At 37.2% G+C, this 247600-nt stretch overlaps 2 protein-coding genes and 2 long non-coding RNA genes across 11 annotated transcripts; 2 read left to right on the top strand and 2 right to left on the bottom strand.

Annotated features, from left to right (window-relative positions):
- Positions 1-4655: 4655 nt before the first annotated feature.
- GABRB2 (gamma-aminobutyric acid type A receptor subunit beta2) lies at positions 4656-149473 on the bottom strand. Of its 7 annotated transcripts, none has more exons than XM_021549518.4 (12): positions 149349-149473; positions 148317-148434; positions 147294-147526; positions 147076-147167; positions 146232-146299; positions 100436-100656; positions 72028-72110; positions 32029-32166; positions 30705-30857; positions 27234-27478; positions 14303-14353; positions 4656-10735 (listed from the first exon to the last, which is right to left on the bottom strand). In XM_021549518.4, exons 3-12 carry the CDS (start codon positions 147368-147370, stop codon positions 10388-10390), a joined length of 1476 nt encoding a protein of 491 aa, XP_021405193.1. In that variant the 5' UTR covers positions 147371-147526; positions 148317-148434; positions 149349-149473; the 3' UTR covers positions 4656-10387. The 7 variants fall into 7 exon arrangements, with proteins under 7 accessions (XP_021405193.1, XP_021405194.1, XP_021405192.1 ...); XM_021549519.4 differs by lacking the exon at positions 149349-149473 and adding an exon at positions 149180-149294; XM_021549517.4 differs by lacking the exon at positions 149349-149473 and adding an exon at positions 149041-149101.
- On the bottom strand, positions 32889-72021 carry LOC146766166 (uncharacterized). The gene is made up of 2 exons (XR_014958236.1): positions 62166-72021; positions 32889-61988 (listed from the first exon to the last, which is right to left on the bottom strand). It is a non-coding gene; the product is annotated as an uncharacterized LOC146766166 (long non-coding RNA).
- On the top strand, positions 103515-122680 carry LOC146766165 (uncharacterized). Its single transcript, XR_014958237.1, has 2 exons — positions 103515-103697; positions 106504-122680. It is a non-coding gene; the product is annotated as an uncharacterized LOC146766165 (long non-coding RNA).
- Positions 149474-191397: 41924 nt separating the features above from the next.
- On the top strand, positions 191398-217535 carry GABRA6 (gamma-aminobutyric acid type A receptor subunit alpha6). 2 transcript variants are annotated; one of them, XM_085591046.1, is made up of 10 exons: positions 191398-191644; positions 191744-191862; positions 192114-192181; positions 193454-193674; positions 193778-193860; positions 194440-194583; positions 195240-195392; positions 198362-198621; positions 207370-207630; positions 212581-217535. In XM_085591046.1, the coding sequence occupies exons 1-10, from the start codon at positions 191607-191609 to the stop codon at positions 212629-212631; spliced, it is 1398 nt and encodes a 465-aa protein (XP_085447172.1). In that variant the 5' UTR covers positions 191398-191606; the 3' UTR covers positions 212632-217535. The 2 variants fall into 2 exon arrangements, with proteins under 2 accessions (XP_085447172.1, XP_021405110.3); XM_021549435.4 differs by lacking the exon at positions 195240-195392 and adding an exon at positions 195006-195158 and having other exon boundaries at positions 191402-191644; positions 212581-215143.
- The last annotated feature ends 30065 nt before the right edge of the window (positions 217536-247600 follow it).

Genomic DNA, 247600 nt, shown 5'->3' with positions numbered 1-247600 from the left:
CCTAGAAAGCCTTCCCAAATTCACAGTATGCAAAAGCTATAGTAATCTTAATTTAATTCCTCATAGCAAAGTGCGAGTGCTTGTATACAATTGTCATCCAGTTCCAGAGCTTGCTCTCAAACATAGAATCTATCAAGAGGCATTCTGTGTCTGCTAAAGAATGATGCAGGGGCATTACAGCTTGAATTTTTATATTTTCTAATGCCCATATCACTCTGTTTCATTAGAATGAAGTAAGTTTCTTTAATTCTTGCAGAAATGAGCAAAGCCAACTCTCTTCTCAGCAGTATAAAGATTTTGCATAAATTGTAGTTTCTATTTCAACAATATGCATGAGTGCTTGCAATATCTAGGCAAAGCATTTTCAATTATAGAGCAACAGATTTGTCTTATCTCAGTTTTTAAAGGAGAAAGTTCTTCCTTCCCCTCCTCCATTGGTACAATGGCTAAAATATTTCTCAGTGTGCACAATAAATGGAAAGGTTCTTAACACCTTTGGAAATCCTTTGGGCAGAGCAAAGGGAGTGGGATTTGGTATTTACTTTCAAGTATTGTCAAATGCAAAATACTCATCCAGGGAAAACATAAGGATTTGGATGCTGGACATCCTTTCCTTTCATCAACACCAAGAGCTGTTATCTCATATTTCCTGTAAGCAGTCTGAAATGGGAAAACCCAGGTGATGGATGGCTGGACTGCAGTTAAAAGACAGGGAATCACATTATGCCAGAGGAGCAGGTAGTATTTACTTTAAAATCTTACAGCACAGGTGAGGAAACAACCTTTACTTTTCATCTGCCTGTCCTTTCCATTTTTATGTTTCTTCCTTTTGTCTGGATCCCAGAGAAAGATTTCCCCCTGACTTTTTCTCATCCTTATCTAGTTTGAATGTCAAACCTTTTCAGTAATCACATTGCTTTGGGTAGTAATGAAGGCAAATAAATAATGTTTAAACTTTCTTAAAGAGATCTAGAGACCCTTCCAAAACCAATTAAGGCTTATATTTTTTGCTGGAATTAGCCAGTCATCACACTAAATTTCCAAACTTGTCTAAGAAAAAAGCCATTAAAATCAAGGCTGAGGAAGGAGAAAGAAAAATTTTGTCCTTCCTACACTCTTAAAATCTACTAATTTTAAAGTGTGACGTAAGTGGGAGAAAAAAGAAGAAAATAAATTAGGTGATGCATGTTGCACTTCATGGCTGCTTGAGGGAATGGGATTGAATTTGCTGGATTTCATCACACTTTTTTTTTCTGTTGTTGGTTGTTTTTTTTTGTTTTGTTTTGTTTTGATTTTTTGTTTGTTCTTCTATTGTTGTTTTTTAAAGATTTTTTTTCCCCCTTTTTTTGTCCAGCAATTTTTTTTCCTATCTCTTTGGCACACATTTCCAATTCAGATATCTTTTGAATGATGACTAACAGCAGCAATAAAAAAGCCTTGATTTTTCATAACTTGAAACAGAGAAGCACATCAAAAGCAATCCAATTTGTCTGCAAATCTTGCAGATAAATCTTGCTGTCCTGACATGTAGGTTTTGGTCTGTTTATTATCCACATTGCTTCTCCTGTCAATGTCTTCTCACCTGAAGAAACAATTTCTTTGCATGACATGGAAGTGGAAATATCACCCTCAGTAATGGAACTGCACTGACCCTACCATGACCACAGAAGCTTTTGTGCTGTGGGTTTATCACTGCACCTCTTGCCCTTTTTGCTGCTGTCAAAGAGCAAATGACAGAAGCTCATCCCCTGTCTCCTGCATGACACTGACTCCTGTGCTTGCCTGTGATGTCTCTTCACAGGACCTTCAGAAGCATCAATGCCATGAAATTTCAACAAAGGGTTGAAGATCAAAGACTGCCATGATCACTGAGACCCTTCAGAAAAGATCTTTGGGAACGTTTAACAAGGAGATCTCAAAGGTCACAGTCCAGTTTCATGTGGGCTTAGAAAGCAGCAGACTTCAGATATATCAACCAAGCTGAGAAATGTGTGTGTCACCATAAATACAGTTATACACAGAGCTCTGCTAAAGTCCTATCTGAAAACAAAACAGCACCAAAATCATAAATGTGCAGTTTACACGATTTAGTTTTTAAAGTGCCTGTAAGAGAACTAAAGCTAGCTTCATTTCTTTGGCTATATTTTTTTCCAAAAAAGAGAAAATTTTAAAAAAGTGGTCTCAGCTGGAAGCATGCCTTTAGCCATTAGAGCGCCAAAATGAATGCAGTATGTCAGCTGTGACAATCTGTCAGAAGGAGAGAAAAAAATACTTTTGTTCCAAGAATAAGAGGTGTTCAAAGTTTTGCCCTAACATTGAAAAAAGCACTCCCCCTCTCCCCAGAAAACCTGGCCCAGTCTCAGCCAAGGGAAGCACATCTCCTATTATACAATTCATTTTCATCACCTGAATAGCCAACCCACATTTCTTGACATAACCATCATTTTTTTTTAAAAAACATATCCCTTGATTAGACTCACATGAACACCATAATAAATGAGTCATTCCAGATATCCCTCAAGAATAACAAGCGTTATGGATTAATAATGTCATGCTGGTCATTAATTTTGATAACCGCAGAATTTATGTCACTGAACATACTTGCTATGTACTTATAATGTTGCATTTATTTATATGCAGCAGTTACAATGTGTTAGATGCCAGTTCCCATTATTTCACTGTTTCACAGCTGTTCAGTATTTGACAGATGCATAATTTCATTCTTTAAAATACTCATTTTCCTTTTATAAATTAAGAACTGTGATGTTAGATAATTTCTCTCATGTTTTGTTAATTTTAGATTATCAAGATATATTCAATAGTGCAATTTACCATAAGAAGTCATTATAAAGGTTTCTAATTTGCAATCCAGTAAATTAAATGAAGGAGAGGCCATGTTACACACGATGAAGAGTTAAAACTCAGAGTAAAGGAAATAAATTATTCAAATACCCTATAGTACAAGCCTTTGTATTGTGCCAGTCGATTTGATATAACTCCTGTTAGGATGGGATAACATCTAATGGATTTATAAACTCAGACAAGCAAAATAGCAGATCGACATTTTTGATTTGGAAATGATATTCACCAATTAATATAAATATTTTTGGTCTCTGAAATCACAAACCAGTCTTAAAGTTGAAAGACTTTGCTTCCTAGCTTGTAATAATCTTGAAAATAAGGGGCAACAGTATATCACAGAGTTGTAATAAAGCAACTGTGCTGACATTTCAGTCTTTTTTCAGAACTTCACTCTCCTTTTCAGAAACTTCAGAGGAAGATGTGGTATTTTAGACAGTGAGGGAAGGAAGTAATATTTGAGCTTTCCTTAAGAGTCTGGAATATTTTACTTCTCATGTTCTGTGTCTCCTGACACAGAGTCAGCATTCTGCACCCAGCAGTTCCTCACCTCAGCACCATTTGTGGGGCTCAAGTCTTCCCATCTTCAGCCTGTGCTGTGTCTCTGCAGAACTGGTGCCCTTTATCCACAGAAAAGAGAGACAGAACAGATCAATCATTAAAGCAGTGCTGTTGGGCTGGTACAGAGAATAGCCAGGTGGACAACTTCAAAAAGAATTACCAACTGCTGTCTGCATTTCCAGACAAAAATGAGAATTTGGCAGTTTTAGCCTTTGGCAGCCTTTTGTCTGGTGGCCATTTGTTCCCTTTTCTGGTGCTCCATCTGCTCCCCCTGGTAGGATCTGCCAAAGGATCAACTGCAGGAATGTGCAGCTACAGCTCCCAATAAACACCCTGCAGTATCCCCCATGTAGTGATGCTTGGGGTTTGGAAACACAACTATGGACTTCCTTTTATTAGAGCTGGGACAGCAGACAACAAGAAAGTCTAATAGACACAAACTGCTCACTCAGCACAGCCAGCAAACAGGAGTAAGTCTGAAGGATATTAAAATTCCATTAAGACAGAAAGAAGCAGCCAAACCACATCTGTATTAGTGGACATTTCACTTCTTTGGAGCACAGTGAGAGACTCAGGTTCTAATCCCTGTCCAAAACATTCAGAGCCTCTCATGAGCATTCCTGACTGCTCCCTCCTCTCCTCTGCTCCTCTTGAATTGTTCTTCAGCTGAACCACTCCAGCAGGAAAATCTAAATCCACCATCCTGAAATGGACAATAATTTGTCATCCAGAATCTCTCCTGTTAGACCCTAAGTAGGAAGAGGAAGGAATGAAACTTGGGACTTCCATATCTGAAGTCCACATATTCAGATTTAAGACCAATTACTGTAAAAGGAAATACCATCCCCCTGCAAACAGACCCTTCCATATTTCTCTAAGGGGGACACCAGCAACTCGCCATCAGTAACAGCTGCACAAGAGTTGACTCTGAGGAGGTGTCACTGAACCTCTGAGGTTTTTCAGCTGCTCCCCCTGCTCTCAGCCTTTCCTTACTGACCAGCACCAGGCTCCTCACTGCATGTTGCTTACACTCCCCAGACACTCAAGTTCCCCAAGGGCTGCACAGACAAATTAACACCATATCATGGTTCCCCATCCTACACTTACATTTCAGGTGCCTCCACACCCAACTTCTGAGTCCTTTTCTGACCCAAACTCAAAGTTATTCACTTCAGATGAGAACTGAAACCTGCAGCTTTGGGAAAAGAGCCTGCCCAACATAACACAACTACATGTACATATTTTAGGTTTTCTTTATTTATAGTTTTAAATTCAAGAATTACACACTAGCCAACATTATTATATATTTACATGCTGAAACTGGCTGCAATAATTTTAAATTCAAGAAAATATCTCTTATGTGCTACTCATTTACAATCATCATTTTACTACCTCATAAATCCCAGAGGTTAGCAGTCCTTTTGAGAAAGACATGAAGATCTGATGCAATGATATCCACTAGTATTTTGCATTTTCTAGCCATTGGAAAATGTGCATTATGTGCATATAAGAAAGGCTACAAGGTCATTAGTAAGGCTGATGATTACTACATTATGAAATAAATAGTACTAAGTAAAAGATAACTCAAAACTGTGCAAAGACAGTACTAACAGAACCATTTAAACACCCATGCCAATAAAAACGTGATAGAAGTCAAATCATAGGCAGTTTGTCAGAATTAATCATGTTTCAAATGTTCTTTTTGTCTTTAACTGAAAGTAACAGGACAGACCATGAACCATACAGCCTGGTGAGTATCTGCCAAATGACAGGAACAGTGAAAACATACAAAATGCTATCAAATTGGAATAGATGACCTCATGTCTGAAAAACATTAAAAAAATACAACCCTTAGTATGAAAGTAGAGGTGAGATTTTTCATCATTTAAGTTCCATTTTTTTGTCAAAGCACTTACAAAGAAAATAATTTTATATTTATGAAATGCTAGTGTTGCATATTCTTGTAGAGATTATCTATTTCAATTTTATATAATGGATATTTAAATTCTTAGTATTTTTACAAAGTAGAATAGGGCAGTCTTTTTGATCAACATTCCATTTGCTTCTTAAAAATTTAGACAAAGTTCCTAGTGCATTTTACTAAGCTTTACCTTTGGTGTTAAGCAGTTACTTTTTAGATTTCCCTTTTAAACAATTTCTGGAGTGAAGATTCTTTGGCTTTGGGGGACTATGCTATCTAACGACAGTCAAACATCCTGTTTTTTTTTTTTTTTTCTTAAAGAAAAATATAAACCTATTATTAAATACCATAAGAGACAGATTTCAGAATCAGACAGATGCAATATGCAGGCTTCTGTAATGAAATTGCCAACAGCTGAATTCTCACTTACCTGGACACCTCCACCTCTCCACTCACTGGAGTAACATCGAGGTGCCTCATTGCAAGTGAAACCCAGGCCCTGTTTGTTTTGGCTAATCTGAGTACTGAGTGTGGCCTGAACATTTTAACCATACAAAAGAATCAGCTGTGCCAGCAGGAACGTTGCCACGGTGGCTATTTTACACTACAGCACTTCCTGTACTATTTTATATCTGGAGTCCAAATCTGTTTATGCAAAAGGGTGTTTAAATTACTCTGCTAGAGCACTGCAATTATTGTACTTAGTAAAAAAAAGTCACTAAACAAATACTGTATCTATTGACTGCTCATTTACAGCTTATTTAATTATTTACATAATTTTAGGACACATTAACCTAAACCATAAGTAGAATTAGCTTTTTGCCTTACCATAAAGTACAAATTAGAAGTTAAAAATGTTTAAGAAATCTGATAATATTTACACACGGTCAGCTTAAGTTATGGTTGCTCACATTGTATGTTCTATGTACACATAGCAAAATGTTTTGATCACTACTGATATAGTATTGTACCCTGGCCATCCCACCCTAGATTATTTTCTAGAAATAGTTACTATTTTTGACTTTTTTTTTTTTCTTGGTTCCCTAAGGAATCTGTTGGTTTTGAAAACTTACTAGTGGACAATGCTGTTATAAAAAGAGAGAGAAGAAATAGGCAAGCAATGTGAGGACTAGTCTAATTCCAGATGCAAGGAGGTACAGTACTATCATCATGTCAAACGGTGCAATACTCCATACGAATCATAAGCATTGAACTGCTGATATAGAAATGCCCAGTTACCCTGTAGAGTTAGTTGTTTGGTTTTTTTCTAAATACATTACTCTTTTTTTTTTCTCAAAAATATATTCATACACTGGTTGATGATAGAAACAAAACTATTATTAGCTTATTCCTTTAACACACCAACATGTGAATGTGTGTGCATATATATATATATATACTCAGCACGTGTATATATACACACATATGTCCATACAGACATTTGGGGGTACGTCCATATGCACATACAGTTGGAAAATGTTTCACATCTGTTCACTTATATTTAGCACTGTGTTATAGGATTGGAACACAGTCTAATATTTATAGTGAAAATAAATTGAGGTTTAATTTTAATGCGTGTTTTTCTGAAATAAATAGGATATTTTCCCCAGGTATAAGACCACCACTTACTTTCTCTATGCATTGTGCTTTTGTACCTTACAGATTTTATGTATTTTTTAATTAGAATGTAAGAACTCTCTGAAGAACTCTGCCCCATGCTGTTATCTAGGACTCTTGTTTTCCTCCCCTGGGAATGACAAAATAAATGGTCACAATGTCATTGCTTGAGTCTTTCTTCCCAGTCATTGAACTGCAATAGGATAGAAACATAACATTCCTTATGCAAACACAGAAATATGTTGCATGAGTTTTCAGTTCTGAAAATGTGTATCATACTTACTAGCAGTCATGTACAGTATATATTTACAGATTGATCTCAAAGATTTCATTAAAACTGTGCCATGTTATAGTCATAATTCCCCCATGAATTTCGCAAAGATGAAAAACACCTTAATTGCTGGCTATTATGTCTAATAGAACAATAAAATGCGCGGCTATAATTATATTACAAGTTTTATCTAAATTATTAACTTTGCTATTTTGTTTATTGAAACCAACAACAATTAACACGATTAAAAAGATCTAGAATATTTATTTTCGATCAATTCTAAAGTAAAAGCAAATTTATTCTAGTTTACCTGGAGGGTAGCACACATAGCAAACCCCATATCTCCTGTCGGCATCATTTCCCACTTTCACTCAAGTATCTCAGGAGTAAGTGCTTACCTGGAGCTCGAGTAATACTCGTTCCTTGATAGTGCCTCACCAACCTTTCTCACCCCCATCTTTTTATATCACAGTGTTAAGCCTTAGTACAAAATGGTAGAATCTTTCTCTTTCACTAATTTTATAAATCACATTAATAGCCAGAAGAACATAGTAAAAGCAAAAGTGCTCCTTCCCCACAGATAATTTATCTTTCCTAGTGACACCTGAGCAGAAACCAAACATTTTCTTTCACTCTCTGAATAGCAATATCAGAGAGTATTATGGCTTGTACTGTAGCTTCAGAAAAGTGAATGTGCAGTTCCAGGATTTGTTCTCTGTGATTTTTGTAATAGCTGAAGCAGTTACCAATGCAGAGAGTCAACATATTCCCTGTAAGGTTTTATATTTGATGTGTATCAACCACAGAAAGGCTGTGAACTCCCTGCAGTCACATTCTGCTTCTGTGAAACAATAAAAGGAGCTGTTAACAATTTCTGAACTGAAAGAAAAGCTTGTACAGAAGAATACCATAAGACTGCTTTCATTTAGGTTAATTAATATAATTTTTAAAAAAATAGACTTTGAAGAGAAATGCTGAATTTTGTTATATGCCATTGCGTAAAATTGGGGAAAAAAAATCCAACATGACTCGTACCTATCAGCTGAAATCCCAAGTGCATCTACAAAGGTTATTGCGTTATGCATGAAATGCAGTCACAAATTAAGTATGTGAACAAAGAGCAAAATTTTGATTTGGAAAGTTAATCACATGAAGAAAACATGTCTCTACATATTGCAGAGTCTGAGCCTGGAGGCAGTGTGTGAATGTACACAACTTCCTGGCAGGCAGAGTGTATTGCAAATCCCACCCCAGGCTCCAAAACTATCCTATCTTATTTAAACCAGAAATAAGCATATAAAGTGCTCAAAAAAAAAAAAAAAAAAGTCAGAATATTTGCTTATTAGTTCCCAGAACTATTCTCTTCCTGTTAGTGTCATTCACTGTCAAATGGTGGGGGGAAACCAAAAATAAATCCACAGAAACTTGTAAGAAAATTACTCTTTTGAAGAACAAAAAATTTAAAAAATATATTTTAGGAAAAATATGCTAAAGAATTTTTTTAGTACCCTGAAAAAAAATACTTATACTCTCTAGTCTCTTTCAAAAGTTTGTACACAGATGAGAGGTAGTATGGATTCAACAGATGTGGCTTTTGCTTCTTGAAACATTGTGTCAAACAATATTGGGGATCTGATCTAGTAAAAGCCATCAAGAAATGTTATTTTTTTTTTACAGCTCTAGTGACTGCTGTTTTCATGACAAGAAGAGTTCTACAATGGAATAAGTGACAAAATGTTTTGTATAATTCTTTTTTATTCTATTTTACTATTTTGTAAAAATAAAGCTCAATGGATTGAAAGAAAATCTCAACCTTTTAATTCAAGAAGCTTCCCAAAGAAAAACTGATATTTTCTAGTTTTTCAATGGAAATCACCCCAAAGCAAGAAACATTCAAGAGTGTACTCAAACTCTTAAAGTGATTGTTAGGAATTACTTTCCTTTAGAACAGTGCATTAAGGAAAACAAAAAGTGAAATGGTATTGCCTAATCCAGACTGAGAAAACACCCTCTCAGTACCTCTTGTACAGAAATACATATGCTCAGATCTCGATTGCTGAAAGAGATACAGAACCTTTACCTAACAGCAGAAAGCATAATGCTGGAAAGATGAAAACCTGGAAGAAATCACACAACTCCACATGACTATTTCAGACTAAGGTGTGTACAACTGACAACATTCATCTGTGATATATATATATATATATATATATATATATATACATACACACTTTTATGTGTTTACCTCCTCTCTCCTTGCCCCTGCACTTTGTACTTGCTCTCTCACTCTCCCTGCCCTAGAGAAAGGCAGGACACCACTGGCTTCTTTCAGCCATCTGCAGAATTACTATTTGGGCAATCAATTTTGGCACTTTGGACAGATTCCCTTTCCCCAACACAACCCAGCAGCATCTACCCATTCAGTGCTGATGCATTTTTATACAGACCCTACATTCCTCTATTGATCCCAAACACAGTCATGGTGACTGAGCATATGTTCTCTCTTTAAAATACAAACAAACTAGTGCTTCTTGCTTCAGAATCTGTGCAAACACCCAACCCCAATATTATCAGTCAAAGGTTCAGTTCTTTCAATAAATAAAAGGAAATACCTGAATATGGTTGGGAAACCTCTGACCATCATCATCTTGGAAAGATGATAGGCACTACTTGTTTTCAAGTTTACACATTTAAAAAGTAAAGTGTATGTGTTTCATAAGCATGTAGCTTGGAACACTCTTAAGTGTATATGCATGCCTTGGATATGTACTTTCCCTAAAATATGTACTGCTGTTGAAATTAAAACTTGTTTCTCAAATGCTGCTCTATAATTTGTATCACTAAACTCAAACAACCATTGGAAAAAAAAAATAGTGAGGGAAAATGAGACAGAAGTGATTTTCAAAACGCAATTTGCCTTTACACTCAAAATGCACTTATATTTTGATAAGGGGATATGTCCATACTGCAACTTAACATATGTATGGTTTAGCAGATACAACCAAAATGTTATAAAAACAGACCATAGAGTGGGCCAGCAACTAAGGTGTTTTAAAATAACTTTTTGTCCTGAATAGAATTTTTTCCAAGTCCCACTTTTGGCTGTACAACTGATTTGAAGAGAAATCCAGTTCTTTCTTCCCGCGTGGCTTTGTTTCTTAGTTCACATAGTAAAGCCAATAGACAATATTGAAGAAGGAAAAAACAACGGGGAAGAATATGCGAGACCATCGATCTATGGCATTGACATCAGTCAAGTCAGGGATGGTGATTTTCAGCTGGGACGCGCGTCTCCGTAGCCGGCTCTTCTTCTGTGCCACGTGTCGCTCCAGGGCGTTGCGGCCGAAGCTGTGCCGGGGCAAGCCGGCTTTGCGGTACTGGATGCTCGACGTGTCATAGGCCAGCATTGTGCTCCTAGGGTCCCCGAGCCCCATCACCGCCTCCGAGGCAGCCATCTCGTTCTTGATTTCAAGCGTGCTCAACAATATGTTTTCATGTGGATCCATCTGGAAAAGATAAGACGGCAGATTTAGCAAGAAGGAAAGGAAGCCCAGTCGGTTGCAAACTGAAGCCATGCTGATAAGGGCCGTATCTAACATTAGTAATTGATTGGATGTCAGCCCGAAAGACTCTAAGTTTAGCTGTGATTATATTTATTAACATTGATTCGTGCCCCCAAGGAGAAATAGGGCCAGCAGAGTATAATGCAATAAATGGTATTTCCCTAGACCCGATGCTCAGCAAGCACAAGCAATACCTGGGAACAGAGAACACACTCAGCTCCTGAAAGTGAGATTCTGTCACTGAGTAGGATATCGAGGGCAAATATATTTTCATGGGCTTTGGAAGGAAACTGAATGGAAAAGGATCTGCTTTGTTTTGGTTTTTCTTCTTTCAAATGAAAGTTTTGGCTCTGACGTAAACTTCCATTATTCATGAGGTCTCTCTGCCTCTATGAATGAGGTACAGAGCACTGCGTAAGAAAATGTACATTTTAGGTCCCCATATTCCAAACAGGAGTGCTGGTTACTTGGGAAAAGGCAATAGCACAGTCTAACTATAGCTATGTGGAAACTCCATGCCCCAGTACTAATAAATTTCTTCAATACAGTGCATGCTGTAATAGCATGCTGCTGTAATAGCAGAGATCTGCAATTTCAAGCAAGGAAAAAGATATGCAGAATGTAATCACATCAAATGCACACTGAACAGTTGTTTCAATGGGCAGATTTTGGTACTATGCATTCTTTAAAGTCAATGCAGTGAAAAAAAATCTTAAAGCAATATTGTAAAGAAACCCCTTAGACACTAAAGAGGATTTCAAAGATAAGGAACTAAGTTCCACTCTTAGGCAATCTGGAGAAGATCTGGAGTGTGAAAGGAGATTTTAAAAATAATCCATTTATAGAAAACAGAAGTTATTTAGGAAGTTCTAACTCTTCTCAGCCTTTTCTTTAAGCATGTATTTTGAATTGTGTGATAACAGATTATAATTAACTAAAAGTTCTTAAAAACAATACTAGCTAATGAGAAGCTAATTAATTACATTGAATTAGTGATGGTAGTGCAGATGTACTCTGGGCCAATTAAGAGAAAAAACTGTCCCAGAGCTCCTTCAAGAAAAAATCAGCCACATTATTCATTTATCATTTACAAAATATATTATATGATTATTACTCAAAGTGCAAAAATGGTGACCTTTGTGGATTTCTAAACAATAACAGGGTATTAGTATATTCTGTAATATTTAGAAATGTAGCTGTCAGCAGCAGGTACCCCCGTGCAGTGGTACCTCCTAGTGCAGACTGTATTTGCCATTATTAAACCCCCTATGTAATATTTACCATGGCAAGATGAGAGAACTGGGCTTAAACCAGTTGCTTTTTAGTAGCATCCCCCTGCCCAGTGTTCTGAACTGTGAAGTCAGACACTCACAGGGGCACTTTGGACCTACTGAAACACTGTTATTTGAGTGATTACATCTGTTCAAGTGATGCACAAAGCCTAGTGTTGCTGAGATGACAGATTTCCCTCTGTCACATTTTCCCCCCAAGTCTGCATGAGTTTGCACCCCTCTAGTTTCATTATATTTTAATTATAAATCAAATGTCATGACTCAATGTCAAATACAATCTTTTTTGTTAGCTTTTTATGAAAGCTACATGAAATTTATGAAATTCCTAATGCGGGAAATCAATATTTAATTGAAAAACACTGGAAAAATGTGAAAGTTGAGCTGGAATGCAAGAAAAATTCCTTTAAGAGCTCTGTAGCATGATCTTGAGCATAGTGAGGGAACACTGCATTTATCCAGGAAGGTCATCAAATCAGTTCTCGTCTGCATTGGATAAGTAATAGTCCAATTGTAATTCTAACAAAAGCATATATCTGCAAAAGCTTTCAAATTGATCTATGAAACTTCTCAAGATGGATTTCAAACATTATTTTCCAATCAGTGTATTTATTTGGAAAATAATTTTGTGATTTTGGGAGTAAAATGGAAGGGGACTCATTTTTGTTATTAGATCTCAGACCAATCATATGACTCTCAGGGTCCTACAAATAAAACAATTAACTACAAGGCACTTGGCATTTTTTGATCCCAAAATGTCTAAAATCACAGGAGGTAAGTTCCCTACATGAGGAGTGCAAAGTCATTTGTAAACTATATATTTTCTGTATTTTCATATAACCTCAAGGAAAGAAGTTTTAGTTCCAGTGACATCAGGGGAAGTTGGATGTAACATCCACTAATGTAATGGGTTTACCCTTTAGCCCAGAGCCTGGGTTATTTTCACCTCAATGTTGTGCATTCTAGGATACTATTTTTGAAAATATTTTAGTGCCAACATTTTTTTTCACATCTTAAATCTTCTTAGGATGAATCTACTTTAAGCATTTTATCCTTTTGATCTGCAATGATATTAGAAATTTGAGTGCTCTTTACATATTTGCATACATTCTGTGCAACACACATGCAAGAAAGGCCATTTTAGTCTGCTAGAGTTAGACACAGACATGTTTTAGCAACATGATTTCACTCCAGTCAACTTTTTTTCTTAATGCAGCAAAATGCTGCAGATGTCTATAATCTTGGAAGCAGTTAGTAAGATTAGTGATGCTGGGCAGAAAAACATTAAGCAATATTCTAAACTATCTTCTAGGGAAAAATGTCTTCTTCTGTACATATCACACTCATATTAGAGTTGAATCACAGCATTTTTCAATATTTCAAGACTTTTTCAGAAGAAATAATGCAAAATACAGTAAATATTAGAGATGGGCGAACCTTCAAGTGTTACAATACCCAGATAAACACCACAAAGGTCAGCTGTTCCTTGAGCACTAATTTGACCCTCCTGCATCTGGAATAATGAACTGACCATAAGAATAAATGCATTTTCTCATGATATTTTGAATTTCCAACCTGAAGGAATAGGGAAGGAGGGAAGGGTGGAAGGGAGGAAGATAGTGTGGAAGGAAGGAAGGGCGGAAGGAAGGAAGGAATCAAGGAAGGAAGGAATCAAGGAAAGAAGGAATCAAGGAATCAAACTCTTCAGCCTTTGTCAAAAGGTTCCCTGTCAGATTAGAGAAAGCTGGGACTGTTTTTTCCACCAAGTAGATTCGCCCAACCCTAAGTAAAACATGCTTTTGTAACGAAGTGACACCTGAGCTAGAATGACAGTGAACTACATTTATTGTAAACAGCACCACCCATTCAAAAGGATCCCAAAGCGCTTTACAAGCATTAGAAAGAAGAACCACTTCACTTCCCAGTGAAGCACAATCACCTCTGAGGTGAAATGTGGTGACTGACAGTGCAGAACAACACACTTTATTTTAGTCGAGGAAATGGAGAATGTTGTAGCCAATTAAAACTATGGGGTGGGTGAGTGGTGGTGGGGAATGTTGGGTAAGCAGAACAGTTACACAAATTGATATTTGGCCAGGTGCTTGGGGTTGAGATGACCACACTATAAAAAAGTGCCATGGGATCTTTAATGACCATAACTGGTCAAGACCTGAATGTTACGGATCTGAGGGTAAAAACATTAGAAAACAATGAAAGATACCTTTGTTGAATACATTTCTGGACAATGATATGTGCCAATTATTCTTCTGTCCTGTAAGTTAATAAAATCAAGACCAGTTTCCTTAGAGATAAGGCAGCTATTATCTTTCATTTAAAATTAAAGCACTATAGGATAATAGTAGGACAAATAATTAAAATATATAGGGACCTCTAAGCCAACAATTAGCATAGGTACAGTCTGGCTTCAGAGGTGCTATTACTGCCTTGCTGTGCTCCTCAAGGTAACATAATGTTGTGATGTAAATGTATTTTTTCCAACTGGTCATTTGACCAAGGAAGATATGATGATATGAAAACAAGTATTAAAATTATTCTGGGGGGGAAATTAAGTGTAAAAGTGGTTTCAAAAGGAGGTGGAGGAAGATTAAAAAGATCTCTTGGTGTTGAAAGATTGTTCAACCATAGAACTAGACTCTTTATGGTGAACAGGAGAGTTCAAACTTAATGGAGAAATTCCCAGGACGAGAAAGGAAGGGAGGATGAAAATGAAGAAAAAGCATCAGCAAGTATTATGGAAATAAAAGGTGAAGGCAGAAGTAGAGGAGAAATGACCAGAGCTCAGCAAACATGCAAGACACCGGGGTTTTTAAAAATCAATCGAAAATGTGAATGACAAAATAGATGATGCAAATGATTCATTTATAGGTCCAGGTCAAACGGAAGAAAAGCTGACACTGGAACCTTGAAAGTGGCCATGAATTTTTGATGGTCTCGAACAAGGGGAATACAGAGGAAAGCATAGAATTGTTACAATTATATATTCTTCCTGATACCTAGAAACTCCAAAATGATGGCTTTGTTGAGGAATTCCTCTTATAATAATACATTAGCAACTGTAAAATACAAGGAAATTACAACTCCCACACACATTCGTTAGGAATCCTCCAAGGATGACCAGACCTCTGAAATTATTAACTTTCAGTAAATCAGTTCCTTGGTGATTATGGTCTGCTGTCTTGCCAAACACAGCTTTATATTACAAGAGAAATTTATACTGATGGGTTGAAAAGATACAACATTGACACTTCTCCTTTCTTATACACTGTTCATTTTTACCCTTAACCTTCAACTACAGGCAGGAGCTGATGGCTCATTTGATGGTAGAGTGGCTCAGAAACAGTCTGTATAAAACAGACAGGAGGGATGGAGTTCCCGATAGAAAAACTCTTTGAAACAAAACACTTGCAAATTCAAAAGAAACATATTTTTGCTAAGTAGAGCTGCCATTAAACTAAAACAAAATCAGGTGAGCTAAACCTTGAAGTCTAAGCTGGAAGCACCCAGTCTATTATAAAGATTATAACCTGAAATTTAGCAGTTATATGTCCCGTGAAGTGACATTCGTAAGAAATGAAGACAGAAATAAAGATCCCTTTCTCAATGAAGACTTACATGACATGTCTAGATATATATAATTTAACTTGTTACAGATGAAAACATTAGTATCTATAGCACAGTTTCCCACCTCTTAAAAGCTGAGGTTTGCTTGGAAAACCAGCAACATTCCATTCCTGACTAGTCACAGGGGCTCTAGCAAGATCTGATGAAATTATAACGTGCACTTTATATGTGATGGGGATCTTCCACCTCACCAGCAAGGTCTGACTTATGGAATGGGAACCCTGAGCTCTGGGGATAACCCTGACTACACAGGCAATGTGTGGGAGGTAGATAGCTCTGAGTAAGCTGGGTTCACTCTGGATGAAAAAACAATTAATGATTTTCAAAGGGCACCTGCCTAAAGCCATAGTGGTATTTTTGATATGATACACCAGTCTGCTGAGATAAAGCTATAGAAATTTATAAGACACAAATACCTAATATTTCAAAATATTCATATGTGAAACTAAATCTTTAACAATGCAACAAACACTGCATTTCCATTGTCTGTACAAAACTCAGTTTACTGCCAGTATTGCAGTTACTGTATATGAAACCAAGCTAACATGCTTCGTTATACCCCTAAAATTTGGATCAGGCTGTAAAGAATGCAGTTACAGGACAGTAATGGGGTAGGCTTATAATTCCAGATTGCTTCACATGGTTTCAGATCAGAAAATTCAGAGAAACTCTGCAAATTACAGAAGGATTTTCTTTGGGTTCTTGACCTTTCAAAGACTAAAAATCTAAGCACACCCTGCCCTGCAAGAAACCTGTAAGAGTTAAAAAAAAGAGGGTGAGGAAAAAATACAAGATCTGAACATGGAGCTTTAACATTGCTCTAAATAATTGTAAATCAATCTCTTTACATCCATTTTTACCTTCTTATATATGTGACTTCTTGATCATTATTTTTAGCAATTAACCACAGCTTAAATCCTACTATTTCTCCAAAACCAAGGTGTTGGGCAGTCTAGATTCTTAGTAATACTATGCTGATGAAGTTGTTTGTTATTTCTTTTGTAAAATATCATCCCACTTACAAGTATACAAATAATTTTTGTGAAGATTATATAAATGAAGAATACATCCACAAGAACCTGAATCTTAAGCTGCTGACTTCCACCTATGAAAAATAAAATCAAATTTTCATCAAGTCTTTAGGACAATCATAAGTCTCCCATTATGGTGTATTACAAAATACAATTTAGTAGATATATCTAACACCAAAAATCTACTATAGAAACAGAGCAAAATCGGTTATATAAGAAAGTGCCATGAAAGAGAAAAAATTGCATCGAACAGACAATTATCACCACAACTGGCAAAATTTCTAGGGTATAATTTGGATATAGTTATGGTTTTGATATATGAACTAGATGATAAAAATAAGGTTGTTAAGTTGCTTCTCTAGAACAGCTTCTATAAAATATACTAGGGATGTCATTTTTCTTGTTTGAAGCCAAATATAATGTGCAAAGAACCACAGAGCACATCCTTGTCATGAGAGTGGGTGGACTGAATGGCAGTCTACCAGTTCCATCCTTCTGACCATGATATACTCACTTGTCAACAGATTTAGGCTTGTGGTTTTGGGGAACACATAATTCTTGGGCCCAGGCCAAAGACAAACATGTTCAGAGACAGCAAGAGGTCCAAGGATAAAACTCTGGAGAGAAACTGCAACTAATTCAACAAGAACAAAACTAAAAGAATATTCCCTAGATATTTCTATGGAAAAATCATTAAGAAGATTTTGTTAGAAATAAAAGAAAGATGAATTTCTAACATGCTATAATGAATGTCCAAATTAAAAAAGATCCAGAAAAGTATTTAATATGATTAGGAGACAGTTCCACAGCTATAGATACTGCAAGGCTTTAAAATTATAGGAAAAAGCCCCAAAGCTGACTAAATTAAAATGTTCCTGCATGATTTACTTCTACACTGATGGTCTGGATTTCGGGGAGAATCTAACATTTTGTTAATTATTTCAAAATGAGCAACAAGAAAGTTTCTCACCAAGCTATGGTTAGTAATTTAAAATCTGTTTCTGAGTAAATTTCTGTATATACAAAATATATACCAATATTATGTATTATTTTAAAAATTGTATTATATTTTAATTGTTTTTGTGCATGTATTAATTCTAGGGAAAATAAAAACTAGATTATAGTTTTCTTCATGATGTGGTATCTTTTTGTGTCTGTACATTTCAATCAAACTTGAGTTCAGTTAGTTAAACACATTATACTTTGAATACTTATAAAATACATGGATAGGAAGTGGTAAAAAAAAAAACATTACATGAAAAAAATCATATTGATTTATGCTCTGTAACCTTTACTGTTGCATCCTTCAGGTCACAGGTGTTAAGTTTCTGACAACCACATTGGCAGAATGTGGAGCTGGTTTTGAGAACATGAGCAAGGACAGGTATGTAGAGCTTTTTGCACACAGCTGTAAGATGCACTGAGTTTAGGGACAAGTCTTGACAATTTTTTACATGGGGAAGAAAATTATACTAAAGTCTCTGAACACTTACAAGAGGAATGGAGACATAAGAATGAAAAAGGACATAGAAACCATGTTGTAGTACAGCCTTTTATCATTGCAGAAGTATTCTTAAAACTAGTTTCTAAGGAGTAAAAAAGATATATTCACATATAGAAGTATATTTTCTCTATATACATATTTGAGTTTAGGCATAATCCTACCAATCTACCTACCTAATGTTTCCTAAGTTACACAAAACTAACTCCTGGTGTCTTTCTTTCTTCATATGAAGAATTCTGGGAAAGCAGCAGAACCCAAAATAATTTGTAACTAAGTGAATTTACCAAGAAACATAGGTCTTCATAGGCCAGCTTGACTGTTTCACTAAATTTAACAGATGTGTAAGCAACACAGACCTTAACATGATTAAAAAAATAAAAAGGTAAGTATTCAGTTTCTGTGTGTCTAAATGGATGCCTCTGAATGCATCCATTTAAATCTAAATGGATGGAGTCTTTAGAATTTGTTCTCATACAAATAAAGAGACTGACAGTCACTGTAACAACATTATGATAGTACTTTTACCACTTAGTGACATCCAAGAGTACATAGAGTACATAATCCAGTGATCTCAAAATTCATGAGTACAATTAAGTTACCTTCTCTAGCACATATTACTTGCAGTTACTATTTATGTTTTGGATAGAAATTTGCGAGCTCCTGGGTGCTGAATTAAACCTTGACAAACTCTTTAGAGCTGTTGTGTTTCAGGCAATCAACTCAGCAAATTCCCTACCAGACACACCTTCTGGACTGCAGCTACATACATTTCTTCTGTTTCACTGAACATAATTTGTCTTTTTTTGTGTCTTATTTCTTCACAACTGGATCTAATGACCTAAACTGCACTAAGAAATTCTTTTATGAACTAAAAATTTTGTTCTGCTCAGGGTCACAGGCTGTAGATACAGTACAAAAGCAAAAGGGAGAATGTGCTTTAAACAACTGTACAGGCACTGGTCTTACATTAATTAAATATGGCATTCAAAGGAGTGCTACTGGAGGAAAAAAGCCTCACGCAGCTGACTTGACCTTTATTCAGATGTCATGTGGAATACCAGCACAGATCGTGGAAAATCACCTTCTGACTGCTTCTGCAAAGTACTGTGAGCTAAAACTGGAACCTCCTCAAATTTCACTCCTAGCCAAGCTCTAGTTTGATAAAACACGAAGAGGCTGGCCAGAAACCCTGTGCATTGCTGACTGTTTCATACGCAAGTTGTTCCCTAGAATGCATGAATGGAAATTCAGGAGAAAGGCTAAGCTTGTATAATCCATGCCTGCTTTGTTACATGTCCTTCACTAAACTGCTGTGTAAGGAATACCTTCTGATCCTGGATCAACAATCAACCCTCGTGCAGCATTACCTGTACTGCAGACAAAAGGACAACTCTCCTTGGAGAGAAAGAGGATGAATTCTTTCACTGACATCTGGATAGTGGCAGCATTAGCTGCACCAATATAGAGCAGTAAGGATTTGAGACCAAAATTTTAAGAGCTTCCTGTTGCCTTAGTGTTTTAATATCCTGTTCAGTTTATTAACTGAGTCTGTGCATATAACCAGTTGGAAAATCCTCTTTTTACCAAAAGCTTTTACATTTTGTAAACATGTTATATATGCTTACTCATGTTTTATACTAGAAGTACCTCTAGTCCATAGGGTATAAAGTGCCATTCTATGTAATAGGTACTGACTGGTTTTAGGTACCTTTGCAATAGTTTCTTCTCCCTGAAGATGCATTATATGATGTCTTCAGGTAGAAATGAACAAATATTGCTATGCACTGAAAAGGCCAGCAGCAAGGCAGCAGTAAATCAGTGGGGAAATAAAGGCATTAGCCAAGCCTAATTGTTTTGGAGCATTGCTATGGAGCAAGGTCTATTATCTTGGGCCTACAGCCCTGCTAATGCATCTTCACACCGCAGCCTGAAAATTGACGAGAGTGACCTTGTCTGTTTGCAGTGCACTGAAAGCCATCACAAACTGCAAAAAGCCACAGGTACGGATCAGTGCATTCCCTCTGGCTCAGGTTAACACGCTCCTCATCTAATTCACCTCTCCTTTTCTAGAGACATCTATTGATATGACAGATTAAAAAAAAAAAAAAAAACCAAAAACAAAAAAACACCACAGGCTCTTCCAGTTATTCTCTAGCAAAGTGGTGAAAAGAAGTTTGGAAGCTGTCATGGGAAATGTCAGGTAGCACACCAGCACCTGAACTGACTGTGCCATCTCCAAGTGTGCTGCTGTAACAGAGGACGTGTCTGGCACAATGGACTAGAAAATTCTCAGTCTCCCTGCTCCAAGAGCTCCCATACATTAGACAGTGAATCTGAAAGTGAGCATCTGGGGAAGGAGGATGCTGTGGAAGCCCCATTTCCTTGCTAGATTACAAAATGCCAGCCCATCCTTAGCCTACCAGTTGCATAGCTGAAATAATTAATTGTAATCACTTGTGAAACAGGTGATTGTATGCTCTTATTTATCTCAAAGCCCTGATAATGCAATGGAGCTCTCTTAGGGTGAAAGATCTGAGGAGAACTACTTAACTAGTCCAGCAAAATTCAGTCAGACTCCTTTCCTTGGTCAAAATGATGCAGGAAAAGAATAGCAGCTGAGACAACTTGAAAGGGAAGAAAGTTATGAAGTGTTTCTGAGGGCAGGTTAAGCTTCCATTTGTCTTTGGCTTGCCATCTCACGTCCTTTAGCAGCCCTGTGCTAATCCAGATATAACAACAGGGCCAGGAGGGCAATGAGTTGCAGATACCTGTATTTGTTTAAACCTTCTTCGCTTCCTAAGCCCTTCATTAATTTTTAGAGAACACTTCCATGGTATTCAAATCTATTAAGAAGTGTTTAAACTCATGATCATATTGACATTACATGTTCTTGGTACCCAGATTTTGGATGGAAAAATGCCATTAGTCTGACAGTTTCCCTTGTTCATGGTTAGCACTGTGAGCAGCAATGCACTGTCCCTTTCAGGTGTGCTGACTGAATACCTTATGTAATAGAAAGAGGTCTGAGTAAAGAATTACTCATTGTTTTAAAAATACACTCAGTATGTTTGAAAAGGAACCTTATCTAAACATGCAGAGGTTAGCAATGTCACTTCACATTTATTTACAGAAAATGACTGAATAAATCTGCATAAACAGTTTTACAAAGCATTGCGTAATATGCTGACATTTTTCCCCTCTTTCCCAGAGGGAAATTGCTCTGTTACTGCTCACAATAACAGAGTATGATTGCAAAATTAAAGGTAGTTTTATGTATGGGACTTATGTTATCATGTATTTCAGGTATACTGCCTGTGCATTGGAGCATTCTCTGTGCTTTAAGCTAAGTTGGAAACATGTATGTTTTTAATGGTTAGTGCAACTGCCTCCAATCTAAAAACACGTTTAGTGATGTACTTACATGTATTTTACATTATGCAAAACATAATTCTTCTTCTGTGAAGTGGCAAATCAAGTTACTGAAAGAACATAGCTTAGAAATTCTATATAAGGAATGTTAATTTGCAGTAATTAACTCTTAAAAACCTAGATGATTTTAGTAAAAAGAAAAAAATTAAATAATTTAGAAATAACTTAAGCACTACCTGAATGACATACAGGTAAGAATTAGAAAGACTAGAATGGAAGGAAGGTGCACCAAATCATTATGTGGTAATGCCTCTGTAAGGTTTGATATCCGAGTTGAAAAAAAGGAAGTATCATATCCTGTTTGTAGGTAATATCCTGGTGAAGCAACAATAGTGATGTTGAAGAAGACTGACCAGGAACTCCCTAAAGAGACACATCCTAAAGAGCTCTTCCTTTAATAAGAGTCTTCCTTCCAATACTCACAACAATATCATCTCTGCTGCCTCTGATGCTGTGGAAGAGGATGGCACAGAGCTGCTTTTCCCTGGGAATCACCTCTTGTCAAACTTACAGATTTGAAGCACTTCTTTACAGAGGAAGAAGAGTCAGCCTTTCATTTACCATGGTCTTTAAAGTACCAGTCCTGGTTTAACCACTCTAATGCAGGTTTACTGATCTATCCAGAATAACAAATAGAGATTTAATTGATACTGAAAAGCATTTTCACCCTACTTATGCCTCAAGAGTAGTCAATTAATGTACATAGTAGCTTGGATCAAATGAGTCAGATGAGCAACTGTAGAAAAAGCAGCAGTAAAATCCAATAGATGTAACAGCAACTTATGCAGGTGATGTACATGAAATTTAGAAACACAGGAAAACATATGGAAAATATAGAACTTGGCAGGCGATCAGACAGCAAATGCCTAGAAGATCTATCAGATTCATCACAGTGGTCAGCATCAGGAAGCCCACCTACATCAGTGTTTCAAGATGGAAACATCCAAGGTAAAATTATTAGAAACTACAAATTAAGAGTAAATTTTAAAATTAATCAAAAATAACTTGGCTCCTGGATTCTGGAAAAAATGTAAGGGGAATAAATCAGCTCTGAGAGAGCACCAAGAAAATCATTATCTGAGCTCTCATAACAGAAATGAAAGTTATTAAAATGGCTGGGGATCTGCCCATTTGCAGTTGAACCAGCCTCTACACTGGAATTGTAGTTAGGTGAATCATCTTGGAGGCAAAACTAGACTTCACAGGGGGAAAACCTGAAGAGTTATATGACAGCAACTTGTTTCCCCTCCCTGAGCCCCTTCTATCCCAAAAGAAAACAAGAAATTACAATGAAAAGTAAAACAGAGTCATAGAGGCTTCCAGACCAGATCTTTTTAGACCATTTGTATGTAGCTACTGAATGAGAAGATATGATTTATGGATTTCAGTAAAGCCTTTGATACACTAACTTAAAATAGAAGGGCTAACATGTCCCAGATGCACGTACAATTGCCCACAGGAAGACAGGTGAATGATATTGGGAAGCCAGAGGCTGGGATTTATGCCTGTATTTTAATGTATCTGTTAATCATTTTGAAGAAGCACAAACAATATTAACATGAAGATTCATAAAATGTAAAGGATCAAAAGGACACTGATGACCATCATCATTCTTAAATAGAAAAGTTCATGAAATAAAAATACATAACAATGGCTTAGAGTATATGACCTTATGACATGCTAGGTTCTCAAGGAGACATAGGTCACTCCCAGTGTAACTACCCTTATGTACACTTGCAGTACTATGCCAATCAGAACAGAAGAGACTAAGAAACTTGAGACTACTCAGGCAAAAAAGGTATTTCAAGACATAAGATGAAAAACTTGAAAAGAGAAGTGAGGAAATTATGTGAATGCTATTTCAAATAAATGAAGGATGTCTAGAGTAAGAAGAAAGGCAACAATATGATTGTTTACAGAAAAAACAACTTGTCTTGATAAGGCAAAAGATGATGAGTTAGACTGAAGGAACAAACTGCTAAGTGCAGCTGAGAAGTTTCAAGAGTAAAATGATGATACTCACAGCCATTTTTATCTGAACTCGCTGCAAAGAAAATCAAGAAAGTCCTATATGATTTCATAAGTCTGTTACATCTGTAATCTGTATCTGCTGGTAACTGAGTCTGAATCTGCCTTGAGTTTTATGTTCTTTAAATTTCTACATAATTTTATTACTCAGGTTTCAGTATCCAAGAAGCAATCAAGACCCATTTCCTTCTCTACCTTTCCATTACTGCAGACAGATCAACAGTCTTTGAAAATATCTTATATGATGATTCAGACTAGGTATACGAAAGAATTTTTTTAAAATGAGAGTGATGAAACAGTGGAAGAGTTTACTCAGAGAGGTGGTGGATGCCCCATCCCTGGAAACAGGGATCCAAGGTCACATTGGATAATGCCCTGAGCATCTAGCTGAATGAAGATGGCCCTGCTCATTAAAATGAGGTTGGAGTAGGTGACCTTTAAAGGTCCTTTCCAACTCAAACTATTCAATGATTAAAAAAAAAAAAAAAGACAGAATAAACTTCAAACTACCAGATTTTGCATATATAAGAATATGATATGAAATTTAAAGAAAGATTTGGCAACAGTTTCATCTGGAATGTCCCTGGGGAAGCTCTGCAGCCAGTCAAATGGAGTTCACTCAAATGGAAAAAACAGGACACCCGAGTCACCAAATCTCCAAGAGATTGTGATGGATTCAGCAGATACCATGGCCATGGGAAAAAAAGCTTCCATTGCACACTGTGTTGTAGGCTCCCTGGTATCTTCTGAATAACACTAAGCAAAAATAGAGAGATTACCAGTGCCCATGTCCACACTGGAATCTGTTCATGGAAGAGAATTCAACAGCATGAAGGGAGCATGGATTAACTTCTCTGATTTTGCAAGCAGAGTTGTGGATGAGAGGACCAGTCAGCACTTCTCACCACCTTCTGTTGGTTGAAAGTTGCATGAGATTGTTACCAAACAAGAGTGTTGGCATTGAAAGAAAACCATTACAGATTTTCTGATCTATAAAGTATAAGCAAAGATGCTGTGCTACAAACAGCAGTTCCATAACTATTTATCCACCTCTTCTGCAGAGTCAATGCTGAATGCAGTAACAGAAGCTGTTTTGTATAGAAGTTTCATCCTCATGTTTTGAGGTTTCTTCCTCATAGCATCAATCTTCTCTTGTCTAGTATCTGATTCTTATGAATTCATAATATTTCACATAGTGATTCAAGAGGAATCTTATGATATCACAAAAGAACACTCATAGCTTGTAAAATCTGTCCTTCACTATTGGAGCCTAGTTAAAGATGGAGTATTTGTCTGATCCCATTTCTAAAATATGTTGGTTTTTATGAAAAACTGTTTCTGAACTAATTTCAGCAGTTCAGACCCCTTTTTTATTCTTATAAATGAAAATAATTACATAATATTTGTCTCCCTTTAATAGATAAAATATTCAGTTCCATTAAATATTAATATGTTTTCTCGCTGCTGGTCAAACAACAAGAGCAGCTGTCAGCTCCTTTCCTTCTCCCCAGAGCAGCCTGTGCAGTAGGACAAGTCCTCTGATCCTCTCCTATTTGATTCTGTTTATTGCTTAAAGGATTGCAGACCTGATTACCAGATCAGAGTGGATCTGGATACCAGAGCAGGGCTGCCATACACTGCTAACAATGCTGGCCTAGAACATTAACTGAAAGGCTCACTATGAAAAAAATAAAAAATAATGTAAAATTGTTCGTTGTGTTCCACAGTATTCCTTGTGTCAATCTTGTAGACCGGTAGAGTTCTGCAACAGTATTGAAATTAATTTACTCTGCCTAGTGAATTGGATTAACACATTAATTTCAAATTCTTCCTAAATTCTTCTTCATGATCAGCAATTTTCCACTGGACTTTGGCTATTCTGTTACACAGCTGGAAGGCTTAGTCTATGAACAAGACTGTTGAAAATACCACAAGTGAAGCAAAGTGTGCAAAAATATACCTCAGCTATTGGTGGCACTCTAACACCTATGGATCTTAAATCTCCATTGCTATCAAAGGAAAGACTTCAGGTAAATGCAGGTCTAGTCTTGCAAAATTAATTACTGGGTAGTTTATAGCCTTTTTGAAGTGAAACAACTTAAAAAAAGAAAAAAGATTTTAACAGTTTAAATAAAAATTAATAGATTTTTTTCAATGCTGAAAAGTCCAGTAGAAATCAGAACATGTTACAGTGTCTTTATGAATGTTATAATGCTAAAAGGTGATATATGGTAACATAACAAAAATTAAACTCATAATTATGAGTATGCCTTCATTCATTAAAATACATTTCTCTCCAATCAAAAAGAAAAAAAAAATAATGAATGAGATGAACCATGACCATAAAACTCTACTTCTTAAAGGACTATAAACTATAACCTATTTTGTGCTATCAATATGTGATGGATTTTTGGAATAAAATGTTCTTCTGTCTGCAGACCCACTGTGTGTGTAGAGGTTCTGAACAAACATTAGAAATTTCACTACTAGAGCTGTATGAAAATTAAGTCTTCATTTGACAAATAATCCCTTGCTTTTTTCCTAATGCAGATTTCTTTTTTTTTTATTTAGATTCTGACTTTGATTTTTTCTCCCTGGACTGTCCTGATAAATTACAACTCAAAGAGCTTTCCCTGACCAAAAAAAAAAAAAAAAAAAAAAAAAAAAAAAAAAATCCCACAACTCTCTCACCGCCTCCAAAAACAAAACCCCAAACCCCCAAGATAATTCAAACTTATTTAATTTTCCAACTTTGCATGTGTGTGAAAGTTTATACATTTTAGACTGAGAACATTTTTGCATTCAGCACAGATTTGTCACTGTGTGAAATTTATCCCAAAATGGCCAAAGTGATAAATTACAAGTGCTTTATGATAAGTGTCCCATTTTCATTAAGCATAATGGATACTTTTCCCAGAAGTGTGTATCTTGGCAAATACCTTTTCTGCCTCAATTCTCCATCCCTAGGGGGCCACTTTTAGATTCAAAATTAAGTACACAGCACATTGATGGTTTATTTCTGAGAAGTTCCTCATTTAGTCAATAGTATCCTGGCCCATTAGACATTGAAAATATGCAAACTTCTCAAACTTTAAACACATCTGTGGAAAATATTTCTTATCCAGCTCATCTGAAAGATTTATGAAAGCAGGTTAAATTTAGGTTTTACTTCCAATGTTCCATACAGATCTTACTAGAATATACAGCCATCATTTTGGATTTATTCCTTTGGAAACAGGTTGTACATATTCAAGTCTACATTCTGACTAAGAAAACATCTCTCAGTAAAGCTTCACTGACTGCATGCTTTAGAAACAAGTCATTCAGCTTTCCAGGCTGCAGGGCAGCATTCATTGCTGAGGTGGCTAAGTACACTGCTCTGCAGAGCTAAGACAAGGTCATCATAATTCCACTCCACTCATTTTCTACAAGAAATTACATTTTAAAGCACTGTCTGACAGAAGTGAGAGCCTGTCTTCCTGGGAAAATGCTAAAAATTTATCCCCATTACAGTTTACCTTATTGACATCCATTCGCAACTTCTCATTGTTGGCACTGGCAGCTTTTTCTGCTGCTTTCTTTTGGCGCTGAGGTCCCCTGCCAAAGAAGATGTAGTTGACCAATGCATATTCCAGCAGAGCCATGAAAACGAAGACAAAACATCCCATAAGGTACATATCAATGGCTTTCACATATGGAATTTTGGGAAGAGTCTCTCGAAGATGGGTGTTAATTGTTGTCATTGTGAGCACAGTTGTGATTCCTGGAAAAAAGAATTGAGAAGTCTAGTGATTGAAATAATTTTAATTTATTTTCTAGAATAATATTTTATGCTATTCAAATGCTGAAGTTGAAAACTATTTTTATTTTCCCCTGGTGGCAAAAAGATATCTCTAACCTTTGTCCATATTCATAGAATCCTAGAAAGGTTTGGGCTGGAAGGGATCTTCAAAACTATCTGGTACCATGGGCAGGGAAACCTTCCACTAGGTTTCCACCAGGTTGCTTATGCATCCACCCTGGCCTTGAATGTTTCCAGGGATAGGGAAACATTCAGGCAACATGATCTACTATCTCATTATACTCACAGTGAAGAATTTCTTCTTAAAATCTAATCTAAATCCATATGATGACAGTTTAAAGGCATTCCCCTTCATCCCAAGTCCTTCACCAGCTCTCTTAGAGCCCTTTTAGGCTCTCAAAGGTGCTTTAAGGTCCTCCTGGAGCCTTCTCTGCTCCAGGCTGAGCAATTCCAACTCCCTATCTTCATAGAGAGAGGTGCTCCAGTCACACAATTATCTCTGTGACATTTCTCCAGCCTGTTAAGGCTGCTCTAGATGGATCTCTTCCCTCCAGCATGTGGACAGCACCACACAGCTCAGCAACTTGCTGAGGATGCCCTCAATCCCATTGTTCACGTTTCTGACCAAGATGTTAAGCTTCACCAATCCCAAAATGGACCCCTGAGGACAATTCTCACTGGTTTCCACTTGGACATCAAACTGTTGACTGCAACTATTTAAGTGCAAACATCCAGCCAACTCCTTATCCACTGAGTGTCCATCCAGCAAATCCATGACTCTTCAGTTTAGAGAGAAGGACAGCATGCTTCTCACGCACCGAGAAGAATCTCAGTGTCAGATGCTTTGCACAAGTCCAGGTAGATGACATCAGTTGCTCTTCCCTCATTCCACTAGAGCTGGGACCCTGCTGCAGACAGCCACAGGCTCTGTCAGGCACAACCTGCCCTTAGTGAAGTCCAGCTGGCTCTCATCAATCACTTCCTTGGTTCCCATGTGCCTTAGCATAGTTTCCAGGAAGATCTGCTCCATGACCTTGGCAGGCACCAATGTGAGACTGACAGTTCTGTAGTTCCCCAAGTCTTCTTTTTTAACCACTCTTAAAAAGGGGTCTTTTGCTTCCACTTTTCCAGCCAGTGAAACTTCATCAGACTGCCATGGCTTCTCAAATGCGATGGGTAGAGTTTTAGCCAATTCATTTGCCAGTTCCCTCAGGCCCTGTGGATGCATCTCATCAGGTCCCATGGACTTTGTACTTGGGATCCCCAGGTTCCTTGGATGGTCTCCAACAAGATCCCTTAAGCAGGTGGTTCTTCACTCTCCCAGCCTTTGCCTTCTGCAACTTGGGCAATGTGTCTGGAGCACTTGTCCATGAGAGCAAGGCATTAAAAAGGTGTTCAGCACCTCAGTCTTCTCCAGATGCGGTGTATTCAGGTCTCTTGTTTCCTTTCAGAGAGGACTCCCATTTTCCCTGACCATTTTAGCACTGATGTACCTATATAGAAGCTTTTCTTGTTGCCTTTGATGTCCTTGGACAGATTTAGTTCTGTCTCAGGGCTTTAGCTTACCTAACCTGATCCCTGGCTGCTCAGATTTTATTTTTTTTTTTTTTTTGTGTGTGTATTTCTCACAGGCTATCTGACCTTGCCACCACCCTCTGTCACTTTCCTTTTTGTGCTTGAATTTTTTCAGGAACATCTTGTTCAGTCCTTATCTTGGACTTGTATTTTTTGCAGAGCATAAAAAATATTATACATGTAATAATTTGAGCTCAGTTAAGCAAACAGTAGTTGGATTCCATAAGTGTATTTTTAACCAGCTAAACTGCAACCTTCTGTAATGAGTCTCAGTTAAAAATTACAGGCTACAGTTGCTTTATCTTGCTTTCCTCCAGCATTTTCAGGATGTCTTCAGTCTCAAATTCTTAAGGCAAAATGGTACACAGAAAGGTCTGGTAAAACTCAGATGTATTCTATAAAATTATAATGTCAAATTTTCAATGGCATATTTTATGGGGCTTTACTTATTTTAGCTATACAAGAGTTGTACTGGCACGAATCTGCCTGATTTTGACAAAATTTGGCAACAGAGATAGATACTTATTTTTGCAACATGCTTCTTATGAGGGGACAGAATAAACAGGTACACATGGGACTAGTGAGGAGATACACAAATACTCTAGAGATTAATTAGGGAAACAGTTTTGTTTTTGGAACATAAGGCAACAGTAAGGAAAAAAATAATCACTCTTACAATCATTTAGGTTGGAAAAGACCTTTAAGTTCATTGAACCCAATCTTTAAATCAGCACTGCCATGACCACCAGGTCCCCAGGCACCAAATCTTCAAATCTTTTAAATTCCTCCATGGATGGTAATTCCACCACTTCCCAGAACAGGCTCTGACAGGGCTGGAAACCTTTTTGGTGAAAATATTTCCCCTAGGATCTAATGTAAACCTCCCCTGGCATAACGTGAGTCTGTTTCCTCTTGTCCTTTCACCTATTACTTGGCAGAAGAGCTGAACCCCCAGCTGGCTGCACACTCCTCCCAGGGAGTTTTAGGGACCAAGAAGGTTCCCCCTGAGCCTTTTTTTCTCCAGGCTGAGCTCCCCCAGCTGCTCCTCATCAGATTTGTGCTCCAGACCCTGCCCCAGCTTTGCTGCCTTTCTCTGGACACATCCCAGCCCCTCAATGTCTGTCTTGGAGTGAGGAGCCTGGAGCTGGACACAGGATTTGAGGCACAGCCTCCTCCCTCAACATAAGGACAAGTGAGCTATAAAATCCTAGTAAAACTTTATTTAATTCCTGAAATGAAAACCAATTTATAATCCATAACACAATGGTGGACGTGTGTTCCAGACTGCTATGGGCAAAAGCAAACTAAGTGCATTCATTTCAGAGAAAAAACAAGTAGCAAAAGAACAACAGAGTATGTTGAGACAATTAGGCTAATTTTGATTACAATGATTATAAAGTTAGCTAATTCAGACGTTAAATCACTTTAATTTTTATTTAAATTCTGATGTTTTAAATGCTTATTCAAATAATAAAAAGCTTAACAAGCCAGACATAAAAAGATCTAACACAAATATTTTTTTTATTTTCAAATCATGCACTATCCACTCAGCCAGAAGCTAGAAAAACCATTCAGCTAATGCACACTGCATGAGATGTGTAAAAATGCCTACCTAATGCAACTCTTGCAGCTGAAGCATCATAATTAATCCAGAAGGAAACCCAGGACAGGATAGTGATCAGAATAGAAGGCATGTAGGTCTGCAGAATGAAGTAACCAATGTTTCTCTTAAGTTTAAAGCTGAGAGACAGCCTTGGGTAGGCACCTAAAAGAGAATATTTGGTATGGCCATAATTTATTTGTATAATGCCTGAAAACATTTTTCTTTTCTGTCATTTTTATTTTTTCATTCAACAGAGTACACTCAGAGCTGAAAGATCCAGGATATTCAGCTGCAGAATTTCTAGCAAGAATTGGGATTAAATAATCTTTTATGCTAAGGGTACAAAGATGCTCTAGTTGTTTATCTGCTGGCAATCATAACATTCAACAATCAACAGCAAAAATACATCAGAGCAACAAAGCACAGAAATTCCTCTTCCCTGACAAACTTTCAAATGCCAGCTTCAATGTGAACCTTATCCTAAACTTCTCTCCAAGAAATGCAACGCTCCTCTTTTGTCACTGGACACCAGACATATTGTAGTGTATGAAACATTTGCTAATAGAGGTGCCTAGAAATCATTCTTCAAGTCCCATTTCTGCTTGATTTTGAAGAATTTGGGATGTAAAATAATTCTACAGTCTCTCCAAAGATGATTTCTACCCATATCTGGAAAGTGAGTTTGAAAGTTAATTTTTTAACATACCTAATGGGTTTCTCAAGTAGGTAGAAAACATCTTCTAGTAACAGTCCAATCCAGCTATTGTCTCTCTTGAATAATTTAATATCATTGAAATATGTTGGGGTTTTATATTATTATTATTATTATTTCATTAAATGCAATCTGATTTTCTGCTCCTTCTCAGAAAGCATCTTTTCAGCCGTCAGAATATGCTTGCTAGAATAGGCTAAACTGGAAATCCTGGAACAAGCATTTTAAAGACTTTATGTTGATGACAAAATAATTAGTCTAATACATCTTCAACTTGGTAAAAGGAACATCTAAAAATATGGAGGAAAAGGTTCCTAAATATCCTACACACTGGGTTGGGTTTATGGCATAGAGGTGTATAAGTGGCTTAATCAGTTTTCATAGGTAAACAGAAAATAGAGCTCATTTGATGAGCCTTAACATGACAAATTACAGATGTTAATGAATGGTGCATTATACACTATAGAAACTGTAACACAAAAAGTTCTGCTTTCCAAATTCACAGCTGCTGCTCCATTTTATTCCTCTTTCCAAAAGTTTTGCTCCTCAACTCCACACAGAGAATTAATCCAGTTTTAGAAGCCTTTAAAGAATTCCCCTTTTAAGTTCCCCTCCACAAACCTGTAGAGAAAACAACATTCTTGGTGATAAGCTTGTAGTCCACAATGGAGAACTGTGGCAGTTCGATCTTTGTCACTCCTGTGACTGCATTATCACCCCCACGCCAGTAAAATTCAATGTCATCTGTTGTATAGCCATCTATAAAAACAGGAATAAACAAGTGAGATACAAATCTCTTCTGACACCATGGGGAAAAGTTCATTAACTCAAAACATATAAAATATATTTCTAAAATTAAGCAATTTATAAATATACAGACACAGGTCATTCCAAATAGAACTTCAAAAGGCTACTCTAGGTGCATTTTAATATTTGTTGGCTTTGTATTTTTTTAAAGATATATTACATGAATGTATTAACAAAACAGACCTTTAAAACCAAATTAGGACTGCCCACATTCCATCTCCATATAGCAACTGTACATCAGCTTAAGGTAACTTCTGATCCTGAGGCTGGATAAAACAGCACAATTTTGCTGTAATTTTTGTCCCTCAGCTGAAACATCAGCACACACAATGTTTAATTTTCAGTTGTAAAACAGCATAATTCTTTTTCTAAAATGGTTTGAATGCAGTAAGACAGCAACATTCAGTGAGGCTCCTAAGAGACCTTGTAAGAAGCAACTACAGCCGATGCAGTGGCAAAAAAACACCCACAAGAAATCAACCAAAGAAAAATAAAATTCCCACCACCCAACAAAACACCCTAGAGCCCAGCACATATTCACTGTCATAAAACATATCCATGAGAAAGGAATCTGGGTTCTCAAATGGCACCTGAGCCAAGTTCCATGCTCCAGAGTTGGTGTACAGAAATGACCATGAGACATCAGAAATAAATCTACTGCAAAACTAGGAAATACAATTTTCATTAATATTTAATCATGCATTAATCTAAACATTTTTGTCATTGAAACTAAAACACAGAATAATGACCATGACTGTTTTGCAAATTGAGATAATAAATACATAAACACCTTGATTTTAAGTCTTCATCCACAGACAAAAGACAAAATTGTACACTAAATACCATTTTAGAATGCTCAAATACCACTGAATTTCAAGGAATAATGCATAGAATCTGTAAAATTGCTCCTATGCATAATTAATTTTTGATAATCTAAGTAAACTCTATCTGTACAGCAATAGCAGAAGGCAAGCAAGTTTGAAGACATGAACTAAATAATCTGTAAAAACACTGAAGCAACTATAAAAATCTAATAAACATAATTTTAAAAAAGTATTTTGGTAGATACATTTGTATAGTATGTTGATAGCAATTCCAGAGTTTTGTATAAGTGACTTTTACTTTCCTGGTCACAAGTCTGTCTTCAGAAAAGGCAGACAGGTTACTTATATTCCCCTGTCTAGCAACTTCATACTTGTCAAGTCTTTCTCTAGGCTTTCAGGGAGAGAAAGAAAATACAACCTAAAATTAAAATAAAGTCTAAAATAAAATAAAGATTAATAATTATATTGGCTGATGTTGAGATGTAAAAGCAACTTATTGCATTTCATGTTATGAAAAATATAAAAGAACACCCTTAGAGAGTTTAGAAAGGTTGGTATTACTTTTTTGAGAGTATATTAGTGATATTGTCAAGTTTTGCTGATATTCTGACATCAACCCTGCCCTCCAATGGCAAGTTCCAGATTCTAATACCATTTACTGAACGTGGATTAATCAAAATAATATGTTTAATTCAAAGGTAACTAAAACTGTTAAACTTCATAGCTAATAAATCAGGAATTTTTTTTATTTCTGAAAAAAAAAAAAGCTAAAATAAGTTTCAGCAGGGAAAAATCCCACTTTTCTATGTAAGAGAAGAAGTTTATAAAAAGCCCAAATGGCTTTTTATTTGGTTGCACTTTTAAAAATATCTCTTAGAAGAACTTTTTTTGCTGAACTGCCTATGAACAGTTTAGCCTTGAGCTGTGTAATCATACCAGGGCTCACACAAGAGAACTCCAGGATTTACATTCCACCTGACTGCCAAATGCTTCAGCATCACCCTCCACCAGGAGGATGTGGTTCAGCTTCTCCCTGGATTCTCACAGCCTTCACACGAAGGAAGCAATGACAACTGCTTAGGAGAGAGGAATCCTTGGAAAATCCCACTCCAAAGCTCAAACTGAGGATTCCAAACCCTGCAGCTCTGGGTGGCTTTGGGGAGAACTGAGCAGAATCCCCTGCTGCTGAAGGGTCTTACATTGGGCAAATGATAACCTGAGACAGACTGAGAATGACAGGACTCATTAATGAAGAGAATTTCAGGAAGTCTCTTTAAGCTTTCATTAAAATACTTCTCTTTCCAAAAAGGATAAATTATCCCATTCATTTCAGAGTGTGGAGAAGGAGAGCAAAGAATATTACAGTCATCTGCACATGAATGCTCTTGTGTACTGATAAAGTACCCAAAGATAATTGGATATAAGTCTAATATCTGTAAAACATCTGCCAAAAGAGAGAATGGGCCTATTCATGTCTCTAGTGGATGTTTTGCAGTAAAGTCCAATTACCTGCAGCTATAATAAACTCCTTCTGCAGGTATCTGGGACTCAAAACAACTCTACTTACAAGTTAAAATTATTTAAAGATCAACCAATTTAAAGTAGTAATAAGCAGTCTAGAAAAAACAATCTGCAGCTCTTGACAAGAAAAAACAAGAGTTAATAGAGTCAGTTCAATATTTTTAAATGAGACACCACATGTTGGTAAAGCAGAAAGGAAAGCATAGTAAACCTAAAAATGTTCCAAGTAATCTTTGCAAGAATATGAGTTTAGCACAGAACACGATTTGATTTAGACTGTAAGTAACTGTTGGTTTACTATATATTAAATTGTATGTAGCTCTCCTGCCAGCAGAGAGCATCTGATTGATTGCTTTTCCCTCAATCATTTATATATCATCATCAGCACGATTTATTTCACGTTCAGAAAGTTCAATTTCTCATTTCTGTCATGCATCACACACTGGCAGTCACCCAAATCAATACATTGTCCTGGTAATATGGCACCAATCCTGAGAGAAGCAAAACATTCTCGACTCCCATTAACAGGACAGGGAGTTTATCATCCTGTATGCATTGAGGGATGACAGATGACGAAGCACTGTAGAGGAAAAACAAACAACTAATAGAACATAAAATAAAACCCCCTTCACATAGAAACTATAAAAGCACCAATTTTTTTCCAGCCTATTCAAGACAAGTCCAAAATAGGAAATTCTTCTAATACAAACAACCTAAAACGAAAGCTGTAACATTACTGACTGAAAACAAAAATATTTAGACACAAGACAATTATCAGAAACACCATACAATGGCAGAAAAGATTTTTCTGAAAATCTCAGGATTTACCAGGACTCACTGCCTCACAATGCTGCAGTTTATGACAGCAGGAGATATTTCATATCTACACATTTAGGATGTGCCCTGTGTAGGAATTCAAGTGCTCCACATTACTGACACTATGGCAGCACCTGGAGACTGAAGGTAAGGCAGCTGCTGACTTGTTTTTGTGGAGGTGGTGAGAGGGAAATGACATAAACATGCAAAACAGTGAAAATGTGCCTAAAACTAAGGGAGGATTCTGAGGCCATGCCCTGACCTCTGTCTGTTCTGAACTATCAGCAATTTGTGTGAGCTGGGGCAGTGCATGCACACGTCCTGCATCGCCTCCGAGCTGAGGAGAACAGCCTCAGCCCTGACGAGGGGACACAGGAGACAAAAGCATCCTGAATCCCACCTCCAGCTGCTAAAGCTTATCCAAATAACTGCTCCTCTAGTTACAACCTGTACCTGTGATTCTGAGCATTGAGAGCATGCAATTATAATGAAGCACTGCCCAGCTACTTCATAACTTTTGCTGAGCAGGTCCAGAGATGTGGTGAAAGCTGGGAGCACAGCCCTCACCTTTGATCACCTGAGCTATTTGTCTTTTGCTCACCAATCAAAAACACATGAGAACTCAATTGACAGCAGATTCTGGACTTAAAGACTATTACAAAGCAAGCATTTACAAGATGAACGGCATATACCTGGTGGAGAATAACAGAGTTGCATTATACACGTGGCATTTTTGGGGAAAAAAAAAATCACACATGTACATTACCATATACAAAAACCTATAGCCTCATATGTAGGGAATGAGTAACAAGCTACTTAATTTCTCCTGCTGCTATCAAATGGATTTTCTTTGCCTAGCCACTCACAATATGGTAGCTTCCCAAAATAAAATGGAGAGAAGTCATGTATGATATCCATACCCAAGTGAATGTTTTGATTACAACTATACAAGATATTGTTAGCTAGCAATCATAATACATTAATTTATATAAATGTAGGTCACAGACTTTCAGAGTAATTGAAGAACTTGACATCTACAGGCCCTTTAAAATGAAGATGAATGCTATAAAGAAACATTAAGTCATTAATCCTGTTTGTATAACAGACTGTAGAATACCTTTAGTAGCAATATCTGTGCATTTCATTTATTTTTAAACATAGAACCATGACTCCCTCCTTTTTCAAGACTTTCTTCAGCAGTTTTGCATTTACAGAGTAAACAGCAAAATGAGTTATAAAATTGTAAGTAACATGAAAAGCATATTTTGAAATCCTGAAAACTTTCAGATCTCTCAAACTTGTTTCATTGCATCACTTCAGCCTTCACTTATTCAGTTCACTTATTCATTCAAAAACATAGCCAGAAAGAGTAAGTTGGAAGTGTTTGAATTTGCAGAGATGTTTAAAGCTGAGGAGAACACAAGACATGAGGTGCTGAAATCAGTGGGGTGATACAAGGGTGAGTGGGAAAAGCAGAGTTTGTGTGCCAGAGCAATCGGAAAAAAGTACATCATACTTGTTTCTTTCTCCTCTTTCTCCTCCCCTCTAAATTCTGTCTTTCTGCATAAAACATTACATTCCACTTCAAAGGCTTTTCCCCCTAAGGCTCTGAGGATTTGGATACAAAGAGGATGTACAATTTTCTGACTGCAGTGAAATTCAATTGATTTTTAGATTAAATTGGCAACATTCTCAAAAAACAATCATCTTCAAGTTGTACAAATGGCTCCCCCATTTCTGCCACAGTTTGTATTCCCTAACCCACTTACTTCTTTTAGCAGATGACCTTTTCTGAGGAGAAGGTTGACAGCATTATGGGAGCACATTTATTAAGTCTGGATCATCTTGAAGGTTATTTCAGTGTAGCATGGGTGACATTAAGCAAATATGTGAGGAAAACATGGGTGGCAACAGTTGTCAGTATAAAGTTAGAGCTAAATGTATTACTCACATTCACTACTACTAAAATTATGAAGAAAAAAAACCCTTAATCTTTAAATTTAAAAAAACAGATTAGTATACATTAGACTTGTGTAGTCAAGTTTATTATTTCTTTATTACACCTACCACAGAAAAAAAAGGAGTTCAGGGACACACAAGTAACTACATGAGACACAACAAATCTGTCCTAGACATAAAATATGGTGGGAAGCTTAGTTTCATTTGCAATTAAAAGTAGACTATAGTAGAAAACTCTGAAACTCAATGTTAAGAAACCCAATATAATGAAATATTTTCTTAAATCTCAATTTTATTGTCAGTGACACAGAAAACCCAAGAAATTTACTTTCACTTCTCACACTGGTAGATCTTCAAAGATGCAATAGGAAATTGCAATATGCAACCATGAAGATGATACCAATCATTGCTGAGGAAAGCAACATTTAGGCAGAAATAAATTTCTATTGAAATGTGAACTGATGTCAATAGGATAAAAATGAATACATGAATACTTAAGTGATCTATTTCAATGCCATTAAATCACAAAATGAACAGAATTCAAGTGAAAATAACCATTGACAAAAGACAAGTGCAATCAGGTATAGGCAGGCAATGGGCTTTTTTTCCCAGAACTATCAACAAAGTGAAAATATAAATTATTTCCTATGTTTAAAGACCAAAGATTTTACTACATAATTCATAGCTATTTTCTTCCACATTTAAATAAATTTTAAAAAGTCAAAGTTAAATTAAAAAAATACCTTAAATATCACCCAAGCATCAGGAATTGCTTACAGGAAAACAAATGTTTACCCTAGTTCACAAGATTTAATCTGAATCTGAGACAAAGCACATGTCCCAGAAAGCTGAACTGGGGAATCTACATGGAAGAGAGAACTCAGAATGCCCAGAGACTACTCAAGGTCTGCTTGAACCTTCTGCCACACCCAAACCCTCCAGTTTAAAGAGCAGGGTAGTGAAGTGTACCTATTGTAATGAACATGGCTAAAAATGTTCAACTGAACAATTCAGCAAATGAACGATGCCTCTCATATATTAACTGTATCATTTTATAAAGTCCATAAATTTGCATAGATAATCTCATCAACCCCACAATCAAATATGAAAACTCTTCTGTGTTTTTAAATGAGGGATATGTATAAGTAATGACTCAAATAGGAAGTACTGTGTTCTTTTGGCATAATATTAAATAGCCAAGATGGGTGCAGAGGAACAATTTTTGGTGATTTGATGCATATATACACATACACACACTGAATTTTTCAACTGTATTCTGAAAAGATATTTTTGAAGATTGATGGAAATGTCTTAATCCTCAACTCTTTGTATAAAACTAAACATTGTTTCTGCTCTTTGAAAATATTGGCAACTGTCTTCTATTTTTCAAAGGCCATATTTCAGGAACAGAACTTTTATAGTAAAATGTACATCCATAGTGAGTGGGTGTAAATGACAAAAAATTTTCTTCTCTCTCCCTTCAGTAAGGACAAGGATCATGTAGGGAAACCAAACACTTAAATTTGCACCGTACCATGAATTTCATCACTACAGCCTGTACTTCATCTTGATAATTTGAGCTGTATTCTATACTCCTATCTCATTTGACTATATTAACTAATTTATGTATAGGAAAATTGTTGTCCAAAATAATTATATGTAATCTGGAAATTATGAAGGCTGTTGAATATTGTTCTCTATTAGACAAACAAATTTCATAATTTGCTTATTTCAGAGAAGACTTCATGAAAAGACTGTGTATGCTGTTTGCTCTTTCGTCTAATTTCAGAATTGTTCTTTTTGAAACTGGAAATAGAAATGAGGGGTATATCCAAACAAATGAATCAGCAAAGCATCATCTCCACAAGCTCAATTTTTAATACCTTAGATATGTAAGACCAAATGTTCTAAGTTTCCTGCAACCCACTACCAGCCTACATTTTGAATGCTGATGTACATTTAAAAAAAAAGAGGAAAAATGAACAACATCTGGCAACCTTAACCTTATTTATAAAATTGCATTAATACTCCACTCTGCTTAATTATTCCATAGCTGTATTAAAAATACAAGGCCACAAGGAGAAAAATGCAATCTGCAGAAGAAATCCCTTCTGTCTGTGGATGTGCAATTTCTTTCAATTTAGAAAAATATTTATTCATTATGATGTGCTAGCCTGCAATGAAGTGTGAGGTAATATTCTGAAATATTATTCCATCTTTGCCTGAAGGACATCACAGCATCTAAACCACTTCTACTTTTAGGTAAAAATCTAGTTATGAAGGTTTAGGAACATTGGGCTCAGAGACTGTGTAGCAGGAACATGCTAGAACCTGTTATTGCCAAGAGTGAAATGTTCATTAGAATGTAAAAACCCCCACAGATTTTTACACATGTAGAATAATGATTGGGTTGGGATATTTAACTGAACCTGCAGAAATTAATTTTCTTTTAGCAATGAGCAAGCTATAATTAATGCTCCTTCTAAAGTCATCCACATGTATAGATTTGGGAACTTTTTCTTTTCCATCTGGATAAGTCTTCTGTCATCTACAAGATTTTCAAGGATAATTACATCTACCTTTGATGTGGAGAACTATTTATACAGTACCATGTGAATGAAGTTTATAGGAACTTTAATTATAGACCATGATATTGTTAGAACTACATCATTATTTTCTAAAAATTGCAATAGTCCTGTAACATTTCTATGTCCTTCACACAGCTTGGTTGGTATCAGAAACCACATCGCTGTCTCCTCAAAATATTTTAGTGGGAGCTGTGCGCCTCAAGGCTCAGAGGACTTTCCTGCAGGAAACTCTGTTGTGACACCTCTATCAGAAAAGACAGCACAGGTTTGTTGGCAGTATCCCAACCACTTTCTGAGGATGCTGAAAGAGGCCAGAATAAATTCTTTTGACATCCATCCCTCCAGGTTTAGAAATGGCATACACAGAAAAGTTCTTTGGCGGGTCACAAGATGCTAATGGTTCTGGATGGGTGTGCACAAGGTAGCAGGAATTGGAAGTGTTTTAACAGGAGATGGGGACAAGGCCAAAGGAGGATGAACGCTACTTCAGCTCTCTGCATTTACCTGGCACAGGAGACAAACCCTGAGAGCCTCAAACAACCGTTCTGCAGCTACTGCTATAAATCTATGGCAGATGCAACCTCATCCCACATTTTTTTTCACTAGAAAAGTTAACTTGCCCTAGTCAAGTTTGAAGTTTTGGCTTTTATGTACCACAAAGCTGCATTAAAGCCTTCTCTATAGGTTCTCTATACACTGTTTTACCCAGTATCTGGTATTGTCCTCTGATCTGCAGTGATGTACCATTCTCAGTACTTACTAGGTTTCATTACCATATTTTAGAAGTTTATAAGTCCACAAAATTGTCTCTAACTTTTCTAACACTCACTTTTCTTCTGAGCTGCAGCTCCAGGCATTGCTGGAGGCTATGCCTATTTAATGAAGTAGATGTGACTGAGACAAGATAATGCCAACCCTTAAAGGGACTTTTCCCTGCAAGCACATTTTAACACACTGTTGACTTTTATTCTGTTTTCCTCTAGCTCTAGTATTCTGTGTCAATATGCAAATATGCATTACATAAGGTTGTCTCTTGGGCTGGAAAAACAGGATATCTGCATATAAATGTTCATTAAGAAGAATCCAGTATAATATTTTAACATACATAAAAGGAAATCAGCCTCAAATACAAAAGTTAAAGAACTACAACTTTTTGCTGAGAGCCCCATGTGGACTGCACCTCTCTCGTGCCTTTGAAATAAATACCCTTCTTCAGAAAAAATGAAGAAAAAAACACATGAATAATACAATAATGTATAACAAACCATGCAGCAATGGAATATGTCATAAGTAGTACTTCATAATCACTATACTTTCCTGACAACTGCACAGAATCATTCTTGAAGGAGTTATGAGTCAAATTCACCTCCAAGCTACCAAAATAAAAAAAATACCACCAAAATAACAATGTAACTATTGTAACTATTTTCAAATAATCCTGCAGCATTCCATACCTGTGCCTGTCTGTTCCTTATTAAACTGCCTTTTGCCTTACACAGTGACATTCATTCCTAGTTTATCCTTACAACCCAAGGATTATGTGCATCACACGTGCCATTATCTACATCTATATTCTTATTTTCTAACTTTGTCTTCCCTTTGGAAGTGTTATTCTGTATGTGTCTGTGGGCTTTATGAATCAGAAAAGTTGCTACTTGTAGGGAACACATTGCTTCAGTGCAGAAGCAAGAAACCGAAAGTACAGTGAGCTGTGCTACCATAAATATGAAAATTGGATTCCTCCTCTGCTCTGCAGCATCCTCAGTGCCCAGGAAGCTTTCAGGGCTCAGGGACACATCCCTGAGGGAGGTCTCTAACAGCCACCCTGTAAACATGGTTATCAAACCATTGTCCTATCTGTGGTGCTCCCAAATTTGCTTCATTAAATTACTGCTGCACCCTGTTTATGTTACAAATATGTGTAGGCTGTCGTAATTATAAGGAAATGTCTTATTACTATCATGGTATAAAGCAACTATTTTTCCAAAGCTTAAAATGAAAGGCCTCTTGTGTGGCAAAGAATAAATGTGAAACAAAAGATCTTCAGAAGGCATTGAGTTGAAGATAGTGACCTCTATCATTTGAGTCTTATCATGTCATTCTGTCACCAGTTAGGAGAGGGAATATGAAAAAACTGACCTGTCCCAAGTGGCTTTTAACTGCCCCTCTGACTTGGAACATCTCAGGGAGCTGTTAGACAAATGGAAGGTATGCAAACCTGATGTTTTCCTGGGCACAAGATCTGTAATAACATCCAATTTGTGTGTAGAATGGTGAAGCTAAGAAATCCTTTCATTTCCTTCCCTGTACCAAGCATAGATACAGAAAGACAGAGTCTGACTCTTGCTTTTTAAAGTATCAAGAGCTATTGAAACTAAAAAGGGTTGCCAAGTCAACGGGGAAAACATAGAATACTTTTTCTTCAGGGAAACCAAAAACCTTCCAGGTCTACAAACTCATAATAATGCAGTGCTGTTTAAAAATTGTCAGTGCAGATACATGCCAAGGACAAACCTGAAAGGGATGAACTGGAGCAGCTCTCCCTGGAGGCCCATTAGACTTTTCCTTTGGATGGAACTGCCTCCCCATTAGTAACAATAAATACTAATGAGTACTACAAACAGAAATGCATGTGACCACAAAGAATGGGTCTTCCCCAGCAGAGCACCCAAATTCCTGTGGTCACCATGGTGAGTAGCAGAAATGAGGATGGAGAGGAGCAGCTCTCTGAGAGGATGCACCACATCCAGCTGTGGAGGTTTAAACAACCTCTACACCTCCTTGGGCACACCCTAAACTCTCCAGGCAGCTTACTGTACACGTGGCTGAAATCACCAATAAAAAACCTCCCAATATCACATTACAAAATACATCAGCATCTACAGAACACCTAAAGGACCCAATAATGTTAAATGCTAAGTTTACTTCCAAGGTTTATTTGTTTTGATTTTGGATTGAATTGAACACATAGAAGGCAGCCTGCCAGCTTAATTACAATTTAAAAAAAATATAAATCTGTGCTGCATTTTTGCCCTCTTCACTAACCCAAATGTATTCATGAGCTGTCCATTACAGCTATTTGATGCCCCATTAAATACAGAAAATAGCTCTATATTGTTAACATTGTCTGTAGGATCACTGCACTTGGAAGAAGGTTGGTAGGTGAAGATGTGGAACTAATATAATACCAACAGTTAAAGAGGTTACTGGCACACTAGCAAACAATCAATTTAAAACAGTAGAATACGTTAAAAAAACATTTTACTGAAAACATATTTAAAAATATGCCATATTTCTGTCTGACTATCCAGATTTTAAAATGCGTAACTATGCTAAATAGCATAATTACACAACCTAATACATAAAGCTATGAATATAAACAAACAATTTTAATATCAAGCATATAATCAAAGATCTCATATAAATAACAATGAATAGTAGGAAAAAGGAAAAACAGGAAGTCATTATCAAATGTTGTACATTATTAATTGTTGTGCATGATAATGGAAACATTCCCATGGATTTACATCAGAGCTACATGTCCAGCAATGATACTTTCTTTGGAAAGGATTTTCCCTGACTTTGTTGAGAATAAGCTTTTCAAAGAGCAGAAATACAGAAGCTGCACTTAGATCATCTGTGCTCTGCAGAATTACTGTATGTCAAAATTTCAGAATGATTTGTAACTCAGGAACCTCAGAATTTTGGTTTGATGAAAGAAAATGATACAGGGACAGTGGTTCAGATGGAGTTGCTTATCAATAGATTCCTGAGGGTTTACACCTGTTGAGGGTCTAAATGTTTTTCACACAGAAAGATGATTAGAAAAATTGTTGGGCTCATCCTGGGTGCGTATTATCAGCTATTTTTACCATCACTACAACACTAGGCTGCATTAGAAACTCATTCATATAAAAACCAGCATGACCAAGGGAAAAATCATTCTAGTTTGGAAAGGTTAGATGTGTTTCAGAACTGAAATTATAGATAGGCAAAAATCAAATAAAATTTGGAAAAGGTGAAAACCCATTGCAACAAAGAAAGGCCCTTCTTAAAAAGGAAAATTATTCAGAAACACATTAGGAAAATCCAAGGGAAATAACTTTGCTTTCAACCTGTCTTTAGTTCACCTTTGGTAGACTAGAAATGTTTATGGCTCTATTTTTACCTAAATTCACTTCAACTATATATTTATGCTATTGACAAATTAATACATAATCTTATGAAAAGCTAAGTTGTCTAAAGCATAGAGAAAACCACTTTTTAGTACCAGACTTCTATCTCATGAGAATAATCTTTCAACTTAGTTTCTTTTGCAGTCTTTGCACTACAGTACTTTCTTTTTAAATTAGTTCCCAGCATGGACAAAGATGGGGTCTTTTTTTTTTTTTTTTTTAAGAAATAAACACTTTGCACTTCTACCTGTACATTGCCTAGAGACAATTCTCTAACACAGTTTTTAGAAAAAAAAAAATCCCTTGAGAAAATTAAGGGAAACCAAGAATGAGTTTTTTTCTGATGATTTCATGGATTTTAGGCACTAAAATAAAAAATTTTAAATCACTTCCCAAATTATCATTATATATATTAGGGGTTAAGGAGTATGCTAGCTACCAATTAAGTGCAGCCATTTAATAGCACAATGTAGCCTCACACAACAATTTATAGCACACATTGAGGACTGCACAATCCAATTAAAATTACAGGGGGAGTTTAGCAGGGCAGAATTTAATTAGCGAAGATAAAATTTTTGCCAGAAGACTGTGGCTCACACCTGTTCTGAAGTGTAAAGTGACAAGGAATATGTGGTAACAAACATTTGGGTCATAATTCATATTGCATTTGCTAGACAGCTCCTCCAGTGGCATTTAGACCCTGGTTTCCCTTAGCCTGGGGCAGTGCTGCTTCCTCAGCTCCCAGTGCTGCTGCAGCAGCCTCTGACACATCCCAAAACCCAAACCTAACCCAAGCAGCACTGCTGCAGCACTGACATGCTGATTTTCCTGTTTCTGCACACAGTTTAAATCCCATTTATTTGTACTTTTATATTTATATTCATTTATTTATACTCCCCTCTGTGAAGCTGCAGAGCTTCCTGCAAGCAGCTGTGAGTGGCCACAGGACACAGGGATTGTGGCCACAGCACCTGGCAAGTGGGCAAGTGAGCCTGAGGTCGTTCCCTTGGTGAGAGAACAAGGTCAGAATGGCAGAGAGGACAAACCAAGTGAAACTGGCTTTCCTCTGGAATTTGCCCAGAATGCCCCAGCTGGGAGGATACTCAAGAGCACCTGTCCAGTCATATATGCAGAATCAAAACAACCTTAGTTCTATCATATTTTCCAAGTTTAATTAATTTAAGATTTTCTTAAATTCTACTATTTACCTTTTGCATACTCAAAGTAGTAATGAGGACATTTACTTACCTAAAGATATTTTAACATCTCCTGAAATATAGATGACTAATTTTTTAAGTGCTCCCAACAGTAGAAATCTTAAAAATTAACTAAAGCCATGAAGTGAATCATCCCCATTTTCTGTTATATTCTTCTGGTACTTCTTTTACTTAGGAGTGTTGGTATTTGCTTTGATCCACATGCAAAACATCCCTGGAAAAACACCCTTCATTTACAATTCTAGAAGGGATATATTGTCTAATAAGAGCTTTTTAAACATCTGGCAAATTTTTACATTCACTAACATTGTGAATTAAAATCCAAATTCAATTCTACTATCTTTAATGACTGCAGTTAATGTTTTTCTCTAGGTTCACTAGCAACTTCATTATCATTAAGTCACTGGGCTACCTCACTGATGAAAGACGAAGCCACTGATTAAGCTGTTCATTATATCCATCAGCATTACGAGTTAAAATCCTATCCTATTAGTGGTGAAAGGAAAGGAATACATATCAGAAACCCAGCATTAATGAACCCTACTGTTAGCAAATCCACATGTAGTTACAGTGCAGGATAAATAAAGCATCAAGATTAAAGCTTTGAGCTTCAACAGTTACGTAAATAATGAGAGAAAAAATAATTTTTAAAACCTCGAAGCAAAGAGTGTTTAAAAAAAAATCATCTTTGCCTCAAGGCTGCCCTTTGAACAACAGAAATATGGAGCACCATTACTGTAATTCACACATAAGAATTTTAATTCAATTTAGAAAATAAAAATTTTCATCATAAATTGAAGGTGTATGCAGGGTATTGCTTTCAATTAATTTTACTGGAAGCAAAATAAAGCCTTGTGATTTGGGAAATTGTGAATTAAATATATATATTATTGGTTCTCTAAGTTAAGTGCTACATCTTAGGGTAGATGACATAAAAGTAATTACTGGTAATCCTGAATGGAAAAAATGCTTTAGAAGTCCATCTCACCAAACTATCCAAAGCAATAGAAATTATTGTATGTTCTGAGGTGTTTTATTAAATATATTCAGATTTAATATATCTGATTTATTTTGAAAACATGTTTATTTTTGTAAAGTTGCTTTTACACTGGCAAGAAAGCCTCCAGGGCATAATATGTGCTGTGTGATTGCTATTTGTTTGTGCACTGTGGATTTCCTTCCAACCCACTTCTCACCTAGAGCATTTGGTTACCCTAACTCAGCTCTCAGTCAGCAAGTGACTTTAATTATCTGCTGAAAAGGCTGCGAGCTGTTGATTGAAGAAATGCTTCAATTCCTGTGTGGGCACCGAGCATCAGTTATAACCTGCACCTATAAAATCAGGTATTTTACTTCTTCCCACAGCAGCACTGCTTTTAAATCTCAGCAATATGTAGGAATCAACAATTTTAAAAGACTAAAACATTACTTAAGATACCTTAAAGGGGGTTTCAGTTCTAAAAACTGAATTGCTCTAACTCTGGCTGATAAAAGGCACCCTAAATAAATAATTGTAGCATAGGCCTGAATCTCCACTTTCCTTATTGCCCTGTCTCCCAGCAGAGGAGATTTAATTGCTGTTATGCTGATCATTAGTGCTATTTTTTCCCCTGTGTTCTCATTCTGCACCACTGGGCTGTGATAGTAAAACAAGTCTAAGTTTACTGTTAGGAACAGATCTAGAGAATTTAAATGTGTACAATGCCCCACTCTGCTCTGGGAGTCACAGGGCTAGGAAGACAGGCAGGTGCCAAGAAAGGAAAATCCTTCTGGTGCTTAGGCTGGGACTCAGAGTCCTTTACTCATTTCTGTGTAATGGCTGGAGGATACAGGCAATCTGTACCAATATGAGAAATCCTTTTATTTGATTTTAAAGCAAAAAGTAACTTCAAGGGGAAAGGAACACACTCTAACTTTCCTCTTGCTTATATTTAATAACTAAGAAATGAAAATTACTGGAAGATTCTCACTCATCTAATTCATCTTCCTTATTAAAATAAGTAATGTCTTATATGCTTTCTGTCTTTGTTGAAGTAGGTTTGTGTTGATGCTACCTGACAATAAACTTTCTACGCTTTTAACTTCACCTAGGAACAATAGCAAAATACTAAAACAATCTGTCAGCAGTTCACTTCAGCTGCTCAATAGTTTAAACAGCAAATAAGTGTTTCTGTGGGAACACAAAGGAACTTTTGAGTCACTTACAGGCAGAGATCACTCTTGATTTAGATACAAGGCTCTACTTTATAATGGAGCTTTTGCAGACAGACATTCCACCTCTTCCATTGATTTTCTGTACATGAACTTGAATAACTAAAGCCAAGATTTCTGCATTTACACATATATCATTCACCCATTACTTTAAATAGGGAACTGATGCTTTAGAAGAAACCAAAATGCTACCTCATGTTAGTTTATATACATATATCTGAATTTATATACATTGCATGTCTTTAACACAGACCAATCTACATGATTTTGACTTTATATATACAGTTTTTCTTTCCCCACTGAGTATTTAGAAATTCTTCTTATTTCCTTAAGGATAGACTGAACTACAGGAATATACTGAAAAATTTGCAATCACTAAGAAATCAGAAGTCCCCCACCCTCAGACCCCTTCCCCCTGTCCTAATGAGGTACTTGAAAAAAAACCAATTCAATTCATAGAAAGGAATAATAATAATTCCAATTTGTTCATTTTCTGTCTAGGAATAACCACGAAAATGGATTAGCTGTTACTGAAGATTGGAGAAGTCCCACCTGATTGGCATTTAGATAACTTTGATCAATATGCAAGGCTGAGAAGTCACTTTAACATATTATTTTTTCAAATAATATTGTTTCTTTTTCATCCTAATAATGAATTGCCTTAATAAGAAAAGGCTTATAGCTGAAACGGGGCAAGGCAGTGGTAAGAAAATTGAAAAATGTGCAAGGAATATGCTTAAATACATGACTTTGCCTTTATTCATCACATATTTATCAAAGCCATCAGATTTAATCAATAAAAGCTGGGTTGATTCATGATTTACCAGTGCTGATCAGTATTCTATTACTTTAGGCTCTGCCTTGGAGACTTAACATATGTGGCTTTCACACAGTGAAGGCAGCTATATCAAATCTAGCTTCTTTGCAAAATCAGATTTAAGTGTCAGTGATCTCAAGCAAATACGTTCCACACATTCCACATCCATTTTAGATTTTACTTTGTAAAAGAAGTAGGTAATAGCATAATCTCATCATTTAAATTTGTAACCCTATGTCAAACAGAAAGCCTCACACAGATCTCTTCTAGATCCTCAGCCCTTGGATGTTCTGACCTCTCACCTGTGCTTCAGGATTTACACTACAGGAAAAGGGAAAAACAAACAAAAGCCCCAAAAAATCCCAACAAACCCCTTTCAAATCCATCCTACAAACCAGATGAAAACTCTGTCTGCTTGCAAAGATGAGAACATAATTGCAGCATCCAAACAAGCATGAGCTTGTTGTGAAAGTTTTCCTAAAAACTGTGACCTGAGGGCTTCTCATTGAAATATTCCAGATTCTCATGTCTTCCTTGACCTCTGGTACTATTCATAACATGGGCACAAGGGCTTGTTCTGATCTCTGGTTTGGGGTTGTTTGTGGCTTTTTTAGTTCTTCAAAGGAATGTCTGTTTCCTGTGACAAACATTTATTCTCATACTTGATATTCTACAGTTTTATAAGAAAAGACAAAATATTCTCTATCCTTGTGGAGATTGATTGAGACACAAAACCAGGATTTTTTTCCTCATTGCAATCCCATTCTCATGAGCAAATGCCCTCAATATCCAAAGTGTTATATTTTTTACTGTAAAGGAAGTTGACTGATTAAAATTAAAGACATTGAATATTTCAGATAAAAGAAGGCTGGCTTGAGTGTTCCTGAAAATTACATTTTCCTAACTAGCTACATTCCAAGTACATTTCTGTTTTATAAGAGAAAAAAAAAAGTTTAAAGTCAAAGAAATAGGAGAAAAAAAAAATAAATCAGGAATTCATACATATGTTACATAAATGCAATCAGGTGGAGTGCATTTAATCCCCTGGATTTCAATATACCTGCTCTATTTTTCAAATCTTGTTGGTATTGAAAATCTCTTGATTATCTGAAATAATTTGCTTTTCTTAAAAATACATACATAAATAATACTAGATTTTTTTTAAATGTTATGATATGATAAAAAATATTTAAAAAAAAATGTAGCAAAAATATAATATAATCTGTTAATTGTGTTCAAGCAGGCCAGACGGCATATAGCTTGTAATCTCTGGGGAGAGACAAATCAGATTAGTGTGCTCCCATACACTGCCTAATGCTATCAATTTCTGCTTGGAATCCGTAAGAAAGGCAAAAAAATAATTGGAAAATTAATGTGCAACAGTCTATAGTATTATCTCATTATGCAGTTTGCAATAATGGGGCCAATCTGTGCACGGTGTGCTTTCTCTTGGGGAGTCATTAGGTGCCTGAATCAAAAAAACACGTGGAACAGAAAAAGCTTTACAAAACCAGCTTTAAATAAAGAGGTAATTACATGCAAAGGGCATAATGTTGACAGCAATTATTGCTGCTAACCTGGAAATACAATTTACTTAAGCAGTTCTCCCATAGTAGTACTATTTCCTATGAGAAGCTGTATTATATTTCTCTTCTCTTACTATGTATGGGCAACTTCTTCCTAATGCTCTGTGCTCCTAACAATCATTCTAGATTACAACAGCTTCAACTTATGCAGTGGCTTTGCCAGAGAAACATTAATACAGTATAAAAAGAAACTATAGCACAGATAAATGTCACCACAGGTCACACAAGTGACCAAGTTAGTAGTAAATGCAGAATCAGAAATCTGTTTCCCAGTCTGGTGCTTTTCCACATCAGCTGCTCACTGGGATACAACTCTCATAAATGAGCTTTCTTTAAGAGATACACATTTTCATCAACCTAATGACAACCATCAGTGACCTGACTTACAAAAAGAAATGCACCTTGCTCTACACCTTAGAACAGCACTCCTTAAATGGGAATTTTCATCAGGTGGAGTCTCCAGGCCTGGTGTCAGTGTGCACTACTTGGAATGGGGTTACACACCTGAGATATTTAACATTTTCTCCTCCCTTTTCTTGTAACAACTGTACTCACATATGCATTAGCATTCAGTCACCAGTTTTCTCTACAGAACATAAATACAGCCAAAGAAATACCATTCATATGAGTATGGCATGATGTCACCAGGTTGGCTTTTAACCCCTGAGCCACACAGGAGTGAATTGCAGAGGCTCTGCTCAGCGTGTAGGAAACAGTTCTGAGTGATAGGCTCTGCTTAGATACCCTGGAAATTGAAAAGAAAAATCAAGGGAAAAGTGCACACAATGTCAGAGACACTAAGCCTTGCTTCTGACATTATGGTATTAGCTCCTCTGGCCCAGATGACTGATCATTCCAAAGATTACTTTGGAATTAAGAAATTTTCTCTGAGAGAATCTAGAGATATAAATACTTGTAACACATAAGAGGTTTTTTCTCTGCGATAACAGAAGATGACTGAAGACACACAGTCCTTCAAATCATGATTATACCTAACCTGAAAGCATTCTCATTTTGAATGAATGAACATGATTAAAGCCTCTTAGGATTCAAATATATTTATATAAAAAGACAGGTACTCATGGGCGAGTATTAAGACTAATCAATTGTCCAGATTATAGAGGTGCTCCCTGGATATAAAATGTACATTCCACAGACATAGAATATGAGGATTTGAGGAAATTTCCAGTTTCACCAGCAGAGTAAACATGACAGAATATATATTAAATGTTCATAGTGCAAAAGGACAAAATTAACAGTGAGAATTCTGAGGATTTTAACAGTGCAGTTCAAGCTAGAGAGAGATTTAGTATTCCTAAATTCACAATCCTAGTCTTGAGACTCAGACTAGACACCTGGACTCCATGTGCAGAAACTGGAAAGAATTAAACTTCAGAAGGTTAAGGGAACATGCCCTTGAAAGTCAGGTTTGATGACCTGATTTCAGGGGATGTACAACTTCCCACTGCCAATCCAGGTAGACCCAAAAACTTATTTAGCTAGATTATTGTCCTTAGGTGATCTAAACACTAACTTATCAGACAAATGCTACTCTAAGGCTCTTTTTTTATTTCTCTTAGCATTTAGAAGACCTGAGCAGAATCACAAGACACAAAGACATTCTCCTGAAATGAATGATGGAATTGCTTTTAATATTGTTCTCATAATATAGAGGAAAATAAAAGTATGCAGACACAGCCAAGCCACAGTCATGAAAAAAATATGCTCAATTTTCCTGTGAACTGTGCCATTTTTATATCTGCTATGAACATCAATAGTCCAAAGAATTGTAAAGCATCACAGATCCACGGAGTGTGCTGCTGGCACATACCTGAACAACATTAAAAGGACTAATATCCTCCAACATATTTCTTCTCTAACCTATATGAAGAATAAAACATGGGCACTCTAAAGCCCAACAGGAGATCCCTCTAGTTGAAATCTGTTCCCTTAATTCACTGTGCTGTACACTTGCATTATGACACAGCCCACAGCAAGGCAATCACATGGCATTTTACCCACACAACTCTCCCTACCACACATAACAAGCCAACAGAGACTTATTGCTCTCTCAGATACAGAAAATATTTCAACAGCTAAAAGTAATTGTGTATGAGTATCTTTTGTGGTAGGCCTGTGCTTTCCTGTTACAGCATCTACAAAACTGGGCATTGATTTATCTCACACAATCATGAGCGTTAGAAAAAAAAGAGAGCGAGAAAGGGAAGAATATGTGAAAGAGGTATAATATTCAGTTGCATACATCTTTCAGGGTACCAGAAAATCACTCAGAACAAATGTGATCTGAATACATATGTAATAATAACTTTCCTCCTTATTTGAAAGGATGCTCTTCCACAGCAATGTATTAGACAGGATTTCCTCAGTCGTCCCATAACCTATCTAAAATAATTATCAAATGAAAAACATAACTTTTAAAAAGTGGATGGAATCTATTTGGACAGTGTTGGAACTCAAAATGTCTCTCAGACCTTTTTAGAGGTTCCAGGCCTTGGTCAAAAACATTTTAGATCCTGGCAAGCAGCTGGAAACAGCTGTGATTTTGAGTTTGAGCCATGGAATGAGTTACCAACTTTGGAGGTGGAACAAGCAGTCACAAAAGGTTAGATAGTGTAGTAAAAGTAGTTACAAAACAGAGGGGAAATTTTTTAGTATTGTACAGGGGGGTTTTAGCACCTGTACAGGGGGGTTTTCACTTTGTACATGGGGGTCAGAAGTTCTAAGATGGAGGAAAGTGGGCTGATCCTGTTCTTCCTCCTTCTTCTTCCTTGCCTCCATTTTCTTGGTGATGTTGGCACTCAGATTGGTTTAGAGTAGAAAAGCACTTTGTAATATAGGTAGTAGGTATTGGGGGAAAACTATAAACATGTAATATGTAATATATCATATAAAAGATAGCAGCAGCCCTGGGTGGGGAGAGAGAAGAAGACAGCAGAGAGGATGTCAGGGTGTGTGTGTGCCTCTGCCTGGGCCACTGACCAAACCGCAGTAGCCTGAGAAGAAAATCTTTTAGATAACTAACAATAAACTGCCTTGAGACCAAACAGCAAGAGCCTGTGCAGTTTTTCTTTGGAAGCTCGGGTTGGAGGAGAAATTTCACCACATGAGACCCCAGAGCAAGGCCGGGGTTCTCACAGGACAGCTCTAGAAGCAGCCGGGATGCAGCGTGCCTGCTCACCGTGCAGAGCTGAGCCCCTCCAGCCCTGGCTGTCAGAGCAGCAGGAGCGAGGGCAGCTTCCCTGCCGGGCTCTGCCCTTCCCGGGGCCGGGGAGGTGCCAGGGCTGCGGCTCCCAGGGACGCCAGGCTGGCAGGGATGGGCATCCCTGCAGAGCTGGGCACCCGGGCCCCCAGAGCCCTGCAGGAGATGCCTCCTCACCTCACAGCCAGGGAGCAGCAGCTGCAAAAGGCCCGGCAGAGCCCAGTGCACGTTTACCTCTTGTGGGAAAAAAGGGTGGAGAGACTTCTGCTCTCTGCCACAGTACGTAATTAATATTAATAGAATGTGTAAGTATCACCACTGATATAAAGGATATGAAAACACATTTTACCTGCGTCAAATACGGGATTTTGACAAAATCAGATGGTTCGTTAGTGATACATTACAGCCCATCTCATTAAAAATTGTGTCTATTTAAAAAATATTTGAATTAAAAACTCTTCCATAACGCAAAAATATTTTAAACTTAGGACCAATATGAATTCTGCAACCACACTGCAAAATTTCTGTCTTCATTTCTATAAAACCAAGCAGCATAGTAATAAAACCCATAGTTTATAAACAGCAGCACATTGAAATAACTCAGGATTTTTCTTCAGCATTATAGACAGAGCTTTTTCAATTCCAGTCCCACTGGAAAAGACCTTCACTTGATTATTCCCAGATGAAATTATTTCTGTCAGAGCTTTCTCTCAAGAAAGTTTTGTCTTTCAGTTGTATTTCTATCTGATCTTTTTCCTTGGCACACGTGCTAAGAGCAGAAGTCAGCAGCAACACAGACTTTCACAGAGCAGGCTGCCAGTCTTCAGCATGCTTCAAACTAGATGCATCATTTCTCTTTTTCATATATGTATAGAGGAAAAAAAAAGCATTTTGGTTCTGACACTAGGATTTTTCTGAATAAAACCTGTTCTTCGCATTGTTCTACAAAGATGGCAACTTTCATTATCCTAATAAATTAACAAGAAAAGACATCTCCGTTGCAATCATGTTACATAAACATCTCACCGATAAGAGATATATCATTAGATTATATTTTAAGCTCCCATATGTCACTAGAATTCATGCTGAAACCACCTTACAATGCAATCTTTATGACAGATTTCTGTGGATTAACCAGCTTCCAGTTTTCTCTGACATTTTGTTAAAACTTTAATACTCTAAGCACTGTCGTTTGACATGCTTTCTGCCACTACTTTTACCAAGCACAAGCATATGCTACAACACAGCAAAGGCTGCTCTTTGACTTATGTCTTTTACAAGAAAAATATTTTGCACTGACACTGCATATTGTTTTAAAAGTACTTAGCTGAATAATACATTATTTTATACGTGTGGGACTAGGCTTTTACAGGTTTTGTTACTTTTATTACAATCTGTTTAGATAGAACATGTTAATAGTATGAAACTGACTCTTTAAATGTGCCATCACTGCCATTCCCTATCATAGCAGAAACCTGGTAAGGTTAATCACAGGAAAGAACTTTAACTAAGGAGCAGGACACAATACAACACCCATAAAGTGATGATGACTGAAAACAGAAAACAGGCTGTGTCCCCTTTATGGCACAGAGCATACAGCACACCTTTCACAGGCATGCTGTCAGGGGAGTTCCCTGGTATATCCATATTGGAGTAAATGGATTGTGCTCCCTTCATGCTGAAGGCTGAATTTTTTTTTTTTTTTTTTAATTTTAGGTTAATAAAGATGACTTCCAGTTTTGAAATACAGATAATGAGAAGTTACAGGGCACAAAGTATCTAAAACTAGATTTTATTCATTCCAACATATTTATCTGAAAATTCTTGGAAATGCTTGCTGCAATACATGATCTTCAAATGATGCAGCATGCCATTCCCTCCCTTGCTGAGACAGCTCTGGAAAGAAAAGTGGAATCACATCATCACCACTTCTTCTTCACAGGTCTCCTTTTAGGTATTAGGACTAGCTAGAACTAATACATAATACCCAAAAGAATGACTCCTATTAAGCAGAAATATTTGAGGAAACTTAAAAAGAAGGTGAGCAACCCCTGTTAATTTCCAGAACATTGGAAGAAAAGCAAAGTTAACAGAAACACATTTGTTCTTACACATCCGCCCAGAATACTGCCAATTTCATGAACACCTAAAAGCCAGGAATACTAACAAACTGAAATTGCTCAAAACCCAGCAATGCCACTGAAAGTTCCTGAGGATATTTTAAATAACGTTGCACATTCTTATGGGCTTTTTCTTGCACTGTTTTAAGAAACAGAAACAAAGAAAACACACACAGTATTGATGCATGGTAGTAATCTCTCTATCAGAAAAAAAAAATTTAAAAAACCCAACCACCAAAACCTCTAGTACTCATTCTCTTTTAAATTTTTCATAGCAGAGAAATTACACACACAAGGTAACAGAGAGGATAACTACTTCCAATAGCTATTCCAGAGGAAAACCTGAGATAAATTTACAAAGTCACAGCCTTTTATACAGCTCAACCTGTCCTGTGCCTGCAAATATTGAAAGATAAACATATCTATGCATACTCAAATACTACTCAGTATGTACAGCAGTATACTTGTTATTTGCTGATGCTTGTGTGCAACTAGAGAGGGAGTGTATACCACCACAAGGAGAAAGTGTAGACAACCTTCTACTAGAAAATAAATCAAAACCACCTTTATGACCTTGATTATACACAGAGACAGTCATTCTAGCTCTGCTTCAGACTGGTAGGAGGAAAATGCAAATACAGTCTTTGAGTAAGACATGTTGAGTTCTTCATCTGTTTATCAAGCCTTACTTTTGGGTTTTAGTCAACTGTTTATACAATGTTAATTCCATGCTGGTGTATCCATCATCATATCCATCATTCATGCAAAATCTATTTATCAGCGAGGATAGGGGCAACTGTACCTCCACAATTCCTGTCAAATTGCTTTCTGCTTGTCTTGAGAGCCCTCCTGGTGTGGATTACAATGGGTGAAAATCCATCCCTGCATCTCACTGTGGTTATCATTTTACTTCCCATTCCTACCACCTCCACTTAGAACTTTCACTGCTGCAATTTCAGATCTTCACTTCTTGTCCTAACCAAAATGATAGAGAACAGATTATCTTCTTCCACTGCAGTACATTTTGTACATTACAAGACTCACACGTTTCTTAGTTAAATTCCCCTTTACAGAACTCTTTCCTCTAAGCCATGTTTTCTAGGACTTGTGTTAACTTGCTATGCCTTGGATATTCTCCAACTGATCCAAATCCTCCTTGAGGTGCAGCCCTTAGAAGGACATTGCCTGACCAACACATATTACCACTACAGGATCAAACAGAAAAAATCAGTTCTTTTACAAATAGCCCTTCCATTTATAGACCCTGATGTCAGCCTTATTATTGCTGCCAAGGAATCAGTGTCACATCACAATCCACGACATCTCTCCAAGGCTGAGCTTTTTTGTTTTGATTCCCACACCTCTGCCCTGGGCTGCCATTTGCACCTCATTATTTCACAGTTCTGAGATGTCACTATTAGACGTTAAATCGTTAAATCGGGAACTTGATTTTTTTCAAGCTGCCTCTCTAGTGATAACCATGAAAACCTAACTCTATCCTTTCAGGCTGCACAAATGTTTTGAAAGTTCCATAATCTGCAGATCATTAAATGAAAACAGTGAAGAGGGAATTGATAAAAAATTGTTTCCTTCCTGTAAACTCAATAATCATGTTCATTTTATTTTCCAAATGTGGTTTTCTCTAATCCATGTTTCTCCACCTTGTTTATAAGAATGTCATTCAATACAACATCAGGAACCTTATTAATGTCAAAATATAGGACATCTACTGCCTCCAGCAAACAACTCTGCTGTTCAGAAATCATCCAGGCACCACCACATGGGATGCACTCATGAACAGGAGTGTTAGGTTCAAAATGCAAAAAGCATAATACAAAAATAGGAGATATTTGCATTGGCAGGGGGGAAGATATAGACAGCTGACCATTTTTTCAGACTAGAGGTTTAAAAATACTAATTGGACAAATAATTCTGTTGCTCACTTAAAATCATTAACATTTCCAGCTCTTACTGTGACTGCCCAGGGGTGATTTTTCTCTGGAGACTGTGCCTCTAGCAGTGCCATTGGACTGGCAGCAGTCCCAAGGGCTCCTCAGCTGGCACACAGGGTGCAAGGTCTCACTGTGCTGCCAGCTTTGCAAACACTCTGGTGCATGTTTTATCAAAGAAGGTTTAGAAAGGAGAGCAATCCCTTATTGATGATTCAAACAGAAGAACTCAGAAAACAAATACGAGGATCAGCATGGAACTGTCAGTGGTGAGGTGGAATTATGAGGACACTGCCCACAATGTGGCAGAGCAGACACAGTAACTGCATCAGCTCTTGCCATTCATGCCACAGACTTCTGCCAAGGACAGACTCTTAAAGGCAGGACGGAAAAACCTAGAAATAACATTTCTGAGCGAGATATGTTACCACTCAACAAAGTATGGAGGCAAAGACATACATATATTTATTACTACAAAGGTAAGTGGTGACAGAAAACAGAAAAAGGCAATGAAAATAAAACACCCAAACAGCTCAGAACTTCTTTCATAGCCATAAGGGTTACTTGGCAATTTTCTGTGGGCTGACATTCTTTTAGGAAAATACCCAATAAAGTATTTCTGTTCTGGTCATAAGTATGACATAAGTATGGACATACTTCACAGAACATTTAACGTGTCTGGAGTTTGATACAAATCACAAGAAATTCAAGTAATCACCATGTCTTCAAATAACATGGGAACATGAAAGAAGTCTGTTTGTAACACATGGATAACAACTGCAAAGCTGGTGCTGGCTCCCATCCTGACATTGTGGGATTGCCAAATGATTGGGGTGAATGTGGACTTTGTGAAGACTTGAAAAAAATCTGATAATTTAGGCATAGGTGGAATTTCACATTAAAAGCAAGACTTTTTCCATTGCTCAAGAGGCTGTGATAACCTTACCTTCTTTTATATATGAGAAAAAAAGTGGTTGTCATGCTCCCCTTCTTTCGTCCACTGAACTTTAATAAGCAAGAATGGATATTCTCAGAAAATTTTATATTTCACTCTAATAACTTGAAAATTCAAATAATCAACATCAAGCACACAGCAAGTGAACTGGCTGGGCTCCTTTTCAGGAAGATTAGAGACCTTCATGTCCAGAGAAGAGAACATTGAGATAGACACCAACTCCAATAGACCAACTTTTCTCTTTTAAAATACACTGGAAAGTTACAGAACTTTTTTATTCTTTACTATCATCATTTTTCAGAGAAGTCATACAGAGCATACAGACAGGTAAAAAATAGATGTGGAATGAATAACCCTGTCCCCTTGATGAAATATTCAACCATTAGCAAGATTTATGGAAGCACAAGCATGTGCATTCCATATGCCAGCAAGTCTACCCTTACAAAACAAATTTCTGAGCTATCTATCTGATCATACACTTCCCAAGGCCTTCTTGCCCTAGTTTGAACAACTTAAAATGCAAAAATATGTCATTTAGCTGCAGACACACAGTAAATAACACCCAATAATATCCTCATCAAAAGCTGTTATAACAAAGGAAAACTTATATTTAAATGTTTAATTAAATTGTAACATTTATTTTAAAAAACAGACCAATTTAAAAATTAGTATTTATTTTTGCATTTATTCCCTTAATTGTAATGCTGCATGGTCAAACATTGCTATACTGATAGATTGAGAACTGTCAAGCAATAAGGATCTCATGCTGTGTACACTGAGGCACTGATGCCAAATTTAGGAAACAGGGGGGACATAGGATCTCCTTGAGACAACACAAAGTACCAAACCCTGCCTTGTCCAGATGGGAACTGGAGCAGACTGACCTCACACCTTGGACATCCTTAGCCATCAAAAAAAGACTGGGAATATTTTTTTCTGAACAGCAAAAATCTCATTTAGCCACTCTGTCACACAGGTGACAGCAGAATGCTTCCACAGGTAGAACTCTAAACACTGATGATACATTCCCAAAAAATCTGGAATACAAGCCCTTTTATTAAAGACTCCAGGCATCACCACACATTCACAGAAACAGGTTTTATGAGACACCAGCAACACTGAGCTCAAAAGAGGTACAACACACTTCAGACTGCATGTTCCAGTTGCAGCAACGATGACTTGAGATGAAAATGTCTCTTATGCAAACTTCTTTAAAAGGTGAAAACTTTTGGTTAACATTTATTTGATCAGATTTTAGTGAGAGATAAGGACTCTGAATCTCTTCTAGCTGTGCTGACCAGAAAACTACATTGACATCAGCTGTTCCCACACACGCTACAGGAAATAGCACTGGCTTCTTGATAGATCTGCCTTCTGCAGACAGCTGCAATGCAGTGGACAAATTCTAAGACAACCAAGGGGCTGAAAATAGTCCAGGTTAAAGTACACAGAGCTCCACATCAGCTCATCTGCCCTTCTTTGATTCTGTAAGAACAGATGCACACTATCTGCTAATTATCTTCCTCTATGCAACAGACTCCGATAGTTTGCTCAGATATTTTTATAGCATACTTTGATATTTTTATCATGATTGGAAAAACAATTTAGATAAGGAAAGATCCAACTAAAAGGCTTGCCTAGTCATCATTCTCATAATTATTTAGGGCTTACATTCATCCTTCCTATGGAAGCAGCTTGCAATCTATTCTGAACAACTCGCTAGGGATGATAGTGCTTGAGCTGAGAGCTGAGCTTCTTCGAAGGTCAGACACTCATGGAATAACCATTATGCATAACCAAATTAGGAAATTTGGATATATATTTGTAATAACAGAATTATAAGCCCTCAATGCAAGGTATTGCCTCCTTTATTACAGACTGAGTAGTTTTTGGCTGGTCAAGAGGCCTCATATGTTGACTTAAGAACATGTGGAACCAACACTGTTGTTTTTTCAGTCCCAGCTGGAGTCTCCCTAGTGAGCGGTGTTCTACCTTCTGGCTAAAATAGTTGCCATAATCATCCAAATCCCTGAAGGTACAGATGACTTTAAAAATGCAAAAAAAATTAAAAAAACCACATAGAACAAACAGCTGCACTACGTTGCCTTGTGCTTTAGAAAAACATGCTACATTCCAAACTACAGTATTTCCCTGTAAGAGAAAGAAAAATCACAAAATATCATTGTATCTGTCATCCTACTCACCTCTAGAGCAGCCATATTAGCATCTCAGAATTCATTCACAATAACACTTTTCTAGTCCAAGAAGAAACAAACTCAAAGAAGTAGTCAGAGGAGCTTGACTTGGTGGGAGGTGCTGGCTAATGCTCAAACAGGAAAGACATGCTCCAGCCCTTTCAAAAAAAGCTCATCTTCCAACAGCAGATTTCATACCCAGGAAAAACAAGGGCAGTTTTAATCAGGCTAGAGAGCTCCCTGTAAAAGCAAGTCATTCTAAGATATAAAGTATGAAAACATGTTACAATGCCAGCTCATATGTGGCCATTACAACCATGAAAATCATCCTTAAATGATAATTACATCACTACTTTTACAATTTAGTGTCTGGTAAAATTATGGCCATACCATATGTAACAGGCATATTGACCTAATTTATCAAATATCTTCTTTAAAATCAAAAGCAATTTGGCATCCAGCCATAGAACAAAGTGTCCCTGAGTACGGTTTCAAGGCCAAGTAAGAGCTAGCACATATGTAAATATGTGCAAATAGGAACTCACTGTTCAGTTACAAAGATCTATCTTCAAAAAAAGGTGACTAAAACTCTGTTCATGGATCACTCAGCAGCACAAGTTGACAGGAATGTGCACAGTACAAATGCTACTTATATTTGCATCACTTTCAAGAATCCCCATCCAAAATAAAGACTTTTTTAAAAATATATTTTTAATATATATTTTTGTATGTATAAATAGAAAAATTATCTGACAGACATTCAGATCTCGGACATCTTCTCTCAGCATATTTCAAATATTTCCCGTGTTGCTGTGTTCATAATTCAATTACACTCATAAAGAAACACACAGATATGAAAGTTAAAACCACCATTTTATTTTATAAAGAAAGTTAACATGTTTAGCAAGAAACTTGTAATTTTATAACACAAACAAGTTTTCCACACCTATACAATCAATTCTACAGTAGTATCAGCAATATATAAAGGGTCACTAAAAGGGGTAAAAGGGAAAAATGGGAAAGGAAAAGAGGAGAAGTGAAAGAGAGAAAAAGATCAAAGAGGCAAAAGACAAAAAAAAAGAGGAGAGACAGCTATGTTGTACATAGCACACTGTAGGGAAAAATGCTAATTTTGGACATAGTGAGATGCCAGCTTTTCTGCCATCACAGCAAAATGTAAAACCCAGTTCTTTAGTTCCATCTTTCCAAAAATGAATAAAAATAGAGAGAAGTAAAAGATATTTCTTCTTGGGCAGCAAGACAAGAACTTTGACAGGAAATTAGGTTGACTTTGCAGGAGAAAAGTGCCATGCATTTACCTATAAGGCTGTGGAAATTGCAGGACTTGAAGAAAGATGTTCTTGAAATCCGAAAGGAAAGCAATAATCTGACTAATACATGTGCTGTGCATGTGCCACCACTACCTACCTGTGCTACAGCAACACAAACATCTTACAGCATAAGGACTTGCAGAACTTTGATGCATGTCTGCTCCCCTGCACATCCCTGTTAGCTGTTTGTGGAGAATGAGAAGTTCCTTGGCATGGATACCACCCCTATGAGAATAGTTCTAACAGGGTAGGAGTCACTAATGTTGCTCTTTATATTACTCATTTCTGGTCTGCAAAGAAAAGATAGAGAGGGACCATAGGTAAAATGAAAAAAAATGTACTGTTCTGCTCTTTGTCCCTTTACTGAATTTTCCCCAGATTGTGTGTCAGGAAGAGGTTACAAGCTTCCAGACACAAAAGCCCCCATAGGAATAAAATCATAATTCACAAGCAAAATTGTAACTTACCAGCATTTCAGTATGACTCAGGTTGCCTGCACAACATTTTGGTGCAGATCATTCTCCCAGAAGTCAGCTGTTGAAGGGATGATTGTTCCACCAACAGACTTGGTTCCTTGGAGTACCCAGATGTTCACTGATGGGCTCCCACACAGTCAGATTCAGGTGCCTACTGTGCTTTTATGGAACTTGTTCCCACAGCAGCCCAAAATAGGTGTGTTTGGCTTGAATAAAGCTGGGTCTGATACTGGACAAATGTTCACTTCTAATGTATGCTGTCAATTAACTGTTTAAGAAAATAGCTTAAAGTGGTAATTTTACAGGAAACTGATGTGTAAGTTTATGCAAAATTCACCAAATGCTCAAACAATCAACTTTGACACATCAACAAAGTGGCTAATTCCATCCATGATTCCATCCATGCCATTGCAGACTCCTGCTGATAACAAGGTGTTTCCAGTGTTGCACAGCACCAGCTCACATCCTGTCAGAGTGGAAAGGTGTGTTCTCACAGCCAAATACTGACTCCCACATTGTTCTATTATGTTACCCTGTTTGTATGTGAGATTATTGGCTGGGCTCAGGTACCATCTCAAATTCTCGGTGCAGTGACACAGTCACATAAGGCTTGTCTGAGAGAGTGCACATAGTGGATTGCTCTGCAGCTGAGGAGTAGAAGTATGACATACCACAAGTTCCAAATCTCTGCATTTCCAATACATTCCTGCAAAACTAATTAAATCTGTGCTCTATACCCAGTAAAGACAACTTTTATGTTGTACAGTCATAGAATACAGAGAATTGCCTTTTAAATGCATCTAACAACAAAAATCATAATGAAAATTCTGAGATCATTATCCAGGGAAAAGAACCCTTATTTTGAGAGCTTTTAAACCATAACAAGTGGTGACAGAGACTTCAGTCTATATAATGGGAATAGGACCTGTGTTAATGAACAAAGAAATATGGAACAGATTACACCACACTAGATTATACATGGAAGAAAAACTGCACCTTTAACTATTTGTTAAATTACAAGGCTACTTGTGCAACATGCTGATTTATTCAGAGCATTCTCATGGTATTTTCATTCTGTTATATGACTCAGAACTTTTCACAATGCAGGTCACGCAGCACTGAGGTTCTATATCAGATCAGTATTGGTAAATAATTATTCCTGATTCTGTAAGGCAGATGTAAGATCCTAGGACAGGAAAAATCAGAGAGAAAACCTAAGCATAACAGTGAGGAAATTTAATCAAAGTTATCTGGGGAGGTTTTTCAATCTCTCTCCTTGGAGTTTTTCTAGACCAGACCGGACAAAGCCCTGAGTAACTTGGTCTGACCACAGAGCTGACCACTTTTTTAATAGATTAGACTAAGGACCTCCTGAGGTCCCTTCAATCCTGAATTATTCCTGAAGTACAACTTGAAATATAAGTACATATTAATCTATTAAGTGACTTTTCTCTTTCCTCACGTAAAAAGCAACATTAAAAAAAAAAATCACACCATAATTATTGTGTAAGAAAGGGCAAAAATAAACCCCAACTTTTATAAATACAACATAAATGATAAAGACTATAATCTTAATTTCTTGCAACCACTTAGACACCCTTTCCTTTATAAATGCTCATTCACAAAACATGTTCCTGGCTACTTAAGAGTAAGAACAGTATTATTAATGTTTCATTTTTGCTCAGAACAAATGCATATCATGAGAAAGTCTATCCAAGAGTTAGAATATTTCATACATAAAAAATATCTTGAACTGTCCAAACAATTTTGGACAGTATGTCAAAACCACATTGGATACTCTGAGTGGTATACGTATCAAAAATTTCTAAAACTAGAATAGTTTCCCTGCATAGACCTGCACAGCAAGGCAACATCTTAGTAAATTTGCAATAGCACTTTCCCACATCAACTACAGTGGTGTCAGATGGATAGAAGAAAGAAGAATCAGCCAGAGGATAAGTCCCCTAGCATGGCCAAAAGCTGGATAATATAAGGCTGAATTATTTTTAAATGAATGACTACTGTCATAAGCAATATTAATTTTGACTTCAATATATAAACTTAAGACATAGGAAAATGGGATTGCATTCATAACAGAAAGTAGCTTGTTTTTGCTAAATACTGATGGGATTTGATCAACCTGGCTAGCAGTACCAAATAACACGAGCAAATGAAAACAAAATTAACTTATCTCACAAAGCTCTCATCATTAGCAAGGTGTGATCAAGGGATGAAAATATTTTAATTTTTAACTTCGCCAAAGCTGCTTCTAATTGAGTTTCTTCTCTGTTATTCCACCAAAGTAAAATTACATTTCCTAAGCCTGTCTACTTGGAAGGTCAACCCTTCCTCAACCCAAATCTAATGTCATAATCAAAACTAAAGATGATCTTATTATTCACTCTTTTACTTGCTGAAACAAAACTAATTAAATTGTTTTCCTGTTCAGATGTAATATTTTGCATTTGAGTATCAGTAACAAAAAGTAAATAAAATTTGGATTTTGGAAAAAAATAATTAAAAAAAAAAAAAAAACAAAACTAAATCACCCAAACAAAAAAATTACAACCCTGCTGGAGAATACAGATATTCTCTTTAAGAAGAAGTACTGAAGAAGTTAAGCTCATATTTGAGATGAATCTCCAAGTCCTATTCCAGAAACTTAGGACAAATGGACAAGTAGTGACCCAAATACAGAACACACTCACCAATCTGGTGTCTTGGCTTTCCCCTCAAGCAGCAAATTGAATTCTTGTCAAAGGAACCTAATGAGCATTGCCCCATCTCGCCCCAGCCCAACTGCTCTCCCTGAGGAAACGAGGGGCCCTTGGCCAGGGTGGGTCAGAGCTGATCCCATTTTGGTTGTTGTGGGTTTGTAAACAGGCCAAAACACTGAGTCAAATTTCATCTGAATCCACAGTTCTGCCATGACTCAAATGTTCATTTTCATTCTTCCCCCACTTCAGTAGTTCAGCATGAACTGAGGAGCATTAGCATTAACTGAGCACTGGCATTAACTGAGTTGCTGCTATCAGTGACCAGGAGCAAATACAGATCAGACTGACAACAGACTCCAGTGCCCTCCTGCCCCTAGATGTTTTGAAAACTAATCTAAAAAAAAAAAAAAGCATTTATTCATTAATGTAATTAATGAACAAAAGACAATTGTAGTTATATAAATGGGAAAAGCCCTCTAACTTAGGAAATAAAATTACTATAGAAACTTATTTCACTTCTTTTCACAGGTATATGATCACTGTGTGATAGTCACAGTTTCCATTGTCTTCTAAAGTAAGAGATCTGAGGTCCAGGGATTCCAATACCTGAGAAATATTACTATTTCATAAAAGATGTATTATGTTGAAGAAACTATTTAATTTTGAAAAATATAGTAACTTTCTTTAGTAAGCTGATAAGTAACCTGATACCATGAAGAATAAGCCATTATTAACTTTCAGTACCACCTCCATCCTTTTCAATAGTCTAAAAAATTTTTAAAAGAAGACCTAACCACATGTGCCCTCCAAAGAAAATAATAAAAACAAAGTATAATGTCAGATCATACCCTACACTCTGCTAAGGTATGTAACAAAAATATATTAATTTTCCAATAGCACATATAAATATTTATTTTTTTTTGAAGAAATCACCAGTTGCAGGCATTTGAAAAGAATACCAGACTACAGAAAAAACATGCCTAAAGTATAATATTTTATGCTAAAGAGATCCTAAAAAATAAAGCAAAAAATAAAGGTGAATCTTTACCTTGTAAAATACCTTCTCAAAATAGGACTGTAAAGTGTTAACCCATCAGCTTTCCATACTTCCACATAATTTTATTGGATATAAGATTATCAGAGATTTTGCTAGAAATATATTTTTTTCTTTTGGAAAATATCTTTCTGCACAAGAGATGCTTTCCTGGACATGTAATTTTTTTCCCAAACCTTAGCAAATACATTCGATACTTTCTGGATATAGACTTTTTAAAAAGGGCCCTTTTTTTGTTTCCATTAATCCCTTGATAAAATGCAGGATTATTTAGAATAAGGAAAAATTTACTCTTGTCCAAACTGAATATAAAAGACAAAAAGCATTAAAAGGTTTAAAACCATTTGATTTTGTTTCTGTCCTTTTGATTATATAGGTACTCCATATTCAACTATAGAAAGATAAAAAAAGAAGAAAAAAAGGCACTTAAAATTATTAGTTTCTTGGTGGAAATCTATGTTGCCAGCATGGTCTGATGGGGCTGATAGGCACAGATGTATATTGTATTTCCTTTTAGATTTAACTCCAGGTAGCTTGAAATTGTTAAGAGCCTGTTGCAGAGCTCCTGTAAAATCCTTTCTTCATTTGCAAACACTACATCACCATGTAAGAGCTATGAGAACTCCCAGGATGCAGAGTCTGCTGCGAAGACGTGAGATAGAATGAAAAAAGGAAAATACTTTCCTCTTGCCTACCTGTAGGGTAATAAATCTCGGGTGTTTTTTGAGCTCCAACCCCCAGCTGGGTGTGGGTGGTGTTATCAAAACCCTACAAACACTGGTTCCCTTGTACACAGCCCACCCTGATCATATGCACTGATGGTGAGTCTGAATTTCCTTCCCCTCTTCAGACAACACAGAAGAATCATCTACTGCTGGGGATTATTTTAGCTCTTCCTGAATCATCCTATCTCCACACTGAAGAGGAGTCAAGGATTTCCTGTTCATTTTCAGTGTGCATTACGCCACTGAAATGATACCTTTTCTCTTCTCAGCATGCTCGAGATGAAATTTCTGAGGACAAATAAAGAACAAAGTACCTGCCCCAAGGAAGCCACACTAGAAGCTGATGGTGCCAAAATGGCAACAGACAGAGTGGAATTCATCACTGCTTGCTAAACAACACATATCTCTCCTCCACACACAGTGCTGTACAGGTTGAATTGGCACAGAATCCAAATTAAGAAATCTGGATATGGACATGATGAACAAGATGAAAAAAGGGGCACTTTGATAAGACCATCTGCTGATGGAGGAATATCCTCTCTGCTAGGGCCATGATGCAAAACAGTCTCAAGCTGAAGAGACAATGGGGATGGAATGCACATTAACTTTGATAAAAGGAGGGGGAAAAAAATTAACAACTTTTAAAATTCTAGCTGTCAGTGGCCCAAGAGTCATGTGTTTAGCTTTCCACTTAGTGTGCAATTGCTGGAAGTCACGTGTTGCCATGGTATCCTCCTGTGCTGAACATCCCACTGCTGGGGACCTGCAGCTTCTTGCCTGGCATCAAACACATTCGCCTCTAACCCAGAAAAGCCCTGCCTGGTCAGCTCCTGGAGCTCTACCATTTGTCCCAGGTGACCTGATTACAGCTTTGATCCATGGCCAGAGCAGCCATCTGCAAAGTACTCAAAGCTCCAGCAAAAGGCTGCTTTCATTTCTTTTCAGCGCCTTAAAAGTGCTCATAAAGTCACCTTGAGCACACAAAGATGACTTCTCTTTCTCTTGTTGATGAGATTTCACAGATGATCTGATTAGAAAGTGTCTGGTACTGGGCTGCACTGCCAGGGGCAGGAATGATACTCTTTTGACTCAGTTTCTGGCTTTTTCCAGATTCTCTTACTGAATGGAAGTTTTTAACCTAGTGTGCTTCTCTGGTGGTTTTGTCATGAAGCAGAAAAAAATTTCTAATGATTTTTGCTGTGAACACCTCAGGCTTTCACATAAATGAAATGTCCTGAAAACAATTATTTCTCATTTATCAGCAAAGTATTCCCCCTGCCTGTCTGGGAGTGCTTTTCCCTGGCCAGTACAGCCACATGGGGAGCTCATGTCTGTTAAGGGCTTGGATGTGCTTCTTTAATGCCACGTCCTCAATACACCACGGAAAGTGTTTCTGAGGAGAAACTCAGTGCATTCTTGTTTGTTCCACAGCTACAAAGAAATGTAGAAAATAAAAAAAAAAAACACTATCACAAGGCAGATTCTGAATTTTACCTCAGTATAACAAATATAGCCAGGCCTAACACATTATGAAACAAGAAGGAATTGAAGTAAATTTTTGTCTTTATGTGGTGCCACATAAGTGAAATGGACAAAGGTCCAGATGTACCATATGAATCTTGAATAATTGTGTTCAAAAATATTGAAAAGAATCACAATAATTTCTGTTAGGCTGAGGGAGTGCAATATGGTATCTTATTAGTTTATAGGAATATGAAGTATTCATCAAATTGTCTTGTACTTCTTATTGCCTTTGAGCTCTCACTAGTCTTATGGATGATTAGCTGAGACATTCCTCTCAACAGTTACAATTCCAGAGAGGCAGGAAACAGCAGAGAAATAAAATCATTCTCAAGAATCATCAGAAACTCAGCAATACAAACTGCAGTGGCAGAGGTAGGGTGCAGAACAGACAGGTATTTACTAAGTCAATATTCAACTAAAACCAAAAAAACTCTCTGTTGCCTGCAAGTTGGAAAACTAAAAAAACATATATAGGAAAATTGTTCTCCTCTGGTATTATAACCCTGCTGTTCAGTGTGTTGGAGAATAACAAAAGAAAGGGAGAAGTAGAATAGCTCAGAGTAGGCCCCCTTGGACATGACAGCCCACAGGTTTAGAAGCATCTTAGCAAAACTGAATATTCAACAAGCTTCTGCTTTTAGAGGACCTCAGAGTGTAACTAGCTAAACACAGAGAAAAACAGGATTTCATTTCTCAAAACTGATACTTTTTAAGCCAATGGGGAATAGTCCTCTCATACATTTTCAACATCTCACTAAGACTGCCCTTAAAAATGCTGTCTCTTGCATCTTAATAGATGTTATCACCCCCTCTATGTCATGGTTTATATTTTATATACAACCATTTTGCAAAAGAATTTCTAATTTGCTAATTAATCTATATTAATGCAAATCTAGGTTAACAAAAACTTGATATTGGCCACAAATGTCAGTAAGTATGAAGAAAAAAAGTAGTCCAGGTATTTAAGAAGGCATTCAATTCTGGCATCAGTAAGAGGATAAGGGGAGGAAAGGAAGAAAGAAAGGAAGGAGGAACCAGAGAAAGAATGGAAGGACTTCAGGGACATTAATATGAATTGAAACAGGATAAAAAAATATTATTACAACTCAAATTACCTGACTTCACAATAACTCCTTCTTTAAACAATGTATATCTGAGCTGGATTTCATAGAAGTATTTTTATAAGACTAACTATGAAGAGAGAATTACTAAAGATGTGTAAAAGACGTGTAGGAAATTGTACTGTACTGAAAGGTCATGCTCAATAGAGAATGGCTGTAAGCAAAGCTCTTCCTTCTTGACATTAATATTCTTTAGTATTTGTGTGTTGATGAAATTTCTAATGAAACAAAATCAGCAGGCATTGTCAGCACCAAGGATGATCAGAACAAACATAGCAAGAACTGGATAACCTTGAGGACTGTACAATATTAAGAACACTGATTTATGTGAACAGCATTATGAAATGCCAAGTCACGTGTTCTTAGCACTGTGCAAAAAAATTCTTCAGAAAGGTAGGAAGAACCCAGTGCTGGAAAATGAGTGGGGAAGGGAAAGAGCTTACTGCACTGTTCCAGAAAGGACTCTCACCTGTGATATGCAGCTGTGAAGAAAGGCAGGATTAATGCCATAGAGTAATACAGATTTCATCTGGGACATTGTTCATGTTGTTCATGGTACTAGTTATTCCTAATGAAGAACTAATGCCAGTTCTGCATGTCTCTTAACATATTTCTGCATGAGAAAGCTAAAAAAGATTGGAATACTCAGTTTCATGAAATGAAGTCTATGAGAAATTACAAGTGTTTTTGTTAAATATATTATGAAGGTCCCAGTAGGGCCAGAGAAGACACTGAATTAAGAAAAATTGTAGGTCCAAGCAGTGAGTATTAATTTCATGCCTTCATAAGGCATGAAAAGACTTGGGGTAGGAATTCACAGAGTATCTAACCACTACAAGAAAGCAGTGGTAAAACAGCCATCCAAGAGGATCAATAGGACAAGAAACCAACCTTCTTCAGGCATGCAGCTCAAACACTTTTTAGAACTGATTATGACTTCAACACCTGCACTGAATGACTTGGAAAGTCAATTTCAATCTTATTCATCCTGCCTGTCTACCTACCAGCACTTTTGCCTTAAGTGATTCATGAAGAGTGGACACACAGATTTTCAGCAGGACAGAATGATGCTTATGAAGAGGAATCATTTTCTAAAGCAGTGTGACAGTGCTTCAAAACACAGCCACATGTTACTTTATCCACACTCTTTACTGGACTTCATTATTGCAATGACAGGCTGGCTGCACTGATTTAAATCCATTCTACCTTTGTGATACTGCAACAGAGCTCAAAAATCCACAAATGACTTCTGCCCCAGCCATCCCAACTTCTATGGTAAACTCAACTTCTACCCTTTCTATAATATAATGAGCATTAAGTTTTCATACTGCATGTAACAGCAACTTTGAGCACTCAATACCTCAGTTTTTAGGATTGTTTCTTGAAAGATTAGTGATCTGCATCAAACCTCTAAATCAGATAAAAGAGAAATTTCAATTCACAAGTCCCACATTCTAAGTCTGAATGAGAACAAGTGCTCTCATTGAAAAGCAGAGACACAATTTTCAGCTTTGTGCAAGGACTGCCCTGACAGGTATTTCCTGGGAATATTTTCCAGAGCAAGTTGTGAAAGGATGAGAGGAGGGATATCTACTTTGTGAATAAGACTTACTCATCTCAGCAATGCAGAGAGATGGCAAGACCTTGTTGGCCATTTAAACAATGCTGTAAGCAGAGAGAAATAGCAGAACTACAAAAAAACCCAAAGAAATGAGACTTTATCCACTCTCAGTGCAAAGGACACCACTACATTTGCTGTTTGTGAATATCAGTACACAGAATTTTAATGATAGTCTCAACTCTGCTTAGTTATGCATGGAAATTATTTCAGGCAACAGTGTTACAAGAATTTTAGCATATCTGTAAATTCCAATAAGATGAATGAAATTTGGACACAAATGTAAAGTAAATTCTTAAATGCTTTCTCAAACAGAAGTTCAGCTGTCCCATATTCTTACCAGGCTGTAGCACAAATTAAACACAGAAATCCCACATATTTCATAATTCAGAACTTATTTTAAAATACACATACTTGTATGCAGTATATTAAAATATTACATTAATCTTGAAAGTTTTTATATAACCTTAGAGTGTTATATAACATGCTTGCAATATTGTCATTATAAAAGTGATCATTAATCTTTTTTAGAGAAAAGAGATTTTTACTTCACAAGTTTTATCTACATAAGTCAATACACACCAGCCATTAAATCACTATATATAAATAGCCTGCTTACATACTTTGAAAGTTGAACTACAGCACAGTGGTTAGGAAAAAACCCGCAAAACACCTATTTCAAGGACAATTCTAACCTCTTGCCTTCACTTATAAGTGGAAACAAGCTGCCACACAGTTCAGCAGTAAAGGAGGATAAAGAACTGGTAATAATCCTTGTGCTCCTCACATGAACTCCAACAAGGCATTTGAATGAGACTTTTAAAGCTGTAAATTGTCCATCAAAACACAGAATAACTTTTTGCTAATCCTTGTGCCACAAATTACTAATCCATCTGGAAAGCTATTTTTAGCTTGTGTTTACAAGGATCTAAACATCATCAGACAGAAAGACAACTGGGTTAGTAGCATGTAAAACAAAAAAAAAAAAACCAACAAAAAAACTGAATACAAAACCTGAAAAAGCCAGAACCGACAGAAATAAAAACTCTAAAGCAGTTGACCAGAGAATAAGCAGGATTTGCAGAATTACTTACAGCTTTCAATCTCCAGCGTGCAGTTCTGCTCGTCCAGCGGATATCTCCGCAGGTCCATCATACAAGCAGCTGTTGTTGTAATTCTGGGAAGGAAAGAGAAGGGTTTGTTAATGTGAACGTTGTTCATGTGCCTCGTTCCAGTCTTTCCTCAATCACACTTTGGTGAAGAAGAAACTGTATTTCTACATGAGTGACTGTCCAAGATTGAAGCACCAAGATGTTTCCTATCCCCATCCGAGTAGGAGCTGCCTCTGGGCAGTTTTCCTTATCTCCTGCCAATGTCCCAGCAATGTCTGCCACAGGACTCACAGATAACACTCTCCAGAGCCAGTTCTGTTTAAAAGGTGATTAAGGACACTCCTCCTGACTCAGAATAACATCAGCCCATTGTGAGATGCTCCGCCCAGGGGGAGGAGCCAGGCATTCCCACCTGGATAAATCCGGGCATTTCTAGAGAGAGAGGCAGCCTTCCCACAGGTTTCTGAGAAGACACAACAGCCACATCTTCCATCCCAAGAGGACTGCAGGCACTCCAATTTGGACTGCTACCAGCATGCTGGCTGAAGGGGTGTCAGGTTGTATTCTGAATTTGTCAGTGGTCTTCCTTTTGTATCATTGCATGTATTTTTGTCTTTTTTCCTTTTCCCAATAAATTGTATTTCTGACTTGGAGTCTCACAGTGGTTTTGCTTTCAAACCAGAAGCAGTGATGCTCTGCCTGGTTTTGCTTGGACATCATGTCTGCTGCTGCTTGTAACCAGTGCTGTCCCAGGGAGGGTCTCCCAGCACAGCTCCCCTCGACACAGGTGTCTGCTGCTGTGTGCTAAGCACAGCTGGCTGTCCAAAGCACCTGGGGAGCTGCTTCCACACCATGAGAACAACGAGAGCATTGGGCAGCAGCCATTTGTACAAGCTTTCTTCAAGCTGAAAGGCTGACCGAAGGAATGAACTCAAATTGTAAAATCCAAGATGATGATCTCCACAATGGGAGTAGATGGAGTGCCTACAGCACATGCAGACATTAAGACATTACAGGATCATTGTCTTTCCAAGGTATTAATGAGATATTGGGTGACAGTTTTCTTCTCAAAATCCTATCATGTATGAGGTTTACTACTGACTTTTCATTGTAGATACTTAGAATGTTTAATAACAGTTCAAAAACTTCTTGTACATTCTTTGTTCTGATGAAAAGACTTCAGAGAACTCTTTCATTTGATAGGTCTTATTCTTTCTCTTGAATACCTAAAAAAATGTTCATTAGTGGCAGAAAATTACAGTTGCCTGGTCAAAATTCACTCAAAATTGACTGTAGCAACCATTCCTACAAAGCATAAATTAAGAATCTTCTTAAGTATGCTTACTGTCCTATCTTATTGGTCTCTTGGAGAAAAGGAACATCTTTTGGCACCAAGTTCTTTCTTCTTTCCATATAGGTGTACTCACAGAATTGCTTTGGAAGATGTAATGTTTTAAATCAGTGTATATTACCAGAGATGCTTCAGAAGAAGACTGTTTGGAGTGGGACAAAGCATAGGAAAAGGTTCTTTTGGTGCCTCTTAGTGAAAGCCTTCCAGCTTTTAACAAAATCAGACTGCTGGGGAATACGTATGTGTCGATAGCAAATGCAAATGGAGCAAGCAGTAGCACATATTGGTAAAAAAGTCTCTTGGCAGTTAATACTTGGTTCCTTATTTTTAAATTTAAAGAAAAATTAAAGAAAATGCCCCGTTCCAGTATCAATAAGACTGATTATTTTGGGGCAAACTTCAAGAAAGGTATAGTGAGACCAGAAAAAAATTACAGCTCATGTTTTTTGTTGGGTTATGTTTTCGTTTTTTGTGGAGAGGCTTGCTTTGTATGCCTCAGTATTTCCATACTTACCTGTATATTATAGCCAGGATTTTACAAGAATTTTGGTAGTTCACAGAGGAAAAGGTAGAGCACAGACTTAGAGCCAAGGTTTAAATGCACAAAAGAGTTATGGTAAAAGCTAACCTGGTTGACTACTAAGTTTTCTCAGAGCTTTCTCTGCACTGAACATTTCCTACCAGATCCAAGGGTTCCACACAGACACAACCCCCAGCTCGTGCTACCCTCTGCAAAGTGTCTGTTCCCACTGGTGGACTGGAGAACTCACAATTGTCACACATTTCCAGAGGATTTTTGGTGCAAAAAAACCAAGAGAGGCCAAAGGCTGCAGACAGTTGGAATAAAAGCTGTGTAGGGAACATAAGGAAATCACTAAAGGACACAATGCCCTGCGCCTTACCAGAAGGTAAAGGAAAAAAGTGGCACAGTAAGGAAAATGATTTGTAGAGCAGGGATTTTATCAAATCAAAATTTGGAATAACTGAATGTATTTAATTCACTTGCTTGTCCCTTCATATCCATAATGCAAATCCATTGCAATAAAATCAGTAGTATGTCCTTTCTTCTCCTCGTACCTCCCTCATATTTTTAGCCTGGCTTCTCACATTTATAGTAAAGTAAAAAAAGTTCTCTTTCATCTTCATCATTAATTAAACAGAAAAACTACCTTTGGATAATTCTTAGTGGTTCACAATTCATGGTGATTAGCTAAATCAAATTACCAAAGCAACAGAGTGCAAGAATTACCACCTTGGAATACTTTTGAAGGCAAAAGACATGAGCCACACCTTTACAGACAGAGGAAGAAACAGTTCATTTTAGAAGTTGGGAACACTTGAAACAGGCCCAAAGCCTCTCCCCCAGAGCAGAGCTGTTTCAATTTTCACAGCAGGATTAAAAATATTTTTAAACAGCCTGTACTAGTGCAAAAAATATAACATTGTGTTTTGCATAAAGTAACCTTGAGAACAAACAGTGAAAAAGTGAAAGCTTTTAAAAAAACAACACTGTGACTCAAGGCACTGCAGTCATTGGGGATGATACAAATAACAGGACTCAGAGAGGCACCACATGAAATGAAACACATCACAGAACTGTTTCCCTCATACACTCATCTTTTCATCTGTTGCTAAGAAAGAGAAACCTTGTGATATTTTATGATTCCTAACAATGAAAATGAACTTTCATATTTCTCTTTTATGAACCATATTTTGAATGTAGACTGATTATGAAGCACAAAAAAAAGCAAACCTTGAAGCACCACTAAACTGACCAAAAAAAGTATTATGAAGTAGACCTAGAGAAAACTTCTTAAGTTAAAGGAAGCACAGCTACAGTGAAAAAAATATGCCCCACAACTGACTTGCGGGGAAAGTAAAGTTTGCTGTCAATAATTCAAAATAAGTCAGATAAATTCTGAGAAAGCTGAAAATCTGCTCACCTCCAAATCACTGGAGAGTTTGTGATTCAAATAACTGTCAGAAATTCTCACTACTTCTTTAAGAGGCCAAATGTGAAGGCCATAATAAACTTCTTTGAACACTTCTAAACTTAAAGTGAGGCAGAAAATAATAACCCTATCCCAGAAATGCTAGTAGGTCTTATTTTTCAGTTCTCTGCAGGGAACAGTTTTTCAAAATCCTATAAATTTTGCTTTTCTGACAATTTGAATGGGATTTGAAATCCAAAATAGCAACTTAAACAGTTCTGACATCACTAGTGAAGAAAAAAAGCACTGGAAGACAGGAGAGCAATGCTAATGCCGTTTGGAGATGGACAGAATCCAATTCCCTCTTGGAGCTGCAATGGCTTTGCAAAGCTGTGGAGAATAAACAGTAAGAGAAACTTATCTCTGCCCTGGAAGGAAGCAGCCCTGACCTGTAATTAGAGGTTTACAGACACAAAGGAATTATGAGCAAGAGGGTGACAATTTCAGATAGCTCTCCTGAGTGATAGCACAAGAACTCTTCCACACCTTCCTCTCCTGTTCTAGCTCTAACATACCATGATTCTATGGAGTCAAAGAAGGAGCTGAAGCCCATGAACATACAAAAACTAATTCTTTCTCTAAATGTATGCACATATATTCTATTGAAACCAGAGTGAAATTCTGCTCTGCTTTGTGTAAGCTGACTGACTCCCTATTAACATCAGGAGCAATCCAAAGAACTCACAGGGACAACAGACTCAATCTCTTTATTGAGGACCTTATAAGAATTCTCTGTGTGTGGTGAATGAGAGTCAGAAACTCTTTAAGTTAGTTACTGAAATAATTTACTGCAGCTAAACCCACTGTTCACCTTTGCTTCTTGTGAAAAGTCCTCATGCATGACAGCTGGGAATACCTGTGACAGCAGCAGCCAGCAGAACCAATTTTAAATACCTGGAAATTCTGGGAACAAAATATCAGTGAGATAAATCTCTCTCCTGGATGATAACATTGTATTTAAGCATATATCAAGGTTGATAGACTAACAGATCTACTTTTAAATAAAATAAACTTATTGCTAATTAGAGAGTTCACAGAATTTTTCTCCTTCTGTTTATTCACAGAAAAGAAAAGCTTCCCTTGTGTAGTCATAGGTAAAAATTTGTAGGAAACTCCAAACAATAATGACATTTATAAAACTTCAACATTAAATCTAAAAATTCAGCTATTGAATTTTTCAACTATAAATCAACTAAAAACTTTCAACTGTAAACAGCATATAGAGTCTCAGTGTAGTTTTCTAAGAAAAGAACAGCTGCTAATGCTACCTAGAATCTGTAATATGCTCTCTTCTAACACCACTGCTCAACATTTCCCAAGTATTCCAACCTAAGTGCCAACAGCTCACTTTTCTTACTCCATTTGGAAGCAATGAAATGTAGATATTTCCCCCTTGATTCTGTAGTTGCAGTCCCTTAGACAGTAAGGTGTTCTCTGAAAGCACTAAGTATTTGTCAAAGCTGAAAGCATAACCACAATACAAGTTAAGAATACAAAGCATTATCTAACTGTACTACAAGACAGGAAACATCTTTTGAAGCTGATAAAACACAGGGAGTCACAGAACCCACACAGAAACTTCATCCTCATTAAGTTTTGTTGCTGCTGAGATTATTGGTAAAAGAAGCATACCAGATTTTTAAAGGAAACTCAAATCTATATGCCTCTGATCTTTCTTGGGAAGATGTTCTGCATTTCTCTGCTGAAGTACAGCCTATTGTGCCATCTGCATGCCAGAAGGGGAGAGTCATGGAAAACCAGAGAACTGGGCTCTTATTTCATGGTAAAATAATTCTGTCACAGAAGAATCAGAATTTTGCTGCAGGGTTCCAGTCCGTCTTCTGCTATATGCTATACATGTAGCTCTATAAATTGTTCTTTAAGTGAGATAGCATTTCCTACTATCCTGTCACTGTGTCCAAAATTCAGCCATAGCACCATCATGATTTAAGTACTTGAGAAAAGCACACATCACACTGCAGTAAAATCTTCTGCTACAATAACCTCAGCTTTAGACTGAACTCATTCAAACCTTTCTCTGAAGTAATAGGTTCTTCTCCAGGAAATAATACCTACATAAAATGGCAGAAAAGCTCAGAGGAGCACTTCATAATTTTAATATTTTATCACTGAGAAATGTATCCTTGTCTTTCAGCATTCACTTCACTTCTCCCTTTCAAAAGAAATAAATAAAAGGGAGTATGCTGAAATACTACAGGACTCACAGAGAAGGAAACAACTTGAGCATGATCAGTAGCATGAAATAAGCAACCTTGGAATAAAGAGTTAGTACATCTCCTCCACCTGTCCAGAGTTTATAGTCCTTTTGCTTTACTAACCATCACTGAAAATGTGAAAGTCTTCCTTTCAAATATTTCACAAAACGTGCTTCTTATTCTGGTTGGGGAAATGCTTGTCTACTTCACTGCATGTCAGCATTGAAATAAAGAGTGCATTATTTCATTTTTTTCTCTTAAAAATTTAAATTCTTAGCATCCAAGTCACACTGCATAAAATAAATCATATATACAAAACATTTTTAAACCAGTTTTTCTGATATTACACCACATTAAATACAGACTCAAACAAGGCAAGAGAGCTAGAACTTTTCAAGGGGACACATGAATTTGGTGAGTTTTTAATCAGTTCTCACCACTTAAAATAACATGCTTAGCTCTAACAAGTACATTGCACTGTAAACATACCCTATACTAACAATTTTTATTGCTGACACAGCCTGCACCTCCCTCTGTTAGTGAGGAGCTTGTGCCCTGGATAATGAGCTCACTTGATTATGTTCTTAATTCATGGTTTTTATGTATTTGATTTATCAGATGTATTTGATGTGTCAGATTTCAGGAAACTGAGTGGAAGGTGTTTTCACTGTTCTGGAGGAAATAAGTTCTACTTAAGTTAAAAACTAATGTGAAAATCAAAACAATCTTCAGTAAGAAGTTTTATGATTGCAGCTTATTTAATAATTCTTACAGAAGTAGTAAGATAAGAGCCCAAAGCTCCCATTCTTCTGGCTTTTGTGAGTCAGGCACTCATTTCCCACAGGAAAATGTCAACAGAAATAATAAATGCAAGTGGAGTCCTAATAAGCAGAATTACTCCCAGATCCAAAAAGGTGGGAAAATCAGGAAAAAACCCTATGGCACAGACCAGAAATTATTAAGTTGCTAAGTTGCTTTCAACAACCTTTACAATAAAGCAGTAACCCATGCAATTCTTACAAAACTCTGGAACAAAAGAAAAATGAACTCTCCCTGCCCTAAAACAGGAGTCACACTTTAAAAACAATCAAACAGGGAGACAGGCAAGAGTCAGCATGAAGGTGAGCTGCAAGAAGCATAGAATACCAGACACAGGTTATTACTACCTAACTCAATTTTTATTAGAAATTTTTATCCAACACAGTCTGGAATGCAAAGAGAGCCACACTGCCTCTGTGTAGGATTTCTGTTAGACCATTTACTTTTTATGCCTTTTCCCCCATCAGACAATCTACTATATACCTTTGCATTTCTAGCAAAAAAGGAAAGCTCACAAATATTTCCTCCTTTCTACTCTGAAAGAACTTCACTGGTGCTAGTAATGAAGTGTTTACTTAGCTCTTCTTAATATCTTCTATTTTCTGTCTATACACAACCTGACCTTCCCTAAAATGCATCAGAAACCATTTCAGTAGCATGTCAAAGTGACATGGTACACATAACCATGATTTGCTCATCACAATAGAGAATGAGTAAGGGAAAAATCAGAACCACAACGACATCATTATCTGTCAACTCTGCTGCCCCAGTTACTGAAACTTTCTAGAGAGCACTGCACTAGGCCACCTCTATACATGACCAAGTATTAGAAAAATGTAGATTTTTAACATTTTTTTAAATTTTTTTTTGGTTCTGCTTTTCCTCATGTCAAAGAGGATGACGTTCTCCCATTCCTTCCTTCCTGAAGAGGTCTCAAATCAAACTGTCATTCACCAGATACTCAGTTTAAGAAAACAGAGCATGCTAAGCCATCTCTCAAAGTAAGAGCCACAGGTCTGTGTCCCAGGGAAGCACATCCTGAGAACCACTGCAGCACAGCCCCCCCAGCTGGAATGTGCTCTCTACTTGCCACAGAGTGCTCCTGCAAAATGCAACTCCACACTTACCTCTGGTAGCACATCCTCTTTCATTCTCTGAGAGGTGAACCATTATCCAACAGCTGCAGAAAATATTTTTTTTTAAAAAGAGTTCCCATGAGAACTGGAAGCACCTGCAGTTGCTAAGCTCATCAGAAAGAGAATGATATAGCCAAAAATCTTCTCTGTCCCCACCTTCCCTCTCCCCTCATGCATCTCGGAAGGCTTGAAACAGTGCCATGAGCAAAAGAGAATGAGAAACTGTCCTGTTTTGTCCTGCTATTGCACAGGCTGATTAAATCTCCTGCAATCATGCAGTAAAATAACTCAAATGTCCTTGTAACTGAATATTGTCATGAGGTCAATATCTCTAGCTTTGCAAATAAATATTTCAGCTTATTTCTGATATTTAGGGCAGAGTAAGAGACACATACCCAAATATGTAATTTTATCCTACTGACATTCTTTCAAATATCACTCTAATATCAACTGTCAATAAAGGCTGAACACAAATAACACACATGATCTTAAAGCTCCAAAGCATCTGAAAGCCCTCAGACTTTATGTCTGCTATGCTAATGTATTACAATACCATTGGCTAGATTAGCACACTGACACTAATATCTCAGTTTGCTTGTAATTTTATTGGATGAACATTATTTGTAGTTAGTAGGTCATAATGCTTTATCCCCCTGTGGCAATAAGGGGATGGGGATGGTGAAGTGCATGGGTAGGTTGTGATTTTTTTAAAAATAAAAAATTCTGCAGCATACAAAAATGTGTGTATGTGTATATATGTATATGATGATATATATGTATATATGTGTATCTCATTTCTCATGGTAAAATAAAAGGTAATATAAAGGTTATATTTCTGTGAGACTGTCCATACTAGGTTTATCTTGCATCTACAAAGCCAGTGCACATAATACTAATTACATGCATTTTTGCATATCCTCACCTGATCAGCATCTCCAGGGGCTGTGTAAAATCTTTGAAAGGGAAAAAATAAGAAACCAGCTTCCCCTCCCTCTCTTGCCCCTTTCTTCTGACTCCAAAATTCATGACTTGATACTTTAAAACCATATCTTTCAGGACTCAACTCAAAGGAAATTGGAACCCCTGATTTGAAATACTTAAAAGTGTCGTTCTTCCTATACAGTGTGTCTCAAAGTATATGAAAGCATGATTTAAAAAGAAAACAAAAATAGCTCTGAAACACAGAACAATTGAATCAACCGTTCAGCCATATCAGTTAACACTATTAATTCCATTTTGTGTTCATAGTCATCATAAGTGACAAGCAACATGAATACATTCACACACACACAAATACCTAACAACATAAAGCACATAGACTTCTTCATCATATTTGATGATTGCCCTTTCTAACTTTTAGGGCTTATCCCTGCAGCTGTATTATCCTTTTTTTTTTTTGCAGCCAAATACTATTTTCAATCCCTGACAAACAGGGTAACAATGATTGGGTGACAGTGATTGCAAAGCATCTCACCCAGTTTATATCCTTGATGTTAGACAATAATTCCCGAATTGTACTTCACTACTGCATCACCCAGGTCAATTTTTAGATTCAACACAGAGAACAGAAGCTGACCACAATATTAATGTCACAAGACCCCAATTAATACCTAGCACCAATCTGTAATTGCATTCCTAAGAATTCAACTTTTTATCACTGTTTTTATCTAAGTTTTTTACATCATTTGATTTACTGATTCCTGTAGCTGTTAAAATAAACAATAAAACTACTGTCAAACCTATCCCAAGTGGTTTTAGGTTTGGCTTTTTATTGCAAAAAGTTACCATCATATGACAGCAAAAATGTAATAAGTATAATTGGACTGGATTATTCTTTTTTTCCCCACAGCTCTGATGCCAGCAGATCACACATACTGCACACAAAGAGATCATTGGCCAGTTTTAAAAAACTGTGTTTGATTCATGCCCTGAGGAGTGTCTACACGGCAGCACCAAGGGCCTATTTCCAGGTATTGGAGTGGTACAACTGACATAATACATAATGACCTGGAACATCACACAGAATTAAAAGAGGCACTGTAAAATTACAAATCAGCCCTCGGGGGAAGGTTTGAATGGTTCTTTTGCAGCAACTGTTATGTCCATAGAGAGGTGATTACTGAGTAGTGTTGAGTTTTTCACTTAGGAATGAGAGCATTTTTCTCTAGAACAGGGAGAAATTTAGTGGGTCAACAGCACTCCAGGTAGTTAGATACCAAGAATATGAGAAAAAAACCCAAACAAAAGCAAAAAAAATATATGTATAATAAAATGTACTTTTGATAATGGTGTTAATGTTAAGGCTGCACCATATAGGTAGTCCTTCACATGGCCTCTTGTACAGGTACAGGACTGCAAGACCTGTAGATCCAATAAGTTTCAAATTACAAATTTCTATTATCATCAAATGACCTTATGTAAGGCTCCTGCAGAGAGCAGGAAAACAAAAAGACAAGAAAAACACACACAGATGACTTTTTATATAAAATGTTGTAATGAGGAATTGGGAAAAGAAGAACCTTCTTATTTATATAAATGCTTTAGGATAGGTCTGACATGAGCAAAATATGAACAAACTTATTCTGCTCATTTAATTCTTAAATATGGCTATTTTTCCTGCCCAGGGTAATCTGAGAGTGGAGATCTGTGGGGAAAACCCATTTTGCAGATATTTCTGATGCTACTTTCTCTTTTCTCTCTTCTGAAATATAGGTCTACTGACTTGCCCAAGCCAGTACAATTCTTTTTTATATTGACAATGAAAAAATAAATTACTTAGAATTGCTTTCTATTACATTTCAGATGTCATATGTGGCCTCAACACTCTCCTCATCAATTTTGTTAGGCTTGTATTGCCCATTTCATATTTGGGACACCAAATACTCTTATTGCTTTAATATATTATTAAAGCAGCAGAAATATTATTTTGAAAATGGGAAGCCATGTTCTCCTTGAACATTTCAAAATCCATACCTATGTCAATTCAAGTCAGATTTATCTAAGAGTTTAGTGGATGTGTGAGAGAAGCATAACAATGAGTCAAACCTAATGACTAAAATTAACAAGGCATCTAAGTTAACTCCAGCCATCCTTCTGGAATCCAATTCCCAAGGGCTACATCTCCTCCTATGCCAAAATTAGGATGCTCAGTCATAACCTTTCTCTTCCTCATCCTAATTTCAGAACATTCATATCTTTATTCCAAACAGAAACAGAAAAACCACCCAACAGACTTCTGACATATCAGCTGCATCATACTGGCAAGAGCTGAAAGCTTGATAAGCTATCTAACACACTGAATGCTGGAGATCTAAATAGAAAATCTGGATAGGAAATATTCAGTTGGTCCTGTTCTGTTTATGAAATGAAACCTTTGAAAATTCTCAGTAAGTAAATCTCAGTGGCCAGAATACTAATCCATATACTGCAAAAAAAAAAAAACCAAAACCAACCAAACAACAACAACAACAAAAAAAGGAGTTTCCTCTTCATTACCATATTTTCCTATTAAAAAAATATTTAAAAAATAAGTTAAATCTGTATTCCCTTCAGACAAGCTTCAGAAATCTTATCAAGGTCCCTTTTCCATTCTAAAGCTAGTTAGATCCATCAGTTTCTGCAGTCAAAGTTATTTGCATTTATGATCAATAAAGCCATTAGATTTGGGAGATACGTGACTCTGACCTGCCAAACAGCCCAGGATGATGCTGTTCACAATCCCATTAGCAGAGAGGGTGTGACCCGAGGCAGATTAGAATCAGGTGAACTCAGACTCTCTTTGACACCCTCAGTCTCAAAGGGTCTGAGTTCAACTGATTCTAATCAGTTTAATCAGGTCTCAGCTTCCCACAGACATATGCAGACAGTGGGGATCACTTTTAACATTCTGTGCAGCCAGAACTGAATTTTAACACTTCACACTGCACTGAAGTTGAATCAATACATAGGCTACATATGAAGGATTTATTTGTATTGTGTACTTATATAATTTAATTTAGAAAACATGTCCACCATAGCTTTTTCTGTTACCTTGTCTCTACATGAACCTTTTTTTTCTCCAAGAAAAAATTTAAAACTAGTTGAGGTAGATGAAAAGTCAGATGGAAAATATCAATCCTACCCAACACAGCAAACATAAATCTGATGAGAAATTAAATGTTTATCTCAGATATGTCAGACCTGTCCAGGACTTATTCCTTCAATTTAGGGAATTTTTAAAGTGATCATTTTGCTGTAGAAAGTGCACCTTTTCCTTTCTTTTTTTTTTAACAAATCTCTAAAATTACTCCTATGCTTTACTTAAAAGTCTTTTATACCTCAACAGTAGGACAACACATGCTGCAACTCAGTAAATCAAATTCAGAGCCTTGGGCAGCATTTACTTGATTAAATGCACAGGTGCTCTGAGGTGACTGCAAACACTGGCATAAAGCAAAAGCACCACTGGCACAGCAGGTTGAGCACAGAGCCATCCCTGAGGCACAGCACAGAGGTTGGTGGCTGCTGTGTCCCCCCTACACGTCCTCAGGCACTCCTGAGCCCAGGCAAGTGAGCAGTGGCCACCCAGCCATCAGCAAAGCCTGACACAGAACCACGGACACGCCAGCACTGCTGTCACCCACCATGGCAAAAACGTCTTGGTGCTTTCCACTGTCCACCTGGCAAGACCTTTTGACTTTCTTAATGTACAAGGATAACACCAGCACAGTAATAAAACCAGCACTCCTTCCGTGAGGCAGAGTGTGCATGAGAAATGTGCTGGAAGGGCTTTTTGAAAATAACTACTCAGCAGCAAAGTCTTAGCAGGGACGGGGACTTCAAGTTGGTGCTGCCTGCAATATGAGGTCAGAAGGAGAGGATGCTGTGCAACAAAACAGACACACATTTTTATGGGCAAGCAGGTTTCCCAGGAGACAAAATGGGATGATGTATGAAAATTATCTGTGCCATGTTTTAAGAATGTAAGACAAGTCTCTATAAGCCAATCCAGCATTTTTCTCATTTCCCAGTACACCTTCTCAAGTATGTAGTTAAATGCTGTGTTAGGAGAAACATCCATCTGTTTGGGTTTTGTTGGGTTCATTCAGGGTTTTTAATTGTCAAAACATATCAGTATTTTTGATACAAATTTACTTTCAGATATTTCAAGCATTGGCCAGAATTCATCACTGCTGTCATGCATTACCCATGTTCATTTAACCTAATGCTAGAGCCAGTGACTCTGCAAAATCTCTCCCAGGTGGTAAATCTCATTTCTAACCATAGACCAGAAATTTAGTGAACAATTTCAACAGTTTCATAACTCTCCTGTTAAGTGTTTTTCTCCTGCTGCCCCTCCAAGCTGACAAAATAGAAGAGTAATCACATGAACATCAGTACTGCATTTCAGAAATTATTCTTAGGGATTTAGATGGGAGTCTGTTTATATTGTGATCCACATTTTATAGTGACGAAGAAACTGAGGCAATAACCAAAAGTTGCCTTGCTCAAAATGGTTCCACTTTTCAGAATTTTCAACAGTCATCATCTCAATTTTTGATGCTGAAAGTATCCCAAGTTTGATTGTGGTGCGGTGGATCTGTCTCAGCTTCCCATTTACTCCAAGACTACTTCTATCAACAGATTCAAATGCGACTGCAGTGCCTTACAAGGGTATTGATAATGTCTCTGTTCTTGGAATAGCAGAGACACTCCTAAATTCAGAATTCCAGCAGTTCACTCAGAGAGCAAACTGCATATTATGCAAAGCCTTTGCATTTTCTGTGTCAGGTAACAGAAACCATGCTCTGGCTCAAGCCTACAACTCTCTATGGAGGAAAACTAGGTTCCCTTCAGGTTCTTTCTACTTTTTAGGTCACTTCTTCATTCACATTTCTGCCTATTTATATCTTGGAAACCTTGACACATGCCAGGCACAGCCCTTAGAGTCCCTCACCATCCCCCAGCCCCTGCATGCAGCTTCAAGTGGAGGGGAATTCATCCCTGTATGGCCAGAAACAGTAAATATGTACTTGCTGAGGAGACACCTGTGGTACAACTCCCATTGCCAGGAAGAGTACTGTAGCTTTTAAAAAGTAATTATAAACTTCCTTTAATTGTACCTACAGAAGAGGCTATTTCCTAAACAAACAAACAAACAAAAAAACCAAACAAAAAACAAACAAATAAAAAAAGGCAAAATAGACCAAACCAAACTGCCCTAGTATTTGCAAACAATGATCAGGTACACAGCAGTGATATTTAAAAGAAAACAAGCTTTTAAATTATAAGTAAAATATATAAAATATATGACTTCTTTGGAGAACAAACACAGAAAATATTTGAACACAGAAATGCCAATACTACTGTGTGAAAGAAGCAATAATTGAAAATCTTGGGAGCAGAATGGCTATGAAAGATGGAATGAAAGAAAAAAAAAAAATTAAGGAATTTTCTTCATTAGTTGTGCCTAAATTACTCCAGCTGTTTCTTTCAAGCCATAAAAACAAATAAATGCATGAATAGAAAAGCAAAGCAAATCAATAAAGCAGTAAAAGTATTTCTTTTTTACCTGTCACATACAAATTACACTCAAATTCTAGAAATTAAAAAAGAAATGCTTTTAGTGGAACTTCAATATTTGGAAATCCTGACTTAAATTCTGGCAAGTTCACAGACTGAAGAGTCAGAGAATCTCTTGAACACATTAGGAAAGGCTTACAGTTACCCACATAAAGCTTGCACTGCAAATGTCACATGTTGTTAGTAGGAACAGAGATGAAAATTCAGTGCTCCTGGCTGTGATTTGCTTTAAGGTTTCAGGCAAAGCTTGGCACAGGTGTACTTAAAAGAAGAAAGTGCACGTGCAAATTCTGCCTCTTAGCAACAGGATGTGATCATAGTATTGGGTTTAAAAGGCAGGTGATGAATCACAAACCCTCCTAAATAACGAGGGCAATACACCCTCTTTGCACAGTGTAAATGCCACCAGAGGAGGAGATATCACATAGCTAAGCCACTACCATCTGCACAATTAATATATGCTCTAAGCAATGAGGGAGTAGGAGGAAAAGCATCATCACTTATGACTATGTAGTCATTAGCCAAGATCCTCATCCTCATTAGACAAATAAATTAAAATTCACATTTACTGAAGCTGTCGCAGTGGCTCCAAAACAATACTCTAAAAATGGTCCCAACTGGATTTGGGTGGAAATGATGCCTTTTGAAAGAGTAGTTGGTAAGCAGAAGCACAACATCAAATACACTGACAATCCCGTGCTATTAATCTAAGGCAGCCCTCCTCCCCCAGCCTTTCACAATAAGGAGAAAAAAAAATAGAGAACATGCTAAATTTTAGTGAAAAACAATAACTCAGGGTAATAAAGATCTGTAATTCAATGAAAAACTGACTACAAAACCACACTGCTATTTCAAGTTTCAGAGCTTGGAGAGATTTTACATTAGAAAATTGCTTAACAGAAAGCATGGATGAGCACAGTCCTGAGGTAGAATGGAAAACTAAGCAAAGCCAGAAGGGGAGAGGATAATGCATTTTCAAAACAAGCATAAGAAAGAAGGAAAACTTGGTCAATACTAAGACTATATTTGATGAATTAAAATTTGAGAGGGGAGGGGTAGGGGCAATATTTTCGTTACTACTCAATATTGAAAATTGCACAAAAGTTATGCTCTAAGAGAGAAGGGGAATTGTTTTGCTAACACTCACCCTTTGTACCAACATTGAGAAGGACTTGTTTAACTAAATAGAAACTCTCCCATGTTTCTGGGCACAAAACATAATCACTAAAACTTTTATTAGATAAATCCCCTGATGCAGAGCTGACTCCCTGTTCTCCTAACTGGCATCACACTTTCAGAACAGAAGATAATAGATTGTCACACTAGGCCTGAACTGTCAATGTCTTTTAAAAAGCACTTTGAAGATCATGTTTTCCAGGGCTAGTAAGAGGTGCTGAACAACAAAAACCTGTGAGGAATACAACTTTTCACTTTTCATCCCTATTTAAACTAACGAGCAAAATGAATCCTGACACCCTTCTCATTTTTCTCAACTGAAAGAGAATTTTACAAGTCTCAAAGTGGAAGGATACTTTATTTCTATAAATAGGGGGTTAGTTTAGGGGTTGTGCCATGGGCACAATATTAAATTTGATGCATCCGCACCCTATTTTGCAGGAGTGGGAAATTCAGGATTCAAGGAGGGGTATTCAGACCAGCAGTCTCTCTGGGTTTATCAGCATGGCCATTACACATCTAACATCACACAGCCCGCTGATCCCATACTTACAAAGCAAAACAAAAATCTGTTACTACATATTGCACTGACAAATACAACTTAATAAAAAAGTCATCCAAGTGAAAAAACCTTCTTTACCAATGCTTTTTTTCTTTCATATAATTAATTAATATTTATCTTTGCCTATCTGAAGTTTGAGCATTCCATCCCCTAATCATGTGTTTTCTAATTGCTTTATACTGATGTAATATCCATATCTTCCTCTGAACAAATTACTAATAAAGTAATACCTGTAATGGCAGGTTACACTTAATATTTACTTTCATTCTTGACATTAAACAAAAATTGCTCTTTTACTTGTCTTCAGTTCTGTGGCAAAGTGTTCCCCACTGCTAAAAATTTCAGTGTCTTGATTCAGTCTTACCCCTATTTCTAAAACCAGGACATAGACAATTTTCTTAGCAATCCTATAAATCATAAATACAGATTGTACTGAAATAAAATCCATATTGAAATCAAATGGAATGAACTCTAATGAAAATTAAATGAGGTGAACCAGAGAAGATGTAACCTGATAAGACAGCTGGAATGGGAGTCTATCTCTTTCAATGCAAGTAAAATACCTTCAGTACTCATGGAAACAAAATATTAACACAGAAAAAACTTCCAAAAAGCACAAATAAACAAAACTAAAGAAAATACCAAAACACTTACCATAATACCTCAGTATCCGATTCTGAAGTATCTCTACACATCAACTTTTTTACAAGGTTTTTTTAAGTGCTCAATTATAAAAAAGGAAGAGTACCATGATAGAAGCTTTGGGTTAGACAGTTAAATCTAAGGAGGAGCAGAAAAAAGATGCTGACTGGAGGCCTGACTTAAATGGCAACATGCAGCTGCAGCTGATTTACATGAGTGGGACCCCACCTACAGCATTAGTGCTAACTTACAGAACCACCTGTGCAGGGGAAAGGTTTCCTCCTAATCCTTGTCTACAAAGATCTTTATACCCTCAATTAGATTTTAATTTCTTCTAGGATTGCAACTTGTCCTCTCAAATTTTTCAGGGTTTATTCTTTTTTGTTTTTAAACTAACCATTAAAAAAAATAATTCTGTATACTACAGTACATGCATCTGGAAATTACTCTAGGACCCTTCAAATACAGGCTAAGTTTTTTTGTTTGTCTTATTACAGACATATATAACTACCAAATAAGAACACCTTCCTGAACACCAGCATTCAACATTTTATCCATATCCCAGTTTTAATAATGAGCAAATAATTTACTTTAAATGATACTGTGACTTCTTTATAACATAAAACCATCTTGCATTAGAAGATGAAGACAGAAGGCTATGAAAAAGTAATCTTGAATATATCTTCAGTATCTCTTTCTTCAAAAAGAAATAAACTGCTCTGCCTGGGAGAAGGGGTGGATGTTTCTTTAACACACAGCAGTGTCCTTAGAAATTTTTTTTCAGATAAATACGGCAGCTCTTGAATGCATTTCTGGAAGGCACAGCAAAGCTACATGAAAATGAATAATGGCATATCTTTCTTATGGCTCTACCACCTCTTTAAAAATCCAACAGCAACAAAAGCCATCTCCTCTCTGTTGTACGTGCCATTTCTCCAACAACACTAATGCTGTGAAACAATATTCAAAGGCATTTCAGGATAACCATAATGTAATATTTGTACATTCCAACTGTAGGTGCTTTGGAGACCCCCTTGGAGAAGCAGCCCACAGATTGGTGTTTAAAGATGCACAGTGAATTCCTCTCAGTTGTTTGCCAAGAATAAGATATACCCTGGGATGGAACAATGAAGTAAGCTCCTGTTGTGTGTAATGAAAAATAGAAGGAGAGAGGGATGAATACTCAGCATTTGCCTCCTTGCCTTTGTCTTGTTTTCCATCTCATGCACTGATGGTCATCTCTGCTTTTTACAGAGAGAACCAAAGGGAAAGGCATGAGCCATCTTCTAGAGAGTAAATGATATGGTGAAAACACAGGTGATGATATCTCCCTGAAAGGATAGAGCTTACCAGCAAGGTCTAATAATAATTTACCTCCTCAGCTGAACACAAACGAATGTCCTGCAGTCATCTGAGTTCAAGGGATTTCTAAGTTCTTTCCAAGTAGTTTTCATTGCTTGAAATTTGTAATATTTCAGTAAAAATATCTATGAGGTGGACTGTAACAAGCTTTATGATTACAATAAATTAATGTTTTCTTGGTTTCTCACATCAGCAGAAGCATTCCAAATTTTGCTGTGTTTCTTCCTATGCAGTATCGGTCATACTGCCTTGTTAAAGTACAAGAATATTATTCTAAAGCATATTATTCTAAAGCACACATCTTGGTTTTAAGTTAAAAAATTACAAAGCTACACAAAGATCTATTGCTGATAGCTAATTTTTGCTAGCATTTCTACCAGTAAGAAATGCTGTAAAAACCTGCACAACAAAGAAAGTCCCAATAGCAAAGGACAAAATGTCAGCACAGAAGTTTTGGATGTCAACATTGTGATAAAGAACAATTTCCTTCTTCCTCCAATATTTCTGATGCTTACCCAGATATCTCCAAATGGGGATAGGTTTTGGATTGACAGAAACAACACACTGAAGTAGGTTAAAAAGTTATGATCCCTAAGAGAGAAGCCAGCCAAATAATGCTGGACCACTTGGTCGTGACCCTAATGTTCCAGTTTCCATTAATGCAAATTGAACTGAGATCTCTAAGTGTTTCACCAACAGCTACACATCCCCTGTTTTTCTCCATTCTGACACTGAAGAGAATGCATCATAACATTGTTCAAGATATACTGAATAAATTTTCCATCACCACTTTAAATAGGAAAAAAGCTGCCATGCAACACCTTCTACAGTAAAGATATCTCAGTCTTGCAGGGATTGTTAAGGACTATCACTACATTTTTTATGTGAAAACAAATGTTAGCTTTACAATCCCCAGTGGCTTTAAAACCCTGCAAAGGGCTTTGGGAAAAGGATATCTTTCCACATTAAAAGGTCTTATGCTTTCATATGCCTTTCACTTTTCAAGATACATTTTTGGAGCAAATATTTCAAAATGTCAGCATTTTAATAAACAGTCCTGAGACAGATCCCTGTCACTGAATGAAAACAAGCCCATAAGCTGTAAGTATTTTTGGGGGGCAACACACATGAGGAACAGGGGGTCATTGTGCAGCAGAAAAATTATTATACATTTGCCATTCTCAAAAGACAATGGGAAGACTGACACAACCACAGACCTCAGTTCAGGGCCCCTCCCTGCAAGGAACAGAAGACACAGAAGCTTTGGAGCAATACCAGAGAAGGGCTTTGGAGCAGCACCTGAGGCACATGGGGGTCTCAGCCTGGAGAAAAGGAGTCTCAGTGGAACCCTCCTCACTCTCTACAACTCCCTGGCAGGAGGTTGTAGCCAGGTCAGGGTCATTCTCTTCTACCAAGTAACAAGCAAAGGGAATGAGTAAACAGCTCAGGTTGAACTAGGAGAGGTGTAGATTGCATAATAGGAAAAAAATTCTTTCCTGCAAGGGCTGTTAAATATGGTAACAGGCTGCCCTAAAGAGATGGAATCACCATCCCTAGAGAGATTTCAAAGATGTGCAGATGTGTCAGCAGCAGCCACCACAAAAAAAGATATGGTAACCCATTGAAGGATGACATGCATATTCGATATTCTGCAATGGCTGCAGCTTTTTCAAAAAAAGTGTTCTCAAAAATGGCCCACTGTACCACAAGAAGATGGAGAAAACAGTGACCACTCAATTCAGAAGCTGAGCAAGATAAGGCACTCTGGCAAACCCTCCCTGGGAAATGCTGAAGGTGGACTTAGAGCCATGTGTGGGAATAATTTAGGGTCCTGAAAATTTGCTTGTTTCTGAGCAACTGCTAGAAAAGATCATGTCCACAGGACACAAACCCTGGGGATCCTCACTGTATTGACTGCAGCACCTTGAAACTCCTCGTGCTGCTGGAGCAGCCACTCCTGGGGAGCAGTCCCAGGCCACGCCAGGCAGGGGATTGCTGAGCTCCTTTTTGTTCTGACACAGGGAACATGGCTCATGTAGCTCTCTCCTTGTGATTTGATCTCACAGGCTCCTCCTGGCCCTGAGACATTCTTGCCATCTGCTCCTACAGATGGCACATTCATGTAAATTTTAAAGAAGGGTTTTCCAAACATTTTCTATTCTCTCTCTTCTCAGATAGTTCTAGACTAGCAGATGCAGTAAATGTTCTAGGAATGACTAGTCAGAAAGAAAAAAAAAAAAGCAGCAGGAAAAAGAAAATATGATCTTACACAAGTAATTTAGAGGTGAAAAAAAATTCTGGTCACTGAACAGCAAGTAGAAATATCTGCATTATAGTCTAAAAATCACTGATAGCTATAGCTTTAAAGTGCTCTTCTGCAGAGGCTTACACACATTCTGAGTCTGGAGAACATAACTGGAAGCACAAACCCCCAGAATTTCTTATAACTTGTCCTAGTTTCTCTCCTTCTAAGCAGGACTGAAAACGGTTCCAAGAAGAGCTCTCTTCAATTACTTTGCACACTGAAGACCACAAGAAATTTAAATTTTCAGAGAAATAAAGAAATAAACCCATGAGATGCAAGTAAAAAAGACTCCAACAAACCCTCTATACTTGAGGACTTTAGATAATTCTGATCTCTCAGAAAGCATTTTACCATTCTGTAAAGTTTATTAACAAAGTAGGATAAAACACTGGGTGAACAAATCAGCAATTATCTTCCCAGAAAAACACAAAGGAAATATTTTTTTTGGGTGAAAAAAATTACCCAAACTAGATATTTAACTAGAATAAAAACTAAATCCAAGTACTTACAACTTCAGATAAGACATTTGGTAGGGAAAAAAAACATATTCTTCTATTCATTAAATAGTATTCTACAATGTCTTACATTAAAATGTAAAATAAAAACTTCATATGTTAAATCACAACTAAAAAGTGATTATGCATGACCCCCAAAATGTATTATTAGTTCTACAGTGTCCTTACTTTTATTTTTCTTACACATGCAAGGATTCCAATCCTGCTCCTACTTCTGAGATCCATCTTAGATTTTAACAATTTAGTAAAAGAACCCAATATGTGCAAGTAGCATTTATAAATATGCAAATATAACCTATTTATTTATGAAATATATATAATATATTTAAGCATGTGTTTGGATACACACATTTAGCATCTATCCCATTAGCTGAGCCTTTATCAGAGCATTCTGAGATTTTTGTATGTCCTTCCAACTGGAAAATCTCCTTTCTCAAGATCCCCAACTACCAGCTCAAATGATATGATCAAAGATTTTGCAGAAGAGAAATTATAGATTGCTGTAATTCTAAATTATAAAAATTATTCAATTTTAATTTAAGATTAAATGTTTGATGACATCTATTTGTTTTTTGGAATATGCAATATCCTTGGAGCAACTTAAACTATTTCATGGTTCTTTAGCTGATGGAGTTTTCTTACTAATAAAGACTAAATGCCACAGTCTGTTAGGCAATAAAACTCACAGTTCTTTTCACTTCATTGCAATGTAATAATTTTCGTTAATAGGGGCTTTTAATGGAAAGGATTCCTGTGACTTAAAGCTTTTTTTTATTAAGCTTAATTGAATTAATTATTCACATACTAATGACTTAACAGCCACTTCATAAAAAAAATAAAAGCAAAAGACCCTTATGAATACTTATCCTGTACTTAAAATCTAATAAAGGAACTGAAATAGAAAGATATCTTTGTTTTCTTTCAGATAGGAAAGATATTTAAAAGACAACTACTCTCCCTCCTGCTGAGGATGAATAGTGAAAAGATGCCATTCCAAATCCTACGGAAAAATGCATAATAATCTATGAATCCTTAATTGCAAAAATATATTTATAAGAATCAATGGTCTCTTTTTTTTTTTTTCCCCAAAAATTGCATCTTTCCTAAAACTGGCTCATTTTGTGAATGGGCTGCTATGTAGGGAAAGTGGAACAATGTGATTCTGAGAGAACAAAACAGATTTGAATCTATAACTTGGCCATCCCAAGGTGCACATGAGGGCTGGCATTTTATAATTCTTCATAATAAGGCTTGGCACTTGTGTAGTGTTTTATGGGATCAAAGCACTTCACAAACTAATTAATTAATCTTCACAACACCCCTGTGAGAATGTAGGTTTTAGCATTCAATTTACCGAATGGAATAACTGAGCAGAGAAGCTGGATGATTTGTTTCATGTCCAAACCTTCATTTCCCAGAAAAAGCGTTATTAGAAATAACAGTAGTTGCATTTATCTGTTTTATTCCTTGCAACCTGCAAAAGAACTATGAGAAAGGAAAACAGCATCTGGGCACACCTTGGGCCAGAGCTGATACCTTGCTTATTTAAAACAACAATTAATTCACTTAAGAGACACGCTGGGATTTAAGTTCCTTTCCTTATGCTGGGTCTATATTGACAGTGCAAGAAAAGAGCCCTGATCAGACATGTCCTGCCCCAGGATTACCAAATAATGAGATTGGGGTGGTAATGATTCCTTGTTAATGCAGAAATTCTTTGTATTTGATATTCTACATAAATGTATAGTATTCAATTTTTTTCAAGTCTTTGCAACAGCTACATGACTTCAGTTTGAAATTTTGTTTTACTACATTTACATTTATTTCTGCAAGTTTCCAAAAAGTTCTTGCTTTGACCACCTGCATACAAGATTTAAGGGTTCTTACACATGTCTGTGTATGCTAACAGCCTTGAAAATCTGGACACAGAAAGTGAATTAACCTCATTTCTTGTGCAAGAGTAAACAACTGCATGTCAGACTGTGAATTAGCTTTGGCAAGTGCTGGCAGAGGAAAAGTCAGTAATTGCATCTATACGTGTGAGCACCAGCACAAAAAAGTTACCCACTTAACACAATGGAAATGCTTCTTCACAGATTGATATTCTCATGTTCAAACAAGTCTTATAAAAATTACTTTTTACTTCCTCTTTGCAATGCCTATATATCCAAAACTAAGCAAGCTTTTATTTTTAATTGGAGAAGTGAAAACTACTGACACTTCAGACATCATAATAAAAATATACATAGTATTTACTTATTTTTTTAACAAATAGCAACACTACTCTGAGACAGTATTGGCACTATTTATGCTACAGGGATATTATAATCATATAATTATAAAAAATATATATACAAAATTATATCATTGTAAATAAAACATTATAATGTTTTATTTCTTCTTCTTCCCTGAGGCTGGACAAGGCCCCAGTTGGCGTGAAGGGCTGCAGGGCCAAGAGAGGCACGAATGTGATGGAACCAGAAACACCTACCCCCTTGACAGGCATCATGATCAAGAGCAGAGCATCCAAAATAATATATTCTCCCCAGAAAATAAGTTCAGGTTCTTCTTATCTCTTCTGAAATCCCCAAAGTGAAAAGATTTTGAGAAAATATTTTGCTTAACATTAATGTGCTTTGAAAGTCCTTAAATGCCTTCTGTCCAGCTTCTGGAAATATAATATTGTAGCAAAAAGGTAGGACAGGTCTGTTGCTTTCTTGCAGAAGGTATTTTGGAATAACAAGGGTATTTGAAATACAGTAGGCAGTTCAAAGATTTGCTTTTAATTCACAGAATCACAAAATTTTAAGGGCTTGGAATGGATCTTAATGACCATCCAGTCCTAAATCCCCTGCCATGGGCAGGGGCAGCTCCCACCTCATACCTGGCCTTGAACACTTCCAGAGTTCCAGCTAGTACAAATGATTGTACGATTTTAAAACTGAAAAATGGAGCTTTACCTCAAAATTATGCTTAGGATTTAAATAAAACCCCAGCCCTGAAAAAACCTCCCAAAACCCCCAAACTAAAAACAAAGAAAACCCCCCCAAAACAAACAACCTCACAAAAAAAACCAAAAACAAACAAACCCCAAAATAACCCCCCAAAACAAACAAACAAAAAACCCCCAAAAAACCAAAAAAACCCCACCAGAACAGCAAAAAAGAAAAAAGTAAATAAAGATCAAATGCTTTACTGAAGAGTAGCTGTTGTGAACACTTCATCTCTCAAAGAATGTGGTCTGAGAACTAAAGATTTTTGCAAAGCAATTGCTTTTAAAATTGTCCATGAGATTTCATAGACAATGAGGTGCCTATGGGGAGTTAAGCTGCTGTACAAGTCTAATAATGCAAGAAAAATGCCCAATGCTGTTCTACTGGAGCAAAATATACCAGAATCTATTTTATTTGCAGAAGTGAAAATTTCCAAGCAGCTGAAACAGAGTGAGCAGACAGCAGAAAGCACAGCTGAGATAACACAAAATACAGTCAGCCAGGACTGTTTAGGATTTTGTGACTCAGTGCTGCTAGCAGGAAATGCAGAACAAAGCAAGACCATCATACACATAATTCTCTCATTTGTGAGAGATTACTGTGCTCCATCAGTCAAACAGGAATTACTGCTGGCTGAGTAGGAGACTCATAGTTGGTAATGCGTTAGATGAATCTCGGCAAGTAAAACTGTTAGGCTTTCAAAAAGAAAAGTCTTTAATTTCTAAAAAAACTCCTCTGGTCTGCTTCCTTTTGTTTTCCTTTTGGCTAAAAAGGATGGGAATGGCATTAGCTCAAAGAACACGGTTCGTATCAGGAGTTCTGCATCTATCCCATTTTTCTGTAAAAAACACCCACAAACTTCATTTACAAAAATATAAAACCATTCTACTGAAGAGATACAAAAGCATACAATGCTCTTGGTCAAGTAATTATCAGTTTTCTACCTGCTGTCACAGAGCTCTCTTGTGAGGAATGTTGGGAGAAGTGTATGCAAGAGTCATTATCTCTGTAAAGAGCCTGGTAATGGTGCAAAACCACACAAAACTACACCAAGCATCTTCAGCCATTTTTCAACAATATTTAATCATTGTATTCCAAACTTAATTCCCCCCCTACTCTGACACATAGAATCACAAGACTCTACCAGCAAAGAGGCAAGTTGCAGAGAGACATCATAAAGTAGATACACAAAAAGCAGTAATTCTAAATTGGCAAATAGAAGGATCTTGTCACCATTCTCAAATTTTGCACTCCCATCCCTGGAAAAAAATTCCAAAAATTTGGTGCTTTCAGAGAGTGCAAAAATCAAAGAAGTGATTCTTTCCCAGGCTTACACAGAAGAAAGGAGAAGACAGCTGAACTTTTCCATCCACACTTCTGGAAAGGTTTGTCAAAAGTCAGGGGAAATTTTTTATATAAATATACATATACAAAAATAAATACAAGAAATAACAAACTCATCTACTGTAGCACCCATTTCTGCTAAGTGTATTATATAAACCCAGCTATTTTAACACAAAAAAATTAGTTAAAGCCATATCTTTTCCTCGGTTCTGACTGCATATTCTAATTCAAATTTTATTCAACCTATACTATTTGCTAGCCTGGATTTGAATGTCTAAATTTTCTGTTCTAAATGTTGTCAAATCACTAATATCCTCTTGCAAGTAATCTTAATTTCTAACATAGTAATTTTCCCTGTAATGACTATTTAAGACTAGATGTTTACAATTTTCTACCATTTAGGTACTTAAATATATCATCTACTGAACGTCCTGCTCTTGGCAGTAATGAATAATTTTCTTGACAGATGGAATATGAAAAAAAAATACTAAATAAAACATAAATAGCTGGCAGTTATCCCTCAGAAATAAAAGTCCTTAACTTAAACGCAACCAGTATGTCATGTTCTCTGTAAAAACAAGGTCAAGAATTTAGTGATGCCTTTAACTAATGCCCTATTGCAGTGAAGAAGGCAGGCTATGAGGACAACATTCATTATTAGCCATTTCTCTTTTTTCCCCTCCTTCTCTCCTCTCTGCCAGCAACAGCATAATCCACATGTTCTCACAAAACTGCCTCTTAGTCCTTCCTGAAATTTACCTTGCCAACATCACATCTAATCAGATGTGACATGCACACCATGTATGGGCTCTGCTCACAAAAACAAAGAGGGCATTCTTAAGGGATCACTGCTTGCTGTATGAAATTGTTTATAAATAGATGTATGGGGAGGTGAAACATTTCAGACTGATTCTTAAGGGAATCTCAGTTCTGAAAAATGAATCCCACAGTAAGAATATGTGACTGCAAGGATAAGCTAAAGTAAATTAATGCAGCAACAACAGTAGTGATTTTCAGATTAATAGTGTACAGGGGGTTTTAGATATGTAAGAAATACAACTAAGCAGGAATTTTTAGGATGTGGAAATTACTAATAAGCAAGAAATAAATATATCAGTACTGTGAACATTTGAAATAACAATAACTCTGAGTTGAATTTAGATGAAATAGATAGATAAAGTTATTTAAAGCTATAAAACTAAAACCTTAATATCAGAATATCATTGATTGTCACTCGATCCAGGGAAGCAAAAGCAGAATACGGCCAGTCACATAACCCCGTTGTATTTCCACTGGTGCATCTTCCCAATCCAGCCCAGGGTTTGAAGGATGTTTTAGCCAGAAAACCCTTCTGAGACCTACTGGGCTGAGTCTGAGGAGGAGGAATCCATTCTTTGTGCACTTCACAAGACTTGTCTGGGGTTCATTAAGAATTAGGACCTGTAAGGAGGGGTTTTCTATCAGGTACCTGTGGTGTCAGTCCCCACCCCAGAAGACACAAGAAGCTGCAGAGTCCTTCAGCTGCCCCAGGGCTGAGGGCAGCTCCCAGCTGTCCTCAGGGACACTCACCCTGCCCCTGCCCCTGCACAATTCACTGCACACAGCAAAGAACAAGGGCACAGCTCACGTCCAGCATTCATCTGGTGCCAGCTCGCCGGGCAAAGAGAACGTTTGGAATGCACCGAGTCTTAAAAGAGATGTAAGAATCGATAATCTCAAATGTGAGATTGCTAGGTATATCAGAATACTAGGAGATTTTTTCCTAAAGTGAAGTTTTTACTTAGGAAAAAAACTGTCTAAATATCTTTAACTCTGGACTGTAAACAAGTCCTCCAATAGAAAAAAAATCCCTTTTTAGAATTATTCTAAAACCATATTGAAGAAAATAACTCTGGGAAATAAAGGCTCAAAGCATTAATAATGATTCCTCTAATTACATTGAACAGCTTTAAGTAAAAAATAGATACCATTTCACGTTATTGCATCTCATAAGAGACATTAAAATTGATCTGCTATTTATGCTGAATGAAAAGGAGGAAAGGTTTCACCAAAAACAATGAAGCAGTATCAACACCGGTTCAGCTCAAAGAAAAGAAACAATCAAAAACCTTCAAAACTTTAAACAAAGTATATTTCATGAAAGGTTTTAAATTTTCGAAAAACAAATGAACATCACAAAGAAACTTCCAGAAAATAAAACTTTCTTTTACTTGATTTTTCTAGGACAATTCTTTGCTGCTTACCAACCTTTTTAAAAAGAAACAGAATTTACTACAGATGCTTAAAAGTACTCAGAATAAAAAATGCCACAAATAGCAAAAGAAAAAAAAAATAGCATTATTGAAGACATTAAGCCTAATATTTATTTCTAATTTATTCTAGAAGATAATAATAAAGATTATGATTTCAGAATCCTAAATTGAAAACTACACCAAAACCCTTGTTATGCTCACTCTCACTCCACTAATATAACTGTGTGTTATGTAGCTGGTTTATATTTCACTCTGAACTGCAGCTGCCTTTCAAGGAACCAAGTATCTGTTGCTTCACTGAGCAATCACAAAAACTGCAGACTTGCTGGCAGCCATAGTGCCAGAGCCTGAGCAGCTCCCACAGAAAACACAACTGGACACAACAAACTTTGGCATTTCCAATCCCCAGCTCGGCAGCGTTTTGTGTCGTTAACCCAGGCAAAGCTTTCCTGCTGTTTTGTTACCTACCCACACAGCACTGGCAGCACCTTTTGCAGCTATATTGTTAAATCCATTTCTCAGCAATTATTTATCCTGCTGACATCACTAAACAGACAATTTCCCAAGTTTGCAGAAGTCCAAGAGTGAAGGCCTTCTGTTGATTTCTCCAGCCACCCCTCTCCATAGAGTCATACAGAACAACAACAGGCTGTAAAACATTTCAAGTTATACCACTTCTCAGTGAAAATCAGAAAGCTGATTCATCTGGGTAGCATAGAAACCAATCTAATATTCAATCAAAAACATTTTTTAAACATATCAGTTAAACTATCAGTTCAGCTGTCATATACATTTCCTGTTTTTTCCTCTGATCCTCATGTTGTATTTCATATTTCAATTCCTTTGAAGAAGCAGTTCTAAACCAGGCTTTTAATCCAGAATATTTCAAATAATATTTACAGTCTTATCTGTTCTTAATACAAGTCTCTGAACTGTACTAAAAATAGCAATTTATTTCAAAAATTTGTAGAGAAAGAAAATCCTTAGATTTAGAATACAACCTTAGAATAGTTTTATTTTTCTGGAATATCATCAGTACAGCAATAAAAAGAAAATCCTTAAAAAACAAACACATGAAAAAGAGGAAGGAATGGTTTTTATTTTTACCTTTTAAATCATGGTTTAAAATGAAGAGACAGAAGAGTTAGAAATGATTCATACTGACCTGAGTCCATAAAGGACTGTTCCATCTGGATGCAGGCGAATCATTCTGTTCTTCACAGTAACACCATGAACAAATGATTTCTTGTCATTCAGGAAGTAGGTGTCGGGCACCCAGAGCTGATCAGCCACTCTGTTGTCCAGGGTAAGGTTTAGAGGTATCACATTATAGGACAGCCTCTTATCCCTCCACGCTTGCTGGAAGTACATTGTCAAAGTATAGTCCTGTGAGCAGAACAAACAAACAAACAGAGTTTGCATTGAAATATACATATGCAAAAAAATGGCAATGCAAATATACAAGTATTCATTGTGACTGTTCCTAAAGGCAAATATTTTTCAGAATTTCCATGAGTAGATTTATATATTTTTATGGTACTGAATATCATGTATGCACTCAATAACAGCAGTGACACAAAGAAGATGGGGAATTTAAATTTTATGAATGACTTGGAAGTCCTCACTTCAAAATTTACAAATAAAATTGTAGACATTTAACAGCCTGTAGCAGTTTAGAAGCCTGGGAATTCTAGGAAATAGGAACATTCAGAGATCCAAATTTAATTTCAAGGTCTCCATTGTATTCAACAGAGGTCTGGATCAAGTCTTCTGTCTCTGAAGTTGGAGTCACCACCCAAAGACTTGCCTAAATTAAAATTTCTTCAGAGTCTGTTAACTTTCCCCTGGGCACTGAAACCAATGGGAATTTTTTAAGGTTTCTAAGCTATACACTTAGTCTTAATTTTACAGATTAAGCAACTCTGGTTACTTCAGGGGGACAACTCAGCACAATTAGCATTTCAGTAATTATTCACAGTATTATGAAACTTGCATTGTTTTGATGCAGGTCACCACTCTTCAGAGATGTTTTGACTACTTGGTTTTTTAAAGAATAATGCATTTACGAAGGTTATACCTTTGTCAAAATTGTTATCCAGATGCAGAATATTCATTATATTTAGCCAATGCTAAAAAAACCTCTACAAATAGTACAAAAAGTATATTGAGAGCAACCCTGGAGAAAGACTTGCATAAATGACAAGATTAGTTCTTATGTGCTGTTTTATATTGTAAAGGAGAGTCCACTATTTAAAGCAGTTTTTATTACAGTTGGAAAATAAAAATTTATCTTCCTCCTGAACTACTTTAAAAGCATATTCCACAAGTGTATTTTACAAGCAATCTCATTTAAGAGGATATTTGACATATGAACACTATATAGAACTTCTCAGAAAAGACAAAAATAAATTTTTCTTATTCTGCAGTTTCACAGACTGAACAGCCCAGTAGGAGATCACTGAAATTGGGTTGCTGTAATTATTCTCTTTACAATGTACAATACCCACCCTTGAACTAGGGAGGGCCTGTGAGAACCATGGCTATTTCAGCAGAATTCTGGAAGCAATGACAGAACCTTGAAACTAAGTGACCCTTCCTCTTCTGCAGAACAGTGTGCACTCAGATGAATTAGTATAAACTATTTTTTTATAGAAATGTGCATTTCAGTGGTGGAAAGACACTTATTTTTTGCCTCATCCCTCCCCAAAAGAGCCCATGTACATGGACTTGAAAATGCCTCTTCAATTTTCAGTTGAAGCAGGAGGAAATGCATGTTCTGTTGTGAATAGTTACTGCATCTCCTCCTCACCAACACAAAGGACAGATGGTATTTCTGTCCCTCCAGTGCTCCTGGCTGCACTGGTCACAGGTCAGTCCCCTTCCCCTGCTGCAGCCCTGGCCATGCCTGGAGCCCCAGCACCTTTGGCTGGTGGCACAATGGTGACTCTGCAGAGACTCAAGTAGCAAAGCAACAAATGAGCCTTCCCAGCTGTTTAACTACCAAATATATTCACCTGATGCTGTTCTATAATCTGATCAGTTTTAACAATCTGAAACCACTTCCCACTCCCCAGGGTCAGGAAGAAATTCTGCTTGCAAGAGCATTCCACCTACAGCTGAAGAATTTTACTGTTATGTTTCATCACTGTTCTGCAGGATTTGATTAATAACCAGAAATCAGAAAATCTTCAGTAGGAAAATTTATTAGTCTTCATTATATTAACATATCACATCATCAAGTAATGATAAGTAGAAATTACTTCACTATTATCCTTGGAATGGTGCATTTTATTCCTATTCCAAGGAATAACCTACATGTATCAATATACTGCATAAATACATAGAACATTCTTTCTTTTTACACCTCAGTAAAAGAGGAAAAGAAGAGGAGGAAAAACCCTAAACATACATGGCTCATTGCATAGAAGTGAATTACATAAAACTGTAAATTTGGAGCACTGGCATTGCTGGAAGAAAAGCCAAGTCACCAGGCTGGAGTTTCAAATCAAACACACTGTGTTCCAGAAAGAGCTGGTGTTCTGACTGGAAATTATTTGTCATCTGTTGGCCCTAGTTTTCAGATGTGACTGGAGTTTCTGATGGCCAAAACAGAAATTCTTTAAAATTGTTATAAAACTCTCATAGGCTTTTGAATTTAGGTTTTTATTTTTAATGATAATTTTAAAAAACCAAACAAATATGTTCCAAGCTACATATTTCAAAGTGAAATTGATAAGATGGGAAAAAAACAAAATCTGTCACATAAACTGTGATTTATTCCTTAGAAAGGAGAGAGGCATCTGTTTTCAAAATCCCAAATGAAAGAGTAATTCAAAAAAGGTGTGCAGGTACAAAATGTCCCTAAAGTATCCCAAGACCCTTTACTTGTTGACATTAAGAACACTCTCATCTAATAGGAATACTGCAAGAACAGAAGTCTGTTAAACTCACATTAAATATGGGCATTCTCCTTTATTCTAGGGATAAATATCAAAACAAACATGTAAATATCTTCCCTCTAGGAAGAGAGGCACAGAAAAAAAGTAGAGGAATAGAAGTAAAGGATGATTTTATTATGTTAAAGTTTAGCATCCTTTTAAATTCACAGGATGGGATTGTTAGAACCTGTAAGTTTGAAGAGGAAACAGGAGCAAATTCCTTTTCACAGCCTTGCACAAAGGACTAATTCTAATGAGCTGAGAGAACTCCAAGCCCAAAGCTCCTGATGATGGTGTCTGTGTAAACCGTGGCACAGACACCAGCTACAAAGGGACAGACTGTTTGCAGCACAGGCACACAGGCACATTTCTCCCACAGAAATAAAGAGGTTCCTCGCTTGCCCTGCACATGAAATGCTGTATAAAACTTATTAGCATTGGCAAAGTTGCAAGAGAAACCTAGAATATGAAGAAGCAAGCATATTTTCTGTAATATCCATTTCGTAGTTTTCATTATTTTTAATGATTCCATTATTATTCCATTGTTTGCCTAGATTTATATGTAATAAAATTTTTTGTTCTGTCCAGAGCAAAAATTTAGGCATCATTACCCCTATTCTATTGTGATCAAAGATGGCTCTTTTCCTCACCTCACCTTTCCACATTCCCTCTTCTTTATTTCATACAATGAACAAAAGAGAAGCAAATATAAGACAAAGTTAATGTTTATGCATAATTTTCCATATGAATAAAAAAGTATCAAACAGTTTCATTAATATTAGCATATTCATGAGCAACTTTTATTCTGCACATTAACTCTGTGCAGTGGTTGCCTGCAAACATTTTAGCTGCTGGAAGTGTAAATACTCTGAGGATTTAAACTTGTATTGAGAGAAACAGAAGTATTACAGACAGACATGGTGTCAGTGAATGACCAGCAATTTCAATTATGTAACAGAAGATACTGGACAGGAAAGCATAAAATCTCAATACTGGCATTCTTATTTATATTCTCACATTTCATTCATGCTCTCAAATAAATGTTTAAGTAGAGAAAAAAAAAAGAAAAATCAGTTCGAGCCTATTACTGGTTTAAAAAGATTAGAACACAGGTCTGAACTAAACCTACCCATGGGCCAATAACTGACATATTGCTGATCAAGGCAAAAAAGGAAGTAGAGGTCATGAATATTCACAATGACAGTGGGTGTCTAATGCAAAAGCCTCTACCAGATGTAAACTTTTCCAAAGCATGATAATAAGGTCCAATGTGAGAAAATGCATTAAAAATATAGCTCCTTCTTCTGCATTACACAAATCAGGACTGATTCACACTGCAGCTTAAGACTGTAACCAAAACTTCTATTACAGGGCTAGAAAACAGCTACTCAAACACTGCAAGCAATAAAGGTAGGAAACTTCAGAGGAGAAAAATAAGCAGAAAGAATATACAATATCTAATGTATATAATATACATGTTGTACATTGTAAACATAGTATAAGACAGAGTGAAGTTGAAGAAGCTACTTATCATTGCTTTGCAGTAATGAATTCAGAACTCATTTGTGGTTTGGCTTAAGTCCACTCCTCATCACATTCCTGGTTATTACTAACTTATAAAAAATACTTTACTACATTTCCACATAAGGGTATTTTAAAACAAAATAATTCCCTTCTGAAAATGCTTGAAGGTGAAGATTTTGCCTGATATTTATTTAACATGCACATTTAAAAAACTGCTTGTTGATGACATTTAAAAGTGCTGATTGACAATCCTTTCAATCCTCTTTTTATTTAAAACCAGCACTACAACATGTTTGATTCAAAATTTTCTGTCTCAGTCTCTCATTGATAAAAAATAATGTAAAAAGTCTGCTTAATGCTGGAGACACCACAAAGTGCACAGTGACTTACTAAAAGTAGAAAGAGCTGTTGAAGGAATGGGTGATACCAAAGAAATGCCAAAATAGTCATATGCCCTTTCAAAAAATGTATTTTTCACATTCTTTAAATCTTTACTTCAAAATAAACAAAAAAACCCCCACAAAACAAATAAAAAAGTCAGAAATAATGACATCAGGAACCTCACACAGAATTTAAGTTGAATTCTCTCAGTCTATCAAATCCAACTTCCCAAGCTGGCTTTAAATCTGTGAAACACTTGTAATTAACTGAGTCTCCTGAAACATTCTAGGGGAGTTTTCCTTGATGGGAATTATATCTTCACAAGTTTATGATCGTTCCAAAAAGAAGATCCCAACACCAAGCTTAGCATTTACTTTGCTGTGACTCTCCTGGAATTATTTATCAGCAATTCTCATTTGTCAGCTGAGCAAAGCAGTCAGGATGGGCTGCTGATGTCCCACCACAGTTCTCAGAAGAACACAGTGTTATAGAATCAAGCAAGATACTATTTGGGTATTGTGAAAAATGCATATTATATGGCTCTACACAGATAGTTACTATATGTATTAAGTTATATTGATTAATTGTGCTTTTTTAATTAAAATGAAGTTTTAGTAGTTAAAACAAAGACTATGTATGAGGGGAGAGTTATTTTCTTTTTAGGAATGAGATACTCGCTTCGAGGAACACCTAAATCTTCCAGAGGGGAGGAATTTATGGCTTCTAATCAGAAGAAACTAATTTCTTCAGGCCTTGCTCAGACTTGAAGATGCCGTGGGGGTTAATGGAAATAGCTCACATAAAACAGAGTTTCTTGTTTTAAATAGAATGTATGCATAACCATGAAGGATATATGAATATGCAACAAGTATATTGTTTTAAGGGTTATTCTTTTGTTCACAAGAGAAGCTTTTCATGAATTAAGTGTCCGCGAGCATCCGGACATCCGCAATTCTTTGCCTTTTATTGCCTTATAGTTGTCCTAACTCTAAATTTTATTACTCTAATTGTATTACTATTTTTCTAAACTTTATTATTAAACTTTTAAAATTTTTAAAAACCAAGTGACTGGCGTTTTTCATGGGTATGAAACCAAATGACTGTCAGCAGAGTTTCACTCCTTAGCATGAAAGTTTTGATCCCAATTAGATGAAATCTGAAGTAAGAGACTGTAGGATTTCAGCATCAAGAGCATTAATCTGTCCCCTCAGCACTACTGAGGGCAGCCAATATTGACATTGTGTCTCCGTGGTGATTTAGGCAGTGACACAGCCTCACAGTGCAATGGATTTCATGCACTCAAGTGAAATGGAGCAGTTCTGGCTGCTAAGTTTCCTGTAACCTTAATTAGTTTAGCAAGACTGTGACACTTGATTTTCATTGCTGACAGGTCGCCCAGGCTGAAGTATGATGCTGCACTTTTCCTGAGCCAGAAATCTGCAGAGCACTGCGAGCACGGAGCTGCTGCCACAGCTTTTGGAGCTCTCTGGTTCTCTTGGTGACAAGAGGAAGATTGATTAAAGCAAATCTGGAGTGAAAACTGCAATCTAACTGCTGCTTGGTTAAAATTCACGTGCCTTGAGATCCTCAGATTGTTCTCTTCTGCAAGGATCTCATCATCCCAACTCAGCACTGCAGGATCCCCAGATGAGTAAAGCAAATGCAGAGTACGATGCATAAATGGACTATTCTCACTGGGAAAAATGCTTATTTTATGATTGGCTTTTCGTAAATGTTACAATGAATATTAAATGTGTGATGTTAGAAAGTTATGCTGTATTAATTCTCTTAAGTAGTGTGATAAATGTAGTTTTAGGTTACAACAATGTTAAAATAGAAACTCTGTGATAGAGAATTTGTTACAAGCTCAAGCAGGAAGATGAGATAATCAAGAAACTCTTCACACAGAGATGTCAACGAAGGGGACCCATAAAAAGTTACAGCCTCCTTTTCAGAAAAGACAAACATTCTTCCACCTTCTCTCCATCTTTTTGGAACCACCAAGATGAAGCAGAAGAAGCTGACAAAAACCAGAAAAGTTCTTTATTTGCAAGGAATTTATACATCATGTATGAGATATATGAATATGAAACATTACTTAAAAGAAGTTATGAAAACAGTAGTTTTCTGCCTCTGACAAAAATATTATTTAGTTGTGTCCTTGAAGTAAAATAAAATATTTCAGGCCACAAGAAACATCAAAAAGTTTATTTATATTTGAATTTCAAAGTTTTCTTTACTCAAGTGTATCTCAAGTTATTTCCCAGAGCTCATAGATCATTCCCTATGTAATTGTGCAGTTCCACAGATCTTCAGAAAGGTAAATCCCTTCAATAGAAATCATATTTATATTGCTTTCTATTATAGCCTATCATATAATTGCCTTGCAAAAAAGTAAATAATTTGTTGAAAATACTAAAGAACAATAAAAAAATCATAATAACCATTAAGTAGAGTGGAAATACACCTGTGGTTAGGAAAACCTGGAGATCCAGCTGAAAGGTTGGTGAGAGCAGATGGTGGCCCAAGATATTATTGTTTTGCAGCAGAGACTCAAGAGTGAAAAAACAGAAACAACAACCAGAACCCTGAGTGTCTGATGCTTTCAGTGGGGGAGTGGGGCAGAGGGAGGAAGTCCAGGGTAAGGATAAAGTTATTGATAGATGAAATCTGGCTTAAATCTGAGAATTCACGTTTTGCTTAGATGCAGAACTAAACTGGCATAACATTTGAATAAGTGCTCTTTTTTCTTATGCTTTACAAATCCCTAAAGCCTTCAGAATTCATTCAGAGACTGAAAGGATTGCAAGTTAATGCTGTCCTGGATCATTGCAATTAACTTCTGAAAAATGCACTAAATTAGTACTAAAACAAATAGGTGTTAATTTAAAGCACATAATACTTATTTTAAAGATATTTTACAATATTTTTCAAATGAATAAATATTCCCCGAACCTATTTATTCATTAGCATAGCCTTGCTTCCTTCAATTAAGCAGCTGTCACTGCAGAGAGGCATGGAGACTCCAATGATAAAAGTGTCATTAAATTTCAGTTATTACACTACATAGCTCCATGTGCCTTTCCACATGTAAAAGGATGTGTAACAATCTCTAAATTTTCAGCCACAGGCTTAATACTGAAACAAGCCACAAAGTTATCTCAATTTAAAGTGTAAATTTAGTTTCAATATTAAAATTCTTAGAGAAATAGCTGACAAAAATTTATATATCTGAGCTTCAGACTGAAGTTTTATGCTTAGTTGAGAAATGCAGTGTTCTAACAAAAATATTTCCCTTCTGTGCTTTCATCTAATTGGGCTGCCTGAGCATGTACTTCTTGAAAAGGAAAAATATATAAATATTTTATTTGATTGTTTTTATAGGCAAAAGAATTTACTATATTTAGTTTGCTTTAAAAACAGATAAATTTTCTAGTATTTCCTTTCAGGTAAAAAATCAGCTGCCTCCTCAGTTAGCAGTGGAGAAGGTTCAACAAGATACACTCAAGAATGCGTATCTATGTATAGTCTTCATTTTCCTAGATATGTTCAAAGTAATTTTCTGGTAATACTGTTACCCTTGGCTTGTCCAACCTGCATCATATTCCCTCTGTATCACACAGTACCTGAACAATTTCAGTGGCTTTCAGCTAAGGTTTCTGGCCTTTGATATTTTCCTTATAAAAACTCTTTCACAAGTGAGAACACTATTAATTTTGCTTTGCTTGTGATGTAATTACCTGAGATTTAGACATAGAAAATCTTATCAATCTACGTGAAAATTCCCCTTTGATTAAGAGGGCCAAAGCCAACATCTCAGATAACCTTACTGTAAGATTAACAGTTCTGTAGAAAAAAAGGAGCACATATGAATACTAATCAATTCTGAGCCAATATTAACAGCCTTGGCATTATGCAGTCACCAAACACCACCTTCATTTTAATGATAAAAATTAAAGAGAGAGCAGAGAAGTTCAGATGAAAGTATCGAGTCAGACTTTTAGGAGACATCAGAGTGAAATTCCTAATCAAGCTGGACAGTCCCATAGCTCTTTTAAAATTTAACAGAAATTGTGGGTAACCAACAGTTAATAAACCCCTGTCATATTAGCACTGAGAAAGTGGACAAAATCGGGGTACTTTTCTCAATTTTGCTCTAAACAAAGAGTTGGATAGATAGATAAATTATTAATTAATGAACTAATTGCTTTCCTTGGTGCTTCTTGACACTGAACACAATCACATTTTCTGCTCTGACTTGGAGTATCCTTTGGCAAGATATAGGCTCAGCTATAACACAGTTTTGTCAAAGTAGATATGATTATCTTGTATTTGTAACACTTCTAAAACTAGATCAAGGATATATTTAATAAAAATTAATATTTTAAAGCCAATTTTAAGATCACCTCAAAAAGCAACGTTTATACAGATTATGCAACATTCACAGAGAATACTGATGTAAGAGAGAGGCAGTGAGTGAGAGAGAATAAGTTGAAAGAAAATATTTATAAAATAATCCAAAACATTTCCCTTTAGTATTTAGTTCATTGCATAATTACAAAACCAATGGCATACCTAATATTTCCTTTAATAATATGCTGTATAAGTGAAATACAATGAGACTAATTTATTTCCTTAGCTTATTATGGTCTCTAAAAGCTGCTGGTACTTCACACAAATTTACAGGACAAAACCAGCCAGGTCTGTGCTGATTTTATTTTTCCTTTATTTTTCTAATATTTTTGCTTTATTTTTATAATAAATGAGCTTAGAGTCCTTCTCCCTTTGCCTGTATGCATACATTTCCTCACATATTACTACTACTACTACTAACCATTGTAGATGTTTTATGCTGATTTTCTTGGCATTTTTTTGTTGTTTTATTTGTTTTTCTTTTTCTTCTAAATCTCTGTCGAATGTGTGCACTTTGGGAAGAGAAGCAGAGCTGTTTCTAGGCAAGGGTGACCTGGCAGTTTCCTTGTGCCATTGCCCAGTCCCGCGAGGAGCACCAGCAGCACTTCCCTCCTGTTCAACACTGTCACATTCCACAACACTTCATCCCCTGCCCTGCTGATTCCCAGCTCTCTAAAACGGTTCATTAATCCAGCAGTAACAAACTGACACCTTGAAGGAAGCAAAGCACAAATCTCCCCCAGAAACATCCCCGGCAGTGTTTCTGTATCTCGGTGCAATGTGCCAGAGGCTGCGCTGCAAACGGATGCGTTTCCTGCCCGTGTGCGCATCAATCTTGTGGGAACAGACAAACCACCCGGATTCAGCCCTTCCTCAGCCAATAATCTCTTGCAAACTGCAACCTTGTGTATAGATTTCATGAAATCTGAACAGTGAAGAGCATGAGGATATAAAAAAAAAAAAAAAACCCAATAGTGTCATGTTACCTAGACCTTGTCCTGTATTTTAAATGCTCTCCTCCCTGAAGCCCAAGATGTGACAGGCTGTTTCCTCTCAAAATGTCAGGTACTGCAGAGAACTGGCAGCACTGAAGTAAAAAGGACAACTTATAATAAATACATATCATTTCTTTCAGAGATGACAAGCCTGTGGAAGCTGGTAGAAGGTCCAATTTGCATGACAGCACAACACGTCTGCAAAGAGAATATCCTTAGTTGAGACACTGCAAGAGAATAAATGATGTATTCAGATGAAAGAAAAATTATTCTTATTATGCTCTAGGAAAAAAAATCTGAAAAAAAACACAGGTGGAAAAGATTTTGCATCTCTAATAGTAATTAATTATACTCTAAATTGTTCCTGGTTCAGCAAAGCCAAAACCTATTGGAATATCTCACAGCAAAAAATTAATCACAAGTGCCTCTGTCACACAGGTGTATTTTCCTCCAGCTCAACCTCACACTCAAAGCAAGATCTAGTGTGAGGTCAGACCAAGTTGCTCAGGACTTTCAATCTATCCCTTAGAAAGGGATTACAGCAAGACTTTAATAACAATGAAATTGCCACTTGCATTTAGAAAGAGGCTCCGTATCCTTCAAAAAGGAAAAATCAGGATGGTCATCCTATTCTAGCAGTGACTGTAACTTAATTTCAGTTTGATTCAAAATCACCATTGTCTGATTTTTAGAGCCACTGCACACTACTTCTTTTATCTGTTCTGTTTAGTGTATTATTGTTCCAGTCTTTTTGTGTCATTTTCTCAGCAATTGCCTCCACTCTTTAATCTCACTATTTGAGACACTTAGAAATCAACAGGATTCAGTTGCTACTGAGGTGTTGAATGCAGCCATTGTTCACAATTTCCTATATGCTTCAATTGGCACCAACAATTTCCCTGTTCCTATACAGTACATGATTTTTGCCTTTTTTGGTTTTCTTTCTCTCTTAATCTTCAAGGTTTCTGTCTGTGCCAACAAACTTTCTATGAAATTAAATAATTTATTTCCACTTTCAACACTATTAATAGATACTTTGTAAACAATCCTGATTATATTTTATCAGACTGAAACTAGCTTTTCATCAAGAGCTAATAATGTCTTGACACTTGTACTATCAGTTCAGAAATATACTTCAAGAATCAAAAAGAAAAAATTAATTTGGCATCCTTTACTATCAAATGGGTTTATTTATTTGTGTCTGATTAAACACCTCATCTCAATGTTCAAAATTTGTCACCTCCTTTGTGGTTCACTATTTTTTTCAGAGTTCAAGTCAGACTTGTATTTCAGTGACCCAGTGGAAGTTACTGTTTTGACACCTGGAAAGATCAAGAACAAGACCCAAGAGAACCTTTTTCCAAGGAATGAAAGGTATATGGTAAATGCAAATGGCATGGAAGTATTTCTTACTTGTCATTAATACAAAGCCAGCCTATTTTAACAAAATAAGGATAAATAAGGATATCATACTTTTTTTTTTTCCCCCTGGTCAGTCAGCCTGTTGGGGAAATGGTGATAAATATTGTCAAATATAATTAATAATAAAAATATTACTGGTTCCATGCTTTTTAGCCCTTCTAGAAAATACCCATAAAGTGCATCAGGAAATTATTTAGGAAACACAGATCACATTTTAAACTAAGCTGTTTCATTATAATTGTACTTTAAATGTATTTGACTTGGCAGACACATGGATGGGTTTTAAGCAATTTTAAGATCTTGCACAGAGCAAACTTTCAACTTACACAGCAGTTCCTCCAGCTACTCTTACTGGAAGGCATTTACACAACCTGCTGGGACTCAGTTTGACATCATTCCTTCCATCTGGACATCCAAACCACCAGTCTGGATACAATCTTTCCTGCCTTCTCTCTACTTCACATACTTAACATTCATTGAAATTTCTGGAAAATGAAATGCCTAAGAATCAGAGCTCTATGAATACTTCAGAACCCCTTGAGAAAGGGTTTTGCTTTTTCTTCACAGCTGAAGGAACACTAAACCAGTGTTTCCATAGCAGTAGTCATTTTTTCACAGGTAAAAGAATGCAATGCATTTGGTTCCTTTTTTGACATGTGGAATTGGCTTATCATTCTCACACCTCTATACATTTGGAAACAATATAAAATTAACAAAGTCAATGTGGTCTGTTATAAAGAAGTCTAAGGATATATTCCAATGTAAAACTTGTCAATTCTTACAATAAAGACTCAAAAATTTGATAAAGTTATGGAAACCAACTAATCCATAGATCAGAAACAAACACTAAATTTACAGTAGAAACTAATCATCAAACATTCCTTAAAGCTTACACAAAATGTGTTTTCATTCATAAGATGACCTGGCAAAAGAGTTTCAATCCCTGTTTATGACAGAACCATTATTTCCCTTTCCCTCCAATGGTCAGTAGATGTCAAACACATTTTGCAGTCCTACTATTGGAATTCTGGAGAGAAATTAAAATAAAAACCAAATCAAACACACATACAGAGACACAAATAAATCAAAAAGCTCTGTTATGACTCCACTGAGATTGTGCTGAAAACAATGACTCATCTCCTGGCAGCTTCATCAGTCCTGATGAATTTGTTACACTGGATTTTCTACCTTCACAATAAAGATTTTGTTAAATATGTTCAAAAAAGACATTAGCTGAAATGCTTTGCTTTTTCTCTCAAACTATTAGACCATAGTAAATAAGAGCAGAGCCACAGCAGTAAGTGCAGGGCTTTAGCAGGTGCTAGACAAGCAAAACCTCCAGCAGCTCAAATATTCCTAGCCATGACCTCATGAGCTGGATGTAGCATTTCTGCTTGAGCACAATCCATATTAGCTGGGAAGCAGCATACATCGATTTGATATCTACTGGCTAGTAGCTGGTTAATTCATGCATGAAATGCACTTATATAGCAGTTCACTGGCTTGATTGATGACACATCTATTCTTTTCAAATAACAGCATGTTTCCTGTCTCAAGAGTCACGAAAGTGCTTTACAACATATTCTTATGTTGCTATACACCACTTGAAATTTAGGATTTTTCAAAAAGAAACTTTACTTTGAGATGCATTCTCAATCATGTCCAAAGGAAAGAGAAGCACTATCAAATTTTCCCATTAGGAATTACTATTTTATTTTAAGAAGTGAATTCCTAAGTAGTGCACTTGTCAGAAAAGGTGTTTCACCAGCGTCACCTGTCTCTTTCTCTTCCTCATTTTCCTCCCTCCCATTAAGTAAGCAAGAAAGAAAGTAAGCACTAACATCCCAGCATAACACATTACATTTTTTTTACTTGCTGGGCTTTGCTTATCAACACTCTATTCTTGAATTCTGATTATCAACTTTCCCAGAAAGTCACAGGGCAAACGAGGAAGCGTTTAGATCCACATTTATAAGCAAACACAACAGAACCCAAATTTAGTACCAGCCCCACAGATAAGAAACCCTTCTCTGTTTTCACAGGCAGGACTTGGGGTTTTTTAATGTTATTGTTTCCTGCTAATCCATAACCAACCACTAGGAAGCTTGAAACCTTCTTAGCTGTGAAATAATTCGAAAAGAAAGGAAATGCAGCTCAGAATAATTTTTTAAAAAGTAAATTGGTAAGTACTGCCCCATATGCTCTGCTCTGTGCTCAGTGAGAGAAGAGGTGTACAATTATTTAGAGACAAGAGCTCCATACCTAAGGGTATTTAAATTAAAGGTATAAATTTATCAGAAACTTTGTTTGGCAAATGAAACTAGTATATGGGAATTTTACCCACAGTTCTCTCTGTTGTTTGTAGTGCTTTCCTGAAATAATTGTTATATCTCAGTTAATTTTATAAAGTAACAGAGTAGATTAGGTAAGGGTGCAGATCTTAAAAAAAGGAATCATGCTAGTGAAAAGTACTGGTGTTATATTCTTGTAAAAATATTCTTTCTTCTCGAATATATAAAAATCAATTTAAGTACAAAGAGAGGACATATGAATGTGAATTAAATCAACACAATGGCTAAAAATTGTTAGCATGGATAAAACATTTTTTTTTGTTTTGACTTAAAATATAAAAAAACATTTTGAGAATAAACCATGTTTTCAAACACCAATTTGAATCATAAACTCGTAAAGGATTTTGAAAATCCTATTGAATAGATCTTCCTATAAACAGGTATTTATGTTTTCTCATGGCTCTGTTACCCCAGTACCTAAGCCAATCCTAATGTTAAACAAAAATGTTCAAACAAACAGTAGCTATTCATTCCAAACAGCATTTCTGAACCAGCACATACACACTCCTTCCAAAAATGTCTTCACTGATTCTACTCAAAGGAGCTTATTTATTGTCACTTATTTGCATTTAACTTGGTTTCAAGTTCTGATTTACATCAATGCAATTTTTTTACTGTTTATTTTTTGCTGTGTTACTCAATGAAACATTTCTTCATTACCTGTACCAAAGGTCTCCTCCTGAACACAGCAGGACATTGCAGATGTTTGGATTATGTTGTATTAGCAGTGATTTCACTAATGAAAGTATTGCCCAGACACAGATTCTAACTCATGCTTATCTAGAAAACTGGTGCACAGTTTGGCAGGTTTTTTGTTTGTTTGGTGGTGGTTTATTTGCATTTTTTTCCCCTCAGTGGGTGAGATGAGGCAAGAACAGGGAATATAAGCAAGTACATAGGATTTTTTGAGGTCCTTCCCAACCTGGGCTGTTCCATGAGCGTTTTGAGACAAGCACACCCTAAATTAATTGCTTCATTTCTTCTATTAGACAACTTGTGATTAATGTCACCAAATATTACAATTAAGTACTCCTCTCAAATTATCTCCTCATCTCTGCAGTGTTCAAAAAGTCAAGCTAGACCTCAGCTGGCCTAAGGCATAACATGATTATCTACAGCAGCTCACAATTAACAAATTACACTTGGAATGCATGCGCTCTCACACACAATTATTTAGGAACCCACTGAAACATGAATTTAGTGTCTGCTTGTTTGAGCTATTCAGCAAGGAATATTTACAGCTAGAGATTATCTCTGAGCCTGGAGAATTAAAGACTCTTTAGATTAAATAGGAAAAAATACCTAAAATTAATTATAGCAAGATTTGCACAAACAAAGTAAATGAAGTCAATACTTCATGAAAACACCTTTCCTGAGGAAACTGCTAAGTGCTTTAAACTAAGCATACAATTTGGGGTTTTACAAAAGAGTACTTTATCAAATCAATACAGTGAAGTGTCTTAAAAAACCAACCAAACAAAAAAAACCCAAAAACAAAAAACCAAAAAAAACCAAACAAACAAAAAAAAACCCTGGAACCAAACAAGACAAACCAGGTAAATTCAAAGATTTTAGGCACAAAGCTTCACATGTCTGCTAATCATGCACGTAGTGAAATAATGGATTCACTTTGGTACAGGGCTTTGGAAAAAAAACCCAGACAAAACTTCCATGGATTTTTGATGCACACAGTGACAATTCTGAGCTTCTATGAGCTTCTGGAGATACATGTGGGAAACTTAAAAATGATTCTTCATTAGATTCTGTTTGATTCCTAGGTTTTATCTGGATCCTTATTTCTCTAGACCAGGGTGCAAGAAAAGCCTTTTTGTACTTTATTCCATTTCTAGAACTTTAATTCACTTTCTTTTTATTTATATTGCTATCATACTTTGTAAAAAATGTATCCATTAATCAGTTAAATAAACAGTAAATATGTTTTTTATTCCCTAATCTAAGTTTATTCTAAATTCTTATACGAGTGTGATTCCTTTGAGTCAAATGGAATTAAAAATAAAAAAAACTACACGGCCCTGAGCTTCTATAATTTTTCTTAGCAAGAAAAAAAATTATCTCACACTCTGCTATATAAAAATGTATAATTGTAAATAACTCTTGGGGTGATTTAATAAAAAATGTACCCCTCCATATCACAGACCTCAACATTTATGATCACATCATATGTATTTAATTAAAATTTAACCTCCTTCCCAGATGAAGTTACAACAAAAGAGACAGAAGTACTAAATTACTAAGTGTTATTCTGAAGGATATCATGACACTTTAGTACCACAACACAGGGGTTTTCATGACTTTAGAACATGACAATACAACTGCACTGAGTGAGCTGGGAAAAGTTGCTATTTATATGTAATTTTTTAATTTCTATGTTCAAGAACAGCACAATCTCACAGGAAATACGTAGTTAATAGGGAAACCTCATTCATTACTTCATGCTTATTTGTAGAACAATAGCAATTTTTAACTTTCATCTTAGTACAGTGTAATTAACCATTCTGCCTAGAATTAAACAGAAAGCAAAAATGAAGGGGTAAAAGAGGATTCAGATTCCAACCACTGGATAATTTACACAATATCCACATATATTATCTATTACTAACACTAAAAGTGACATTTTAAAACCTGAATGTTGAAATAAAATATTCCTGGCTGCTAGCTGAGCATATAAAACAGACAGGCTAATACAAAAGAAAACAAATTTTTATTCATTTATCTTCTGTGGGAAATTAACTGTGTAGTGAATTTTTTAGAAGATGAAAATTGTAATTGCGTGTATAATAAAGCTGAAAATTAAGGAGAAACAGATGGAAGACTAAAAGTTCTTTTTTGTAAGTGATAAGAGGATGATTCATAAGTATTTGACATAAGTTAAAATTACTTATGGAACAAATGCTTATGGAAAATGTTCTGCTTAGGACAATGTGCCATCATACAATCAGCAGTGAATTATTCCAATTGTGATCCTTAATCAAAAAGAGTAAAGGAAATAAACTAAGAAAGAAGAAAAAAATCAAAACTTGTTATTTTCTCCTGAACTTCAGTGAATTTTGTCTTAAAGTTCTACCTCAAGAACTGAGAGCACTATCAGAAGCATTGTAGATCATAGTAATTCTATTAATTTGCAGTTTTAAGATCACTTTATAATGTCACTAAATAGTAATTGACTTCCTATGTTCGGCTCAAAAGAACGTGGGAAAAAATAGGTGGCATATAAGTGAAGTTACCACACCTTGTTGCAACAGCCCCAAGAAAATGCTAGTTTTAAGGCTCCATCTACAACTTATAAACAAATATTGACAGGAAAGCCAATGATTTTATCCACACTTACATGGGTGCATATGACTTGAAATATATTAAGTGAGCATTTTCCCATACAGCTAAATACTTAAAGTAGCAGATTAAAAATACACAGATTCATTTCTTTTCATTGTTCTCCTAATACTATATCATGAAAAATGCAGTACCATACAGATGATGGTTTTGTTCAGAGCAAATGGGCCAGCACTTTGATGATGCAGCCAAGAGCTCTCTGACATGAGCAGGTTATCTCCAGGCAGAGCAGCACCAGCCTTGCTGTAGGAGTGGCTGGTGCAGACCAAGGTGTTGTGCTCTTCAGCAGCAGAGCAGGTGCCTGTCCATTCTAGTGGCAGCAGTAATCATGCTGAAACCCAGATCCAAATTATATCCAGACATAATGCTCTAAAGCATATCTTAATTCATCTATGAATCTTTTGGTTTAAAATATACAGCTGAGTGCTGCTGTCTCTTCACAGGATGTCCTCCTCCAGGTCACATTCTCAATCACTCACAGATATATTGCTATGCATAGGTATTTATAAAATAAGTTAATCATGTCACGTGTGGAAGGGTTCATTGAGGATTTCAATAAAACAGATAATTTTTCAATATTTTCTTAACAGTTAATAGGGGTTAGGGACTGATATTTGGATGTTTCTATGCATTCATTTTAATTAGTTGTTCATATTTTGATTTTTATTTTCTCTTGCAATGATCCATTTGCCTACATAATCTCTTGTTTTTTTTTCCTGTCTTCCCATAAAATGGGATTTCAATGACTATATGAGCAGGTTATTGAAACCTAGATCACAATATCCCACATTACACAGACAAAATTGGTATGAGAAAATTGAGGAAATTTTCCAGACTACAGCACAGAATACAAAGTCTGGAACAGCAAAAATCCAAAGCATCTTAAGCAGCAAGTTTCAAAATGTCAATTAAAACACCTAAAACCCCCACTCTGTTATGTTTAATGAAGAAGAATCAAACATCACACCTAAAAGCAAGAGGTACTATTGCTACACATGAACAACAAGCTTAAACATGGACATAATAAAGTTCTAAGAAATCCTTTTGGTACCTCCAATTGACAAACTGCTTCCAATCTTTCACTGGTGGATTTTACTGCATCTGTTGCAGACTTAGCACCTCCTGTTCTGCATGCCTATTCTTTAAAGATATAATTTTATTATGCCAAACAAAGTTATCTGCAACCAGCTAAGGGTGCTCCACATCTGGGAAAAACCCAGTAGTTGCAGGACATTAGCAATATTAGTTCCACAAAAATAAACCACATATTTGCATATTCAAGGAAGAAAAATTGCAATGAGGCAAATACAGGAATAGATGAGCACAAATTGTGGTGTTTGAGAATATAGGTCATTCTACTGACATCTCCAGATACAAATATAATTTCAGCCATAGAACAGGCTGAGAAGTTTATTCTCTATTTTTTTTTTTTTAAGATTTCCAAATCTAGCAGATGATTTTGCACCAATCACTTTTAAATTTGGTGAAAAAGAGAAATAAACAGGAAAGAAAATTACTGCAGAAAGTGGAAGGCTGGTACCATATCACATGGCATAATTCTGACCTGATGCAGTGAGGAGTGACATCTCTGCCAAAGCCTTGCTGTTACCAAGGCTGAAGTCCAAAAAAAAAAAAAACCGAAATAGAAAAGGACCAACAGAACCAGACAACCACATATCATAATGCAGCTTTCAAAAAAGTAGAAGGCTGGCTGTGTGGCTTTCTAATTAAAGCTTTAAGATCCCACACACACTCCTCTAAAAGCATCATAAAAAATTTCCTTCTTCATTTGTTGATACCTTAAGAAAGTCTTAACACAAACGTATCGCAATGAAGGGAAAAACCAGATCAACAGAAATTAGCTGCATGAACTACCATAAACACTTTGTGTTCTGTATAGAAGGAAACACACCTGGAGAATTTCTTTGTGTAATATGTGTTACTTAAGAGATAATGTCAATGAAATAGTGCATTGTTAAAGGATAATGGTCTCCTGCTGCTACTAAATGCCAAGGCACAGCAAAGACATTTGCAAAGCAAGGGACATTATTCCAATGATAATATTATAGTACAAATGGCATTTCTACTACACTGAATAGGGTATGTTGATTCAATCATTTGATCTGATACCTGCTACTGTGACATAGTAACAGTTGCTCAAAAGTGCTGCAGTATTTGAACTGACCACCTACAGAAACTGCAGCATTTGCAACATTTAATCCCAGCACATAATCATCAGCCAAGTCTTAAATAACATTACATTTATACTTTTATGGCAATTTGGCACTTAGAGAAACGAAGACTTGCCCTACCTTATAGTACAGCTTAGCAGACCAACTAGAAACAAAATGAAGAAATATTTAACCTTACAGGAGAGGTACACCCTCCTACTGGGGTTTGCAACCACTTGCTAGCAAATAAAAACTTGGATGTGTTTTATACCAGCAGCATGAAGAGTTTGCATCCATTCAACCTTCCAAGTGAGGTATTCTAGATGCCAAAAAGAGGGCATGGAGGGCATGGGGACATCATATTTCCAGGATTTCACATATCTAAAGAAAGGAGATTGCTCTGGCCTTCAAGTTGTTGTTTATTCCTCACTCCTGCACAGGAGGGGTCTCAAAGCACTCATAACTCAGATTTGTTCAGTCTCAGAAGCATGACTCCATCACTACTTTCAAAATGTTTGTTTTCTGAATTTCACACTAAGATGAACAAGCAACTCCTTGAAAAGATCCTGTGACCCTTCTTTACCTAAGGACAAAACAGATGACTGGAGCAAGGCTTCACATGTCCATGAAGCCACTGCACCTGCAGAAATGCTTTCCAATTTCTTTAGGTGGACAGAGATTTGGGATGGCCTGTGGGGAAGCCTGGTGCAAAAGAAGAGAGAACTGTGATGGCAGAGCTTGTTGGGGATTGCCTTGGTGCCGGCCCAAGGATCTTACTAAGCAGCAGTCGGCAGAAAGAGCAACTGCAGCCAGAGTCAGCTCATCAAGAGCCAGCCTAAAACACACAGAGCACAGGCAAGCAGGGAGAGCAACAGCTGGATAGTGCTGTTGAAGACAGAAGCATTTATTCCATATTTAAAGATAGTTCAAAGACTCTTCATACGACAATGGAAACCCATCAGGGTCCCAGAGCCACACAGGACAAGACCTCAGTGACAGCAGAGGCACTTGACTCTCCTTGCACAAACAATTGCTAGTGAAGATCTGTCCAGGGCTGCTGCCACTGCTGGCTCACAGATGAGGGGACAGCAGCATCTCCTGTGGCACACAGTGACCTGTGGGCTGCCAGGGCAGCTGGGCCAAGGGGCTCAGCAGTGTCACACAGTCAGGAGCTGTGAGCTGAAGAACCCGAGCCTCTCTGTGCACCAGTTCCCAGAACAGCATTTCAGCTCTGAATAAGCACCTCCAGGTTTCAGGAAGAACTGCCAACTGGCTGCTTTTCTTCCCTAACAGCTGGTGAGCTGGTTTCCTAACACAAACTTGACAGAGTGGATAAGCACCACAGTGCAATGCAAACTCAACCGTGATTGGTTGTGTAAAAACATAACTGAAAAGCAATTTACTAATTAAAGCAAGGATTCCCCTGTGGTCCAGCTGAATAGAGAAAAAATTAAACTTGACTATAACTCAGACACCAGGCACTTGAGAACAAAGGCACAAAAGCTCTGCTTCACATTTTAGCAACTAAAAATATCTTGAAATTTGGGAGCTTAAATCACATGCATATTCACAGGAAAACACATACACAGACAGTCATGGGAGGGAAAAACAAGACTGTTCTAATGATAATCATGTTCATTTCAGCAACTGAAGAGTGCTACATTATAAACTTCATGAAATTGGGTTTTATAAGCTTACTTCCAATAGTTCATTTTGTTTGGTACAATTGTCATCCAGCTACCTCTAATCAACTACCATAGATCTCATGTTTAGAATTACATGTTACTGTATAGCTTCAATTCTTCCTGGTAGGATCTTCAAGCTCCATTATATTGCACAGAACTCTATTACATTATTTTTGTCTTTCACTTTGTATTTGAATTATGAGTAATTTCTCAGGGAGCTTACACAATAAGTGAAAGCACCAAATCTGTCACAAGTAGAATCATTCCTATTAATCAGTTATTCAGAGGCAACTTATGTCATCAGCACCCATCCAGTTCAGACAAGGAAGTGGTACTGTGAAGGCAATGTGACATAAAATCTTGAAATGGTCCTCTCAAGGAACTCCAAAGCATACAGCCTCAATAATTTTTAAGTTTTCTTTAATTTTTTTTTAAATCTGGGAGAGCAGATTAGGCCCAGGGCATTTTTATCCTCTTCTCTTTTTATGCAGACCTCATTTTATGGTCCAATGTTCATCTGGTGATTTGGTCATTAAACCTCAGCTGTGTTCCTCTGCCTGCTACAAACTTCTTCTGTGATCAGGAAGAAACCAGTTAAGGTATTCTGTAAGCTCACTATATTTCCCTGCAAGGGGAAGTGTATTAAACACATTATAGGACTTGAACATGCCAAAATTTGCTTGAATTTGACCAGAAATCTATCAATACTTAAATTTATCTCAGCAGACACCAAGATTCCACTAATGCTCTAGAGGTAAACTAAAATTGCATGTGCTGCATGTTTGTGGTTTTGCTTGTCTCAATAAAGGATGGTTATTTCCTTTATTATACTCCCTGCGGCATAAGGTAATGTGGCAGCTAAAGTAAACAACACCAGACAGACTTAAAAATTGATCCTACAGTTCATTCTATGTGTTCCTAAGGGCTTTTCATTCATAGTACACAAAGAATAAAAGCATCATTTACCTTATATAAGGTCAAGTTAATTATCTCTCATTAAAGCCCCAGTGACCAATCTATAAAACAGCTGGTAGCAGCTATTTTCAATTGCAAAACCATTGTCTATTTTTTTTTGTTTCCAGAACATTACATGCAATTTTTCTTTGTAATTTTTGCCTCATAAAAAGCTGACCTGTCTTCAGACAATACTGCATTTCTAATGTCAGAGCTAAATAGATTCTATTATGTGCAAAAAGCACCTCCTATGGTTCTTACCAAACCATTTCAGATGGTTCAGAGTATCATCTATCCATAAAATACACTTATCCTTTCAGGTCTGTCTCATTAAAAAAAAAAAAAAAAAAAAAAAAAAAAAAAAGAAAAAAGAAAAATTATTGTCCATATAACACCAAACCAGAATTTTTGCTGATACTTAATACATGACTAGTGAGAGCCAAAGAAAATTCTCTTTTTCAGAGATGTATAATAATGTTACTGGTGTATGACTACACTTAGACATTACTACATGGCAAAGATTACCAAAATTATTTTCTCATTCATATTTCCATTGATAGGAAGAGAGCTTTGATGAGAAGAGAATTTGCTCATTTTTCTAAAAATGCAATGCAACACCTTTCTTTCATTTGTCTCATATACTTCAAAAAGTCTAAAGCACTTCTGAAAATAATAACGTAAAACCTGCCAGTGCTGCAGAAATGTTTAAGTGATTTTACTGGTATAGTACAGAAAGAAAGCCCATAACAGTAGCAATATGCAATAGTCACAAAGGGTGCAGAGACAATGCCAAGTTTTAATTTCAAAACATGGTGATATAAATTGACGAGATATTTAAAAACTCCAAGTGTAAAACTTGGGGATTACCACATATCTAAGGGGGGGAAAAAGTCAGAAATGTCATATGAAAAGAAATTGGTGACCACATTTATGTAGTCATAAATAAGCTTCTTTAATCTTAAACTCAATGCCAATGAATTTTTCAGTGTGAAATGGAGCAGGATAATGAACAGAAAAGACCCTTAAACACAGGTGCTGCAGTACCACCAACTCAAATGCTTTCCCCCTGCTAAAATTGCTCTTAAACAGACATTTCCCTCTTTTCTTCTGACCATTTTGGATCATTCCCCCATAACACAGATGTGTTTTTCAGAGTACATAAAACCACTCAGATTCCTCCTGCTTCAAATTAGGTGTGAAATTAATGTACAGCATATACAGGATAATTTGGCCACTGAGAATCTAAATAGAGGAGTCCTGTTGTATTCTTAGTAATTTTTAAAATGTCATTTACTTTTGTAATATGCTTAAAAGCAGTCTTTGGAAGAGAATTATCTCTTGAGCAATGCAAAACCAAATTCTGAAACAAGCATTTACAGAAAAATAGTGACCAAAAAGATCTTTTACCTGTCAAAGTAACAGTCTTTCAGTTAATGTCTCCTCTAATAGAGGCCTTGCAGGGCAATGCAAATCTCTAAATAACATGGTTTTGTTTTTCCCAAAACCAGATGCTCACATGAATTCTCCCTTGAAGCTAAATGACTCTCCAATCACCTAATTTTTACCCTAGTTAATATAACTGCAAATGCTCTCAGAAGTCAGTCAATTGAAAAACAAACAAAAAACCCAAAAACCAGAATCCCAAACCCCAAGCCCCTTAAAAATGGTGCTGAAGTAGCTCTTGAGGTCCAGACTCCTTTATCTTGACCATTCTTGTGTGGCTAATGAGTACTGCTTTGGCTCAGCAGGATATTTGTCTTACTTATAGAGCAGGAGATTCAGAAAGACCTCCCAAAAGCCACTTCATAGCATTTAATACATAAATTACTCTTCTTAAAAAAATATAATAAAACTCCGAATAGAATATATTTTCCCAACTGTGATTATTTCTGCCATACAACATTCTCAGGGATGCAGGTAAGATTACAAGTTCCTCATCTTGTTGAATGAGTGAGGAAGGGAGGTTGATGCAGAAAGGAGGGAAACAAAAACAAAGAAAAGCCAGCATCTTTATTGTTACTGAGGTGAAAAATTAATTTACTTTTATCTGAGGCTTTGTATTTGTAACTACTGCTATTCAATGCTTTTTAATACTTCTGAAAGCATGGGAAAAGCATATTGATTCCACTAAAATTTCTAACCTCCAGACAAGCAGCAGCTTTGTCTGCCTGAAGATTTATCATGAGACAACAAAGAATATTACAGTGAGAAGAATGTAAATAGTTGCAAAAAATGTATCCCTTTCTCTACAAATATGGACAGACCAGAGCTAAAACTGCCAAACTCCTCAGCTTTTTGGCTAGGCAAAAAATATTACTTCCACACATCCAAAAAATAAAAACTATTGCAAAATATAAACTATTATAGTCTTTTAGAAAGTGAAAACAAATGGTACATAAACTTGAATAAATCTCTTGTCATTGATTTCACTTAGGTAACATCATTAAAGACTGATTTTTTTTAACACCAATTTCACATAGTTGTGTTCTTCCTCTACTGCAGGAACTCTGAAAAATTACTATTTTCTTCCTCCATAATAATTCTTCATCCCTTAACCAAAAGGCTCCATTAAATATCTTCTTTGTTCTTGTTCAAGCTGTCTTTTTTTTTGTTTCACCCCTCCTGAAGTGCGTCCCTATACAGGTGCACTCATTTTCATATAGCCACTGGGAGTGTTCCAGCAAGGTGTGTTGCATTCCTTACCTCCTACCTTCTAGCAATGTAATGCCTCTTTGCATCCCTGCTGCTTTTACTAATGACTGCATAGAAATGTTTCAGTGCCTATTTAAACTCCTCAGTGTTACAGGTTAAATTGTGCTGTATAATAATAGCTCTGAAAATCAATCTGCTGGTAATTAACGGCTTTATTCGTACGAGTTTTCAGTCATGCCTTTTCCCAAGTCCACTTGCCTCAGATTCTTAGTGTGACAGCAGTGACTGCACAAATGTTATTGTGCAAATGTTATTGCCTGTGGATAGTACTCTAGAGCTCTCACTGCAAATTAAACCCCCAGTAGGCTTGGACTGGGCCAAATACATAACAAGAGAATGGTCTATGCCTCAAAATGTCCATGGCATATCACACCATTTAACTGTTCCAAAGTTCCAAAGCTGCATCTTCACACAATTTGACCTCAAAAACCAGAAATGCTGTGCTTTTCAATTATACATAGTTTTTTCCACCTGAGTCATCAGTTTTGTCTGACTCCCCACAGGCCACCTGCTTGGCCTTGTCCTGTGTTGATCCTCAGTTAAGTACCTATATGCACCTTCTAAAATAGACCTGACTCCCTCCTTCAAATCACTCTCTAAACAAACCTCCATGATGTCATTTTGCACTTTTCAGCACTGGCCAGATGACTTCTTTCTTATTGTAGTGCTTCTGAATTAAAATGCAAATTCCCCAACGGGAACACAATGCAATTATATGCGCAACAGAATGCTCCAGAAATGACTGTTTCCCTCTGTAGAAAGCAGAGGTATCTTACATTTTAAAATCAACATTTTGTCTTTTGTCTCGACACACATTTTATGCAATAAGGTTCAGAATATGGCAGGTAGATGAGAATAACACACTTCAAAAGAAGAAACCCTCAAATTCTGTGTGGTTCTGACACAGACACCTGTGTCACCACTCGCCTGCTTCTAAGGATGTTGCAAACTTGAAGAGACGTGTGCTCGTGAAACCACAGCTCTCACTGTTTCCCATCAGACAATCCTCAACAATCTCTCTACTAAAAGGTGAGAAATCATGAGTAAGAAATGGAGAATATTCCATAAAGTGAATTCCCTGCAAACAGGAGGCAGCAGCTGTCAGGTCACAAACCCACACAGAAGGATGGGGAGCAAATGCAGGTGACCTTCAGAAGGAGAATATGCCAGAAGCTCAAAGCAAAATCCAACTCTTTTTTTTTAAACAAAGCTAAGGGTGAGCAAGAGCAAATGAAGAACCTGAACCTTGGTTTAGAGCACTTAATTCCTCCTATTTACCTCCCAATTTATAAACTAAACATGTGGCCAGAGACGAAAAGATGGAATTTCCCAAAAAGGTAACATCCACATTCAACACTGAAAAAAAAATCCTCATCTCCAAAATGTCCAAATAAAATAAAATATGAGGATAGAAAGGTCACACAGGTGATATGGCCAGTAAGATTGGTTATTAATTCATCGAGATAGCAGACAAAACTGAGATCTCTCTCCTTACTCTCATCACATCATGAATCAGTTATACATTCCACACAGCAACAAAATGATATCGCTAATTTGAGTTTATTTTGTTAAACTTCATTCACTTCTTTAGCTCTTGGTTCACTTGACTTCCTGTCATAAAAATTAAAAGCAGAATTAAGAAACAAAGCACTTTTCTGACTACTACACATCAGCTAAGAAAAACTGACAACATGAAAGCTAATGGTTTCTGCTCTAAAATGTGTATTTCACAGTTTTCAGACTCAAATGTTTTCATTCTTATCTCAACTGAAAACATTTCCACTGAGATATTATGCAAATGAAGTGTGGAAATAAAGACAACATTTTCTACCATGAGGACTATTTATGGAATGGAACCAGTCCACACTGATGCTGAGGAGGGGATTAAGGCATGCAGCTGTAGTCTAGAGGAACCATCCATCACTAAGAGCCTGCTGGTTTTATGTGACTCACTTCACTTAGACTTTTTTTTTTTTAATTTTAATTCCAAAGTCAATTACCGAGATACTGAAACTTTCTTGAGCCACACTTTTCATAGAATTAAGATCTTCTGAAATGACAATGACTCTTAATTGCATTGCAAACACTAGTTTGGAGTGTGTGCCCAAAACCAGAGGTTTCTAATATAGTACAGCTTTCTGCCTTTCATCCTTGTTTTCAATCTCCAATTGAGAGCTGAAAGATAAGAAGCAAATCCTGGGAAGCCCAAGAAGCCCAATTGCCATCAGCTCCAGCACATGCCATAAGGATGCTACACAGCTCTTGGTCCCTGAAAACAACCCCACAGAGCTTAAAGTACAGATTGCTGACAAGAAGTCTGTTCTCAGTAAAAGTGACAATTTCATCAGGAGTATAGATCTGGAATTATGTGACAACTCCAGAGTGCCAGAATAGGTTTGGAGTGCAAGAATTCTTCTGGGGATTTTTATTTATCTTCCACTGAGGCTTTCACAATACGTAAGTCAAATATTTCCTTTACAGAATAACAGAATATTCTGGATTAGAAGGAACCCACAAAGATCACCAAAATCCAATGCCTGACCCTGCACAAGACATCCCAAGAGTCACACTCAGTGCCTGAGAATGTTGTCCAACCACTCCTTGAGCTCTGTCAGGCTGGATGCTGTGACCTCCTCCCTGGGGAGCCTGTTCAGCATCCAGCCACCCTCTGGGTGAAGAGCCTTTTCTGATATCCAGGCTACACCTCCCCTGACACAGCTTCAGGTCATCCCCTCAGATCCTGGCACTGCTCACCTGTGCTTTCCCTCATGAGAAGTTGCAGACTGCTGCAACCCCATGTGGACTTTTAATGAAAATTGGCTGCATTCTGCCAGCACATCACTTGTCAGCTGTACATAGCCCTGAACAACAAGCAGGCCATTAGCTGGTTACTAATTTTAGCTTGTTCTATGCATTCTCTCTCTTTTTTTTTTTCTTCTTCATTTTCTGTTACAAAAATTAATAAATTTTTCAAGAGGCTTCTTTATAATAATTTAGGAATACAAAAAATGAGCTGTGTTTTAGGTAAGCAGAGCAAAGCCCCACTGCTGATCTGTCTCCTCCATTGCTTTCTACAGAATACAAAACATGCTTACGCAAAGATACAAAGCTATGCCAGCTTTCTTACATTGCAGTTAACAGAGATAATCAGCTGGGGCAGAAAGTATTCAAAGAAACACATTTCTCAGCTAAGTGAAAATGCTATGGATTATAAATGTGTTAGACAGGAATAAGGCATACATCTTGCATCTTGAAAATAGAATTTGAGGCTTACTCTGAAAAATGCCTAGTCATAAATCAAATTCTACATAAAATAACGTACTCCCCAATATAAAGACAGCTACAATGCACAGTTCTAAGTTAAATTTTCTATTTCAAATTTTCTTATCCATGTTCCTACACATATTCTTTTTCCATCAGAATGTAATGACTCTAAAGGCTGCTTATAGTGTATGTGTGTATGATTCAAGAGTCCTCAAACCCAAACTGGAATTATTGTTAAAGTGCATCTGTATTTTCTGTTTGAAGGATAAAGCTGAGATAAGAGCAATGCACTTTTCAATATACTTAAAGAAGAGCAGGTAAGACTCTGCTGCAGGCAACTACACTCATTTCACACATATTCATTTCAATTTTTAAAAGTACATTAACTCCAGACAATCTGCTAAAAATAACATGGCATTGTACAACTGTAGAATATTGATAGCAAAGACTGACATATTGGTAAAACTACTTTTACATGTCCATTATTACTCAACTGAATTCCCCATTCACATCACCATTTTTTATACAACCTAATACACATATAATAAAGTGTGGGAACCCACAGCACTGGGAATAATAAAGTCCTCCCAGACATATAACATGTCTTCAAGGCCACTCTAACTTGCCCTCTACCAGCATGAGAATAACCTTAGGCTGCACTAAAACCTGTGTCACAAGATTTAAACACCTAAAATATTTAGAATTTTGTGAAAATATAAAAAAAGCTCTCCTCTTTGGAAAAACAGCACACAGACATCAAAGGCACATTATTCTTTATTACAAGTGTCTCTCAGGAAGTGTTGCTCCCCTGTGACAAAGTCTGTTGCAATCACACTTTCTGATCCATGCTAATAACAAGATCAATGAAATTACCTTGGCCATAGAATAATGGCATCTGGAAAGCTGCTGAAGCTGAAAATTATGTTCTCCCAGCAACTTGAAAGATAAATTAAATCACTGAACAACAATAAAAAAACACGACTTTAGGATAATCCTGCAGAACTAAGGCTCAACCACTGTCTATCCTTAACTTGTACCATTTAAAAGCAATAACTTAACTGTCATTTGCTGACCCAGATACTTGGCTTGCACTCCAGATGTTCTCACATTCCCTGCTGCTGGATTTGTTTTCTTACAGGCAGTATGAATGGGTACTCCATTAAAATTCTCAAAGCACTGGATAGTCACAGTAATACAGAAGTGTTTTTCACATTCTTTCCTAATGCTCTTATCTTCCTTTTTTTTTTTTTTTTTCTTTTCTTGCACTGTTTTCATTCAGCAATAGAGGTTTGGAAGGTGCTAGGGAAAAATTCGAAACCAGCTGTTTAAAAAAAGGGGCTAACAGTACCTGAGGAAACTTAACCAACAATCATCTGTTGGTAGTATTTAGTACATAGTCATCTCTTCTGTGAACACTCAGAGCAAAGTCTAACCAAGGTGCAACTGTCAGTACTTTTTAGTTAACAAAACTTGCATTATATTAGTGATTCCCTCTGTGCTACAAACAGCCAAGCACCAGAACAAAACTTCATCAGCAGCCATTTAATGGTAACAAGACTACTAATTTAATTTGCCTTTCAAGCTCAAGGATTCAAAGCAGAAATATGGCTAAAGGAAACTCAGGTTCAGCTCCAATAACCCAAGGAATTTTATTTTTTTTACTGAATTGATCAGAACCCTGCAACAGTATTGTAAATGCAGGCAAACCCAATGGGAAGAATTCTTTACGATAACTATGCTAAAATACATTAATATACGATATAAAAGGAGGATACTAAAACTACATACTACTTTCTCTGACTCTAACACAACTCATGACCCTCTCTCAAGAGTCCAACCCCAGGTGGGTTGGATTGGCCATCAGGCTCAAACAATCCTCACCAGAATCCAATCAGGCACTCACTCCAGGTAAACAATTCCCCAGACACATTCCACATAGAGAAAACAATTTCTATTTCTGCTCCTTGTTTTTCCTTTAATTTCTCTCTGTGCCCCTCTATGAAAAATCCTGAGAGGGAGAGAAATGTGCTTGCCACACAACAGTGTCCACATGATCCAATAGATGAGGCACTAAAAATTGCCCTCAGATTATTTTATCAGCCCAGAGAAGTGCATGCTGTATTCCAGACATTTTTCCTTCTCTAGGCACACACTGACATTCCACTAAAGGAGCATTTATGAAGAAGCAAGAGGAAAAGGAATAGCATGAACAGCATGCAGTTGATAAAAATGAAAAGAAACTTTATCTACATTAAAAGATAGAAGGGTGCATTAGAAGGATCAAAAATGGAAAAGGCAGTATTTATCTGGAGCTGGTACTCAATAATATTTTAGAGTGATTACTTCTAAACATACAAATGTTCCAGCTCAATTACTACTGCATATATGTCACTAGTAAGTGATGACTTTTTAAATGCAGTCAATGCAGAAACTATTTCAAATCTTTTAAAATAACCAAGTCAATGTTTATGGATAAACACACATAAAGGTCTTATATCCTATCTGAAGACTGTTACAGCTCTAAAGTTGATATCTGAACAAAAATAAGTTTATCAAAAAAAGGAGTATATGCATCCAAAACTAATTGCCCTCAAAGAAAGCTGCCGACAACAGATGCCTAAAGAAGAAGGCATTTCATAAGTCAAACCTCCTCTACTGTAGCATGATGAGGAAAGGTTTCCCAGTATTACATGCACTAAAAGTACCTCCAGAAAAATACTTGGGTTAGAAAACACAACAAAAAAGAAAAACCACCAACAAAGTAATAAGAAAAAAAAAAAAAAAAAAAAAGACACCAAACCCAAAAAAAACCCCAAAAAAGAAAACCAAAACACAAAACAGAAAAACCCCACACAAATTTTAAAAAACACCAAAAGGAAGAAAACTAAAACTTCCTCCCAATTCTTAACCGTGAATCTCCTGCTACTGACACACCTTAATTCAGAAAAGAAAGAATATAGATAAGATAGACCCAAAAATCAGAATAAAACATCACACAGAAATAAAGAACTGCAAAGTAAAAACAGCAACAGAGCACCAGCCAAGGAGGTAATCCTGAGGATTTTGTGTGTCACTGTCAGACAGAAGAATTCCTGGGAGAACTGCAGCCTACAGTTCTGGTTTGCAATGTAATGACAGCATAACCTTTCTCAGTAGAAGAGAGGAATACTGAATAGTAACCTACAAAATTTAAGTGATAGTAACTAAAAGAATGCTACTTTTAAATAACTGCCCTCACAGGAATACCTTTCTCACTGTCTGAACAGTGAGAAAAGTTTGACTATGAATTAATCATTGCAAGTAGAAATACTGGTTATTTTATTTTGCCTGTGCCCAGTTAAAGGACTATTTTTATGAAAACAGTGATTTTGGAAAACTGATACTGCTTATATGCTAGAACAATTGGCTTAGATGAGTTCCACCTGTTCAGTTAAAACCTCCTCCTGTCTGCTACTGTGGTTCACCTTCAGATAAATGATTACCCTTTTCCTAAGAGACAATGCTTTAGACTAAAAAAAGGGGAAGTGAAAATCTCAGAGGATGGTGAATAATTACTGCTCTCTCAAAATTAGCTCTTAAAATAGTATTTTGAAAGTACTTCCACAGTTGGGTGCTATAAACAGAAGAGAAGCACAATCACTAGTATTACAAAACCTCTTTGATGTAGCTCATTAATAATCCTGTCTTTGCTTAAAAGGGTACTTCCTTATGAAATTATTTTCATTTTTGCCAAGTTTTGCTCACTTAAAAATAAGTGACTAATGTAATATTTTATTTTCTCTAGACATATTAATGCAGATGGCTTCAGGAACCAGACTGCTGTTGAGTTATATTTAGAAAACCTGAGGGCAAATAGCCCAACATGGCAATTTATTTTCTGCTGGTGAAGACTTTGTTTGAGACACAAGCAATGTGGCAACTGTTCTTACCTTCATGATTATGATTATTACCTTCATAATCTATGTAAATTCCAGCTGTGAATTAGTAATCAATCATTTTAGAAGAAAAAGGGGCTGAACGATGGGAAAATTTTCTAAGGCCACTAAAAAAACACGTTTTAAGGTTTGCAACTGTGAAATTGAAGCCTTGTTGATAATGTAGCCATTTGTGCAAAATCCTGTGTCAGGAGTGTACAGAGGTAATAGAGGGAACAGCACCATTGTTCCATAGCACAAAAAAATATACAAGAAACATTTTGCAAGCCCAGGCACATAGGATGGTGAGCTCCACTATCTGAGAAAAATCAGCTCTCACATAACTTACAACTATTGGATGGGTAACAGTCATATTGCTAGAAGTCTAGCAAACAAGGTAATTCCATGACATAGGATTCAGTTCAGAAGGATGAAGAGGTCTTTCTGAAACCCATATGGTTTTTTCCCAAGATTTTTTCAGTTTTCATAATATGGTCAGATAATGATATGCAATCATTGTCATCCTATTGATAAAAGCTAAAAGACATTAGAGGTAATGTCCATTTTCAATTAAAGTAATCAAATAGCTTCATTCTCTCTCCCATTCTTTCTTTAAGTAGATGCACAGACAAACTGAAAGTAAACAAAAACCCAGTGCCCTCTCTCATCTTGCCCAGCTTTAGAAGGTCAACCAGTAATTTAGTACAAGAGGTTTGAAATGGGGGCACTTGAAACTGGGAAAAAACAAATTCCTGTACCATTGGTCTAACTCAAGAGAGAGATCCAATGCTCAAAATTACAATGCATCTAAGACTCAAGTTCTCAGTAGTACAGCTACACAAGCAGAGACAGAGGATAAAAATGAACTAACATACCCCAGTAAAATTCTGTCTATAAAAATATATAACTCCAGCCAATTATGGACTTGCCTGTGTTCTAAGGTTTCTGAGAAGTAAGTGTTGTGTGGGGTTTTTTCCCCTCAATTTGTTGTTTTCTTTTGTTTGCTTTTATATAGAGAACAAAAAAAAAACCAAAACAAACAAACAAAAAAAAAAAAAAAAAAAACCACCAAAAAAAACCCAGGTGAGACAAAACTTGGCCTCTCTAGAAAAAGATGCTCCACAGTGGAAAGTTTGCAATCTGCACTATACTACCACTGGTTCTAGAAATGCTTTTCTCAGCAGTGAGCTTTAGAAAAAAGTTTATCATAAAATACTGCATTTAGTGACAGCCCCACAATGTTTCTCTTGCTTTTTGTAGAGGCTTTTAGACACATTTAAAAATTAATCTTTTGGGGAATCTTTCAGATAGCATGGGATTATTAGTTCCCACTTGAGACAAAAATTGTTGTTCATCTCCTTCAAGCAAGAGTTCTTTGTCATTTTTACAAAGGCATCATTACCACAGCTTGGTGGCTGCTACTACAAAATAAAAAGAAACTGCAGCTTTTCATAATTCATAGTTTGGAAGCTCTTATTAATACAAGAGGCAGTCTACAATACTATCAAGCAAAAGTCAAAAGCTGAAGTCAACTTTTACAAAAATTGAATTGTCTTAAGCAATTCTTCTACTGATAATATGTGATATAGTTATACAAATAATTTTTCTTCCACTGGTATTCATATATTACCAGTGATTCCATGTGCAACTGGATTATTTTGCTGCTCTTTAAGACATTTGTGACATTGGGCCAGCAAGACAAAGCTCTCACTCTCAAATCAACACCTTCCTCCTTTTTTCCCAGAAGAAACTGGTTGAAGTTTTACTGACCTCTCAAGAACTATTGTTTAACCTTGCAAACTGACTAATGGTGCAAATTAATTGACTACATGATGCAAATTGACTAATTTTGAAAATTTTTAGTTTTGGTGCAAATAAAATTATGCAGGAGTGCTTGCCTGCAGTGGTGTCAGTGACTTGTTCCTGTATTTGTAGGAAGTTCAAGTCATCATAAAAGCAATAAATAACAAAGGTTAAAACTTCCCATGCCAACCAGATTAAATGATAACTGCAATTTTTTTCCCCATAGAAAGACTGTTTTTCCAGCTTCCCACTTGTCCTTCAGTGTACCTGGACACTGTTTCATTCAGCACAGCTGATTATTTAAAACACCAGTTATACCTAGCTTTACAAATTGCTATACTCCTCTATATTCTAAATGTAATACTCTGCAGCAAGGTAAACTTTTAAAAATATGATTAGTATTATTTTTAGAAAGTCTATGGAATCTGATGACTATAATCAAAACACTTCTTAAATTTGCAACTCAGGAATTGTGAATTTTAAATACATTAATTACTTCATATTTGCTACTCATGAGTCAGCTTTGATTTGCTAAAATAGCATGCAAGAGGCATTCTTTTCTGCATTATAAACAAAATACTTTTGTTAGTATTTAAAAATGACATTAAGATGACACAGCAAAGTAGTGTGGGTGAGAATGTGTGGGAAGCTGATCAGAAGCACAATGAACTTCTTGGATGCTCAGAGAACAGTGGATCCCTCCGGGGAAATTTGGAAAAAATATTCTGCATAGAAACAACCCTGCCTATATATCACATTTTATCTTTTTCTCCTAGGGTTCTTTATCACTTGGAATATTTGCTGGAAAACAAATTTTCTATCTTGATGGTTGTCTAATCTGCTACTTACAACTGCAGACATAATCCTGTTTATGACAATGCCATTGGTGACAACAGAAAACTCCCCCCACATCCACCTCCACTCTGCAGTCAGGATGATCCAAAGGACACAGCTCAGCAGAACACTAACCCCAAACATTTGCTTCTGTCTTCTGGTGTGTGTCCTCACAAAGGAGGACATGAGGGCAGAACACCCAGAACTCCCATTTCGGGTTGTCATCACTGCTGCAGCCAGAGCCATGATCAAGGGCAGTGCCAGGTACACCAAGGATGTGGTCAGATATTTACACACTACAACTCCACTGGTTTTGTTTGTAAACATGCTTACACTGATGCTCAAACAAAGCATCATTTTACTCCATCAGCCAGAATGAAATGAGAGATCCAGGTGTGTGAATGACTGGGACCTCTTACACTCACATGCAAAGGGGAGAGGCAGACACAGGCACTGCAGAGCCAGGCCAAACTGGCAGAAATTAATGAACAACAAACAGGATGAACAAGATCAAGCAGTGGAGGAACAGATCAGCTATGACCAGGAAAGGTTTGCACTCTAGTTAAAGTACAATACAAAGAACACCATGACTGCATTTCAGCTTATATGTATTACTCAAGAAGAAAACACATATACACATCCTTTTTTACAAAAAGTTTAACTCAAGAGGTAATATAAGTTCCATAAAATACTTCTTTCAATGAAACAATTGAGATATGGAATAAAACAAGCTCTTTACATATCCAAAAGCAGCAATTTTTATTGAAATCTCATATTCTCAATCTTTACTAAATGATTGCTGCCTTCATCAATAAACAAAATTCTTATCCAGGCAGCATATTATTGGGACATAGGCATCTATCTACCCTAAACTCCTGTATGCTATATCAAAAGTTCATGCACCTATGTGTTTGCAAAAAATCAATGCAATTAAAAATTTAATCTAAATTTCATTCTAGGCTTTAGACTTCGCACTACCATCTAGCTTACTGAAGATGATTTTATGATTTTAAAAAGTTAATTTTTATTCATTTTACTGAAAATGAAAAAACAATGCCAGAAAGATTTTGATGTCAAGTGATGTCTCCCATTTAACAAGAGGCAAAGTTTGGCCCTGGAAGGAACCACATGAACATCCTAATGCTGCCTCAGAAATACATTTGGTTATAGCACAAACTCAAGACCAAGAGTAAAAAAAGTGTACTCTTCCTATGACTTGACTAACTGGGTTTTAAATATGCTTAAATCAAAACTGCCAGCAAGGTTTTATTTATGACTTTCCAGCCCATTAAAACCACCAGTAACATCTACTCACTTCAGAAGAGCACCTACTGCACAGCAACATTTTTGGAGACTATTACCCAGTCCCATTTACACTTAGTGGCTGAGGCATTATAAGAATCATCTTGCATTGCATTTCAAGTCACTCAAGTGCCCACAAATCTGTGAAACCCATGCAGAAATAGCCTCCGTGGAAAAATCAGCATCACATTTACACATTTTAAGACTTCAAAACAAGGCTCACGTGGGACCTGAGCTCACAAAAGCATTCTGCAAAGCCTATGCACAGAGGTGGGTACTGTAAACAGCAGATTTGAATGCAGCCAGTTAACTGGAATTATTATAGATTTCTCTCTAACTGGTCACTTGTGTCACATAATAGTAGATTATTGAAAACTGTATTTATTTCCAGGCCTTTACACTAACAGGAATTATTATAGTTAAAAGGTCCCCTGGAATTTCCATTACAAATCTATTTTTTGAGGATTTACATGTCAGCTATAATAATATATTTTAGCTGAAACTCGATATGAAGGGTCTCAGCTATACATTATTCAGTAAATTTTTCCCACACCTTTGAAAAGACTCCTTTCAGAATTAAGAAAAGAGAGCAATTTTACCTCATTTTCCTATTTATTGAGGTTGTTGAGTATTTTATTTTGAGCAATCTAAGGTAGCATTTACTACAAGATACAAAATTACATGGTTAATTATATTATGGATGGACTTCCTACAACTAGCTCACATTGCAAAACATCAGTGAAAAGAGCAACTGGACAGTAAAACAGATTGAACAGTCACATAAGTTTTAGGAAGATTTCAGGCTGATTTAAAGGCTTCCTTGGTCATTTCTGGACCTACATGATTAGAGAAGCAATGATGGAATTAGTAGAAAAATGCTCCTTTTCGTGTGTAAAAATATGCATATTTGTTTAATCCTATTTCTTTCTTCCCTGCATATTATCTAAAAGAATAAATCATTTCCTAATAAGGAATAATGAAACAGTAACACTGCTAAATTATTTCACTTCTGAATTCAATCTACTGGACCTTCAAACTATTTTCCTTCCATTTATATTTTATGCCTTCTTTGGTGCACATCTCATCAAACATGGATTAACACTCTTATTCTGACACACCTGAAAGAGCCAGCAGAGTCTATTGGGTCACCAGTCCTTTGGAGAGGAAAAAAATCCCTCAATGCTGTATAAATTATTTGGAGCTGCATGGTCTATTAACTCAAAAATACACTTATAAAAGAAACAAATAAGGATTAGACAGTGGACCATAACAATTTCTGGACTGTTGGGTGATAACTGTTATGCAAATGACATCACATTCACCCTTACTGACCAAAAGGAATTAACAGTATTTCACTACTTTTGCAGTAGTTGCAGTAATGTGACTCCTTTTTTAAACAATATTCATTTTTAAAGGTCTACACAGAAAATTGAAAAAGTCTGAACACTGATTTTTCTCAGCTAAGAAGAAAGAATCTCTTCCAATTATTAAAAAACAATTCAAACTTCCATGGAAAAAAAATTAAATCAATTTGCAATAGAAATTAGGATCAGATTTTCCAAAGGTTTCTGCATCCACGGTGGCAAATGATTTTTTAAAAGGCTTCAGTATGTTTTCCAGTACTTAATTACTACATTTTAATATCTGGTTCTCACTGGGAAATAGATGCCTTCAGTTCATTGAAAGCAGTAGGAAATTCTGGCTACTTCATAGCCATATGTAATGCAAGAAGAACGAGAAAGACTTCTGAAATCTAAACCACAAGTCACCATTCTGAGACATCTCAAATATATGAATATCCACATGCATTTCTGGAAGACCTTTTCATCTCAGTTGTGCTTAGCATGACCTTTACTCAACTCTACACCTAATAACAACCTCTCTCCAAGGGTTGTATCTAAAAATAAACAACACTTGGAGCATTTTGCACATTAGGGCCTTTTGCCCAAACCAATTGTTCAAGGAAATTGTGGTGACTAATCCCTGAAAAATATTACAGTCACAAGTTTCTGCCATTTGATGATTTAGCTTTCCCAGTTCACAAAGATCTGTACTGCACATCTGCTCAGGAAGAGTAAGCAGGCTGTGGTTCCTATTGAAACCCATTCAGACAGGTTAACAATATTTAAATCTCATGCAAATATAGACAAAACCAGCAGGTTTAGGTAATGTCTAATGCAACAGAACGTCATGGCTACTCTGGTTCCAAACCATTTTCAGTGACAGAGAAGGGAAGGGATGTGTTGGCAGCCTTTCATGGGTTAATTAAGGACATGCAAGGCCTGTTTTTCTGGCCCCCTGACATCTGAACTCTCCCAAGCACCAGGGGCTAACAATCCATCTAGAGTGGAGTTCCCTACAGCCAGGCTGCCCTGCAGCAAGGGGTGCAAAACATGGCCATGGAGACAGTCAGGAGCAGTAATAAGGACACCCAGTTGTGAAGGAAAATTCTGGGGTTTAATCCACTGTTGCAGAGTTGTTTGGTTAATAGAAATTCCTCTTCATTAAAGAAGAAAAGAAGGGATTTTCCACTTCAAATAGCTGAATTTTTTGAGTAAGGCTTTCATTAGGGTAATTTAATATACTGCTCCTGTACAAGGTTATGCTTTCTATAGTTTTTTTCTACTTCAAAATTTATAAGTTGAGATTGTCTTTCAGCACAATCACAAAGAATCAGTGGTTTGTACATAGGAAATATCAGTGGAAACACTCAGAAGTGATGTATTTACTATAACAGCACACACTTGAGTTGTAAAATGCATCTCTCAGAATGGTTGCTTTTCTCTGCACACACTTAAAATCTTATTACTTGGAAACTAACAAATGAATCTGTCTGTCAGTATTTACAGAATAAAAATTAGTTTGCCTTAGCTCTGATGGAGATATGCATAAAAAAGCTCAGGATAGACAGAAATAGCCCAGTCCCCCTGTTCTTTCAAGTCTGGGGACAAGGGAAGAGCTCACACTCTCAATGCTTCATCTGGCCTGTATAAACTACATTGAAGATAATCTACATATTTTGTATTCAGTTGCATATATGTTGATTTCCTGAATATGAAGTGTTTTCTTATTTAGAACAGAACTTCTACTTTTCATTGGGAATTAATTACACCCTTATTTGAAAAACTCACACAAAAATGTCACATGCAGTTGGTGTGATTCCAAGTCTTGGGAGGATCTTTGCATTGTTCAACTAATTTGAAAATACTTAGCCAGGAAATTTGCATTCAAAGATTTTTGTAGGGAAAAGCTGTGAAGTGAGAGCACTGCTACTTCCCTGGTCTTCAGTCAGGCAAGACTGAAACTGTAAATATGCCCTGTGTCACTGCTCTGCCAGGGCTTGTGCTGTCCTGGCTGTTATCCATCCACTGTGCACAGCATCTCTGTCAAGAAATGGGAGCAGGGTGGGACTCCCCGTACAAGCACAGTTAGGGTAATTACAGTAGAGCACAAAGGCTGATTCTGTCCTGGTTTTCTTTTGTAAACCCACAACTGACATCATTTGTTAATGCCTACAATTCATACGTAATTATACACAGGTACAGACAGATTGCACTCACTCATAGGAGCACAGATTTCAGTTTTAATAACTCCAGAAATGTGACTATTTTTGAAGTTATCACCTCTAAAGAAAATCAAGTCTTCCATGTCTTAAAGGGGGACTTACAAAAATGAGCTTGTGGATGAGCATCATCCTTTGAGATGAGGGGACTGAACCTTGCTTACTTAATTCTTACAAGCACTAGCAGAGAACAACAGCTTTAACCACTGGAAGTCTACGAGGAATCTGGATTACTTCTGGAAAAAAATATTACTATACAAGACTGTACTTCAACATGATTGAATACTAAAGGTTCTATTATAAACCTTGCAGAGGCTTGTATGATGTATGAGGATAAAAAAAGGGAGGGAGGAATAATAAGGATTTATTTATGATGCACTGACAGACTTTGGAGTCACTAAGGAGCACAAATACAACCATTCGAACAGCTTAAACTTGTAGCAAGTTGGTAGAGTACAACATAAAAATCTTTTATTCTACTACACAGCTCATCTATAAAGATTTTATGTGATTTTCAATAGAGGAGTTATGAAATAAAGCAGCCTATAGCAGGAGCTAACAAGTGCACTTCATGTTCATTCCCACGCATTAGCACCAAGACACTGCCCATAAAACACATTAAAGATAAATTTATCTTTTCTTTTGTGGCAAGAGCCAAAACACTTCAATATTTATAGATCAAAGATTTCTTAAAGGAAAAAACAAAAAAAAACCAAAAACAAACAAAAAAACCCCTGGAAGACCATAATTATTAATTCAGTATTACAAATCACCTCCAAGGCAATATTTTTAAATTACTAACAACCACTCCCTCCCTCATCTGCAGAAGGGAGTGATCACTTTGAAAAATCACCACCACCAACCAAACAATAAGATTTTTCTACTGATTAACATCTTGCAACACTATAGCACCCTGGAAGTGCAATCCAATCAACAAACCATTTATACTGACCTCAAAGAAAAATGAGAGCTACATCACCCTTCTAGAGATGTATAACATAGATACACATATATAAATATACATAATAACTTATTTCTTGTGAACTATCTTGTAAAAGTAGTTACTAATTCACTATATTCCTGCATATATGTTCTAGATGAATCTTTTCATGCTGTGGCTACATATACTCTAGCAAAACCAGCATGAAAACTTCAATCCACAGGTGGAGTATCAATAGGAAGACTCGTTTTGGTCCTCAAGAATAAATATTTTATTTTGATATTAGAGCTCTTATTATTTTCACATATCTTTAAGCTAAGAAAGCAAAATGCCTGAATTAGAGCCATGTAATAACAAAAAATGGAAATCCATACTAATGTACTTTAGTTCAGTTCAAAAATGTCCTGTGATGTTTAACTAAGGAAAAGGTGAAACAAGGTTTTCAGTAAAAAGAAGTTCTCACTTCTAAGATATACATCTCCTGCTCTGCATTCACAGAAGTCTCTGTAGACACATTTCACTATGACTCAGTAATGCATAAGCACAATAATTTGACAAGAGCCAAATTCAAACTGTCTGCTGAGAAATGCAGTTTTATGTGAAGAAACATTGCACTTATGACACAGAGAAACTAATAAAACCAACTGTCTCTGGTATTTAGCAAAGCAGCACCTTCTCAATATTCCAATATTTCATTTTCAATGCATTTTCAGCCCTGTTCTCTTCTTTTTCCTCTCTATAGAATACGATTAGCAACATAAACAACTAGGAAGGATTAAAAAAAGAAGATATTGCTGAAAGAAACCATTTTCATTACTATTTTCCTCATCTCTTTCTACATCAGTGTATATAGAACAATTTTTCCTCTTCTCGTTTTTCTCTATCAAGACTTTTCCATGAGGTTTTGGGGTTTGGAACAGCTCCACCCTATTTTCTTACCACTTAATCCCCATTTGTTTTTATATCACAAGCTATCTATTCCCTTTACACACATAAAGATAATTGCTGCTACTTGAAAGACAGCAACACAGCTTCTGTTGTTTTCATTATCTAAACCTATTTCATAATATAAACCCTGAGCTTTGTTAATGTCCCCTACTGATAATACCTCAAGAAAAAGGAGAGATTTTAAGTAAAGCAGTAGTGGTCTTCCATTAGAGCAACTCAAAATCAGAGGTCTACCAACAAATTACTGCTAGATCTGAACATTTCTGAGACTATTTTTATCTGTGAGTATTATACTTATTGTTTTGTGCAACTTTGGTATAACTCAAATCCAGAAGTGAAAAATAATATTAGAAAAAATAAAAAGCTTTTTTTTTTTTTAAGAGCTTTGAAGCTATTAGGCTCTGCTATGTAAAACTTGGCACACACTAAGAAATAAACCTTTCCCTGATAGATGGTAACAGCTCCTTTGTTTCTCCAGCTCCCTCTTGATGGAAGGATTATGCTCTCAATCAACGGTAATGGCCCCACTAAGACAAAGCAATATATCATCTCTAACTCCACACACACTACTGACTCCATGTGCCAAATCCTGCACACTAGGCAAGCAAACACAGGGAATTAAATAAACACTTCAGATTCCTCTCTGCAGACCCCAATGACCCACAGTGGGAACAGTTATATTTAATTATATCTAGACAAAAAAAACCAGACAATAGTGATGGTGGACCATACAGCCACCCCAGGACAACCCAACCTCAGCAAGCATATAGTTCCTGAGTAAAATCTGTAGCTACAGAATATTTCTCTCTCTTTTCAAGACATTCTGTACCAGAATCCCAGAATAGCCACAGACCAAGGGGGAAAAAAAAGGAAGGAAATGTTGACCTATTTAATAGGGAATAAGCCAAGACATTGAAAACTAACACATGACCATTATCCACAGAAATCCTCATGTCTTATCTAGATAGATCAAATGCACAACATGTTATGCAGAATCTTCAGGGGTGGCCAGGGAAGAAAATTTATTTTTGTACTTCTTAATGAACCTATAACAATTTTTACAAAGAGTTTATGAGGTAATAGTTGGGAGAAGAAGGGAGAAAATTAGAATGGAGAATTATATTCATTGCTACATTTTCAAGGTGTCTATTCCAAAAATTAACTGAGAGGAAAATGTGGAAATGTGAACATTGCATTAGACTCACTGCACCATAGCTAATCTTACATAACATCAAATTCATTAGCCCAGGAAAACCATTTAAGTAGCCTTCGCAGGCCTCCATCTTTGTTCTGCATTGTCACCTGAATAAGAGAATCCCTAAGGAAATCTATAATATAACTACAATAAAGGATACACTCAATAATATTGCAGAACCTGGTGGTGAGTGCAATTAGCCATAATCATTCCTGTATCACATAAAATACATGCTGTATATTTCTTTTTTGCAGAATACAAAGAAATTACTCCAAATAGTCATGATATTTGTTGATAGCCACAAACATTTGAAGTTCTCACTTTTCTCATGTGCATTCAGTGCATTCCCCAGAGCTGGAACAAATTATGTTCAGAAATACCAGTACTTTGAAACCATTTCTGTAAACTCAGACAAATGCAAGTTCAAGTTTCTGACTACCTAAGGTAAACATTTTACAGTTTCAGCTCTGTTGCATAAAAGAAATAATAAGGGACTCTGAGTTCTTTGAACATCCTTAACATACTTTTACTTTCTATAAGAGCAAGTCTAAATTATCCTGTTCAAGAGGATGATTCATTATGTTCATTCATAATCCATGTTCATGATTTACTTCATGACACTGGAGTGACATAAACATTCTCCCTACAGGGTGGCACAAGTTTATATGGTAGCTGCAATATATCAAGACTGAGAAAGAAATGTCATTTTAAAATAAATAAACATTACAATTAGTAGAAATTATCTCAAGCTTAATCACTATTATTATTTAGCCTTTCTCCCAAGGCAGAAGTTTAATCCCAATAATGTTAGTACATGAGTCCAGGCAATGATCTGCCTTTATCTAAAGACACTGGAGTTTGCTATGACTACAAACAAAGCTACAGCAAAGCCATGCTTAATAAAAAACAGGTCCATAAATCCAAAAGGTTCTTTCTGTGTCTCTTGTTATCTCAGAAGGCTTTGCACCAGCTGGCATTCCATGGTATTCCTCCTGGTTTCTACTCCAAATTCTGGTGAATTTGTAAGCAAAAAAGCCAAGGCCTTGCATTCTAAGTATTTTGTTGTTTCCTTGTATGTCTCTCTCCTAATTCATTTCAGGTTATATTCAGGGTATATTAGGACTTGCTATGTTATACAGAACATTAAAATCAAGTAAAGTCAAGTGTTGCATTTTGCAATTAAGTAGATTATAATTTTGGTTTGGTGTCTCTTTTGAAACTGTAAGTGAAAAAAAAATTATGTAACATGATTTCCTGGGTTTAAGAAATAGGTGGCTTCTTAGAGTAAAATAAGCCCAGAGCTTAAATGCTTTAGGCAAATTAGTAGGACAAAATTGTATATACAGTCCCTCCTCTGAATTCTGCAGATAGTCTGAAAAGACTTTTTTTTTCAGGAAGGTCAAACATTTCATTATAGAAACACAATAAACTGACTACAGAATACTAAAAATAATACTGCCTTATATAGTTAGGCTGTGAGTATCAGATCACAGTATTCTGATATGCTATCACCTTTAATTGGAAGCCAAATGTCTAGAAACCATTTAAAGAAACAAACAAAAAAAAAGATTCAGAAGATTTTTTTACCATTTTTTCACATGAACTTTCCAGTTCTGAAGGGATGGGAGGATATAACACTGACCTGCTAAATTGCAGCTCCAACAAAGAACCCTCATCCTTCCCTCACTGCTCAGGGCTGGCTAAGAAATAACTCTATGTCCCCTTTCCTCCTACCCACAGTTCTCTTAATGAAAAACAAGTGGTTTAAAATACAATGTACTTTTCTTCCTCTGTACTTAAAGCTCCTGGAGGTAGAACACTAAATAACAAGTTTAGTGATACAAGTTTGGAAGCCTCTTTTAGCCACTTAGAATTTCTATTTTCCAGAAGTAATGTTTCAGAAGGTGAAATTATTCAGGTTTCCTGAGATCTTGAAAAAGACCAGCATCAAGTTCTCTGTCACCAACACCTCCCTGTCTCACAGTAAAATCACCTGTAATGTCATCTTCAAATTAGGCCAAGGGCTTTATTTTACATTATGAAAAAACTCCTGTACATGACACAAGTCATTCAGTTTGAGAACAAGTGTTTGCCAATTCATCCAGTGCAACATCTCTGAGAACCCAAGCATGACACTGAGGAATTAAATATTTTAGCAGTACAATAATATTAAAATAACTGATAACTTTCCAAGTGTGTTTTCAAATGCATGGCTAACAGCTACAGCAATAGGCTTAAAATTATATTTGTATTTAGAAGGATGCTTACTTGAAACCTCTTCAAGAATAATGGAAAGTTTGTTTCGAGCAACAAGCTTCCATTCGCAAATACTTGACAAAATCACTTTTTTTTTTGCATCACTTTTGTATCATGTGCTACTATGTTTTATTGTCTTTTGTTGTTCTTTATGACCCCTTATGAGTGTTAGGCCAAATTCCATGTGCTTAGCCAATTAACACACAAATTATGATAAAAACTTCAAAACATGGCCCCAAACATTTCCAAATAATAAAACTAAATGTTAGTAAAGTTTCATCTAAGTCAAGAACAGCTTTTTCTAAAGTATGAATCAGACTTGTCCAATTTTCTCCACACCTCATTAGTCTCCCAGAGGATGTAAGTGAAACACAGAAAGAAACACATCAAATTACTACGTTCTGAACAAGTTCAGTATTTGAGCACAGCCAGTTGCAAGCACTTAGGCAAGAGAGACAAACAGCTTGGAAAAATTAAACTTCTAAAAGCATTGACTCTTTCATCACCATCCAAAACAATGTCAGGCTAGGAAAAAAAAAAAAAAGGTAAATTTTGAACACACGCAGAAGCCAAAACCTCTTTTTTTGTGTGTTTGATGGGAAGTGCAGGGCTCGGAGGCACCGGCAGTCGCTGATGTTTCCCGCGGGCCGGGGCCGCGCTCCGCTCCCGGCGCGGCGGCGGCGCTGCGCGCGCGCGGCCGGCAGGGGGCGCCGTTGCTCGCGGGAAGGCGCTGAGGGCGGGCGCGCCCCCGGGGCTGCCGCAGGCGCGGCCCCGCGCGGCCCCGGCTGCGCTCCGCTCCGCTCCCCGCTCCGCTCCGCTCCGAGCCGCCGGTCCCCTCCGAGCCGCCGCCGCCAGCGGGGGAAGGCCGCCCCCCCACCCCCTCGCCGACCCCCGAGCAGCCGCCGTGCCCCGCCCCGGCGCCTCCCCGGGGCAGGAGCCGCGCCGGGTCCCCGCACGCCCGCGGGCACCGCTCCGCCTTGGCAGGGGCGGGGGAAGCGGCGGCCACCCCCTCGGAGAGCAAGCAGCCCCCAACCCTAAGTACTCACCATATTGACTTCCGAGACCATATCTATACTGGCAATGTCTATGTTCATGCCAACAGCCACTGGGGGACCTGCAAACCAACAAGATGGTCCGCAATGTGATCTCGAAGAACTTAACTCGTTCTTACCAGAGTTAGCAGGGCGAACACAGCGCGCACATGAAACGACGTTTAAGCACAACCAGAAAGTCAGGAGGGAAGGCACGAAGTGCTCCCCCACATCTTCCCCCTCCCCAGCCGGTCCCAGCGCTGCCCGGGCCGCGGCGGTGCTTTATGTAACAGCGCGCACGTGCGGCGCCGCTCCGCGCCGCTCCGCGCCCCGCTCCGCGGGCACCGAGCCCCCGGGAGCGATGGGGGGACAGGGCCACCCACAGAGAACGCGTCCCAAATAAACCAACTAGCTGGAAGTAGGAGCACGCAGGGGGTTAAATGACATTTTCGTACCAGTTAACGGCACATCTTGTACTCGAAAATAGTAACTGTGATCACAGGCACATTAGGTTGAAAGGAGCGAACACTGGGTGAACTTAAGAGAGATTTGCATCTCGATAAGACCAGTTAAACAAGGGTTTAATTACAGGTTAATAAAGTATCTTCTCACACACACTCACAATGAAGGACCGATTACGAATATCCAAGTAATTTAAGTGATCCCATTAAGAGCATCCTTTGCTAAGAAAATTGAGAAACAATGGTCTTAACTTCGGATCAGCTACAGGAAATGGCAACACACACACCCCACACACCCCCCAAAGCAACAGCACCCACAAGACGTTTGAAACCGCCCCCATACACAACGCACCCAGCCCGGATATGCAACCTCTTTTATGCAAAAGCAGACAAATTACCTCCAAAATCTGGCCTCAAGCGAATATCATAGCCCTTCAGCAGTCTATCCACGGTCTCTTTCACCAGTGACATATTGCTAGGGTCATTGACACTAAAGAAAAAAGAAAGAATAATACTGTATTATTTCTGATTTCTCAGCCCCCAGCTGTACATTTCTCTCAGCAGTAGCATGCACTGCAATTCAAAGTAAAGGAAAAGAGATACCTTGATCACTTACCTCTGTGCACACACCGCAGCTATTATTAAAGGGAATGACCAAATCCCAAAGTAACCCTTTTTCCGGACTCTCAGCATCCCTTTAGCTTTTGATATGATTTAGGGTTTCAGTGAAGAGAAGAAGAGATCCAACTTATTCTGGCCAGTGCAGTAATTCTAATGTGAAGCGCATGCGCACGGCGTACCACAACATCAAAAGGAGCAGTGGTTGCTGCTGGAGATGGAGCAAATTTCCTTGGAAAAAAAAAAAAAAAATTAAAGGGGAAGAAGGAAATGCATTATTTAAAAAAGAAAAAAAAAAGAGAAAGTAATCCACAGGAGGATCCAGTATATTTTTGTTGTCCTTTTTGTTATTATAGAATATAAATCACAGCAAGAAGAGAAGTTTTAGGAGTTGCAGGGTACAGCGGCTTTGCAACCTAGTTTAAGCGTTGGGGGGGCTGGACGGACTCGGATTAGGCACAGGGAGAATAGTTAAAAAGGAGAATGCACTGCGTACGTATGGGGGCAGGTGGGGGGAGAGAGGGGGCAGCTTAACTTTTTAGTCCCTGGAAAGAAGCGCCTGAAGCGAGGAGAGGTGCGGGCAAAAGAGCCGGCGCTGGCAACGGGGGCGGGCGGTGGGGGAGGAGGGAGATGAGCGCCTACAATATTTCTCACGGAGGAAAAAAAAAAATGATGACGAATAGTTTCTTGTAAGAAGGGATTAGGCTGCTTCTTTCCGTACTGTGATGCCAGGCGCTATTCCCGGAGCAGAGGCGCTGGGAACTGAGGGGGTCGCCGTGGGGGCTGCGACCGCCGGCTGCCGCTGGCCGCTGCCCGAGGGGCGGCATGGGCCCCGCGACCCCGCTGCCCCCGGCGCCGCTTCCCGACATCGACCGATGTTTAACCCGGGGCTGCCAGTTCTGCAGGTACAACGAAACCTGGCCACGGAGCTGGGGGAGGGGGGCCAAGGGGAAGACAAACAGCACCCTGAAAGGCTTTCAGTGACCATCCAGACCCCATGTAGATGCATAAGCCCACTTACCTCAGCGGGTAAAACACCCAGGCTCTTCAAATGCAGCGTGTGATCCAATTAATGCCTCGGGAGAAGCCGGAGACGAGCGGAAAGCTGATCTGGGGATGCTTTGAGTGACATTTAAATCCTGAGCAGAAAACGAGATAGAAAGGAGAAAGAGAGAAGGGAAAAAAACAAAACCATGAAAAACAACAAACACCGGAGTTAAATTATTCCTCTCAAATCTGCTTTGTGCCCGTCGCTCCTTTTACACCACCTCCTCCTCCTCCTCACGCACATAGCCGCTCGGCCCCGCGGATCTGTGCTGCTTCACCGAGCGGATCTGGGCGTGCACACGTCCTCGGTCGGCCCGGGCGGTGCGGGAAAGGGATTGGGAACACTTTGGGCGTCAATTAACAAAAGAAATATTTAACTCGCTGCAGGAGAGTGGAGGAGCGAAAAAAAAAAAAAAAAAAAAAAAAAGGAGGAAAAGGAAAGGAAAAAAAAAAAAAAGAAAAGACGGCGGGTGGTGGGGGAGGGACAAGGGTGAAGGTGTTGCACAGACAGGCGGGCTGGAGAGCCGCTCGCTCCCCGGCACGGCGCGGTCCCCGGCGCGGGGCTGAGGCGCTCCGGAGCTCCTGCCCTGCCCTACCCCGCCGCCCCCGGACCGGCCACAGCCTCCTGCTCCCCGGGAAAGCCGCGATTCGCCTCGCACGGCCGGGCCGGGCCCGCCCCAGCCCACATCCAGGCGCACCCTGGCCCGGGAGCAGGAGAGTCAGGAGGAGAGCGGGGCCGGGGGGATGCTCGGAGAGAAGAGGCGGCGGCGGCTCCCCGGGAAGGGGAGGAAGGGCTGAGGTGGGGGCGGACGGCGAGGCGGTGGGATGAAGTCTCACCTAGGGAAGCAGCGGGGTGGAGGGCGGGGAGCTGCCCCCGAGAGACGGCAGAGCTGCTAGGGGAAAAAAAAAAACAAACCAAAAACCAAACAAAAAAAACCCATCCAGACCGTGAAGCAGCCGTCAGCCCCGAAATGCAGGCAGCCATTTAATACAGAGCGGCAGCTACCTTGGCCGGAGCGCTCGGGGGGAGCGGGGAAGCCCCGCGCCGAGTCCGCAGCATCCACCTGCCGCGGGAGGGAGCGGGGCCGCCCGTGCTGCCCGCGGCCAGCCCGGCTCCAAACCGTGCCCGCTCCGCCCGCACTGCCTCCAGCCGCCTCCCTTCAGCTCAAGTAAGTAGCTGCTCGGATTTTCCTCCCAGAAAAAAAACCAGCCATCCTTTGGGGGGCTGGGGTCAATTCGTCAAGGCATTGTCACTGCCTTTTCCCATTTGTAAGAATTGGAAATGCACAGAGCGAGAAAACACACTTTTCCTGCTGAAACAGACAAGACTGTGTGGGTGATAAATTTCTCATGTATGTATTCAATAGAAAAAAAAAAACCCAAACAACTAAGTTAAAGAACGTTTAAGCATTTTTAAAATCAGAACGCCCACGGCCCCCACCCCATTTTTCAGCTTTTCGTTCCGTGGCTGATTTTACAGAGCCACTCTCCCTGTTCACCAGCGGAGGTTTCTGCTCTCACAGAAACAGCCAGGCTGTTTCACTGCCAAACCTCTTGAAGTGTAGCCCTGAAAGGAAGATGGTGGATATGCTGTGCAGTCAATCATTTGACTTTAGATGTATAATAGGCACTTTTATTTTTTCGCTTTCTGCAATCATATAATAAAACCAGGAGGTCCCAAGATAAAACACATTAATCCTGCACTGTGAAATTCACCTGCAAGTGCTAACTTGGGAGTACATCTGACACTCCTGAGCTCTGAGTCTCTGCTATTAATTGCCACTACACCACAGAAATGTGTCATTTGCCACACCTGAATATGACCAGATATCAATATGAACCTGATGCTGAAGGCTGGTAATTTTTGGTGCTGGAATGACAAGAAGTTCTGATTTTCATATTAAGAAGAATTCAAGCAATGCCAAAATATCTCTGATCTGGTGTATGCACTGATAGTCAAAGACATGTTCCAGGCCCAGAGTACCACTGTGCCATGTGTAGAGTAGTCTGCATCTTGCTATCCTAGCAAAAAGGAATTGAACATATCTCAAACAAATTCAATATATGTGGATATCATGGTGCATTATGTGTGGAAAATTAATGTATATACTTGGGTTTGGACATTTAAAGGTTCCGTTGAGCCATGTTTGGGTTGATCTGCAGAACTCATTATTTTTGCTAGCTGTAAATACACTACTATCTAAATGTGTCTATAGCAGTAACATTGTCTTAGCAACCCTGCAGGCTCTGTGTGCCCAGACAAGCCTAAGAGGTAGGGGGTTCATCATTATATATTGACAGTGTGCAAAGTCATACAACACTTTTCCTTTTACAAATGTGCTCATGCTTTGCTATACACTTTTGACAATACCACATTTTCTCTGACTATGGGGTTGTGGTCTATCTCTGCCAGTTAAAATTTCTTATCACCTTCAAAATCTCCCATTTATTTTAAGCAACTTGTCAAATAAATTGCTTCCCTCTTTTTCTCACTTGTGTCTGTGTGTTTGATTGAAAAGTAGAGGAAATAACTGGTGTGAACACCAGTATTGGCAAAATGCAGAACTGTTCATGTGACATGTTTAAGGATTCCTAAGATTTTGGGTGTCTTACAATGGGCAAACAACCTGGTTCCCAGCTGGGTGCTTCTGATTCTAAAAATATCTCAATTAGACTACAAGTACTGTAATCTCACAGAGAAGCCAGCAAAGAGGGTCCTATTTTAAATAGCAGTTGCAGAGTATTTTGATTCTTAGCTTTCAGGATGGAAAAATTAATACCCCTCAAAACTGAAATACTCTTAAATAATGGCACACAGTCCTTGCTGAGCAGCATGTGATACTATAGAAGAAATGGGCAATGAAGTAACATCATACTTATTCATCTTGTCAGCCCTTGGCTACAGCATTATTTTCCTGTCACCACAAGTAATATCCCAGTCCATGTACTAAGAACTCTAAAAGGTTTTCAAATGGGTTGCTGTGAATGTGTTAGTTATGCAAAATAAACTTTTTAGATGGAGTAAGAGTCTCACAATAGGTTCTCAAGAGATCCAGTCACTCAAGTCAGTAGAGACAGAAGAGATGCTGATTGATGGTAGCCCAAAAACAGTAGTCCTGTATCACAAATGGTGCAACTATCAAGAGCAAAATACCACTTTTAAAAAATTCTTTTCACTGCACCTCAACAGGCTGTTGTGTTCTGTTAAAGTGATGTTTCCTGAATATTTTAGCATTTGGATAAGATGCAGCAGCATCAGAAATATGCGGGTGAAAGTTGTTTCCAAGTATCAGATAACATTTAAGTTTAATTAACAGAAGAATGTTAATAATAAACTACTTTGATGCATGATTTCAATTTCTAAATCCTGTAAAGGTATAAATTCATGTGAAAGACAACATAATATAGTCAACTGTTGTGGAAATTTCCTAAACCAGTTTTCAATATACTTTATCTTGGTCTCTTTACTTTCACTGTAGGTCTTCAGATCTAGTGTGTCACCATACACCATCCCATTAGCAAGCAGCATGTCAGCATAAAGATGCCTATTGCATCACATACATGGAAAAAAATATTCATGCAAGTGTCTTGATTCTGCTTTTCTTCGGCAACAGAATTCATTTTTCATAGCCACAATTTTCTGGGATTCTCATCATCTTCAACTACTGCATATCTAAAAGAATCAAAACTAGTAAATTTATTGACAAAAGCAATTTTGTAAGACTTTCAGGTTATACTGCTCTTGACCTTTAAAAAATAGTAATGTCTCAGTATTTTACAGAAAATTAGTCCAATAAATTGATCAGGAAACAATTAACACTTGATACAAGCATGACTGTCACTTAACTGTAAAGAGCAAATGGGAGGGGCAAATAATAATCTCTTCTTGGTTTGCATAATTCTGTGGGACTTTAAAAGTTGAAGCTCATATTTTTTCATTCTGTAGTGAACTACATGTATCTCCACAGGGTTAAAGACACAGGGTAAAGACCTTAGCCCAGTTCTTGACCCAGGCAGTATTTTATGAGTCAAGGACGTGCTATATCTTTAAACAAAAATCTTCAGTGTAGTTTGAGATAAACAGAACTTAAGTGTATATTGAAGAAAGGCTTTTAATATGAAATTGAATTACAGATTTAAAAAAAAAAAGCAAGTAAAAGGTTGTGCAAAATATCCCAAAGTGCTTTGATTGCAGACAGTTGGAAGCAACTCAGTGGGGACTGGAACAAAATACGAAGTGTCAGGTACCGAGAATTACAATGGATTGAGAATTGAAGTCGTCTTATCAAATCATGAAATCACCACAAAAAGCTGCCCTATTTCCTTCAAGGTGGTGGAATAAATTAGTTTGACAGCTATATAGAGACCAATTTTTTAATTCCTTGATTTTAGCCACATTGGCACTTAGCTAAGAAATATCTGCAGCATCCATATCCTTTGATAGGAAGGCAGGGCAAGGCAGAATGAGTGATTGCATAGGGTAAGGATAGTAAAATGCTTAAAAGACAGTGAAAAACATGTACCAAGATTATGTCACTCTGTGTCTAAATCTCCTTCATGATGTTTGGGTAAGATTCAGCCTGAAAGCAGATTGCAGAAACCTGTTATGTTTCATGGAATCAATACTTGCTTTACCTGGGATCTGCCTCTGTTTCCAGATGTTAAAAGGTAGAAATTTCACTGAGAGAGGTTTCTGTTCAGCAGCAATCACCAAGTCTGAATACTCCAGTTTTGCTCAGTTGAGAGTGATTTTAAAGAGCTGCATTATCCTCTACAGAAAGAGTATTGTTGCCTAAAGGGCATGGAGACAGGCTGAGGGCCAGTGAAGATGGCAAGGCACCTACCTGTGTTGAATCTCAGGCCTAGAGGACATTATGATAATCCTGGGAAAATTCAGAATGCCACAACAGGGAAAAAAAAAAAAAAAAAAAAAAACAACCCAAAACACTCAAACCAATCACAAAGCTTACTGTGGAATAATCCCTTTCAAGAAGCTATACACAGCAAAACCCTCCAGGAATACTGACAGTATTTACCACTTTGCATTCAAGGAGCTCTCTTTAAAATATTTCAGTGTTACTGAGGAGAGTTCTCTTTCATTCTCTCCACCCATCCCATTTTGTGCTAGACTTGGTAATTTACAAACAGCTGTGATCTAGAAGAGATGTCATTGATGTAACTTTGTACAATATTACCATGCCACTTTCACAGGTGAGGGACAGGAAACACTCAGTGGCTCAGCACCCAAGACAACCTCTACTGAAATTAACAGCAAAATCCACATCCAGGTCAGGAGCAGCAACATCAAGGCTCATCATACAAAGCACTAAGTGTTTAAAAACTGTAAGACACCCAACAGATGTGATTATTCAATCTTTTTACCAACCTGGTCTCTACCACATTTACAGGGAAATTAAAAATATTTTCTAATTTTTATCTAATGAATTACTAGATGGAAATGAAAACATCCTTGGGTTGTTATATTTTTTGAGGCTACAGCTTTCAAACTAGAGGATGTCTTAGATTCTCTAAGGTCCTTAGTCTTTCAAGCTAGATGTATTATTAGAGGCGTCCAAGGCACAGGTATGGTCAGTCCTCCAGCAGTGATGGGGGCTCACAGAGGGTGTGAAGCCTTGATGAATTTGTTTTGTGTAGCCTCCCCTGGAATGCCTAGGGACATTTTGTATTGATTCCACACAAGCCAACCATAAGGTCACTTCAACAACTCCTATCGATCGCTTTGCCAGACATGGGCAATTCAGGGAAATCCTAAACAGGGTGACAAAAAAGTCTTCAGACCCACTTGGAAGGGCTGTGAATGAACCAGTCAGAGCAAGAATCTGTCACTGGAAGCAGTTCTGGGTAGCCATACTAATCAAAGTATTAACTTTGTAAATTTATTCTCATATGTGCTGAAAGCAGCTGAGTAATACCCATACTTGATGTTGTTACACAGCAAATTCAAAGCACTGTTTTGCATTTTATCTCTCACCATGGCAACTTTGGACATTTCTTGCCAGTGTAAATCAGGAGCAACTCTACAGGTTCTACACCATTACAAAAAAACCTCCAAATCCACACACACACGCCCACCAAAAAACAATCTAAAAATAGAATTTAGGGAAAGACCTTCTCTGCGGAGTAAAATAATTATGCCTCTTTATTTATATAGTTACCCTAATTTTGGTGACACACATCTGTTTAGCTCCCTATGAATGACTAAGTATTCTTTATGCAAATTCCACAACAAATCTCGATAATCCTAACTCTCTACATGAATTGCTTGCACATTCATTTCGCCTCAGAGTTCAAGCTCAAAAAGAGCTCAACTTTTCTTTCAACTACCTTTTCATTTCTCCAGTTATACTTTATAAATACAGATAATTTGCATCACTATAAGGCATCAAGAATCACTTGAACATGTTAAGAACTTATGAATAAACACTTCTCTAGTTTCGTAAATTTTAAGTCCAGTTTAAATTTTTTCTGGTTTGAGCTTGATCATCTTCTTCCTAATATTAGTCCCTATTTTAAGGTTTTACATTTAGTCAGAGATCCAATTGACACTGTCACAACTTTCTGTTGGGGCTATGGGTAAGAGTTCTCTTTTCAGGGCAAGGCTGATGGATGCTGCTGTCATTCAGTTGCAATTTTTTTGTTTTTTCTGAATCCATTAGTTTTCTGGTGGTGCTGTGAGTCCACGGCTCCACAGGGGAACAGGCTATAGGAAATTTGGCCATTACTGCTACAAATTATTCATCAAGAATTGCCCTTTTTTTATTCTAATTTATACTCCCTCTGCAATCAAAAATATTCTTTCACCATTCCTTCACTTCAAACTTGATTTTGAGGAGAAAAATAAGCAACCACCTTCCATTTCCTTCTCCCTCAAACATTGTCATAATAAATTTATTTTCAACAACAAACTTTGTGTTGTAATGCAAGCACTGCAGTGCCACGGGTTAGAATATCCTCACTAGTAACCCTTTCTTTCAATAAAAGGATTTTCAAATTCTCATGCCTAAAGCCTATATCAGAACAGTATAATAAATCCTTTTGAAATACGTGCATTAGTACAAGAAATATGTAAGTAAAAACATCTGAGAACATGATAAGATTTTGGTATGCTTCAAAGGGCTTAGGACAAAGTTTGCACTTTGAAAATATGACAAGATAAATATTTTCAGCCAATAACAAAAGACACAAATCATAAACAGGTTTCTGAAGAAAATCAGCATCCATGTAAACATATGGAAATACATAGTGCGTGCATATTATATATACAAAGTTAGACAGGCATATACCCTGAATTCTGAAAAGAAAAATACAAGTTACAAATCAAAGGTTGTTTATTAATGTTACCTGCAGCACTTTGGATTGCCCTGATGGCAGTGACCCTGCCTATATGTACACAGTCCAGCAGTGCAACATTTTGGAGGTCACACCAAGTTCTATTTTCTGCATATGGTTCAGTGTCAATGTGACATGAGAAGTGCAACTGTCTGTCCTCCCCACCCCAACCACACTGCCCTTTTTTCCTTCTCTAGATGGGCACTGGACTGGTCCATGAAATTTCTGATTCTGTGCACTTGAGAGATAACTCTTAGAATAAGATGGTCTTTCTTGGGCCAGTTTAGAGTGATTTCTAAGTAAACAATCTTGTATATGTCAGTCTTCTGTCAGAATCTAGATACATCCATACTCCATCACTACAACATGATCCAAGTTGGAGAATATTTGTACAGTTGAGAGTGTTTGCTGGTTTTCGCAGAGATTAGAATAGCCTCTAACAAAGGTTGTTAGGACAACTATCATGCCAAATATATCACAGCATAAATTGGAAAGACAATTTTGAAAGTAACAAACAATTGCATCTTGCAAGAGCTAGGTCGGAAGCATAGAAGAGAAAAGGCTATTCTTGACTTTGCCTTAAGTAACTTTCTGAAATAATTCCTGTAAGTATGATTGACCTGCTAGAGAAAAAAACGTAATATAATTAAATTTGACATGTTTTGTGAGACCAAACTAAGTGGTACTTTGCAACTCTGGAATTCAGGAGCCAAATTATTTTTAAATGAGTAGGCTATAGCAGTTTAAATGACAACAAAGTAAAAATAATAGAAAAATAAAATCCATAGGAAGCTGCCTGGACATCATGCTGTTAGAAAGTCAGGGGAAAGCTCTGAAAACTGGTATACTAAATCAACAAAAATGCAATAAACAAAATACGTTTAAATATAACGTTGGCCTCAAAGCCACTTTTTATCAATGAAACTCAGATTACGGCAGCAAGTAAGATTCCTAACAGATTCCTGCCTAGGAGGCTATAATTTCCATATGATTGCCAAAACTAAGAACTAAATGCAGTAAAAACTTTGGAAGCTTAGCAGAATGCCTGTGGGATGTCAGTACCCCCAGTGATCTTTCAGTGAGACAATAATTTTACTTTGCTCTTCAGATATAAAGTGAATATGAGAAACCCTTATACAGCGCTGAAGTAGAAAGCAGCTTTTGAGGCACTCCCAAAGATCCAGATATCAGAAAGTCTGCAAGTAGTGGGTATAATATGAAGACTGAAGCAGTGCATTGCCTCTGCATTTTGTACCTTTCAAAATACACATCTCCACTACTGTATCCTTGGAGGGCTTCTTGTGGAATTATATTTAGCCTGGATATCAGGAGCTCAGCTCTAGCAGCATGAAGCTCAGCAGGCACTAATTAGTCAGGCTCCTCAGAAAGCACTTGCAGGCCACGCTCAGCCCTGCGATGCTGCAGACACTGCTGGCATTGAAACGCACACCAGCCCAAACAGCTCATTTGGTCTTGGTGTAACTGCACGAGAGAAGACCCTGCAAAAAGATGCTTTTTGCCTTTGTGTGCAGGTGTCAATGTGCTTGAAAACAAGACACCAGGCAGCTGGGCGTGAACAGATACATTTATTCCATGTTATGTCACATCTTAATTATGTCTTCTCTATTTATATATAGAGAAGAAAATACACCTATATCATGGCTTCTGGCCTTTTCTTTGCTTTACTTCAGCTGGAAGTTGTATGTTATGCACAAAACAACTGCATAATGAATAACAAAAGCATGTTATTTAATTCTCTTGGGGGAGACCAGCAATTACTGTATACTGACTGTTCAAGGGTGTTATTTTTGTAAACAAGAAAGAAACTAAATGAGCATAGAATTCATCATTAGGAAATCATCTCTTATTCAATTAATACACATTCAAGAGAGCCCCATATGCATGTGCTCTAGTCAGTGAAGTACTGCAGGAAAATAGGAAGAGATCTCCCAGGGTGCAGCACACCCTGCTTTCTCTACCATATGCCTTCTAAATATGTTCCTCTGTGTCACTACACTCACAAGGCAACTTGCTGATTCTTGGCAGATTGATTCTGATACATTAAAAACATACAATTCCTAAAGAATAGGTTTTTCCCTTATCAAAACAAACCAGCAAACAAACAAACCTGCCAAATCACCAAACCAACCACCCAAAGAGAAAACACCCTTATGAAAGCAATCAGTGAATTCTGGAAAAAGGTAAATACTTCCAAACTCTGGAATAATCTACTCTTTCCAAATTATGGTCTCGACAAGGTCCTGATAAACAGAGCTTGAAAAACTTGAGAGACTCCATGGTGCATGAAACATATCAGGTGTATTTATCTGGTTGAGGTAGTGCAGTCAAGAGTTATTATAAATATAAAGAAACCATGACAGATGCAGAGAAACCATCAACTTTTTTGAGATTAGCCTAAACATGGATAAAAAAATTAGTGAATTTTCAAGAAGAAAATTCTAGACGAAGGCTAAGGAATTCAAATAAGCTGCTGGTAAAATACAGATTTTAAATAATATACTAAAATTTACATTTACGGTCTTAATTGTCAGTGCTGTTCCATAAAGTTGTACAACAAATTGAGTAGGAAACTTTGTTCTTAAAAAGAGACTTTTAAAAGCTTTCCAAATAGTCATATAATAAGGAACCACTAATTAAGAGGAGATGGGAATATGAAGGATAATGGAAGAAGAATTGAGTTATATAAAATTCAAGATATATTAATATATTTTAAAGTGTGTGTGTGTGTGTGTGTGTTATAAGAAATAATAAAAATGAAAAAGGAGGAATTAAGGCTGAATGAAAATAAAAGTAGTAATAAAATAGCATCTACAGGTGGTAACTGAGATTAGAAATGCAAAAGTTGAAACATTAGCAATCACTTTTAGAAACTCTTTGAGAATTGAAGAGGTAGCATTTGATTAGAAACCAGTGATTTGTTTCAGTACCTTGAACAGCTTTCTTAAAATTATTTAGAATAGCTGCACACCTGCAAGTTCTACGTATCTTTATTGTGGGTTTTAAAAACACAAATTTCAGCTTGTGTGTTGTCTGTTTGTTTCCTAAACTTAAAATGAGTAGGAATGCTTTTACCAACAATTCAGGAACCTGAATTTCTAACCACACAGCCTGTGGTTTTCCTGAGAACTGGCTGGATTTGGGGATACTAAAATGTTCTAGTGCTTAGCATCCCTTTGCCCAGCCATGAACCCCAGAATATTTTGTCCTGTTTTATCTGAACTTTTGCAATCACTGACATCCTAATTATAAACTGTGCTGGAAAGTAGTTTTAAAACCAGTTCTATGAACTAGCAAATTCCATTGAGTCCAATGGGCAGAAATAATAATTGAAGTATGCATAAATTTTCAACATTATTCAAGAAACAGGCTTGGAAATAGATACAGTCAAAAAAGCCACACATTATGTGATATATATTTTTTTACAGTATCAAACAAGTCATTCTTAATAAAAAACCTTTTTACAAATGGCTGTTTCAAAATATGAGCAGAAAAAAGTCCATCTGCAAATAAGATAAATCAGGGATGTAGTGAGTATTCACTGGGTAGATATGATTTATTTCCACTGTGCTCCAGAGAATCCATCAAAATCTATCACATACAATGTAGAAAAGATGGGATCTATGTTAAGAAGATTTTAGTGTTTAGAAGGCTCAATATAAATCTTTTTGCAAAGTAAAGCAAAAGCTAAACAATGTTCATTATGGTAAAGGGAGTCTAAGGAGGATTTTAGTTACAACTTGACAATGACTCCTGCCATAATATCATGACTCTTAGAAATGAATCATGCCCATTTTGAGAAATTCAACCATGTTATGAAAATCTCAGAGAAACAGAGCTGTCTTATTTTATATTCATAACAAATCACATAATGTGCAACACATTTTATTTATCTTGACTTAAATTCTAAACAAACAAGGCCTCTAAAATAACACATAATAACAAACTATTCAGTGACAACTGATAGCATCAGCAATATAGGGCATTGCTGAAGAATTACTTTTTTTTTTCCATGTTTGAAGAGTAGCCTTCTGTTCCTCAGAAAATACACAATTGGACATTCGAATCTGAGGTTTCTATTGTGCATCTATAAATAAATCTGCTGAATGGCTTTCACTAAGTTTCCACCTACAACCATTGTGTTTTACCTTGCTGTCCTTGGCACCAGTGAGTCCCTGGCCTTAAGACTGGTCTGTTCTTCGTACTCAAAGTTTCCAAAATTTCAAGCATTTTAAGAAAGTTTTCACCTTCAACAACAGGAAATAATGTAAAAAATTTCTCATTACACTGTTCAAAGAGATTGGTATTTAAAGTAATTTTTTAGATTAAAAAATTGCAAGCTGTTTGCGCACTCATAATTGCATTCCACTTATTCCATGATAACACTGACTCTTAGTATCTAACTTTTCTTCCTCAAATTATTTTTCCATTTAATCTATGCAGATATTTCTCTGGCTAGTCACATTTAAAGATCTTTTTGAGACCATTTTGAAAATGCAGCCGCTAATGAGGGGGATGATTAAGAGGCCTAGTAGTTTGCTATTAGCATATGGAAAAGTGAAACAGTTTTCATCTGCATACCTATTTTTATCTCTCTGTTTCTTCTCCTGCCCTTAAAGTAGAACTATTGCATTAGTTAATCTGCCTTGTTAAGGCATTGGAAGAGCAATCCAAAGTGAGAAGCATCCTATGACTGCTGAGGGAAGTGCCCAGAGAAGCAGTGGCTCATCTGCACATTATCATCTTTTTGCTACCACAGGATGAGCAGTACAGCTGTCTCAACTGACAGCTTTGATTTTAAATTGGGGCAGGTTTGGTCAAATTCTTTCATTGTATTTCAAAATTTCTCATAAATAAAGATGTGTACAAAGATGTCACATATTAACATAAAGCGTTATGTGTTGTATGCTAAGGATTTCCTCCAAGTTCATAGTTTAACTTTTGGATTAGAGCCTATCACAAATATAAAATGTTTTTGAATATTGCTTGTGAATGTCCAGTGCAGTACATCAGGCCTAATCTCCAGCCTCCAAGGTTAAATCTGCTAACAGTTTCTCATTAAGCACCAGACAACAAAGCAAACAAATCCATCTTCAATTAGACCGTCACACTTTTTTTTCCCTTTTTTTTTCTTAGTAAAAATGACTAACCAATGCTTAGGAGAATTAACAGATTGAAGACTAGTGACAATCTAGAATTTCAAATGAGTCTAATGCTGGATTCAACTTAGAGAAAACATTAATTATTCTTCAACACTGCAAAATTACAATCATTTCCAAAACAACATGCATACTAAAACCCCCAAACTTCATCACATTCTGAAGTACTGTCTGAATTTCTTGTGTTTAGGCTCATCCCAGCAAAAAGTTGCTTTCTCTCCCTAATATAGTGTCTCTTTATTAAAAGGGCACAAAAGGACCAAGCTCTGACACATCATCTGCAGATGGCATCTTTCAGTGAATATGCACCACTGGACTGAAAGAATTTTTGAATTCCCTGTTTACTGCGTGACCATGCCTGAGTCAGGCAAAGGCATCCTCAAACCACACCTCAGCACCCACCACTGGACCAGCTGCAGTCAGGAGGGCTATAAGAACTTAGAGAAGTTTGAATTGTGTAACTTTCCTACATCCTGCAAGAAAATGCCTGCTCATTACCATAAGCTAGGAATTTCATATTAAAATATCTAATGATGTTACTTTAGCACAAGTTGTTTTGTGACTTTCAAGCCACTGTAGATTTTTACTAGTCTGAGCATATCTTTGGAAAGCGAAAGAGGGCAGGCAGGTATTATTTTTCCATTCTGTAAGCAAGTTTCTACATTTGTTTTAATAGATTGTAATCATGTACTCAGAAAATACTTACACAATTTGAGTCAAATATTTTTTAACATCAAGCTAGAAGTCAAGCATGTGTGTTTTCATGGAAATAAAAAAAATCCCACAAAACAACAAAAAGCTAAAAATAAACCCTCCACACAACAGCCTGATCAATATTGCTTGCCTGGGACCATGAAAAATAGTAATAAGACCAAACAATATGAAAGACAAAGCTACTCTTAGAGAGCTAGATTTTTCTGATATTGCTAATAAAATACAGTATGTATAACACAGGCACAATAAACTGAAGGCAGGCTTCAGTGTGGCATACAGAAAGGTACTAAATGAGTAGCAAGCAGCTACTGAACTATTTCAGTACCTGAAGTATAATCTAGTTAGTATAACACAGGAAATAACTTGCCTAATTTCAGGTAAAAGGGAGTTAAAACCATGTTTTATAGCAGCATCTTCATAGACAAGGAAAAGCATTTCCCTTTGGATTTACTGCTTTCCTTTTGAAAGAAAATATTTTTTCATAAAGCAAATCACCATATATTTGTATTCTAACAATGTCTATCATCAAATATGGGCTACAGGGAGCAGCCCTGCCCTTTCTTAAATAAATCCAGTCAGGAAAAGTTTTAGTTTCGCAGAAACTACAGGTCTGTACACAGCCTAAACACAATCAAACATGGATAGACAAACACTGACTTGAGAGTGGTTTTTTGCTTTGGAGTTCTTCGGTTTTTTGGGTTTTATATCCACCAGCAGCTGTAACAGCTGCTCTGTATCTTCCAGTTCATCACAGTGATGTTTCCTAGGATGCAGATATGAACTGATGCAAGTATGATCAGGCTGAGAATGTTACAGTTCTCTTAATTGGAGAGATGATGACTGAAGTCAGGCACAAACTGCCAGGTACCACTCTTGCTAAGTCAGCTCATTTTTGCTAACTGGTGAGGTGTTACAGGAGACAATTTCCAGTGTAACTGCATATTTAGAACACCGTCTATTAAGTGCTGTTGTATCCTCATTTTTTCACACACAGCTACCGGGACTTGTTGCTACAAGCAGCACCTAATACCCTGTGGAAACACTTGGTACACAAGGAAGCTTTTTCAGAGCTGCCTGACACTGCAGCTCTTTATCTGGGGCATGTGCTTCAGTACCTCCCAAATTTTTAACACTTGACATGCCCAAGTAAATCTTTGAGGCGTGGATAAGGTACAGACAAAGGGAAAATAATTAAACTATATTTAGGCATGCAAGTTTAAAAAAAACCTTACTCATATCCAAATCTCATTAGTTTCAAAATCAGTTGAGAACCCCAAATCTTTACAAAGTGAGTTGGCACAGAATGCAGATTGGGCAGTTCAATTCCGGTGTGCCCAACAGGACACAGCTAGGGGCATGTCAGAACCTTAGAAACAGAGAACAGCAACAAAATGCTAAGGAGAAAAGCTGAAGCAAGAGAGCAAGAAGCAGAAGAAAAGGCAAATCTAAAGGCAGTCCAGGGGGCCAGAATGCAATGGAACAGGCAGAGATACATTGGGCAGAAAACCAGGCAGAAGCAGTAATTGCTGCCTTAATGCAATGCTGAGTTTTCCTGGCAGGTGACACCTGATGGTGCTTCTTTATGTCAGAAACTGGTTTTAAACACTTAAGTATCCATTGGATAAAGCACTAAGCAACATTCCAGGTCCTTGAGATTCCATTAAAGAATTCTGCACAAGCATCGGGACTTCATAGAGTTAGAGATGTATAAGAAAGGTTATAAGGGAAATACTGCAAACTAAGTCAAGGTAAATATTTGTTCAATTTAAGGAAGAGTAGATCTTAACAGGGAGGAGAAAATAAAAACAATATTTTATAGCTCTTACAATGAAGGAAAAAGTTGGATGGTTGGTATGAAGCTAGTGATATGAATTTGTATAATATTGAATAAAGATTCCATAAAAAAGAAAGACAATTAAGCAACCTGAACCTTTATACACATAAGAGGCAAACTTTCTGTACAGAGGACTAAAAAACCATCAATAAAGCATTACATAATACCAGTAACTGAGATGCTAAATGTCTTAGGTTACAATGAAAGGTGTAACCAAAAGTAGGTATCCTATTCCCATCCACATATGTTAAGTGGGACAGTGTTCCTTATCTCCTCCATGGCTCATCCCTGATAACTCTCACTGGGGTCTAGCTGCACTAGTGGGCCATCAAGTCTCACTGTATGGCTCACAGAGTTACATCGTCCCATTGTGAGATGCCCCGCCCAGAAGGAGAAATCCAACACTCCTACCTGGATACAATCTGAGGTTGGAACACCATGAGAGCACTACCACTGGATTCCCAGAGGACAAGAGCTCGAAAACCACCACTGGACTTCCAGAGGAGAGCCAGACTTTACCACAGGATCACAGCTTCAACAGAGCCACATTTATCATTCCAACAGGACTGCAGCCACCATTTTATTGGGCTGTCACCACCACCTGACCAACAGAGCGTCTGTTCTTCTCTTAGGTTGCAATGTAACATATAACCAAAAGTATGAATTCTATCACCATCTTCATAAGCTGTTATGAAAGGTAAATTAGAAATTTTCCTGGATGAGAAACAAACATGTATATAATTGGTATAATTGCTGCTGGTGGTCACCAGAATTAAAATCTCTTTAAATTTAATTTTTAAATCCATTAAAATTAGAATGCAGATGGAAATTCAACACTTTTCAGTTTCAGAGGGTCAAGAAACTCAACATTTTAGTTATAAATGCATATTTCGTGCTCTAAGAAGGTCAGTAAGGTTCATCCCCAAAAAGGCCTACAGAGCAGTTCTTGAACACCAATCCAGAACACATGGGCTCAGCAACTCAGGAGAATTTCCTCATGGCAGAGTGGCCAACAATCTTATTCAGCAGCCAGAGCATGTTATTATGTTTTCAAACACTGCAACTGAACCTATTCTGGATTTTGCTGCTCTTTTAGTTACTAATTATCCTGAGCAATTTCATTCAACATGAACAAAGAGGTAGCACTCCCCATTTTCAGTGCTTATGAAGGGTCTCTTTTACTCCAAATAGGAAATCCATTGTTCGGCAAAAATCCACAGGAAAATGGCTGACTGATTGAATAATTGAAAATTCAAAGGTTATTAAAAACCAGAATATTAAAAGTTTCAAGTTTATGATAGTGCGAGAAAGAGACAACTACATTTCAGTGATCAGGAGATGGTGGAAATTAGATTAATAACAAAAGTGAAGGAGATAGTTAGTAATAGAAATTAAAAGTTATGTGGCACGGAAAAAGTAGAGCTACTGTCCTTAGCCCAGCAAATCTTAAGATATTTAAGCATGTTCTTAATTTTCAAATTTGATTTTAGGATTAGTGGTACAAAGAACTTTCAATAAACTCTATTCTTCTTGCTTCAATAGGAAATATAATAATCTCAATCCACTCTGTCTCAGTTTGATGTTAGGATTCTCTCCCAGAAAATCAGACAGCTAAGATTAAGTAAATTCTGTCACTTTTAATTAATAATTAATTTTGGGACTTTTTTTATAAAATAGAAAAAAAATAGCCACAGTATAAATACAGTAATAAATTATATCATTCATAGTATAAAGTATAATAATTACAGATACAATTTTAAAAAGTACAACCAGTAATGCTTTATATGAAAAAATATAAACAACAACAATGCACAAACAAAAAAACCCCAAAGAGTACTAAAGGAGAGGAAACAGAGGCAATCTCCTGTCTGCTAGCATTAACTTTCTAATAAATCATGGAAATCTGGAGTAACTCCAGAAGATTAGGAGAGAGGCAATGCTGTGTCCATACTAAAAATGCCAAAAGGGATGAATCAGGTAACCACAGGCCAGATGCCCAACTTCTGTTCTTGGCAACATAAAGGAAAGCTGCTGCAACTGTTTGACAAATTATAGAAAAATATTTCATTTCCAGCGAAATTATTTTAGAGGCAATTGGTCTGGACTAAAAGCTTGATTTTATTCTTTCAAAAGACTACAAACTTTGTTGATGAAGGTAATCATGTGCATGTAATAAACTTAATTTTTGCGAGGCATCAAAAACAAGAAGAAATCAATGTTGTACTCCATCCATGCAGAAATAGGTATCTGATTACTTTGGAGGGTTAGCCCTTAAATTCCTGGGACTTTCTGTTTAAAAGACTGAGTGATAGTAGCTGCAGCTTAGCTGAGATTGGAGAAACCCTGCAGATCCCTGTGTCTGGCTGCCTATGCTTAAAGTCTGACTGCCCAGCTGGTGAGGAAAGTTGTGAGAAATATGACAGAATTTACTTCAGATTCATTTTTCATACAACAAATAATACCTTAAGAAGTTGCACAGAAAATTATTTTATCAGAATACTTCTGATTCAGAGATTTGAGTATTTTTGACCACCTTGAAACAAGAAATATGAGATTTCTGTGGCCACACTGGAAACTCCAAAAGGGGAATTCTGCACCCTGCTTCAATATATGCATTTGAATGAAAGTTTACTTATTTTGTCCTGACCAGGGCAAAACTGAACAAATGACTTACAGGGTAGACAAATCTACCACCCACGTGCTGGTCTTGAAACAGGCTGGGAGTTGGTTTGCTTGTTGCATTTCAGTATTCACTTACAACGAGAGATGCATCAAGTACCAACAAATTCCTTAACAGGACAATGAGTAATGGAAACCAATAACTAAAAGCTACAGTCAGATAAACATTAGCTGGAAATAAGACACAGTTTTCAGTGAGATGGTTCACAGCATAGGATAAATCAGGCTGGAAGATACCTCAGTGGCCATTTAGCACAATCTCCTGCTAAAAAGCAGATCAGCTCAGGGTTTATCCAGTCTGGTCTTGAAAACTTACAAAGGTGGTGACTGAAAAAGCTCCTTGTCAGCCTGTTCTATTGCTATTCACTGCTATCGGAGCTGAGCATAGAGGTGAAGATATACTATTTTTTTATATATACATTGTTTTCTGAACTGAAAGGAAGGCTACAATTCTGAGAATATTGGAGTCATTCAAGGATGCGAATGAAATGCTACTGAGAAGGGAGCAGTTGAAAAATAAAGATACTAAACTATCTCTAAATGGTACAGTAGTTTTATTTAAACACATTCTTTACTCCTAATAGAATTATAGAAACATCCAAGAATAATTTGGGTCATTAACTCTTTGCAATGTGATATAAACGCATCACTAAAACCAGGTATTTCTGTAGGTAATGATGGTCAAGTAACATCAGATACTGAAAGCATAGGGGAGCTACATTATCCATCATGACTTTCTAAAGATATTCTCAAGACAATGACTTTTGCTTTACGGTATACAAGTTGCTTTTTTCAAAAGTAGCTGAAAAAAAAATGACATAAGGAGGCCTTAGTTACCAACAGATTTTTGGTTGAAAACAAAAATGTGTTCCTACATTGTTGAAAAAAAGGTATGTAAAGCACAATCAAGATACTGAATGCATGACTCCGCAGGCTGTCACTACTCATCAGTGCGATGGACAGGACAGGCTATTAAACAATTCCTAAGAACTCTGATATCAATTCTTAAGACATAAAAAAGGGGAAACCTATAAGCAGCTCAAGGGATGTGAACTTCTATTCATCTGACAATATAAAATAAAAGATTATATTTTGTAACAGATCTAAGAAACTGTTGTTTCAGTATGAGGTTCTGGGTTTGTTGGTGTGGGGGAGCTTGGGAGTTCTGTTTTCTCCTGCCTCTCAGACATACTGTGCATGTTCCACAGTAGAAACAGCCAGGAAGAAAAAACAAAGCACTTCCCTCAAAACGCTATAGTTTCTACAAAGAGGAAATTTGCAATCTATTACTCATTCTAGTCAAACTTCCAAGGCATTGCAGATGTACTGCTTCATGTGGCTTACTTCAAAATAAAAGATCTTAAATTGTGAATCATTTAGTGCTACTTACTTCTGCAACCTATGAAATGTCTGGCACTTGAAACTGCCCACGACTTTAATAATCAATTGGAGGATGCAGCCAATCCCGTTGTCCCCCATGACAGTTTCCAAGGTAACCAACAAAGATACTGACATGGGCTGCATGCAGTGCAGAAATGCACAAAAACACTGCTACATTGCCACTTTTTTCAATACTTTGAATTGTATATTATAAAATGCTAAAAATCCCCTAAATTAGTATTGACAAAACCAGTAGCAAAAAGGCCAAAGCAGAATTAAAAGACAATGATGACAAATTTCTGTCTGCAGTGATTCAGGAAGATTACAGACTTCTTGAAGCTCTGCTTTTCACCAGCTACAGTATGGACCTCTCCCTTCCCTGGTTAGCCACAGAAAATGAGAGCTGCAGCTCATTAACACAATTAGGATGCCTTCTCTGTTTTGTACCTGTAAATACTTTGCTTAATTGATATTTGTTTGTGATCTGCCTTCATCATGAGACAGTATGACACAGTTTTTTACATACATTTATGCTAGAACTTTTAATTCTCAGCCCCCAAGAAAACCCCTGCAGTCAGAAAAAGATCAATAGTACTTCCCTATAAAGGAGTAATCCAATTACTCATTAGAAAAGCTCTCCCCTCACCTCTCCTTCCTCACCCCGTCCTGTCAATCAAAGCAGAATATGCACGGGGGAAAATGTTGGGATTTTTGTTTGGTTTTTCTCCCTCTTCATGTTCACATCAGAATTTCAGACCCTAGTTTCTTTTAATTAAAATATCTCCAAAAAATCATGATCTAGGCAAAATGATTCTTGGAGCCAAACTGAGCTTCTGTTACTTAAAGGCTTAAAATTGGGATTTAGCAACACATGGGTTCTGTGAAAATAGAATCTAGCATTGGGACTTTTTCAACAACTATTATTAAAAATAAATAACTGACACCTGATAATTGGCTCTGGTTCATGAATGTTTTCCTGAGAAGCACCTTGGCACAGCTTCTCCATTTCTGAAGCTTTCCTGATCAGAGATTGTCAGTCACACTTCTCAGTGCAAAGCCACATAGTGGATAGACATTAATGTCCCCAGACTCTAATACCATCCTGAGGCTTGAGTTTTCTTGTGAATTCATTAAAACCCAAACCTTTGATCTCCAGAAAAAATTCTTCTGCATCAGGAAAAGGATGCTTTTCCTTATCCAAGAAAGCCCCAAAACCAAACCAACCAACCCCACCATCCTAGGGTGACTTTATGATGTTTGTATCCCCAGTCATCTGTTCTGTTTATGCTGGGTATTAAGTTCTGCACCTTTAGGACTGGTTCCCAGAGCAAAGGGGGTTTAATATTATTAATTTTTTTATGCTTGTGAATACTTTGCTTGTTAAACAAACAGGTTTTTTCCACTTTCCTCCAAGGAAATATTTTGTCAAACCAGTTGGGGGAAGGGCCACTTGAATCTGCTTTCTAGAGGGTCCCCTTTGGAAGTTTCCTCCCAAATTTGCCCTAAACCAGGACACCCACACCCAACACAAACAAAAAGCCAAAGCAGAAAACCCAGGCCACACACAAACACAGAAAACATACTTCTGTCACAGGAAGTATTTCTCTCTACTCTGTATATCATGAAGGCAAGTCCTTCATGAAGGTATTCAATTGTCTTTTATTTTGTAAAGTGCAGAATGACACAAGCTGTTTGATGATGTTTGTGGCATTGACTCTTCAAGCTAACAGATTGATCTAAGTAGTTTGAAATGTGTTAGAAACTCAAATTATTTGAGTAATTTTAGCCAAACTGGTTAGGTTATTAAATTTAAAAACTGTGCAATAATTGCTAAATAATTTACAATGCAATAGTACTTTTCAATTACTGAAAAATTTAACACTAGCACTCTCTAAGAGAACCAAATATATAAACATGAGAGTAGATCTGTCCTGGCAATCAAGTCTTAATTTTAATTACACGTATATCCTATTAAATCCTGCTGCAAGATAAAATGGTTTCAGAACATAACCCTAATTCACTTATATTCTACAAGCCTTGTGAAAAAAGAGGCACAGCAAAATCAACTTCCTATGTTGTTTAATAAACAGCCTTGTAAATAAAAGGAAGGCCAAAGTTTGAAAGCAAGGTGTAGGCAATGAGACTGCAATAATCCTTGTTTGCACATGCAGACAGGATAACAACATCCTTAGCCATCTGTCAGCAGAAATACTAGCTTTTGTTCTTCAGCACTGAAAATAGAGTTTTTTAACTGTACCCTGAAACTTCATAGACTACAATAAAAAGTAAGATTTATTTTTATTTTCCTTGCACTATGTAGTAGTAAACAATAACAACATTTCTTGGAAATATAAAGATGCAATGCTCCTAGCTTGCCCATTTGCTTTACATTTCCCCATCTATTCTGACTGCATTGGGTGGGAGAATGAATGTGTTTATTAAAAATTTGTATGAGAACAGATTGACCCAAATGTCTGTTACAAAAATAGATTATATTAGCTAGAATGAAGTGTGTTTCTTCCATGAAATCAGCAACAGCCTTATGAAAATGTCAGCTCTTATATATACATTCTGATGCAGGATAAGTAAAATTATTTTTCAATGCTGAAAAATAAATACATTAGAAATACTTTGCTTTGTACTATGACCATGGAATATAGCTCTCCAAGAAATAATGCTCTTGCTATCAGTTTCCTTCAATGCTGAGTTTTATTCATCACTCTTGGTAGACTACCAAAATAAGTCAGTTTCAGACAGTCCTTTAAAGTCACTAACACTTAAAATTAGCAGATAGGCATTTGCCATGATCAGTGGTGATCTCTGGTAGACCACTCCAGAGCTCCTTATGTCTGGTCAAATCATCCCCAGCATGAAAGCACAGCAGCTTATTCTTGTAGATTTAGGATATTGTATAGCTGCACTGTAGATTTCAAAGGATAGGATTTCAAAGGATAGGATAGGATTTCAAAGGATAGGACAAGTCTCTTGCCCTAAAATCCTCTACAGTGCTTCCATTTCATGCTCTATGTCAGGAGGATGAACCTGCCTAGCAGAGCATTTGAGTGTATGAAGACATGAAACCTGCAAAGGGTTGTAACCTGCCCTATGAAAGATTGTCCAACTTGCTGCATTCCATCCTTTTTTTCACAACCATTTTTCACCTAGGGTTTTGTTTAAAGGCATCTCTGTCAGGGCACATAGGGGAGAGCAATGCCTACTTTAGTCTCAAAAAGTTACAGTTATTTCACTTTTATCTTGAGTTTTCTAACAATTAGCTAAGATAAGAGCTGTAAGAGCTGGGTTAGATAAAATTCATTGTAGAGTTGTGTGTCAATTTATTATAATGATCTCCAGAATGTTTCACAGTGCCACAGAATTATTTGCAAATGGTCAATCAATGTTAAAAAAAATACAGCAGAGAAAGAAACAACACAAATAAAACAGGAACCTCTTTGGGGCCTAGGCATGCAAGAGCAGCTGACAAAAGTTAGTAAGGTCACTTACTATCACTATATAGCATCCATAAGCTATTTCTCCCAGTAGACCCTCCTCCACACATTGTTAATATTTTAGTAATTGCAAACAATCTATATTTATGTGCAAATGATCAATACATTATTATTTATTCTAGCAAAATATTTTGCAAACCATGACTTTGTGACCACCTTCTGCTTTATACATGTGTATGCAGGAGAAATGCCTACTTAAAAACTACTAAGTACTGCTGTTTTATGTGTTCACCCTTTACACCTTTCAGTTAATTTACTGACATCACTGGAGTTACCTCTTATTTCTTTGATTTCCTGAATAGACTATCCCAAAACCTGCTGGGAAGCATCCAAGTATTTACCAGGTGGAGTCACCTGCTGTCAAATTTATGTGCTATCTTTTAATTAATAATCTTGCATAAAGGATTTTCTTACTCAAATGCAGCTACCAACCAGCCATGGATAATATTCTGTGTTTTATATGAAATTTTATCTCTAAACACCCTCAATGATTGATATTTAGGACAACTCCCTAGCCTGAAAGCTCAAAATTAAAGTATTAGTGTTAAGGCTCTAAGTTTTTGGGTTTTATATTAATTGATTCATTATAAGAATAGGTCTTTATAAAATGAGTAAGTAGAATTGGCCAGAGACCACACCAGCACCCCCACTAACATTATATAAATTTTTAAGAGTGAAGATTTGTATTTATTACGAAGTCAGGCATATACTGCACACACATTTAGCATTATATGATGCATCTGGAACTCTCTTCCATGTATTCAGTTGAATATTATTAAGAAAAACAAATGGTAACATCAACTGAGACTAGAAATAAAAACATTGTCCCCTCTCCTCTTATGTGTTGTGTCATGTCACCATAACAGCCAACAGTATATGAAGATGTGCTTCCCATTGGGCTGGCGATAGGAGTAATCTGTTAAATAAATCCATGGAATTATTTGGATACTTGTTTTAGATTAAAAATATAGCAGTGTGGGCTTTACTCATCCCTAGTCCCTACTAGTGTAAACTTAAAAGTAGAAAAGCTTAATATATATTTGAAAGGAAAAAGCAAACACCAAACACAAATTTATGTCTCCCATTCTGTAGGAGTTTGTTACTTAGCAGATTATTCCATTCCTACAAGAAAATAGCTATACTTACTTAGATTTATGATTATTTAATTTTAGAAAATATTAGAATTGGTATTCAGCCAGCAACATTTAATAGTCCAATTTCTGAAAGTAAAAAAGAAATGAGAAAAAGGAAAGCTGATGAAAGCACTGCAGTTGCGGTTACATTTCTTACAAAATTATGTTAGTGAAAAGTAATATGCACAGATGTTTCTACCAGGCCATACTGACTAAATGTCACAAATAATTTTAATATCCCCATTGAACAACATTCTCCAAGGTTGAAATTCTTGTTAATTTGAGGACTAGCCTTAAAAATGTGATTTTCTTCCAGTAGCAAAAACCAGAAGTCTGCCTATAGCTTTAACAGATTTTCAACTAAAGTTGTGTGCCTAAAGATGCATATGGGATTTATAGAAGTGACTAAGTGAAATTCAGTGGGAAGTAGATACTGCTGTCTAAATTGCCTTTAAATAATTCTGTTAAACATCTGACTGTATCGTCAAAGCACCTAAATAGATCTCTCTTTAGTAAATGCTTCTCTTCATCTTCAGCATAGCTGGACAACATGCTTAGTTGCTAAAGAGATTTTCTTTTTGCTTAGCAGTCACACCAACTTTGAGATGTTAAAAAGCAATGAGTTATTTAGAAATATTGAGATAACTAAAAAGCAGAGATTTTTGCAACCCAGAATTCATATTCCATTGAAGTCTCTCAAATTCAAAGCCAGAATACTGCCAAATTTTTCTACATAGCCTTCATTGTACAAAATAAAGTCTTCATTTAGTTTCACTGCTTTCAAAATAAAATGTCTTTCCAATGATATAATTACACTTATTTTATCATCACTTTTTGGGGTCATGTTATACCAAATGATGTCCCCAGGGAGAGAAAAAAATAAGAAGAAAGGAAGAGGTGACAATATCATAGATACACATCTGAGAGAGCAATTTACTTCTGGATTTCTTAATTCAGATTCAATTTACAAAACAACAGGAAAGTTATTTTGTTATCATTGGACCTGGGTCATTCGAAAGAAGAATTCATACCAAGGCATCTTTCTCATCAGGCTCTGCTTTGGAGAGGATGGGACACGTGAGAAGAGCTTCTGCATCCCTGCCTCCCTCCTGTTATGGGCCAGGTGCCCATCCCTCCCCTCTTCCCATTGCAAAATCTCCTTCAGACTATAAAATGACACCTAAAATAGGAAAAAGTCCGGCAGTGTGCTCCTATGAGACAGATTTAATGCAACAGAAGAAAGTATTTTCCAGCTGTGTCTTCCACCTTGTGCTCCATGATTGAGATGAGACCAAGTGTGGTTACCCAAAGGACTTGAAAGATAAGTGAAAGACATGAGCTGTGATTAACAAGCCTACTAATTTTTAAAGTCACCTGTCCAAGTCTTGATAAAAGAAAACATATTTGCTATCAGGAGTTGAAGTTAACAGTGAAAGAAAGCAAAAAGCTGTTGAGAACTCAGTACAGTGCATCTGAAGTAATATCTTTAAAAAAATTAAAAATATGTTTTGGTTTTATAAAGAAAGATTATTAAAATACACACCCTTCTAGTACTCTAGTTATCATGTATGGCTTTCCCTTTCAAGGGTTTTATTATTTCCACTAAAATGAAGGGAGAGAAGTAATTTCTAAAGCTCTCTGAAAATCCAAGAGAAAGTGTTAACTATTCAAAGTTGGGTTCTGGTCCTACACATTCACCAGAAAAGCCTCTCTTATTTCACTCATCTTTCTCTCTCTTTTCTTCTGGCAGCCATGAATGAAATTTCTCCTTCCAAATAAGTTGTTGCCCATCATCTGAAAAGAGTAAGTCTATGGATCTAAAGACATGTTTGCAGGTTTTGCTCACTGTCCACTGATTCCACTACAGCTTATAAACCCAAATGTCATCAAGGTTTGCTGTTATTGGTGAATATGAGCTGTCAAATTTTTCCATGATCAGGAAAAAGAGATGTGCTTTAAGAATTGGAGTAAGGACAATGTTTTGAATAAGAGATATTAAAACATCTTGTGCTCCAGAGTACTGGAAAAGTCCCCACATATTTACATTCCATGACCCTATCTAGTGATACAAACAGTGGTTATTTATCTCAAATTATCTTGTGATGATATAACTGCAGCTGGAATTTAGTAAATCTCTGCATAATGCTGATCTTGAGTGCGTTAATGATCATCATTAGTCATGTAACACTTTGAACATCTGATAGACATGCTCCATTCTGGTCATGCCACAGAGAAAGTGACCCTTGGAACTGGACACTTGTGAGCTACCACAACGTGCAGAAGGGAAGGATGGCAATGCATCAACAGTCCAGTTGATTGGTACAAGAATTGAAATTGTTGGAATTGTAGTATGGTAGTTCTGGAATGTTGGAATTTGTTTTGTTTTTGTTTTTTTTCTAACATTCAAGGTAATAAATAAAATGGCAGGAAAACTGTATGAAACATCTGTAGCATAACCTACTTGCATAGAAAAAGTAAAAAAACAGACCAGTAGGGGAAGCCTTACCTTATTTTTACTATGCAACAAATGTAGAGGTTTTGAATAATCAGGAGACAAATTAAAATCTTGAGCAAAAGATGATAAAGTTGAGAATTCCAATTTAATTACTGTAGAGGTAGTTTTTCCTTGAATTATATTTTAATTTTCAGTTTGGACATTTTAAAGCAGTAGACAATTTTTTGATTATAATTATTTCATTCAGGTGATTATATTATTGAGCTCCAAAATAAAACCAACACTAACATCCAATGCTTGCTCACTTACCCAAGTGAATTCCCTCACAATGGGAAAGTCATTGTTTCAGAAATAAGGGGGAGAAAGATCGGTAAGGAAAATTTGCTTATGTTGCAAAGATTCCTGAATTCTCAGTCTTCTCACATAATGGAGGTCTTCTTTAAATAAAGAAAAGTTATTCTGAATTATCAGGTCTCATTCTGCCCCATTAACACAGTTTTAGAATTTAAAAATCTCTCTCTTTTACCTCAATAATGAATTTTTGGTACCTAAACTGTATTTTCTGACAAAGCTGACAAATTTATCACTTGCAAGAACTAAAATGATCATCAGCTTGCAGTATTGAAGCTGAGAAAAATTAATTAACTTGAATACACACAGTTTTACTGATCTGTATTGAACATAACCTCAATGTACTGAAAGAAATAACTGTCCTTATAGGGAATGTCTTTATACCAAAATGGCCAAATATTTTTCCTTTAGTCCACCTGCTAACTTCTTTTTTGAAGTCTTATGTACCATCAGAACTATTCCAAAAGATCTGATTTTCTTCCTCAGTTATCTCTGTCATTATTCAGGAAATTTAGGTATTGTATGTCCTAATAATCATCCAAAAAACTGAAAATATTAGGGGAAAAAAAAAAATACATTAAATAACCCCATCCCAATTCTTTTGGTAGAGTTGTACTGGAAAAGACAAGGCAGTTCCTAAAAGGACTCCACAGATTATACGTTAAATCATGACTGTGTATCTCTACTGTAGATCAACAAATGATTTTACTGAACTGCACTTTGATGTTTCATTAAATTTGTGCTATGATTTTTGAAAAAAAAATAAAGTCTCATTTCTTATTAGAAAAAAATGATATAATGGAAAATTATAAGATTTAGTAAAAGTTAAAATAGGAGGAAAACTTACTAAAACAAAATTTTTAGAGTATTAAAACATTGATAGCAAGGTAATCACAAAATTGAGACATCTCTTGATGCATGAAATTACAATATTTTAGGAATTATGCAAAGATTCAGATTTAGAGGGGCAGGTTTTGCAGAGTAGGAGATTACTACATTTGCCTGTAGTATACACATTTAAATTAAGACAATCTGCATTTCAGCTGGTTATATAACATAGAACTTAGGTGATTGTTAATCTGAAAAACTTTGCACAGGGCAATGAAAGACCAATGTAATTTTCTTCATATCTTATACATCTTGATATCATTGTTACTAACTTTGGATCAAAATGAACAAATCTTGATGTAATGAATGCACCTCAAAACTTGATTTTAGTCATAGTTCAGCATAGTTCAGATAGAGGAAAGCACATAAATTGTACCCTGATCTTCCTCTTGAAATAAGTAACAAAATTTTCAGACTGCTAATATTAAAAAAAAAAAAAATCAGGATTATCGTCCTAATGAGCAAAAGTTGCATAATGGTGTTCAGATAAAAGCGAAAATAAGCTGGGAAGTTCAAGTAAGAGCTGAGTAGATGGCTGGCTGGATTCACATGCAGCTGTGTATATCATTTTTTCTCAGATAAAATATTTTAGCAAAATATGGCACAGAGTAAAGGCTGGGCACAAAGATATTCTTCTTGGATGGTTCTCTACACTCAGTTAAACTGGGATTCTGGTGTATCACAAAAAAGCAAACTTCAAGATCAGCAGCTTTTCTACCAGGATTTCTAGTGCCTCAAGAACAGCTGACCACCAATAATCATGCACATCTCAACCAATGAGCCTAAGATATCAAACTCCACTTTTCTCTGTACCTACAAAATAAAAATTCAGCAGATTCTGGATAACAAAAGAACACAACCAAACTTTGCAAATGAAGGTATATGGAAGACTTAAGAGGTAAAGTAACTTTGATAAGAGTATGGAAAATAATAAACATTTTATTAGGACAATTTTGAGGCACTAATGCCTCTAATTTAGGGAATTTATGAGTGAAATGATACAATATTTCCTGCTGTAGTCATAACCAAACTGCTAAACTTTAAAGACCCCTATTGCAATAAATTTTTTGTGAAATATTTAATAAGTGAACATTAGTACTAATACAATTAATTAATGCTATGAAGCAAAACCAATTAATACAAATCAGTGATGCATTAACTGTTAAAATCAATTGATTTCATGTTGAATGTTGCTCTCCATATGATTGTGCCTATATATTATAGGGCAAAGGAAGCCGAAAATAGGATTTTTTCAATAATTTGAATTAAACCAATATGGTCTTTATGCAAATTATCTTAATTGGCTGCAGCACGCATTTGATATGTTGCAGAACACGAAGTTTATCTGTGTGCAGAGGCAGTCCCAGAGCCTGGGCAGCCACGGGTCAGTGCAGCCATCCTGCAGTGCTGCTTCCAGCAGATGGAGACAGGAAAACAAACGAGATGGGTGCAGCCAGCGACTGCTGGCCAACCTCTGAGAGCTGACATCGTGCTGTCAGGGATCTGCATTTGTCAGAGGTATAGAAAAACATGTGTTTTATTTTATTGCTGTTGTTTCCAAGAATACTTTCTCCCCATCAGGTACTCGGGGCACATTCAGTAGGAATGTTTTTGGAACTGCACTGTGGCCTAAAGGATGCTCATTGCTACTCTGTCATTGTTGTGCCCCACTCCTTTCCCATTTCCATCTGTAATTTCACATTCTCTGCTAAACTGCCACACAGACTGTTATTATTTCCTGTTGTTCACTGTGTCACATGCTGGCTGTGCTCGTTGTGGTGTTTCAGGTACCTCGTGCAGGCTGGCAGCATCTCCATGCACAGGGCAGATCAGGGCGGGTGGGAGGAACCCCAGAACAGAGGAGTTGGGAGGGATCCAGAAGGATCATCAGGTCCAACTCCCAGGTGAATGGCCCACAGAGGGATGGAACCCTCGACCTTGCTGTTATCAGCACCATGCTCTGACCATCTGGAAAGTGCCATCTCACACCCAGAGTTTCTCTGATGAAAGGATGAACTTTTGGTGCAGGACAGAAAGACTAAACTTACATAACTGACATGAAACATGAAGAAAACAGAACAAACTGCGAGAATAGAAATTCCAGCTAGATAAATAAAAATAAAACTTCATAGGAAGATTGGTCAAACGATGGAATAGACTAGCCAAAAATGTTCTGCAAGCCTATCCTTGAAAACATTCAAAGCTGAGGTAGATTTTAGCATAAGCAAATTGATTTGACATTGAAGCTAGATCCAACCTTTGAGCAGGGGGCTAGAACAGATTACTTCCAGCAGTTCCTTTCAACTTAAATTATTTTAGGATTTTATGAAAGCATATGGTTCCTTTTCTTATCTCCAATATACCAAAAGGGAAGATAACAATATCATTATAATAATACAAGGGAGAAAAAAAAGCAATTATGGGGTTTCTTTTTCATATTTTTTAGGACAATATTTTACTCAGGCAAAAATGTTAGTACAACTAGCATTTTTATCTGTTGATAAAAAGCTACTTGTCAGACAATGACAACTGGGATTATTTAGTAGTCTTTAGTTGCTGAAACTGACAGACATTCAACAATACTCCCACAGAAAGAATTTTTGACTGAAATTTAGCTGCTACATCTGCCATTGGTTTAAAAAATGCATTCTTGAGGAAAGCTGGCAATTCCCATGAGGCATTTGATTAATAATTTTCAAAGCTTCAGTAGATAAGCATTACCACATCAATGAAGGCTGTCATGCAGAAACACCACAAGACCCAATACTGGAGAAACTCAGATTATTGTGGACTTCTGCAAACTGCATAATCCAAATCAGAAAGACAGACATGTAAGAGAAAAGAAGGACAAACAAAGACAAAGAGACTGAGAAAACACAAAGGGTTTTTGCAATGGATTTTGAAATTTGGATTTATGAAAAAACAACCAAATCCAGATACACAGATGTTTCCTGCAAAACTTCGACTTCATTGCAGCCTTCCAAGAGAGTTTTCCTGATCTGAGGTTAATGGGAGCACACATAATAAGACAGGGCAAGAGTTCAGAGCTGCTGTTGTAGGGACAGAGTCCTTGGAGCAGGTTTAGAGCATGTTCCCCTATTTAGGGGCCAATGTGCCCGCTGAGGACCTGGGTCAGCAAAGCTCCCAAAGCCTACAGATGCTCCTCCTAGGAAGAGGTCCAAGGTTCTCTGCAGCTGAGACAGGACTTGAGAGTTCTCTCAGAGTATTTATTTCAATAAAAAGTCATGAGTAAGAAATTTTATTACCATCATAAATTTTCCAACTGGTTGCTATTGCTACAACTTATCCTTCATCACTAGTGTAGACTTTTATAGAAAGTTTTACATGAAAACAAATTTTAGGAAGAGCTGGGCCATTAACAGACTCCCATATCTTCTTGTCAGCTGTATTTTTCTCGTGAGGCAAGATTTATCTATACTAGTTCTTTCTCATGAATCAATCTTCTTGCATTTATGTGAACTTAAATCTATGTTCTTGTAGGTTCACACTCAGTAATATTAAAATTGGAATAGTACACCAAAACAAGTACACAACTAAAAACTTCAGATTTTGGGGTAGATAAGCTAAACCAGAAATAGTTGAGGCTTCAAAATGTAAAATGATGCGTCTGCAGAGACACACTACATTTACTGGGATACAAAGGAGGGTGGAACTCACTGGACACAATAAAAAGTGGCAAAAGTCAATCTAAAATTACTGCTGCTGTATTTTTCAGGCACTACCTTTAAAACAAATGCTACCTCAGAAAAAGTTTAGAGTTTGGTGATGGAAAATTCTATTCTCATAAATTTTCGGTAAAAATTGCATAAAAAATAAGCCCACTAATGTACAAAATGTACAAGCAGAGGAATTGCAGTCTCTGGCAAAAAATTGATTGGGTAGGAGTTATTTTTTTATCCAACTCAGGTCCCATATATGTCCTAGAGAAAACACAATATTACCACTTCATCAGTTCAGAAATTATACACAATAGTTTTAATCCACTCATCACTGGTTCCACCCATAGATCTCAAGGCATTTCAAAATAGAACCAGTCCTTCTTCCCATCCACTCAAACACTCAGACTGTAAAAAGCTGAATTTATGTTAAGAACTTAAGGCCACTGTGACCCAACCAACTGATTAAACTGAGAGGAACAGCATCTGTATCTAATTTTCTACAACTGTAGCATTTGCATAGGGAAATCACATGAAAGATTCAATTAGGAATATCATTACTGTTCTGAAGAAAGGGCTGACATGTCAAAATTAAAATAATATAAGCATTTGAATTTTATTTTAATGCTATAAGTACTTTTGTGAGAATTGGGGAAAATGTAGCTATGCAAGTTGGGGAAAACAAATTGTAAGGATACATTAGAGTAAATGAAAAAAAAAATTATCTTCACAGAAGCCAGCATCCAAAAAGGAGGACACTGATCCAGAAATAATTATACTGGGAAATAGGATAAAGAAGATAAAAATAGCTGTCATTAAACTGTTATTTTTCTTCCAGTTGTCCTATAATATAATGGGTTTTGTACACTGCCTAAACTATTTTGTCTCTTATGTATTACATGTAATAGCGCATATATGAAAAGATGCCATGGCTGAATAAAACTGTATGTTTATATGGTTATATATAAAAATATATTACCTACTATATACAAGAAATAAACAAAATACTGCAAAAATAGTGGAGGAAATCAAAACCATTTAGGTACCAAATATGCACTTTCAGATGGATTTAATTTTAAATTGATGGCCTTTTTCACTATTAAGTCTGAATGAGGCTATGGAAAGTAAAATTATCAGCGGTGAAGCAGGAAGAGATGAATGGGAACAGAGGGGCACAACCCCATGAAACCATAGGTTTGATAGTGGGCATTCTAATAAATCTGCTAAACTTTAGCCTTGCTTCATTGGAAAATCCACTGTCCATGCTTATGCTGTACCCACTCCCTGTGCAAATTCACACTGTACAGTCTTGGTAGAAAGCAGGGTGGTTTTTTGTTGTCAGAAGTCGTTCACAGCCTTTCTACTGCTCCTGCTGTGAGAGCACCGCACAGCTGCTGGCCTGGGCTGTCCTGGCTCAGGTTCTGAGCACAGCCCAGCCCTTCCAGGGGCTCTGTGCCCAGAGCTCTGCACAGAGCAGCTCTCTGCCATCCCTTCACGTGTTCAGCAAAACCAGGAATTCTGCATCACATCTCTCCTTCCTCAGGTCTATCAATAGGAATGTTCTGGATGAAATTTCATGTTCCAAATCACATTTTCTAAGCTTTGCCTGCATCTATTTATTTGCAAGGGTCCTGATGATGATAGCAGAGGATGGGGGAGTTCACCAAGTCATATGAACAGGGCTAGAATATCATGCATATATGAAGAACTATCAAAGATCCAATTCAATCCACTCCTGACATTGTATTTATTTATCTTTCTATTTAAAGACTGAAAGGATAATTTTTTTCATTAATGTAGAAGTGCTGGCAACCTTATAAACCTCTATTATACCTGTTGTAATAAAACTACTCTGGAGTATATTTAATTCTTTTACCATATATCATGTCAAAGAACATCTGGCAAATATTTGAAGCAAACAATTTATCTATTTTCATTCTTTCTCTGTGTCTTTCATTTCAACCACTGCCAGATCCCCTTTCTAGTAAAGGTTATAAATACCTAGAAAGCACTTATTCTAATTAGTATTTCTATATTTTATAACCTGTGACAAATTACTGATTCCAAGATGTTCATCCAAGAAATATGATTTTATCCACTGTAAAAAATAGTAGTAAATAGCATATATAGTACCACAAACTTCCAAAGATAGGGAAAAAGCTACAATAAGTTATAATTTTGAAGGCTGTTGTATAAAAGGGGCAGATGATTCAAAATTCTTAAGAACTGGAAGACTACTAATCAGGATGTGATTAAAATTTTGATAGACTAAATGATTTATGAAATTCAACAGAAAATATTTTACATTAAATATGTGGCAAATAAATGATCAGTATAATAATCTTTTTTGATTCATGTAATTTTCTATTTAAATGATTCTGCATGAAATTTTTGAAATAAACCCACATCTTTAATTGTCTTTTTATTCAGGATCGCACTGGAAGAGGATACATACTATATTTATTGAAAATAAGCTACATTTTTTTGTTTGCTGTGCTTAGATTTTTTCCCCGCAGCTCACATTATAATTTTGGTTGAGTTGTTTTTTTAACATTTACACATAAACAGTACTTACTTTTTAAACTAAGAGAAGATACAAAAATAGATACTTCCTTAAACTGCATTACATTAGGCTTTATTTGAAGCTTTCAATCCTATGTAAATTGGCTGAGACCGTGCACTCCCATTTAGAGTGAGACACGTTATAATTAATGGCTTAAACATCTTCATGAAGCACCTTTGTCTATTATGGCAAAACTGAGCTGCAAAAGAGAAACCACACTCTGCAGAGGCCTCCTGACCTGCGCTGCTCCTGGATGGAAATGAGATAAAGTGAATAAAGTGACTCTGGCCTGGGCAGGAGAAGAAGAACACATTCACTGAGGGATAGATCTGAGCAAAACAAAAAAAAAAAAAATCTGTGGTTTCTGGAGGGAAACCATGAGAGGTTATTGGACCCCTGGAAGGGTGACACATTTCTACCTAACCCGTGTCACTCCCTGTCCCCCATCCTCCATGCACAACTCTTTTTCTCTTTGCCATTTTCACTATTGAATAAAATATACTAATATTTTTTGCACCAACATCTAATCTTGCTTGATTTAACCTTTCTGGGTTTAATCTGTTTCAGTCACAGAAGCTTGGTTTCTCTCACCCTTATTTGTTTAAATCAGTTTGTAACAGGCATTTAGGGACAATCTTTACACATGTACACAGCAAAGTCACAAAACTGTTGCATTCTCCAAGAGGCCTAACAACTTCTGTAAGAAAACAAATAAATGCAGCACCTTGCATATAAATATATAGTGATTTACTTGCAACATAAGAAGGAGCAGAATTTTTTTGCTGTATGAGAAGTTAATATTTTAGTACATCTGTTTGATAGTCTAAAATATTTACAGATAGGTAAGCAAAAAAATTGACTGTGAAATGCCTCAGGAGATTTACAAAGACAAGCTGCATTTTCCGAGATGTTTGGCAAGTTAATATTTTACAGCATCATAACTTTGATGATGCTAGGACTGATGGAAAATAAAAAGCTCATTCAATATTATGATCAATATGCAGGTTGGGTGAGTACTAAGGTAGAGAGAAAGATAAAGTTGCTAACTCCACAGGGAAAATGTGTGACAAATGTAATTTGTACTGGTATTAATATAAAATGTATTGTTGTTGTATTTCCTGACATTAAAACAGGAAATTTCAGAATAAAATGTTTTTGTAATTTTTTTACTAATACAGAGCACTACATGTACATCTTACTGCTTTCTATAATGCAAACATCTAATCTTTCCTAATAACTTCAAGCAACTTTTGGGAACGAACCTAATTAAAAGACACTTAAGTGGCTTATCTCTATCTAAACAGTCAACAAGAGGAAAAGATTCAGATGTCAGATGGGGTGTTTTATGCAAGCCTCCAAATACTCTCCAACATGGAAGGTGAAAGAAATTTCAATATTGTGAAATGAAGGAAAATAAGGAGAAACCTTTAAGGATTACCAAATAATCCACAAGTAACACTTTCAGAAATCTTGCTCCTTCCCCCTCCCCTCATTTTTTCCCCTAAGATGGCAAAGAATCAGGGGAAAGCCTGATGGTTATAACTGCAGGAAAATTATTTGTCAAAATAAAAGGAACAATTAAAAATTTTCATTTCAAATACTTATCTTAACATATTCTGTATAAATAGTGCTCTACAGTATGCAATATTTAAAAGCTGGTCTAACTTGTGACTGCCAAACAACTTACAAGAGGCTCTTGCTTTCTGTTTGAGTACCCAGCTAATGGCACATTCCTAAATGCAGAGAAATACAAGTGCATGACTTTGGAACTTATGCATTTAAATTATGTATTTCAATTATATAACCGTTTTTGAGAGAATATATAAAACAGAGACAAATATAGATGAATTAATTTTGCTCAAGTGCTTAGGTGAGTATCTACAGGGAAGTGACATAAATCCAGTCTCTGATCACAGTCAAGGAGTGTGAGCTGGAAGGGATGACAGTGGTTATCAATGTGTTCCACAGTCACTCCAGAGTGAAATATTAATATGTTTAGTATAATAAATTATATATTTAAGGCATTCTGAACCTAACATGTATAAATCTTATTCAGAGCCCCTACAACAAATTAACACCTCTACATTAGTTTATTAGCTAACATACAACCCAAAAAACAGTGAACTATGAGATTCCAAGAGAAAAATGTGGATTCACTAGACATGAAAAAAGTCACCCAGGCAATGCAGGGGTTTAAGTGACTCTAAGTAATAGACAAACAAGCTCAACACATACACATTTTTTAAAAGTCTTGTAAAAAAGCAAACAAACAAAATCCACTGAGGATTAAATTAGAAATTAGTTTTTACCTTCCTTTTGGTTTAAAACAAGTTGAAGTGTTTCAATCATATCCTTGGAAGAAGAATCATGTAGACACATATCCTTATCTCAGAAGTCTATCAGAAAGTTACCTTTATCTAAAACTTACATGAAAAAAAATTAAATTTAACCCTAAGTTTGTACAATAAAACAAACCTCATTAGGCAATAGTTAGCAAAATCTTATTAAACACACATCTGAAAGTTGGTTTGTTCCTTTAGGCTAATTTCAAAATGTGGGTTCCTAAAGACATGTGCTCAAGGAAAGAATACTAACCAGCACATTACAATCTCTTAAATAATTTGTCTAATTTATGTATCTTGTGCAGCCATGCATGTATTTAACCAGACCGCTTTATCTTTATATTAAAAATACTGAATGTGTCTTTGCTCTCTCTGTACATCCTTGCCAGTCTACCACCTACATGGCTGAATAGAAACCCATTTAACTACTACCACACAACTAACAGAAAGCCAGCATAGACTTACTGGGCTTTCTTCACTGTGCATTTGGGCTCAGCATTGTCTCTAGGCAATGTAAAAAAAAAAAAAGAGTGACTTACAAAAAAAGCACAAATCTTGAGACTTAACAATCAGTGTTCACTGATTCTTCAAGTGTGAAAGGTGCCAGGCTAGAAACCATCTCTCTCATCAAAGAGTTCCTGTTCAGCAAAAAAAAAAAAAAAGCATTGGTACCATTATTACATTTATAAAATCACAGGTATTTCTATTAGTTAACACTGTTGAATTCACTAAGCTTCACACCAAATCGGGTGCAGCAAGCCTCCAGTTCCCAGCACCTCCTGCCCCAGGTGCTGCTGCTAAAGAAGGATTTCCTTCTCATTTGGAGCTTGTACCCTACACCTGTTCCAGAAAATTATCCATACAATCAGAAAATCAATGTGTCCTGGGTTGACAGTGACATAAGGAGAACTTGCCTCTGCTAGATTAGGAGTTGGACACTTGCCAATACAGTCAAGACAGGAAAGTTTCTGCAAGATCCAGAAAAAACAGAGAATAAGGAGTAGAATCTGTTTCTCCCCTACTATAAATGTCTATCCTCAGATAAAGGATATTATTATTGACAAATTGATATTAAGCCTCATTCTTTAGTTGTGAATGGCCCTTTAAGGTTACTTAAATTGAAATAATAATGTATGATTACTACCAAGTACAATTAACATAACCTAGTGAATCAGATTTTTGTTTTCTGCATTGTATCTCTGAGGTACAAGAGAACATCCTCTTTTAGGAATTGGGAATCTGACTGCATAACTGAGATGATCTGGAAAGCCAACAAGGCATCAAAAATTTCAGTGACAGGATGATCATGCTGTCAGTGATGGTGCTTAAAAAACAGGTGACTGAGACACAGAGAGGCACACGATGACACAGGCTTTTGGATAGTGTTGCTGTCACTCCCTGATTCCTTCCCTCTGCAGCTCAGAATAGGAAACAGTTTCTGCCCTCTTGTCTTTTAACATTGAGAGGTGACGGGAATGCCACGTGGCAAAAATGCTTGCAAAAGAAAAGGTCTTTCTGATGCCTCAAAGAACCTATAAATGAAACAACACACGCTTTTGGGATAATATTGGTATAGGAGGCAATATAAAGGTTGATCTTATTGAAGGCCTCCAGGGTCAGATCTGGAAAATGTCCACAAAAGCCCACCCCTCCACAGGGTGATTAATGTTTTATAAGTTTAGTAAATAAGCATAATTGACAAAAATCACCAATTAGGAGCATCGGTGGTGATGCAATTCCCCCCAGTTCAGCCCCTTCTACATCCTCCCTGCTCAGATGGGACTGAATTTAGTTGATGAAAAGGTGTTTAAAAGAGCTGGTTTGCAACCTTGGTTTCTAAGGAGAACTATGATAGCATAAGGGTCTTGGAATGTGTTTTGTCTTTTTGCCTACCAAGGCAGGGAATAGTACTGGGAAAATTAGCTATGAATGCAATAACAGGCACAGAGCTCCAAATATATGTGAGAAGAATACAAAGAATACATGAAAGAAAAAAGGCAAAAAATCATTAGGCATCATTTCAAGTGCTGGGGCAAAGAGGGTTACACAGTTTATTCCTGTGTGGTTCCTGCCAGGTTTGTTTGTGGTGTTTCACCTCTGTACAGCAAGTAAGGAGCCTAAAGCCTTCAGTTTGGTTTAGGTTGTTTGTAGATGCCTCAACAGGCATCTAGAGAGAACCCTCAGCTTTCACAGAATGATTCATGGATACATCACATTTCCCAGAAATATTCAATACCTATGAGGACAGAAATACTAAGAAAACCAAGAAACCACACAATACTTGTATTGATTTGTACACACAGCATCAGCCACTTCCAGCTGTACTTTAAAATGCCATTTTTGTATCTGCGTGGTAGGTGGAACAAGTACCAACAACTGAACAGCAGTCTGTCCCATATCCTTCAAAAATGCTTAATGAAAAATTTGTTTCATTTTCTGCCTAGTAGATCTGCTAAAAGCAAGTTTTTTTCCATTACTGAAGTGTTTATGCTAGATGGCACACTGAATAATGTCTAAGAATCAGCCTGAGATTTGAAATGTTATGGTTTCTGTCTGTTTGGACTTCTGACTTTCCTGGACATAAAAGCAAACTCAAGGTCAATCTCCTATACACACAGGCTCAAATGTTTAAGCATTTAGTATGAAAAATAAGAATGTATGTCTGTATATGTCTTTGCAGGTGCAAAGATTTGTATGTATCAATTAGAAAATGTTTCACAGTCGTGGAGCTTTGTACAGGACAAGAATAAATAGGACAGAGGCATCTTTACCTCAGTGTGTTCCCTCAGTTCTGAGAGCTGCTCTCTCCTGTGCCAGCTCCTGGTGTTACAAGGTACCAATAAGGCAATTTGTGAGCAGATGACTCATCCACACTTGGAATTATCTGTGGCAGAGTGGGGCGAGCAGCACAGGTAACAATATGTGCATACATTCTCCCTGAAGGTTTTGGAAGGCAGAGTAAACATTTGAAAGGGTAAACAGAGTAAATGATGTGCTTTGACAGCAAGATGAGCTTGAAGGAATACTAATCTGGCAGGCATTCCATTTACAAGAATTGTACAATCTTAAAACTATTTGCCTTGTATCTCTGCTGTATATTCACTGTAAATAAAAATAATTACTTTACTGGGAAATAAAGCTTGTAAAAAGAAAAGTTAACAAAACCTTGAAATGCAAGCTTTTCCTACAAAGCAAGGATAGTTTTAAAATAAAGTTTCCCTCTGACCCTTGAATTAATTTATAGTCACATCCACAGCATAAAATCTTATTTCTTCTTATGTAGTATGTAGATGCTGAACAAAAATAAAAGGGGGATGCATTTCTCTGTCAGAGGCTGAACAGATAGCAGGTTTCAGACTAACTGCAAATACGGGAGAATAAATTGCAATCTTGTAAGCCTTTGTGCCAAATTTGTCATATTTTTACTTCCTAGTTGCCACAGAAACTTCAGTCAGACTATTTTTATTTCAAAATGCCTCAATTTCAAGAAGAAAACAAACACATTTCTCAAGAAGTTTTCAGCTGTTGCAAAAGATCTAATTTTCAGCAACAGTATTCCCAAATGAATCAGAAATCTCATTTTTCATCTCAGTGCTAATGACACCCTACAAGGTGATAAAATTAGCAGCTGGAAAGTGTAATCTTGCCACCACACTTCTCAATTTGCCATTCACTTTTTCAAGCCTGTTGTTCAGTTCATGCCATTTTCTCAACAAATTTCCAAATTGTTTGTTTAATTAAAAGCCCAAAGCATATGTTGCTGACAAGCCTTTTATAACATTTTCATTATTCTCATGAGAGCTTTGTCTACCAAGAAACATTTCTTCCTGTCTCCATGATCACTATTCTTTTTTAAAGTAGGCTCAGTTCACTTATTAAATTCTAATTTCCAACTGATTTTCTCAGATATGTTTATTTTCAAACTGGTTTAATAACCAGTCTCAGTAGAATTTGCTGGCTTTATCTTCTCTGATAGAGAAATTTGTACAATTGATAGTATGAACATTTCATAAACAGAAAACAAACACAAGAGTACTCAACTTCTTGGTGCAGGGAATTTCAAAACTGTTGAGAAAGGGAATATATCTGTTTCACTCTTAAAAATTTCAAATCCACAGAAATAAAACATTAACAGAGAGTTCAAGATAAATTAAATTTAGCGATCTGTCCAAAGCCTCTTTCAGTTCCTGAAACCATCTAGCTCTGTGACAGTAAAGCCCCTTCTACTGCCTTTACCATGCAAAGGCTGCTTTTAGCTTTTTACAAGGTAGGCTGGAATATTTTGAGTGGCTTAAAGATTTTTTAAAATTTCTTTGACTCTAATTGCAAATTTCTTATGAAGAATATTATAATGAAATTTTCTTGCAGGGAAATTCCATACTGAAATTATACAATTTATTCAGAGAATGAAGCCCACTGCCCAAATTTCATCAAAGATCCTTCCTGCCATGCAAGAATTGCTGGGCTAGACCCAAAGGTGAGATAACAATGAGGGGAGTCCAGAGAACATCCGAACCTGGTCCAAAAAGCAAATGTCAAACTCCCCTAATTTCCAGGTAAAGTAAATGTCAAACTCCCCTAATTTCCAGGTAAAGGGAAAAAAGAAAAAAAAAAAATCTATGTCTCTGACTCACATCCCGATCTACTATTAATGAAAGAGACAAATATTTTATGTTTTTACACAATAGGGGTCTAATTTGGAACAGGGTGCTGTTGAACAAAAGGTAATTGACAATTATGTGATTAACAGGAAATGTGACTTACCTAATTTGCAACAAAACAAAGTGAAGTAAAAGAAGTAAGGAGCAGTTTGTGGCCCCATGTAGCACTGGCCTTTTAATACTCAGGAGATGCTTATTAAAAGAAGCTTTTAAAAGAAGACAAATTGGATGTGTTCTATTCAGCTGGGGGATGCTGATGGGACACAGCATATGCTTAATTTTATAAAGTTAACTCTTCTTGCACATTTTGTGAAGGAAATTTGAAAACTGTTAATATTTTGCCAATACTTTTTTGCCTTTATTGAAAAAGGAACAGGACATTATGCCAAGAGGAAATGCAAGGTAAGACACAGAACATAGAAAATTTTGAAGTGATCCAATGGGTTCAGAAAAATAAAAGAAAAAAAGAAAAGAGCCCTAGCCCTAAACTTTTAAGTATATTTACATATTTAATACTAATGGCAGCATATTTACAAAGATTAATATTAATAATGTTTACATGCTAAGTACAGTTTTAATATTCTGAGAACAGTGATGCACACAAATAACTCAAGCATGTCTAAGATTAAACATATATGAAAAGTGGAGTAAAGTTTCAAGTGGTAGATTTTAATCAAGACCAGAGAGAACATAACCCCAGAAGGTTCTGATTTGTTGAATTCCCTTTTCTTCTTTTCCCTGTCCCACTTAGTATTTCATAAAAACCTTTGAGTTCTCATGGATGCAATAGTATTGCCCATGAATAAATTAATAAAGATAAGTGGTTCTGAATACTAACAAAAATCCTGAGCTACAGCAGCCCATGGTGAATTCACACTGGTGTATTCAGAGAGTATTTCCAGGGACTTTCAGGAACTCATGGTTCTCGCTGTTCAAAGGCAGTCCTGGAGCTCTGGCAGAATGCAGAGCCCACCTATGTGGATTATGTCACCTTACTGCCCATGACAAAAGGGAAAGGGACTCAGTGACAGAGGATATCTTGTATTTCTAATTATATAATTGAATTCTCTTGGTTTTGTAGCATCACAGTCTCTCTTAAACACAAAACATGAACACAGAACACCAGTGTCGGTCTTAATCTAGTTTTACTCCTGAATAGATACATGATTTTCCTAGTTTCATGGGAATACACTTTGCCATTTCTTGATAATTAATATATTTTCTTAGGAGCTGAGAAAATGAGATTTATGTAAAAAATATTATGAAAACAACTAATTTATTTTCGTGTATTTATTAGTCCCTCTGTATTACCATGTAAAGAAAATGGACCAAATTCCTTTGTTTACAGTGTAGCTAAATACATAGGTGTTACATCAGTCAGTGGTTTTTGAGAAGTAATAAGGCCACACAAAAAGCTGGAGCAGTGTGAACTTTTTTCCTTTTGGGCAGACTACATTAACACACTTACTGAAGGAAGGGACAGTAATGATCCAGTCAGTACTTATCAGGACAAAATTAGTAATGATACATAATCCCAGTGGTTTAAAAGTACAGAGTTCCAGTTCTAACAAAAGTCCTGGTAATGCCTTGGTTTAAAGTCTGAATAAAATCTGTGTGTGTAACCCTCCAAAACAGCTTAGTATTAACAAAAACAAACAAACAAAACAAAAACAAACAAATATAGAAATCTGAACCAGAACCAACTTTTAGTGTCCAATGTCCAGATATCAATGCTTAGACACTGGAAATCTCTGTACAATTCTGAAGAATTGATCAACGGGAAAACTGTTGAGAAAGGTTAAAACCCCCAGTTAATTGTAAATTGTAGAGATCCCCCCCCCCAAAGTTCTAATGATGTGGAAGCTGCATAATAATCTCCCTGTGAACCATAAACATAATAAAAGCTGAGGCCATTTCTAACATAATCTCTATCAGCAAGATGCCAGCGCTTTTCCAGATTTCCTAACGGGTCCCTGCTAATTCCATGCCAAAACTAGCAGTGGATTTCTTCCTTTTAATCCCCCCTAATGCCTTATTCGATTATTGTCACTGCTCTCCGACCGCGCACCGTCCCTTCAAACCCTAATTCCCCCCCTGGAACGGTCAGATGAGGCTGAACGGCGGCGGCGGATCCGAGGGACGCGCACGGCCGCGGACAGCCCGCACGTCCCGACCGCGGGGCCGGGGCTGAGGCGCCGGGCTGGGGCACCGGGCTGAGACATCGGGCTGAGACACCGGGCTGAGGCACAAGGCTGAGCCACCGGGCTGAGACACCGGGCTGGGGCACCGGGCTGAGGCACCGGGCTGAGGCACCGGGCTGAGGCACCGGGCTCTGCCAGCCGGGCAAAGCCACCGGGCTGAGGCACCGGGCTGAGGCACCGGGCTCTGCCAGCCGGGCAAAGCCACCGGGCTGAGGCACCGGGTTGGGCCACCGGGCTCTGCCAGAGCCTCACCCGGCCGAGCCCCGGCGCCCGGGTGAAGGATGCGCACCGACACCGGCTCCAGCTGACGGGTCTGAGGGCACCGGAGCGTCCCCGCACACACCTGCGGCATGGCTCTGCTGCTCGCCTGGGCGTGTGTGGCTGTGAGGTGAGTGAGCCCCGCGCCCAGCCCCGAGCGCTCCCCGCTCTGCCTCCCGCCCCGCGCCCCCCGGGGCCGGGGCTGACGGGGACTCGCCTCTCCCCGCAGCGTGGGGACGGCGCTGGGCGACCAGGGCGACGGGGCGGACCTCTACTCGGAAAACATCACTCGGATCCTCGACAAGTTGTTGGACGGCTACGACAACAGGCTCCGACCGGGATTTGGAGGTAGCGGGGGAGCCTCGTCCCCTCGGGGAGCCGGCGGGTGGGGCAGGGCGAGGCAGCGCTCCGGCTGCCCGGGCAGGAGCGGCTGGTCCCGCGCCCGCGGCAGGAGGGAGGAGAGAACCCCAGAAGCGGCGGCGAACAGCAAAGCTGCCCGTGCCCCGCAGCCCCGCTCTCGCCGAGCTTCCCCGCTGCCCTCGAACAGGGGCCCGCAGCCCCGGCCCCGCTCCTCTCCCAGCCCCTCTCCTGTCCCGCAGGCGCCGTGACAGAAGTCAAGACGGACATCTACGTGACCAGCTTCGGGCCGGTGTCCGACGTGGAGATGGTAAGGGCCCCGCTGGCCGCCCCTGCTCTGTTTTCCCGGGATTCATTACGGTGGCATCTGAGTTGACCGTCATTAAAGCAGATTACGAGGCTTAATCTCTTCGACAATCTCTAGGGCCCAGCAGAGCAGTTTGGCCAGAGCTGCATACAGCTATTTCCCGGCCGTGCCAGCCGGGGCTGGGCGCACACAGCCCCAGGTGAGGGCACGGTCGCAGGTAAAAGATGCCTCTAGAACCCTGGGAAGAAGAAGGTGAGCTCCTGGTAGGAGGCGGCCGAATGAGCAGCTGCAGGAAAATGGTGCCATTGCTGACACGGCTGCCCCGGTCACGCTGGCTGCCCCCAAACTCAGGCAGCTACAGACTTGTATGGACTCTGTCAATGTGGACAGACGTTCAGACTTGGGTGGACTCTTTCAATGTAGACAGACGTTCAGATTTAGGTGGACTCTGGCAACTCAGCAATAGCCCCAAGGAACACATTAAGTCATGGAAGTGAGGATGACATTGCTTCTCTCTTTCTAGAAGTTGACTTGGGCTGCTATTTTTGCCCTTGTACACACCTCTGACACCAGCTCACATGAGCCTGCAATCCATTCTGCAGGCTGGGAACTGTGGGCTCCAAGTACTGCCAAAGGTTTTCCAGTACTCTTCATCAGTCAAAGAAAAGGCATAACCTTGCATTCTTACAAAATCTTCCTCTGTCCAGGTTTAGCTCTGTTTCCTAAGCAAATTCTGCAGAGAGATCTTTTTTGAAGATTTGTGAAAATATTACTAAGAATTCTTGGAAAAAAGTTCCATTGATTAATATTAACTTGACACCACAATCCTACTGTGATGTGACTCAGATTAGTCCTCACTTTGCGAATATCCAAAGGAAGCTGCAGAAGAGTCACTGAATGTCTCTTTTTTGTTTCTAGCAATTAAACATTGATAGCTTGGTTGTTCACTTTGTAAGGTAGACATTTGTATTTCCTTAGACCTCAGTCACTTTGAATTAGTTTAGTATCTATGAGAGTACAATGAGGGTATTTCTTTTCCTTATTCATGTCAAATTATCTGTTCACTGATTCATTTGTAACTATTCTTCAAATAATAAGAAAATAGGATATGTTTTCATGGATGACTTTTTTAGCAACTACTTAATGATAATAGGATTGAGTGTTTAAGCAGTAAATTAAATGCCATTGACATGTGTGTTAAGTTGTCTCATGAAGTTACTGTCCCCACAGCCACTTAGGGACACACAGATGTCAACCCCTATTTATTTTCCATAGGAATACACAATGGATGTCTTCTTTCGTCAGACGTGGACTGATGAGAGGCTGAAGTTTAGTGGGCCAACTGAAATTTTGAGACTGAACAATTTAATGGTCAGTAAAATTTGGACACCAGACACGTTTTTTAGAAATGGAAAAAAATCAATTGCTCACAATATGACAACCCCTAACAAACTTTTCAGAATTATGCAGAATGGAACTATTCTTTACACTATGAGGTGAGAGCTTTGTTCTTCTGCTTTTGGTTGACCTGCATTTTTGATTCTATCAGCATTTTCCTACATACCATATTTTTTCATTATCTACAACTATGTGTTCTAGACTAACTATTAATGCTGACTGTCCCATGCGGCTGGTGAATTTCCCAATGGATGGACACGCCTGTCCACTGAAATTTGGAAGCTGTAAGTTTTTCTGTATCTTTCAGTTTGCTGAAGTAACACATTTGGTCAGAAGGTCAGAAGATCCTAAGATATTACTTAGTGACACAGCTGAAATTTTAAGTTTTATTTTTATATTAGAATTTTACTTTTTTTCTCTGAGACTCTGACTATTCATATGGACATGGATTTATTCACTGAAGGGTGACTGTTGAAGCATGCTTTATTGTTTATTATTCTTATACTTCTGGTAGTCAAAGTTGGTCCTTCAACAAACCATAAAACCTCTGCTACATTTACTATATTACTTCTAATTTTGAAAATAGTCTATAGGAGTCAATTTTGAAAATATTTAGTTGAGCTGTGGAAGCCAATGTGTATGTTTTATAGCAAATTAAGAAGCAACAGCTTGTTCCTCTCAGGTCCCACCTCAGCCATTCTCTTATTGCTGCTTTTTTTTTTAGTTTTGTTATTAATGAGGTTAGGAACTTAACTAGAGTAGGATGCATGTTTCTGTGGGCATTTGAACTACAAAATTCTACTTATTTCAACTGCTTATAAAATATGAAATTAGTAATGGTCATTTTGCCCTCTCTTACTCAGATGCTTATCCAAAAAGTGAAATAATTTATACTTGGAAGAAAGGACCATTGCATTCAGTAGAAGTACCACAGGAGTCTTCCAGTCTTCTCCAGTATGACCTCATAGGACAAACTGTATCCAGTGAAACAATTAAATCTAACACAGGTAAGATGGAGCCATGTGGAAACTACTGGTGTTGTGAAACACCTTGATAATAAAGTACAGGGATTTTTTCATATAGAATGAAATTAATATTCTTTTACCATTATAAAAAGTAAAACCCTTGGACAGACTCTAACCATTGTCTCTTAAAAGACAGATTTTCAATACAGTCCCATCAAACACATATTTTTTTCATGAGATTCTTAAGAATTCCCACTGCCTCTCCATCCCAGTAAAAAAAAATGCATAAAACGAGTATTATTCTGTTCTGTTTCCATAAGGTCACTTACCTTTTTTTAAGCAGCTTATTTTTATTATGCACTAAGAGGTCTGTGATTTCATCAGAACATATTATGTTGGGTTTAAGCCAATAATGTTCACTCACATGTTACCAGAATAATGCTGACATACTTGTCTCTTAACAGGTGAATATGTAATCATGACAGTTTATTTCCACTTGCAAAGGAAGATGGGCTACTTCATGATACAGATATACACTCCTTGCATTATGACAGTCATTCTTTCTCAGGTGTCTTTCTGGATTAACAAGGAGTCTGTTCCAGCCAGGACAGTTTTTGGTATGCTGTGTTAAGGTCTTTGGGCTCAGCATCCCATCTGCCATTCACTCATTCATTCATTTCACTGCTTGTTTGTTTTAGGTGAATATTCACTCCAGCTGCTCTATTTCCATCTGCAAAGGAAAATAGGCTACTATCTCATTCAGACATACATTCCATGCATCATGACTGTCGTCTTGTCTCAAGTTGTGTTTTGGATTAACAAAGAGTCTGTTCCAGCAAGAACTGTGGCTGGTATTTGTTCTTTTTGCTTTTCTCATTCATTTCATTCACTGTATTGAATCCATTGTATCAATCAGATACTGTAAACCAGGGGGGATTAGGAAAGGCAGCTAGTAGGTTTCAGTCAGCAAAAGCAAATACTAAAGTGAAATTATAGCAAATTTGCCTACGAGGGTCAACATTCTTGACTCAGAATGTTTGGTTAGCCAGACTTGTTTGTGACAATTTTCAATTGTATTGCAATTGTATTTTTGTATGCAGAAAGGGACAATTTCAAAGTAAATGTCAACCTATTCCTTTTTCATGAGTTTTTTTTTCCTATGGATTTATTGTCTCATGAAACCAATATGAGTTAAAGCTTTAAAAAAAAACCAAAAAAACAAAAAACACATGGAATGGATTCTGACATAATGCACCTCATCTAACACTCATTCTGGAGTGCTCTCTTCCCCTTGGCTATGAAGGTATCTAGACAACTAACAAGGGCTTTAGATGGATAAAGATTAGTGAGATGAATAATGTCCCTAGTACAGGTTGAAGTTATAATAAGAAAGATGTATCCATACTGCAGGCAGGGCCTTTTTCATTCTTTCCAGTAGTTTGAATTAATGCTCTCAAAGCTTTGAGTCTCCTGGTTCATATAAATCTGAGGTTTATACTCCAGAAATGATGCTACCTGATTTGGCTTCATGTTGCATCTCTGGATTGTGGAGCCACATCCTCTATATTTTGAGTAAAAAATACTTGCAACATAGTGGGCATGGAAGGTAACTGTACATGCTTGAAGAGATGTGCAAGTAGGTCTGTAGCTGATTTGGTAATAATTATATAAATACCCCAAACACTGGAATGACAGCTCTTAGGTGTTGTACTGAAGAGTAACATGAACTTGAGAAAACGTTTTATGAAAAGAATAAAATAAACTCCATTCTGTATTGTGGAAAGTAGTGATGTTAGCATTTTAAAAGAATGTTTCAATCCTTATTCTATTTGGATTTCTCCCAGGGCACATTTGTAGTCCTGATCCATTTGAATTTGTACTTCAGGACTACACATTTGAATCTGTAGTCCTGATCCATTCAAAATCCCATGGATTCTGAATACCTTAATCTAAGGAAAAGAGAGCAAATTCCTTATGACAAAAAAAGACTTGTGGTCTTTTTCAGTGAGAAAGAAAATTTTAAAATGGAGAAGGTTTAAAATGCATCATATTGCAAATACTTGAATTATACAATTTCACTTTTACTTGTAAGTCTGAAAACTAAGTTTGGGAGAAGAAAAATTAATATTAGAAGAATAACAATGTGCCTAAACCAGTTTTTCAGCACAAAATAATTTAAGGACTTTTTTTTATCTCCAAAATGGATACTAGCTATCAGATTTCAGTGTTTGCATTATGTAACATTCTTCAAAACTTACCAAGAAGCGTTCAAAATGTAAAGACAAGGGTAAACAATCAGCAGTTGCAGTTTACTGACTGTAATTTGGTATTCAGTTTGATGAAGTAGCTTTCCACAGTGCAGAGCATTTCATCAATATTCACTCCACATGGAGTGAATTCTTATCTATATCTGTAAAATAGGAGACCTATTCCTAAGTTAAATTCCTGCTGCAGTAAGTTTTTATTCAGACACAGAATATATCAATTATATTACTAACTAGCACATGGGAAGAGTCTAACTACACATCACTTCAAAAAGTTCATTCTGGACCTTTGAAATTGAAATACATCTCAGCATAGTTGTATTCATATAAAATGAGTCTGGAAGATCTGTGAGAAGTAGGAATCCTACAAGTTTATATACCATCTATTTGTATTTCATTAAAATGTGATAAGTAATGACATTGGAAGGTAGTGAACCTCAGACATCTGGCAAGCCACATCATGTGAGAGGTGCAGAGAAACTCTGAAAATAATGTCACCCTTTCTGGATGCTGCAATATGCTATGACACTGCATCCTTTCCTCTGAGCATCACTCATAGCATATTGCTTCATCAACTAAACATGACCACCACAATATGACATTAAAACCTCTTTTACTTTGCCACCTACCCTTTCCCAGCTGTAGAAAATAGAAGAGGATATTCTCCACCTCACTGTCTTTAAAAACCCACAGTTTTTACATTCTAGCAGGCATAATTATAAGTAAATATGAGTCACAGAGGCTTGTATGTAAATGATTGAGTTTGTTCTTGCATTTTTTGCTTGTACCAGGCAGCAGTAGGAAGTATATTTCCTACATTATTAATGCTGTACACTCCAATACAGAAAGAATTAATTCATGAATTCATGTGAAGGACACCGTGGGGTCCATGAGCTACAAGACCAGATTTCCTCTGTGAAAATAGATAAGCAGCTCTAGAGTAGCAGCTTTTCTGTCCTTCCCTATCTGTAGCACTTTCAAATCAAGATACTCTTAGTGAATCTTAAAAAATGTATCCAGTGATTAAAGGCTCGGGACCAAAGCATTATTACTTGAAATGTTTGGATCAGGCTCTGACTGTTTTTAATGTAGAATTTGACTGATTTAGTGAGGGTTCTGTAAGCCATGGTCTATTTTGCACAACAACAGGAGAAAGAGAGGATCACTGTTGGGGAATGACAATATGTAAATCCAGGTTTCTGTCAAACATTCCACTTACCCACCAAGGAAAATCTCCTTCATATTTTGAGCCTGGATTTTGTTATAGCCACGTTTATCACAATTCTAAGAAGCTGTCCCACGTAGAATATTGTTATCTTTCAGTCTCCTCAATGCATTAAGGAAGTTTTTCCAGACCTTTTAGATGTGGAATCCAGTATACATGAGTTATTTAAAGATACAAAATACTTAGGAGTCTTGTTGGTTAGCTGGGATGTAGGATGGCAGGTAAAATCAAAAAGGGTGTTGTGCTTTGGTTTTTGTCATATATGTGAATTGAAGAGTAGCAGGGCTGAAGCAAAGTTCTAATGCCCCCACTTCTCTCTCTTGTTTCCAAGGAATCACTACAGTGCTCACGATGACCACCCTGAGCATCAGCGCTCGCCACTCCCTGCCCAAGGTGTCCTACGCCACCGCCATGGACTGGTTCATCGCCGTGTGCTTTGCCTTTGTCTTCTCTGCACTTATTGAGTTTGCAGCTGTCAACTACTTCACCAATCTCCAGACTCAGAGAGCAATGAGGAAGGCAGCCAGGGCAGCAGCACTGGCAGCAGCACTATCAGCAGCAACTGTACCGGCAGAGGACGAGATTGTCTCGGTAATTGCTTGCTTTTCTGATAATAAGCATCATATAGGAACAGGCAGCTGAAGTAGCGAATGCAAAACAATATTAAAGTGATCTTAACCTGAAGCAGATTATGTAACCAGATTGTGTCTATTTATCAAAGACACCATTCTGATTCCAGAAAATGAAAATACTTCATTTATTTGTACTGTTTATTTTAATTTGCAATATGATTTTCTAGAGAGATGTTCATTTGGCAAGATATTTAAGGAAAGCCATTAGACTGTTATCCATGATACTTCTCTCGAGCAATGCTGTAGGCAGTGTGGTCAGGCAGCTGCAGAATTTGTGGGACAGTGTACAATGGAATGAACATGTGCATTGGCCAGGTTTTTATGGGATCACTGTAGTACAAGGGTACAGACCATAAGTGAGCCATTTAGAAGATGGGTAATTAGCCTTTACATAAACTTAGCATCTCTTACCCTACTGAAATCTTCATTGGTGGAAGCTTTGGGGGGAAAAAACATAAATGAAGGATAGATTTTAGTACACTCGAAATACAGGGAGTCTTCCTAGTATCAAAAAACTGTGTTAGAATTGCTTGCAAACTTTACTCTGTAAATCTCATGCTAAACTGTGAGTGCTATCTCATAACATATGTTAAATACATTTATCATTGTGGCCTTCCTGCTTCAAAATCAGTTTTACTACCACCATGATTTCCATTTTTAGAGAAATAACAGATTTTGAATAACATTTTGCAAAACCTCTGAATCTGTAATTGAATAAAGGAGTCAATCTAAGAGGTGCCCATACCAAGGCAACACCTTACCCACCATAGAGTATTTTTCCACATCTGTTGATAAATAGCACTTAAAGTTACAAAATTTAACTACTTTCAAACTATTAAAATCATAGCTGATAAGTTTTGCTGATTCTTTTTTGGAGGACAAGCTATGAGAAAAGACAAACCACAAAGTTCACCTGCTTTTATATAGCATGAAGAAAATACTGATAGCTACTACATCTTGAAGAGGAACAACAGCTTGGACCTGTCCTTCACACATTTCCTTATTCAAGTTGGAGTTAACCATAGGGAGATTTACTAGAAAGGAAAAAACAAAATGAAAAATACTACTTTTGTTCTCCCTGAAGTCCCTGCTGAGCAATATGGAAACAGGCTGACTGCACGTGCTCCTGGTGCATTCACAGCCACTGTGGCCACCCCCTGCACATTCCCAGTCTCAGGAAAACAACTGATCCAAAAATAATCTTCTGCTTCTGCCCAGATAAGCTAATAACTTGCTCCTGATGATAGGGCTCCTCCAGATTTACATGATCTATGAATCCAGCAGACCAAGGCAGGCACCAGACATAAAATTTCTGTTGAACAAATTAACAAAAGATAAGGAAGTTAAAAGGCTCAAATTTCTTATCAAGGTCTTCAGCCTTAAACAAGCAAAGAGCAAACTGAAGGCCCTCCTTCCTGTTTTGTAAATATTAACTTGTTAGTTTTTCCAAGTAGAAACTGACAAAAGAAAAAAGAAAGCATCTAGGAATGAATAAAATACACATCTAGGAAGCACCCTGCAACAATCTGCTCAAGAAAACTATTTACATCTAGCTGACAGCATACAGATTTAGAGAGTAGTAAATCTCAGAACATTTAAGTCCCAAAGTAAACTCAGTTTCTAAAACAGCCCACAATGTCCACAAAATTCTACAGACCTGATCTTGCCCAAAGCAAGACAGTAATTTTCAAGCCCTATACCTCCACCATGTTTTTATTTCAGGATCAGTTCTCTATAAGAACTGCAGTAAGAGAAAGAGCAAACTCAGTGAGATCATAAAAACAAGGGGTACTTACAACTGAAGGCAAGATGATGTAGTCAAAAAGGTTTCTAGAAGAATTAGCTATTGGATTTAAAATGTTCCCTTCCAGAAGGGCATTCTGGGAAAAATGAGTGATTATAGGATAACAGATTTTAAGAAGCTTTTCTTTTTTCATTCCTTTTTTTTTTTTTTCCTTTGGTAGAGATAAGGGGGAAGGAACTTCTGTATGTTGCCACATCCATAGATATATTGCAGTCAGTGATATATTTTCATATGAAACAGACCTGAGGTGTCTAATTTGAATGCTGACAGTGTATTTAACACAGGTCGATTACATGTGTATGACCATTTCCTCTGGACTGCCAGTCTCACCGTGCCTTGTGCTTCTATAGCTACATTACTCGTCCTAGGGAAGTTATTTTTAAGGCACACAGCATAATACTCAGTTTCTTGCTAGAGTAAGGGCTCAAAGTCAAGATAAACATATCTACAGAATATATATATATATATATATATATATATATATATATATATATATTTAAATTCCAGATTAAATGCTTTTTGAAAAAATAAAACAACAAAAAAATTAAAATATTAAGAGACTTTTTCCCCCTTCAGTCTATTTTATTAAAATAAAGTCTCTATTTTAATATTGTTTATTCAAATACACTCTAGTATTTCTCTATATTATAAAAACACAGGTGTTTATAATGTAGAGAAAAAACCTGCACACTCAGAAAATAAATATGTCAGAGCACCAAATTCTGCTCTAGTGTAGAGTGAAAGTAGGAGAAAATGCTGCAGCCACTGAACTGTGGTGGGGTCAGTAAGAGAGATGAGGCTGTGCCTGTGTGCTCAGCAGAGAGCTGAGAGCTCAGCAGGCCTGGGCTGGCTCCAGGAAAGCCTCTCTATTTACCTCAGTTAACTGAGAGCAGGATTTGGCTTGCTCTCTTCATCAGCTGCAGGCAATACCTGTGTGAAACACAAAACACTGGGTGTTCCACTGCAGAACACGAGGGCAGCAAGCTGAGCATTCATCTGGACCCTGACACAAACCTGTTCTTACTCAACGGTGGCCAATCTGGCTTTAGCATGTCAAAACCAAACATCTTATACATGCATATATAAAACCATGATGGCATTTAGCTTTTAAACCCATTTCAAATGTATCTTTTCTATATCAATTGCATTCTTTCTTCTTGATGGCTTTCTTTTCCCAGGAAGATCCCAGTCCTGGAAGTTGCAGGGGAAAGGAATTGGTGATATTATCTGGAGGACACCATTTGCATTAATGCTTTGTGGGATGGTCAGGGAGTAACCCTATGGGATCAAAAGAAATCCTTTCCATGTGAGAGGCTTCATGTAAAAGACAAAAGATTACCACCCTGTAATAACAGCTTGATTTCAGTTATGTTATAAAAGTCCTTATGTTTTAACAGAAATCAGCACAGAGCAGTGAAATACCTCTGGGAGAGCTTACTTCTACCTCCAGCCTTGTGTTTCAAAACAACCCAGCTTGGGGAGGGAAGGATTCTTATTCCCTTTAAGCTTGCCAGCTGCAGAACATCTGTATGTCACTGGCAGAGAGAATTTCATTTCCTACAATTATATCGGAATATATTATGTTTAATGAGTATCATGGTGTAACAGAGTACTTCTATCTGGATCACCAACCACCCTTTAGGTATCATCCTAAAATATGATTTAATTGTCAGTCAAGACTGACAACATTGAGGCATAATCCAAGCAATTTTTTTTTGCAGGAGGGTAGTGAGAACAAAATAAAGAAAATTTAATTATAGGAAAAAACCATATGGGCAGACACTGATAGATTTAAGAGTCAAATGTGGCTTTGAAAATTTAAATCTGTTTAATGTAAAAACATATTTTGACAGCAGAGAGGCTCTGTGCCAATTATATGTTTTTTCTGGCATGCTACAAATAAACATTATGAAGAAACTCTACCATAGCTCATTCCCTTTGAAAAGAGAATGACCAGAGTTCCAGCCTCTGCTCTCCTTACTGCATATCTGGTTTATATGACAGGAATTTTAATACAATAGGGATTGGGTATTTTTGAGTTATGCTTCATGCCTATATAGATCTTTAGATTTTTCCATGCAAAGTAAAATAGCTTTGAAGTAATAGGTAACAGCCTCTCCCTTTATTCACCTTCACCTTATGTTTAGGCTATAATCTGAGAGAAGTGAATTTAATTTCCTGGAGATTAAGAAAGAATTCAAGCATGGTTTTCCCCTGCTCCAAGTGAGCAATTTAACCTAAGTGATTTAACTCTTTAACTGGGTAAAAAATGATGAAAACAAGTCTGCATGTTTTTTCTCATTGTTTCTAGTAAAGGTAATTTGAAATTCCTAAAGAGATACCTGAAGCTAGGGCTATTAATGAATTCTAAACTATACTCAGTTTTTGATTATGCAGGACACTGTTTATAGCTATAAACAGTACACATAATTTGCAATAGACGTTTCTTTTAATTAGATCCCACAGATGTGATATTCAAGAAAACTGTCCTAATTAGGGTCTGTAATGAATCTGTGCCATGAGATGGATACTGGAACTGCACAGGACTGCATTGAGGGAAGTTCCTTAGTACTTGGCCGAAAGATGATGTTGCATAGTGCAATGAACTTTCCTGCTGGAAGATGCTGCATAAGGATTGTTCAATAGCTAAGGAGAGTTTTTGAAGATCACACTGGTGAATGTAGTTAAACCATGTTTAACTCCTCTTTGGGAGATAAGCCACTAGCATGTTGTTATGCCTGTAATGGTTGAAATGTCTCAAACTGTATTTATTAATGAGCAGAGGCAAAAAATGTTATACATTTAATTAGGCATTCTGCCTTTTACAGACACTGAGCTCTGGTTCTAAGTTGGTTTGTGTGTGTATGTTTTGATATAATGAAAGTTCAGTGTCTTTAATCAAATAAATTATGAAGAAAAGAAGAAATAATATTATTTTTATCTAAAGTTTTAGAGTTCATTCTCATGAACCTCTTTTTACTGCATTGCTAGCAGGAAAAAGAGTTGTGAGTAAAGGGAGATAAGGAAGGACATACAGATATTCATTTTTTTAACGTTAGCCAGTATCTGGGTTGCATATATAAGAGACTTATGTTACTGTTAAATCATAAACTAAACTGATAGTGAGAATATACATTTGCAGTACAAAGCAACAGAGAAGAGAATTCTACAAATATGAATTACAGAAATCGCTTGAGGGGAAAGAAACATAAGAACAAAGTGCATTTATAAATCACAGTTAGCATGCAGTAAAAGAATCAGAAAGAGCAGACAAATAATTCTGTTTATTCCAAGGTTATGAATGGTGTATTTTTTTTTTTAAATCTGAAAGGCAAGAAATTTGGCGAAAGCCTCCTGAGATATTCTGAGTATAAGCAAGTTTAAGTGATATTGAGGAGGTTGTGAGAGATAGGATGAGAATGCTTTGCGAGCTTTCCAGGGGATGAGCTAGCTTGGTGCAAAAGCTCAATAAGAAGCCAGACTTACCTTACAGGCCATCTACACACCAGTGCTGCCCAGTGCAGTGTGGGGGTGTCTCACATTAAACAGTAAGCCAGCAATCTGTGCTCTGTGTCACTGCCTCCTCACACAGAGCTGCAAGTTTAATTGCCTGATGGGACTCGCATTCCACATGAGTGCAAGAGTACCTCTGGATCAAGGTTCAGCAACTTCAGAAAATCCATTCTTTCCTTACAACACTGTGTGCCGTGCCTCAGGCTTCTTGTTCTTGCTACTTGTAAAACAGTCCTTACTTGAGTGATTGGCTCTGTGAGCTATGCAAAATAGACTATTCATTTCCATTTTCTCTCTGTGTTTTGTTAAAATTTCATGATGCTACTGTATGTAATCTTTGTCAAAAGGAGAAGTTAAATCTAGATACAGTAGGCAATTTACTGTAGCTGCTGTTAGAACAAGTGTAATAAGGAATTATACAGTCTCCTCACTGCCTCCTGCTCTTGGTTTAGCAGTGAATTCCAATGAAAAATATGAGTTGTGGTTCTGGGGCAGCAGTCGGGTCTACAAACAACGCCCATACTGAGAGACATCCTCATTACACATCTGAGATAAATCTGGACTTAGAATTCCCTATCCTGAGTAGGGATTTCGAAGAAAATATATTTGAACCTGAGTTCACTACTATGGGGACACAGGACTGTTAAAGACAGTGAAAAGAACTACTCAGGGTTTTTTCTTGAGATAAAATCACATTGAGATAATCCTCCTACTTTAGCAATCCTCCTTCTATAGGAAAGAGATTTAATAAATATAAATAAAATAATGACCAGGATTACACTTTTCAAGTGCTTATTCAAATGATCACACAAGTTTACCTACCTCCACATTCTAAATATGTTCAATACTAAACATCATCCAAAGACCATACACTACATCTGCTCTACTCACTATTAACTCCATCACCTCAGCACTGTAATTTCTGATTCATGCTGAATAATCCAGAGTAGAATTTGACTCACCTTGTACCAGAATATTGTAGATAGAAAGGACTAAGATTCACCTTAACACTTGTATTTTTAGGAACCACATAGTTTCCACAAAAGGTCAAGTTATTCCACAGACACTGACAAACAAGACTGAAAAAAAAAGATAATTTACAACTTGTACAGTTCTGTTCAAAGCAGGGCATGCAAGCAAATGGAACAGAACTTGAGTGAAAGCACGAAGGCAGGCTCAGCCATCCAGTCTGTTCACAGAGGGGGATTATTATTATGATTAGTGCAAGTGGACATGGATAACCCTCTTTCTGTTTCTGTGACACATCTGTAGCTCAATCCTCCATTTAAATCTGTCTGTCTCTTGCTGTGTTACTGGAAAATGCAAAATGAAACATCTGTGTTCCAGATAGGCACAGAGCAGGAATGCTTTTTAATATCCATTCAGAACATGACACCAGTCATATAACATATAGAGGCAAATTGGAAGTGGTGATTGGTTGTAGGGGAAGAAAAAGAGCAATAGGTAAGGGATATACAGAAAAGTCCCTTTTTCCTTTCGAGTAAGGTGATGTTCTCTTCACCTTTTGTTTAGACTAAAATCAGCTGTGAGGAATCCATCTCTCCTGAAATTTAGTTGGATACCAGTCCATTCATTCATAACAGAACTTGGCATCCTGTTGTGCAAATGTCACTTGTTCTGATTCTCTGACAGTAATGATGACTTCTGGAAGGATAATTCCTGTTACAACTACTTTAAGTCACCCAGGAGATAGCAGTTGTGCCAGGTTAGACTGTTATCTAGAAATTGTGGCCCAAGTACAAGAGTGGAAAATGTATTTCAGAAAATGCTTCCTTTCCTTTTAGTGACTCAGTCATTTATCTGACTAAAATCTGTTCCCATGCATAGAAATCCTGCAAGATAAATCCCAAAAATGCTGACAGCAGGCTACATTTATGTGAATGGTTGTCATTAAATCACTCCCAATGAATGGCTTTCGAAATTGCCTATCTAATAGCATTTTTCTACCTTAAAATCATTCCAATGTTAGTCTTCCATTTCACTATAGATGTATGTACTGTTATTTTGGGAGTTATTTACATTGTCCAAGAGTTCTCTCATCTGCTTCAGTCATTTGGTCATCTTGTTCTGCTGACCAAAAAAAGCTTTATATTCAAATCCAACAACATCTGTGTATGTTGTGTGATTTTGTGCACAAGATTTTTCCTCAATAATCAGGGAATTTAGTTTTATGGACAAAGTTTTAGGCTTAAGCCCCATATTAACAGAACACTACAGTACTTCATCTCAAAACAGCAAACAAACAAAGTCAATCTCAGCATCCTTCTGTATTTTCTCAGCCATCAGATGAATCTTAGAGCTGCTGCCATGCATCCACTAATGTCTATCCTGGGATATGGCAGTAACAGCAAGGTTTTTGAATATTTCCTCCTGTTTGACACTACTGAGAAAGTGGATAATTGATACCCATTAGAGCAGGCCTAGAGCCTGGGGTAGATCCTATTCCTAATAATTTCTGGAAGAAAGAAGTCTATTACTTCTACTCTTGTGAAAGTAAAATAATGGCAGCTTGTTCCCAAATAAAGCAAATGCACAAAATTAATATACATGTTAGCCTAGTAACTAAGAGGTAAGCTCTACATGCCCCTGACTTCTGGCTGAATTTTCCGAAGAGTTTTAATACAGCTTTCTGAAAAGTAATTAGACCTGGCTGTGAATACTGCACAAAATATGGGAGTAATTTGGTTTCATTTCACCATAAATGAAAATAAAAATAGTCCCATTACAGCTAAGTATATTTGTCTTCAGTTGTATGCATGGAAATGCTGTGGCTGTTATGAGATATATTTTTAAATGAAATTTTATCCTAGAAAAAACAAGAGGACAATTTAACATTTATGTCTTCAGCAGCTGTAAAATTACTCCATTGCCTTTTGTGCAGCAGTTTTCTAGTGAAAAAAAATGGCATGACTGCTTGACTCCATTCAGTGTTTACCAAACTCATCAGCGGGTTCAGCCAGTGAAGATTGCACCTGAGCCAGCCTGTATTGCTGTTTGGTTTAATCTTGATCCATATCTACACAAACTTCAGTCATACCAACCTACTACAATTTAGAAACACCATTACCTTATTTTCTTTTTAGCTTCATCTTTTCTTTTTCTCTCTTGGAGCTTCCACTTATCACAATGTTAAAATTATAAAAAGCACATACTTCTTTAATGGCTTTACAACAAAACTTTAGGCCATAAAAATATATATCTTTTGTTATAGATGCATTATTTTTGTGATTTTCTGAGATTGCACAATGGCAGAGAAGGAACAACAAAATCAGAATGTTAAGTTAAAAGGTGGAAAGAAGTCTAAAGATCCCAAAGCCTAGGACTCTGTATCCAAATATCACCTTTTTTCCCCCTCTTTTTCTTTCACAGCATTCTGACTCCAACTCTAACCTGAAGAAGCGAGTGAACTCCATCACATCTCAGGCAGAGCAGTCTCCTGAACCCAGCATAATATCAAATACTGCATCCCAGTGTCAGCCTCTGCCTGTTCCTCCACCAGCCCCACCACAACCACCACCTATTGGAGGTGCAAGCAAAATAGACCAGTATTCCAGGATCCTCTTTCCAGTGGCATTTGCAGGATTCAACCTGGTGTACTGGGTTGTTTATCTTTCAAAAGACACTATGGAAGTGAGTAGTATATTTTCTGAATACTCTATAATATGTAATATATTTACTTGGCCAGCATTATTTCAATTGTTCATTTACTGTTGCAACTCAGTTCATCAGTCTTTTCTGAGCAATACTAGAATGTTTTCTCAAAAAAATCAGCTGTAACATTCAGTACAATGCAGAAAGGTTGTTTGAGGAGGGAAAATATAAACACTTCTCTCTAACTCATGCTGCACAGAGCAGAAAATTCTCTGTAAGACAGCACAGGATGTTCTCAGCAAACAAATCTTAAATCTTCTATTTCTTAACCTATTGTAAAGAATGGTGGAAATACCTGTTGAAGCTATGAAGTGAAAGAGATAAGAACTTTAATATCCTAAGGTTTTCTCAGGGAGCTAGTACCATAAGTCCCCCCAAAAAATTTGTTATATAGTATAAAAGATTAGTAAATGCAGTATAAAATTTGTGAATCAAGAATACCTGGTTTTGTAAATTTCAATATATTTTTCCTGGTTTTTTATATAAATCATACAACCTTATGCAAATAAGGCTGAAAAATATTTTCTTAAGTTTGTGAATCAGGCAGAGAGTGATTACACCTTTAGATAGCCAGGAGGTCCAGAAGAGACCTGCAAATGGAGCATGTCTAGGATATTCAGTCAGTAATCAGTCATTAAACTTTAAGTATTTTATGCTTTAAATTTCTATTTTTCCCAAGTTAATGACATCCTATTTCCTTGGTAAAAAATATTTGCCTCGTTGCTATAGAGTTTTGGATCTCACTGTACATTGTAGTCAATTTGATTGGTACATTTAGTTTATTTAGGACAGCTAGAGAGATAATGATGGTTTCTAGATAGCACCAAATGCACAAAGTCCCTACATCAATACAAACAGAGGCTGAAAATCTGGTATCAGTGGGGATCAGGCTGTACCTTTATTTCCTAGATGAAAGGTAAAGCAGGCTGAGGGAAATCTCGTGGGCAGCCAAGAGATGCTGCAGTTCAAAGCAACAAGACAGTGCTGATCATCTAATTTGGTGACACCTTACCTCTGCTAGAAGGCTGCTGCTCTACCAGAATCTAATTTTGCCTACCAGTATGATCTGGAAAATGCTGTCTCTCAGAGATGGGGTGTGCTGCCAAGCAGCTTCTGTGGAATTGTGAGGGCAGGAAGGTAGGAGACACTGTCTCTCACAAATGTTCCTGCAGATGTCTCTCAAGAGGTCACAGCTGCCAGCTCCTGGCCACTCCAACCCTGCCCAGTGCTAAATTTAGCATTTGTGCCAGAGTTACTGATCCTGCTGTTAAAATATTGACTAAGTGTGCAAATTACTTATCTCAGTCAGAGAACGTAGGTATTGGAAAAGCTCATGTCTGATCATGACAACTTCTGTTCAGAGGCCAGCTCCTCAGCTTGCCAAGACTCCAGTGATTAAACCATTCACATTCTGGATCTAGAAATATTTGGAACATACTTGCCATTTCCCTTGGTGGTGATGAAATATTTACACTAAACCTCGTATATTAATAATAACATTAGAACCAGGCTTTTAAAATACTTCCAAAATCTAGGACTAAGTGCTGACTATAAATATTTTTAAATGCTACTGTGCAAGCTGACAAACATGCTCAGAAGCTCAGAAATTATGTTCTGTAGTAGCATTACAGAATAACAGAAATCCAGCAGCAAGGCTTAGAAAAGAGAACAATATTGAAAGCTGGGGTGTTTTGAATTATGAAGAATTTAAACAATTATGTAAATTTTGACCAAGATCTTCTTCATAAATTACATTTCTGCATCTGTGTACTCAGTTATAATTAATAATAATTGTGATATACACTGCTAGGTTTCTAATTCAAACATTATATCACCAATTGTTGCTTTCAACAACCAGGATTCTTTTTGCTTTAAAGTATATTAAAAATATGTAAGCTTTTATTTTCAAAGAGAACAAATACAAAAGTTGGGTGAACAAAGCATGGAGTGCTTCAATGGTAGTTAATCTTTGGCTCCCTCAGGCCCACCAGATTTAATGTTGTTACAGTATTATTCAGCTTATTCAATTTAAAAAGTGCATTTTGTGCAGTATTTCAGGTATATTAGTTTTTTAAGTTACTTTTTTGAGTTCATGAGACTTTTGTTTATAATAAAGATGAAATAATCTAATTAAATTATTGAAATAAACAAATTTCCAGTATACCAGCTCTTGTACTGCAACTTTCTAGGATTTTTATTAGTGCAGTTTGGAGTGCAGAACATGATTCACCAAATCATGTGCTTAGACCAAACAGCTACCTAATGTCTTTGGAGGTACACAGAGAATCAATCAGGCATTTCATGACCCTGTTGGAAAAAGCAGGTTATTAGTGCTGGAATCAAAGGTCATTTTCAACTCCTATCATTATTTTTTGGCCAGGCTCTTCCTTTGGCTTTGAAGGAGGAACAAGAAGAGTTTTTTACTTCATGTTCTGGATTCAGAGCCTCAGCTGGAACGAGCAGCCTTGTTAGTGTAATGACACAGAGGTGCTTGAAATGAGGAGCTTTTTTCTAAGCTGTTTGGTACGAGTTCAATACACTACTAAGCAATTTTCTTTGGCTTAGATAATGTGTTATAGAAATGAAAAAGTCATTTTTGTGTATGGAATCTCATAAGATTTATGAGAACTTTGGGGACTGACTGCTTTTCAAAGTGCTCCTTGGCTAATTTTTTCTTCCCCTGCCATTAATAATTTTCTCTTCAGGTTAATCACCTTTTTGTTTACTATACATGTAAACTAAGAGTATGTAAATTACACAGACATTTTTTGCTTTTGAAGTTTGTATAAAGAAGAGGGTGTTTTTAATAAAAGTATGCCTTTAAACATTTGAATGTTATCATAGACTGGTTTGGATTGGAGGGGAGCTTAAAGATCATAGAATTCCACACCCCTGCCATGGCAGGGACAATTTCCCCTAGACCAGGTTGCTCCAAGTCCAGTACAATCTGATCCTGAAAAATTCCAGGGATGGAGCATCCACAGCTTCTCTGAGCAACCTGTGCCAGGGCCTCACCACTCTTACAGGGAGAGCAGCCAGGACTGGACAGAGAGCAAAAGTATCTTACACTGAACTCTGTATTTATACTTCCATACATACTGCACCAAGTCAAGCTTTGCAAACCAGGAAGCTTAGTAGCAAACTTTCATTACAAGATTAAAATTTTCTATATTTTAAATTAAAACAGCACCGTTCTCTGAATTTTTGAAAATTTTTGAAAAAAATTAAAAAATTTTTTCTTTCTCTGAAAAAAAAAAAAAGAAAAAAAAAATCCAGGTTAAAATTAAGTAATTCACCTGAATGCTTTTTTTACATGGAGGGGGATAACATTCATCTTTTGGTCTTAATATTTAAATAAAGGATTGAATTCTCTATTGGAAAAGTGAGAAAACATTCTTATTAATAGCAATCATCCACTGTGCAACTTGATACATAAGATATTTCAGTGTAAATGGGGTTTGCACTGGGGAATAGCAATAGCATTGCAGAACAAAAAAAATGTACTGGTCAAAACAAAGAAATTAAACTAGCAAAGTTCTCTGACTGTATTTTGTCAGACTGTATATTGGTAGAATCTAATATAACCAAAGGACTACAAAATCTATAAAATAATGGATGCTAGTTTTTTGACCACAGAAAATGCTGTAAGACACTTGTAAGATAAGCCCCTTTTTCTCTCAAAAGGTTTTATAAGTTAATGCTGACAGGTGCTAATTATAGTGATATCACTGTGCTATTTATACTATGAAAAAAATAAAGCATCAGAGTTACTCTAAGAGGACTTACTCCCTCTCTATGTAAGGTGAATTAAATTAGGTGGAAGGTTTGAGGATGTAGCATCCCCATCTATTATACATGGAGGACGGAACATTTCTATGGTTCATGTTCTTCTATAGGGTACAGTAATAGCTGCCATCCACAAAAAGCTCTACACAGTAATGAAAAAGACACATTTGTCTAAATTAGACAAACAGAAAAGTTCTTGAAAGAAGAGCAAGCCTTTCTGACAAATGAGGAAAAATATATTCTAGCTTTGTATTTTGTCATACAGCACATTTTAGCTTTGTTTTTGGTTTTAAATCTTCCTAAGTCCTTTAGCTGAATACTAATTTATGTGTATTCACATAATAGCTGAATACTAATTTATGTGACAGTGACCTTGGGAGGTGAATCTCACACTCAGTTGATTTTAAAATTTTCTTGATTTAGAATGCAAAGAGTCCCCTTTTAAAGAGTTGCAAGTACTACTTTTGCCATATAACTCACAATGCATATGCCACTGACACATCATCTTATGCACCTTATTTCTAAATTTATCTATCTTTTTTTTTATATGTAACATTATAGTATAGTTTCTCATGTAATAAAACATGGAATAATGGAGTAAATCAAACTAGATAAGGAGATGATGTTAAAATCTTGATGATAAATCCAGAAAAAGTAGCAGAGGCAGCTTTCACTCTTGGGAGCACAGGAAGATACAAAGTCACAGAATAGACCAAAGTTGCTGAGTCCTGGATATTATTTGGATGCAGAGAACATAGCAGGATGGCAGGAGAAGATTTACATAAGTCAAAGATGCTATTGATGTCAGGTGTGAAGAAAAAGGAACAGAGAAAGAAACAAGAGCACGAAAACTATTTTGCTTCAGTACATTGATATTATAAAGCTTGTAGTGCATATCATTACATCATTTTTCAGTTTAAGCACTGGAAAAATAAAGGAGGAACAGTCATTGCCATACATAACAACTGGGCCTTGATGATCCAGGTGATGAGCATCAAATTCTAAGAGGATTCTCCTTGTAATGCAGTTTTATTTTGAGTCTGCTGAGAGAGTTGGAAATCACAAGGGTTTGTGGATTAACTCAGTTATTGTTAACAGTGGTTAACAACCCACAGTTTAAACCTCTCCAAACTTTTTTTCCAGTTTTTTGAACCTTCAGCAATGCATTTTCGAAATGACCCTCAGTCCAACTGAAGAACAGCTCAAGATTTCAAGGAAATCCCTCAAGGTCACAGAGGATTGAAGCGACTTCAAAGGATTTGCCTGTCCACAGGTGATCTCAGTTTTCAAACAGGGAATATTTTTATTGGACATTACCTGGATGCAAACTCTGGACAAATCAAGAGCTGCAAACTTCTTAGGGATCTAATTAATATTTTCTTAAGATTTCTTACAATGATTCTACTACAGAAGTTATTTTTAAATTATTTGTCTAATTGTCAAAGGAAAGACTGTTCATTTCTTCCAAAACATTTGTAAACAATTGAATGTTTACATTTATATGAAACATCAATAAAAGGGTTTGGGCTTTTTTAATAGAATAGGGATTGCTAAACTCAGCTGATTCTGAAATGGTATAACTTGGCATAGTTTCAGTGAAAAATCTAGGAGTTGTACTGATTTTCAGCACTTGAAAGTGACCCAAAACAATGCTGGATAGAAATCCTATGAAAAGGAGCTGTAGTTCTATCATGTTTTAACTCCTTAATATAAAATATAAAGGATTAGTTCTTAATTATTTTCAATTTAATTTTCATATTTGAGATGACACTTATAAAGAATTAGATACAAGGGGGGAAAAGGAAACATAAGCTATTTTTTTTGTGCTTTAGCTAGTTGGTTACCACAGTGTAACTTCCTTTGTTGAAAGTCACCATTGAAGTACAACAAGACCAATAACAAGCAATTTCTTGGCAGAATCTAGAAATGTTGGACTGGAATTTCAGGGAGTTTTTAAGGTCTAAAGCTGAATAGACAGAAAGATGCAGCTACTCATCAGGCTAAATGCAAGCCTCCAGCTCCAGGGAACTTCCTGGAAGCAGGCCTTGATTACTAGTTAAGGAACAGCTTTTTTTATCAGCTGATTCTACTGAATTGCCTGTAGCAAACTCCCTAGAAATGTTTTCTAGAGCCAAAGAACTGCCAGCACATTCAGAGTTTAAAGGTAATAATATTTTGCCACTCTCAACACAAACAGTTACAGAATTCCCTCATTCGCCCTTCATCTCTATGATCCTTCTCAGGAATGTAATTAGGAAACATATGTCTAATCAAACCAAATTACTGCTGGTGTAATGGACATTGGGAGGAGTCAGAAGCACACAAAGAAGTTTTATATGAAGCTAAATAAAAAGTAAGGATTCCATCCTATCTTGAAATTTCAATACGATAAAATTAACCAGAAACATTAAATAATAGGCAGATTCAGGATATGCAGAGTCATTTACGTTGTCTACACAAACATCTTAATCCCTGTGAGAAAATTCTCACAGGCTAATTGATTCCAGTAAGTCACCAACCTTTTATTGGTACCACAACCATTTTAACTATTTGAAGGCCTTGCTCCAGCTGTTTTCCTCCTCCTATTTCTAGAGCTTTTACTGCTGTGGTAGCTGGAGTGATCATGGGAAATCCTTTTTGCACACCCTGTTCTCTAACTCTGAAGGGCTTAAATGAAACAATTTAAGGATTTTACTCAATAATAAATATTATTTGTACAGAAATGTCACATTTGCTATTTGCTTTTTCTGACTGGCTGCAAGCTGGCACACTTGGAGGTACTTGTAAATGCATGGAATTATATGTACATTTTGCTTTCAAACTAAAGTCCTGAAAATTTTTCCTATTTGCAGCCTTTTTATACTGTTGTAAGAAAAAATTAAACTATGGATACTGGGAAAATATTTTATAATTTGTAAATACATCTTATGTTGAAAAAAGCAAATTATGCAGTAGGGACCCAGAATTTATTTTTTAGAATAACTATACTCACTCTTGCTTCACTAGTTTCTATTTTGAGTACATTAATATCTCTAAGAGTTTCCAGAGTACTTTAAAACTGGTTTATACACTATATGAAAATGCTTAAAAGCTATGGTAAAAAATGTAACACTAAAGGAGCTAAATTTTGTATCTAGTCTTTGCTTAAAAGCAATCTGAATACTAATTTTACAGCAGATGCAGAAAGTTACTAAATAGTGACTATTTCCTTGAAATGTAGTATTTCAGTATATAAAATGGTGGTAACTCCCCAATTAGGAAGCTGTATCAGCATCTTAAAGTTGTTTTAGTAGCTCTTGGTATTTAATAACACATTTCAACATGAGCACAAACACTGCTTATCTTTTTTCTCCAAAGAGCTTTTCCTGTGGGTATGGCAGAGAAGGGTTGGTTCTCCTCAGCATTTTGAATGGTAGGAAGGGAATGCGTATTTTTCCTGTTACATACTTTGTAGGGACATGGGTGTAATCAATAATGTTAATAATGTCAAGTTATATCTTAGAAGAAATGCAATTACTTACAATTAATGTCACTTCCTAACAATCCTGGTTATGGTCAAACACTAATCAACCAAGCAAGACAGTAAAAGAGCAGAGAACTAGAAAAAGGTTATATACATATATGTATATATTTCTGTATGCATATATACATATGTATTTCTGTAGAAAATATAAATAATCAATAAATAATACCATAATAAATAATATCTATTTCTTTCTGTATAACAAATTGAAAGGAAATTTAGGGATATGGGTTTCTTCCAGTATTTTTGACTGTACTGCAATAGGAAGAGCAGGAGCTAAGGTTGCTCTAAGATGGGAATTCCTGTGTGTGAAACAGAGCACTGTGGGGATGAGATGTGCAATTACATTGAGCTATTGCACTCTAATGCACATTATTCAACACAAAATTACCTTTCTATGGATCTTGGTAGAAAGGATACTCTGCTTTCAGCCCACACAAAGTGACCAAATGTAGTTTACATTCAGCTTTAGCATGTTCTACTTGATCAGAAGTGCAAGAAAAAAAAAGCATAACTATGAACAAAATTACAGAATTATTTCATAGTAAATTAGAACCTTTGATTAAATATAAATCTTTATTATTCTTGATCTGGGCTCTACCCCCACCCCATTATTTTTTTCATAATTTCTAAGCTAAATGAGAACCCAGCCATTTTAAGACATAAAAATTATGCAATGGCACACTAGATCAGCCTTGAGATTACCCACTCCTGTGTTCAAAGGGTACTTCTCCCCAGCAGCTAAAACAGGAGCTGCATAAACTCCAGAAATGTGAAGAAAAGTCCTGATAAAGGGCTCTGTCCAGTCTTTTGATATTTTGATACTACCTGTCAGGTAACAAACTCAAGACCTTTCTCTTATATGCAAATAAAATTCAGAGGTGACTTTGTCATTGCTTAGTTCATTGCATTCTTGGTTTTCTTCCAGTTCATGACAAGAGCAGCATTCCTCATCTGCCTTCTCTAATGAATTAATTCTTGCAGGATTTGCCTCTAATTGGTAATCAGTCAAAGCCTTTCAACTCTCTGCATAAATGATGTCTGTCACCTGGCTTTATGGAGAAATCTGTAAAAGAAAAAGTCCTTATCCACAGTCAGAATGGGTGGGGACTTGAGAAGTTGTGCTCTGCATCACTGCTCCAGTAAAATCATGCCTCAGCCAGAGCTGGAGTGGTGCTTGTGCACAAAGAATGGAGCTCTGCAGCTCATTCCCAGGCAGCACTTTGGTACAACCCACAGCAACTCAGAAAAGTGTATTGCAAGTAGAAGTTGGTGACAAAGCACAAATGAGACTCAGCCATGCTTTGAGATGTGAGTCACAAACCAGAAACTTTTACCAAGAGAAATGAAGGAATCCAAAGAAACCAAAGCATCTCCAAAATTGTAAAGTAGGAAAGAGAATTCCACACTGATTGAGAGTCCTTCAAAATAACAACAGCAACAAAACAAACAAACAAAAAAACAGACAAAAAAACCCCCAAAACAAAACAAAAAAAACCAACCAACCAAATTCTTACTCCTACCCAAACCCAAATTATATGTCATCTTCCAATCACAGTTAGGGAAAAAACCCACACCCATTTAATGTAGTTCTATAAAAGTAGGACAATCCAAGGCATTGAGGAATCCCATAAAGCATGTAACATGCATCTCTACTAAATCACTTTACAATACACTTGGCTTGATCTCAATGGAGTCATTAGCTCATGAAAACAGGATCTGGCCTCAGTTATGACTAGATTATTTTAACCTCCATAAAAAGTGTAATTTCTAATAGTTTAAAGGTACTAAATTCTTTACATGTCTTAAAGAGCCAATAAGCCTCCTCCAGGCCATATATAGTTACATATTTAAGTACTAAAGCAAAGGTTTTTTTCCCCACCTCATACCTTCTTTGTTTATAATAACAATTTCATGGAGCAGATACAAATATTTCATAATTTAAAACTAAATAAAACAAATAAAGGAATACTTATTTCTGCTATTCTTGTACATTTTAAAAAAAGGTAGAAAGTATAAACTGTTAGAAATTGACTTTTCTAAGGGCTATAAACTCTGTGCCCTGAGGTAAACTAGGTGGAGTCATAGAGTTCCCAACTGACACGTGGGGAATGGATGTGAGATTAAAAAGTGAGGTATAAGCAATAAAGTCACAGGTTTTAACATGAGGATGTTAAATTAATGAATTGTTTGTTCCATGGATGAATCTATTGGAAAGATTGGATAGTGATGATGAGACTGACTAGAAATGATCAGAATTAAGCAATTGCTTTGTCCAAAATTCAAAATTCACTGAACTGAAATTTAAAAAAGTAAGGTAGGAACATCTTTGTGGGAACAAAAAGTTAAAGTTTTTTCCATAAATGTAATTAATGTGTATTCTCAAGTTTTAGTAATTTATGAATTCCTTGTGGGCTAAAACTTGTTATGCTTCACATACCCCATTACCTTTCATTTTAAATGAATAAAAACTATTCTTACTTGGTACAGTCTTCACATAAAATCCAACATTAATTGTTTGGTATGAGATGTCTGCTTGCAACTCAAATGTATTAAAAAATAAAAATAATTCAGACTTCATTGTTTTAATAGCAACTACAGTTTTTGTCAGGTGGATTTTTAAACCAATATGATGAATCTGTGAGCTTTACCCTTACTACTTTCAGTGCTTTATGCTGATGTAACTTCCAACACAATAAAAGTAATTCTAGTGAAGCAGATTGAAGTACAAGGTGAAAGGAAATCACTAGTGACATATATAATTAGCTGTTTTAAATACCAACTTTTTTAGCCTATTTTATAAATCAGTTGTAATAGTACTGCATTTCTTAAAATCATATAGACCAACTATTACAAAAAAAAAAAAAGCATAAATCAATTTAGAATGAGATCCCTTAAAAGAGAATATAAAAAAAAAAATAGTGACCTACAACTTTCAGTAATTACTTGAATTAATGCAACTGCATTAAGAATGCCCATTATGTACTTATAAATAGTGAAACAAAAAATCCCAAGCCATTGTTTATGTGCCCTATAAAGCCAGCATGAGGAGACTATAACAGTGAACAAAGGAAAAACTCTCATAGGTGCAGGAACTTAAAAGCCAGAAAACCACAGAGTCTTTATATAGAGTGGACTGATTTGTACTTCTCTTCTGCACACAAAATATTTATAGCCGAAATTCACTTTTTATGTTTGAGATCTGTTCATTAACAGCTCATAATAGAGTAGTCACAGGAGTATTATTGTGTGCTTGAAATAAATTAAAACCACTAGGTAAATGTGCTCTACTCAGGACCAATAAAGAACAAACAAAGCTAAGAGATCTTATAATTCCAGCTCCACTGGAAGTTAAGATCCACATGAATCCGAAAACCTGCTTTTATTCTAAGATTGGAAAGTAATTTTTTCACCCACAAGGTATCATTCCTTTGTGGGATGATTGTGGAGTCACAAAATTTATAAGCGAACATCTTAGTGTTCTGAAATCACCAGGAAAATATCCAGGTCAGTGATGTGCAAGCTAAGACTTTTTCTCCCTGCAGTTCCATTTGAAGGTGTAGCAACCTCAAAACATCTCCCATGATACCCTTGCGAGGAAAAAATAATTTCTGGAGTTGCTAATGGGAAAAGAGCTGTTGGAAACTGTTCTTATTTTAGTACTAAAATGAGAAGGTAAAACTGGACTTTGTTATTTTATATTTCTGCAAAGGACAGTTTGGTCATTAAGATTATTCAAATAAATTACTTTTGGGATGGTCTCCAAAAAGGACAATTACAGATAAATTAAAACTTACATTTACCATATTCCTTATTGACCACACTAACATTTCCTCAAGGGCTGAGAAGATGGAAAAAGTGCTGGCATGATTACAGAGAAAACAAGGAGCAAAGAGCCTTTTGTTTATGGTGTTGAAGGACGGGGAGCCTTCTGGTTCCTTCACATCACTGGAGCAGCAGAAATGTAATAACACTTGGACCGAAGTGCAGTGCAAGCACGTGCTGCCAGGTCTTCTTGCACTGACACATCATTGTCCATGGAAGCCAAAATGTCACATGAAAATTAGCAACAACAAAGGTAAGCAGAAAGCACTCACGTCAGCACAACTCCACTTGACATCACTTTCAAAGAAAAATGTTTCATTCTAGAGACAATAAAAAATTTCCTTGGAAAATATCAGGGCACATTTTCCCTCTGTCAATTCTCATTTTATTCTGCATTCTTTTCTAGGCAGTTTAATGAAAACTAGATAGGTTAGGTCAGTCGGTTTTTGTGAAGTCACATGAGAAACCTGTTTGGATCTGCACGACAGGACTCCACCAAGGCTGCTGGATGGATTCTCCAGTAGGGGAAAGAAACATAAATGGGCTGAGGATCAAACACACAGGAAAAGTGGTTCTTGAACTAGAGAGCTTAAATGTAGAACTGGACAAAGAAATGAGCCTGCCTTCCCTCCCTGTGAGATTTTGGTCAGCACAGATTAAATCAGAGCATTCACATAAGTTGTGATGTTATTAAAATCAAAATATTAGTTATCAAAATTGTTTCTTTTGTTCACTTTAATGCTTCTGGCTAAAGTTTTTTAGGTTTGGGTCCAAAGTGTATTGCCATCCCCACCACATCTTCCCTAAAGACACTGGGTGACTTTTCATTGAAAAAAATCCTGAAAACATCCTCGAGTGAACAAAAATTTTGTTTGTTGAAGGGACCAATTTTCCATTGAAAAACAATATCACCAGAAATTAATCAGAATTTACTTACCTATAATTTATCCCAGAGGCAAGAGAGTTGGGAAAGTAAAAAAGTGACATTCAAGGAAGTTACTTCTTTCCTAATGATGGTACAAGGATCACTTTATAGTAGAAATAATGATAAAATGCAGGACACACATCCAGAATACTGTTCCTGGGATGGTATGCCTTTCATTATGAAGAAATTCAGAGGGTTGCAACTCCTTTGAGACAGCAGTTCCTGCTGCAAATTTAAAGATGAAACAAAGAAAATTGACAGAACTCTCAACACCCAATGCTATCCCTACACAGCAGAGCCATATGAAAATGTAAAAATGCATGCAAAAATGCAGTAAAATGAACGTAAAAATGCAGTGGCCTCCAGAGGAAGAGCCCACATGGACTGAGAGGAGCATGGCAGCCATCACAGACTGCCAAAATACAGAATACAGTCAAGAGTGTCAAGAGACTTCCAAAAGGACAGAAACGGAATGAACAAAGCACCACGAACATGCCAGCAGTGTAATCTGCTCAATCTCTGGGTAGAAGGAGGAGGTGAGGACAGTCATGCACAACACTGAGGAGTTATGACCTAATTCCAGAGAATGGATTTAGTCAGCCAAAGGTCTTCTGTTCCAGACACTCCCTGACAGGGACCAAATGCCTCATTACTGGTGATGAGCTGGGATAAGCTGGGCCTGTGATTCTCTCAGAACTGAGAAATCAAGCAGCCTCAGCTATTGCAGTCATCAAACTAGCTGGCTAGTTTTCTAAGACAAAAAAGGGTTGGTTTTTTTGTCTTAGAAGGTGGCCAGGAATGTTCCAGTTCTGTGAAACTAACTGGTTCACAGATTTCTTGTTTGAAGTTCACAGCAGTTTTTGATTTTGTTTGTTTGTTTTCCACTTCATTCCAATAAAAATGATGAAAAGAACAGCAAACTCCATTGTAACTCATTGAGCTGTGTGGAATAGGTGTTGCTGTGGCTTTTACAACGAGGCTGTCCCATCACCTACTATCATCCACTCAGCATTTCTTCCTCATTTCTGTCAAGTGTGGATCCCACAATCTCATTCTCATTATCTGAAACAGCACTCAAGAATTTTCTTCCAAAATATGAAGACTTGCATAATGTCAAACCCCAAAACTTGCTTTGTACAACTACTTCAGCTCTTTTTTCACATTTTAGTCTTTGTACATGTGACTGAGTAATACAAATCACTGCTTTCTGACATTTTTGTCAACTGCTGAATACATTATTCATGAATGTTTATTTATTACTGCTGAACCAGCTCTAGAAGTAGTGAAATAATATCCACTAATCAGTTTTAGTGTGCCTTTTATTGTTATAAAACAAATAATTTGGGAGTGTATTATTTTTTAATCCAATGTGCTATGTTCATTTTAAGGACAGTGTACTCTGATTAGATTTTCATATACCCCTTCCCACACAGAAGCTGGACTAGCACATCTCCTGGCAGCTATTTAAAAGATAGAAAGTATTCCAAAATATGATGCCAGCTATGTAGCTAAGAGCAGACATATGATCAACCTAAATCCCATGGTCCTTTTTTGGGTACACAATTCAGTCAAATAACTGTGTTATTCTAAATGCTATAGACATATGCTTTTGCAAAAACATGAAGGTTCATATACTGGAACAGGCCAAGTGCATTTTGAGATCTTAAACAGACCTTTCATTACCTTACCACTAATTTAATGCCAATTCACATCCAAGGCTATTAACATGGTTTAATAGTACATATTTGTCACATAATCAGTGGTTCATATCCACCTTAGAGTGAAAGGCTTAGGAAAAGATAGATTATCTCTGCTTTTATTTCAATACAGTATTATTTTCCATGAGGAAAGTGACATGAGCCCTTAATTTTTTATGACACATACAATATGGAAAAAAATTAGCATCATATATTTAATCTCTATCACAATTTAAATGCTAAAACATGAATTATCTGCTGCTACAAACTGTAGGAAATGACACCTCTGGTACTGCCAGTGAGCTTTTCATCAGTAGCACCACACCCCCTCAGTTTTCATGTTCTTACAGTCCCTTAAGCAACTTCTAAATAGGAGAGAGGCAACTTAAAAGAGGAGATGTACCAAGTTTTCATGAAGTAGACCAAGGCCACTTAAAAATCCCAGAATTCCAAACAAGTGCCAATCCAATGCATATCTCTTTACAGAAAGAAAACTCTCTGTCAAAGTCCCTTCATGGTTGCATCCAAATACAGATATTTATAATAAATCAATGTTAATTCACTGTTACAAAATCTTGTACTAGACTCCCATCAAGTTGATGCTGTCACTTTGTCTTAAAAATGACTCAAAGCTACTTTTCCATAATAGTTTCTTCAAGAGTTCATTTCTACCTTTCAAAATTAAATGTTTTGATTAAAAGGCTTGTGAGGTCCCTGTAATTTATTGAATTTTATGTAACTTGCAGACACACTTATGTTCATCTGGTGTTTTAGTGTATGCAATTGAGTGGCCATAATGCTGGTTTATGAACAGAAATGCCAGGGTTTGCTGATTCAGCTCAATATCTTATTGAGTTGGTGCACTTAAGTAATAGAATAATGCTAGAGTTGTATGTATGTGCCAGGGAATGCACAGATTAATACATCTCATGACAAACTAATTATGCAGAAAATGTAGAATTTAAATGTCTCCAGTCAGAACAATGTAAAAGGCAAATATGCTGGGAGGCCTCTAAAACATCTTGTCATGCAACAGATGGATTAACAATTGCAATTAAACTGTCCAGTATTATTTCTCTAAATATTATCTATGTAAAAAGTGTAGACTAATATGTGGTGAACAGGTAGAGGAGAAGAGAGCTGGGAGGTGCTTCTCAAAACTGAGAAAAAATTTGAATGCCTAAAATCTTTTACTAAAAAAAAACCCCTACCTGATTGCTTACAAGATTGTCAGAAACATATTTGTAAATTTTAAATAAACCAGGGCTATCTTGTTTTATTGATGTGGTTATATGTTATGTAATGCAGGATATAAAAATGTATTCAAGCACATCATGAAGCACTGATGAGTCAAAAGTTCAGCAGTAAGTCAGCATCTTATTTTCAGTCTAGTTCAGCTCCCAGTCTGCTATCAAATCAGATTGAGATAAACTGGGACTAAATAACACCCATTAACTTTGCTTGGTCTCTTTATGACCAGTATTTTCTCTCTGGAAATATTTAGAGAATTTTTTAAATGGAGTTGTCATTTTTCTACTGCTGAGAGCAAAGTGGTTCACTTCAGAAAGTGCCTTGGGTAACTCTCTGGCAGAAAATGTCACTTTGAGGGAAGGTCCAAGGAAATGTTACTTTAAAGTGTCTTTTACATCTTGTTTCTATCTACTTGGCATCCATTTTGCACATTTGTTAACCCAATTCTTGATCCTTTAGATGTATTTGTCATTGTAGAGAAAGCAGTTTTGTGTCTCATCTGGCAGCTACCTGCTGACCTACCTGCTATCAGCTCTTCAAGCTGGGTTTGTTATCCTAGTTAAAATATTAGTACCATGACAGCTTAAACCTGCAGCTCATTACTAAGTAAAAAAAGTTCTAGAAGTAAACCAGTCCAATTTAATAAAGAAGTTTCTTTGTTTTGTAAACCTGTTAAATTGCTATATAGCCTTTGTGGTGATAATTTCTAACTGTATATATATGTATAGCCAAGTCACTTAAATTGTCAAGCTTGTTGGACACGTGTTTTTCATTCTTCTGTTTAGGTACACCTGAAACATCTCTCCAGTGCTAATAAACCAGCAAAAAATTAATTTTCTGCAGCTGTTATTAACTTATATTTCTTCACCTTTAAGCATAACTGACAAGTGGCACATTTCACTCCCAGTTTGGGGCCATAAGGACAGTAAAACTAGATTATTTCCACACTAATTTCTCAAGTTTTGCTTGAGTATAAGGCCAAGAAGAGGCAGAAAATGGGGGGAGGATGAGGGCATCATCACATACGCAAAATGCAAACAAAGAAACAAATACAACAAAAATCAAAACCACCAAACCCAAACAGGCCAAATTCATGGAAATCTGATCACTGGCATTAGATAATAACCTCTTATTTTGCCATCTCATATGTTTCTGTAGGGTGACTTTCCCTACCACTGCAGGAATGGAGCAGGCAATGAACTCTGTGATAATCCTAAACTAACCATGAAGTCCCCCTTGGCAACATTGTTCTGCTATTTGGAATGAGACAAAAAAAGGGGGTACAAAATACAGTATGACTATACAGTCAGCCCATATTCAAAATGTCCAAGCCAAAAATGCTATTTGGGAAAACAATTCTCAAGCAATTCAGGTTACTAAACTTTACAGGGTTTTGTGAAGGGAACAGTGTTAAGCTTGTTGGTTTTACATTTCCATCTCATTACTTCCCTGCAAATTGTGCAAAATTTGTAGTTGCCTACTAGCAGCTAAAAGCTGGTATCAAAGCCATGTTTTAATTAACAGAAAACTGTACACAGAGCTCAGGGGCTTCACTCATTTTGCTAAATAGAGAAAAATTGACAGAGGTACTTGTTAATATGAGAAGATAATTATGGAAATTCATATATAAACATACCTTTCACTGAAATTTTCAATTTGTGGCCTTATTAAAAGTATTCAGTGCTACTCTTGCTAGCAAAGACATGCAAAGCCTGAGGGGTGAGTGGAGAGCACCACTCTGCTGGTTCCATTCAGCACTTCTGAGACTCAGCCACTGAACTTTTCAAGGTTTAGAAGAAGAAAATTAATTTCATAGGCTGACAAAGTTTTACATTTAATGTAACATAGTCCACTTTCAAGGTACCCTTAAAATTGGGGATTTTGCCTAGACTTCAGTAATGCCAAGTCCCTTTAATTTATTTTCATGGAGCATGAGAACTCCACATGGAAGTGTTGGAAGGCACTGGCTCTATAGCTCACTGTCTTGATTTCAAAATCACCAGAGAGAATTGTGAGAGTTTTCAAAACTAAATTCTGTATGCCGTTGAATTCCTTTTAAGTATTTATAATCTCTCGTCATCTGATTTACTTCCACCTGATGCAGCTTTCATTATGTAATTCTAAAAACCTGGATTTTTATTAAACATTTTCAAGATGAGACTATTAATGTAAATTTAATGTTCCATGTAAGATTATGTATTAAATGTATGTATTAAATATAACAGTAATTTGAACATATTGTAACATGGGTAGCACCAAAGGCAGAAGCTACTGGTCATAGGAGTTGTTCCCCTTCAGTTGTGAATTATTTACTATAACGAAATAAAACATAATTGTTTGTTTTGCAATTCAGATTCTACTGGCTGCTTTTGTTTCAAAAGGAAATGGATGTGCTCTCTGATTTTTGGTCTACCTTTTTAATGTCTGTAGTCTTAGTGTGGATTTACATACCCCCCTGCTTCCCCCAAGCCAATAAACTAATGTTTGTTCTATGCTTCTTGATTAAAATAAGAAAAAAACCACACTGTGCTGATGAACATCTGTTCAAGACAGTTAAATGCAGATTCATGTTTATTGTTTAATTTGCTGGGTGGGCTCAACAACACTGAATTCTCTGCCCATGGGAATTCTACACCTATTGATATTCAAAAAGGCCTGCATTGTTCACCCCTCACCCAGTCAGCACATCCAAATATTGACAATTTTCTTCTAGCACTGCCACACCTGTAGCTGCAATGAATAAGCAACGTCCTTTGGAAAAAGGCATTGATTATGTCTATAAATAGGATGAAGAAATGCAAATTAGTATTCATTTTGGAAACAATGGGCTTTCTGAACATAAAACCTGAAATATTTGGGTCCAAAGTGCCTGACAATTTTCCTGAATATCTTTAAAGAATGCTTAAAATTAGACCCATCATTTCAAAGAGATCACATTATTTTGGTCTTGCCCAGTTTTACAACATAATTATTTTTATGTAATAATAGATTTTTTTTCAGAAGACTTTTCAAGATAAACTACTTTAATTTTACATCATTCCTGTGAGGTGAATGCAAATGTGGTGCAGGTTTATTTGGTCATTTGTTTGTGGGTTTTTTGGGGTTCTTCAGGTTTTTTTAACTGATGAGAAAACAAAGATGGCAGGGTCACCAGCTCAATATGACAGTCAGCATCCTGGAAAATTCTAATTCTTACTAATATCAGTTGAGGTTGTTTGTACATCTCAGATGACATAAGACATTCAAAATTACAGATCTCAATGCAATTTTCCAAGGTCTGGTGAGTCAAGACAGAAATGAGAATTCATAACTTCCCTCCTCTGTGGCACATTTTATAGTTACCAATAGATTCACAATAACCATACAAGGAACTCCAAAGGTTGTACTACTGCAAAATAAAACATTCTCCAGAGAAGTAAAGTCCACTTTCTCTTCTTTTAGCTGGAATTTTCCAACCCTCTTTTGTGTATTCAGCAAAAGCTGAATTGTGGTTTTAAGGAGGCAAAGGATAGCTCTCAGCTATCCAATATGTGGATTTGCTCCAACATTCAAAGAAGTGAAGAGCTAACACACAATTTTCTCAGCCACAGTCCAGACTCAGGTAGAGCAGTGTGGACCCAATTTTCATCTCAAAGGACACCAGTTAGAGAATCAAGTTTCCAGTAAATGCACTAAACAATATTCAGGACATTTCCATTTCTTTGCTGATCCAGTCAAAAGTCTCACATATGACCTTCAGAAGTTAATGATTTCTCTGGAATTCACATCTGGGAAATCCTCACAACAATGATTTCTGTCTCCCCTCCATATACTGTAAACTCTTCAAATCAGGGTCTGTGCCCTCTTATGTTTATTTCACCAAAATTTCACAATTAGCACCAACCCATCATTGCTTTCTGAGTTTCCACAATATATAAATACACTAAGAATTATTTGAATATTCTAAATCATGCAAGTCAGTGTCAGGAGACATTTTATCTTGTTAAAGAGAATGTCAGGAGCCTCTTCATCCCACTTATTCTGCAATTGGTGAACATTCATCCACCTCACTGTGGGTAGAAACACCTCTCACTTTCAGAAGATATGATATTTTTATGCACACACTTATATGCAGCTGTTATTAAGAATGCAGTCACATCATTTTTTATTCTAATAGTGGGAGTACATAATCAGTTCAAGTGCTTCACTAGTAAGGAGAATTCAAGACAAATTATAAGTCATAGATAATTACTATTAATAGAAAATATGCCTCAAGGAGAATGGAGTTATTAGATAAACATCATTGCAGTGCTTAGTAGCTTGGGAGTGGATAAAAAGAAAGGAGAATGACTTGCTCTGGGATTCCTTCACCCTGTAATAGTTGAAAGGATATTTTTTTAGAATCCTTTCTGTTCCTAGTCACATAAATGCAGATTTCCTTCAGTAGGCATGAGGAACTCCAGAAGTGCCATCTTGGAGCAGTGCAGCATTTGGTGTGGGAGATGTCCCAGCTCCCCAGCCAAAGCAAAGCCTCTCTCACACTCCTGCCCATGGGATCACAGCAGCACTGCTAGAAGTGGGAATTTCTTATCAAAAACAAGATTTCATGTACATGACCTGGCTGCTTTAATTTGAATCTGCATAGAGGTGACATATTTTGCTGGCTGTGTTAAGCTTTTTGCCCTGTACTGGATGAAATGTTTCCAAGCTTGCTCCTCCTCTCTTCTTCTGAAATTTCCTATACATTTTTTGTTCCTCCTTTTGTCTCCACCCCAGAAGCTGGACAGGGTGACTAACTGAGGCAGTTTAACAGCAGGGAGAGGATGCCTGTGGAATATTGCCCTGCACAAGGCTGCTGGAAGCTGAGAAGGAGCACTTAGGCAGCAGGAACATGAGAGCTGACATTAACACTGTCTTTTCAGTGTTGTGTGAGCAAAAAACAGTCTCCATGGGAGTTGCACAAATCACAGTCCACATCTCTGCCTGTTGGAGTCTCTGACACATTCCATGTGATGTCCCAGATGCAGTTCTCAGCTTTTTTATCAGCACAACAACACAAGCTCACAGACACACAAGTCCCCCTTGGACTGAGCAGCAGTGCCAGGTTTGGCACAGTTTGATCCCCCTCTGTGTAAAGATGTCTCGGGACATCTGTGAACTCAAGAGGGAGGCAGTGATGGTCCTCTCCTGCCAGCTGGCCGAGGGGCAGCAGGGATGTCAGCCAGGAAACATCTGCTCTTCCACCTGCAGGAGCCAGGGTGGCAAAGCTGCCTTCTGACCAGTGGGAGAAGAGACAAATGTATATTTTCTAATTATGCAATTGCACTCTCCTGCTTATTTTCCACTTGGGAAAGCAGAGAAAATTGGCACAACTAGAAGTTTTGCTTACTAAGGCATACATGGAATCAGCACCACATACCAGAAACAAGAGTCAAACAATTCTCAACCTCTAACTAAAGTAATGACAAGAGTTATGACATCAAGTTGATGCACAGAAACTCAGCAGTGGTGTAATAGCAAAGAAATGACATGAGGAAACATTTGTAGCCAAAGGCTAGCTTCCACAGTACATAAAAATGTTTCCTTTATAAGTCACAGCAATCAGAAGGGCATGATTTGTCTTTGAGACACTTCAGAGAAGAGCTAGTTCATGAATCCAGGAATCCAGGGAACTTTATTTTTTCATTGGAGGTGTGCCAGAGCAGCCCTGTGGCCATCACTGGCCACAAACACTCCTGGATGGAGATTTCAAAGTGCTCTGCACAGCTCAGCAGCTTGACTTGTGCAACAGTGCAAGGTACACAAAGAGGCACTCAGAGTAGAACCTGTAGCAGCTGCTTTTGGTACTCACAGCACAAATATTCTCCACCAAAATACAGTGCATTAAGAACTCCTTATTGCAGTTTTGCACTCTGAAATATTCATACAAATATAAAGTAGAAAGGTGTGACAATAAAGGCTTAGGCAGCTTCAGCAAACTTTCCAAATTTTCATTTAGCTTTCAGACTCACTGATTGCCATCCTAAAATTCTCACTTGGTCATTCCCAAAAGCCCTCATATGGAATAAAATGCTGTATTCCATATACATAATTTACCCCTTTTAAATAAATATTTCTTTTAAAAGCAGGTTCTCAAGTCAAGGAAAACCTTTAGGATGGAAGCCAGGGCAAATAAAACACAAAAGGAAAGCAAATAACTCTTTCTGCCAGCATCCTGGTGATAGGTAGCAGGCCAGAAGCCTGAACCACGTGAATACGTACAGAAAGTGGAAGAATTCCTGTTAAGAAAAGTGAGGTGGGAATCATTAAATAAGGACTCAATAGTTCTGAATGTTTCCCCCCCCCCCCTATAAATCAGGGGAATGTACAGTCAAATCCATCTTTGGAGCTGTGCTTGTCAGAACTCTCAGAAGCAGTTTTCAGGCTCTCACTGTTGATATTTGGAGCTGTGCTGCCAAGGGAGGGGAGCTGACAATGAAGTTCTGCCATTAAAACCATAGAGCTAAACTTTTCTTTCAGGAAACAAGCAATGTAACACAACAATGTAACATAAAAATAGTTACAGATATTCTGGATTGTTTTGTTGTTGCTTTATGTATATTTTGTTGGCTTTCTTAAAGATGGGAGTACCTCTTCCAAATCTGATGTTTGAAAAGTACCCTCATAAGGCTGGCTAAAATTAGAATGAATAGAACTAGAATAAACACAATTTCATATTAGTTTTCATCTGTTATTATTTTCAGCTCTCCATTTAACTGTGAATGATCATGAACAAAATTTATTTCTCTTACTAATGATACAGTTCTCTTACTCTTTCATGTGGGATCACTCAGATTGAAACACACTAATGAGGCTTTCAGAGCTGGGCTCACATTTCCCATTTTCTTTGAGCATTGCTTCAGAAAGCAGATTTGCTATTCATGGAACTAGAGAAGATGAAGAAGCTTTAAAAATGAACCCAGGGTGGGTCCAAGGGATGATCCTCAGGATGCACCAAGCAAGGACGTGGGGGTGAGATGACAAAGGAGGCAGTGTGAGCAACCTGCACCCTACAACATTCCAGCAGTACCTAATGTTCTGTTTTACAAAGCCTGAGAGCTGGCTCATTAATTCATAGAGAACCAGGGACATGATGAACCATGCAGGTCCAGGCTAAACCAGAATAATTCAGTGTAAACCCTGTGCTTTTAGCAGGCTGGGGAGCAGAGAGACACCAGGAATGGGCAAGAGTCTCCAGAAGTTCATTTGTATGCAGCAATAGCAAAGCACTCTTGCTCAAACACAAAATAAAACCAAAACCCAGAACACTCAAACAAATACATTTTTACTCCATAATTGGTTTTTGCTCAAGACAAAATAAAAGTTAGAAGAATGACATATTCTTTTCAGTAGTATCTTAAGACAGCAACAGTAGATTTATTAATAATAAGCAAGCTATACCTGAATGTTTTAGGTTGGGAAGATTTTTATACTCTTATTTGTATACTGGAAATACCTTCAAAAACCTAGAAGAGAGTGGTTAGAAATCAAAGAGACTACATAAAAAGTAAAAAAAAAAGAGAATCAGAAACTTAGAAAAAGAATTAGAAGAATGCAGTTCTATAAAAGGGCAAAAATAAAAACCTGTGAATATTAACAGGAAGGCAGGAAGAAAAAATGAATACTAAACATAATTTCAAACCCTTGAGAAGGTGATTTCAAAGGAAACAGGGAGATAAATGGATGACAACATGCATATTAATGAGCCCAAAGCAATTCTCAATTACAGTTCATTATCATTAACCATTTGAAAAGTAAAAAGCAGATAAACAATTCAGTCTGCTCCAGCAGGAGTTGAAAATTGCCTGGCAAGAGATGTTTCCCTCTCAGGAATTCTAAGTAAAGGCAAAGATTGTTTCTCTGGATGTAACACTAAGGATTCCATTCAGATAATAAAAGAAGACCTGGGGAAAAGGGAATTGAGTTGCATTATCCAGAAGACAGCACACTAGTCACATTCTAAACCCTCTGTTAAATACATCCTCCCATGCTGGCTTGCAATAATATGCTGGTCTGAGCCCCAAGTTGCAGTGCAACTCCTCTGACCTTTCCACCTTCATTTAACCTTTCCATCTCTCACCCAGCCCAGCTCCCTCTGAAGTAATGCCCTGTCAGCAGGTTCCAGGGGCTGCTGATTATTTTCCTGGTGCTCACAACTGTAGAACCTTCCCTGAGGATTGCTGACTAAATACAATTCCCATGCAACTGCATACATGCTGGGCATCTATTCACAGCACACACATTATAGGTTCAATGTCAAAAATTTCTTGCCTTGTAACTAAAAAATTAATCACATGCCTTGCTTAGATTAAGTTTTGGAAGGGACAAGGATATCAGAAGGGGGCAGGATTTAGAAACTAAAGAGCAAAGAGACTGGTAGAGAAACTCTGGGAGCCAAGGACTCTCGTGTTACTTGCTGCACAGTGTGTTCTGCTTGTCACACTGAAGTTTTAGAAACTCCTTCTTTTCTCAGAGCCTGTGACTGGCAGCTCTGGTAAACCTAAGACAATCTCCTTGGAATGATTTGACAATTTGCAGAAACCTGGAAGGAGTTTGCTGGAGCTGGAAATGAAAGAAGGGAGCTCAACAGCTCCTCAGCTTCACCATTTACCAGTACAAACAGGTTTTGATGCTGGCAGCCTGGCATCAAGCATTGCATTCACAGAGCAGATGAGGCACCTAAAGGAAGATTCTGGAGCACCCTCCTGCAAAATAACCCAGGGTTTGGCACCAGTGAAGAGATCCCAGACCCTGGAGGCAGCCAGGAGGGGTGTGACTGTGCCCCCCAGGGATCCTGCCCTCCCCTGAGGCCCTGGCAGGGCTTTGTGCCTTCAGGATGCTCTGGCTGTCCCTGCGTGGCACAGAGGCTCCAGCTCCACCTCCCCCACTGCAGCACCCACGAGGGGATGGGTCCTTCTGCCATGGCTCAAGCAGCAGCTCCCAGCCAAAGCTTGATTGATAGTGTAGTCTATTTTAAACCTATTTCATCCATATTCTAAACATATTTCATCTGTATTCAAAATTTATTCCTTCTATGCCAAAGCTTCATAAATAAAAAATTTATTAGCTTTTTTTTTTCCACCAGAATTTTGACCACACAGAGATAGGAGTCTCATGAGTGATATTTTCTGTTTCCATTTGACTAGACATATTTATGCCCTAACTGTTCCTATAAAATTCTGTGAGAAGAAAACAGTGGGTAAGAGCTTGGCAAAGAAAGAGAATTGCAGTAATTTGGTGTGAAAACCAGAGAAGATCAATGCAGTACTTATTTTCATTCTTTAACTTACTAAATCTTATTTACAAACCTATAACTTTTGCTAAATTCTATGCATTCTTGATGTTTTTCCTCTTTTGATGTTACAAAGTCTCTGCTTTCATAACTCCATTCTGGACAAAAATAAGAGGACATTTTGCTAGCCTCTAAATTTTGTAAGATTTTCATAATTGGAGCTTGAAAGAAATTCATATCCTGCCACTGGGTCCACAGTACAATAATTATAATGATTCCCTTGATATGAAAAACATTCATTTCAACTTTGTAAAGTAAGTTGCTTTAAACTTTTATTGCCATAATGCATCTAGTATAGAGGGAATAAAGCATTTGTTGAACACTAGACCATTACAATTTCTAGGAACATTTTATTTCATAATCAAAAGCTGAGAGTTTGTGCAAACCATCAGAAAGAGAAACTGCTTGGGTTTGTTTAATGATAAAGTAACCAGGCAAATAATTTGCTCCAAAGATCCATTTTTTTGAACATTACAACATGGTTCTTGTTCTTTGAGGTGAAATCAGGCAACAATTTGGGTCTGTACAGTACACACTTCATAATGTTTTTTTTACCAAAGCTGGTATTGTCCAGTCCTAGTCAGAATTTCAGAACAAGTGTTAAGACTTGGAACAAAGGAAAAAAATCTCTCATTTTGAAATATTTTCACTAATGAAATTAGCAGCTTTGATGCTCAGTTCTACACAAATACTTCCAACACCTCTCAGTGAAAATGCTCTAAATTTCCAACTTTTTAATATAGAATAATTACACGTATGTAATTGTTCAATATTTGCATTTGATCACTAAAATTTAAGAATTTTAACCTGATATTTTGAAAGCATTTGAGTATTTCTTGAAATAATCTTTTTAAACTAATTACACAGTAGCTTCTGTGTAGTACATAAATCTGATTTTATTTTACTTTTTAATTTGATGTTGGAATACTGTGGGATGCTTTCCCATAAGAATAATTATTTCCCAATGAAATGAAATGAATGTGGTCAGCACAGGGTTTGGAAAAACAGAGCAGAAATAATTAATCTGGATAAAGAACTTGAACTGTAACACTTGTCCATTTGTGCATATATCCTTCAAACACTTAAACCAGAGTTAACCTGTTACAAGCTCTTTGATTAGAAGGACTCTAATGACATTTCTTTTAGCAATTAATAATACCTCTTCTGAATTCAAATGTGTTTAAGCAGGCAGGGCTAGGGTAGAAATCAGGGAACAGAGAAACACATAATTACAAGACCTATTGAAATAATATACTCATCTTTTAAAGTACCTCCCTATGCACCAAGTCCACCGTGCTCAGGTAGTAATTGATAAGAATGGCCTAAAATTACTTTCTGAAGCAGAAATTTCTATACAGAATTAAGAATTATCACCATCTTTCATTTGTTCTTTAGGCGACTTTCCACCTACAGGAGACCCACACAGATTCACACAACTCACTGGAACCTCACAAAATTGTGGAGTTTCATTTACCCTCCATTGCAGCAGTGTGGTTTTCATGACTTCTGGCAAAAGGGTGATATGGAGAAATCACACAGCTCTTTACAAAAGCCTCTACAGAACCTCAACAACAGCTACTATTCTCCTGTTCCTAAAGTCACTATCATATGTGGCACTAGGAAAATAAAAAAAGGGGGAAAAAAGCCATCCATAATTTATTTCATATTCAATTCTTTTCCCTGCAGTTTTGATTAAAAAAGTTCACTACTGAAGGCATTTTCTGCTTTATTGCACAATATGACAACCACACTGTATTTTTTCATTTCAGAAGACATTTCAATGTAACATTTACTATTGAAAATGTCTTGACAACTATCAAGCCAACAAAAGTTTCACCATTTATTTCAATAGGCATAAGCCTTCAAATTCATATTAAGAGATATATTTTGCTGATGTGCCAATAAACAATGTGATTGGGGGGTATATTACCCACTGATCATTTCAATGCATAGCTATTGCAATAAAACATTGGATTTAACTAAAAGCTTTGATGTCATCAGCATCCATGAAAATGGAGCATAACAAATGTGTGAATGGGAGACCTCTCCAATCTGGAAGTTAATTTGCATGACATTATGACCTTGTTTGCATAGCAGAATATTAAAATATTCCTTTTAGCAAACACTGGCATTTTCAATACCCAGGAAATGCCATGCTGAGATCTTAATAGGTTATTATTTGTTATATTTCAGCTTCCCCAAATTTTTTCCAGATGGGTGTAATAAAAGAAAAGAAATCCTTATTATGAGAGAAATGGTAGGATTTTTCCCTTTAAACACCCAGAATAATGTTAACATATATTAAGAGATCAGTATTAATCTATTGTCAGTCCTCCCTGTTAATATTGCACTGTATTTTATAGTAACACACACACTATCATTTTCTGTAAGAATGTCTATTGTTCAGGATAAAATTATTTCCTTTAGAAAAAGCTGAATTTTTTTTATTATTATATTCATTAATGAATGAACAGATGGAAATAAGGCAGGAATACATTTCATCCATCAGCACAAAATCTTCAGCACTTGAGTAAGCAAGTAAGTATTACCCTCAAAGGCAACAGAAAATAAAAAAATAACCTTGGCTCACAGCCCCTAGCCCTTAGTTACCACTCTGGCCTGCCCTCTCTCACTACTGACTTGAGGCCACCAGGCCCAGGGTGATCCAGTGAGAGGAGGGAAAGAGGAGCTTGTGGCCAAAAAAAAGCTGAGCCAGCTCCTAAGGATGGCAGCGCTGCCAGCATTCCCCAGAGGATCCCTTCAGCCTGTGCCCCACCCTGCATCTGATGGGCACACATGACTTCTCCTATAGGAAAGGCAAGAAAGAGACAGCAGATGTACAATCACATTTAGCGTTTGAGGCAAATGGTATTTTCATGTAATGAAGTCTTTGTTATTAATGGAATCTAAGCTTCAGAAATATTTTCAGAAAGTATAATAAATCTCATCAATCCTTCAGTTCTACACATAATGTAGAACATTATATGCATGTGCATATACAACTTGCACTTGGGAACTCATCAGAAGATTCAGGATGCAAGATATTTTTCCTAAATACCCAGATTCCAGACTAGCTCTTTGGAAAAAGAGTATGTTTATTCAAAACAGACTGAGAAGGTAAAAAAAAAAAAAGTTTTATGCTTAGGTTAAGCATTCCAAACTGCCTCAAAAAGGGACATAAACATGTCAAAGGTAGGCAAAAGATTATCTATTGGCAGTCAATAGCTAGACTCCTACTTCCATACAAAGCTATCTGTTCCTTCAAAAAGAACCCAAGAACAGCTCTTGTTTTCTGGGAAAGGTGCTTAAAAAACTCTCTGTTCTTTTCAAGAGTTTAGAGATGTAGAATATTCCAACTGATGGCCAAAATCTTCTTGTTTTTCTATTTTTTTTTTTTTTTTTGCTTCTATTCCCTCCAATAGGTTAGCACACTGCTGTTAATTAAAGTGTTACAAACCACTGTATGATTCTGTGATTATCAGAACTGCAAGATCAGGGACAAAGAGAATTAAAAACCAGGTGGGTCATTCCCAGTCCTTGGATTGGAGGGGAATGCAGAGACCCTGGCAGGCCTGCACAGCCCAGGCCCAAGGGCAGGCTGAGCCCAACCCCTTCTGAGAAGGATTCAGGGTTCACACATGGCTCAGACATGCAGGACACCAAGGGAGTACAGAAATCTCTGACATCAGACTTCTATGTCCAACATATATCCCAGGAGATTTTCCAGATATACAGTCATTCCATCTGAAAAACAAATATTAGCTGTCTCAGGGAAGGGGATGAGCATTTCACTCAGAAATGCAGAGGCCAGAAATTGGAAGGGAAATCTAAAGGTCCTCCCAGAAAGCAGAGGTTCTGACAATGGGAGGACAGGAGGCTCCCAGGAGCCAATGTCAGTCTGCTGACAGAGCTGCAGGGCCATGCACCATTCTCTCTGTCTCCCTTGTACTTATTTTCGTTTTCCTTTTTCTGCTGTGCTGTTCTTTCCCTGTGCTTGTTGCCTTTGCTGCTTTCTAGACTGTTTGGACATTGTCCAACCACAAGTGCCAAACTTATTTGACTGTGAGATCTCCCTTTCCCTGTGGAAGGACAGAGCCAAGGCTAATATGGACTAGTCCTCTGACCTTGATGTTAGAGACCATCTGGTGTTAATTGTCTGGGAAAAGTGAAAAAAAAGTATTCTTAAGTGACTTCATTTTCCTAAGACTGACAATGCCACAGAATCATCATGTCCATGTAGCATACATGGAGTTTTTCAAAGGCAAAACCCCCTTTTATTGTTTATGGGCAGAGAAATAGGTTCTGAAATTTTGGAAGAAAATGATTGTCTGTATCGTGTGCCAGCAGGTGTGAGTTTAGGTAACAAATGGGATAAATCCAAAGCCCAGCTGTTCCCAGCACACAAGCACTGAGGACTGCTGGGTGCACAGCAGGAGCGAGGCAGTGCTGGAGAGCCCTGGCTGGATCTGACAGAACAGGAGCTGTGATTCACAGCAGATCTCAAAGCCCTGGACTTTCCCCAGCATCTCAGGGAACTGGAGACTCCACCTCCCTTGTGCCTGCTGCCTGCAGCACAAGGGACAGGGCCTGGCTGGGAAGGACCCAATGTCAGCTCCTGCCATGCTCTGGGGACACCAGCTAAACAGAGTTCATCGCCCTGGTGGAATGTTATTGGGAAAATGCACCTCTGTACCACCTGAAATGAAGAAATGAAAAGTCAAAGAAAAGTGAGCAGACTATTTCCCTTAGGAAAAAGGGAAAAACCCCACCCCATAAAGGGACATGACATGCCATGGCTGCTGCATGCTGCAGCTCAGGCAAAGGCCACTGGATCCAGCCAAGGAAATGTCATTCAATGCTGCTGTGTTTATGGTGGTACTGAAAAGGGGGCTTGTAACACATGCTGCTTCTGACTTTTGCAGCAATAGCTGAAAGAAAACAGTGAGACCTTTGTTGTGATGTTTAATGGAAGAAGACGGTTCAATCTGAAAAGGAAGGACCAGAGCAAATTTAGCCCAAAGACAATTTGAATATGGACTACAGAATTTAAAGGTAAACTACAGAAAGGTCACTTAGTAAATTTTCAAGATTTGGATACTTCATAAAGCCTCTGAGGTCTTGTAGACTACTGACCCAGCTACTTTCAGAGAAAAACACATTCTGACTGAATGCATGTTGAAAAGATACCTTGAGCAGAGTGCAATGTTATACTCTTTTATCAGTGACCTGAAAATGGAGTCTTGGCTGCTGCTTCCTGCAGTGCTACTGAAAGCATTATACCCACTTCACATGAAAATGGGACAAACTAGATGGGCCATAAGGGCAGATAAGACCTGAAGCAGTTTGTGTTTGGTTAGCAGGTATGGCCAGCATGCTTGGCTTAGTAATGTTCTAGACAGAGCCCAGGAACTTTATAAATAAACCTGTTTTTTGGGTTTTTGTTTGTTTTTTTTTTTTTTTTTCCATTAGAAGAAAATAACGAAATGCTGAAATCATAAATTCCACAGAACTACACAAATAATTTGAAAAGTTTTGGCAACTTGAATCTGTTACTGGCAAGATCAGTCACACATACAGACATATATGTAGAATTAACTTCATTCAGAAGTATAATTTCATGCATTTAGAAGGAGAGATTACTATTCTCTCTCAGCAAAAAAAAAAAAACTACAGTAATTTCTTTCTATTTTGATGGTTTTCTGCAAACAGCATAGTTGAGTCTGGTAGCAATGAAAGAATGTGTGTTTCCTTTAGCAGCAGATGAAGGAGTCTGCTTGACAGGAGTTTGTTTTAGAGAACAAAATATGAACATCTTTATTTTTATCATGCATATATTTAGTTCCTTCTGCTGGGCAATCCAGTCATCCACTTACCCAGTCCTGTCTACAGGTATTCCTAGATCTTGTCTGGGATGCATTTGTTACAGGAAGAAGCCAAAAACTTAAAGGTTTTGGCTGAAATAATGATAATTTCAGATTTATTTGGTCTGTACTCATTCAGTAATGTTGTTGACAGGTACATCACTCTAGTCTTTTCTTTGAGTCAATATATATGATTTTACCAATGTATGGCATACCATGTCCATTTACGGGGTGGGGTTTTTCTCCTTTTCCTAAGGGAAATAATCCACTTACTTTTCTTTGACCTTTCATTCCTTCATTTCTGATGCTACAGAGGCACATTTTCCCAATAACATTCCACCAGAGGAAACCTTTAGGGAGATGAACACTACTGCATCAAGGACTTGTGAACAAAACTCAGCTAGAAGTGGTGTGTGGGGACCAAACTGAGCTTCTGTACTGCCTCCCGTTGGGACTTAGGGAAGCTCTACAAATTGGAGATTAGGCTTTGATTCAGAGGCCTTTGTGAAACACCCATTTCACCTCACTTCGAAGGGTGCTTGGGCCTGGGGGAAGCAGCAGCATCACTTGGCTGGAACAGGTGCATCCGATTTCAGACATGAATTATGCCCACGGTTAGATAACACATCTGAAACCCAGAGGCTCTGCTGCCTTGAGATGGCCATTCCCCCTCCCCCTAAGCTTATATATAGCAAGAATATTTGTGTGTTCTGAATCATTATTTTTCTTTGAAACATCTAAAAATACTATTGCTGGAGGAAGCCAGCCATTTGAACTATGTATATTTAGTCTTCTCCAGCTGCTGGAAATGCTGATAGGATTTGAATTTATCAGAAATTTGGTTTAGGCTGCAGGTTTTTTTCTTAGCAACAGTTGCTATGCAAATTATTCAGAGAGTTTCTGCTGCAATTGATGCTGGATAGAGATTTGGAATATCAGATTCTTAAAAATCTTTGCAGCAAGACACCAAGTTCTTAACCTTTCAATTTGCTGAAATTTGACAGCTATATCAACACAATCACTCGCCCTTCCTCACTGCTCTTCAGCCATGAAATCTTAATATTTTCTTGATAATACATAGAAAATTTAGTTTCTAATCTTCACAGTATTACACAAGAGAGCAGTCAAACAGAGATGAAATTTTCTCTACCCTGACCACAGAGGGCTCAGTTTTTTGTAAGTGAGAAAACAAACACTGTCACTATTCCTGCCTAGTGACAGTGCCAGACTCCTGAGGGAAAAATGGGGAAAAACCAGAACTCCCATCTAGCATAATGTCTATTAACATCTTTGTGAAGTTTGGTTCAATTTTGCATTCACTGTAAAGACACATAATTCAAGTCATGACTAGTCTGAAGAAACTGTTAAAACAGCACAATGGAAGAAGGAATAAAATCATCCCACATTTCCAACACTGTGAATCTGTAATAAAGAAATACTGATCATCTTTCTCAGGTCATCTCTTGAAGGTGTCGAATTTCCATTATCTGCTACTATGCATTTATGCAAAAGCATTGTATATAAGCCCTCTTGTTCTGCCAAGAGTGCCAGTGGGGGAACTGACCTCATGCTACCACTGCCATTTAGTAGATATTAGATATGGGCTGAGTTCTAATAATATTTCAGTCCAGTTTCAAAGCAAGGATTCAGTGTGAATTTATGTGTGAGTTAGAACTATAGTTCAATCCTCAGTCAAAACTTGTCTTTCAAAAACCCCATGAAGTTAATACAAGTGCATTAATTACTCAGAGATTTTGTGTTCAGTCTAGAACAAGAAATTTAACAAGTAATATGTTGAGCTCATACACATAAGCATGTTTCTCGAGCTACATATCTCAACAACCTTGCCTTAACCTAGGAAAAGGATGACTTAGACTTTTCTCAGCTCCCTGAGAAATTTTATATGGCAAATATTATCCCTTTGCTCATTCTACTTAAATAGAGGGGCGGGGCAGATCACCACCAGTGACCTACTGACACTTCCTGAACCATGAACACATGAGAAGATGTGAGAACTGCAGGTCTGTGGTTATATTTTGCATATTGCTACCACACTGATCAGCTCAGAGGAAACCTCTAGCATTCAGCTGGAAAGTCCAAGCTGCATCCAGAGGGATGACAAAAATGACTACGGCAAGGAGATGCTAGGGGAAAAAAGCTAACCCTGTCAAAGCTAACTAGGAGGTGAAAAGTAACAAATTTACAGAGATCTTCAAAAACTGAAGAGAAGTTGGGCTACTTGGAAAATTTCTCCAAGTTCCAGTTCTGTACTTCTGCTGGGTGCATTTCATAACTGGGAAGCTGAGCTCAATCTCTATATGCCCTTCTGTAATCCATGATTACTTCTGCAAATGTCACACTGATTAGCCAGATTCTTATTGTCAGAGACTTGTGCATTTCTGTTTGTGTAAACAATCAATGAACAAGGAGTCCTCTTCCAAGGGCATGACAGGCAAATACATGATGTAATATCTTACATTAAAGAAGAGGAAAGCATAACACTTGGGATCTTCTAAACTTTTCAGCTAAAAATGGTGCAACAGCAAAAAAAAAACCCCAGGCATTCGTTATTGTGAAGAGAAAGATGTAGATTTTAATTATTGTGTTAAGTAGCATGCAGCAGAAGGAAATTCACAGTTTAGTTACTTCTGTCCTCACTGCCATAAGCCATTGTGGCTCAGCAGATGTGGCACTCAACCTTCTGTGTCAGCTGGGGAAGGTGGGCCTTTGGGAGACAGGACAGTGAGCAGCACAGAAGCCTTTTGTGGAGGCAGCTGGGGGACAGGAAGGGGGAAACATTTGTTGTAGTAACTTCTTTGTAAGCCACAAGCAATGACAAGCAATGAATTTACTCACTGAACTGAACTAAGAGAAAAAAACGTTAAGAAAAGCTTGCCTTGGGCAACAACCTTTTAAAAAAGTAGTTCTATTGCCATAATCTCTGAGCATGACAGATCCTCCTCTGCTCACCAGAAGGTTTGCTCCTGTGGCAGGAGGGCTGCAGTGCCACTCTTGGGGTGAACACCCTTTCTTGGGCAGGGTTCCTGCACCTGGTGTAAGCAGCTCCATTCCATCAGGAGGTTGGACTCCTTCAGGCACACAGGGGAGAACCAGGTTTGTTCCGGGTACAACTCCTCCCAGAGTGGGGCAATTGTCCAAACCAGCAGACAAAAATTACACCCTAGAAATGAGTCTGTGAGGAAGTCGAGTTGAGCAGCTCAGATGCAGGCACCTATTTGGTAGGGAGTTAAAATTAGGTGAGGAAAAATTCCCTACCATTCCACCTTCAGTCTTGGTCTAGTGCATACCTGAAGCCATAACATATAAAAGAAGTGATCAGATCAAAAATGAGTATTTTAATAACTGGTTTTGAGCACTCAGTATCACCAGCCAGATTCCTTTATTCTGCTAATTCCTAAGAGCAAGTTCGAAGGCTTCCCTCTGTTTCAAGAATTGTCTGTTCTATTATAGCTTTGTCATTAACATATTTCTGATAATTTGTTTCTCCTAGGAATAAGCACAGTTCTTTGAAGCCTTTGGGTGTATTTTAGGTACATCATGCTTCACAGTCAGTCACAAAACAGGGCCTTTCACTAATGGGTTCACTGGATGGGTCACCAAGCAAAACAAAAAAGGGGGAATATCCACTTGCATTTTGTCCCCTTATACAATAGAGATTAATTGTGTTCTCTGAGTGAAGAGTAAAGAAAATTACTCCCTGTTTCTTGTCTGGGCAAAACTATGCTCATTTAAGACAGGTAAAAAGAACTAGATGAGTTTGGCCATTGAATTTAAAGTACTGGCCTTATGTACAATATCTATTTTATGCTATGGAAAAGCAATTTTATCTTCAGGATTACTTCTAGAAGCACAATATAAAAATAGTGAAAAACTACAAGTATATGTTTAAAGTTATAGTATAGTCCCTGGAAAGATTGAGGAAAGATAAGCCTAACTTCATATTAAGGTTTCAGAAGAATAGGGTATATTTATTTAAACATTTATTCACTTTTCATTTCTTGTAGGAATTAAAGTGAACTATGATCTTATAACTTACTATAAGTGAACAAGTTAGATAAAATAGCATATAGATCATTACCACATGGCAAATTTACTGTTATTTTAATGACTTTGTTTCTAAACTGTAGGTTACTGAGATTCATTGAGAGATTTGAAAGATAAAGCTGATTTTCCACCATAAAAGACCCTTATTCCATCCTCCTGTCAACCCATTGCTTAGATATCTCCTATTTTGTCTTTTTACATAGCCTCAGCAGCCCCAGCCTAAGAAAACTAATTGCTTTGCTGTTTTTGAAATTGCTGTGAGCATTCTACTGTAGAGAAGCTGCTTTTCTAAAGCAAACATATATGAGTTTCTGAGATAGAAAGGCTTCAATTGACATCAGAGGGCTTTAGAATTGCTTCTTACTGTTCACATACTTTTTAACAAGGCTGAATTCCCTTTGTAGAAATCATTAGTGCAAAATTCTTTAGCGGACTATGTTCACTTCAGTCATTTCAGTTGCTGTTTATTCAGAAATTATTTAACATTCCAAGCAAATGAAAGCCTGCTGCAGTAAAAATACAACTTCTTTCTGTGCCTCTCTGTGCCACTGCATGCAATAAATCCAGAGAAGACAGAACAAAATCAGAGGAAGAGTGATTCAAACCACAGCCACTTTTCTAACACGTTTATTGCTGACCACTACCTCTTGTTGTGCTGATTTAACTGACAGAGTTGTGGTGCTTTGCAACTCTCACTTCCTACCTGTTTCTATAGAAATCAGATCAATTTATCTGACCTTAATCTCATAGCTCAATAAAATGCCAAAATCCTAAGCTAAGGGAGTAAATACATTCTCCAATTAAAAGCTATTATTTTCTATGAATCTGTCCCTAGTGGGAATCCTTTCCTTATGGTTTTCAACTCCTTAAGATAGGTTTGGGACAGTATTGTCAGACCTTCTCCAGCTTCCACAGTCTATTGAGCCAAGCTGACATGGTCCTGACAGCTGCTAAAAATTGAGTAACAATTAAAACCCTCCCCAAATCTCTTAACAGAGATCCTTCCTGCCAATGACAGGGCCAGCCAGTTGACCCTGAAGAGCACAATAATGCTACCACTCTGAATTTCACAAACTCAAGGCATAGGTAATGGAGAAGGTCAATCTCACATCTTTTCCCTTTTTAGAAGCACATTTTTGGCAGCCATCAGCTACTGAATTAAGTACAGACCTGAAGAAAGCCTCCAATTCAGGATAAAATCATAATATATGTGAAAATCTAGAGAATAATTAACAACACCATGTAAAACTTCTTTCATATTTGCTTCATTGGATTCCTACTGAAAAAATCTCAGAGACAAGCACAAGCCCAAAGAGCTTGAATTTTTATAAAAACATTTAATGTTTTCAGTATTTTATAACCTACTGTTTAAATTATGAGCTAGACTTGAAGTATAAGCCAGGAAGTTTGACATGCAAAGCAAAGAGGAAGCTGAGCACATCCACTTCCATCAGCATTCCTGCAGCACAAGCTTTAGTTACCTGGAAACAACTCCTGTGGTCTTGCATAGCCCATTGTGGTACTTAATGCAGCTATGGAAAACATCAGTACTGTCCTTTTCAGCTGGAAAAAAATCTATTTGATATTGTCCTGCTTGCAGGGCAGGACAATATCAAATAGAAAAGGAAGAGACACTTAAACAACTTGGGATGGAGTGAAGAAATACTTCTCTTTATCTTCAGTTTCTTTAAACAAAACCAGCGGAAGTGAAAAAAGGAAATCTGACTCTTCCCGAAATTTTCAGTCTTCAGTTAAGGTGTGTGTGAGAGACAGAAGAAAATTCTTCCAAACTACGTGTTCAACATTTTTAAATGCAACAGTTCCTGTTATTTCTCTGCTCTTTAAAGAGCCTCTGCTTTGTCACAAGAGGCTGTCCTACACTTGATAAATTCCACTTTAATCAGCAGGTGCCTTAATTTATGACTCAGAAGAAGAAAAATATTGGTTAATCAGTCAAAAATGTATATAATCAAATAAAGAAAAACTCATAGAACCTCTGGAGCGCAGTGTCTGGAGGTGATTAATAATTAACATTCCCATTTTCAAAGGGAAGTTTTATTCTTAGAGGTGACTAATTTTCCAATCCAAGATTCCATTTTCCTTATTGCTTTAATATATTTTTGGAGTAAGAAGAAATGTTATTCACAAAAAATCATAACTCTCAAATAACATGAAAATGGAAATGCATTTTAGTACCAACATTTGCTTTCCTGAGGTTAATGTGGAAATTTTTTGTCATTTCCCTCACTCTGTGTATTTCAAAGAAGAGTAGGCTGATACTGTACAGGAAGAATCTATTCAGAAATGAATGATATTGATTAATTATAAACACTGTAAAAAATATATTCTTACTTGTCAAAATGTTTTCCATCTTAAAACAATGCCTATAGCATATTTGCCACAATGCCATTCACAGCTTTCTTTATTCTCCCTCACTCCATACAGAGATGTTTGAGAACTGAGACAGGTGATTAAAAACTATGTTCCCATTCTAATATAAAATAAGATAAAATAAAAAAAATAGGTGAGGTAGAATATATTTGATATGTAGTAAAGAAATCAAGATCCTGCAACACTTTCTCCTGTCTGCAGAACAGCTTAGCAGAACTGTGATAAACTATCCCTGCCTAAAAAGAATCCAGTTAACAGTTGCTAGTGGACCATGGTCAGTAGAAATTACTTTTAGTTTTACTATCCAGAACTCCAACACTTAAAACTCTGTGACTTAATGAAAAACACAGCATAACCTTCAGCACTAAACCTTTTTCAGAAAGAACTCATGTGCTTGGACTGCCAAGTGAATTTAAATACCTTCCTAACAGAGAAACAAAAATTCCCTGGGTGGAGTGAGCAGCATCAGCTCCAGCCCAGCTCTCAGACACTGCACACAGGCACCAGCTCTGCCAGAGGGCTCTCGGGGCCCCACCAGCCTTCCTTGCAATCCCACCACCAAACCCAAGGCAGGATTGATTTCCCCATCTCCAACACAGCACATCCCTTACTGGATACTGCTTCATCATCCCTGCTAGAAATTGCTTTTCCCTGGAGCTTAGGGAGAGGCTTCTGGAGAGAAAATCTCTCTTTCACAGTGTATCAGGCTGCCCCAAATGGCAGGTATTCCAGAGGACTTGTTCCTGAAGGAGGATAACCTCCCTACAAGGTCTTTTCTTTTTTGCTTTCCCATCTCCCCCAGCTGAGCTCTGCACCAGCATATTAGCATGCACAGCATCCCCTTCTGAAAAGCAGAAACATTTCCAGCAAGGGCACTCCGTGCGAGTTGGTCTGCTAAGTGGCTTTGCCTTCTCCTTCAAATATGCTTAAAATAAAGCGGATCTCAGCAAAATAGTTTCCCTGTTATTCCTCTCCCTGTGCAATGTATTCAGAGCCAGGACATTTTTAGCCCCTCTCCATTAAGTGCTGTGAGTTTTCTGCCTGTTTATGGAGGAGATGCTGCTCCAGGCTGAGGCACCTGCCCTGTGCCCTCCCTCTGCTGGGGCAGCTCAGAGCAGGCAGCCCTGCGAGTGGCTCTGCCAGCAGAGCCCAGCCCTGGGAGCAGCTCTGTGCCATCCTCTCAAAGTCAGGACAGAGGATACTGCTGACCTAATGGCTACACGTGGCATTTGAGTAGGCTTCAGTGTTCCTGCTGGATGCTACTCTCTGCTTGGAAGAAATAATAAGAGGAAATTTATCGGCTCTGTTTAGTCTTTATGTCCTAATTAGAAATCTTCAAATGTCAAAATAATTTGCCAGGTCCTTTCAGATTTCACCATACAAACTACAGTTTCTGGATGGGTTCAAAACCACTGCTGACTTTAACATATCAGAGGTTGTTACACTGTTTTTTTACACCAAGAAGAGACTTCACAATTGGGTTCTGCAGCCAAGGCTTTCTTGCCAAAGATAAATACAACTGTGACCTGCAGCTATTACTATTAATTTATAATAATTATTTTTATTTTTCAGTAATCATGGCTACAGATAGATTGTTTTCAATTAATAAAAAATATCAACTGAGGCCAACACTTACACACTTATATTGCTACATTTTCATACATCTCTGGAGACTCAAAATCCACCTGGATGAGTTCCTGTATCACCTGCTCTGGGTGACCCTCCCTTGCACTGGACAATCCCCAGAGGTCCCTTCCAACCCCACCAATTTTGTGCACATGCACCCTGCATGTCCACACCTACTTCAAAAGGCAGATACTGATCAAGACTATTCTAAATACAATTTTTTTATGTACAATGGTACAACAGAATTTATGATTTCATGTAATGGCACAACTGGATTTGAGCAACTAAAATTTCATCCCAGAAGAAATAGCCATTTCTTACTTTGTCATAGAGTATAGATTATATTCTGTTAGATCTTAACTACAATTTGAAATATTTAAAATCCTTTACACAATCCCTATGAATTTTATATTTGCCATTTATCTTTGACACTGCATAGAGGAGTTAAAAAATTAAAAATAACTATTACATAAATAGAAACAACGCAAGACAATCAAAGACAAAAGATCCAGGTGGATGCTTCAGTTCAGCAAAATATTTAAGTGTCAGCTCCTCTGAATTAACTGGGGCTATTTCCATACTTTAAGTTGCATGCTTTGGGCTGAGGGCCAAAGGAGAGTGTGGCTGTGCTGATGATGAGTTTGGAAAGTTTTCACTTTCCGAGCCACTCCTGGCCCCAGCTCAGTCTGGGGTGAGTGAGTGGCTCTCACAAGCCCAGAGGAGGGGAATGTCCCAGCTGAATCCAGCCCAGCCACCAAGAAGCTCGGGAGCAGAGCAAGGCTTTGCCCCTCTGCAGGACCAGCAGGGCTGGAGTTCAGCAGGGGCAGATGGAAACACCCAGGCACTGGAGGTGTTTGCTCCTTCACCACTCACAGGTGCTCAGACTTGATTATGCTGAGCACAGAATAGGAATGAGACTGGCAGGGAAAAGAATACAAGCTTAGTGAAGAATAGCTGTTAAAATACTGGCTGGTATCTTTTTTAAATTGTTATAAATATAGACAATACAATCTCTAGCAAAGCACTCAGACCTTCAAATCTATACTTAGCAAGTGAAAAGAAGTAGAAGCTAAAATGGAAGTGATGGTATGTATTTTAAGAGAACTAATAAATCATTCATCAGTCTCTAATTATCCTACTCTATAATCAGAGAATCAAGCAATAAGTATTTTGAACCCAAATTGAACACTTCTACCTGGCCATTGACTAAAATTGGGAAGCACTTAAAGACTTCTGTTTTAGTTTAATTATAGACAGCCCAATTTCAATCTATTTATTATGTCATTTGCATCTCATCCTGAAAAACCCATATGCATTTCAGCATCTTTAATTGTGTGATTAGACCAACGGCATTAATATCTGCAGGACTTTTACTAATTTTGAATAGCATTACTTTGGTACAAGAATTAATCTGAAAATACTTAGTTCACACTTTACTGTATTTTAATAATCTTAAGCACTCAAGTGTAAGGGTTCTTCTTTTGCTGACCTGCTTAGACATATTCACAGAGAAATTGGGTTTTCTGGGCATATGGTAAAATTCATATTAAAAAATCCATCCCCTACAAACAAACAAAAGCCCAATGCCTAAAGATAAGGTCCAGATCTCCTAAGTGTTCTGGCAGCAGATGCCTCCAGCAGTGCTGGGGCTTACCAGCCCTATCTCAGAGATGCTGTTGATAAAACAAC

Source organism: Lonchura striata, chromosome 13 (assembly GCF_050655825.1).
Source record: "Lonchura striata isolate lonStrDom1 chromosome 13, ASM5065582v1, whole genome shotgun sequence".
In the NCBI taxonomy this organism is placed as follows: Eukaryota; Metazoa; Chordata; class Aves; order Passeriformes; family Estrildidae; genus Lonchura; species Lonchura striata.
The sequence above is the reverse complement of the archived record's forward strand: the minus strand, read 5'-3'. Positions and strand labels throughout refer to the sequence as shown.

Excerpts from the sequence above, each read along its gene's own strand:
- GABRB2 (XM_021549518.4), bottom strand. The coding sequence starts at position 147,370 with ATGCTGAGAGTCCGGAAAAAGGGTTACTTTGGGATTTGGTCATTCCCT. Across the intron at positions 147,168-147,293 it reads GCTGCGGTGTGTGCACAGAG|TGTCAATGACCCTAGCAATA; the intron begins GTAAGTGATCAA and ends TTTTTTCTTTAG. Across the intron at positions 146,300-147,075 it reads CTTGAGGCCAGATTTTGGAG|GTCCCCCAGTGGCTGTTGGC; the intron begins GTAATTTGTCTG and ends GTTGGTTTGCAG.
- GABRA6 (XM_085591046.1), top strand. The coding sequence starts at position 191,607 with ATGGCTCTGCTGCTCGCCTGGGCGTGTGTGGCTGTGAG. Across the intron at positions 191,645-191,743 it reads TGGGCGTGTGTGGCTGTGAG|CGTGGGGACGGCGCTGGGCG; the intron begins GTGAGTGAGCCC and ends CTCTCCCCGCAG. Across the intron at positions 193,861-194,439 it reads TCCACTGAAATTTGGAAGCT|ATGCTTATCCAAAAAGTGAA; the intron begins GTAAGTTTTTCT and ends TCTCTTACTCAG.